Source organism: Acipenser ruthenus, chromosome 31 (assembly GCF_902713425.1).
Source record: "Acipenser ruthenus chromosome 31, fAciRut3.2 maternal haplotype, whole genome shotgun sequence".
Classification (NCBI taxonomy): Eukaryota; Metazoa; Chordata; class Actinopteri; order Acipenseriformes; family Acipenseridae; genus Acipenser; species Acipenser ruthenus.
The window spans coordinates 6,576,719-6,865,076 of NC_081219.1; the positions used below are offsets into that span (position 1 = coordinate 6,576,719).

Below are 288,358 nucleotides of genomic sequence, written 5' to 3' on the forward strand. Positions count from 1 at the left end.
TTAATACAGATCGCTACAATATTTTGCCCCTTTTTTGCTTAGTGTATACACACTATTATTTTGTTATGGTTTTGCCTTTAAAAGGTTTAAAATGAAATAAACGGAAAGTCATTCATAAGTCGCCAGAAGCCCGCCATCATAAAGCACAATAAAACGCACCCTACACGCATTGGTTTGAGCCATAGTCCGAACTGCACTGTTTACTACAGCTAACGCTAGCAGCAGCGTGTCTGCAGCAAGATGCTGCGCAGTTAGAACATAAGAAAGTTTACAAATGTGAGGAGGCCATTCAGTCCATCTTGCTCATTTGGTTGTTAGTAGCTTATTGATCCCAGAATCTCATCAAGCAGCTTCTTGAAGGATCCCAGGGCGTCGGCTTCAACAACATTACTGGGGAGTTGGTTCCAGACCCTCACAATTCTCTGTGTAAAAAAGTGCCTTCTATTTTCTGTTCTGAATGCCCCTTTATCTAATCTCCATTTGTGACCCCTGGTCCTTGTTTCTTTTTTTAGGTCAAAAAAGTCCCTTGGGTCGACACTGTCTATACCTTTTAGTATTTTGAATGCTTGAATCAGATCACCGCGTAGTCTTCTTTGTTCCAGACTGAATAGATTCAATTCTTTTAGCATGTCTGCATACAACATGCCTTTTAAACCCGGGATAATTCTGGTTGCACTTCTTTGCACTCTTTCTAGAGCAGCAATATCCTTTTTGTAACGAGGTGACCAGAACTGAACACAATATTCTAGGTGAGGTCTTACTAATGCATTGTAAAGTTTTAACATTTACTTCCCTTGACTTAAATTCAACACTTGTTGGCCTTTTTTTAGAGCTTCCCCACATTGTCTAGATGAAGACATTTCTGAGTCAGCATAAACTCTTAGGTCTTTTTCATAGATTCCTTCTTCAATTTCAGTATCTCCCATATGATATTTATAATGTACATTTAAGCACCTATGATTGAGACACAAAATTCTTGGGCAATTGCTTCTAACTGATTAAAACACTGAATTGTTGTACTGCTTTTAGAAAGAAACAGGTATATTTATCAAAACTGACTCTTATTGAATAAGAAAGTTTACTGGTCTAGAGCTTATCTACACTCAGAGTGAGTAGAGTTTAGATTTGTGTTATTATACAGTTAAATAAAATAAAGCAGAAGCTTTATTTTTACAGTTGGCTATTAGAAATTAAATTAACATTTACAAAGGAGTTCCGTGTTTTACAGACATCATTTAATTAGCAGCAATAAGACACAGTACACATTCTGCACCAGAGAAGCACAAATTCACTTTCGTTAAGCAGAAATCCGAACTCCTTACATCTCTGCAGTTCATCAGAAACAATAGTTACAATACCCAGAATAAAAAGTCATCCCACATTTTATATAACGTGTAGTTTTTTATTCTGTTTTTTATTTAATTCAACACAATCACTTCATTATGATCATTATTCTTATATATTACTAAACTCTAAACAATGGAAGCACAATGCCCATAAATGCACCACAAAGATAGGTAACACAATTAAGATCTGTCCTTGTTAAAATACGTTTACGTTGTTTCTACATTTGGAAGGGGAATAGGGTACATGGGTACAACAGTTAACAAGACATGCTGGTTTGTTCAACTCATAAACTTTAGGGGCCAAGTCAAAACTCCAGTAGTGATCATTTAAACCTTCAAACGTGAGAGATTGTGCAGTGATAATTTGAGGGCTTATTTGTTAACAGTATTTCACATAGTTCATGACACTTTACGGGAAGGGAGAGTGTTGTTATTTATTTTTTTTTTTAAATGAGGACCAAATGCTTTATATGAAGGCAAGGTATTATATGTTTGCAGATGTTTATGGCTGATAGCTGATATCTATTTGAGGCATTAGTAAAAGTGTTCTTGGCTGAGGCTGTTGATATTCCAGTGTGATTTAGGATGTTCCCACCGGATGGCCCATGCTGTCCTTTGAGCTCCTGTTTGTACCCACTACGATAGGTCAGACTAAGGTACGTCAGGTGGTGAAAATCCCACATTGTGAGGGGCTGGGAGTGTGCTGTTTTTTAAATGCATTTAAAATAATAATAAACCATGCTTTTTGAAGGTTAGTGCAAAAAACCTTTAAAGCCATTACCAATCATTGTGGCTTCTTTCTTTAATAATAACACTTAGTATTACCTTCTTGTGCCGTCTAATGATAGTACTGTAGTTTGTTTTAAAATCAAAGCCACATTTGACGGATATCATGTGGTTGTTTAGCGATAACCAAGCATTTCATTTCTAATTTAATTAACGCTGCTAAAGAAAATGGATTAAAAGTTTCTTGTATTTTACATACTTAATCTTAAAATCTTTCTGCCTCTGTGAACATTGAATCATACGGTTTTCAGAGAACATCACACTGGGAGATTAAAATGGTCCCCAAGCATTTGACAGCCATGCCACGAAAGCAGCTGAATAAAAACCTTGTACAGTTAGTATTGCCCAAGCCTACCATACCATCACCTTAACCCTTTGTTAGACTGCTAGATTCTAGATTTGATGATCTAGATATATATTGTGCATTTGATTTAAATCTGGTATTTCATTCAGTCTACCATTCTCCTAACAGGAGGAATGCAGCTGATTTGTTGATCGGCTGGTTTGGATCACACACATAGGGTTAAATCAGTTTTAAGATTGACCTGTGGGGTCTCTTTGTGCAAAGGCAATGATACAGTATTAAGAGACAGTATGATAAGGTTACATAAATTGTTATAAATGTACAACACTTCCACAAAACAGATCCCAGCACCTACACATATAACACAGTCCTGCCGTCCAAAATTACATTTCCTGTGTGGTGAAAGAAATCGCTTCCTTGTCAGTGGTGTCCAGCTTGAAGCTTCAGCATGTTTTTTTTTTTTTCTAACTACGTTTTATTTAGAAATGTGTCAAGGGCTGGTGCATCACTGAAAAGGACCCAGGATAAGTCGCAGGGTGAACTGAAAGCACTCCGCTAGGCTGGTAGTTGGTGGTGCCGCCCCCTTTCTGCATGGAGAGACAGAGGCAGAGAGAGAGACAGGGCGGGGGGGCGGAGCTGCATTAAGACTCAAGTGGAGGCAGGGGGCTCTCTGGGCGGGATGGGCTGCCCTTGCTCGGTCGACTGGAAACAAGAAAAAAAACGAGGAAAGGAGAAAAGAAAAAAGAGAAAAAAGAACAGTAAAAGAGAAGCAGGAAGAAATAAAGACATTTGGTGCAAAAAAAGAAATAAAAAACAAGTGTCCTTAATATCAGCACTGCCAGCAGACATTTTCAATGTATTAAATATCTCTGTAGAGACTTTTTTAGAGGGTGCCTGCAGGCGCCTGGCCAGTCACAGGGGTCGCTGATGCATGGTGAGCCAAGGATTCCCCAGCCGACCTAACCCTCCCCGCCTAGGCAGTGCTTGGCCAATTGTGCGCCGCCCACTGGGAACTCCCGGCCATGTGGCATAGCCTGCATCGAACTGGCGCTCTCCAAACTATAGGGCGCATCATGCACTCCGGGTGGACTGCCTGTACGGGATGCGCCACTCGGGAGCCCCTAGACCACTTTTTCTAACCCTTCGTCGGTTTGGCTACACAAGCAACTGGATTTGTCTGTTTTTGGTTGGTAGTGTCTTTACAAAGGGTATAAGTTAGTGCCATTGGGGTGATTTAGTTTAATTTGCTGGTATGTGAATTAAGGACAGGGCATAACAAAGGATTGTTATAAAATACAAAGATGCAGTATTCCTTTTGCTTATATCCCACATAGCAGTCCAAAGGACACATCCAGAACTGTCGGGACTTGAAGCCACTGGTTTAACTGGTCGTATTGGGCTGTGTGTAGAATTATTGCTTGTTTAACTTTAGAGTGCTCATTTTAACTAAATATCAACTGCAATTCAGAAAAAGTATGGCTGGTTCACAGATCCTGATAAGCATCTCGGACAGGCTTACCTAAGTTGACATTACAATAGGTAGTGCAAGATTAGTGCTGATCAAGGTCTGTGAAATCAGCCATACGTCTTTAACACTGCAGAGCTGTATACAGGTGTAGAAAAGAGAACCAAAAACTTCAGTAGCGCTCTAGTAGTATAGGAAAGATAACTCCACTTAAAACAGAGGACAAGTAAACTCATCTATCTAATATACAGTACCAATACTTATATCTGTACTCTATTCCTGTATAAGTCAGTTAGGTAGTCTAGGGTGTGAAAAAGACACATTTTACTATTCACTATTCCAAAACATGGTTTGGAAGAAAAAATAAAGCCTGTTCATGTATATGTATAGTTGCAAGTGATGGAGAGGATGTGCACATTTGTGCTGAAGCTTATAAAGCTGGGTTATCAAAATGAGTAAACATTATTCACAGATACTGCTGGGTAGAAGAACACCACCATAATTCTGTAATTCGCAGTAGAGATGCTACCTGCCATGTTTCCAATTGGAGGTTGTGTATCTATTTCTCTTTCTCTCACTATGGCCATAATTAAAAAAAAAAAAATTATATGAACATATTTAGATCTTTTATTTAAGATCATGTAATCAAAGAAACTACAAAATGATATTGCAAAAGTCAACCGGAAGCCATGATAATAGTACAGTATTTCATGTTAGAGTTCAAAATGTCACATTTTTCAATTTGTCAGTTTTTCATTAAGTATACTGAAAACTACAAAAAGCGGTATGTAATTAAATGTTAAGGTGACATTATTCAGCAAGTTTCATTCGACATTAAGAAGAAAAAATAAACTTTTGCCCATATCTGTTTATGACATTAGGAATCAGATATTCAACCGCGTATCAAATTTAGATGTGTCATCAAACTATGCTACTGCCTGACAGCAATCCACATGTTCGAGCATTTTTGTTCGACTAGTCAAATGGATCTGGCTAATAGTTAAGAAGATGAAATCCACTACATGTGTGTTAGATTCTATCCCTACTCCACTTTTTAAAGAAATATTCTCCAAAATAAATAACAAGGCATTAAATATTGTTAATAGCTCCCTTTTATCAAGTATTGTTCCTAACTCTTTCAAGACTGCACGAGTATAACCACTGCTCAAGAAATCTTCCTTAGATCACAATGTTCTTAATAACTACAGCTCTATTTCAAATCTTCCATTTCAGTCTACAGTTTTAGAAAGTGTAGTTGCCAAGCAACTTAACAAATTTCCTGCAGTTCTTGAAAATCTAGTAGGACTGTCAGGTTGTGTTCTGTCTTGGTTTCGATCCTATCTCTCGAACAGGTTGCAATTTGTTAAAATAGAGGAGACCTCTTTTTGTCAAAGGTTACATGCAGGGTCCCACAGAGCCCAACTCTGTTCTCTTTGTATATGCTGCCTGTGTAATATCATTCGTTGCTATGGGGCTCATTCTCATTGTTACACTGATGATACACAGCTATATTTATCCTTGAAACAGGGTGACACCTCAGCTCTAAATATTTTGAGTACCTGTCTTGCTGACATGAAGAAAACTTTTTAATGCTGAACTCAGATAAAACAGAAGTGATTATTTTGGGATCTCAGAAGCAACAAGGTAATACGTCGGATTTACTCCTTGATGGATTCACGATAGATTTTAAGGTGTTGCTTTTAATGTATAAGGCATTAAATGACCTTGCACCATCGTATTTAAATATATTCCTAGATGCCCACTCAGATCACAGAATGCCAGGTTGCTTCTGTCCCACAAAAAACACAGGTGGGAGAGCATTCAGTTATAGGGCTCCAAAACTGTGGAATGATCTGCCTAGCTCTGTAAGGGAAGCACCAAGTGTCACTGCTTTTAAATCAAGATTAAAAACACACTTTTATAATGGAGCGTTTTTATGCTAAAATGATGCTCCTTTTATTCTCTGCCTTGTTTTATTGTTCTATGTGTTTCTTTTGTTTTTGTCGTTCTTCTTGCATTCTTTTATTAATATTTGTCAATGTTTTATTCATGTGAAGCGTTTTGCGGCAATTTTTATCATGAAAGGCGCTATATTAAAAATAAAGATTATTATTATTATTATTATTATTATTATTATTATTATATAAAGGAAACACTGCATCTTTGGGTTGGGAAAACAAAGAGATTAAGATAAAAACAAAAACAGATTCTAAAGGGATAGAACACAATTGAGTTTAAGCTTGGTTGTAGAGCTAGAGAATGAAATTACTGTCAGCCATTACTCTCAAATGCAAGCATGCAGAGTCTGCATTTACTTTAAACTTCAATAAATGAGCCAGGCAAGTGGGGAAGAGTGGCTAAGCTTGCTGGGGTAAAAGTCTGTCACACAGATAGCTGTAAAGAGTGAGTACACCCTCACACACAACTTAATTGCACAATTCCCAAGAGAACGATATACAGTACACAATTTGTTGCTTTTAAAACTGGACAATACAAACACAGAATGAGTTACATTTTTAAGTGTATTTATTTAGCATTTTGTTTTTCAGTTGTTGACACAGTCGTTCTGAAAAGCTATCTACTCCGACACGAGCTTGAGTAACATTCCACTCGATATGCCCAGTCCATGTGTGGACATACTGACCTAACTGGACCTTCATCACAGCTCGCCTGTGGGCATACAGACAGAGTAGGTGCCCTTGGAATTATAGACACATAAAGATGCATCATTATATAATATATATAGATATAGATATAGTCTGGATGTAATTCACACTACACTTTTTTCATTAGATAGGAGTCATTTAATCTACTCTACAAAATACAAATACTAGACTGTATCAGGAGACACACTGTAAACACTATCTACTCTACACTAGATGGGAATGTATCACACTTGTTCGTTTGTGTGTGCTGGGGAAAGGGGAGGTGGGTTGAACTGCACATCACAGTCAGGGCGTAGGGCTAAGGGCATCTATTGCAGCCCATAGGGGACAGGCGGATGCCAGCAGTTAGAGGTCTAAGAGGGGGGGCTCTGTTGTCCGGGAAACTGTGGGTTGGGTAGGTGATGCAGGGGCCCTCCGGCTGTGGAGAAGCACAGGAAACAGACAGAAAATACAAAACACCGTCAAAACATTACAAGAAATGACATCGCAGCACACTTACAAAGACTTTAGGCAAAGCTCTGGCTGGGTTCATGGCTACTGGGAGGGTTTATCCAGCTGTGTTTAGCAATCAAATCATTACATTGTAGGTATTATCATTTTTCAATATGAAAGACTTGCACATTATTGTAAATGTCTCATCCATAACCCTTAGAAAAGTTTACCAGGTTACATTTGCACAGTCATTTTGCAGGTTTACCAAGCTTTTCTCAGTTATGTTACACATTTGCCATGTTTTGGCTTTATAACACTTTGCTTTGCTTACTCAGTAGTGCGACAGTACATGTCCTATTGCAAATAGAAACGTATTCAATTCAATGACAAACGTTTCGACAATCTTTTTCAGTTTCTTCAGTCTTTGGTTGAATGTGTGTCATTGAATTTCTCGAAGTAAATTATGGTAAATGTGAATGTGATTTAGTGTGCCCAATTATTTTTCCCTTGATTTTCTCCCCAATTTGGAATTATTTTAATCCTCACCGCAGTGATTCCCCACACAGCTCAGGAGAACTGAAGGTTCAGTGGGCGTCCTCCGATCCCACGACCGAGACAGCTTCCTCTTTTACACCCAGGAACTCGACAGCGGACGTTAGAGAACTACTGGACTCTGAAGGACAAAGGCCAGCCCTGCAGGTGTCCGCTCTGAGCTCCCTGGGTGCCTGGCCAGCAGGGTCCGCTGCAGCACGATGCGGGGAACAGTCCCTGCCGGTCTTGCCTTCCTTACCAACAGGAGCTTCAGAGCCAATGCAATGCTCCCTCAGAATCCCCAGCAAGGACGCAAACCTGAGCTGTATGACTTGCCCTGCACACACGCTGTGCTTTTACCAAGGGAGCCTCTCAGGATTCTGAATAACTTGTAAGCTGCTCTGTGCAATATGGCCCCAACAGGAGAAGGGAACTAACAGATAACTTGGTTTCCTTCAACATCAGTATGCCAAGGATCTCGCGAAAAGCTTCTGCAATACTTTGTAATACTAAAGTTTTTTCATTTTATTTTGTAACTTCTCAAATATACATGGATTGTTAATATTGTTAATGTAATTGTGAAGAAGGTTCTCAGGTTTTTTCAAGATGAGGAGCACCTTTTTCATTATTTTTTTTTCTAACAGATTTCCATAATTACACTTTAAAACTAATAGATCACAAAAAAAATTATATACATATATATATATATATATATATATATATATATATATATATATATATATAATATGTATTTTAAAACTGTACTTTTTTTTACCCACGATTTTCTACCCAATTTAAAATGTCCAATTATGTTCCCTCACCACAGCAATTACCCACAACTCAGGAGAATTGAAGGTCCCACGGCCAAGCTATTTGCCTTTTTACACCCAGGAGCTCCGAAGTATGATGTCATCTTCCCTTGGTCTGCTGTGCAGTATACCTGTCAGGTTTTATACTGTTTCACTGGCAGATCCGTGAAGTGCAGTTTCTTGTCCATTCATGAGAAAATTATGTGAGCGAATGACTTTAGCATCTTGAGTGAGAACCTTACCGGACCACCTTAAATATGTATTTCCTACCCAATTACAGTGCAACCTCAGAGTTACGAACCCCTTGGGAATGGAGGTTGTTTGGAAGTCTGAAATGGCTGTAACTCTGAAAATGAGTTTTCAACAGTTTTAATAAATGTGTACACCTGCTATCTACACCCTCAATCTGGAGAATAATACAAGGATACAGCACAGTAATGCAATACTCATATTGTTATTGGTATGGTCTTTAAAACAGTACTATAAATGGAAAAAGGCTAAATTGAAGTTACCATTGAAATCATAACTGTAGCAAAAACACAGATTTAAATGCAGCTTTGCAATCTGCCTCACCTTTCTGAATACATTTGTTGGTACAGTAATTTTGTCTTCTCCATGACCAGCACACAGCTTATGTAGGAGCGCCTATCTGGTTGCATTGCACGCATGACTGAGTGATTGCATACTTCTGGTTGAAAGTGGGGGTTCGGTAGACCGGTCAGTTCGTAAGTTTGGTGTTTATAACTCTGGGGTTCTACTTTATTATATTGTTAAGTATACTAAGGGAGGGGGGATGGAGGTCTTAAGGCTGTAATGATTTGTATTAGAAATACTCTGAATTATGGAGGTTCCTGAGTGGCGCATTCAGTAAAGGTGCTCTGCGTGGAGTGCAAGATCCTATAGCCTGGAGGTCGCTGGTTCGAGTCCAGGCTATTCCACTGCCAACAGTGGACGGGGGGCGGCGAACAATTGGCCGAGCTCCACTCGGGGGGGGTTAGGTCAGCCAGGGTGTCCTCGGCTCACCGTGCACCAGCAACCCCTGCAGACTGGCTGGGCGCCTGCGGGCTTGCCTCTAAGCTGCCCAGAGCTGCGTTGTCCTCCGACGCTGTAGCTCTGGGTTGGCTACATGGTGGGCTTGCAGAGTGAAAAGAAGCAGTTGGCTGACGGCACACGTTTCGGAGGACAGCGTGTGTTCATCTTCGCCGCTCTCGAGTCAGCGCAGGGGTGGTAGCGTTGAGCTGAGCCTAAATACAAATGGTCATTTCAAATTGGGAGAAAAACAGGGGTAAAATCAATTGGCTACTACTAAAGTTAAAAAAAAGAAATGCTCTGATTTCAACTGACTCAATTTGGAGGCCATGTTAAAAATGTTTTTCTGAACACAACTTTATTTTCACAGGCTTTGTCCAGAACATTGGTTAAGAGCATCAAGGTTTTCTAAGGATCATGTTCAAAGGACCCGTATCTATTGGTTCAGTAGGTATATTTATTTATTTGTATCTGTCACCTGGCTCAGGAGGTCTGAACCCCAATGTATCTGTCACCTGGCTCAGGAGGTCTTAACCCCAATGTATCTGTCAGCTGGCTCAGGAGGTCTGAACCCCAATGTATCTGTCACCTGGCTCAGGAGGTCTGAACCCCAATGTATCTGTCACCTGGCTCAGGAGGTCTGAACCCCAATGTATCTGTCAGCTGGCTCAGGAGGTCTGAACCCCAATGTATCTGTCACCTGGCTCAGGAGGTCTGAACCCCAATGTATCTGTCACCTGGCTCAGGAGGTCTGAACCCCAATGTATCTGTCACCTGGCTCAGGAGGTCTGAACCCCAATGTATCTGTCACCTGGCTCAGGAGGTCTGAACCCCAATGTATCTGTCACCTGGCTCAGGAGGTCTGAACCCCAATGTATCTGTCACCTGGCTCAGGAGGTCTGAACCCCAATGTATCTGACACCTGGCTCAGGAGGTCTGAACCCCAATGTATCTGTCAGCTGGAGAACTGCTGCTACGCTTGGCCTCGTATGCAGCCTGACCAGTAGAGGTCATAGTGGCGCAGTCAGGTGAAAATAAACCCAGACAGTTTTCCCTCTAACTTGTTGGAGCTCAAAGAACAATGACAACTCAGAGCAACCAAGATTGGAACCAACTCACATACACGTATCAGTGCCTTTGCTAGTTAAGCCAGCCTAGTGTAGGAGAGTTTATATGTCTAAGAATATATATTTTTATGGTCTGACACAATCTTATAGTGTGTGTCTAAGGATGTATGCTTTTATTAGTCTGATGCAATCTTTGTATGGCAATTAACATTTCCCCTTTAACCCTTTCAGTCCTGAATTATTTCTGTCAAGGTGAAGAATAAACTCCTTTTTGAGTATTGAGTAGTACCTCAGACTAGGACATAGGAGTCTTGTGAGGTTGCAGCGTGATTTCGGACGGCATATTTTATCACACAGTGCTAAGATAAGGCAGGACCTCAAAGAGTTGAAGGGTGATTATAAACTAAATTTGCCACTATCATTAACCACAGACCAAAGAAACTTTGCAGATTCAAGCACACCAAATAATGTCAACAATATTCTCGTGTCACCACATGTTAAAGAGGGCAGAGTATCTGATGCCTGTAACATGCCTGTAGCATGCTCAAGGGCTGTGCAACACTTCTTGACAGATGGCATCCTTCAATATGCTTAGGACCGCTTTTTCCACAGCAGTAGTAAGTGATTTTCCAGTGCATATAGGGGTAATAGATATTCGTGTAATCTGCACAAGATCCCAAACAAAAAGGAATGACTCAATAACCAGGCACCTTCAGGACAAAGCATCCACTAGTTTCAGAGTTACTTTAGCAGCCAGATAGAAACTAGAGCATTAAATAAGTGGAGCAGAGATTCACCTGAATATGGATCCTAGGGAAGGGAAATGTAATTATTAGCATTAAGGGACATTAGGAGCTTATCAGTGACAAGAAGTCCAAAGCATTTCATATTACCATTAGAAACAGGATATTTGTTCTTTTAGGGCAGACTTCCCCTTCAGAGAGTCAAGAAATGACAAACAGGTGAGATGAAATGGAAGGAAATGAGGGAAGAGGACAGTCATTGGCAGATACCAGCAACACAAACAAACATACAAATGGGAACTGCTGGAACAAGAGCGATTCGAAGGTTATGGGGTGTACAGTACAGTACATTTACCGTTGAGTTAGTTGGTTGCATGCATTGTATTATATAAGGTATTATTTGGTCTCGAGTCCGGTCGTCACCTTTTTCTCTTTTGAGGTTTAAAAAGGATTACATATTGTACATGCAAGGTCTTTTTTCTATTGTTATTTGGTACTGCAGGTGGTTCTGTAACACTTGAAAGTGGTTGTAGCTAAGAGAAGAATTCCATAGCGCTTACAGGTTGTACTTTCATTCCTTATACCAGTCTCAGATATCCAGCTTCGTAGAAACACATGATATCGTTGGTTACACATGTATTCTTATTTTAGAACCTGATACATGCTACTGCACTTGATTTCAAACATATTGCAAGCCTTGCTTGCAGTTAGTTTCACATTTTTAACCCAGAGGGTGAAGTTGTTCCCACCCCTTCAATGGCTTCTTTCCTGTCATTAACCAACCAGCTACAACCCCTTTTGACTGACTTGCTTTTAGCCAGTAACATGCTTTGATCCAATGTTGAGGTGAAATGACCCAGGAAGTGCAAGTACAAACGGATAACCTGAGAATAAGGCATAGAAACTGCAGCATCCTTTAACCTAAAGTTGTACCAGATATGTTTTTAAAATAAAATATATGTTTGCTGTACCATGTGTTTCTTTCAAAACTGCACATTTGAGACTTATTTAGTTCATGAAAGTTTAGTTGTTTTTTTTTTAGTTTGAAGACTAGAGTGAGTCGCCAAGTGTGCTCCAGCCCTTAGCCTCTAAGTCATGGAGCTTTTGTACAAGGCTGGCTGCATGGAAATAGATAGTTACTATTAAGCACTGGATACACTGGCAACTGTTTAGGACAACTGTCACCCGCAAAGCATTTGGCATGGCAATTACCCAGAGTGCTCTCTGACCAATTAAGAGTTTTCGTAAGCATTGTGCTAAACAAATTCCCACCACTAAGAGGTCAAATACCAGCTGACCTGACCCAAGTTTCCTCCTGCTGGTGGGTGCAGGGGGGGGGGGGGGTATGGAAGAGAAGTATGAACAGGGCAACCAGATTTCCAAAGCTCGAACCGGGACACAAAGATTAAACATCGTTTTTTTTTTTTTTTTTTTTTTTTTTTTAAGCATGCTTCTCATTTGAATCTAGTGCTTTTATCACTATTACTGTTTTCACATTAATCTAACACAGTACTGCACCTTCCCTTTCTCATTCATGGTTGATGACAGTTTACCTCATTAACGTAAGGAGTGATGGCTGGCGCCAGGAGTGCAATGCTGCAAACAGGACTTTAAGTTTTGGGGGAAAAATGTCGGGACATCGGGACAGTTGGTGGAAAAGAGGTTGTCCCGGTGAAACTGGATGCCTGGTCACCCTAAGCATGAACCATGCAGCAACATGATGGTAAATAACCACGGTGTGAAAGCACAAGACGTACCATTAGCGTTAGTCCTCATGGGTCACGGATAATAATTCTGAAAAAATAATATTGAATCAATATGGTGGTGTTGGGCAAGGTTACAGTTAAAGAGAAACACACACTGTTCAAACCGTGCTTTTTACAGGACCACACAATTGTAAAATTGTAAAACATTATCAATTCATAGTAGAGTTAACTGACTGCAAAGCATGATACTGGCATACTACAGGCTTTCTTTTCCCAATACAGTGCATTATGAATGTACTGGAATTTCTTTACATCAATCTTTATTTCCCCAAACCCCTGACCAGGGCTTCATAAAACACTATGAACAATTATTTACCTTTTTTTAAAACGATTTTTTAAACAATTAGGCTGTATTCACACTGGGTCCATTTCAAACGGACTTGGTCTGGTTCGTTTAGTTTGCATGCTAGCTAAAGTTCTTTTTTTTTTGGTCCCTTTCATTTTTTTTTAGGACCGAGTTCGTTTGTGTTCACAATGCCGTTTGCAAGTGCACTTGTCTCGTTATATGGTGTGTGAAACGGATGTTTACAATATCCTGCGAGGCATAAGATGGCAGCTATTTGATGTACTGCTCTGGTTTTTAATATATCATGTTTTAAATATTGCGGAGGAAGAAAGTACTGGGAGAGCACTTCGCTAATTTAATGAATACATTTCTTGAATGCCTACAGTAGGAGAATGCAGTTTACGCAATTCTGCACGGTTCTCCTAATGTCGGCATTAAACAAAGTAATTTGAGAAAAGACTGAATATATTTTACTATTTTTGTGAGTTTTCTCCAGTTTGACAAGATTTTTGTGTCTGACAAAAAAAATTCTACCCGAGCTTCAGTTTCTCGCACTGTCTATGTAGTTTAGGATTACTAGATTTCCACAGTGAAAAACAGGGGATGAATGTATTGCAGATAATGCAACTCATTATTTTCTTTTATACTGTCATCTAGTCAACACATGTTAAATGTACAAAAATCCAGATTTAAAACAGCTATTACCGTTTAAACATATGGTATACACATAATCAGAATGATTCAACAAAGAATCCTGAAGATTCTTTATTTTATTTTTGAATGACGCTAACACACAGCCTAAAATACAATAGAAAAACCGGGACGATTACACATTTAAAATAAAGGCTGAAAAGGGTGACAGTCTCAATTTTAAAACAAAGGCTGAAAACGGTGACAGTCTCGATTTTCCCAGGATGTCTGGTAACCCTGTTCCCTGAGACATTGTTTGTTTACTTCCCGAGTCAGGTTACCTTGTGTAGTTCATTTCCTTTGTGCAGAAGGACCGAGTCCAGCTGTTGTTCACATTGACGTTTAGCAAGTGAATTAGAATCAGTGCGTTTGCCAAACGGACGAGAACCACCTCTTAGTGGACTCAGTACGGTTTGTACCCAAGAGGACTTTGTTGTTGTTCACACTTCCCATCAAACGTACTGAACGTACAGAGTGCGGACCAAACCCTAAACGGACCCAGCGTGAACAACACAGCCTAAAAGTGAGATACACAAAACCTCTTTACACTCCCTTAAAGAATAAGTAGCGGGGTTCCGAAAATATAGCGTTCCACGTCCCCACGTACAACTGTTTAAATAACGTACCCGTCATTTCTCTTTTCACTGTTTTTATGACGCTCTGAAAAAAGATCCATTTGCTATAGTCTATTTTTGGGCAAAATAGGCAAACATTACATTTTAGTTTCTCTTTCTTTATAAACTGGCGTAGTCGGATTACTGCACGGCACGGTGGTGGCTTAGCCTGAGTGCAGTTGCCCCCGGTCCTATGCTGGATCGGACTCAGTTGCCTTTGCCCCCATTACATTAGCTTTACATCTTTTTCATGCATTCCATCTATCGATAGGCAGCTCAAGTCATTTTAAAGTAAATTATATTTTATTACGACACCCAACACGCACGTGTGTTTACTATTTACAGCTATGCCCAAATGTTTTGCATCACCCTATAGAATGAACTAATTTAGCCCTGTAAAGTCGAATGAAGCATGCTGAATAAGTAAGCAATAAGACACAACATTATTATTATTTTGTTTTTATTGGGGGAAAAAATGGCGGCCAATTAAAACATTTTTTTAAACGTTCTTAAATGCTCGCCGCAATAATATCTGTTTGTAATAAGTCTTAATTGCTGGGACTTAAATGGCTTGGAATGCATATCAGCCAATCAGGACACAGATATCTCCCAACCTATTTTATAATGTTACATTAACATATTGAATTGCATACCGCTTGTAGTTTTCCATATACTTAACGAAAAACTGACACATTGAACAATTTTTGAAATCTAACATGAAATACTGTACTACTATTATTGCTTCGGTGAATTTTGCGATATCATTTAGTAGTTTCTTTGATTACATGATAAATAAATATCTAAATTATGTTCATATATATTTTGTTTAATTGTCTCAATGCTAAAATCCTAGGTGATGCAACATTTTTGGCCATAGCTGTATACTGAAAAATACATATCCGTGTCAAACGGGATTAATTAGTTCAAGAAGTTGAAACTACAAATACATTGCAAGAAATATGTACCGTTTTCTAATTCATTTTTGCTGGAATTTCAGTAATTGTGTGACAGGCAGGATTTTCAATCTAGCTGTATTTCTTTCTTTTAGTTTAAAAGAAACTTGTTGTATGGTAAGCTGTACTGTATGAGAAACACATCTGAGATGTTATTGTATGTATTGCATTTGAATGAATTGTGCAGGTATTTGCAAACTGAGGGAATACAGTAACAAATAAAAGCATAGGCGATTTTTCTGGCATTTGCAATTGCTTCTATTTTAATGTAACTGTGCGATGCTGTCTTTCTGTGCCATTTGTCATTCAAACGAACGTTTTAAATATAATATTATGAGATAAATAACCGGAGCTTGCGGACGTTCTTGTGCCTTCCACTTTCGTGTGCGCTGTGCTAACATGACAGGATCCTTTTTTTCTCAACCAAAAGTAAAATATCACGTGCTGTGACAACACGTTACATTTCTGGTGGTTACAGTTCTTTTTGAGGAAGGCATGTGCATATAAGCTATACAAAAATGATCTTCTTTTTATTATCAAAAAGCTATACTGTACTTAACCTAACCTCTCACTCGTGTCCAGCACCTGGGTGTGCAATTATTATTTATATAACTGACATTTCTATATTTCGGACAACCTGCCTGGCTCCAGACATGGTGCCTCATTTATGAAAATTTGGAGTTGGAACACAAGTAGTGAGCCTAACGTGCGCGATAAATCTATATTTACTGCCCCATTTACTAATGGAGAACGCAATCATTTACGTGCACAGTATTTGGCTAATTTACACACCATACCGTGCACACTATATGTATTGTGAGTGATAATTTAATGTGCACGATAATGTCAGAGACTTATTCATGATCACCATGATACCAAAGAGATTGGCCTGTCCCCGGGACTGTGACAGAGTTGTGTAGTTTTCTGGGCCTGGTGTCTTATTATTGTCACTTTGTTTAGGACTTTGCACAGATTTCCAGGCCCCTGCACTGCTTGACCGAGAAAGGGGGCTGGTTTGCCTGGGACACCGATTGTGCAGCTGCCTTTGCCTGGAAAACTGCGGGAGGCCCTCGTGACAGCTCCGGTGCTGGCGTCCCCGACTCCCTGGACACGGACGCAAGCAACGCCGGGATCGGTGCCTGCCCAGGAGGGCCTGGACGGGGAGCTAGTAATTGCGTACTCTTGTGTTACTCGCTGGTACCGGTTGACTGTAGTACAGTGGAACGTCGCATATCCGACCGTCACATAACCGCCCTGATCAATCAACCACCTCGTTAAATAAATAAATACATGTTAAAAGTAGGCTACGAGAGTAATAGCATTGGCAGCAAATGCAGCTTCTGCGATGGAAACAGAAAGAAAGCGTTATAGCAATCAGGCTTTTGGTGCGTTTCCCTTTAAGAGAGGCGGGCTGTGTGCGTGTGTCAGTCAGATGCGTGTAGCAGTGACGTTTCAATACACCAGTCGAGAATTATAATTTTTTTGTGCAATGTGTTTATATGATGGAGCATACGCTTGCAGATATTGGCAGCGTGTTGTAGCTTTTAAATGCATCTGAATTAAACAAAGCAAGCTTCTAAACGTAATGCTTACCGGACGTTTGTTTAAAATAGCTGAAGCAATATTCAAACCGAGCTGCTTTTCGGCTGTTGGCAATATCAAGAAAAAGCGCAAAGTACCGTGACAGAGATGTTAAGAAAGCAGAACCAGGGAGGCAAGGACTTCTAGAGTTAAGAAAGAAGTCATCAGTTGCAGGTTACTGTACATTTACCGTTTTGTTTAGTTTTTTTTTTTTTTTTTAAAAGCTTTGCGTGGAGATGGCTTATGGCAAACCTCATAGCAACACTGTGTATTTGTAGCCTAATTAATCTTGTTTACATTTGTTTACTTTTAAAGCAAAAAATATCCCCATGTTTAAAGCAGTTTGCGTGTTGTTTTTTGTTCACTAACCTATTTATGGAGGTGTAAATGCTTTTTCTATAGATGTTTGCAAATCTGACTTGTTCACATGTCTGCCTAGAACCCAGTCGGATATGCGACGGACCATGCATCCCTGCAGTTGCTGCTTCAGTGAGCACAAAGGACAGATGGCTTGCTCGATTTGAAGCACTGCAGGATGCCCTGTCCCGTCACCCCTGCTCCATTGAGGACTGTAAGCACTGCCATCGATTGGAGGAGCGGGAGGTGCAGCCAATGTAGTCGTGGAAACCACGCCTGAGTTGTCAGAGGGGGTGCTCCAGCATCAGCAGGGTCTGGACGCATGTCAGCCCTCTCCCCAGAGGTAAAAGCGCTGGTGGTGCGATGGGAATGTTTGAACCTCCGGGGAAGTGTGCTCTACTGTGCATGGCCAGACTCTGCGACAGGACAGAAACGTCTGCAAGCGGTGGTTCCCCAAGCTCTCCAGGAGACCATGCTCCCACACTCCACTTCACAGTATCAGGTGGGGGCATCACTGGAGCGTGTTGCTGCTGATATCTTGGTACCCTTTCCTTGGATGGAGGGCAACTGATATGTCCTTGTGGTCTTAGATTATTTCACTAACGCCATCCCAGACCAGAGAGCCACCACCTGCGCGGAGGCACTGCTGGATGGTATGTTTAGCCGGTTTGGGGTTGCAGAGGAGCTGCAGTGTGGGAAGGTGTGCAGGCAGCTGGGCATAAAGAAAACCTGGACAACACCACTCCAACCGCAGGGCAATGGATTGGAGTGGTTTAACAGGACGCTTGCCATCCAGGACCAGTACTTGCCCTTGGTTCTAATGGCCTACCGGACTGCATTCCAAGAGTCCACAGGGTGCTCTTATGTTTGGACGAGAGCTCGGCACCCCAGTGGATCTTGTGTTTGGCAGGCTGTCCCAGCACCACACCCCAGAACTGGCTGGCCTTGAGTACCTCCAGCAGCTGCAGGACTGGCTGGACACTGCCCATGCTTTCCCTTGTAAGCAACTCGTATTGGCTGACCAGCGCCTGAAGCGGGCATATAGCACCCACTGGCTGGGGAACAAGTCTGGGTTTATTGCAAAACCGGGAACATTTTACAATTTTAATATTGACAACAAGGACAAAAACCTGGGCTGAAAACTGTGACAATCCCAGTGTCCCTGAGATGCCTGGGAACCCTTATCGGCAGCACTCAGCACATCTATATTGGCACCATAGAAGAAAATCTCTTGCTGCCATATTTTCACATGTCCTTATTCTTGATTCTTGTGTTTGAATAGATGTTATCCCGAAGGTGATGTCTGAATGTCTGAATAGATGTTATCCCGAAGGTGATGTCTGAATGTCTGAATAGATATTATCCCGAAGGATAACGCTGGGAATACAAAGTAATTACAAGTGACTACGTTGGCATGACTAGATACTACTGTAAAATGACCAGCTTGTACGTAAAAAAGACGTAGTTCATTTACATTTATTTAGAACACATACTATTTTATGTATTCTGATTGGTCCAAACCAACACTGTACTAAATATTTAAAACAACGCGTTTTTTGATCTGGGTGGTCCATAGGACTGTTACTTTTCTGTTCGACTGCTTAACTAATTGCCTACTGGGCGATACCTCTTTAATAAACTCTCTCTGAAAAAGGTTTCATGAACTAACTGAATTAATCATAGTGGACTTTACAAAACATTCCTTTATAAAGCCTGGAAAGAGGACAGGGCCCAATTGAAGGGGATTTTTTATATTCAGAAACCTTTGAGTCAATGGCTTTTTGAATTTCCCCCTGTAAGTTTTATTCAACAGAGGAGCAGTGTTTTTTTTTGTGTGGATGTGTATTGTAAATAGTGTGTGTTTGTTATAATTGCCGTGGATAATCAGGTAGGTGTGTTCCAGCAGGACGTTGGGTGTAAAAATGTCCCGTTTATTCACCTTAGGGCTGCTGCAACGCCAAGAACAATAAGCTGAATATTGTCCACGCTACCCGGACATGAAGACCTGGCTGTGTAATCCTGAACACCGTGAGAGTGACCTGGGATCAGAAGACAAAGAAAGCAAAACCGCCGATGGCCCTGCTTGTAGTCGGAGTCGGGGTTTGCGTATAATTGAACAGAGAAGATTAGTTCAGGGATTGTAGATCCCACTAATGTAAAGTGAGTGAGGTGTATAAAGCAGGACCTCCATGCCTTAGGGAGTAGTGTATGCCGTTTTTACGGCACCTTTATTTTGACAGTTTTTTGTATTGTGTTTATTTTGCATTTTGTACACTGGCTATGTTTCACTGCACAGCACATGAAAAACGCTTGGTCTACTAGATTTTCACAGTGTATAGCTGAAGAATACAGAACGACAGATCCAAGAAGCCTGGAGACAAGAGAGGGACCTTCCACGCAGCTTTTAATAGGGGTGTTTTTTAAATACATTTCTTACTGCTTGAATTTTCCCCATAATTCGTTTCTTCAAGAAAAGCTTTACAAAAAGCTAGGCAGGGCTACGCTGCAGAGCAGGGGGTTATGGGAATTTATCATTCATGTCTGCATTAGAACCTGCATTAGAATCAGTAGCAACTGCACTTGTAACTTTGCCGAGAGTGTAGATCTGCTCTGAGGCAGCTCTGAGGTGCTGCCCTGTTACAGCTGTCATCATAGGGCAGAAGCACAACTAAATCACTGGTGACTGTACTGAGCCAAAGTGTAGCGTATTTGAACTTCTAAGAGTTATTTTGCACTGTGATCCTCAAATGAGAAAATACCCATTAAAATGACGTAAAGACATTTGGAATTGAATTGAAGGGCTTTAAAGTTTGTTCACTAATGTCGTAATGTGTTTTCTCCTTTTGGAAAGAATGGTGCAAAGAATGGAATAAAAAGTTTAAAGCAGTGGTACTCAACTAGAGATCCAGTCCAGTTAAGTCCAGTCCAGGTTTTTACTTAAAGCAGATTCTAAAACAGTTAATTGAACTTTCTAAGATGAAATCAGGGCCTGGACTGGAATGGATCTCGAGGGCCAGGAAAGCAAGGGGAGATTCAGGATGCTGTTCTGCTGTGGGCATGTAGAGTTTATAACGCCATTGGCTCCAACATAGAAACAGCATTGAGCATAAACTACAGGTGGGAGTAACTTTGGCAGTGGAAACTTCAATGAAGTGCGCTACTGCAAAACTCTTTGCTTTAACAGATAATTGTTTTTTTAATTCTTAGTTTTGTGTGTACTTATCTTAATCTTAATATTTATGAGTTTTAACTGCTAATCACATTATTGTAATGGCTTTTGTTTTATTCTATTCGTGCTACACGCTGTTGGTGTCACAATGGACCAATCAGAAATAAGGTCAAAGGTAGTGGCTGTCAGCCTGTCGCTGTCTTCTGGGGGGTGGGGGGGCGCAACTAAATGTATGCTAAAAAAGGGGGGCGGCATTAAAAAAAAGTTTGTGCACCACTGCCCTAATTTACTCTGTTTTCTAATAACAGAGAGAGAGAGAGAGAGAGAGAGAGAGAGAGAGAGAGAGAGAGAGAGAGAGAGAGAGAGAGAGAGAGAGAGAAGAGAGAGAGAAGAGAGAGAGAGAGAGAGAGAGAGAGAGAGAGAGAGAGAGAGAGAGAGAGATGTATTGGAGAGGAGGGCTATAGTAGAAAATGATTGACCTGAGGGAATACTATTGTTACCGACAGGGGGCTATAATGCCTGAAGCCGCAGGTTGAGGGCATTGCACCCTGGAGGTAACAATAGTCTTAATGAGGGGCATTTCATTTTCCACTATGGCTAAGTCTGCAGTACGTATTTAGTATATGAATCAGTCAAGAAAATAAGTGAGGCAAGGCTGGATAGTAAATACAACTTTATATATTTTGTTTAAATATAGCTGATACAGCATACGTAAATAAAAACTCTGTCTGGTTTGCCGTCTGCTGTATAATCCAGTTTATAACCTGCCCGTCATATTTGTTTACATCGTCGAATTTGTTTGAATTTCAGAAAGTCAGAAACAGTAACAGTGATGTTTTAATCACCATTTTTGTGTTTCTTTTGTAGTAGGTTTTGTAATTTAATTTTGTGTTAACACAATCAGTGTTCAGCCATTTTATCTTGTGAAGAGTGCAGGCGTTCCTTTGAAAAGGGGCAGGACTGATAGTGATGTGAACCAATCACACGACAGACTGAGACTATTCACTAGCTACGTGCTTTTGGTACATTTTTATGAACGTTTAAATGCTATGCCGGTGTCAGCGTTTAAACCATATCTACACACACACTATTTATATTACATTGATGTATATTGACAGCCCTGGTTAGTATTTTCTAAGCAAAGAAATCCTAAATAAGCAACTAACGTTTTAACACCGCAAAGACTTAACTACAAGTAAAAAAAAAAAAAAAGTATATATTGAAATTAGGGCTGTCACACGATTCACTTTTTTTTTTATATATAACGATTTATAGAGCCTGTCCTGCATGTAATACTAAAAAATTAGGAAATAGGAATTTGGTCTTTTTAAAAGCATTTCTTATTTGTATTTAGTAAATGTCTCTCTTAGTATTTGTACTGCACTACTGAGATGTACCTGCACACACAGTGAATAAAATTAACTAAACTTTCTACATATTATATTATATCAAACGAACAAAATAATAATAATAATAATAATAATAATAATAATAATAATAATAATAATAATAATAATAATAAAACACAGCTGCATGTGTTACAGAATCTATGAAATGCAGATTCCAATACATTGTTATATTAACGCTACTGTTCAGGGATCGGTCCTACAAACAGGAAATCCATATATAGATATCAATGACTTTTAAACAAACGATTTGTGTAAAAGTGTACTGGTAAATTAAAGCCTATACATGATTTATTTACACGTATGCGTTCTTTGAATTAATATTTAAAAGAAAAACTTTTAAAATCATGTTATAAGCATTCACAGGGATGCAAGGGCTAAATAAATGTTAGCCGAAGCGTTCTGTTTATTATGGATAAACAGAACGCTAATTTCTGAATGTTTTCATTTCAAATGATGAAGCGTTGAAAGTGTTTTTGTGGTACGGCAATTTTTTGGGGCATAATTATTTACATACCATGGTTTTCTCGTCCGGTTTCTCAAAATACTTCCAAACATGGCTTTGCTTTGTTCATTAATTAACTTTATACTACTAGAGCAGAAAAACAGAGTGCACCAATGAAGCACAAGATCGACTGAGAATAAATATGGGTTTGTGACGGGGAGAGCCCTCTCTGGTTCTTGCACGGATGTGTGCAGCTGGGACGCGGAACAGGAGACACGTTGCTAGGCAACCAATTGAGCAGTTACACTCGCCCGGCGCTGAGCTGATCGGGAGGTCCTGATTGGCTGGGGGGTGTGCCAGGGAGGCTGCGCGAAGCTCAAAAAACACCTGCACCACAGCTCGAGGAGACTGCACTACATGGTACACAGAGGGGTGCTTTATTGACATCCTGGAGGAGAGCACCCGCTCCGCTGGATAACTACAGAACCCTTCAACTGCAAGACGGTGCCTGTGAAGGCTCTGCCCAGCCAGGACCATCGACACGACCCGCAGTCTCTGGGAGGCGGGACTTCGGGAGCAACAGCAGAAGGTTAGTTTAGGGGATGCTGATCTACATTAATTGGTTTTGTTTCATTGAATCGTGAATCAAATGAACAAATCTTTGAATCGACTCACCAAACTGAACCGAATAAAATGAATCGAGTCAGTAAAACGAATCAGACTGCCCACCACAAGTACATTATTATCATCCCACAGAGCTTTACAACTGCTAATTCAGAGGATCTTACTGCTTACTTAGTAGATACACTGCATCTTGACTCTAACCACACAACAGTAGTAGGTCAGATCATTTAAACGCTTGTGAAGAATGGCATTGATTTCAGCTGTGTGTCTGTCTGTAATAATAGATAATTAATTTTTTTAGATTGATAGGCTCCAGTGGCATATGATGTTATGTCATTTACTAATAATTTGATGGTATCTGTGGTTTTAAAACTTCATAAAAAAATAATTTCTATATACTACTAGAAATGTACAGTGTGTATAAAGAAAAACACAAAAGCCTCTGTTTTGTCATTTCAGGTTTGCAGTTAACGTTTCTCCCGTGTTTAATATGTTGGGATTAAAGGCAGCAGAACAGGTTATAGGAATTACACGGTCACTGTAATTAATGTGTCCCGATAAGTTTTTTGCTGGGGGACCTACGCTATAGCGTAATTTGCTCATCAGAGATCAAAAATACTGCATGGGGCATGTAGTGTGTGAGAATTTAATGCCCACCCTCAGGGATGCTTCTACATAAATGCTGTAATTGGATACATTTTCTCACAATGCACGGCAGCCCATATACTATTCATTTGAAAAAGGAAAACTGCTGTGTAGAAGGTTCAAAATTGAACATAAAATGTAGGTACATAAAATGAGAATAATTGACAATAAATATACATATATATATATATATATATATATATATATATATATATATATATATATATATATATATATATATATATATTATATCAGGACGTTTCAGACTACAAGACCTTCTTGCAGCGCTTTTCACGAAAATCTAATTTTGCACACAAAATAAAAATCTCAAATGAAAAAGGCACAGCATGAGCGGCAGTACCTGTTTCAAAAAACAAAAGTTATTTTGATTTTTTTAAACCTCCATTTTTATAATAGAAATAGAAATGGCATATTAATATGCAGAGTTGGGGGAGTTCATTACTTAATTAACGCGTTACTGCAATAATATTACTCTTGTTAATAACGAGGTAATATAACGCGTTCAATTTTTGATGGGAATAATAATATTAGTTACTTTTTGCAAAAAACAAACAAGCTTGTCTCGTTACCTTTTCTCTGTTTTGCAGCTACATTTGTTTTTTGTTTTTTTTAAGCCAAAGAACCACATTTCAGTTCAGTTACCGTAAACGTGAACTGCTCTTTATTGTATTTTCAGTCAGCATGACAATAACAACTCGGCTTACGGCAGTCCTTAAAGACGGAACTGCTACTTTCCTTGAACACATAGAAACCCTGAACACAGCAGCTCTGTTACATGCGTGCTCACAATCAGGACAGACTGGCTTCAGTACAGAGCTCAATAAAGTCATAACAGAGATCCCGACAGGTACATAAACAGCTTCTTCTTCAGTAACCTACTTTTGATGTGACACAACAAGGACTATTTAGGTTTATAAACAAAATGTTTCAAATAGTTTGACAGAATGTACGCTTTGAAGAACTCAAATTGCATGCATATGAAAAATACTCCAGTATAATTGATGCATAGATATTTAATATGCAGGGACGGCTCCAGAAATAATTTGCAGGGGGAGCCTGTGGGGAGTGGAGCCAAGGAGAACACTGTGGGGTTAATAAGTTCTGACAACCCAGAGCAACCCCATTTTTGTTTTTGTAGCGGTTGTTATCTCTGAAGTCATTATCATGACTGAGCTATAATATATAGACATTGCTAATGTAGCTGCTCCTGTATATTGTGCTGAAAAATGTATAAGATTTTTCACTGTGCAAAATTGCATACAAACTTTTGTTCATCTTTCCAGTTACAACAGAATTATGTGTTGGGAGTTTAAAAAAAAAAAAAAAAAAAAAAAGGCCCCTGATGCCTGATTTTGAGTGATAAAGATGCATTTAAAATTATTGTGTGTCGGCTCTACAGAACAATACAACATACACATAAGCGGAGCGTGCCTATTTTGTCTGGTGGAGGAGTGAAGCAGGAATCACAAGCAGTGGAGCGGAATTGAAGATAGAGCGGAGCGGAGCGTGCCTATTTTGTCTGGAGTGGAGGAGTGAAGAAGGAATCACAAGCAGTGGAGCGGAATTGAAGATAGAGCGGAGCGGAGCGTGCCTATTTTGTCTGGAGTGGAGGAGTGAAGAAGGAATCACAAGCAGTGGAGCGGAATTGAAGATAGAGCGGAGCGGAGCGTACCTATTTTGTCTGGAGTGGAGGAGTGAAGAAGGAATCGCAGGCAGTGGAGCGGAATTGAAGATAGAGTGGAGCGGAGCGGAGGGCATTATGGGCGGTGAGCAGAATTTTGTCACAGCTCTGCTCTGCTCCGCTCACATTCTTGTGGTTACTAGTGATGACGTTAGAACATTTACAATTGTTACACATTACCAGAGAGAGAAAAAAATTGGCCTCTCTCTTGCTAGCCTGTAATTACAACTAACAATAAAGCTGTGTGCAGATTAGGCAAAAACAAGCTGATTATACGATTGTCACCTGGCTTGTGAAGCTACCTATACAATCCACGCGATGGGCTTAAAAAAAGTGGGGTGGCTTGAGACCGCCCAAGCCCCTGATAATATGAATCTACAAAATACATGTGTGTATCCATTACATTAAGTTAAGTAATTTATGTAACACAATGTTTTATGAACATTGTCACTTTTTTCCAACTTCATGTACAGTTGCATTTGTTTTTCAGTCTTACGACTTCCGCAAAGTCGCATGTATTGTAATGATTACAATGTACTATTTTTAAACTTATAATTAAATAGTAAACAATAGTTGCAGTTACAATTTTCATTAAGTAATAAGTAAGGACATTATATTAGTTTTTTCTGAAGAAACGAGTAACTAGTAACTAGGTACTTTTTTTCAGTAACGTGCCCAACACTGTTAATATGTTTTCGAAATATCTTACCTGATATATCGGTTAGCATCTTTCTAGATGGAAATACTGCCCTCAGTTAAACCTGCTACTACATGGTCTAGAATAGACTGAAAATGGGTTTAAATGAAGCCACTATTGTACGCTGAAGTTGAAAAGGCCTTTTGACACCTGGCTGTCTAAACTGTTATGTTGCAATTGAGCTCATAGAGTCGTTTTGAGGTTTACACCTCAATTAAACCGGTATGTTGCAATGACCCTTGGGGTCTCTCTCTGTACAGTGTGCTCAATTAGATGACCAGGGTTGTAGTTGGTGTCTGAGAAAACAACGGGTAGGGGGATTGGTTCAAGTGAAACTGGGCGGGGTCTCGGGAAGGTTAACTAGACAGGAAGCGAGGAGGAGGAGGGGGTGATCTTTCTGTGGAGAGGTAGAACTCTGCTGTGAGGCTGCCAGCCGCTCGCTGATATTTATAAGGGTCGATATTCTCATTGATTGGAAGAACAGGACTGAAGAAGACCTCTCAGGATCAGACAGACACAGGAGAACGAGGCAAGGAGAGATACCTCATTGGCTTTTTAGTTCTTATTATTAATGGGTTAAACCAACGCACTTTAAAAGTGGGTCCCAAGATGAGGGCAGGCCTCTATAACACAGCGCTCTCCAGCCTGCTGCCCTCAGATCAGAGTCCCTCTGAATTCTTATTATACCAGGGTTAGAATTAGGGTTAGGAACTTGCAACCCTCATTATACAGCAGTCTCCACGAATAGGAACACCTCCTAAGAGAACACTTCGCCTAAGGGAACACCCTTGTGGTGAAACAGATTTTCCCATTGTAAATGCTCTGGCTAAAGGAACAGGAACTTCTCTTAAAAGAACACCTTCTTGGCACCGATAGCGATTCGTTCACAAAGGATACAGACTGTTTTGTAAAAAAGTGACTTGTCATGATTTCCACGAGTGCACCTCATCGCTACAAAATGGCATGTACACAAACAGCAAAATGCGTCGCTGTTTCTCTTGCTAACAAAGTTGGAAATTGTTCGAGGTATTGAAAAAAACATGAATCATTCTGTTAAATAATGTGCATGTCTTGTATATTGATGCTGCATTTGTAACGTGTGTAGGGGTGCTGTGTTAATTTAGTTTTTATTAATGTTAACCCTAAGTAATGCCCATTATTTTTGCCTCTGCCATTGTGATAGACCGAAACACACCTGCCAGCTAATTTCATAGGACATAGCGATTTCAGTTTTTTGACTGTGTTTTTTGCTTTAGTTTTATTGTTAGTTTGTCTGTTACTTTATTATAATAGTTTAACATACACTTGCCTGTTTTGCTTTTTTACTTATTCAGTTCATTTTATATGTTGATGCATGTGCGTCATGACAAATAATACATATGTATTTATTTATTTATTGATTCATATTGTGTCTGGTGGCTCACTCTGTCTTAGAGAACACTTTGCTTACTTCCCGAAGGGTGTTCGCTAGCCGGAGAGTACTGTACCAAACCAGGGCCCCCATGATTGCTCCAATTGTTAGCTGACCTTTCTCATCATCTTGCATTTGAACTCTTCAGAACAACCATTCTTAGGTTATAAAAGCTCATTGAATTAGGAAGATAACGGTAACATAAGAACTGCTATATAATTCATTATTTTTTGTACGAGCAGTTTGCACTTTCTACACAGCCTTTTCCAGGTGTTCAGTCTTTATAGAATCTCTCTAATAATACACGGAAAACCTCTTCATATGATGCTTGAATACCTTCATTTGAAGGCAGAAGGTATCGTATTGCAGTTTTTGATTAAATAAATCTGCCTGGTTTGAGTGCAGGCATTAAGACCCTAGCTATTGCACAATAACCAAGGCAACTAGCTCAATATATTAGGGATAGGAGAGTCGAATGTAATGTCTTTACTGGAAGCAACCATTATGTAATTCATCGGTTTTTCTCATCAGAAGTTGGTCCAATCAACATTTTTGTTTAATGTGAGAATTGCACTGCTACTGTGTCAGTAATCATTTACATTCAGGATGTTTTAGGTGTATGAAGGTGCTATAACTTTTATTAAAGGCTGGAGTTTGAGGAAATATTTTGCAAAACTGTCTCCGAGCCTTGCTAAGATGTGCTGCCGTGGCCCTGGCCGGTTTCTCAGTGAGGCTGAAGGTCACAGGGAAGCATCACAGATACAGTACAGACCGCAGCCCCAGACACTTACCTAGGGACGCCGGGGGGAGCCCGGTTGGGTCGTGAGGGGACTTGAGGAGGGGGGCCACCAAAGGGGTCAGGGGACGCTCCGGGGCGGGAGGGGACAGGTGGGACCCCCGCGGGGGGTGGTCCGGGGGCAGGGCCTCTGGAGCCAGCCCGGGTAGGGGGCACTGCTGGGGCTCTCCTCTGTGGAGTGGGGCTGGAGGCGGGAGACCTGCAACACAAACAAACACAGGGAGGGGTCACTTCAATATGTCATGCTCTCTCCCTGTAATCTCACACCCAGCAAAAGGTTCCTGTTTTCTTCGAGATCAGGATAAGACATTATGGCTCTTTTGTAGTTCAAAAGAACCCTTTTGATCTCAGGCAGGATAACCCTTGCTTGCAGCATGCTGTTTCCACTGCGAGAGCGGATCTGAGGATGGGTGTTGGAAGCAGCATAAAACCCAAACCAGTTCTCACACAGGCAAGGTGTCAGTTTTTGGGCTGGTGTAAGGAAGAGGGGGTCAGCTTTTATCATGTATATTACCTCGGTATACTTGTATGCCTGGACTCTTTATCAAATCTCACTGATGGGCATTGAAGTTCTTTTGATCGCTAGAGAGTCCTGTAGGATTATACCTACAGTTTTTGTTTTGTTTCAAGATTTGTAAGTGCAGTTCACATGTGGTTATGTTCTGGACTGTTTGCGTTGGATTTTCTTTTTGTTCCGGAATTAAAAATCACCTGCAAGACTGAAGTTATTATTTTCGAGAAATGTTATTTTGAACTACTGTGTGTTCTACAAGGTTCTTTATCGTCTCAGTGCATTTTTTCGAGGTATCACATTGACTCTGCAAATGAATTACGTTACTTATATTTTAACATTCAATTCTTAAACTCAGGAGCATGTTAAAACTCTAATATAAAACCATATAGACAAATAAAAGAAAGAAATATGTTATAAAACAGTTTGTTTAATATTATAGGCAGGCTCCATATCAATATTAAAATACTGATATGGAGCCCCTGCCACGGGGGGTTCCATACCCCTTGCGCTCACCTGCCATTCCACACTGCACCCCAGCCTAGACTAGGTGATGACCTCCCTTCTGGAGACGCTGCCCAGCGCTACGCTTAAGCGCAGATGGCTGTGTCTACCAAGGAAACAAGATACTGTCACCAAGCAGCCACAGTTCAATGAAGGCTGAAGAACCCTGCTGTTCAACCAGGCTTGGAGAGGGCACATGCTCAGGAGACCCAAAGGAAGGGACTAGGAAGCTGCAGCCATCAAGCCCAGAAGCCTCTGGAATGTCACTACTGTGAGCTTTCTGTTAAGCTGAAAAAGATTCAGACAAGTGGCTATTCTCTGCACCCTGTCATCCAACAGAGTGGACAGCATGGACCTGGAGTCCAGGCACACTCCCAAATAGGAGGCTGTCTGTGAGGGTGAGAGCTGGCTCTTTGCACGATTCACTGACAGGCCCAAGTCGGTGACGAGTTCCGTGTGGGCCTCTGCCTGCGCTGGAGACTGAGCACAAATGAGCATGTCGTCAGGTAATTGAGTACTCTGATGCACCTGAGTCTCAGTGGGGCCAGAATAGCCTCCATGCACTTCGAAAAGGCACGGGGAGCTAGAGAGAGGCCAAACGGCAAGACACTGAAGTCGTATGCTGTTCCCTGAAAGGTGAACCGCAGGTACTTAAGTGCGCCGGTTTTTCATGGGGATACGGAAATAGGCAATAGGCAGGAAATAGGGGCAGCAGTGTGGAGTGGTGGTTAGGGCTCTGGGCTCTCAACCAGAGGGTTGTGAGTTCAATCCCAGGTGGAGGACACTGTTGCTGTACCCTTGAGCAAGGTAATTTACCTAGATCGCTCCAGTAAAAACCCAACTGTATAAATGGGTAATTGTATGTAAAAAAATAATGTGTAAAAAATAATGTAATTGTATGTAAAAATAATGTGATATCATGTAACAATTGTAAGTCACCCTGGATAAGGGCGTCTGCTAAGAAATAAATAATAATAATAATAGGCATCTTTGAGGTCCACCATGGTGAACCAATCAGCTGGTCTGATTGACTGCAACAGCAGTTGCATCGTCACATTTTGAACCTCCTTTGGCTCAGAACAGGTTGACCTGCCTGAGGCCGAGGATTGGTCTGAGGCCACCATCCTGCTTGGGCATGGAGTAGTACCATATGAATAGCCCATTTTAGCAGTAGAGCTGCTACCTCCTGAGACACCACAGTGGCATCCTGTGGGTCTGTGACTGATGCTGCAGTCACGCCCCAAAAGGTAGAAGGATCATGCTTGAACTGCAGTGAGTAGCCGGTCTGAACGGTAGTAAGCACCCAGACGTCTGTGTTGCACTGACACCAATACTCCAGATGGCTCCCTGAGAAGGGGAAACTGCTGCCCAGAGCTTCTCTATTCCCGGGTGCATGGCTGTCCCTTGGCACAGAGCCATGGGGTGAGGACGCAGCCACCTCTCTATGAGAGGGTGATGGGGAAGAGTGCTGTGCAGGTGAGGGATGCAGAGAGCGCTATAGAGCTGTAGGAGAAACGTTTCTCTAGTGTACACTTAGAGATTGCACACAAAACAGCTCACAGAAATGTGGTTTACCAGTGCCCCCTTTCCATGCTGCTGCCTCAGGCAGGAAGAGCATCTGCTTGTCCACAGGCAGGCTGGCCTTGCATGTGTCACAGGGATAAAACCCAGGAATTATGCAAATAGAAAGCAATGTACAGTAAGAATGTACAGTTGCTGTTTGGTACCAATTCGGTGCCTGTAGCACTATATAGGTACATTAGTGTGCAATGGGGGTTACACATCCCCTACGCCCCCCCGCCATTCTAGACAATGCCCCAGCCAAGGCTGGATGCGTATGCTCCAGCAGAAACCCCACTGTGTAACAGGGCAGGAGCTGCAGCTCCTCTATACAGTACTTTCTGTATTATTATTATTATTATTATTATTTATTTCTTAGCAGACGCCCTTATCCAGGGCGACTTACAATCGTAAGCAAAAACATTTCAAGCGTTACAATACAAGTAATGCAATAAGAGCAAGAAATACAATAACTTTTGTTCAAGCAAAGTACAAGTTTGACAAACCACAATTCAATAATACAGCAGGTAATAGTGATAGTTACATCAGGATATGATTAAATAGTGATAGTTACATCAGGATGTGATTAAATACAAAGTACTACAGGTTAAAAACTTGGCAGATTACAGTATTCTGAAGTACAGGATTAAAGCGGTGATCGGGAGCCAGTGGAGTGAGCGGAGTAGTGGAGTAGCGTGGGCGAAGCGAGGCAGAGAGAACACCAGGCGGGCAGCAGAGTTCTGGATGAGCTGGAGCGGACGGGTGGCGGACGCAGGGAGGCCAGCCAGGAGGGAGTTGCAGTAGTCTAGGCGGGCGAGTACCAGGGCCTGGACCAGGAGCTGGGTAGCATAGTTGGTGAGGAAGGGTCGGATTCTTCGGATGTGTATACTGCACCAGCCCTATTCTGTAATAGGGCTGGTGCAGTATACAGTATGCCATTGTACAGTATGTTACAGGCAAAAGTACTGTAAAACAGATAAAAACAGCGCAAGTCGAGACTCAAACCGGGTCTGCTCGTACTGGACCAGGGATGGTATCACTGTTTTGTACCACAATACCAAATCGTGTCTGAGCACTAGTGCTGTACTGTACAGTACCCTTGCACGGTACGGTTTGGTGGTGGTGGTACACCCGGTATGGTACCTTTGGTGCGGTGCGGTTTGGTGGTACACTCGGTGGTGGTACACCTGGTACGGTACCTTCAGTACGGTCCAATTCAGTGGCACACTCAGTAAGGTACGGTTCGGTGGTACCCTGGTGCGGTAACCTTATTTGCTGTTCGGTATGTGTACCGGGTCGGAAACGGTAGGTCTGAGACCGACAGTTACCGCAGAAGCAATACATAGGGAACCACCTATATTGCTTTGGGCAAACCAGCACAGCCCTAAGACTGGGAAAAGCCAGTTGTCAGAGCTCTGACAGTCTTCACAATGGCACTGCAAGCAGAGACCAGAGCTGCACCTGCTAGTGAATCGGATGGTAACCTCGTTCATTGTACCGGCAGGAACGGGAGCAGGTCTATAAGGATGCGCACCATAGTGCTTTTGGCCAACAGTCCAAAAACTGAGGAAAGCCTACTTATAACATAACAACCTTCACAATAATTCTGCAAGCAGAATTAATGTGGCAACTAGACACTGGGAAAAGCTGCAAGCAGTTTATCCTGAAGCGTGCGTCTCAGTCAAATGCAAGACTGCTGAACCCAGCAGCTGCTTTCGTATTTCTGTGAAAAAAACACACAGAGAAACACATTCTCTGTGTATAACCATTACTTTTATATAATTTTTGTAAACAAAAACAACATTTTATTTTTTAAACTTGCCTGACCTAAGCACCACGTTACTAGATCCTTAGCTGATATACTATCCTTGCACTATTGCACTACAGATATAACTTGTAGATATAACTTATTGCATCCTAGTTCATATTGTATTTTAGTAGTATTATTTGCACTCACTGTAAACTATACTGTATTTAAATATTAATCTTGCATTGTAACCCTGTACAGTACTGCCCTGTAACACCTGTAAGTCAGCTTGGATAAAGGCGTCTGCCAAATAAATGAATAAATAAATAATAATATGAAAAGTGTTGTCAGTCAGAATACAATAACAAGATTCTTATGTTGCTGGGGGCTTAATGGGACCCCCAAACACTTTGCCTTTTTTCTGCCTCCCCATTATTTTTGGCCACCAGCCACTACTGCCACAGATCCACACAATTTAGTAAAATATTAGACATTTAGTTAACTTAATTAATACAATATTTGTGTATACCTTCACTCATAACTATTAAACACACAACAGTGTTACATTTAGAAATATTTAAAGGAAATTGAATGGCAATGTTTCCACTTGAAATCTTTCTCAATGTCTTCAATGTTTGTAGAAGTTAAAAAACTAACCTTGGCAGGTAAACAGGGTGTGTGAAACCTGCTTGCACAGGGGATTTTTAGAAACAGAGCGAGACGTCAAACTTAGTTTAAGAATGAAAAAAGCCAATCTTAGACTGCTACATTTAACTCTTTTCTATAGGTAATTATAGGTTCAGAAGTTTGTCACGAACTCTAGACAATCCTTATCCAATATTATTTTGTTAACACACATCTATACATGAAACAAATCCAACCTACTGAAAATAATGTTTCTGATGTTAAGAGGGAAATATATTTTAAACCCATATATATATATATATATATATATATATATATATATATATATATATATATATATTCAATTAAGACTTCTGATGTATTAAATGGAGCAAAAGTTCTATAAAAGCCATAGTCAAGCCACTTCAGTCAAGCAACACTCGACTTGCTATAACTACAAGTTGTGTGGTCCATGCTCTGAGGATCTCTGAAAAAGCTGGTTGCTGTTTGGTCATATTCAGGAGTCTGCCTTTGAAGACAGCTCTTGTTTTTACGTTGTATTCTACAACTACACTTCCACATGGATGCATTGCTATAAGGTATAGGAATTATATTTTAGCTTTGGAGAGTGATATATTGTATGTTTTAGTATTTAGTGGTAGGCATCTTAGCTTTTTGCACGGCTAGCCTAGGGCTAAGCATATGTTAACCATACTTGCATTACTGTATTGAAGTATTAATGCTGTTAAACCTGTAAAGGCACTGGATCACCCAGATTGCCTATTAGCAGGGATCCCAAGTGGCCTTCAACCAGTCGATCCATTATTAAGCATTTAATAAACCGAAGGAGTGCTAATACTGTTCTGATTCGTTAAAACTTCAAATTGAATGAGTCTGTGTGATTTTCTTGATTATCAAAAGTTGTCTGGATATGTTGCGAGCCCAGTGCATGAACAATCCACTACAGGAGACCAAAACACCTCTGTGTCCTCCTTAAACGTCTCCCCTGAGTTTAAGAGTGTGTTCAGAGCAAAAAAGAAGTGTGTGGAATCTGACACAGGTCTTTTGTTGTGGTTTTCCGATAGCTAGCCGGAGACTTTTAGGGAAACCATCAGACTCTGGCCTACCTCCTGCCAGACTGCTGCGACTGCACCTGCAGCCAGGAGTCGTCGACGGGCGGGGGTGTGGGGGTGCTGGTGGTGGTGGTGTTGATATCCCCAATGATGCTCAGCGCCTCCCGCAGAGCGTGGTACATGCGCAGCATCTCGTCACGGTGCTGGGCCTGCTCGGCTGACTCCTCCATCAGAGTGTTCTGGTCTCCGCAGGAATACAGGGAAGCCAGCAGCTCAGCGTGGATAAACTCCTTGGTCTGGAGGAAGAACACACACACACACACAAGAGGGCACACACACAAAGGAGTACACAGGGGCAGACACACAGGGACACACACACACAGGGGTACACAGTCACACACACACACAGGGTGACACAGGCTTACTACTTTGGAAAATCACATAAAAATAATCTATAGAATACCACAGAATAGTATAGTACTTACTGTTGAATATTACAGTATTTACTATATTACCTTGTAATATATTGTAGTACATATTATAATACACAAAAGTAAACTGTTGCAATTACCACAGTACTGTCCCTACTACAATATACTACAGTATTCCCGGCAATATTGTATAATATCGCTTTGTATCACATGACTTTTTGAACATGTACCAAGGTATCTTTTTTCATAACAAACATGTATACATACTGTTTTCTGTACTGTATTGTAGACTTTGGCAGTTCATCTAATAATGCTTTTTTTTCATAAACTGTGATGTTTATGATGATTAGTTACTATAGTATATACTATAGTACAGTACTATGGTACACACTGTAATATCTCCTATAATACAACAGTTCTGCAGTACACTACAGCACTATGGTTATACAGTAGGTACCATATCATTCTACAGATGCATACTATAGAACATACTACAGTACAGGTATATTCTATATATATATTTTTTATATGGGAGGGCTCCCTCGCCAGTCTTAAAGGAAGACGGTGATCTTCTTGTAGTTTAAATAAATTATGAGTAACATACATCCTCCACCCCGGCTGTACATTCAAATGGCAATTAATAGTTTAATGGAAATTGGGCAAGTGGTTCTGAAAGAGTGAGTAGTGGGGCTCCAAAAAATATAGCATTATATGCCCCCACGTGTTGCTACAACTGTTTAAATAATTTACTTGTAATTTCTCTTTTCATTGTAAACATCCTGACAACATTTTACACTTATAACTCTAAAGTCTGTTTCAAAGCTCTTTTTATGGGGTCGACCCCATAAAAATGACGCTCTCCTGTTCCTTGAGTTGCCCATAGCAGGATACCATCCAGCGGAAGCTCTGGCTGCAAGTCACCTGGGACGTTATTTATTCTGGGAAACCCCATAAAAGTGTCCTTGTACATCGTGCCTCGCAGGCTAGCTGAGGCTGCGAGATCCCATAAAAGTGTCCTTGTACATCGTGCCTCGCAGGCTAGCGGAGGCTGCGAGATCCCATAAAAGTGTCCTTGTACATCGTGCCTCGCGGGCTAGCTGAGGCTGCGAGATCCCATAAAAGTGTCCTTGTACATCGTGCCTCGCGGGCTAGCTGAGGCTGCGAGATCCCATAAAAGTGTCCTTGTACATCGTGCCTCGCGGGCTAGCGGAGGCTGCGAGATCCCATAAAAGTGTCCTTGTACATCGTGCCTCGCGGGCTAGCTGAGGCTGCGAGATCCCATAAAAGTGTCCTTGTACATCGTGCCTCGCAGGCTAGCTGAGGCTGCGAGATCCCATAAAAGTGTCCTTGTACATCGTGCCTCGCAGGCTAGCTGAGGCTGCGAGATCCCATAAAAGTGTCCTTGTACATCGTGCCTCGCAGGCTAGCTGAGGCTGCGAGATCCCATAAAAGTGTCCTTGTACATCGTGCCTCGCAGGCTAGCTGAGGCTGCGAGATCCCATAAAAGTATCCTTGTACATCGTGCCTCGCAGGTTAGCGGAGGCTGCGAGATCCTGCTTAAAGAGCACTTTTCTTTGTAGTTTTATTTACAGTTTGTTTTTCTTTTTTATTTCTCCTTTTGATTCTGAACTATTATTTCTAAACTGAGTGTGTCAAATAATTACACACCGTGTTAATAAATCCTGTGCGCCTGTGTGGCGTCTCAAAGACATTTCTGACTCCCGTGTAAATCAGCGACTCACCCACACCCCTTCTCACAGCGACACAGAAATGGACAAACCTATGGACAGACACACCCATATGTCCCCAGAATCTAACAATCTCAATCATTTATGCTTTAGTCAATTGGATTAGTGGTAATCCAGATGTATGAAAACATTTACAGTGTGACCTAAGGATGTGCAACCACCTCCCTGTATCCCAGTCGAGAACTGAATTCCCTGTGTTAATAACTAGGAACTGCAGGGAGGGTGGTGGTGACTGCACTGCCTTCTCAGCCCCTGTGGATTGCACTTACACTGCAGGGAGGGTGTGGTGACTGCACTGCCTCCTCAGCCCCTGTGGATTGCACTTACACTGCAGGGAGGGTAGTGCTTCCTCAGCCCTTGTGGATTGCACTTACACTGCAGGGAGGGTGTGGTGACTGCACAGCCTCCACAGCCCCTGTGGATTGCACTTACACTGCAGGGAGGGTGGTGCTTCCTCAGCCTCTGTGGATTGCACTTACACTGTTGATCATGAGGTGCATGATGGTCTTGGGCATGAGGTCCCGTACGGTCTTGTTCACAATGCCCATGTAGGAGTCCACCAGGTTGCGGATGGTCTCGACCTGGCGCTCCAGCTGGGGGTCCATGGAGTGCATGAAGCTGTCCGAGTCATTCTCCTCCGACTCGGTTTGCTGAGAAGGACACATATTGAGACAACCAGTGTGTAACAGCACCACAGCAGACTCCTGCAGTAGACTCTAAGGGTGCAGCCTGCCTCTAGGTGCCAGCTCTATATCAGTTGGTAAAAATAACAATGTAGTTTGCACTATACTTTAGTTGCACTATGAATATTACAATGATCTGCATTTGCAGGTACAGTGTATTTACTTAGATTCTTCTACAGTGAAAAGTTTGGAACTATTCATTTTACAAAACCAGTGGGATATAACTGGATTACACAAACGAATACCGAACCTTTTGGCTCCCAGAATATATGTGGCCCCCTGTCTACAGGCTGTGCATTTATTGCTTGTTTTTACTTTATTGAAAAAAAGAAATCCTTATTTACAGTGCAGCACAATACAATAGCAGTGAATGTACAGTATTGTAAAATGTAATAGTGTTGTTGGAACAAAGTCTACATTTCTTAAAGAACCATTATTTTAATATGTATTCAGTACTGTTCAGTATGAAATGGTTTCTACATTACACAAATTCCAATAACTTTATCCACCATTTTCTGTCCGATTTAGAATGTTCAATTACGTTCCCTCACCACAGAAACTCCCACCGCAGCTCAGAAGAACTGAAAGCCACGCGGCAGTGCTTTCACTAGGGGAGCCACCCGGGGACCCATGCAGAGAAATTCCTATTTTCAGCATAACTCATTCATTATGTGCAATGTATTTGGCGCTCTCTATAAATCGTTGCATGTCTAATCGAGCACAGTATTTGGTTCTCAAATGATTCTGGATAATACCAGTTTTACTTCTCCCCTGTGAGGGGTGGGTGGTGTTTGGATTGATAATGTAAAAGCAGGGGGAGGGGCAAGCTTGGTGATGATAAAGGAGGAGGGTGGGGGGATCTGACATTGGCTTGAGATGTCATACTTGTCCCCAGTGAGTGTGCAGCCAGTCCCCCTTCATGGTGATCACTCAGTACTCAACAGACACTGATCGTAGAAAACGATACTGGATCTAAGATTTCAAGTGTTAAATTCCTTAAAGAAAACTGAGCTAACTTTGCTCTGGAGCAAAAGCTGGTAAATCAGATGCAATGTAGAGTAGCTGCAGTCTAACCTCTCTGTGATTTTGTAGCAATTATGCTTCACATTGGCAGAGAGCCTAGGGCGTAGCACGCACATATACATTGAATGCAGGCGCTGTTCTGAATATAAGGATTGCTTTTAACTTTGAGCTATTTGAGGGCACTTCAATTACAATGTTTTTACACCTGTCAGCTATTCTAACAAACGTGTGAGAAATCCCTGTCTGTGAGTCATCATGTGTGTATGCATTGCTGAAGGGCTAATAACCAAGACTTCAGGTGAGGCCCGGTTACCCTGCCTATACTGTATGTTTGATGGGAGTTGTTGGTCTCTCCATTCACTTCCTGTGTTACAGAAATAACATTCCTATTGGCAGAATAGCTGCTCAGGTTAAGGTAGGGAAGCATATAAGAGAAAAAAAGTTAGGATGACAAAAAAAAATGATAAAGGGTCAAGAAACTGTTTTTGAATTCCCTAGTTACACATGTTTAAAATCCACACTCTTCTCTCCAAAACGTCTTTACACGGTCCCTCAAGTGGTTGTCCTAGCAGAGTTATTTACAGTAAAACGTTCTGTGAGTGTTATTAAATCATAAGACTACAGCCCTATACTGGGTCTCTCATGTATACACAGCTGACATCAAGTGTTTGTTTTTTGCTTCCTAGATCAATCCCAATGCTTTCCATGCACACCATAAACACATAGACTCCAGATGCAGGAAAGAAATGCAGAAAGCAACTTGCAGGCAAAAGATTAAGCAAATATATCTTTATGGAAAATAAAATGCACAGCAAATGAGAGAGAGAGAGAGAGAGAGAGAGAGAGAGAGAGAGAGAGAGAGAGAGAGAGAGAGAGAGAGCAGTGGGAATGGAACAACCCATTTACTAAGTGAGAGAGAGAGAGAGAGAGAGAGAGAGAGAGAGAGAGAGAGAGAGAGAGAGAGAGAGAGAGAGAGAGAGGAGAGAGCAGTGGGAATGGAACAACCCATTTACTAAGTGATAGAGAGAGAGAGAGAGAGAGAGAGAGAGAGAGAGAGAGAGAATGGAACAACCCATTTACTAAGTGATAGAGAGAGAGAGAGAGAGCGAGAGAGAGAGAGAGAGAGAATGGAACAACCCATTTACTAAGTGATAGAGAGAGAGAGCGAGAGAGAGAGAGAGAGAGAGAATGGAACAACCCATTTACTAAGTGAGAGAGAGAGAGAGAGAGAGAGCGAGAGAAGTGGGAATGGAACAACCCATTTACTAAGTGAGAGAGAGAGAGAGAGAGAGAGAGAGAAGTGGGAATGGAACAACCCATTTACTGAGTGAGAGAGAGAGAGAGAGAGGGAGAGAGGGAGAGAGCAGTGGGAATGGAACAACCCATTTACTAAGTGAGAGAGAGAGAGAGAGAGAGAGAGAGAGCAGTGGGAATGGAACAACCCATTTACTGTAACTTTAAAAAGATGGAACAAAAATACAGCAGGGAAATTCTTTACCACCATAGCTGGCTAATTTACTGTCATTCATTGAGGAGAAAAACACTTACTTTATCCTTATCCTGTCATTTTTCAAGTGGCATTAAAAAAACAAAACAAGTTTTTTAGTTGGTTTAAGTAAAAAAAAAAAAAAAAAAAGCAAAAATGACATCAGAGTTCAATAATAGGGTCAAACAGTATGTCAGTTTAGTACTGTACATACTGCCCTGTTCATTACAGTAATGATAAGTCCCAGTCACTAAGACCAGGCACAACATTTGTGAGCTTGTGATCCTGCCTGTTATCAGCTGGGGTCCTCTTACAAAAGACTGTTTTAAAGGTTTTTAAAGAGTGCTTATGAAAATTATCTTAGATTAAAAAAAAAAGTTGAGAATAATTATTTTAGCAGACACCTTTATCCAAGGCAACTTACAGTGTGAGCTATGCAAAGAGGTTAAGTGACTTGCTCACGGTCGCACAGTGAGTGAGCCGGGATTTGAACCGGGGACCTCCTAGTTACAAGTCCTTTTCTTTAACCACGACCACACACCTCCTATAAACTTCTCTGTTAGTCAAAAATGGTTTCATGAATTGCAAATATGATAAAACAAATGTGTACACTTAAAACAGTCCTTGAAGTTCTGTTAATACTACTGGACCATGAATGGTAGATATAGTAAATAACTAAATTGTCAGTGGTTACATACAGAAGTAATGATATTCTGGTTCTAATTATTATTATTTTTTTTTTTTTAAAGAAAGTTAAATTTAAGGGATTCTTTATATTATCGACATGTTCCTAATATTTCATTTCTCAGTTGTTTAATATACGTTTAGATGTGTTTAGTAGCATTTCTCTTTTGTTATGTTTTCTTAGATCATTATTTTTAATGAGAAGGAAATCAGTGTTTCACAATGTTTTACCAGGCTTCAGTGCATTGTGCAATGTTAATAATGCTAATATGCTTCCCTACCTCATTGCAAATAATAATCTATACAGAAATATACGAGAACCATACAGAACACATATACTAGTATATTAAACATATAACACATTAAATATGTCTAGATGATATGAAGTATCCCTTTAACTGTGTATTGTGGTTACCAGTCTGTGTGAAAATAACGGAATAAAAGGAAGCAAAAGGGACTGACTGTGTATAAAGTGAATTCAAATAAATATTGAAACCCATTTGCTATGTCAATTAAACATGTTTTTTTCCTGGGCCAGTACTGAAAACCAGTGCTGACCAGAGTGCCACTGGAGAGCAGTCTTTGTGATAAATGTGTTTAGTTAATACTGCCATGGCACAATACTGTCTAAAATGATACAAAAATATTGAGAAGTATAAGGGCAGGGTTAGAAACTCCCGCTCGCCCAAGGTGAATTAAATCTGATGAGGACTAGTTGATTTCTGTGTCTCAGTAGTTCTCTGGGCGAATACTTAAAACAAATGAACACATATACTCTCACGTTTAGTCTTAAAAAAATGCAGGGAAGTCAATTTTCTAACGAGGTGTAGCAGTGGTGAATAAGCATTTACAAATAATGCTTAGAAAACAGTCACTCAGAACTGAAACCTCCCTTCATCTCACCCGCAATGCCAACCCCACTTAATGATGTTTTACGTTTGTGTTCTCCCTCTGCGCGGGATGCGAAGTTTATCATTTGAATTTACTGAAACACGTTGAATCTTTTGAAGTAAGAGTAAAGTAATTTTACAGAAATGTGGAGATTTATACTGGGTTACGACCCTGACTGAAGATGTCATTAGGAAAGGGGGCCGGTTCTACTAACGAGGTCAAACAATAGGTCACGTTTTACTAAACATTTTAAAACTAATAAACAAACAATTACCATGATGAACATTATCGTAGTATGTTGCTTAAAATATAATTAAACAGTAACACGTTTAAAGCTTGGGACTCACTCTCTGTAGCTTGGTGTTGTTTACATTATTGTCAGCATATCTGAAGTGAAGCTGAAATTATTTTTTTAAAACACACTTTTCTTTTACCAATACAGTACTGGTGAGCGATAATCAGTTCATTTGAAAACCAGGCTTTAATCACTGATAATAGGTGCACAGGCGGTGATTTCGTGAGTGCACCGGGGCTCAAGCACCAATGGGGGAAAATAAGGTGCAACTAAATCACCTGTTCTGTCAAATTATAGTGTAGATGCTTCACAAGCAGAACTGTTATTGCAGCGTTTAAAAATATAAAATCCATTTCTACAAAGTCTCCCAGCTTGACAAGATCTGCGTTTCCCTCGTTTTTCTTTTGTATTTGTTATGCTCTCATTAGTATCTAAACCTCGTAGATTCAGCGTCCGTCAGTTCTGGCAGATTCTACTGTACTTGCTGAAGCGGTTTTCTCTCACTGCTAATTTTTAAAAACAAAAGCCACCTAGCTAACAATTTCATCCCGAGGGCTACAGTGAAACGTACTGTCTAAATTGGGATTTTAGTAAAGACTGCATGTGTACGTGAGTACATTAATTATTGTAGATAGTAATTCATAGCCAGCCAGCATTTTTGTAAATGGCAACACATGTAATGTACAATAAAATAAACATTTTATTTGTGTCGGTTTCAGGCGGGGCTTCATGGTCAGCAAGGTAACACAGCTGAGAATGTTTTCCTCTGTCATCCTGTCTGGTGCTGTCAGTGTCAGTTTCTCTGCACACAGTACAGTAGTCACTCAGTAACGAGGTGCAAACAGGTGACTGATCGATCTGTATGAGTGTTTATGAAGGTGCTTTGTTAAAAAAATATGTTAATCTAAATTTATAACAGTGTTTATTTTTTAGCAAAATAAAATCTAAGCCTTTTTTTTAAGGACCCCAACTGATGTTGATTCCAACTTAGGCACTTCACATCAGGACTAGCAAGTTTACATCAGGACTAGCAAGTTTCAAAAGGTACTAGTCCTTTGGACTAGCAGTGCAAGATTGTTAGTTTCTAACCCTGATAATGGCCACCATCAACAGTGCAAATGTGCCCCCATTTTTTTGTGAAAGAAATACGATTAGCATTATAAAACTATCAAAAACATTAATTCAATTCCTCTTTTCAGCAACTTTGTTGTTTATGGCTAGTTTTATAATATCAATGTTGTTTTTCTTTCAGAAAGGCACATTTGCTTTAAAACCTACCCTTAAGAAATAACAGTACTGTATTATCACTTAAGCAAGATATCAAGATATATAGCTCCCCCAACTGGGCCGTACCGTGATGCGCTCTGGATAGACCCCGGCGCGAAGGAACGAGGCCTTCCAGCTGTCGATGTCCTCCTGGGTCTCGCAGGCCAGCTCCAGCTGCCGGTAGTCCTTGTACACGTTCCTGAGGAGAGAGAGGAGTGGAGGGAGGCTCACACACAGCACACACATACTGAACATTAGCACAACTGATATTTAGCCTTTTTACCCATCTCGTACCCATCTTTGTACAGTTAATTCATTACTGTTACTGTACATCTATACTGTTGTATTAATTTTTTTCGAAGGCAACACTTTAAAATAATAGCCACAAATTCATAATGAATTCCAGCTGAATACTACAGGAATAATACCTGAATATCTTACGCACTTCCTCTGAGTGCTGAAGTAATTCATTCTGAATTCAGCCCAGTTAATTCATCATAATTTAAAAACATTTTAAGTTCCCCTTTCCCCTCCATCCATTCCTAATGAATTCACTGTTTATTATTCACTAATTCATACCCTCTTACTCGCCCATCAGGGGATTGTGAGAAGTGTTCATTCATGCATGAATACATGCCTTATACATGTGATCCGCATGAATAGGTTACAAAGGAACATGGAGTGAATACAGGTAATAAATCCACATGAATTAACAGGGCTGAATTCAAAATGAATGACTTCAGAACTTGGAATTAATAAATGTGCAGAATGTCAGCAACCTGTCCAGTCGATGATAGTAGTGAGACTGCCACAGGAAGTTATAAGGTACCAGGAAGCAGGAGTTTAACCTTTCTAAAGCAATAGCATAGTAGTCTAATTATCACCATTATAGGTATTAAAGCAGGTATTCCAAGTGAAATTCATTTAAAAATAATTACCTAGTCTGCCCTGTCCTTCAAATGTATTCATGTATGTTTCGTGCATTTTTAAACTTAATTTTTCTTTGAACAAGTGACTGATCAAAAAAGCAGAACTTAGCAACCTCATCCAGCAAGGAAGGGACCCTTTTGAGTGGTGTCCACGATGCTGCTGGTAAGCTCTCATGCATACTCTGAAAACAACTTCTTTATATACTAATAAAACATGTTAAGTTTGGAAATACCATTTCGGGCCTTCCTAGGTCAGGTTTTCTAGATTTCAGCACATTCTTTCCCTTATAAATTCCCTTGTGAATTTGCATGGTCATTTTGCCATCCTTTTTTCTATGTTTATTCTACAGTATGCATACCATAGTTTACCCTGGTTTGCCATGTTTTTTAATATGCTTTACCATGCCTCTCTGGGCTTTACCATGCTTTCGCTATGCTTCATTACACTTTGTTATGCTTTTATTATGGGAAACTTTCATAAGGCTTGTTCTATCGTAATGCAACAGGGTGCCTTTCATCTACTGAAGTGCTGACGTCATGACTGTTTGATCCAGGGTGTCCCTTAGCAACCTGAAGAAATCCTTAGTGTATCTGCCCCGAGCAAGGTTACATAACCTAGACATATCGATACCCACCTAATATAACTACAAAGACAACCCAGACTGCACATTGAAGAAAGAGACATCTAAAAATGTGCTTTGCGTTTCATCCACCCATAATTCTGAAGGCGGATACACATTTTCAAATCAACCCAACAAAGGGTAGTGGAGGAGCAGGACATCAGGCGTGGCTGTCTGCCCTTACCAAGCAATCTGCAATGCCAATGCAGCAGTGACATTACAATGGCAATGCATTGATTTTGTAACATTCTGACAGCAACATAACAACCTACTGTAAGGAAAAGTTACAAACGAGAGGAGGCCAATTGGCTCATCAGTGCGGTTCCCACTCACTGATGATCCCAGGGTTTTGTCTCTTACCCTGAGTCTGTCTCCATACAATTTCCAACTGTGTCCTCTAATTCTGGTCTCTGAGCTGCTCTTGAAAAAGTGACTCAACTTTGCTGACTGCTTTAAAAATTTTACAAACTTCAAGGCTCCCATAACCGTTCTTTATCTAAGTAAATAGATACAGTTCACTCAATCTTCATAACTCCTTCCTTGTCTCGGTAAATAGGTATGGTTCACTCACTCTTCATAACTCCTTCCTTGTCTAGGTAAATAGATATGTTTCACTCATTCTTCATAACTCCGTTCTTATCTAGGTAAATAGATACAGTTCACTCACTTCATAACTCCTTCCTTGTAGCCCTGCTTATCTGGTTTGCTCTTCAGTACCCTCTAAATTTTTGTTATTTTTGTAGCATGGGTACCTGAACTGAACACAGTATTCTAAGTTCGGTCTCATCAGAGCATTACACAACCTCAGCATACCCTCCCTTGATTTGTACTTTTGACTGCTGTATATACTCCAGCATTCCTTTTGCCTTTGTGATTGCTTCCCCGCACTTCCTGGTTGCCGACAGTGACTGTCTACCACCAATTTATTTTAATCCTACATTTTTTATGTCTGGTGTGTAACACTTTACATTTATTAACATTAAACAATCATTTTCTCGGTTTGGGTCCAGTTTAGTATGCTGTCTAAATCTCCCAAGTCATCTAAGTCATGCAACTACAATCGTATGAGCCACTAATAGATCATGTTTTGGCACACCGATGGTATAAATACTGGTAATCCATTCCAGTACCATGTTCTAAATCCATTGTGTTGCGATTGTCAGCAATACGCTGGTATTGTCATATATTCGAATCAGTGAGGGAACAGCCAGTTCAACCTGGGATTCCCCGGTCAACAGTGTAAACAGTGACTGACCTCTGCTCCGTGTTGAAGAGAGCAAAGATGTGCTTGCTGGACATGAATCCCTTCTCAACATCTCTCAGCTTCAGGTTATCCACAGGGAGCATGTACTTCTTCTCTTTCTCCTGTAGGGGGAGCAATAGACACGTCAGACAGGCAGAGCAGGAGCAGCCAAAGAGCTGTGGAGTGCAGGTTGCCATGTCGCCCGGGTAGGGGGTCAGTACAGTATCACAAACAGTGTTAAAGTAGCACGTTTCATTAATTGTACAATACAGTGAGCAGGCTTGAAAAAACAAGAGATGATTCAGAACCTTGAAATTAAAAAGTCACCTTTTTTACCTGTATGTTTTTTTAGAAGTTTAAATAAGCAATTATGAATTACAGCATATGTAACATTTTAATGCACTGTATTTCCGGGATCATCATAGTAAAAAGCACTACAGTCTTTTATGGTTGCGGAAGAAATAAAAGTGTACTCCTCTCAACGATAAAATACAGTATGACACTGTGGCCCATATTCATAAAAGATTATGGTAATTTCCAGCCAGTAAAAAAAATTACCAGGCAGTATTTAAAACGTGATTATTTTACCAGTCTGTAATTTTTTTAGATGTGGTTTTCCATCATGGAAGAGATATACAATTGGAAGAGATATACAAGTGAGCCATGTTGCCTACTTAAAGGCTATTGCACACTGGATCCGATCATGCATCTGATTTTAACGTGCGTCTAAAAGAGAAGAAAACGATCATGCACATTCCCTATTGCACCTTGCACTCCGGAATTGCCGTACGACGTCAATTTTGGAATCCAAACACATTTGATTTGATCTGATTTGATGTGCGTTAAAAATTATATTTACCAATGAAAAATTACTGGGAAGACACGTGGTTTCTTGCAGTTCCCTGAACTAAATGGAAAAACTAATTGTGTGTGTCGCCAAGTAAAAATTACTTTATGATAAATCCAACAAAGATTACAAATACATTGGAAAGACATTGCTGTGGACTTGGGCGTGAAATGTAATGAATTATAAAACATGAAATTATGAACTGGTAGTATACATAAACACATGGCTTTTGTGCAGTATAGGTACTACACGCAGGGAATAAAAATGTGCATTAGAAATATCATATGGGAGATACTGAAATGAAGAAGGGATCTATGAAAAAGACCTAGGAGTTTATGTTGACTCGGAAATGTCTTCATCTAGACAATGTGGGGAAGCTAAAAAAGGCCAACAAGATGCTCAGATATATATTGTGAAAAGTGTTGAATTTAAATCAAGGGAAGTAATGTTAAAACTTTACAATGCATTAGTAAGACCTCACCTAGAATATTGTGTTCAGTTCTGATCATCTTGTTACAAAAAAGATATTGCTGCTCTAGAAAGAGTGCAAAGAAGAGCGACCAGAATTATCCCGGGTTTAAAAGGAAATGAAAGCATGGTAATATTGATCCTCCAATTTGACAATGGCCCAGACCACGTGAATAGAAATGATCTCAATCATGATATGTTTAAAAAAGAAATGTCAGCATTATACAGTGTTATAAAAGTCATGGGCTCTTTAGGTACTTCAGCAAGTGATACTTAAAGAACAAAGACGCTTCCGACAACAAGAACAGTGTCAATAGCTCAACGCTGCAGTCTGCTTGCATACTGCTAAAAGTTACATGTTATTATAGTGCCGTCACTTTGAACTAAAGGGTGACATTTTTCTCCTTCTATGAGTGCAAAGTTTACCCTCATTTTCTTTGCTAGAACTGGGATGCAGATTAAATTAGCAATCTGAGTAGTTTTTTTTAAAAAACACCAGACCAGATTAACAAGTATGTCAGTAAAGTCATCCGTGACACAGCTGGAAAAATTAGAGCCATCGGTATCATGCTAAAGTAGTTTACCATGCCCTACATCTAGCAGACATACAGCATGTAAAAATGTACAGGAGTGACATACACACAGGCTCCTCCATACAGACAGGATCCTCCGTACAGACAGGCTCCTCCATACAGACAGGATCCTCCGTACAGACAGACTCCTCCTTACAGACAGGATCCTCCGTACAGACAGACTCCTCCGTACAGACAGACTCCTCCTTACAGACAGGCTCCTCCATACACACAGGCTCTCCCATACAGACAGGCTCCTCCATACACGCAGGCTCCTCCATACACACAGGCTCTCCATACACACAGGCTCCTCCATACACACAGGCTCCTCTGTACACACAGGCTCCTCCATACACACAGGCTCCATACAGACAGGCTCCTCCATACAGACAGGCTCTCCCATACAGACAGGCTCCTCCATACACACAGGCTCCTCCATACAGACAGGCTCTCCCATACAGACAGGCTCCTCCATACACACAGGCTCCTCCATACAGACAGGCTCTCCCATACAGACAGGCTCCTCCATACACACAGGCTCCTCCATACAGACAGGCTCCTCCATACACACAGGCTCCTCCATACACGCAGGTTCCTCCATACTGTATATCACTAGACTGGGAAACTCTCAAGAAGAACATTTGTCCAAGTTTCATAACAAACTGTTCATATAGCTTTCTTTTTTTAAGTCTCTTAACATGTTTGCAATAATTCTGAGCATTTGTTATTCAAATATTGTATTTTAATTGTTCTGTGTTAAGGTGCTTTGACTATGAGTTCAGGAGCTGGTCTTCAGTAGTAGTTACCTGTCATAGAGACATCACCAGCACAGCAAAAGCAGCCAAAATAGCTGACCACTAGATGGTGCTGACATCTATAAAGACACCTTGGCTGATCTAGTCTCTGTATGTGTATGGAAGGCAACAAACTGAAGAGCAGCTCGTGAATACAGCTGAAAGCACTTAACACAGACTTAAAACAAACAAACAAAAACAACATTTCATTACAACCATCATAAAGACAGCTCAGTACATTGGCAAGACTAGCAAATCGGTAGCCATCAGATTTGCACAATAGATATGATTCAAGCTCTGAGAGTCCAGACCAAGTCTCCTCGCACTTTAACAACACGACCACGATTTCAAACTGCACGCGTGTATACCAGTGTTATACGCTACCAAAACAAGAGAGCAACAAGCAACAGCACAGCTAGCAAGTTAACAAAATAACACCCTGTGGCGGGGTACCCTGCCCCTGTGCGTATTTTATGTTTTATGTGGTGTGTTATTGTTGGTGTGTACACATTGGTGCAGGGGATATAATTTGGGTTGTGTAGCACGGGTGATTTGAAATGTATATTTGTAGTTGGGCACAGGTGTTTGACAATGAATTCACGTGCAGACTGTGCTGGGATTCAATAGAAAGCAATGAAAAAAAAATGGAAAATGTTTTCAATAAAAAATATATTCATTATGTGTTCAAAACTATTTTTTGTTTAGCTATTTTAAATACTTGATGTATGAAAGGGTTAAAAGTTATGGGTAACCTCCCCGCCCCAAAAACCCAAAGAAAATCTTATTTGAATCTACCTTTTAATGTTACATAACTAGTAACAAGAAGAGGACTGGAGAGGGGCTGAAACATGTGCTGCTTGCATTGTGTGTTCAACAGGGACCGCTTCACAGCTGCAGAGGAGGGCTGTGAATTTCCTTTAGTCTGGCCAGGAGCGGGGGAGCGAATCCCAAAGCAAGTCTGCACACGTTCACACAGCCAGTTACCCCCCCCCTCTCCCACCCCACCCGGCACTCTGAAAACACGTATCGGCGAGGCCATATCTCAAGAGAACTGCTGCATATTGTTCTCTTTCTCATGAGGGAGTTTGGTTTAAACCCCAGTTATAAACTCTTTTCTCAAACCAGGAATTTATCCAACAGACACATAAACAATACCAGTATCTCGGAGGCTCTGAAAATACAGTGGTAAATAAAAGAGCTCAAAAAAGGTTACTTGAAAAATAAATACATATTCAGACTTTTTGTGTGTCGAATCTTTTTTTTCAAATCGCACCCCTAAATCCAGACTGCCAAATTCACAGTACAGTACATTGCATTCTGTTTGTGAAGTGTGGCTATACTCCAAACCATTCTTGAGCTGTTACTCAAAACCATGCCAAATGTACTTTTACCACTTTTGCTCCAACACTGTATGCTCTGCAGAATTATTTACCTGGGTACAGTGTATGCTCTGCAGAATTATTTACCTGGGTACACTGTATGCTCTGCAGAATTATTTACCTGGGTACAGTGTATGCTCTGCAGAATTATTTACCTGGGTACAGTGTATGCTCTGCAGAATTATTTACCTGGGTACAGTGTATGCTCTGCAGAATTATTTACCTGGTAACACTGTATGCTCTGCAGACATTTCCCATCAATCTCGGTGGGTTAATGTCCTTACATTCAACGTAATAACTTAATGCGATGGGGGGTGAAATGCATTTTATTTTGCAGCAAAGCAACGTGTAAAAGGGCCTAAATAAATAACTGTTAGTATGATTTTAACCGAGGCCTGTGTCTCGGGTGCCTCATAGCTGGCTTCGGCCTTGTATTACTAAGCCACAACAAATAGCTTTAACCATGTGACATATAATTATAAAATATGTATATAGTCTGAATTTTTCCCCTTTGTCTGTTTTCTTTTATTATGGCTGTGTTGATAAATTAATATCAGCTCCCTTTGATGCAATACCAAGCATCGCCTTCAAAGCTGCCATTAACTGAAACAGCTTTCTAAGGGTCTGGGGAAAAGTCGGAAGAGGCGGAACTCGGAACTCGAAACGGCACAGCAAATTTCAAACTCCTGGTCGTCTCACTTTAATAAAGACTATATATACCTGGTAAAATGGGCTATGGAAGTATAAAATCCCTTTCCATTTTGATTAAAATGCTGTTTAATTTTGACTCTGACATTGTAATAAGCAGCCCTACACTGTATCCTAGGATACATCAGACATTTAGGCATCAGAGGACCAAATAACGTTCAAACGTGGTTCTCTGTCACTTCACACATCACACATTATCACCTGATTATGTTGGCCAATCAAGTCTGATTATTGTGGCAATTGCTACTAGCTTGATCAAAAACTAAACTGAAATACTTACACGAAAATATAATTTAGTGTATGAGGAATGAGGAGAAAACGTAAATCAATTTATGAATATTCAAAAGAAAACGGATGTTTCGAAGTATACAAAAAGCAAACATAGCAGAAGTGGGTCAGACGAGGCAGAGGATGCAATGCGTTGCAAATACGACTGCATTGAGGTGCTGCATGTTCGTGCTCGCTGAAAATAAAAGAACATACTAAAAAATAAGAGACACATTCAACTAAAACAATAAAGTGAACTGAGATACAAACAATCCATTTTGCGGCTTTTAACAGGCGTTTTAATAAAAAGAGAGCGCAGAATGACTGTGTTAATGAGTTTGTCAGAGCGACAGTACTGTCCATCAGCTAAAACACAGGCAATCTTAATCTTTTTTTTTTAAAGATAAAAACCGAAAATGCGGAACACTATGTATAATATAGTTGGAACGAATATCTCTTAGAAAAAATTGTTGAAAGTTTGGGACAATGTGATTTACAGTTCTAGCGAGTAAATCTAGGTTTTACGTTCTAACGGGCTCTATAGACGGTAGATGCCCACTGGAACGTCTCAGCACCAACTGTGAATCAAATTTAAAATCAATCCGCGCAAGTGTTGCCTTTTTCTTTTTGACTTGCTGTATTTTTAAGTGTTGTTCACATCTATTGGACAGTAAATACTAAACAAAGACACAACTGGTCCAAATTAATTTTATTATCCACCAAAACCAGCCAATCAATACTTTGCATCGATGAAAGCAACCAGTCCTGTACCTGCAACTGCCGAGAGCCAATCATATAGTGTCCATTTTAGGACATCCTCAGTCCTCACCCCTCCTCGACTCAATCCTCACCCCTCTTCGAGTCAGTCGTCACCCCTCCTCGACTCAATCCTCACCCCTCTTCGAGTCAGTCGTCACCCCTCCTCGACTCAATCCTCACCCCTCTTCGAGTCAGTCGTCACCCCTCCTCGACTCAATCCTCACCCATCTTCGAGTCAGTCATCACTCCTCCTCGACTCAATCCTCACCCCTCTCTGAGTCAGTCGTCACCCCTCTTCGAGTCAGTCATCACCCCTCGCCTCAATCCTCACCCCTCTCTGAGTCAGTCGTCACCCCTCCTCGACTCAATCCTCACCCCTCTTCGAGTCAGTCATCACCCCTCGACTCAATCCTCACCCCTCTCTGAGTCAGTCGTCACCCCTCCTCGACTCAATCCTCAGCCCTCTTCGAGTCAGTCGTCACCCCTCTTCGAGTCAGGCGTCACTCCTCCTCGACTCAATCCTCACCCCTCTTTGAGTCAGTCGTCACCCCTCGACTCAATCCTCACCCCTCTTTGAGTCAGTCGTCACCCCTCCTCGACTCAATCCTCAGCCCTCTTCGAGTCAGTCGTCACCCCACCTCGAGTCAGGCGTCACTCCTCCTCGACTCAATCCTCACCCCTCTGAGTCAGTCGTCACCCCTCGACTCAATCCTCACCCCTCTTCGAGTCAGTCGTCACCCCTCGACTCAATCCTCACCCCTCTTCGAGTCAGTCGTCACCCCCCCTTGACTCAATCCTCACCCCTCTTCGAGTCAGTCGTCACTCCTCCTTGACTCAATCCTCACCCATCTTCGAGTCAGTCATCACCCCTCGACTCAATCCTTGCCCCTCTTCAAGTCAGTCGTCACCCCTCGACTCAATCCTCACCCCTCTTCGAGTCAGTCGTCACTCCTCCTCGACTCAATCCTCACCCCTCTTCGAGTCAGTCGTCACTCCTCCTCGACTCAATCCTCACCCCTCTTCGAATCAGTCGTCACCCCTCCTCGACTCAATCCTCACCCCTCTTCGAGTCAGTCGTCACCCCTCCTCGACTCAATCCTCACCCCTCTTCGAATCCTCACCCCTCTTCGAGTCAGACGTCACCCCTCGACTCAATCCTCACCCCTCTTCGAGTCAGTCGTCACCCCTCCTCGACTCAATCCTCACCCCTCTTCGAATCCTCACCCCTCTTCGAGTCAGACGTCACCCCTCGACTCAATCCTCACCCCTCTTCGAGTCAGTCGTCACCCCTCCTCGACTCAATCCTCACCCCTCCTCAACTCAATCCTCACCCCTCTTCGAGTCAGTCGTCACCCCTCCTCGACTCAATCCTCACCCCTCTTCGAGTCAGTTGTCACCCCTCGACTCAATCCTTGCCCCTCTTCGAGTCAGTCGTCACCCCTAGACTCAATCCTCACCCCTCTTCGAGTCAGTCGTCACCCCTCCTCGACTCAATCCTCACCCCTCTTCGAGTCAGTCGTCACCCCTCCTCGACTCAATCCTCACCCCTCTTTGAATCCTCACCCCTCTTCGAGTCAGTCGTCACCCCTCGACTCAATCCTCACCCCTCTTCGAGTCAGTTGTCACCCCTCGACTCAATCCTTGCCCCTCTTCGAGTCAGTCGTCACCCCTCGACTCAATCCTCACCCCTCTTCGAGTCAGTCGTCACCCCTCCTCGACTCAATCCTCACCCCTCCTCAACTCAATCCTCACCCCTCCTCGAGTCAGTCGTCACCCCTCTTCGAGTCAGTCGTCACCCCTCCTCGACTCAATCCTCACCCCTCTTCGAGTCAGTCGTCACCCCCCCTTGACTCAATCCTCACCCCTCTTCGAGTCAGTCGTCACTCCTCCTTGACTCAATCCTCACCCATCTTCGAGTCAGTCATCACCCCTCGACTCAATCCTTGCCCCTCTTCAAGTCAGTCGTCACCCCTCGACTCAATCCTCACCCCTCTTCGAGTCAGTCGTCACTCCTCCTCGACTCAATCCTCACCCCTCTTCGAGTCAGTCGTCACTCCTCCTCGACTCAATCCTCACCCCTCTTCGAATCAGTCGTCACCCCTCCTCGACTCAATCCTCACCCCTCTTCGAGTCAGTCGTCACCCCTCCTCGACTCAATCCTCACCCCTCTTCGAATCCTCACCCCTCTTCGAGTCAGACGTCACCCCTCGACTCAATCCTCACCCCTCTTCGAGTCAGTCGTCACCCCTCCTCGACTCAATCCTCACCCCTCTTCGAATCCTCACCCCTCTTCGAGTCAGACGTCACCCCTCGACTCAATCCTCACCCCTCTTCGAGTCAGTCGTCACCCCTCCTCGACTCAATCCTCACCCCTCCTCAACTCAATCCTCACCCCTCTTCGAGTCAGTCGTCACCCCTCCTCGACTCAATCCTCACCCCTCTTCGAGTCAGTTGTCACCCCTCGACTCAATCCTTGCCCCTCTTCGAGTCAGTCGTCACCCCTAGACTCAATCCTCACCCCTCTTCGAGTCAGTCGTCACCCCTCCTCGACTCAATCCTCACCCCTCTTCGAGTCAGTCGTCACCCCTCCTCGACTCAATCCTCACCCCTCTTTGAATCCTCACCCCTCTTCGAGTCAGTCGTCACCCCTCGACTCAATCCTCACCCCTCTTCGAGTCAGTTGTCACCCCTCGACTCAATCCTTGCCCCTCTTCGAGTCAGTCGTCACCCCTCGACTCAATCCTCACCCCTCTTCGAGTCAGTCGTCACCCCTCCTCGACTCAATCCTCACCCCTCCTCAACTCAATCCTCACCCCTCCTCGAGTCAGTCGTCACCCCTCTTCGAGTCAGTCGTCACCCCTCCTCGACTCAATCCTCACCCCTCTTCGAGTCAGTCGTCACCCCTCCTCGACTCAATCCTCACCCCTCCTCAACTCAATCCTCACCCCTCTTCGAGTCAGTCGTCACCCCTCTTCGAGTCAGTCGTCACCCCTCGACTCAATCCTCACCCCTCTTCGAGTCAGTCGTCACCCCTCCTCGACTCAATCCTCACCCCTCCTCAACTCAATCCTCACCCCTCCTCGAGTCAGTCGTCACCCCTCTTCGAGTCAGTCGTCACCCCTCCTCGACTCAATCCTCACCCCTCTTCGAGTCAGTCGTCACCCCTCCTCGACTCAATCCTCACCCCTCCTCAACTCAATCCTCACCCCTCTTCGAGTCAGTCGTCACCCCTCTTCGAGTCAGTCGTCACCCCTCGACTCAATCCTCACCCCTCTTCGAGTCAGTCGTCACCCCTCCTCGACTCAATCCTCACCCCTCCTCAACTCAATCCTCACCCCTCCTCGAGTCAGTCGTCACCCCTCTTCGAGTCAGTCGTCACCCCTCCTCGACTCAATCCTCACCCCTCTTCGAGTCAGTCGTCACCCCTCCTCGACTCAATCCTCACCCCTCTTCGAGTCAGTCGTCACCCCTCCTCGAGTCAGTCGTCAACCCGATAGTGCCCGTCGATGATGGCTCTAACATATGATAGTTGACCTTGAGTTATGCATCCCGAGCCGAAGGCAAGGGCACTAACAAAAGTCAAGGTCAACTATCACACGGTAGAGCTATCATCGACAGGGCACTATTGCTATTAGAAAATTATTTTTACCATTGTTTTCCGCTGAGTAAATACGTAAAGAAAATAGTCCCAAACATTTCTTTTTAATAAAAAACAATGAATCCACAAGTAACACACAATACACAAGTAACACAATGCTGGATGTTTTCAGGGTTCATCAGAATACTGTATTTTGCTTCCTAGTACTGAGTTGTGAATAAAGCGAAGTCTTATTCATCTCAGGGAAACACGCCAAAAGTAAAAAGTTTCCCCTACACAACCCCTTGTCTAATATCTAATACAAAAAAGTCTTAAAGAATTTCTTAATTCATTCATGAATTTCCTATATTTGAAGCACTGCGTGTTTAAGGCGTTTGTAAATGAAACAGCCTTTCTGACACAGAGCTGACAGCTATGAGTGAAAGGGTGCTGTTTCTTTAAATGCCTGCCTCGGTTTCTCTTTCAGTAAAGCTTGATTGAAAAGTGCGGGTTTGCTTCAAAGGCTCCCTCGAATGCAGGCAACATCTGGGAACAATAAGCTCACAGCGAACCCCTCATTACCGAAACGCCTTTGTGCTGGGAGGAGGCCACTGGCACATTTCAACGTTTTTCTTTCTTTTTCGTCTCGCAATCCTCCTTACAGACTTTTAAATTTTTTTTTTTACTTTTTTCTCTCTCTAAGACAGTCCATAGAGACAACATCCCAAAGACTGAAATAAAACTGGAAATGGGATATTGTATGATGCATGATTTACAAGAAGAAACTTATTAAGTACATTGACAAAAATGTTGAAACGTCTTTATTGAAAAACACATTAAGTTTCTTTTAGTATTTCTAAATTTAGCATTTAATAGTTAAGGATAAATAAAGTGTTCATGAAGCAATACTTTTTCTAGCTGTAAACTCTATAATTTGAAAATACATTAGCATTGTTACAAAACCAATAAGCAACCATGTAGGTGGATTCCAGTTTTAATGACTTCTCACTTTACATGCAGTATTTTTTAACTTGCCAAAATTGTGCAATCTGGCCATTGTCTTTCTTTTTTTTTTTTTACAAACTCATTACTTAGTGTCATCTCCTGATGCAGTCTGTTTCAGCATTTTAGTTTTGTATCAGGTCTTTAGCTATAGCAAGGACACTGCTTGCAGATATTAATTATTGTGCTAAGGATTTCTCAAGGCTGCTTGTGGACGACCTAGTGTATGTATAGTTCAGCACATTTACTTTCTATAGAAGTGTATTTTACGTGATCCCTGGTCAGTACCTTGCCTTCAGCATGCTGAAGTCATAAACTTCTCTACACCTTGATTACTCTTAAAATGGGCCTCTCACTTCCGTTCTGAACATACTTAGCATTCATAGTTCTCCTCTAGTTTGTTCAGTTTCACATAGTAACTGAAGTTAACCTAATTTAGAATTATTATAAACATCACTTTTAACCACCTTTATAACATTGAATGTTATGAATATTTTTTTACACTAAGGGTAAGTGTACTAAGATGTACCTATTTTACAAAAATATAAAAATGAAAGGCAGTTTAATCCCTTCCTAATCTATATTATTATTTATTATTTGTTTATTTAGCAGATGCCTTTATCTAAGACAACTTACAGAGACTAGGGTGTGTGAACTATGCATCAGCTGCAGAGTCAACTTCAACAACACTGAGTGAGCCAGGATTTGAACTGGGGCCCTCCTGGTTACAAGCCCTTTTCTTTAACCACCGGACCACACAGCCTCCTAAGGGGGGCCCCCACCTTCACCCCCAAATAAAAAATGTATTTCTATCAAAAAGCTTTTCATAATCATACAGGAGTAGCCCCTCACTAAACCGGATATGTTTGTCTGACATAAGAAGGTGTCGGGTTTGAAAAAAGAATAATTTGCACACACATACATTTATAGTGCTCAATGTATTTTAAATGTATAAATCATTGTGCTGAAATAACACTAATATTTTTTTGGGTAGGCTACACATTACATTATGAAAAAATGTACAGTACGCCTATACTAATACAGTTCAGTAGTAAAATCAAATGAACACCTAGAGCACTTTCTTTTTACTTAGCCTGTAGGCTACCGGTATGGTAACACAAAATAAATCATGCTGCTGCACTGCACACATCAGGCCTGCAACCACTCAAAATCACCCTTGAGGGGTAGGAAACGAGCGAGGAATGCGGATCAGGCGAAGGACATTTCCGAGTTAAAGGGCCAGATGGCCCAAATACTTAAGCTCTTAGCCAGGCAGCAGGCTCTCTTCCCTGCGCCTGCCCCAGCTCCACCACCAGCACCTGCCCCGGAGCACACCCTGGCTCCGCCGATGGTTGCTCCAGGCGTTTCAGAGCAGGACGTGGTAATGAACGAGGAAGAACAGGACGCAATTTCTATCACTGCTTCCTGGGATGAGGAGTCCTTCCTACGGGAAGAGACACAAGAAAAACACATGACCCAAGAAATGGTCCCCAGATCTGAGCTTGCCTCAGAGCCTGAGGTTCCAGTGCCCTCAAGCCTGACTTGGGCGCTTATGGAGCGAGCCTCCAACTTCCTCCAGGTTCCCTGGAAGGCACTGTCCGAACAGCGCAGGTCTGTGTTCAGACCAGCGCAGACTTCAACCCTCCAGCCTTTTCCGGTGTTCCCAGACTTACTGGAGGAGGTAAAATCCTCCTGGCACCAACCGGCCTCAGCGCCCAGTGTGTCAAGAGCGCAGCCTCATTGGCCTCCTTGGTGGACTCCACCATAGCGGCCTTAGTGCGAGCACCCCCCCAGTAGGAGGCCTGTCCAAGGATCCTGTATGCCCTAACGGCCAATGCAGGCTCACGGAAGCCCACCTAAAAAAGGCTTACACAGCGGAAGCGCAAGTAATGCGCCTGGCCAACACGGGAGGACTCTTGACAGCCTTCCTGGATGGCATGCTGCAATCTGTAACCCTTCCTGAACCACTGGCTTCAGAGCTACGCTTGGTCTCGGGTACCTTGCTACAGATCTCCAGCTTCCAAGGGCAAGCCCTGGGTAGAAGCTTGGCAAGCTTGGTGGTGGCACGCAGACAGCTGTGGCTGTGTCAGCAGAGGGTCCTAGATGCGGACAAGTCCGCCTTACTGGATGCGCTTAAGAAACACACCAGTTACTCACTGCAATTCCACTCGGGACCTCCTCCCGCATCACTCGCATTTGCGGGTTCAATGCAAGAGACTGAAGTCTCCGTGCAGTGATTATTTATTACCTCGGGAGGCGGGACCAAAGACATCACTCCATGAAGGGGCCTATCGGCAGCTTTGATATAAAATGGTCAGTAAATACCTGACAAGCAGGCATATCCCAAAAGTATTGTTTTAGTGGCCATCTTCTCTTTCAGGGAACTGTGGTTACATCTGTAACCTATCGTTCATTAGTGTTCAGTGTCTTTTATATTTATATTTACAACATTTATAATTTTATATTGTGGCCGGACGAAAACTCTAATATGTAAATAATGTGTGTGGGAATGTAAGGTTGGCAGGGATGGGGTTAATTCTGACCCTGAAAACAGAGGTGTGAGGTGAGGTGTGGCCAATTAGGTAATTGAGTGCTAATTGGGGAGTGGCCACCTGTATAAAGAAAGAACTAAATCCTGCGTGCGTGCGTGCGTCTATTTGTGTAACTGTGTTTTGTTTCATAGCTGTATTGAAGGCACATGCCCGGCCTATAACAGTATATTGTTTTGTTAAACTGTTTATTTTGTCCCTTGTGTCTGTTTTATTTGTTCCTAGACCAAGGAATCACCCCCATGTACCTCAGTTAAAGAGAAGCAGCTCTAAACTGTTTAATGAGGATGCATATTTCATTTAAAACCTAAAAGGTACTGAACTTATTTTCTGTGAAGAGAGTTCCAGCATATTGGAACTTGGAAAGGAAATGCCACTCTGACTGGCTCTGACCATAATGGGAAAAAAACGTTGAGAAAGACGTGTTTATTTTTTGTATCATTTATTAATCCCCTACTCTTCTGAACACGGAAAAAAAACCACTGTTTAAAAATATTGTAATTATATGTCAAAATGCTGTATTGTAGCAAACATTTTTTTTTCCCATAGAAATGCTGTCCAGTATGTAAACTGTATAGCAAGCAAGAACAACTGTGTACTGAATCAGGAAATGGAGATCAGCCCAGAAGACAACTAGCTTGGTCTATGTGTAGTAAAACAGACTAAACGCCCTTGCACACAACAGTACTGTAGCTAGCTCTAGTCTTTGCTGCAAACGTCACAAATCACACCCCCTAACGACCGACAGAAAAAATGTACGGTTTGGCCCAAAAGGACATGCTTCATGTTTGAGTTGTGGAATGGATTTCCACATCGATGGAATATCTGTTGTCTCTTACTTTCATTGTTCTTTACACTAAAGCAGAGTGTGACAGAATAAGGTATAGGGAGGCCAACAGCTACACTGTACTCATATACAGCAGTGGTCATTTGTTCAGGACTGGTGAGGGTGGTTTTATGGTGAGGAGCAGAAGTAACCAGACTGAATGCCATGTCCTTGACAAGGCCATTTCTACTGGACCACAGACTAACTGACCAATAACCAAACGACGTCAAGGAGTCAGCGGCTGGGCTTTTAGTTCTTAACCATGTACGGTACGAGCTCCTGTCCACTAACAAGGGAGTCATCTTTTAAAACATCCACATGTAACAATACCGGACCTTATTCATCTCCTCCCGAAACCTGCGAAGGAAGTCTTTGTGCCTGCTTCTCAAGTGCTTCCCTCCCCCATTCCCCAAGTTGAAGGCTCAGAGTCATTGCCTAGATAAAGGCTTCTTTATTCAGCCTGCTGCAGGACAGGGAAAGGAAATAAGTGTTAAACACCCCCTACAAAAACAAAAAAAAACAAGGAAAAAAAAATACAGGAGACAAGTCAGCACACCATGGGGCTGTACATCTGGAACCATTACAGCCGTCCATATGAGCCAAGAAAGTCTGACATTCCTCAACCGGCTACAGTCTTGGAACCCCTTATATGTCACCCCCCCCCCCCCCCACACACACACACACACACACACCAACGCTCCCCTACAGGGCAACTTAATACGTCTCACTTCCTGTTCACCTCTGACCCTTACTTCCTGAAGCCTCCCCAAAAAAAAGAAGAAAGCCACTCCTCCTCACCCAGCAGAGCTCGTTACAGCACCCTGCCACGTCAATCCAGAATCTGCTCAGGGCTGCTGCTAAGAAGGGATGGAGACTGCCTTCTCCCCTCTGCTTGGGTGACTTCATTTCATTTTTATCTCCACAAGGTTTTCTGCTTTTGAACTAGTTGTAACACCTGCCAAACAGTGTTTTATTTATTTATTTAATTTAAATTCTTAGAATGGCTTAAAGAAAACTAGGAAAGACGGATATCTACAGCTTCAGATAAGGAGGAAAGGTAGATGCATCCACGGCTGAAACATCTTTCTTCAGGTTGTGAGGACACTCTTCTGGTTTAGGGACTGGGTAGGAGAGGAAGCTACTTGACCACTAAAGAATGCTCCAGAAGGACACCTTAATGTTTTTTTATTATTATTATTATTTTCAGCAAAAGTTATATTTATTTTCTTTCTTTCTTTCTTTCTTTCTTTCTTTCTTTCTTTCTTTCTTTCTTTATTTATTTAGGGGGTGAATTGACAGGTGATACCATTGTGGACCTAACTGGACTCTTTGTGAAATGTATGGAATAAACATAGTCTTGCAGTCTTGACCTAACCCATACTAAAAATGATGTGATAACTTATCTATTTTTTAATGTAATACAAAAAAAGTATAATTGGTGGCATATATGTCTTGATTTGAGTAATCTTGAAAAAACATGGAAATCCCATAGAAACAGTTTCCATGGTACATTTGCCCTGTAAATTGATCAAACACATTTTGCACATTTTTAGATACCTCAGTGTTCCATGTGCTTTGCTGGGCATTCCTATTCTAAGCTAGGCTTTACCATGGGTATATCCTGGCGTACATAATAAAGACTAAGGGTGCTGCATCTTCAAAACGGGTTCTGTCTGCTTGACAGAGCCCTAAAAATGAGCTTCAGCCAAGTCTGGGACATTTGTTTCCTTTGAAAAGGTCATTGTTTTTTTGTTTTTTTTCCAGCAGGACTCAGTTTGGGGCTTTTTTTTAATAAGAAAAATTGCACACAAAAGAAAAAATTGCATCTGTAAGAATATCACCTATTGTCAGGTAGCATTTTATTGTCATTTTTTTTAAACAATACATTTGAGAACATATAATTTATAAACAAGTTATTTGTGATTCTAACAGCTTTTATAGTTCTTAAATGATATTGTTATTTTCTAATGTCACTTGGTCCTCTTTTTAAGGTTTTGGGGGGGATCAGTTTCCATATCCCAGTTGTTACAGTGAAGTGGCTGTGTGTGTGTGTGTGTTCTCCATCGCCTGGACTCTTCACTCGCCCGATCACTGGAGGCAGCGCACCAGCCCGCCCCGCCTGCCCAGTGTTCAGACTACCTGTTCAGGAAGTTCTGGTTGTACAGTAGTCTGCACATTGGTTAGGCTGTGTGGGGGAGCTCGAGGGGAAGCGAAAAGGACGCCCGACGCACACCCTGCCTCTCATCATATACAACTGGAAATGTTTCAATAATGCAGAGTGCTTTTCAAGACTTAGAAAGCAATAGTATTCACTATCTGATTTACTCATTAAGTACCACTTTTTAAATCAGAACATAAGCTGTATTTATGTAATTTGATACATTCTAAATCAATACTTCTGCACAGAAACAAAATGTAATCCTTTGTTTTCGTTACAAACTGCAGCGTCTTATTTTGAGGACAGTCAAGTTAGACAAGCCCGTAATCAGAGCAGTGAAATATCACAGCGGCTATGAAGCTCCACACATCACATTGAAAACTGAGCTTTATCAACACTGTGGGGGAGAAAAACACCAAGAAATGTATGTATCATTTTTAGGCTTCAGTTTCTTATTTTATATTGAGGCATCATAAAAGCATCTGAAGGGCAATGTTTGCAGAATTAACAGTTACATTTAGACTTCACTTTTGTGATTAACAAAATGAGAGTAAGTTATCATAACAATATAGAAAATTAAAATAACAGGTAGATGCCAGTTAAAAATGCACCAAAAAATAACAAAGCAGCCACTCAGTGGGATTTTAGATATTGTGCTTTATCCATCATTCTTATTTTATTTTATTTTGTTATTGTTTAATTGTTTTATATTATTGCTGTTGTTATTATTTATATCATTATTATAATTATTTACAGTTATTTTGTATTTTTTACTATTTCCTGATTCTGCATGCTCTTGTTCTGTTTTAACCGACATGTAAAGCACTTTGAGATACTGTGATATGAAAGGCACTATATAAATAAAATTAATTGAATTGAAACAGAGAATCAAAGGAATTTGTGAATTATCAAAATATGAAATATCAATGGAGCACTGTACCTTTTTTCTATGTACAGAATTAAATGTACCACTAATTTCTAAACCCTGGATATGAAATATTCTGAGCCATATTTTGGAACAAGCAAAACCTTTTTATATATCTCCATCCAATACACTGCAGTAGGCAACACATTAGCTGCTGTTGTATACTGTGTAATGTAATTGTGTGATCAGATTCATTCAATGTCTTTCATTATGTTAGTTCCAAAGGACAATAGCTGTTATACTGTCACTTATTTATTTTCCTCTTAAATGTATCAAAGAGGAGAGCCTCTTCCTCGCTGCAGCTCTGTGAAGACCACTGTTGGCCAAACAGGTATTACTGTACCTGCAGTAGTAGTATTTCATACGGCTTAATGCTTAGAAAAAGTTCTTGTACACCTGAAAGTAGTGCTCTCTTTCTTCAGATGTGTGTGTGCCCTGGCCTCCACCTTAATAGGGGGTCACACTCCTGCTTACTCACCTCCTTATGTGCTATTCTGGTGTTGTTTCTACTGCAGCAGCACTTTTTTTTAATCCCCTTCAATTGAAATTCATGGTACAGACTGTATACTGGTGTTTTTGTTGTTGTTTTAGTTCTGAAATGGTGTTTATTATTATCTATGAAAAGACATATATTGTTTCTAATCCACATATGAACATTTAACATTAAATACATTTTTATTTAGTATGAGATGCATCTTCTCATTTTTAAACAAATGTATGAATGTACCTGAGGTATGTACGTACATATGTATTTATTGTATAGTATATTGAACCATTATAACTCATAGTTCAGAGCTTATTTTATTCTGTCATGGACTTTACATATTTAACATTTTATAAATTTGTTTCTTTTTATTTAATAGTCATCTCTTCCTAATTTGTCCCTTTTTCAATAACAAAGTTCCACTTGAACCCCATCCATTCTTCAGACCCTGTTATCCATTCTTCAGACCCTGTTATTTTTAAGGCTTTATAAATGGAAGAATAAAGTTTCAGTCGCAGCTTCAAAAATTGACTTTTCCATAATTTCCCTTTTTATTGGTAAGTGTCTGTATGTGATGTGTTTAAATACTTCAATGCAGTTTAAGTTGCATTCCGGAGATGATATTAACAATCTAAACTACATGTTTCAACATTCATTATTATTCCGCCCTTTTTCAAATGATTGTACTGGTTTGAAATAGATGATTATTGTTCTACGTTTTCTGCTTGTGCCGCTGCTTTTAATAATCTATTAGTTGTGTACTTGGAACCTTTTAGAGGTGCATTTTGTAAATCAATCTATCAATTCCTCTCTTACAACATTTCCTTGTTAATGTTGCTCATACACAGCTATTCAGACCCCTGCACGCCATTTATGTAAAGACTTAAAATGGTCAACTTTCTCCAAGCACGGGAAAACACAGAATGTTAAAACCCAAACCCTTTTGAAAACAGTCAAGAAAAGATAGTTTACAAAAAGTATTTCATTATTCAAAACGCTTTAAAAAAACTTAATCAAACGTAAAAGTAACAAAACTAGAAATTGACATTGTATGAATAGAGCCTATTGTTCAATTTCCTTGACACATGACCGCTGGCTTTCACGGATCAAAAGTACAGAAAATCACAGCCACATTTTCTTAGTGTTAAATTACTTTCAACTCTGTTTTGAAAGAGAAATAAACATTGGAAAACTACAAACACTAGCGGTGGGGCTTTCTTCAAAACTTGGTAGGAGGGTTGTGAGGGTTTACATGTTCTCACTTTTATCAGTGTTGTAGAATAATCTGTCTCGCTTTTGTATTTTAAATCAATGTTCTGTTTTGGTGAATTAAGTGATTCTGCTTCTGTAAACTGAACACAGAATGTAGGTAGCATTTTCAGTGGAGATTTATAAGCAAAGATTTACTCAACACAATTTACCAAGCTTTGAAAATAATCCCTTAAATAAGGAAAGAAAGTATAAATATTGGTTCTTGACAGCGTTTTATTCCATGAATCTTTTTTCTCAGGGTGTTCCTGGTATTTTTTCTCTCTGTTTTCGCCTCCCTCTGACGGCAGTTTATTTTTATGAGTTTTCAGAAGAAACGTCTCCTTCAGTGTAGGCCTACAAGCATGTTAATTAAAACTCACTTTCAAGTTGTTGTTGATTTTTTGCTTATGGTACTTTAATCTATTCCCTCACAATGCTTTAAAGTTGTATAAACTTTAAACCTATTTTCCATTTTAAAATATGTATTTGCAATTCACTTTCTGTATTTTTTCTGTCTCTATAATAGCTACTAGAATTTTGTATTTTATTATAAACCATGCACAGCTTCCTGAGAGGTCTATTTTATTTAATCTATGTACACTTAAAATAACAGAATTGAAATTTTATAATTTAAAGGGATTTTATTTTATTTCCTCTCTCTCTGTCTATATATATATATATATATACACACACACACATACAGTGTATAATTAGGGGTCCAAAATTAAGAGACGGCGTTATTTGTGTTTCGCCTTATAACGAATATTGGCATTTTTGTTCCCAAAATGATTTGCAATGCCCACAAGCCGCATTAATATTGTGGCATATGGTGGTAAATAATGAAGGAAACACACACAATTTGCAGGTACTTTAATCCACGACTTATTGGGACAATTATTCACGACCCATTAGCCTAGGCCACACGCTCACACAGCAGCACGTTCACACAGCAGCACGTTCACGCAGCAGCACGTTCACGCAGCAGCACGTTCACGCAGCAGCACGTTCACGCAGCAGCACGTTCACAACAGCAGGTTCACGCAGCAGCACGTTCACACAGCAGCAGGTTCACGCAGCAGCACGTTCACACAGCAGCAGGTTCACGCAGCAGCACGTTCACGCAGCAGCACGTTCACAACAGCAGGTTCACACAGCAGCACGTTCACACAGCAGCAGGTTCACGCAGCAGCACGCTCACACAGCAGCACGTTCACGCAGCAGCACATTCACACAGCAGCACGCTCACACAGCAGAACGTTCACGCAGCAGCACGCTCACGCAGCAGCACGCTCACGCAGCAGCACGTTCACGCAGCAGCACGTTCACAACAGCAGGTTCACACAGCAGCACGTTCACACAGCAGCAGGATCACGCAGCACCAGGTTCACGCAGCAGCAGGTTCACGCAGCAGCACGTTCACGCAGCAGCACGCTCACACAGCAGCACGTTCACACAGCAGCACACTCACACAGCAGCACGTTCACGCAGCAGCACATTCACGCAGCAGCACGTTCACGCAGCAGCACGCTCACGCAGCAGCACGTTCACGCTGCAGCACGCTCACGCAGCAGCAGGTTCACGCAGCAGCACGTTCACGCAGCAGCACGTTCACGCAGCAGCACGTTCACGCAGCAGCAGGTTCACGCAGCAGCACGTTCACGCAGCAGCACGCTCACACAGCAGCACGTTCACGCAGCAGCACGCTCACACAGCAGCACGTTCACACAGCAGCACATTCACGCAGCAGCACGTTCACGCAGCAGCACGTTCACAGCAGCACATTCACACAGCAGCACGCTCACACAGCAGCACATTCACACAGCAGCACGCTCACACAGCAGCACGTTCACGCAGCAGCACGTTCACGCAGCAGCACATTCACACAGCAGCACGTTCACACAGCAGCACGTTCACGCAGCAGCACGCTCACACAGCAGAACGTTCACGCAGCAGCACGCTCACGCAGCAGCACGCTCACACAGCAGCACGTTCACGCAGCAGCACGCTCACACAGCAGAACGTTCACGCAGCAGCACGCTCACGCAGCAGCACGCTCACGCAGCAGCACGTTCACGCAGCAGCACGCTCACGCAGCAGCACGCTCACACAGCAGCACGCTCACGCAGCAGCACGCTCACGCAGCAAGAGGTTCACGCAGCAGCACGCTCACACTGCAGCACGTTCACGCAGCAGCACGCTCACACAGCAGCACATTCACACAGCAGCACGTTCACGCAGCAGCACGTTCACGCAGCAGCAGGTTCATGCAGCAGCACGTTCACACAGCAGCAGTTCACACAGCAGCACGTTCACGCAGCAGCAGCTCACACAGCAGCAGGTTCACGCAGCAGCAGGTTCACACAGCAGCAGGTTCACGCAGCAGCGCGTTCACACAGCGCAGGTTCACACAGCAGCACGTTCACACAGCAGCACATTCACACAGCAGCATGTCTCACTCTTTAGAGCAGCGCATTCCTTTTCCTACAGCAGCCCTCTTTGGAGTCAATCTTATCAAGAAAGTCTATTGGTTTTTCTTCATCTTTAAGCCATCCACGCAATGTAGATTCTGTAACATTTATATCTTTTGAAACTGCTGCTTGAGTTTCACCTTTTCTTACTTTGTCCATCACATCGAGTTTAATTATAACAGAAAAAGATTTTTGTTTTTTGCTGTCTGCCATGCTTCGTACTGTATATTTATTTGCTTATATATTTTTCAATAAAAGGCTACTTATTTTATCTTTTTGGTAAGAAACTATATCTGTGCAATAACTGTAGATAAAGCATTCCCTATTGGAAGCCACACTGTTATTATTAATGGATCACAGAGTTATCACTGACATAAACCAAAAGGATGTTATTATGTTGTTTTCTTTCTGATTTAGTTCCTGAGAATAGTCGCCACAGTTATTATTATTGAGGTGTACTTGCCGCTTGCTGTGTGTTATTATTTTCTGTAAAACATTGATACCTTGTCAGTTAAGAAAAGGCTTCATGCAAAGCTTGTTTTAACATTGTCTTTATTACGCTGGCCAGAGACCCACACTTAAAACTGCATTGTCATATTTTCTACATTTTCTTTAAATTCTCAAATTAATAAATCGAAACCCGGATAGTAAAGAGAGACCCGGGTAGTGTCGGGTAATTTAAAACCCCTGCCGACCTCTAATATTTCCGTATTTCCCCTTTGTGTAGGTTCATAATGGAATAAGAAAAATGAAGTTCACACAGACAGACGTTGCACTATTGTGTTTTAACAATTTTTCCAAATCTATAATAAAAAAATATTAGACGGTAGGCAATTTTCGATTTTAGTGCCTAGTTTTACACTGAATTTGCCAGGTGAATTAATTGACGTTGTTTGCAAACAGTGATGGTATTATTATTATTATTTGTTTATTTAGCAGATGCCTTTATCCAAGGCAACTTACAGAAACTAGGGTGTGTGAACTATGCATCAGTTGCAGAGTCACTTACAACTACGTCTCATCCAAAAGACGGAGCACAAGGAGGTTAAGTGACTTGCTCAGGGTCACACAATGAGTCACTAGCTAAGGTGGGATTTGAACCGGGGACCTCCTGGTTACAAGCCCTTTTCTTTAACCACTGGACCACACAGCCTCCTATGTATGTACTGGGAATGAGTGAAGATTAGAAGCAAAGCACAGAGTATAATCACACAGTGACAAATTAAGAAGCTCTAAAAGTATGGTTATAACTTATATAATTATTCTTTTTTTCATTCAGTTTTATTTTCAGTAAACTCAAAATTATTAAGGTGACCAATGTTCTATTGTTTTCAGTGCAAACAAATACATTACATTCCACAGATTCAGGGAGCTCAGCAAAATCAAATGACATATTTTTCAAGTTTTCAGTTTTAGAAATGTATTTCTACAGTGCTTAAACTTAGAACATGGTTTAAAGTAGTAAGAGGAAGGTTTGTTAAATGCCAAATAATGACTTACTTGTTTACCATGCTGACACTGTTTACTCCTTATAAAACTTAATGCAAAAGAGGCAAAAAAAACCAACTTGGTCTGCGATGATTGCAGTTGGATTTGTGTGGGGGTGTGTTTACACTACAACCTAACTCGCTTCCAGTTTCTTATTTTTACTATGATTGGCTGCAAAGACAACAGGGCTAACCAGCGATTGGATAATGTTTTGTTGGGTGGGTTTTTATTGTGCAGTTTCCTAGTAACTGTAATATGACTTGTGTAATAGAAAATAAAAAAGGATTTGTCGTTAATATCGCCGAGTCATGGAGCCCAAATGTTCTGAGTCACACGCGGTCGAATCCGAATCTTTTGCGGCCCTGACTCCTACAAGTCTGATATATATATATATATATATTCTGTACATATACTTTTAATAATATCAATTCATTTTGACAATACCTACAGCCTACCCTTGAAGGAATTCACAAATAGAAACTCCTTATTGATACCCTTAGTTGAGAGTTCCCATTTAATTTAAACTCCAGATGTGCTGGCACTTCAAGAATATTTTTTTATTTTAACCCAACTTGAAGCCTTTGGTTTAAGGATTGTCTAAAATCTCAATTCCAGATGCACTGTGCTGGTTTGGGTTTTCTTCCAGTTGTTATACAAGTTTACATGCACTGTTATATTTGGAAAAAAAATTTTAAAAACAAACTCCATCTGCCTTTGTTATATGAACATTTCATTAATAGAAACTGATCAAATAGCAACTACAGCGTGTCAGAATGCCACTGAGTTTGTCTTCCGTACCCCATTCTCACAATTGGAAGAGCTGTATGATTTCACTGCAGAACAAACAGAGACTCCAGCCCCCTTTTTACAACAAGGTACGTACAGTATATGTCATGCATACCCCAATATAGGAAATGTTCCAGTATTAAGAAAAGTAGGCCACCACTATTTACATTAACAGTATGTGGAATAACTACAGTACTAGGACTAGTGTCCATTTGACCAAGCAGTTCTGAAGATTCTATAGCCATTTCATGATATTCTGATACCTATAAGAACCAGTGTTCTGTGGTATATCAATACCTACGATATACCATGATACCAAAATCCTACGATACCTAATATCAGGGTCAAATAAAACTATCAAAGTATTGCGGGGTTTTTTTGCTTTTAAAACAAAACTCTGTAATTGTGTGCTTTAGTTTGTGCTCCTGCTTGGAGTTTAAATGTGAGAAATAGCCCAATTAAACCCCCATTGTATATAATTTGTGTATATTTCTAACCGTATATAAGCACACACACAAAAAGTGGTTAATAAAAACAGCACTTCAGCACCTTTCTCTACAGCTCTTAATCAACTTGCTGAAACTGTATCCACTTTTCCTTTAAGTTATTTATGGGGCTGACATAACTGGCTTTCCGGTAGTTCTATGGTACAGCTGGGATGGGACTAGCTGGCTGTCTGGCAGGCGCAGGCCACTACGAATAAAGCAGGACTGCCAGGTTTTATTGTAGAGCATTGCATACAATAATAAAGTGCCTCAGAGTTCAAGCAAGGACTGCGAAATCTCATGGTTAACCCATTCAGCACTGCCACTGCCCTCACTGAAGTGGAAGACATTCGGGTTAGCCAGCGCTGGGGAAGTAATCCATTACAGTAACTTCAACAGAATTGTAACTAGTTATGGTAACTTAGTACTTTGGAAAAAAAAAAACTACAGTAGTTACAGTTACAGTTACTTCTCAGGCACAGTTGACATTTTACAGAGATATATTTTTTGTCTGGTCAGGCTGCAGCTCAAAATATTCTTTGAAAATCCAGCTATCGAGCCCACAAGTTTTCTACTAAGATGATATGAAGAGTGTTGATGTGACATGTAGAGGTGTGACTTGCACTGTTGAAGTGTTTTAATTTCCACATTATGCATTAGCCGTAGACCTTTTTTTAAATGTAACAGAAAGTAACTACGTTATTTTTTCACATAAATGCTCCCACATTGTGTTACCTGGAATCACTATAGCTACAACATGTAATCAAATTACAGTAACTCCCCAACACAGTTAGCCATATAAGTTAAACCGTAGTACAAGCATATGCACTGTAAGCATGGTAAATATGTGATATAAGCATGGTAAAGGTATAGTAAACTCAAACTGCAAAATGATTGTGCATTCAGTATTAACAGTATTAGTCATTCATCTTAAAACAGTAAATGAAGCCTCTAATTTAAAGCAGCTTCCAGGTATTTACACTAAGACTCCAGGCGGTATGCTACAGTGCCCCTTTGAATCCAGGTGCTTATTTTACTCATTTTGGAACGGGGTAGTAAGCACTCTTCTTCAAATTACTATCATGTTGGTTTGGATAAGGGAACCTGTCCAGTTTCACTCATGCTCGGAACTTCAACTAACATGTATTTTCTTTCTACACTTTTGCATTTTGCTGTTTAGATGGTTTAGCATCATTCATTTTTTTATGTATACAAAGCTCACATTTAACTCGCAGTAACCATTTTTTTTAACACCAAAACTTCTTCAGCTTTTCACTTCATAAGACGCATTTGTTTTTTAACAGCGATTCAGGCTCCACAGGCTGTGTTTTGGTATGCCTGGTGGAGGCACTGCGGCTATATATCAATAGAAGAAACAGTAATAAAATGCTGCTAAAATCTAGGATGAAATAATAACAGCTGATGGAATAGTCCTCAAAGTTACGTTAGATTCTTACAGACATTTTTAAATAATGAAAAAAATACACTGCTGTGCAAAAGTCTTAGACATGTTGCATTTTTCTACTCTGATGAATTATGAGCATCAACAATTTACTCAAAGACTCCACTAGTATTTACTAATATTATAACAACCATGACTTGCATAAAGAAGGAAAAACATTGAGTGAAATGGCTTGCATCACTCGATTTTCAAGGTGTGGTATCCAAAGCATAATCAACAGTTTTCTCCCCAATTTGGAATCGCCAGTTGTGTTATTATTAATCCCGGTTCACTGCTGCAACACCCTGGTGACTCGGGAAACGGAGGCTGAAACACGCGTCTCCCGAAACGTGATCCTGCCAAGCCGTACCTTCCGGCAGTTCTGTTGTCAATTCAGCGCTTGTCTTCGTTCTGTTCCTTAAGGATATTATCTTCAAGTATTGCTCATCCTTGTTTGACAGCTTTTTGGGTCTTCCAGTCTTGTCAATTACAGATGATGTTTCTCTGTACTTGATTACCCATTACATTCTAGCCCCAGGGAATTTTAATTGAATGACAATAAGAAGTGGGTCACAATAACAGAAGCAATATTAATTGGGCTGACTAAAAACCACAGGAATGATTGCACAAGGCAAAAGGGTGGAGCTACATTTTATTAATGAATGGCAGAACACTGACTCACAGACAGTTTCCAGAACAATACATTATTTTTGTGTTTATTTTTAGACATGTGAATATGCGTGTGTTATAGTTTCCATTCTCTGAAAGTCTGGACCCCTGTTGTTGAGACTTCTAGGGATTCGAATCGCCTGTTCAGGTGATCTGTAGAGAAGCACTCAAAGGCCCCCTTAATGCAGGCAGCGCTTCAGCTCTGGCTACATACTTGTACTTGTCTTTGTGAGAATCCAGCGGCCTGATTCAAATGGCTGGTATGTCTGGTAATGGAAGCCAGATGCCACTCCCTCCACCCAGTCACTCCACTGAAGGTTATCATTACTGTCTGGGCAGGGCCTTGTGTTGGTTGTGGGACTGTGGTTCCAATACCCACTGCGGCCAGCCTGTCTGTTGCCAGGTTCCACCCAAAACTATTTCTGATAAACCTCAGGCAGTTTCCATTGGTTAATATTTTAAATACATACATACCAATCCAATAAGCTTTTAAAATGGATTTTGAAACATCAATTTTCTTGTTTGAATCTTTCAAATGAATTGTTTCTTCAAAACACACTAAAGGTGCAAATAATTGAACATTTAGAAATAACAAATGATAATATACTAAGAAGCAACATAATGCCACCAGAATTGAATACAATCACGTGTGTGAATGTGTAGAGGCATTATAAAAATATTGACATCCTAGCCAATATTCTATTAAATGTACTAAGTATCTTAGAAAATATTTTATATATATTTTTTAAAACTAATTAAGTGAAAATGGAGTGTGAGATCTATGAAAGTTATTCATCTGTATTAGTTGACGTGCATGTCCGAGTGTGTGTGTTAGGGTTAGGGTTAGATCTATGAAAGTTGTTCATCTGTATCAGTTGATGTGCATGTCCGAGTGTGTGTGTTAGGGTTAGGGTTAGGGTTAGAGTTAGATCTACTGAAAGTTGTTCATCTGTATCAGTTGATGTGCATGTCCGAGTGTGTGTGTTAGGATTAGGGTTAGGGTTAGGGTTAGATCTACTGAAAGCTATTCATCTGTATCAGTTGATGTGCATGTCCGAGTGTGTGTGTTTGTCTGTGTTGATATGTAAAGGACCAGAAGTGTTCAAGGTGACAAGGCCTGACAGTCTAACTCCCTAACACAGGTAAAGGAAAAACACAATAAGGGAAAGATTCCCTTTAAAAGAGCCACTCGAGAAACAATGGCCCATTTTTCCTCAGTCGTGTCTTGTTAGTTTTGGGTCGCCCAGTGCCCCACAACCGCAAACCTGGCCAGCTTTAAAAATAAATAGCCGTGGAGGTTAAAAGCCCTAGAGGGGAAAGCGAGGTTCCTGCCGAACCGCGTGTGTTAGTCATTTAGAAAGCAGGCTTTTCAGAGAGGCTTTTGTTAACTGGGAGATGAAAGGGACCAACACACAGCACCCCCTACTCCCCACATGGAGCTCATTAACAAACCAACCTTCGAACCAGACACCCCTCTTAAAACAAAATCAGGTTATGAAAACCAGTCCTCATATTTAACTGAAGGAGAGAGCTGAGACTGGCAGCTTCTGCAGCGCAGATGTCAGGCCACTTTTCATTATTTGCCTTCCTTTAGTGGGGCTCTTGGGCTTAGCACCCGAGAGCTTTGGCATAAAATATGTACTCTTAAAGAAGTCACAACCAAGGGTTGAAAATCATGTTAGCAACATTGTTACGGGTCCCTTAATGTTCAAAATCTTATTTTTTTTACTCTAATTGGGGATATACAATTTTTTAAAGCACCACACTGTAGCAAAAGAAAATGTACAATTTCTTCTTCCTGGTACAGTACCAACCACTTCCTTTGGCGAGGATAACTTTCCACAGCTTCACTTTCAGCCTCCAAAAGACCTCAATTTGGTAAATCAGGAACAGCAGTGGTCTTGAATTAGGGTTGCCACCTTTTCCACAGACCAAACCCAGACATATTTCTCAGTCAGCGTTGGTCTATCAAAACTACAGTATACTGTAATACAGTTTAACACAATACCAGCAGATCGCAGTACAAATCAATAAGTAGCTTAAACTCACATGTAGATGAGTACAGTTTTCATTATTGTGTATGGTTGTTTTGACCGCTGGGGTCACATGACTGCAACAACTCAATTAGACTGTTTACATCACATGGATATGTTCGTTGTAGAATGTAAAGATCACTACTGAACAGTACATTTCTAATAAGATAGTGGGCATCCTTTAAGCAACTAATGTATGTCAAAGAAAATATTAAAGGAAGCTTGGTGTTTCTTTTGCGTTTCACTTAAAACCGCACATTGGCGTCCGGGCTTGTTAATTCCTGCCATCCGGACATAGATGCCAATTCCCAGACCCTATCTTGTATCTGTATACGCTCAAATGAAAGTACAAAACTATCACAGGTCAATATAGTAGTCCTCACAAAGATTAGGGGACCAGTGCTCATGTTGCCAATGGTTAGGGCTCTGGACTTTTGACCGGAGGGTTGTGGGTTCAATCCCCAGTGGGGGACACTGCTGCTGTATCCTTGAGCAAGGTACTTTACCCAGATTGCTCCAGTAAAAACCCAACTGTATAAATGGGTAATTGTATGTAAAAATAATGTGATATCTTGTAAGTCGCCCTGGATAAGGGCGTCTGCTAAGAAATGAATAATAATAATAATAAGAGCTAAGACAATAGATTGATTTCAATACTAGGGTATAAGACAAATAAAAGTCTTCTAGTTGTCTTTAAAACGTCTTCAAAGACTACGCCAGTTGTTAATATTTTAAATGTTAGTCTTTTACTAAATTCTTTCATGTTATCTGAAGGGTAGGTGGTCTGCTTTAAGTATCAAACAGCAGCGATCTTGAGCCCTACAGCTTGTAAAGCTGCTTTATTGATGACCTCTTCCCTGTATTGTCAGCTGTATTAGATTGAATAGGGGCATGTAAAGCAGCAAGGCGAGGGAAAAAACAGAAGCAGGATAAATAGCGTTAAACAGTGGTGGTATTAATATAGATTTAGGGCTAAATAGCGATGGTATTTAAATCGGATGCTGTTAATATCCCTACGTGGTTGTAGCTGACCACAAAAGTCCATAAATCTTTCCATGCACTTTCATTTGCTACATAGGTCTCTAATGTGCCATTATGAAATAAATAGATATTGTAGCAAACATGTGTTTTAGTGGTTAAAGAAAAGGTCTTGCAACCAGGAGGTCCCCGGTTCAAATCCCAGCTCACTGACTCACTGTGTGACCCTGAGCAAGTCACTTAACCTCCTTGTGCTTCGTCTTTCAGGGGAGACGTTGTTGTAAGTGACTCTGCAGCTGATGCATAGTTCACATACCCTAGTCTCTATATGTCGCCTTTGAAAAAGGCATCTGCTAAATAAACAAATAATAATAATAATAATAATAATAATAATAATAATAATAATAATAATAATAATAATAATAATAATATCTGGTACTGCACTTGAGGGCACATTAAATCTAAATGCTGTTTGCCACCTTGGGATAAATGTTGGCACTAAAACAAAAATTCACAATGCCGCTCAAATGCAGCCCAAAACTGTAGGGGCTGTGTCATTTTAACATGGTATAAAAACACATTCATTCAAGGGTTGTAGAACCTGCACTAGGTAGCACAGGTCCTTTTTTAAAGACAACTTAGAAGTTGCTCTTATAGAGCATGCTTACAAATTCACATTTAAAAAACAATAACACAACATACAAATGAAATACAAAAAAGGCGCACAAGGTACACCAAACACAACTATTGACTATACTCGTGTAAACGACACAACACTTTTGACAAAATCCATTGATGTTTTTTTTTTTATTGCATTTTTATTTTTTAAAGAGACAGTAACCAAACACACAGTAAAACCTGTTTAATTCTTCCCCTGCACATACCAGCATTCTGTATCAGCATTATTTTGGGGCCACGACCAAATCCCTATTGAAAACAATGGTGGATACCCTCTACAATCCGAAACCTGACGATTATGGATTACGGAATTGTAAGTCTTAACTGTTACAGTCTGGCATCAAGTCCCGTGATTTTTCTTTATAATCAAGTAAATTGCATAAATGCACACATGTCCTATGTTGGTACATCTGTAGTAAAATACTGTGTTATCTGGCACACTTTTCTGTCCCATGTGGTGCCGGGTTAGACAGGTTTGTTTATACACTACTCGATGCTACAAATTCTGTTTTACAAATGCTCCTTTGTTGAGTGACTGCGAGTTACAGTTTGTAGGATTTGTATGAAAAATATCCCATACAAACATATTTAGCTGCAATATTAATTGTTAAGGTTTTTGGATATCTTTATTTTATTTTAACATGGAATGTTTTTCAACTGTAGGGTATATTTTCTTCAGCCACTGTTTGAGTGACGTGCAGAAAAAAAATGTCATTCTTTTTTTCATAGTGTTTTTTTTTTGCACATAATATAGGAAAATAAAAAAAAGAAATAAAAACGAAATAAATAAAAAGATATATGAGCATTTATTGTGCATCTTGAGACGATGTATTATTCTAAAATTTAAAAGCAATCTAGCCTACCCTACCCACAACAGCAAAAAGGGCTTGCATACATTTATATGCTTCTGAATACGTAAATATCCGCTCGACGTGCTCGAATTAATAAATTACAAATTACTGTACACGTTTTCTTCCCATCTGCTGTATCTGTGCTTCTAACAGGCGTGTGGTTTCAGCCCCTTGTTTTATTTCAGTAAAAGTATGGTTCATGGAAATGGCAACTTCAGTTCCCTCTCAAAAGCTAAAACATCCCTGTGTTATATCGTCCTTCACATTTTACAGAGCCTTACATTTCAGGAATTGTTTGATTGCCGCATAAGAGAAACTTCAAACTGGAAAGCTGCACAATTTCCACAGCTTCTCAGAATGACATCAACCTTCCACTTACGTGAAGTTTACAAAACTACACGAATTAAAGTCTGTTTTCAAACAACCCAAAATCTTGAAGGATGCTGTTGGGTGAATGGGTCATTTCTTCTTGGCTAGCAGGAAGATAATTGCTGTGGGGATGTCTGATCCCACAGCTCTCCTACTAAGAGTCATGTATTGTACAGCTATGGCCAAACGTTTTGCATCCCTTAGAACTTTAGGATTGAGACATAATTTTACAAAAACTATATTAACATAATTTAGATCTTTTATTTAACATAATGTAATCAAATAAACTGCAAAATGATATCGCAAAAGTCTACCGGAAGACATAATAGTAGTACAGTCACATTTCTAAATGTCAGATTTTTCAATTTGTCAGTTTTCCGTTAAGTATATGGAAAACTACAAAGCGGTATGTAATTCAATATATTAAAGTAACATTATACAGCAGGTTTCATTCGACTTTTTGAAGCAAAATGAGTGAATTCTATAGGGTGAGGCAAAACTTTTGGCCATAGCTGTAGATAACCTCTTTAATGCACATGAATTCTGTAAGCATGCATAAATGCAAATGTACAGTAGATGAAAAACAAATGTTGCCACATAAAGAAAACAGAACCGTAGTTTAGATCTGCTAGATATGCACTGACCTCATCATCCTTGTACCAGGATAGAGTCTCGGCCGTCAGCACAAACCAGTACTCCTTGGCACCTCCCTTCATGATGCCAATGTTGTTGATGGTAAGCCAGCCTTTCCTGATCACCTGCAGAGGGCAAGAGACGGCATTAGACATATCAAGACACAAGACACAGCTCTCACCCACTCCTCAATATCCGTGACCTCCATTTCACATCTAATATTCTCCCTGTCTCTAATCTGTTGGTTGAAAACGGCTGGACCAGGAAGCAGCTACTTGCAGGTTAGGGTGGATATTTTTTCCTCAGAACAGAATGTAGAGAGACAGTAATATAGTTTACAAGTTTACACATCACAAAAGAACGAACGGCAAAATAAAAAATGAATTGAGGGCTCCCAAGTGGCGCATCCGGTAAAGGCGATCCACGTGGAGTGCAGGATGCGCCCTATAGCCTAGACGTCGCAGGTTCGGGTCCAGGCTATTCCACTGCCGACCGCAGACGGGAGCTCCCAGGGGACGGCGCACAATTGGCCGAGCGCCGCCTGAGGGGCAGAAGCCATAATAGTAGTTCAAGTTAAGACTTAAAAATGCCACATTTTTTATGTAACATTATTCAACAGAATTTGTTAATTCTATAGGGTGATGCAAAACATTTGGCCATATCTGTGGCTGTAGTCAGGAGCCAGTGCAAGTGCTAGTGTAATAGCAGTATGGGGCAAATGGAAACCATTACCATACTGCCTTATAACTAAAGGACCAGCTATGACGAGGAAGCACCGTACAAGCAAAATCAGTGTAGTTAATAACTGCACTGCATTGCATAGTATGGGCAGCAGTGTGGAGTAGTGGTTAGGGCTCTGGACTCTTGAGTGGAGGGTCGTGGGTTCAATCCCAGGTGGGGACACTGCTGCTGTACCCTTGAGCAAGGTACTTTACCAAGATTGCTCCAGTAAAAACCCAACTGTATAAATGGGTAATTGTACGTAAAAATAATGTGATATCTTGTAACAATTGTAAGTCACCCTGGATAAGGGCATCTGCTAAGAAATAAATAACAATAATGTATGGAAAGGGTTTGGATTTGTCAATGGTAGAAAGAGGTGTTTTCTGACACCCCAAATCAGCATTCTCCTGATGCTTCTGATTGCAATCAAAGCCATCAGTGCAAGTCCTTGACAGTGCAAGTCCCACTTTTTGGAGTTTATGGACTATAGGCCATAGTCTCAATACCTTACTTTGTAACATCGACAATCAAATTCTTTAGAGAAAAAAAATCAAAGTAAACTTAGCACCAGACTAGATGCTTTGTGAATTTTAAAATGTATTAACACCCAGATCTCACACCTCACATCTCAATATTTCTGTCTCCCTGCATGTCTGGTTTAGAGAGGGACTACTATAGCCATAACGTGACGGTGTCAACAGAGGGTGTGTGCCACTGACATCTTAAGTAGGGGACAGAGCTAATTTACATACCTCTGACAACTGGTTAGATACAATCTCTCTGTAACAATCTGTGACAGTAAATCACATCTAAAACCATTGCTGGCCAGTAAAATAACCAGGCAGTAGTCTTAGAAATGTTCCTATATAATAAATATATATTTATTAAAAACAACTATTTCTCCAGAAAAAAAATAAATAAATAATTGAAATGTCAAATGTCAATGTTTTGTATTTAGTTTCTTTAAATGAACTCAAAATCCAAGATGCTTCACGTATTGTCTCGACTTGGAGTGGCAAGCACTGCTTTTCCTAGGACTGACGTATTAAATGTTGACTTTCTTCATGGGAAATGGTAAAAAGGTGTAATGTTAATTTGGACCACAGGAGGGCGTTATATGGGGGAGTGTGACAGAAATACAATGATTCTTGGTTGTAAATCTCCCTCCCGACCTGTGAGGGCGCTAAGCAGCGAGAACAGAGTTCTTTGGACGGGCTGGTCTGACAGTTCTTTCCCAGGGTCTGGATGTCGGCCAGTCTGGATGAAGGCGAGACTCCAAGAGATGCAAGAACGCATTGACCCGGAAGGGAAACGACGTGGGAGCCGCAGACTGGAGAGGAGGTTGCACTCGTTTACCAAGGGCATAAAAGGGGGCGGAGAAGCGCAATCTGTTCCTTCACGTTGGTTTTGTATTTTAACCTAGAAGGACTGTGAGAGACCCCAGAGACCGTAGCAGTTTCGTGAGTGTTTGTTTGTTCTGTCTGTTAGTAATTGTCTTGTTTGTGAATCACCAGACAGCTGACATGTTTCCGGAGCTGTTGCCTTGGGAAGCACAAAGCCAGAACAACACTTCACCACTGTCACAAAATAAACTTGTATCACCCACCAGGAGCACTACTGCACACACCCAGGACTGGTGACCGTGTTTGTATTATTGTGGGGTGGACACAAACCTATTGTTATTTACCCCGTGCAGTACACATTATTGTTTGGTCGCCAGACCTGGAAAACAAAAACCCTTTTCAAACAGGATTACAATCATCTCTGTCTGTTTCATTCACGCACTGCATCACTTCGGCACCTGTACCCAATCAACCACTTTGCCACAGGGAGCTACAGCATACACTGCACTAAGTGACACCGAGAACTGTGCAGAATGGTTCCTATTTCAATTCAACCCTAAAATGGCACATTTGAACAATACTGTTTTTCAGGGAGAAAATGGTGAATTGAAAATTGTGTATAACATTTCTATCACTGTAACCCAGCATTCCACTGATAAAAGAAACAGAATACATCACTGATAAATTGCAATATACTTCAGCCCTTTTTAAAATATATTTCACTGAAATTAAATAATATGGGTTTATTCACAAAGCTTTAATACATGAAAACTTTTATTTTCAAATAAGCTCAAATAAGATTTATTTTAAATTACCTCTGCATATCTGAAACCTATAGGTCCGCTCGGCTGGTGAGTAAAAAATGTAAATAACACATGAATCAAAGCATTCATTAATAAATCAATATGATGCATGGCTGCAGCGACTTGCATATAGCAGGGGGCGTTGGGAATCCCTAAGGGAGCTGTTTTAAGACAAGTTGTAGAGATTTGGGATTTGCACTAATGCAGTGTTGTGGCATTGTGTACATTAGGCTGGAGTTATGAGTAAGGAATGTCGGGGCTGCTGGGTTCAAGTACCACCATGTAAGATAATATATTATACCATATGGTTGATAAATTGTAATGCAAAGAAATCTGTGAGATATAAAATCTGTGAGATAAACTGTGTAATATAAAATCTGTGAGATAAACTGTGTATTGTAAAATCTGTGAGATAAACTGTGTAATGTAAAATCTGTGAGATAAACTGTGAGATATAAAATCTGTGAGATAAACTGTGAGATATAAAATCTGTGAGATAAACTGTGTAATATAAAATCTGTGAGATAAACTGTGTAATATAAAATCTGTGAGATAAACTGTGTAATATAAAATCTGTGAGATAAACTGTGTAATATAAAATCTGTGAGATAAACTGTGTAATGTAAAATCTGTGAGATAAACTGTGTAATATAAAATCTGTGAGATAAACTGTGAGATATAAAATCTGTGAGATAAACTGTGTAATATAAAATCTGTGAGATAAACTGTGTAATGTAAAATCTGTGAGATAAACTGTGTAATATAAAATCTGTGAGATAAACTGTGTAATATAAAATCTGTGAGATAAACTGTGTAATATAAAATCTGTGAGATAAACTGTGTAATATAAAATCTGTGAGATAAACTGTGAGATATAAAATCTGTGAGATAAACTGTGTAATATAAAATCTGTGAGATAAACTGTGTAATGTAAAATCTGTGAGATAAACTGTGAGATATAAAATCTGTGAGATAAACTGTGTGATATAAAATCTGTGAGATAAACTGTGTAATGTAAAATCTGTGAGATAAACTGTGTAATATAAAATCTGTGAGATAAACTGTGAGATATAAAATCTGTGAGATAAACTGTGTAATATAAAATCTGTGAGATAAACTGTGAGATATAAAATCTGTGAGATAAACTGTGTAATATAAAATCTGTGAGATAAACTGTGTATTGTAAAATCTGTGAGATAAACTGTGTAATGTAAAATCTGTGAGATAAACTGTGAGATATAAAATCTGTGAGATAAACTGTGAGATATAAAATCTGTGAGATAAACTGTGTAATATAAAATCTGTGAGATAAACTGTGTAATATAAAATCTGTGAGATAAACTGTGTAATATAAAATCTGTGAGATAAACTGTGTAATATAAAATCTGTGAGATAAACTGTGTAATGTAAAATCTGTGAGATAAACTGTGTAATATAAAATCTGTGAGATAAACTGTGAGATATAAAATCTGTGAGATAAACTGTGTAATATAAAATCTGTGAGATAAACTGTGTAATGTAAAATCTGTGAGATAAACTGTGTAATATAAAATCTGTGAGATAAACTGTGTAATATAAAATCTGTGAGATAAACTGTGTAATATAAAATCTGTGAGATAAACTGTGTAATATAAAATCTGTGAGATAAACTGTGAGATATAAAATCTGTGAGATAAACTGTGTAATATAAAATCTGTGAGATAAACTGTGTAATGTAAAATCTGTGAGATAAACTGTGAGATATAAAATCTGTGAGATAAACTGTGTAATATAAAATCTGTGAGATAAACTGTGTAATGTAAAATCTGTGAGATAAACTGTGTAATATAAAATCTGTGAGATAAACTGTGAGATATAAAATCTGTGAGATAAACTGTGAGATATAAAATCTGTGAGATAAACTGTGTAATATAAAATCTGTGAGATAAACTGTGAGATATAAAATCTGTGAGATAAACTGTGTAATATAAAATCTGTGAGATAAACTGTGTATTGTAAAATCTGTGAGATAAACTGTGAGATATAAAATCTGTGAGATAAACTGTGTAATATAAAATCTGTGAGATAAACTGTGAGATATAAAATCTGTGAGATAAACTGTGTAATATAAAATCTGTGAGATAAACTGTGTATTGTAAAATCTGTGAGATACACTGTGTAATGTAAAATCTGTGAGATAAACTGTGTAATATAAAATCTGTGAGATAAACTGTGTATTGTAAAATCTGTGAGATAAACTGTGTAATATAAAATCTGTGAGATAAACTGTGTATTGTAAAATCTGTGAGATACACTGTGTAATGTAAAATCTGTGAGATAAACTGTGTATTGTAAAATCTGTGAGATACACTGTGTAATGTAAAATCTGTGAGATAAACTGTGTAATATAAAATCTGTGAGATAAACTGTGAAAATGTAAAATTGCTGCATATCCCATGGGCTGGAAGGTGATCGCACATCCTGCAGTGATATTTCACGAGGAACACTAAAAGAGAGTGCTAAACACATATTTTTCTGATATACACCACCCACTCGATATATCGTGGGTGTCAGTGTCCAGTATATCGAGGGCCGCGATATAGCGAGAGACCCATAGAAAAACAAATAGGCTAACAAATACTGTACAACCACTCCCTCGTTTTATTGGGTGTCCAGTATAAAAAGCAGCACACCATTTTAATTCGTACAGCGGAGGGTTATTGCTTCTCATCATCGTCAGTCTCCAATTAATTTCATGAGTCTTCCTCTCCTTTCTCAAATGCACAAACCCGCTGCATTGAAAGAATCCATTCCCAACACAGGAGGCTTGTTGCTAGGGAGATGATGTCACTGCCTTGTGGCTTTTGCTAGTGCATTGCTGCCACACACGAACACTTCATTGGCTAAAATAAAAACCGTTTCAGCAAGTATATTTAATTTGCTTTGTGTTATTGTGCAATACGTGTGTATATGATAACAGTACGATATTAATGTTTTGTTTTTAATTGTTTTGCATATTGTTGTTTGTGATTATTGATTTTCCAAAATAAAATTAAAAAGTTCTGGAATTCACGCTGGCAAGAAGGGAGACACTATATGATCATGTCTGGTATTGATTTTGTTGTGATATTCCAGAGTTTTAGATTATGTAAGTGGCATTAAATATCTTTATACTGTATACCACACTGTATGACACGTGTTTGGATAATACAGGGTTTGGGTAATCAAGTGGTAGCTGTAATAATACACCATTGTATTATTTTGAACAGAACCAAGACAAGGCTGCAACTGTCACAGCTTCAAAGCACTTTACTACTATAACTGAGTGAAGAAAGAAGTTCACTTCCTGACTAGTGTCAATCATTTTCAACAATGCTTCAACATTATGAAAGAGGAAAGGGAGAAAGTTATCAAGGGCAGGATGACTAACTCAAAGCAGCCTCTCAACTAGATTAGTGACAGAGCACTGAAACAATCCACACACACACACACACACACACACACACACACACACACACACACACACACACACACACACACACTGCACAAGCTCCGCCTACTCACCATGATTTCATCCTGCAGGGGGTTGCCATGGCAACAGCAGCAAAGCAAAGAGAAGGGGTAAGAGAGTTATTAGAAAAAGCAAAAGAACGAAGCAGTAGAAGATCAGTCTTGCTGGCCTTTGAATGCAAATCAAGGGTGTTTCAAAGTAACCCTGCGGTTTGATAGAGAATACATCAGATAAAGCAGGAAATTGTAATAAACGGTGGCACCTTTTAACAGTAAGTATAACAGCATCGGTATCCCAGTGAATCACCAAGTAAACACACTGCGGTTTGGAGTGAGCCATGCCACTGAGCTTCCTGCTTGAATCTTGGCTGAGGGCCCACTTAGGACAGAAGGCCTGCATTGGCTTTTGCGCTCCCACAGGGTTAGGGTGGACAGTTGTCTGGTACTAGTTCACCCCATTAGGCGACCCAGGCTGGGTCTCCAGGTTCATTAACTTAATAAGAAAGCCATAATACACAACAGGGCACAATAAATTATGCAACAGTTATTGAGCTTATAAAATACCCCCCTGTGTTCAGATTGATAATTATATGCTGTGACATCCTCAGATCAGTCTGGCCCAGTGTGACCCAGAGAGGGCAGATTCAGAAAGACTTCTGCCTCAGGGATTCACGGTTTTGCAGTTTCCAAGCCTGTAGGGGGCGATCTACTCAACTCCTACTTACCTGATTGCCGGCTGCCTTCTTCTTGCTCATCTGGCTGCTCCTCTGTTGGGCACTGAGCATGAATAAAACAGACAAAAACACTGAAAACTCAAATTCTTATTTAAGTATAAATAAAAATATACATGTATTGGAAATGAAAAGTTATCGTTGAATAATAAGGGATCAGTGAAGTTGTAGCTAGGTACGGCTTGTAAACTGGTGTATTATTGCCATTAAGAACTGAAACACTTTGTTTAGATTTAGTTTTGCTAGATTGTATTAGGAGGGTTGACACTCATTTTTTAAAGATCAGTTAGATCAGTGTATTTATTAGAATGTAATATTGAGAAATAATGAATTAGTACATACTTAAATAAATGCTCTTACTTGGCAAATCCAATGAAATCCTCATGGTTTGTGTTCATGTAAGCCAGTTCAATATCTATCAGCAACATCACCTAGCAACAACAGACAGACAGCGTTATTATAACCCAAGGCAGAAAACACAGGACAGAGGGCGCTGCTTTATTGCCCTTAATATTAAACCACTTTCACTTGAAGTGTAGCTCTAAACACAACGCAACAATACCCAGTCCCTGATCTCTAACAAATAGAAGACACTGCCTCTCTCCCAGTCCTTCAGATTTTACCACTGGCTTATACCACATCCCTTCAAGACTCTCCGCTCGAACCACAAAACCAGTGGTGTTCAATCTTTCTTGTTCGCAGACTGCTTGATTTTTGTTTTTTATCTCGGCGGACCACACAATAACAGTATAGCTTACTGTAAAATGAGCACATAAAAAAATCACTATAATATTAAGAATAACCATAGACTTACATTTCTTTGTTTTATGCAAAGTGTGGGTCTTTTTCTGTGAGCAACGTTATTTTAAAATTGGAGTTTTAAAGAACAGTTCTAGTTTCCTTTTCATTAACACAAATTTACCGAGAGGAAAAAAAATGTATTGTTTTATTTTTAAATGGATAATTACAGCACAAATTGATTTATGTGAATTAATAATCTGTGAAGTTACATCCATGAGGTACCAGTACAGTCGGAGTTACGAATCTCCAACTATAATCTTTATTTATAAAGCTGAATGTTTGGATGCTGCACGCTGATTGGCTGTTGAGGATTTTTTACCGCGCAGTTAAATAGTACAATGCACGGCAGAACTTATTTCTGCAGAAGCACAGTTCAATTAATACATTATCAATACAGAACATATTAAGCTCGCAGTGCTTGCACACATTCATTGTTGTGAGAGGTCTTTTAAAGTTTTTAAAAATAAGTGGCATTCCTTTCGTCACATTTGATCTTTTCAGAGGCATGAGAGTAGACAAGTAGCTAGAATTACAAGAGACAAAACCTCTGCTGAAAAAACAAGAGACAAGTCAACAACTTCATGAAACAAAAAAAAAGAAAAATGCTTGGGCAGCTGGTGTTGTGTCTTAAAAACAGTTTGGATTGAAAGTGTAAACAGTCTGTTACAATAATTCTATGATTCAGTGCGTAATTCAGCTGGTCAAGAGTAATCAATTGCGTTATGTTAGCCTCTGTGCTGGTCTCAATCGCTCTGTAAACAGTGCTGACATAAACCGCACTGATAGCCTGTTAGTGACCAAGAATTTAAAAATGCCAATCATGTATTTTTGTATTGGATTATCCAGGTCAGCGATAGTAATGCGTGGATAGTGAACTTCGTCTTGGCCTCCTTTTCTGTTTCTTTTCATTATCAACAAAAATCAGCAATAAACTTTTTTTTTTATATATTTTTTTAACTTGGAGATATCTACATGAATTTTCTTCCTGAGTTTTTAAGGTCTCAAATTTTGAGTTTGCAATGGGATCTATAAACCACTAGACCACACTGCCTCCCTCCCAGTCTCTCAGCTCTAACCACTAGACCACACTGTCTCCCTCCCAGTCTCTCAGCTCTAACCACTAGACCACACTGTCTCCCTCCCAGTCTCTCAGCTCTAACCACTAGACCACACTGCCTCCCTCCCAGTCTCTCAGCTCTAACCACTAGCCCACACTGCCTCCCTCCCAGTCTCTCAACTCTATCCACTAGACCACACTGCCTCCCTCCCAGTCTCTCAGCTCTAACCATTAGACCACACTGCCTCCCTCCCAGTCCCTCAGTTCTAACCACTAGCCCACAGTGCCTCCCTCCCAGAATCTCAGCTCTAACCACTAGACCACACTGCCTCCCTCCCAGTCCCTCAGTTCTAAGCACTAGCCCACAGTGCCTCCCTCCCAGTCCCTCAGCTCTAACCACTAGCCCACACTGCCTCCCTCCCAGTCTCTCAGCTCTAACCACTAGACCACACTGCCTCCCTTCCAGTCCCTCAGCTCTAACCACTAGACCACACTGCCTCCCTCCCAGTCCCTCAGCTCTAACCATTAGACCACACTGCCTCCCTCCCAGTCCCTCAGCTCTAACCACTAGATCACACTGCCTCCTCCCTCCCAGTCCCTCAGCCACACAGTTATCCAGACCTCCTGGTGGGGCTGGGTGACTCACCTGGTTTTTGGTTCTGCTCTCGCGGTCTCGGATGTGCGTGGTGACAATGCGCTCCATCTCTTCTCGAAGGTGGGGGTACTGCCCCAGCTGAAAGAAAGAGAAGGACAGACCCGTGGAAAACCAGGAGAGCCAGGAGCACAATCACTGGCTGACTACTGGTGCTCAACGCCAGACAGAACACTGGCTGACTACTGGTGCTCAAAGCCAGACAGAACACTGGCAGACTACTGGTGCTCAAAGCCAGACAGAACACTGGCAGACTACTGGTGCTCAAAGCCAGACAGAACACTGGCAGACTACTGGTGCTCAAAGCCAGACAGAACACTGGCTGACTACTGGTGCTCAAAGCAAGACAGAACACTGGCCCCTGTCACCATCGTTCTGTATTGCTTGAGCTTAGCAGGGATAATTACCATCACATTGTGGCACTTGAGACAAACTCACTTACACAGTAACTGATCTCATGCAGTGCTATCCCAAATATTATATTTTTACCACTAGTGCGAACCAATGGGTGAGACATGTGTTCTTAATTTGACCAAAAACAGGGGTAAGATTTTGCTCATTCAAATGTTTTGCAAATATCTGATGGTTATCTATCCAGAGGCACCAAGATATGTATTAAGGGGTCTGATTAGTGGGGTTAACATGTTAATGCCTAAGGTATGCCTAACAGGTTCAGCAATCTAAATACATGTAGTATATTAGTGGAACATTTAGACAGAGATAGTAAACCCAGATTGGCAAACACAGCATCAAATTGTTATAGCATGCGAAATGCTGAAAGCTGCAATGCCTCCACTGACCAGTATGAACTCATGGAAGTGCTTTTAATTGTGCTTTAACTCCTAAGGATCTATGAAAAGTACATCTAAAAACACATTGTATTGCATGTGCACTTTACCCTTTTAGCATAGTAAAGACACATGAGCAATCACAATGACATCTCATAAACCCTTTCTGAAATCTCACTCTTGAATTGTGTGCTCTAACATTTCTGACCTGGATTGTACTCTGCTAAAGCATGCAATTTAACCACACTTTGAGGTTTACTGCAGCATTTTCATAGAAGAAATACAACAACCAATTTCTAATTCAATTATCTTTAGATGGGAAATTATGTTTTGGGGAAATTCGACAGCATTTGTACATTTTCTACACTTGCTCTCTCTCTTTCCCAAAAACATTTTCTTCCACGTCAAAGGTAATAAATTGGGCCCTTAGTCCAGCAGCCACTATATATACAGCACTTTTATAATGCTTTTAAATAACACCTCTCTCTCATCAATAACATGCATTGTGGGGTCTTACAGCTATTATATAAATAACACCTCTCTCTCATCAATAACATGCATTGTGGGGTCTTACAGCTATTATATAAATAACACCTCTCTCATATCAATAACATGCATTGTGGGGTCTTACAGCTATTATATAAATAACACCTCTCTCTCATCAATAACATGCATTGTGGGGTCTTACAACTATTATATAAATAACACCTCTCTCATATCAATAACATGCATTGTGGGGTCTTACAGCTATTATATAAATAACACCTCTCTCTCATCAATAACATGCATTGTGGGGTCTTACAACTATTATATAAATAACACCTCTCTCATATCAATAACATGCATTGTGGGGTCTTACAGCTATTATATAAATAACACCTCTCTCTCATCAATAACATGCATTGTGGGGTCTTACAACTATTATATAAATAACACCTCTCTCTCATCAATAACATGCATTGTGGGGTCTTACAGCTATTATATAAATAACACCTCTCTCTCATCAATAACATGCATTGTGGGGTCTTACAACTATTATATAAATAACACCTCTCTCTCATCAATAACATGCATTGTGGGGTCTTACAGCTATTATATAAATAACACCTCTCTCTCATCAATAACATGCATTGTGGGGTCTTACAGCTATTATATAAATAACACCTCTCTCATATCAATAACATGCATTGTGGGGTCTTACAGCTATTGTAACACTCCTGCAGTCATGATACCTGCAAAGTGACACTTCCATAATTTCTTGATTCTCATAAGCATTAGCAATTATCACTATTACCCTGATTTCTGTGTTAAATATTTTTTGTTCTTTGTTTATTGCTGTTATACTAATAACAAATTACCAAACTACAGCTTCCTGATACCGAATAACTTCCTGTGTCAGCTTCACTCCCATGGCTACAAGAGTGTGGCCAGACCATGGAGTTGACCTTTAGCACAGGAAGTGATATATCAAGAAGCAGTGGTTTAGAGTACACCTATTGTACTGTGCTTAACAAATCTGTGATAAGTCCAATGATAATGTTGCCAATAGTAAAACAAATACAGTTTTAGTTCTCTCTCCTTCAGTCTAATCAAAGCCAAACCAAAGCTAAAGTGCTGAACGAAGGCATTGCAGCTTCAGTGCAGATCATTCATTAAACATCCAGCAGCCAGTGTAATGTAGCCACAGCCTTGCACACCAATGCTTTTCATGCACAAATCAAAAAGGTACCAGGTTATTGGGTTAAAATCTGAATAAATCGTATAGACAGACAGGCAGGCAGGCAGGCAGGCAGGCACAGGAGAGGAGAGACCAACACGGAGACAGGAGACAGGATGGGACGGGACAGAACTTCTGGACATGTGATCTCCTGTGGATTTCAGATTCATAATAAATAAATAAATAGGTGCCCACACCCAAACTGCAGCCACCCAAGGAGTCAGGATCTTTTCTACTTCTTCTGGGAAGAGTAAGGGGGCTGGAGTAGCTACTGTAAGTATCTAAACAGCAATGAGATATACATGGATACGATACTGTAATACTGCAATTAACACTAAAACAGCTTTCCAGCACTGTCACTTTGCACTTTAAAAATAAGTACTAACTACTCCCCCCCCCTCCCCCCCGCACTGCAACTTAAAATGAGCACAAGTCTAAACACTCCATTCTCAGCTCTCCAGCGCTGTCATTACCCTGCACCTTAATAATGAGCACAAGTCTAAACACTCCATTCTCAGCTCTCCAGCGCTGTCATTACCCTGCACCTTAATAATGAGCACAAGTCTAAACACTCCATTCTCAGCTCTCCAGCACTGTCACACTGCACCTTAAAGGAGTGCTAACCAAGGTTTAAAGTAGATGAGGTTGTCACAAGAAGTAAACGTGTACCAGGAAGAGTCTACATGTCCTTAATTAAGGTAAGCAACTAGTCTAAAGACTCCCTTCTCTTGTGCTGTCACCTTGTACCTAAATAATGAGCAGCAGCCAAATGCCGTACTCAGTACTAATCTCATCAAAATCCACAGGATATCACATGACCCCTTTTACCCAGTGAAGAAGCAATAGTGTATAAAATGCCTCTGTTAGTCGTGAGATAAACGAATCCCCCCTCCCAGAACGTTACTAAATAGATATGGACATAAATGGGTAAAAAAAAGAACAAAAAAATGTTTAGCAAAAGAAAACTGCATATTTAGTAACTGCAAAATAAAATGCTTAAGGGTTTGAGTATATTTGTTGGTTTTAAAAGAAACAGTAAAGTAAAATGACAAGTAAAGATAAGTTTGTGGTAGGGATAGACCAATAGCAGCTGTGTTTGAACTGTAATCCCCTGGGCTTGCTTCTCAGTTGGGGTCTGAGCTACAGAACATGAAATCATCTTCACTGCGCTGTAGCTTAGGAATATGGGAACCTGCACCCTCTCTATGCAACAGTGGCACGCGATTTGTATCCTATGTTGTAAATCAAGTAATTCATAATTTGGTGAATTCACTATTAGACAGTAAGTTGTACAAGTCCTGTATGTTCCAGTATAAGGGCCCTTCACCAAATCACTGTTCTCTGTATTTCATGATTCTTTAATGTGAGATTGCCAAGTAAATGCACCATCTTCAGAAGGGCAGTATATACTGTACCAACATGGGTAGATGCTTTCTGAACTTCACACTGGCCGAGATGACCTAAGTCTAAACCACAAGTGAATTCTCCTCATATGAAGACCCATTTTAACTGCTGGTGTCACAGAATTCATATTTATTAGGTCGTCCTAAATAAATGCCAATCAGCATCCATTAAAGCTAAACCAGTTTCAGGTATTTTAAGGGAAAATTGTGGTATAATTGTTCATCTTTTTTTATCTATGGAGAACAGTTTTAAAGGTTTAAAAAAGGCTGCCATGTTTATTTCAAAAGCACATTGAAGGATCCTTCCAAACATGGTTGACAGCTGAGCCATTCAAAACTGTGGACTCGTCTGCCACTACCGACTCCACTGTGAAGGGTCACCTTCAGGGCTGTCACTGGTGCTAGGTTGTGAGGACCCCTTGCATCAGGCACCTATAGCTGTCTACAGTCATGCCCGGACTATTTTGTTCCATTAGGGGTTAATGTGCACCACAACAATGGGTGGTTGGCTCAATAAAGTAAAGTTAGCATAATTCACAATTCTAAGTTTTTGCTTTGGTGATGTAGATGAGAAGCAATGTGTAAAAGGACATTGTTTCATTGTTGAAAACTGTGAATCCTGCCCTGGTCACTCATGATTGGCTCAAAATATTACTAATCAGAAAGACTGGGCTAGATTCTCAAAGCTGGTAATTCCCAATTGCCATTAGCACAACAAATAACTAACAAGAAACAACCTACTTACAAGCCCCTGAATTAGGGTGGCGTGGGGATGGTATGGGTTCCTTGTCCTGTTGTTGATTCAATTTGACAACATTTTGAGATCAATCAGCCGCTAGGAACTGGACGAGCCAAATGATTAGCCAAATGACGACCTCAAGTTCATACATTTTCTTAATTTAAGTGTCTTAGTTGTTTTTTCTAGTTTGTTAACATTACTGGGAGTATTTTTCCTGAAAAATGTAGCTATGACATATTGAAATAAATAGCTTTGAGAATGTAGCCCATTATCAGTAATAATCAGGTGTGTTATTGGTGTGTCTTAGCAGGAAGAAAACAAATGAAATAATTTCATGCAATATGTCTCTCATCTGACAAATGAGTATTGAATAGACCACTGATAACACAACAGATGAAGGGAGATAGAAATGGTAAAAGACTAGAGAGTTAGACAGACAGATACGAGGATAGATAGATAGATAGACAGACAGACAGACGACAGATCAATAGATAGATCTAAAGACAGACACATTAAGAATATACTTATTATTATGATTTTCTTGTAAATGTATTTTACTTGCTTAGATACTAAACATTGCTTATAATTTTTTTTATAAAGGCAATACTTTAAAAAATGTAAAATTAAGAGCCAATCACAAGAGCAAGGCAGCTACTATTAAACAGTTACAAAGTGGTAATCCAAGCATATTTATAACGGATGTTAAACTGGTACTCTGATTTTATGCTAATCCCTAGCTGTGATGTGTGGGACCCCTTATAAAAGTTTACAATGGTAATGTTGTAGTTTCCAATGCTTTCTCTGGTTATACTATGCACTGAGCATAGCTTACCCTGGTTTGCCATGTTTTTTAATATCTTTACCATACCTCTCTGTGCTTTACAGTGCTTACCTATGCTTTCACTATCCTATGACACACTATTCTTTTCATATGGGAAACTTTTAAAGGGACATCCTGGCTGCAGGTCTGTTGTCTGTGCCTCTGGGGTGGGGGTAATGAGTGCCCCCTCTGAATGCCCTGCAATTGGTCTATCCCTACCCTAAGAGGGACGCACAGGGCTCCCATCCTTGTCGTTACCTTTTCACTACACTTTCGGATGGTCGAGGTGAGCTCGCTCACTACCATATCTATACACTTCAAGCTGGGTTCCTTCAGCTTTTGGATCTGCTTTTTCACTATGGCTTCAAAGGCCAAGTCTGGGGTAAAGAGTCCCGTCCTGCAGGGGGAGTCAGGCAGAAAGAGAGAGCGGCACAGAAGAGAGGGAGAGAGAGAGAGGAAAGGGGGAAGCACAGTGTCAATATAGGGAGGAAAGACAGAAAGAGAGAGGGGAAGAGACGGAGAGGGAAAGACAGCACAAAGAAAAAAAGGCAAGTGAGACATTGGTTTCTCCAAAAGCCATTCAATGGGAGGCACAGGTTACCCCTTCTTTAAATCGTGACCCTGTGCTCCCCCTATTTTGGATGTCAACAGCAGGGAGCCCACAGATATGTGCTGTACACTCAAAAACAAAGACAGCCAATGGGCTATTGATCCTGTTTGTAACACAGACCGGTTCTAGCCCACTGGGCTGCCCGTTGGGGGTGCAGCAGTGGTCCTTCCTGGAGATGGAGACTGGACAGTGGCTGGTAATGTGGCTGCCTTCCTCTTCAATTTGGAGTTGACCTAGACCTCCCTTCTACACTAGTAGCAGGGGTAACACTAAAAGCTCAGGGAGGAATATCTTTTCATGTGTTTGGCTTTAAAAACCACAGAACACACACACTGCATCTTTGAACAACTGCTTATTTTATAGTCCACATCAGTGCAGTGTCCAGTCCCCTTCTCTTCAGGTGAAGCAGTGAGTTTTCACATGGTCCCTGTGGCAGCACACACAGACCATGCCGCTCTCCCATGCACTCCAGATGGAGACAGGGTGTGTACGCGAGGGGTTACCTTCTTGGTACACTGCCTAACGGTATCGACTAGCTCAGAAATGACCATGTCCACACATTTCTGGCAAGGCTCTTTTATCTTCTTAATCTGTTTTTTCACAATGGTCTCAAAGGCCATGTCTGGAGTGAAGAGGCCGGTTCTAGGATCGCCAGGAGGGAGGGCCGGAGAAAAGAAAGATGTTACTTCAAAACGTGAAAACAGAAAAACAACACAAAACAGTGGAAGTCAATGTGTAAATGGCACTTTGCAATGCATGGTAATTGCACTCACCAAGGACAAGGATATCAAGAGGAAATCTTTATACTTTAAATCATATTTAAATAGTCTTCCGCTACTCTTCACTTTATTAGGCTACTGAAATATCCAAGGGCTGGTTAGTAGTCATTTAAATTATAATCTGGCATTGTCTTCAACGTCACAAAAACTAGAAGTCTTCCACGGTAGGGGTACATTTCCTAAAGAATTCTGGGAATTTAGATAATTATACAAAGACTTAAATATAGAGTTTAATAAAACAGTAATTGTTATGTCTTGACAATGGTATAGTATCTCCATGGTAGTGCAAAGTGAGGATTGTATTTGTATGAAATCATGGAGTTTCAATCAAAAACAAAATATTCATGTAGAATCCCTGCTGCCATCAAAGAGAACATTTTACTGGGTTTTTGGTTATAAAAATACCCTATTCACTCCATTATAATGCTAAACAAAAAACGAGGGACATTCCCACCCTATTTTAAAGAATTCTGGCTGATGAGGAACGTTTGGCACCTATGGACTTACCTGATGTAAGAATAATGGCCATCATAATTGTATTAAATAAAGAAACAAAAAAACTGTAATCAGAATGGAGGAATTTTGATTTGGAGGCTATGAGGGCTATCTGCATGACTGTGCCATGCTGTGTTATGGTAACGTGTTACCCGTTTTACTTTGGCAAATGTTTAACATTTTAAAGTAACGTTGACCAAGACTTCTTGTAGACAATTACAGTTAATTTTTACACTTCAGTTTCTTAAACTTTGAAGGTTCTGTCTGAATTAATCTTCTGTGCATTCATTAGAAACTAGATCTGTGTAGTGTGCTTATGTTATCTATAAGTAGTTTCAGCTGTAGGCAACAGTATAAGTTATTTTGAAGCCTTTTGCCATGCTGTCACTCTGTGAAGTAAACAGGCATGTTCCTGCAGCAGCTGGAGGTTATTAACGTCATTCGCTGGTTCTGTTGTAACTTGGGGGGGTATTTAAACTTATATTAAAAAGCTGATATCCAAGAAAGACTTTCCTTAGATCAATCTCTTAGATCAATTGTTTAAGGAAACATATACAGCTTTTAACACCGGTCTAAAAGGTTAAAACATTGAAGAACACGCTACAGATTGCATTCTGGCTGTGTGAAGTCACCGGTCGTCACTGGGGATTCCACAGGGAATGTCGCATTGGCTCTGAGAGGCAAAATCAGCAGGGACTGTTTCTCCTCATCACGCTTCACGTACCCTCAAGTGCTACAGAAGATAAACTCCTAACTCCCTGTTACTGCTCTATTCCTATAATCGAAATTACAATGATATTTTTATATGGGTCATTAATTCATTGCTTTTTTTAAAAGTAATAATATGTAAGTCTTTCATCTTTGGACGATGATTTATGTTAGATAAAGGTACAGCTAGAATACTAACATATACCACACCGACTCAAACCAATTCTCCAATTGATTTTAAAATTGTACTACGTACTGTCTTGGATGCAGAGTCATAGCTTAATAAATACTAAAATAGCATTTATATAGTATACTTTTAAAGTAGAACCACTTATTTCTCATTTCTTAACTTTGTATTGCATTTTAATATCATTTTATAGCATTGACTAAAGAGGGTGAGGTAGGGGGATTTAGGTGTAAAACAAAGTCACCCACAAGGGGGAGCACTGGGGCCTAAGACCCAACACAGATGAAACCTCTGCAGAGGTTTAAAGACTTGCTGCATCTTCTACTGCTGTACCATAATGTGTATCCATGTTAGAGGCACTGCGTACTTTTATAAAGAGACATGCAGTGATGACCATGAATATCACTTTATTGGCAAATTGCATCACCAGAAACAAGCCCAGCTCTCTTGCACAGTGATGAAGACGCTCTCTTCTCTTGCACAGTGGTGAAGATGCTCTCTTGCACAGTGGTGAAGATGCTCTCTTGCACAGTGGTGAAGATGTTCTCTTGTACAGTGGTGAAGACGCTCTCTTCTCTTGCACAGTGGTGAAGATGCTCTCTTGCACAGTGGTGAAGATGCTCTCTTGCACAGTGGTGAAGATGCTCTCTTCTCTTGCGCAGTGGTGAAGATGCTGTCTTGCACAGTGGTGAAGATGCTCTCTTGCACATTGGTGAAGACGCTCTCTTCTCTTGCACAGTGGTGAAGATGCTCTCTTGTACAGTGGTGAAGACGCGCTCTTCTCTTGCACAGTGGTGAAGATGCTCTCTTGCACAGTGGTGAAGATGCTCTCTTGCACAGTGGTGAAGATGCTCTCTTGCACAGTGGTGAAGATGTTCTCTTGCACAGTGGTGAAGATGCTCTCTTGCACAGTGGTGAAGATGTTCTCTTGTACAGTGGTGAAGACGCTCTCTTCTCTTGCACAGTGGTGAAGATGCTCTCTTGCACAGTTGTGGAGATGCTCTCTTGCACAGTGGTGAAGATGCTCTCTTGCACAGTGGTGAAGATGCTCTCTTGCACAATGGTGAAGATGCTCTCTTGCACAGTGGTGAAGATGTTCTCTTGCACAGTGGTGAAGATGCTCTCTTGCACAGTGGTGAAGATGTTCTCTTGTACAGTGGTGAAGACGCTCTCTTCTCTTGCACAGTGGTGAAGATGCTCTCTTGTACAGTGGTGAAGATGTTCTCTTGTACAGTGGTGAAGACGCTCTCTTCTCTTGCACAGTGGTGAAGATGCTCTCTTGTACAGTGGTGAAGACGCGCTCTTCTCTTGCGCAGTGGTGAAGATGCTCTCTTGCACAGTGGTGAAGATGTTCTCTTGTACAGTGGTGAAGACGCTCTCTTCTCTTGCACAGTGGTGAAGATGCTCACTTGCACAGTGGTGAAGATGCTCTCTTGTACAGTGGTGAAGACGCTCTCTTCTCTTGCACAGTGGTGAAGATGCTCTCTTGTACAGTGGTGAAGACGCGCTCTTCTCTTGCACAGTGGTGAAGATGCTCTCATGCACAGTGGTGAAGATGCTCTCTTGTACAGTGGTGAAGACGCGCTCTTCTCTTGCACAGTGGTGAAGATGCTCTCTTGCACAGTGGTGAAGATGTTCTCTTGTACAGTGGTGAAGACGCTCTCTTCTCTTGCACAGTGGTGAAGATGCTCTCTTGCACAGTGGTGAAGATGCTCTCTTGTACAGTGGTGAAGACGCTCTCTTCTCTTGCACAATGGTGAAGATGCTCTCTTGCACAGTGGTGAAGACTTCTCTTGCACAGTGGTGAAGACACTCTCTTGCACAGTTGTGAAGATGCTCTCTTGCACAGTGGTGAAGACGCTGTCTTGCACAGTGGTGAAGACGCTGTCTTGCACAGTGGTGAAGACGTTCTCTTGCACAGTGGTGAAGACGCTGCCTTGCACAGTGATGAAGACGCTCTCTTCTCTTGCACAGTGGTGAAGATGCTCTCTTGCACAGTGGTGAAGATGCTCTCTTGTACAGTGGTGAAGATGCTCTCTTGTACAGTGGTGAAGACGCTCTCTTCTCTTGCACAATGGTGAAGATGCTCTCTTGCACAGTGGTGAACATGCTCTCATGCACAGTGGTGAAGACTCTTCTCTTGCACAGTGGTGAAGACGTTCTCTTGCACAGTGGTGAAGATGCTCTCATGCACAGTGGTGAAGACTCTTCTCTTGCACAGTGGTGAAGATGCTCTCTTGCACAGTGGTGAAGACTCTTCTCTTGCACAGTGGTGAAGACGCTGTCTTGCACAGTGGTGAAGATGCTCTCATGCACAGTGGTGAAGACGCTCTCTTGTACAGTGGTGAAGACGCTCTCTTCTCTTGCACAGTGGTGAAGATGCACTCTTGCACAGTGGTGAAGATGCTCTCTTGCATAGTGGTGAAGACACTCTCTTGCACAGAGGTGAAGATGCTCTCTTGGAGTGATGAGGTTAAAAGTTCTATAACTCTCATTTGTGGTGTGTGAGGTCTCTGGTTCTCGCCCAGCCTCTGCCCTGTTCTATTTGCATTTTAACACATTGTATTCTAGGTCAACTGGCTGGTAAAAGCAGGTGAAGAACCATAGTGACATGGTTTACTGTAGTTGTATACACAGTGTTTCAAAGTGGAGGTTTATAGAGGGCTGTCTGATAACCTGTGTCTATTCCACCACCCCACAATGTTTCAATAGTCATGGGATTATTCCATGCGAATGGTTGAACTGTTACAGAGATAGTTGGTAATTAGAGACTTGGGTATGGCATTATGTACTATCCAAGAACATAATGTCATAAGCCAAGAAATACTAAATCACTTAATTAGAATATAAAATCAGTTATAAACTTGAAAATTCATATTATTGTAGGGGCCACCAAAAAAAATAAACACAATAAAAAAGCTACTCATTGAAAAAGTAATCTGTAATTTTCTTTTTTTAAATTGAACACATTTCAAGGCAAATGCATTGTACTGTACTGGGCTTGCAGAGCGAAAAAAAGCGGACGGCTGCCGGCACTCGTTTCAGAAGACGCGAGTGCTCGTCTTCGTCTCTCCCGAGTTAGTTCAGGGATTGCAGCGGTGAGCCAGGTTGAATAATAATTGGACATTCCAAATTGGGAGAAAATTGGAATATTAATAAAAATAATTGTTAAAAAAGAAAAACATCAACATGCATTGCAATATTAATTGCAATATTTAATATTCATGGCCAACAAAGACACAAACACCTAGCTGTAAATGGAGCCAGAGAAACAAGCAATTGTAGAAATACTAAAAGAAAACTGAATTCAGTGACAAACGTCACTAGAAGACTTTTTCAAAGTTTATTTTGAAGACACTAAAAAATACTTCTAGTCAAAACATGTATCATTGAATTTCAGGTTCTTTTAGGGCTTTTGTATTCACCACTATAGAGTGTTTAATAGTTACTGTGCTGAACCCTGTCACTAATCCCTAGGACCGGGCCTGTCTGTCAGTGATGTCACCATGACTCTCTGGAATTGAGCTCTGTAGGGCTATAGGAGCCCCGCTAATCCCAGAGACAGCCCTGAGACAGGAGGGACACCACGCTGATCCACCACCAGCGTGTCACAGTATTAAGGAAAGACTTTACAATAGGGTTTTATAATAAGTATTAGAATCAATTGAACACAAGAATATTTCATATTTAATTGGAATAATATAATCACCAATTCATGATAACCCCATTTTTATTCAACATGGTAGCCTTTATTTATATAAAGTTTAAAGTGTGTATTTCTGCTTGATAACTGACTAAAGGCAAGGTAAATTTTCCAATATTATGAATGGAAATATCTGAATACGTAAATTTGTATATTTATTTTTGTATATTACTTTGTACAGTAAAACCTGTCCAAGCTTTCCCCTGGTTTTACCAAAAAATAAAATAACTGTTTAGTCGTTTATGAGATCTTTGAAACCTTTTGCTTTTTCAATATTCACCGAAAATAGATTGCAAGCCATATACTGTGATACAATTATTATTGTTGTTGTTGTTGCTGCTGTTGTTGTTATTCCTGCTTGGAGACGGACTTCCGGATGAACGTCTGAATATGGAGCGTGCTGTCTGTCTGTCTTGCATTTGTTTACATATCTAGAGGAGTGCTCATTTAATTGTACAGAAGCTTGGTTTGGACATTGTTTAGCATAGTGAGTATCAGAGTCTGGGGGTATATAGAGAGGCATTACAAACGTACATGCGCATGAAAGGCATGGTCATCTACTTTTTAAAATATTTTAATCATAAGGTTAAAAATAACAAATAAACATGCAGGGTAAGGGAATAGAGGGTGCCCCCTACTGAGCTATCAACATCACTACACCTGGTGTTCCTTAGAGGCATCCCATACAAGTACTGACCAGGCACAACAATGCTCAGAAGGAGGCTGGAGGCCAGCTTGTATTAGTTTTATCTACGTGGCCCTCTAGTAGGTGACAAAGCCTTGGGAACTGTTTCACAGCCTGACAGAAAGACAAGGAGGGGCAGGGAGAGACCAAGAAGCCTGGGGTACGTGCCTGATACCGTGGATGTTCTTAATGGCGTAGCTGATCTCCCTGCGCAGCTCCTTCTCATTAAACTCCATCTGAAACAAAAGAGAAACACAAGCTATCAGGGAAATCCACTTGCCCTGCACCCACGTCTCAGATCTGATACCAAACTGATCCAGAGCAGCAATCTGATCCACCGTGCCCACAGCCAGTACTGTGTCCCCAGCCAGCACCGTGCCCACAGCCAGCACCATGCCCACACTCAGCACCGTGCCCACTCCCAGCACCGTGCCCACAGTCAGCACCATGCCCACAGTCAGCACCGTGCTCACACTCAGCACCGTGCCCACGCTCAGCACCGTGCCCACAGTCAGCACCGTGCCAACACTCACCACCGTGCCCACACTCACCACCGTGCCCACAGTCAGCACCGTGCCCACACTCAGCACCGTGCCCACAGCCAGTACCGTGCCCAGTCAGCACCGTGCCCAGTCAGCACCGTGCCCACACTCAGCACCGTGCCCACAGCCAGCACAGTGCCCACAGCCAGCACCGTGCCCACACTCAGCACCGTGCCCACACTCAGCACCGTGCCCACAGTCAGCACCGTGCTCACAGTCAGCACCGTGCTCACACTCAGCACCGTTCCCACACTCAGCACCGTGCCCACAGTCAGCACCGTGCCCACAGTCAGCACCGTGCCCACACTCAGCACCGTGCCCACAGTCAGCACCGTGCCCACAGCCAGCACCGTGCCCAGACTCAGCACTGTGCCCACAGTCAGCACCGTGCCCACAGCCAGCACAGTGCCCACACTCAGCACCGTGCCCACAGTCAGCACCGTGCCCACAGTCAGCACCGTGCCCACAGTCAGCACCGTGCCCACAGTCAGAGATCTGAACTGGCAAGCGGGTAAGCAGCCTTAACCCTTTTCCAACAAGCTTAAAGATCACCACTTTAAACACACAATTATAAGATATTCAATAAAACTAAGAATTAGACCATTGTTTCAATTAGGAGTTTTTGATAATGTATTTCAATTAGAGCACAACCTAGAAATTTGGGAGCTTTAATTATCAATCTCAATGGACAGCTTTGATTCAAAGGCAGTTAAAAAGCTTGCTACATTTCCATCGCCATGCATCTCTGTGCTTGCGTTGAGCTGCGTGTAAAGGTTTTCACTTGCAGCGAGGCACCGATCTGTACTTATAGATCTGAAATGAATTAAAAATCAGTTTGAACTATAACATAAGATCATTCAAACTTGCAATAAAAATATGAAATTGCAAACTCATAAAACAAAGGATCATTTATAAATCAATTTTCGGAAACCCATGCTTAAAATGAGAAAACATGTGTGACTAATATCTTTGACTACCAGCCCCAACCCGGGTTTAAAAGGCATGTCGTATGCAGACAGGCTAAAAGAATTGAATCTATTCAGTCTTGAACAAAGAAGACTACGCGGCGATCTGATTCAAGCATTCAAAATCCTAAAAGGTATAGACAATGTCGACCCAGGGGACTTTTTTGACCTGAAAAAAGAAACAAGGACCAGGGGTCACAAATGGAGATTAGATAAAGGGGCATTCAGAACAGTAAATAGGAGGCACTTTTTTACACAGAGAATTGTGAGGGTCTAAAACCAACTCCCCAGCAATGTTGTTGAAGCTGACACCCTGGGATCCTTCAAGAAGCTGCTTGATGAAATTCTGGGATCAATGAGCTACTAACAACCAAATAAGCAAGATGTGCTGAATGGCCTCCTCTCGTTTGTAAACTTTCTTATGTTCTTTCTTATGTTCTAACTAAGAGTCCTTCTACTCAATGCTGGCCATTCTTGTTTCTGAGATCTGAGTAAATCTGCTTCTTCTAAAGGCAACAGAAGAAATCCATGGAGTGTGTCCATTGAGGAGGGTTTCCAGCTCGGGTTTGGGATGTGGAAACTCAGTATATGATGTCATACCTTGACCAGCTCAAAGGGGAATCGCTCATGGAAGATGCGGTTGATCCGGGCTCCCCCTGAAAGCTCATAGGTGTCGATCTGATCTCCTGATCCCTCGATTCTCTTCTCAAAATCCACCGCAAACTGCTGCACCATCCTGGGATACAGAGAGAAACACAAGCAGCAATAACATACAGGGCATACTCCAGTTAACAAACCCTTTATCCTATTTACTGACTTCTGAATGGCCCCTCATGGCTTAGAAAAGAAGTTTCTCTATTTGGCTAAAACATCAGCCCCACACCAAAGAAAATGTTGTTGTACATCCACGATAGCCTACAGGGTTATAAATGATTCATTTAAGCTCTGTTATTAAGCAAAATAATTTTTCATGACGTAAAACATTTTGAAAACTCATGTAGCTACACCTCTGAAACCAGATTGAAAGCTCATTGTTTTGAAGGGTGTTTTGAGTGATGAAGCAGCCCCAGGGAGCAGTGTGGACTCACTGCAGCAGTGCCTTGGTCTTGCGCGAGGGGTCGTCTGGGAGGAAGTTCTTGTACTCCTCCACTTCCTTCTCGATGGACAGCAGCTGACTCTGCAGCTTGTTGCGCAGCGCGGGCAGCGTGTCCCGGATATGATTGGTCAGTTGCTGTGGGGGGGGGAGGAGCACAGAACCCTAATTAGAGACTCCCTTAATTGAAATGACTCAATCTGCTTCTATACTATACCATACCATGAAACAGGTGCAGTCAACAGAGTTGAAAGGTCACATTATCACATGGTTTCTCAAGATCAGAAAGCGAAAAATGCAGCAAAACAATGCAGATCTGCAAGCAAAATGGCAGCCAGTTTCAGCAAAAGGGATAATTTTTTAAAATGTCCCTCACACTCGACATGGTGCCGACCTCTGCTTATAAAGTATACAACTGACTGCATTAGTACAATGAAGCAATACTACAGAAAAACTGCAGGACTGAATTGATATTGCTGTTTAGTCATTTTACCTGGTTGAGCACTTTCTGCAGATAAGGGGTGCCCATGCGATCGGCCATGTGTCGGTAACTTGGGTGGGACAGGAAGAACTTCCTTTCCGCTGACAGTGCCGCCTGGATATCCTTCCTCCCATCAATGTCCTTCTGACTGCGGTTCACCACGCCGATGTACCCTGACAGGAGACAGCACAGTCAGGCTCACCCAGCCCTTGAGTACCACAGTAATCCAGGGACCTCCATTCATCAGAGCTTTACACAAACCGACTGCCATCATTCCACACTCTTCCACTGAGAAACAGGAACCCAAATGTGGGGATATCGTATGGATCGAAATGCAAAATGGGGGGGGGGGTAGTTTCTGGTGCAAAATTAACAACATTTTAATGAACAATCCACTGCAATGGAGTTTAGTCTTGAAGGCAGCTGAATACTGTACACAAGAATTGGGAACTGGAACACATTTACTGCGTCTGTACAGGATACGCCACTGGTATATAAAGCACCAGCACAGGCTGACTGCAATTATACTTTAAAGGGTTAGTGTAGTATTATTCAAGAGCCATCGACTTCAGAACGGGTGTAAAAGTGACTGCTCTAAACCAGTACATGAGCTCGTCAACCAGCATTACAGTCCCTTAAACTATTAAACACTGCATAGTACCAGACTGATCAAAACTAAAACACCTAAAAAGTTGTTCTTCTCTTAGTTGTCTGTTTTGTTGTGTTTTCCCTACAGGCTTTGCTTGTAACTAGCGCCATTCATATCTCTGCAAGGTTAATGTCAAATTTGTGCAAAATCAGCACATTCCTCTTAACGGGACATGATGAGATCATACGCACTTCATGAAATGGGGGTGAAGTCCTCATAATCCAGTAATATAAGTATGTGAATCAAAACTCATTTCAACATTAAAGACATTGAAAAAGAAAATGTTTCTCATTGCATTTATTATGTTTCTTTTACGATTTAAAGTCCCTTAAATTTGCATGACCAGTTAAACCAGGATAAATCAGTGCTGGCTATTGATTGCAAACATCAAGGTAAATAGTTGTAAGCCTTAAGTTTTGATAATAAACTCTGACTATTTGACTCTCATAGAAGACACTGCATAAATGCTACCTATAGAAAATCATAGTGGAACAGCGTTCTGGCCTGACTACCCCACTGCCTATTATAAAGAACACTGCTTTTACTATGGCTAGTAGGCAGACACGAATCAGCTAAGCAGTGATTCTAGTTGTTTAAATCTGGAAAGCTTTCCAAGTAAAATAAGGGGGGGGGGGTGACAAACCCTGCATGACAAAGTGTTCCTGGCTAGAATGGAACACCTTAAACACTTTCTTGATATGGGTTCCCACAAGAATATTTATTGCACAGCTCAGCGATTTTATTTTACAGACCAAAATAAAAGTTGTTTGTTTTTTCCAGATGTGTGACTGAAACTAAGAGAGAATTTTATTTTATCCACCTGTGTGGGATAATTAGTGGAGTTATGGGGAAGGGGGGGATGCTGGTCCAGCCATGCCACAACCAGCAGGGGGGGCTGGTGGGTTCAGTGAGAAACCGCTAATAAACAAACAATGAATGGAAAACAAGGGGGAGGTGCACGCACAGGAGTTCTGTTTCCTGATCAGAATGACACTTTTCAGTTTTGACATGACTTGAAATAGTTAATACCGTGCTCGCCCTTTATAACGCTCTGGTCACAGATATTAGACCATGCTGTTTGTATTCCATCTTAAAACAACAATGTAAGTTATTATTATTATTATTTATTTCTTAGCAGACACCCTTATCCAGGGCGACTTACAATCGTAAGCAAATACATTAAGTGTTACAATACAAGTAATACAATAAGAGCAAGAAATACAATAACTTTTGTTCAAGCAAAGTACAAGTGTGACAAACCACAATTCAATAATACAGCAGATAATAGTGATAGTTACATTAGGATATGATTAAATACAAAATACTACAGGTTAAACACTTGGCAGATTACAGTATTCTGAAGTACAGGATTAAATGCAGTAAAATAGGGGGCAGATAAGAGCAAAATAAAGCACATTTAAATGAAGGGTGATAGTGTCCCAGGATACAAACAGAGGAGTTCTACAGGTGCTGTTTGAAGAGGTGAGTCTTAAGGAGGCACCGGAATGTGGTCAGGGACTGGGCAGTCCTGACATCTGTAGGAAGGTCATTCCATCACTGCGAAGCAATGGTGGAGAAGGAGCGGGCTCTGGAGGCAGGGGAGCGTAGCGGAGGTAGAGCCAGTCTTCTAGTGTAGGCGGAGCGGAGAGGTCGAGTGGGGGTGTAGGGAGAGATGAGGGTCTGGAGGTAGCTGGGTGCATTCTGGTCAAGGCATCTGTAGGCTAGTACAAGAGTCTTGAACTGGATGCGAGCGGTGATCGGGAGCCAGTGGAGTGAGCGGAGTAGTGGAGTAGCGTGGGCGAAGCGAGGCAGAGAGAACACCAGGCGGGCAGCAGAGTTCTGGATGAGCTGGAGCGGACGGGTGGCGGACGCAGGGAGGCCAGCCAGGAGGGAGTTGCAGTAGTCTAGGCGGGAGAGTACCAAGGCCTGGACCAGGAGCTGGGTAGCGTAGTTGGTGAGGAAGGGTCGGATTCTTCGGATGTTGCTCAGGAAGAATCGGCAAGTACGTGCCAGAGTGGAGATGTGCTGGGAATAAGAGAGGCAGGGGTCCAGGGTGACTCCAAGGTTCTTAGCGGAGGAAGAGGGAGAGAGTGTGGTAGATTCCAGAGGAACAGAGATAGAGAGATCAGAGGAGGGGGAGGAGGAGGGAAAGAAAAGGAGGTCAGATTTAGAGAGGTTGACTTTGAGGTGATGCGAGTGCATCCAGGAGGAAATAGCAGACAGACAGGTAGAGATACGGGAGGAGATGGTGGAGTCAGAGGTGGGGAAGGAGAGGAAAATCTGAGCATCATCAGCATAGAAATGGTATGAGAAACCATAGTATGCGATGAGGGGGCCCAGGGAGTGGGTGTAGAGAGAGAATAGGAGAGGACCCAAGACTGACCCTTGGGGGACCAGTTAAGAGAGGGTGAGGTGTGGAGGTTGCTCCACGCCAGGTTACCGGGTAAGTGCGGTTGGAGAGGTAGGAGGAGAACCAGGCCAGAGCAGTGCCAGAGATCCCCAGGTCAGCGAGAGATGATAGTAGAATAGAGTGATCAACAGTCAAAGGCAGCAGAGAGGTCGAGGAGAATTAGGACAGAGGAGAGAGAGGCAGCTCGGGCACACTTTAGTGAGTTGGTGACAGACAGGAGGGCAGTTTCAGTGGAGTGAGCAGAGCGGAAGCCAGATTGGAGAGGGTCAAGCAGAGAGTGGTTGGACAGGAAAGCAGAGAGCTGGCGGTGTACAGTCCGCTCGAGGGTTTGGAAGCGACATCGTGGGAGAAGTACGAGTGGACAAGTACAACGCAGTTAGAAGCAGAAAGGAGGAATTACATCTTTAAATTTGGAGTTGCTTTAATCAGAAAACATTGCAGCTTAAAGCCTTGCAGCTGCGTGTATTTTTCTGATCAGCTGAAACTCGGAGCAGCTGATTCAAATCCCGCGGCGTTCTGGGACACGGGGGAGGAGCGGAGCACGCAGCACAAACACAAACAAATAAAAGGCAGGCAGACTTCCCAGCGACAGCGTGTGGAAGCGACATCGTGGGAGAAGTACGAGTGGACAAGTACAACGCAGTTAGAAGCAGTTGAAAGCAGGTTGACAGCTGCAGAAGCTACACTAAACAAAAAAAAAAAAATGGTATTCAAGCCAGTAATCTGTGACAACTGCATGATGTGGGAAATCCGAGAAAACCCAACAGAGCTCAACCAAGTTTGTGTAAAGTGCTGCACGATCCAGGACTTGCTTCAGCGATTAAGCCTGCTAGAAAAGGAGCTGGAGGAAATGAGACAGCAACAGGAGCTTGAGGAGCTGACACACCCACAATTCATGGAAGTCTGCACCCCTAGCAGACTGAAAGCCAACAGGGAGATGGAAGAGAGTCGAAACAGCTGGGTTCAGATAGGCAGAAGCAGGGAAAAAAAGAAACTTCGTCAAACACAACCACCAGAAATCCAGACAGCCAACACATTTGAGCCACTTCAACACTTAGATGACCAAAACCAACATCACGAGAATGAAAGAAACGACACCCAGGACCCTATAAACAGTGCTGACCAGGCAGCAAAAAGAAGGGAGGTCATGATTGTTGGGGACTCCATACTGAGAAACACAGCAAGTTCAGTTCGCAGTTTGGACCCCCTTACTACAACAGTGTGCTGCCTTCCAGGAGCCTCAGTCAAGCACATCACTGAGAATGTGGACAGGCTCCTAGAACGAACAGGAGATGACCCGGTAGTAGTCGTCCACATTGGTACAAACAACATTGGAAGAGACAGGCCAAGATCCCTGCAAAACAAATTCAGAGAGCTAGGAAGGAAATTAAAAGACAAGACCAAAACTGTGGTATTTTCTAGGATACTGCCGGCGCCTTGCAAAGGACCATATGGACAGCTGGAAATACAAAATCAAAATGCATGGCTGAAATCGTGGTGCACACAGGAAGGCTTCACCTTTCTTGAACATTGGAGCACTTTCTACAACAAGGACTATCTATACAGGTGGGACGGACTGCAATTAAACAGAAAGGGAACCAATCTACTCGGAGAAAGGATCCTTCAGGCGGTACAGAAGCATTTAAACTAGAAAGGAAGGGGGGAGAAAACAAAAAAACAGAAGGGAGACTACATCAAAACAAGAGCAACAACTCAGGTAAGACCACTATTAAATGTATTTATCTTAATGTTAGAAGTCTCAGAAACAAAATGTTAGAACTTGAAGCTACTGCACTAACAAGTAACTACGACGTGATAGGTGTTACAGAAACTTGGTTGTCTGAGAGTGATGGAGACGAATATAATATTAGTGGGTACACACTGTATAGGAAAGACAGGCAGGACAGAAGAGGCGGAGGGGTAGCGCTATACATAAGAAATAGCCTTGAAGCCCAGGTGTTAAATCAGGACAAAGAAAACAATGCAGAATCAATATGGGTCAGAATAATGGACACAAATTCAAAGGGCATAATAATAGGAGCATGCTATAGACCGCCAAATTCAGACGCTGAGCAAAATAATCTGTTATACAATGACATTCGAAATGCGTGTAGAAAAGGAGAAGCCATACTAATGGGGGATTTCAACTTCCCCTGTATAAAATGGGAAAACCCAATGGGGGGCACGACGGACGAAATTGAAATGGTGGAAATGACAAATGACTGCTTCCTAACGCAATTTGTCAAGGCACCGACTAGAGGGGAGGCATGCCTTGACTTAGTCTTTTCAAATAATGAAGACAGAATAACTAAAACAGAGGTCAGAGAGCCATTGGCAAACTCAGACCACAACATGGTCTCATTTGAAATATTTTTTAAAACCCCAAAAGTAATGACTAAAGCTAAGGTTTACAATTTTAGAAAAGCAAACTACGAAGGTATGAAACAGAGACTAACAGAAGTAGATTGGAGTAAAATAGAGAAAACATCCACAGAAAAAGGGTGGCTGTTTTTTAAAAATGTAGTACTAGAGGCACAAAACAATTACATCCCAAAAGTAGACAAATCTAAATCTAAAACAAAATGGCCAAAATGGTTTAATAGATCAATTAAAAAAAATATTCAGCGAAAAAAGGCACTTTACAGAGCGTTTAAAAGGGACCAAAAACAAAGCACACAGAAAGAGTACTTGGAACTGCAAACACAAGTCAAAAAGGAAGTTAGAAAGGCCAAGAGAGAGATAGAAATCAATATTGCTAGGGGGCTAAAACCAATTCCAAAATGTTTTTCCAATATTATAACAGCAAGAGAACATTCAAAGAGGAGGTTAAATGTCTAAGAGACACAAATGGCAAAATCATAGATGAAGAAAAAAAAATAGCAAATATATTAAATGATTACTTTTCACAGGTTTTTACAAAGGAGGACACGGACAACATGCCCCACATGTCGACCTGTTCCTATCCAGTTTTAAATAACTTTAGCATAACAGAGGCAGAAGTGTTAAAGGGACTAGCAGCTCTTAAAATAAACAAATCCCCTGGGCCGGATGAGATCCTCCCAATAGTACTCAAAGAAATGAAAGAAGTTATTTACAAACCGCTAACCAAGATCATGCTACAGTCTCTTGACACAGGGGTTGTACCAACAGACTGGAAAATAGCAAATGTAATACCAATCCACAAAAAGGGAGACAAAACCGATCCAGGTAACTACAGACCAATAAGCCTGACTTCTATTATATGTAAACTTATGGAAACTATAATAAGATCCAAAATGGAAAATTACTTATATGGTAACAATATCCTGGGAGACAGCCAGCATGGTTTTAGGAAAGGGAGATCATGTCTAACTAACCTTCTTGACTTTTTTGAGGATGCAACATTGAAAATGGATAACTGCAAAGCATACGACATGGTTTATTTAGATTTCCAGAAAGCTTTTGACAAAGTCCCGCATAAAAGATTAATTCTCAAACTGAACGCAGTAGGGATTCAAGGAAATGCATGCACATGGATTAGGGAGTGGTTAACAGGTAGAAAACAGAAAGTACTGATTAGAAGAGAAACCTCGAAATGGAGTGAGGTAACCAGTGGTGTACCACAGGGATCAGTATTAGGTCCTCTGCTATTCCTAATCTACATTAATGATTTAGACTCTGATATTAAGCAAACTCGTTAAATTTGCAGACGACACAAAAATAGGAGGAGTGGCAGACACTGTTGAAGCAGCAAAGGTCATTCAAAATGATCTAGACAGCATTCAAAATTGGGCAGACACATGGCAAATGAAATTTAATAGAGAAAAGTGTAAAGTATTGCATGCGGGCAATAAAAATGTGCATTATAAATATCATATGGGAGATAGTGAAATTGAAGAAGGGAACTATGAAAAAGACCTAGGAGTTTATGTTGACTCAGAAATGTCTTCATCTAGACAATGTGGGGAAGCTATAAAAAAGGCTAACAAGATGCTTGGATATATTGTGAGAAGTGTTGAATTTAAATCAAGGGAAGTAATGTTAAAACTCTACAATGCATTAGTAAGACCTCACCTAGAATATTGTGTTCAGTTCTGGTCACCTCGTTACAAAAAGGATATTGCTGCTCTAGAAAGAGTGCAAAGAAGAGCAACCAGAATTATCCCAGGTTTAAAAGGCATGTCGTATGCAGACAGGCTAAAAGAATTGAATCTATTCAGTCTTGAACAAAGAAGACGCGGCGATCTGATTCAAACATTCAAAATCCTAAAAGGTATAGACAATGTCAACCCGGGGGACTTCTTTGACTTGAAAAAAGAAAAAAGGACCAGGGGTCATAAATGGAGATTAGATAAAGGGGCATTCAGAACAGAAAATAGGAGGCACTTTTTTACACAGAGAATTGTGAGGGTCTGGAACCAACTCCCCAGTAATGTTGTTGAAGCTGACACCCTGGGATCCTTCAAGAAGCTGCTTGATGAGATTCTGGGATCAATAAGCTACTAACAACCAAACGAGCAAGATGGGCTGAATGGCCTCCTCTCGTTTGTAAACTTTCTTATGTTCTTATGTTCTTATGTTTTGGAGAGGAAGGGTAGGAGGGAGACTGGACGGTAGCTCTGGAGGGAGGTGGGGTCGAGGGTAGATTTTTTGAGGAGGGGAGTGATGGAGGCTTTTTTGAAGGCAGAGGGAAAGAGACCAGAAAGGAGAGAGGTGTTGAGGAGGGAGGAGATGAAGGGGAGTAGAGCAGGAGCAGCAGCTTGAAAGAGGTGAGTGGGGAGGGGCTCCAAGGCACACGTGGTGGGTTTGTGACCCTGGAGCAGGGAGGAGAGGTCAGAGTCTGAGAGGGGCAAGAAGGTGGAGAAGGAGGGCGAGTTAGTAGGGGATGTAGTGGGTGTAGGGGTTGGAGCAGGAGGGGATGCGGGGAGGGAAAGGTGTTAAAGAGTTTGTGGATATCTGAGATTTTAGAAGAGAAGAAGGAGGCGAAGTCATCAGGGGAGATAGAGGAGGGAGGAGGAGGGGGGGAGGGTTTAGGAGGGAGGAGAAAGTAGAGAATAGTTTACGTGGGTTGTTAGTGGAGGCTTGGATTACAGATTGGAAATAAGCACATTTAGCAGAGGAGAGAGTAGAGGAGAAGGAGGAGAGGAGAGTGTGGTAAAGGTCTAGGGCAGCAGGGAGTTTGGTTCTCTTCCATTTCTTTTCAGCAGATCGCAGTGCGATTCTTGCCGAGTGGAGCACCGAGGAGAGCCAGGGATGGGGAGGGGAGGGGCGAGCAGGTCGGGAGGTGAGGGGACAAAGGGAGTCAAGGGAGGTGGTGAGTGAGGAGAAGAGGGTGGAGGTAGCAGAGTCTACGGAGAGTTGTGAAAAGGAGTCGATAGGAGGGAGGTGAGAGAGAGCAGTGGTGGCAAGGACAGAGGGGGAGAGAGATCGGAGGTTACGGCGAGAGGTGACAGTGGGGGTAGGAGGAGCAGGGAGAGGGGGGAGAGACAGAGAAAAAGAGATGAAATGGTGATCAGAGAGGTCCAGGGGGGTGACAGAGAGGGTGGAGGGGCAGCAGGCCCTGGAGAAGGTGAGGTCCAGTTGACGGCCAGCTTTGTGGGTAGGAGGGGACGGAGAGAGACAGAAATCGAAGGAGTGGAGGAGAGGGAGGAAGAGAGGGAGGAATCCAGCAGAGTGGCTGGGGTTGGAGAGATGGATGTTGAAGTCACCCAACAGGACAGTCGGGGTAGACAGAGAGGGGAGGGAGGAGAGTAGATAGTCGAGTTCATCCAGAAAGTGAGTGAGAGGCCCAGGGGGGCGGTACAGAACAATGAGCAGGAGTTGACAGGGAGAGGTTAGTTGGACAGCATGAAATTCAAAGGTATTGACAGAGAGTGAAGAGAGATCGGAGGGGACAGAAAAGAGTAAGGAGGGAGAGAGGAGAAGACCCGTCCCACCTCCCCGTCCAATGAGACGCGGGGTATGGGACAGGACGTAGAGAGAGGACAGGGCAGCAGGAGTAACAGTGTTATCAGGGGACAGCCAGGTTTCAGTGAGAGCAAGGAAATCGAGCGAGAGGTGGGAGGCAAAGGCAGATATGAAATCAGCTTTGTTAGCAGAAGAGTGAAAGTTCCAGAGTGCACCAGAGAGTGTGCGGGAGGGGGGGAGAGGCAGAGAAATTAGGTTAGAGGGGTTGGAGGAGCAGCAGCGGAGGGAGGGCAGAGGACGAGGATGGGAGGACAGAACAGTGATGTGAGAGACAGTCATAGCAGGACAGTGGGGTAAATGGGCAAATGGGAGCCATGACCACTCTGTAACCTGTTCCGAGGCACAAAGGGGTGCCTTATAAAGGGGCAGCCCTGTAGTTAATTGTTAATAGTTAATCAAAAAATAACATTCTGATGTGTTTTCTGAAAACTGTGTTTCATGTGTTTTGTTTTTTTTATTGGATGCATTTGAATTCTTGTGTACGTGTAACTGCACTTATAATTAAATAATATTATCATTTCCGGATTGAACTTTTGGTTTTATGAAATCAACAAGTTTTTAAAAAATATTTCCAATCATCAAACATGAGCTGGAAAACACATAGCTATCAAAGTGTTAATTACCACTTTTTAATATCCAGTTGAAGCTTCAGAAGAAAAAGATCTATCTTAATCGATTTTTCTTTTTTTATGTTTATGAGGTGAATGGGCTACACTGGAGGCCAAAGTCCTTTATCTCCATCTGAAAGAAATGCCCAATCATGCCATGGTTCTGCACCTGAGAATCTGTTCATCCTTGGAGAATGTCAACATGGTGCACACTGAACCATGCTGTAATAGGTGACACCTGAGAAGGTCCTCTATAACAGTATGTGTCTGGAGACTGACTTCACAACATTTTGTTTCGCTGTTGAGCTTCTTGTTTTCCAAACTTTATGATAGTAGTTGAGTCACTTTCAGGTTTTTAATAACAAAACACGTTTGAAGAGGGTTAATTGTCTGGTAAACTGCAATCCCGCAGGGCAGGGGAGACGTGGGGACTGGGAGTCCCGGACCTACCTCTTCGCAGTGGGAGCAGCTTGTTCTCCAGGATGTCTCGAGCGTCTGTGCCCTCGTCCATCAGATCCAGTTTGGTGATGACACCAATGGTGCGCTGACCTGTAATCAACACACACACGCACGCACGGACGCACGCATGCACGCACACACACACACACACAGGCACGCACGCACACACACGCACACACACACACACACACGACACACAGCTCCAGTTAGACACCTTCACTATTGCACCAGTGCCATTGATATTGCATCACCTCCCATTTTCTAGTAGTACCTCATGAATTGTTACGAATATATACATATATATATATAAATTATTAATTGGGCAAATGATAGCAATGGCCATTGAGGCTAACTGATGAAATTAGTGGCATAGTTAGACCAGCTTTGCCATCCATTAAATGTTACAATGTTTTTAGATTTTATAGTTAGTACACTACATTGCAAACATTCAGTTTTTAATTGTAAATTGTATTGCAATTAACAGTTCCATTATTTGGTATTCAACACATTATACAATTTCAAGTAACCGTTAAAAACATTTTTATTAAAATATTCTCCCACATCCTCTCTCCCTTCTCAAATTTTCTCACCATCTCACTCCTCTGTGTATTACTTTTCCCTTCTTTAGCACTCTCCCTCTGATTATCTGTCATTGTCGACCGCCCACTTATCCCAATGCCTTTTCCCCCTCCTGTCCCCCTCTCCCAATGCCTCTTCCCCCTCCTGTCCCCCTCTCCCAATGCCTCTTCCCCCTCCTGTCCCCATCTCCCAATGCCTCTTCCCCCTCCTTCCCCCTCTCCCAATGCCTCTTCCCCCTCCTGTCCCCATCTCCCAATGCCTCTTCCCCCTCCTTCCCCCTCTCCCAATGCCTCTTCCCCCTCCTCTCCCCATCTCCCAATGCCTCTTCCCCCTCCTCTCCCCCTCTCCCAATGCCTCTTTCCCCTCCTTTCCCCTCTTCCAATGCCTCTTCCCTCCCCCTCCTCCTCTCCCAATGCCTCTTCCCTCCCCCTCCTCCTCTCCCACTCTCCTAATGAATTCTTATCCCCATACACACACCCCATCTGTCCCAGCTCCTCTCCCCTCATACCTTGTGGGTCAACTTCTTTGGCAATCTTGAGAGCATCCGAGTTGGCAAGATCCGAGTTGGCGGGAGACACAGCGAGGCAGAGGCAGTTTTCCTTGGTGACGAACTGCATGATCATATCCCTGATCTGGTGCTCAATGTCGGCCGGCTGGTCGCCCACCGGCACCTTCGTCATCCCAGGGAGATCCACTAGGGTCAAGTTCAGGACTAGAGGAGAGAGACAGGACAACAGACAGACACGAGAAATCCACACACTGAATACATGAGGGTTCTGAGAGTCAGGGGCTGGTTGTATAAAACACATTAATTATAAAGTTTAAGTATAACACTTAATGACACATTTTCCCTTAACTCGGGTATTGACTTAAATGGGTTAAGCTGCATTTCTGCAACATCCTTAAATTTAAATACTAAAGTGGAAAACTAAGGTAACTGAAGGTGTTTAATGCTACTGGCCACTGGCGCGCACTATGGCTTCCTGACAAAGTGCTTGTTTTTGTGTTACCCTAGAGATCCAGAACCACGTGGTACACCTTACTCCAAAGTTCTCTATCACAGTGTTGGGGAAGGTACTTTCAAAAAGGAATCTGTTACAGTTACAAGTTAATTGTAACTAGTTGCAGAAAAAATTGTTAACTAGTTAGAGTTGAAATTAAAAAATTATTCTCAGGCAGAGTTTACATTTTACAGAGATATTTTTTTCAGCTTGGTCAGGCTGCAGCTGGAAATGTTTTTTGATGATCAAATCCACTCGTCCTCTCAGTGGCCTTTTAAATCTTTAAGAAATCAGTTTGAAAAAATGTTTACCTTTCAAAGAGTAAACGTAGAAGTTAATTCCATTCCACACAGACCTCAATGTAATAAAGATACTGTATTAAAATTACTAAATACTTTGTGATATCATACAGCAATTTAAACTAACTCCTATGTATGTTTGTGTTCTAGCAGTGCCACCTATTGACAGGAATGTACTATGCCTTTCTGTATTGATATAATTCATGTTACAGTGAATAATTAAAAAATAAATAAATACAAAATTGACATGATTTTTTTTTTATATCCATACTTTTCATAGACTAATCTATAGACCTTTTCATTTTTTTATTTTTTTATTTAGTGTGCCCAATTATTTTACCCCTAATTTTCTCCACAATTTAGAATGTCCAATTATAATTGATTATTTTTTCCCCTCACCGCATCAAATTCCCCACACAGCGCAGGAGAACTGAAGGTTCAGTGGGTTGTCCTCCGATCCCATGACCAAGCCAGTTGCCTTCTTTTACACCCAAGAACTGAACAACAGATGTCAGTGAGCTGCCGGCCTCTGGGGGACAAAGGCCAGCTCACTCCGGAATCCCCAGTGATGAGCGGTGACTTCACACAGCCAGGACGCAAACCTGCACTCCCCTGACAGTAGTCTCACCCTGCACACCACACTGCTGTGCTTTACCAGGTAAGACACTCGGGACCCCTGCGCTCTCCTGACTGTACACCCTGCACACCACACTGCCGTGCTTTACCAGGTAAGACACTCGGGACCCCTGCGCTCTCCTGACTGTACACCCTGCACACCACACTGCCATGCTTTACCAGGTAAGACACTCAGGACCCCTGCGCTCTCCTGACTGTACACCCTGCACACCACACTGCCGTGCTTTACCAGGTAAGACACTCAGGACCCCTGCGCTCTCCTGACTGTACACCCTGCACACCACACTGCCGTGCTTTACCAGGTAAGACACTCAGGACCCCTGCGCTCTCCTGACTGTACACCCTGCACACCACACTGCCGTGCTTTACCAGGTAAGACACTCAGGACCCCTGCGCTCTCCTGACTGTACACCCTGCACACCACACTGCCGTGCTTTACCAGGTAAGACACTCGGGACCCCTGTGCTCTCCTGACTGTACACCCTGCACACCACACTGCTGTGCTTTACCAGGTAAGACACTCGGGACCCCTGCGCTCTCCTGACTGTACACCCTGCACACCACACTGCCGTGCTTTACCAGGTAAGACACTCGGGACCCCTGCGCTCTCCTGACTGTACACCCTGCACACCACACTGCTGTGCTTTACCAGGTAAGACACTCGGGACCCCTGCGCTCTCCTGACTGTACACCCTGCACACCACACTGCCGTGCTTTACCAGGTAAGACACTCGGGACCCCTGCGCTCTCCTGACTGTACACCCTGCACACCACACTGCTGTGCTTTACCAGGTAAGACACTCAGGACCCCTGCGCTCTCCTGACTGTACACCCTGCACACCACACTGCCGTGCTTTACCAGGTAAGACACTCAGGACCCCTGTGCTCTCCTGACTGTACTCCCTGCACACCACACTGCCGTGCTTTACCAGGTAAGACACTCGGGACCCCTGCGCTCTCCTGACTGTACACCCTGCACACCACACTGCCGTGCTTTACCAGGTAAGACACTCAGGACCCCTGCGCTCTCCTGACTGTACACCCTGCACACCACACTGCCGTGCTTTACCAGGTAAGACACTCGGGACCCCTGCGCTCTCCTGACTGTACACCCTGCACACCACACTGCCGTGCTTTACCAGGTAAGACACTCAGGACCCCTGCGCTCTCCTGACTGTACACCCTGCACACCACACTGCCGTGCTTTACCAGGTAAGACACTCGGGACCCCTGCGCTCTCCTGACTGTACACCCTGCACACCACACTGCCGTGCTTTACCAGGTAAGACACTCGGGACCCCTGCGCTCTCCTGACTGTACACCCTGCACACCACACTGCCGTGCTTTACCAGGTAAGACACTCAGGACCCCTGCGCTCTCCTGACTGTACACCCTGCACACCACACTGCCGTGCTTTACCAGGTAAGACACTCGGGACCCCTGCGCTCTCCTGACTGTACACCCTGCACACCACACTGCCGTGCTTTACCAGGTAAGACACTCGGGACCCCTGCGCTCTCCTGACTGTACACCCTGCACACCACACTGCCGTGCTTTACCAGGTAAGACACTCGGGCTTTTCATTTTTTATTTGGACATAATTTCGGTAAACAGCCTACCATGGGGTGAGGAGACCCGCAGATTGATGGGGATGGAGGAGATCCCTTTGTTGCTCCCAGTGATGCGGTCAGTCTCGGCCTCAATCTCCATCCGGACCTCCTCAAAATCAACAAACTTCTTCCCTTTACAGTGCAGGAACTCCGCATATTCTGTTAGGAAGGATGGGAGAGATTAACTCTGAACACATGATACTGGTCTAGATGTGCTCTCCTGTACAGCGTGGTTCCTCTAGTACATGCAAAGTAATCATGCCTTGCACATAAAGAAGACAAGGAGAAGCACTGGAAAGTTATAGAAAGGGAAAACCTATTAGAAACTAAGTCAGTAGATATAAATGTATACATTAGTGATATCAGGCTATCAGATACCACAAAAATCACCATATGTCAACAGATGAGTTGAAAATAACTAACTCATGGCCACATTTCATGTCAACTGGATTAACAGTTCTCTGATATATGTAACAGTGTAAGCATGGCATTCACACGTATGGAGGGACACACAGGCAAGTCCACATATGCCAAGACAATCATACTCTCTGGAATAAATCAGTAATATAAAAGACAGATCTAGTTATAAAACTTGGAAAAAAACTGAATTGCTGCACATTCTCAAAGCACATTCTCAAACCACACCGGGCTCTTCACAGAAGAGAACTCCAGGGCTGCTGAACCCAAGATAAAAACCACCTCCTCCAGCCCCATTTGTAGGCACAATTGCCTGGAACTAATAACTATTTTTGATATAAGTACATATCTGAACTAATCTTTTGGATTCATTCTTGAACACGCAGGATGCAGCACAGCGTCTGGACTTTTGGCTAGAGAAATTCCTGAAACATCCTACACAAAGGAGGGGGGGGGGTTAATGAGCCAAGAATTGGGGGACTTTAGCTGAACCTAATCAGGGGTCTAATCTGTACCAGCAGTGCCTCACAATATAAAGGGTGATTGATAAACAGCGCACACAACAGACAGTGTACTTGCGAACTCTATGTAGTTGCTAATGTTATGTATTATTTCTTTTGGATTAGAGAGTCCTATTTAAATTCCATTCCATCTAGCTAACAATTTTGTTTTTTTAATAAGATTCACCTGTGGGACAGTTAATGAGCTGCAGAACAAGAGGACGTCGGGTGACGATGCCAGATCCACGGGGAAGGAAGTCCCTGCAGAACAAGAGGACAAAGACATTAGACAGGGAGTCAAGGATTCAGTCTCTGAGAAAGACATTAGACAGGGAGTCAAGGATTCAGTCTCTGAGAAAGACATTAGACAGGGAGTCAAGGATTCAGTCTCTGAGAAAGACATTAGACAGGGAGTCAAGGATTCAGTCTCTGAGAAAGACATTAGACAGGGAGTCAAGGATTCAGTCTCTGAGAAAGACATTAGACAGGGAGTCAAGGATTCAGTCTCTGAGAAAGACATTAGACAGGGAGTCAAGGATTCAGTCTCTGAGAAAGACATTAGACAGGGAGTCAAGGATTCAGTCTCTGAGAAAGACATTAGACAGGGAGTCAAGGATTCAGTCTCTGAGAAAGACATTAGACAGGGAGTCAAGGATTCAGTCTCTGAGAAAGACATTAGACAGGGAGTCAAGGATTCAGTCTCTGAGAAAGACATTAGACAGGGAGTCAAGGATTATTTTATTTAACCACTTGGTGGTCCAGTGGTTAAATAAAAGGGCTTGATACCAGGAGGTCCCCGGTTCAAATCCCCGCCCAGCCACTGACTCGCTGTGTGTGACCCTGAGCAAGTCACTTAACCTCCTTGTGCTCCGTCCTTCGGATGAGATGGAAAACCGTGGTCCTATTGTAAGTGACTCTGCAGCTGTTGTTGATGCATAGTTAAACCCCTAGTCTCTGTAAGTCGCTTTGGATAAAAGAGTCTGTGAGACAGGGTAACGTCACGGCCTAAGCTGTTACCAGCAGGTATTAGAGACTCAGAGTCAAGAAGCTGCAGTGAAGCACTGTTGCACACATTTATAACACAAACACAAAACACAAGAACAAATCAAATAAAATGTTCACAAAAAACAAAATAATGCAGACTGGGCATTCGCCTTCATTATAAAGTTCACACAGTTACACACAGTTTTACACACAGTTACACACACCTAAGCCCCTCTCCCCCACACAAAGGATTTTGAGGGTCATGAATCAAGAAACTGCAATGGCATTAAGGCCACAGTGCCGAGTTTACGCTGGCCTTAAAATTGCCCCGTATGTATCATGACACGTTAAAGCCGTGTTAGCACCGCCAAAATGCGCTCTGCCGTGCAATGCACTCCGCCGCTCATTAGCCATGTAGTTTAAGGCGTGTCAAGCCTTAATTATGTGCATGGGCAAATTATAGGTGGGGCTCATTTCTAAATGAATTCTGTGATATTAAAATGAGATTTATGAAGCAGCAGGACATCTATGTCAGCCCTAAAATGGTCTACAAATAAATCAGATTTCAAATTGGACTCATTTGAAGCACAAAGAAAAAGCCAGAAAGCAGCTGATACTAGGTCACCAGAAAACACATTTTCTATTTACATTATATTCTATTGATATACAGTAAGTTGCTTAAAATCTGTTATCATTGACAGTTCATCAAGAGCATCACCCAAAAACCAAGGCTGAAACATTTTAACATTTAGCCTAGCTAATGAGACAACTCTTTAAAATGTACACTGTAACTTGAAAAGGGCTTGTAACCAGACGGTCCACGGTTCAAATCCTGGTTAAAGAAAAGGGCTTGTAACCAGGCGGTCCCCGGTTCAAATCCTGGTTAAAGAAAAGGGCTTGTAACCAGGAGGTCCCCGGTTCAAATCCTGGTTAAAGAAAAGGGCTGCAGGTTCTTATAGTGGTGACCGAGGGATTAACTAACTATTAATGATCTTGTTAACCACTCGGTCATGTTCTGCACAGGTTTACTAAAGATGCGTGACTGTCAGCCAATTCAATAATTACAAGCTGACAGTCACGCATTCACGTATTTCTAAAATCACAATAAAACAATAACAAATAATGGCGGACGCTTTTCGCCCACGCCACAAACAATAATAATACTATGAATCATACTATGAATACTATGAAAAATATACAAAGGGGCACCACACTAATTAATAATTCAGTCTCTTTGAAAGACAGACAGTGAGTCAAGGATTCAGTCTCTGAGAAAGCACAGGGACCACTTTTAAATGATCTAAATTAATTAGGGTGACCAGATACCAAGAGTGAAAAATCGGGACCCTTTCAGTTGGCGCGGGGAGGAAAGAAACCCTGTGAACTTCTGCACAAGGCAAGCGACGCAAACTACGTATCTTTCTTCTGTAGATAGGCTTTTTTTTATTCCTTCGCCTTCCTGGGGGCATTGCACTTAGGCAAAAACAAAAAGTTAGAGAAATATATATATTTTTTTAAATACTTAAGCGGTTAACTTTCTTGCTTACTGTTCAGATGACAGTGATGTTTTAATCAGCCTATCAGTGCATCTCTACTTGTTTTTCTGTGACCTGCTGCACTGTGCATAGCACAGGCAGTGCTGCATTATTTTGATTCAGGTTGCTAAAATCTAGTTCCCTTTCAATTCGAAGACGACCACCAATGACATTACATATGGGAGATGCCTGCCCATTGGGTAGGTATCGCTGAGCTCTCTATACCAGAGCTGCCGATAGGCCCCTTCCTAGGATAATGCACTTGGTCCCACCCACCGAGGGGATAAAACTCTCATCCAAAGGAAGCTATTTCTCTTTATCCTTCTCAAGACGGTACGGTAAGACCTCTGTGTTGAGCTGAGCGTTTTGATAGAAAAGAGCTTCTCAAGTCTAATCGAGTCGATTGTATTTCCCTTGCGGCGAGCCAGCTTTCAGCACGAATGCTTCTTTCTGAGAGTACACAGTTGCTCCATGGGGCTAGGTCTTGCCGTATCCCCGCTGCCGAGTAGACCCTGTCGGCTGTGTATGTCTGCCCACCTCGGTGAGTCGGGCCTTGTAAACAGTGTGCTCTCCCCTGTACTATTTTTCTACCATGTTTTGCTGTCTGCTTCAACTCGCCCACCACTGCTTCGGCCTTGTGTCCCCCGGTACACGCTACAAGCTGATCAGGTGTGTGTGACCGCAAGGTTAGGGTAGGCGCATTTGTGTAGCGGCCCCCCTGGTGCTTCGGTACCGCGGCGCACGCATAGCCCTTGATACTTAAGTATCTTGGTGCACAAGTGCTCAGTGCATACGGCACACGGTGGCCAGCACCTCAGCATCAGTTCACAGTCACAGCACAGCGCGGTACTCAGTGCACGCGGTACACATAGTGCACGGTACTCGGTGTGCACGGCGCACGGGACGCACGGTGCACACGGTGCTTGGTACAACGCTAGTGTGGGAATGCAGAGTGCTGTATGGTACTCGGTGCGCACAGGGCTCAGCAAGCAAGGTGCACGCGGTGCACACGGTGCATGGTGCACACAGTGCTTGGTACTACACTAGTGCACGGGCATACGGTGCTGCACGGTACGCGGTGCACAAGGTGCCCACGGCACTCAATGTGCGGTGCGCTGTGTTAGGTACCCTCTGCTACAGCGCTAGTAGGTGTGTGCACGGCGTTCGCACTTAGCCAGTGCTTGAGCGTAGTGCAAGTGGTGTTTAGTGCATGGCCAATGCAAAACACCAGGCCCATGTCAGGCAAGTCGGGGTTCAACCACTGCACGGCCTGCAATGCCAATATCCCACAAGAGGACAAGCATACCCTCTGTGCACGGTGCTTGGGCGTTCAACATGCCACCTTGGCGCTCGAGAGGGATGTGACCTGTAGGATGACCTGTCCCAGGACCCCCTGCTAGGCATCCCCGATGCGCAGGTCGCCCGCAGTCGCTCCCCATCGCCGCAAGCGAGAAGGGTGAAGCGTTCCAAGCAGGCAAGGGACATTATGGATCTCAAGGCCGGTCTGTGTTCCGGACGCAGGCGATGGCTCCTCGCACTCAAAAGTTCCCCGCCTTCCCAGACTTCATGGAGGAGGTACGCTCCTCCTGGGATCGTCCGGCCTCCGGTCCTAGCGTGCTAAAATTGGCCGCACCGCTTGCCTCCTTAGAAGGCGTGGATAAGCTTGGCCTAGCGGGGTTCTCCCAGTAGATTCCACCATCGCAGCCGTAGTTAAGGCCCCACCAGTGGGTAGATTGGCTAGAGACCCGGCATGTCCGAACCCTCAATGTAAGGTGACGGAAACGCATCTCAAGCAGGCTGTGGCAATGTGCCCTGCCCTTGTGTGCGTTTCTGTGTTGTATGTTGCGTGCGTGTGTTAATGTTGGTGTATTGTAGATGGTACACGGGATATAAATGGGTGAGTGCAGCACGACTATTTAAATTGTATATTTGTATTTAGGCACAGGATTGCACATCACTGCACGTGCATTTAAAGTAATTAATATGTGAGCACGGGGTTGCACGTAATTAATTCACGTGCTGGGATTCAAGTGAATAATTAATTAGTAATTGAATCCCTGCACAACAGTATATATAGGTGCACGTTTCATTCAGTCGGGGTTGGGTGTTCGGTGAGTGGAGAACGGGTGAGAGAGAGAGGAGAAAGAAAGAAAGAAAAAGAAAGATCGTAACGTTTGTTTTTGCTTTACTCACCATGTTTGTTCATCCCTGTTTGTTAGTGTGTGTTCGTTTTTGTTTGTCTCTTTATTTTGGCTACCATTGCCGTGCCCTGTGTTTTGTGTTGCAACCTTTTTATTTTCTGTCTGTTAATTATTAAATGCTGAGCGCGATCACGCGCTCAGCTTCACCAAAACCCCAAGTCTCTGTTGTTTATTTCCTGGATCTGGTCTGACGCCACCCACTCCGGCCGTCTTTGTGACACAGGCGTATGCAGCAGAGGCGCAGGCAACCTGCCTGTCTAACACAGTGAGTGTGCTTACTGCTTACATGGATGATGTACTGCGTGAGGCCCCGCTCCCCGAGCCGGTGACCACGGAGTCTCCTGTCCAGCACACTGCTGCAGATCTCCAGTCTCCAAGGACAAGCTCTTGGCCAGAGCCTGGCTAGCTTGATTGTGGCTCATAGACAGCTGTGGATGTCACAAGCCAGAGTTCCTGATGTGGATAAGGCCACACTGCTTGATGTGCCTATATCCCCAGGACATACCTTTGGGCCAGCTGTGGATGGGATCCTACAGAGATCCCACCGGGAATGCGAGGTGGCCTCGTTGCTCCTTCCCCGCACCTCTGCGTGGGGCAGATCGAGCCGCTGGTGAGCTCCTCAGACGCGCACTGTCACTAGAACAGTTCCAGTCCCCACGGCTCCGCTGGGTGACCTAAGGCATCGTCTACAGGGCACATCAGCAGCAAGCAACTGGGCCCAACCGGCAGGCAGAGGGAACGCAGGACGTGACCAGTCCACACACCAGCATCACAGGAGGAGTTTTCAGGGCCAGCGCCCTAAACAGCCACCCGAAACTGCCCTGCCTCAGCCTCAGCAGCCCGAGCAGGGCCCCTAAAGGCTGGCGGCCTTAGACCCCCTTTTTGGCACAACAGCTGCAGTACTGGTGCGCTTGCACCTCAGACTCCTGGGTGCTTGCCACCGTGCAAAACGGTTATGCGCTTCAGACCCTCTCCAGGCCTCGGTACTTCAGAAGGAAGTGGCAACCTTGCTGTGCAAGCGAGCCATTCGTCTCGGAGACCCCACCTCCCACGGAGAGGAGTACTACTCGGGTTCTTAAAAGAAAGGAGGTTCCAAATGCTGACGCACTGTCACATCCTCCAGTCCGTATGGCCGGGCGACGGTTCCCCACCGTGGACTTACGGGATGCGTACTTTCACATTCCCATTTGTCCACAGCACAGAAAGTATCTCCGCTTCTCTTTTCAGGGAAGCGTTTACGAGTTTGCTGTGCTGCCATTCGGCCTCTCCCTAGCTCCTCGTACGTTCTCAAAGTGCGTGGACGCTATCCTGGCTCTCCTGCGGCTGCAGGGGATCAGAGTAATAAACTATCTCGACAACTGGGTGATCTGTTCTCAGTCGCGAGGGCCAGTGCAGTCTCAATGTATGGGCAAATCCACACCAGACAGAGATGTCGATAACTTCTGGGGGATGTTGCATGCTTGCCTTTTAACAAATGACAGCGCTCTGTTTTAGTAAGAAAGCAAGTATCACTATTTTTAGGCTTTTATAGTGCTCTGAAATCTTTGGTGTATTTAATGTTTAAACAGGTCTGCGAAATGTCAGTGAAATCCTTTTTTGCTTTTTAGTGACAGGCTCGTCAACAAAACCAGCCATCATGACACTTCGCCAGTAAAACCCAGGCACACGCACCAAGAAAACTACATGACGCATCCCGCATCATATGACTGCAGATTAACATGATTGGATAGCCGCATAGATGCAATGCTGTGATGATTTGCCTTCTTGTCACAGGTTTTTCCTCAAACAGACACTTGACAACCAGATACAAGAAAACGCTGTAGCGTGTGTTTATTATTTTTAAACACTGAAAAGAAAATAAAGAAAACAAAACCTAACCCGGTCTGAAGTCCTAACTAAACAAATGGTTCCCTAACTAATGACGGGGCAGGCTAAGCCTGTTACCTCATCTCCAAAACCAAATTGTAATCCAAATACTTTTCCAATACGTCGTTGACCAGTTCTCACAATAATAATAATATTTTTTCTTGTTCACTCTCTCATTCTCCAACCTAACTCCTACCATCACACTCAGTGTAACACACAAACGCACACCCTTTTAACCATTGTCAATTACCCCATGTATCGCTGGTCATCCCTAGGGCTATCTGACCCAATTGTGGACACGTTGCAGAATGCTAGGGCAGGCTCCACTAGGTCGTTATACGCCTAAAAGTGGAGATATTTTCAGAACTGGTGTCTGACTAAGGGTCATGACCCAGTCTCTTGACCTATGACAGTTATCTTGCAGTTTCTGCAAGAACTGCTCAATGCTGGTAGGTCACCTTCTACATTGAAGGTGTATTTGGCGGCCATTTCTGTGTGCCATGCCCCCGTTGATTCTGCATCTCAGGGTGCACATTTCTTGGCTGCCCGTTTTCTCAAGGGTGCTTGGCAATTACGCCCTCCAAGGAGGGTCGTTCTCCCCGAATGGAGCCTTGATATTGTACTGGAGGCTCTCACAAAGGCCCCGTTTGAGCCCATACACGCCATAGAGTTTGCCATAAGTATCTGTCTATGAAGACAGCCTTCCTCTTGGCAATCATCTCCGTAAAGCGGGACAGCTCCTGAATGCATATTTGGGACGAAGGCAGCAGGGTGTCACTACGTATAAAACCTGCTTTCCTCCCTAAAGTGATGACAGACTTCCACATGAACCAGTCTGTGGAACTGGAGTCGTTCCATCCACCTCAGTTTTCTTCGTGGGAGGATAGGAGATGAACTTCCTCTGCCCGGTGCGGGCATTGAGGTGTTATGTGGAGAGGACAAGAGCTCTGCGTCATTCTGACCAGCTCTTTGTCTGTCATGGTATATGGACCCTAGGACAGCCTTTCGAAGCAGTGGCTGTCGCACTGGATTGTGGACACAGTCTCGACTGCATATGAAAATGCCGGTTTGCCCCCACCAGGCTTGCTTCCTCCTTGAGGTTGCAAGCTCGCACTGCTAACCTTTATGCAGTTCTGATGCGTCCCTCATCTGCTGCCGTTCCTTCTCCCTCGCCACTGCTCTTGTATACTTTCCCAGAAGTATGTTGGTGGTCATCTTCAAATTGAAAAGGAATGTTAGGTTACTTACCGTAACCCTGGTTCCTGAAAGAGAAGATGACCACCAACCAGCGAGGTTGCAGCGGTCACCCTCACGGGTTCGACGCAAGACAAAATGGCTTCCGTGGGTTGACTGTTTAATCCCTCGGTAGGCGGGACCGAGAAGGTCACCCCAGGAAGGGGCCTATCGGCAGCTTTGATATAAAGAGCTCATTGAATACCTACCTAAGGCAGGCATATCCCATAAGTATGCTGGTGGTCGTCTTCTCTTTCAGGGAACCAGGGTTACGGTAAGTAACCTAACGTTATACTGCATTGCACTGCACTTCAGCTGCTTTACTATTACAACCTCACTGCCATTCAAATATTTTATAATACATGGATACGTACCTCAGCCCATATGAGAAACAATAATTGTTTCCAATGTTTTAGTTAGCTATATTTTAGTATACATTTTTTATTAATAATTATTAAGTGAATTGAATAAATAAAGCTTCTGCGTTGCTGCTTTTCCGTAGTTTTTAATTGTGTTTGTTGGACACACACTGCACATTGCCTTCATTCTGCAAGAATGGCTTTAGAGGTTCTATTAGAACAATAGGAACTTGGAATTCAATTCAATTGCAAAGGAAATGTTAAGGAAATAGCCCGCTTTACTTTTTAATTTTTCTTTCTTTGAAAGCATTCCAAATTCCTAGAACAATAACAGTAGCCCTCAACAAGGATTAAGTCTGCAATCTAAGATGTTCCAATTTTCAAATAAAAGACAATAACCTCCTTCTGTTTGTTCTTAATTTGAATAACCCTTTTGATTTGAACGAATGGTTGGGAGGCTTTTTAAATAGAGGAAGTTGGTAAGTTTGGGGAAGTGGTTTGGGGTGTGTGGCAGGCAGAAGCCCCGCACGGGTAAATAAATGTATATGTGTAAATATTATATGAAAAAGTGTTTGTTAGATATGGCAGGGCTGGAAGTTACGATTCCAGCCCTGGTTGTTTTGGGTGTGTTTGTGGTGGTGGTTGGCAGGATTAGGGTTAATTCCTATCCCTGTCAGATAATGTGAAAATGTGGCCAGGTGTTGATTGAATGATTCATTTTCAATCAATCCTGCCACATGCTATATAAGGGAGCTACACAGCTCCATGAGAGAGATTGCCTGGGAGAGGGGAGACCACATGGAAGGTCTGTCTGTTGTCTTTTGTTAATTGTTTTCTTAAGGTAGTGAAGGCGAATGCCCAGCCTATGGTTTTTGTATTTTGTTTAAACCTTTTGTTTTGGCCCTTGATCTGGTTATTTTGTTTCTGTTTCTTGTGTTCTTGACTTTTGTTAAACCTTTTTATTTTGTGTTTATTAAAAATGCGCAGCAGTGCTTAAACTGCAGTTTTACTGTCTCCGAGTCTCTGTCCACCCAGCCACCCTGTCACAGGGAGTAACAGGAGGGACTGTATCCAGGGTGGCAAGGTGAGTGTGTATGTAACACAGTGTAATGTGTAGGGTGAAGAGCTGCTGTCACAGATAATGCTGACCCCTCGCTTCTTGTGCCATCTTGCACAGTTTGAGCAGCCAGAACCACTCAGCTTCCCATTGCAGTCCTCTCACCCAAACTGCATGAGTTGACATCTCCTATACAATGAGAGTCTACACACAATGTAGTAACTGATTCATGTATTTCTCCTACACTGTTTTACAGTGTTTGAGACATTCTCTTAGTAGTCGGTATGTGCCCAGCCACAGATAGTGATGTTTAACTCCAGTAAGCAGACTGACAATTGGGTTGATTTCATACAGCTCAACAAAAGCATGTGTGAGTTAAGCTTTCATCCCCAGGAATAAAACCACCACCTAGTCGATAATAAAGGACGTGGGGATATTCAGCACAGTCTGAATCCTCTTCATCATTCAGCACGGCAGTAATTATCAGCAGAAAGATGATTCCTTTTAAAAAGATCTCTTTTTGTCCTGCATTCATCACATTTGCTTAACACCATGTAGTATGTGTGCTTACTGCCTGCAATGAAGTGAACCACATTGTGGAGGGAGAGGGGAAATGAAGAGAGTGGGAGGGTGTATATGTTCTAAATGCGCTAAAAACCTGGGTTCATTTGTGCAAAGCGTGTCGGTTTTTAATTGAAAATGTTCTTGCCTGCTGTTGAACATATACATGTATTATAAAATGGAAAGCAGGAGCAATCTCAATGGTTAAGAGGTATTACATCCTGCACAGATAAGAACATAAAGTTTACAAACGAGAGGAGGCCATTCGGACCATCTTGCTCGTTTGGTTGTTAGTAGCTTATTGATCCCAGAATCTCATCAAGCAGCTTCTTGAAGGATCCCAGGGTGTCAGCTTCAACAACATTACTGGGGAGTTGGTTCCAGACTCTCTCAATTCTCTGTGTAAAAAAGTGCCTCCTATTTTCTGTTCTGAATGCCCCTTTATCTAATCTCCATTTGTGACCCCTGGTCCTTGTTTCTTTTTTCAGGTAAAAAAGTCCCTTGGGTTGACATTGTCAGAAATTAGAATGAAATTTGAATGCTTGAATCGGATCGCTGCATAGTCTTCTTTGTTCAAGACTGAATAGATTCAATTATTTTAGCCTGTCTGCATATGCAATGCCTTTTGAACCCGGAATAATGCTGGTCGCTCTTCTTCACACTCTTTCTAGAGCAGCAATATCCTTTTTGTAGCAATGTGACCAGAACTGAACACAATATTCTAGATGAGGTCTTACTAATGCATTGTAAAGTTTTAGCATTACTTCCCTTGATTTTAAATTCAACACTTCTCACAGTATATCCGAGCATCTTGTTGGCCTTTTTTATAGCTTCCCCACATTGCCTAGATGAAGACATTTCTGAGTCAACATAAACATTTCTGAGTCAACATCTTTTTCATAGTTCCCTTCTTCAATTTCAGTATCTCCCATATATTTATAATGCACATTTTTATTGCCTGTGTGCAGTACCTTACACTTTTCTCTATTAAATGTCATTTGCCATGTGTCTGCCCAGTTCTCAATGCTGTCTTTGCTGCTGCAACGGTGTTTGCCACTACTCCTATTTTTGTGTTGTCTGCAAATTTAACAAGTTGCGTATCATCAGATCAGCTTGGAACTCTTTGAAACATTCCCTAGTTCATTTGACAACCAATTCACTTTAGGAGGGGTGGGGTAGCGATGCCATTTTACTTGGCTTCACTTTGTACTACTTCATTCCATCTAGAGTACAGCCCCCCCCCCCCTTTCTCTCTCTATCACTGATTTCCTTTCCTGGTGCCGGAAGCTGCTCAAGTAACCTGGTGATCAACTACCAGAGTGGAGCTTTGAGATAATAAGAACGGAAAGGGGTCTGATTGCCGTTCTGCCTTCGCATCCTGCTCAACAGGCCTGTTGTCATGGAAACAACTGATCCAGGGCTTCGTTTTCAGTGTAAAAAGGTCACCACAAAAAAAAAATCTAAATCAATCACTGACGATCCTTTTGAGGTGAAATACTCTGTAATAGTACCAAGGCTACTGTACCAAGGGTCTTAGATTACCTGTGTGCCAAATTGATTTTTTTTCTTTTTCAATTGCTTTCTGCAGGCCTATAAAATGCAGTGCCATTTTTTATAAGCTCAATAACACAATCCAATGTGTTCAGATATGGTGCAAAATCAGCACTTCTAGTCTGTTTGGCGTGCAGATATTGGACCACAGTTTTGCTTTCATATTCTATGTTCCTATGTGTGACATGGTACACCCCTGTGTGTATTGTATGTTTTTGTATTCTTATTATTTGAATGTATTGTTTATATGTGTAAAAACATGTTTATTTATTGTTAATTGTTTTGCAGCATGGATGGGGTTAAACTTCCATATCCAAAACTTCTGCAGAATGTGACCGTCTCCAGATTGATTAATTTATTACTAATTTGGAGACGGTCACATGTATATAAACCCGCAGCTTTGGTGTGTTCAGAGGCGGAACAGGAGAGAAACCTAAAGTTTCCATACCCCAGTCCTGTGTGTCTGTCTTCCTGGTCACCACACAAGCCATCTTGCCACACCATGGTAATAGACATTTTGTTGCGAGAAATAAATCCTTGCATTGTTCATGTTAATACGTCTGTACGTGCAAAAATATATATTAACAAACTGCATTTTCTGGTTGTCACTGCAAGTACAAGAGAGAAATGAGTACAAAGAAATTCAACCACAGAACAACAGGAACTCCAAAACAAAACAGAATGAACCATAAGATATATATATATACATACATACATACACACATATAGTAACCAAGCTGCTTCCACTCGGGTTCATTGCCCCTTTAAAGACGTTGGAACAGGAACTGCAGTTTTAGCACGGTTGTACACTTTTATTTACAACACAAATGAAGACCTAGCTCTTTTTTCGCGCACTAACTAAAACACAAACAGGAACCTAAACTATAAAACAGGACAGCTAAGCTGTTTACCTGATAAACAAAAATCAAACAAAAACAAAACACACAGTTTTTAAACAAATAACACAAATAGGCTTTACAAGGTACCTTTTTCTTTATACACTTGAGCACACTACCAAGAGGGCTCTCCACACAGCAGCCCTGAGCAGCCTGGCTGCTTCCTTTAAATACCCTGCACCTGGCTCCAATTTACAATGCTAGGAATGAATGCTCTTCTGCCCTTTTGTCATAGAAAAGGCACTAACCAGTCCTTAGGTGTTTCCAGTAAAGTACTTTAACATTAATAATGGGTTGTATTTGAATTATTTTGGGAGGTTCTTCATTGGGAATGTCACATGAACAATTTGACTATAATAATCTGATTATCAGACAGATTGACTTTACAATACCACCTGGTCCCATTGAGGACAACCGTTTTTATTGTGTTCTTGATCAATAATGTGACACAACAGCCCTCCCTGACCTCAGTGTTTGGGGTCATTATTCAGGGTTCCTGGGGAGCCCCTCCCCTCAGAGTCACAGCTGGGCTGATTGTGGATTGTTGATTAACTGCACTGTTACAGCAAGTGCTTTGACACCAATGTGCACCAATGTAAAGGAACACAAAACAGCTCCTCATCTAAAAAGAAGACCTCTGGAATGAGCATGACCTAGACAGATGAAGCATATGAGCCGTTTGTATGAGATAGTATTCACATCACTTGTTAAATGTTAACAGAAGCTGTTCCAGCCCATATAGTCTACAGTTTCTGCATCCCCTAGTTATTCTATGCATTTACCATAGTTTACCATTTGTCATTTTTTAACCTTTTCAGTCCTGAATTATTTTTGTTGAAATTAAGTTATATAATTCAAAAAGCAACTCCTTTATTGAGTATATTATTAATAATTTCTTAGCAGACACCCTTATCTAGGGCAACTTACAATTATTACAAGATATCCCATTATACATTATTTCATTTTTTTTACATACAATTACCCATTTATACAGTTGGGTTTTTACTGGAGCAATCTAGGTAAAGTATCTTGCTCAAGGGTACAGCAGCAGTGTCCCCACCTGGGATTGAACCCACGACCCTCTGGTCAAGAGTCCAGAGAGCCCTAACCACTACTCCAGACTGGGACCTAGGAGTCCTGTGATCCAACGTGATTGTCAACAGCATGTGTTAACATATGGCGCTGAGATATTAACCCTGAAAGGGTTCATATGCTATACCATCCCTCGCTGGGCTTTTTCAATACTTACCTATGATTTACCATGCTTTCACTGTGCTTTATTACATGTTCCCTCCTTCTACTATCATGGAGAGTTGGTTTCTTTCAAAATAGGTCTTAAAAAATCAAGTAACTTAAAATATAATTGAATATCACGTGTATAGCATGCATTCATGCCTGAAATAACACAATCCCCTGGTGGGCAAGTAACACATGCGTTATACATGTGATCAACATCACTTATTACAAAGGAACGTGGAATGAATACAGGTAACCAAATGCACATGAAGCAACATGGCTGAATTCAGATGAAGTACATAAGATATCCAGGTGTTATTCCTGTGGTACTTGGTTCTTTTTCAAAACTGGAATGTAATATTAAAAAACGTTACATTATGGGAAATGACTTGATCAATCAATTTTCAGTAAATATTTACACATGATGGAAAATGAAACAAAGGCCTGTCATATTTATTTGATTGTGGAACATTTCAATTAGACAGAGCCAATATGAATAGCTTTATTATTCTATCATTTAAAAAAAATGCAATGTAATAATTCATAGTGATTACTCTAAGTAATCATTTAGTATGAAGACATCCTTTTCCATTTCGAGAGTCTCTGCTCACACCTGTAGTCTCTCCCCCGCCCCACCCAGGACAGATGGTGCTGTCTGCAAGTCCCTCCCCCAAACTACCAGATGGACCAGCCAGGTGGGCCGCCTCATTCAGGATATTGATCTGAGATGCTGACCGGTGACACAGCACATTCATTTTGTTTTCTAAGAGACAGGGGCAGAATATCGTACATACGTTTCCAAAAGCAAAGAAAAAACAAGATGTAAAAACAGTTAACATGTAAGAGCAGAATATATTAAAAAAAAACTGGAATCTTTTCCCTATTATACTACATCTTTGCCATGTTTTTAACAGGCTTTATCATACCTCTCTAGACATTACAATGCTTACAATGCTTATTACACTGTGCTAGGCTTTACTACAGGAAACTTAAGAACATAAGAAAGTTTACAAACGAGAGGAGGCCATTTGGCCCATCTTGCTTGTTTGGTTGTTAGTAGTTTATTGATCCCAGAATCTCATCAAGCAGCTTCTTGAAGGATCCCAGGGTGTCAGCTTCAACAACATTACTGGGCAGTTGGTTCCAGATTCCCACGATTCTCTGTGTAAAAAAGTGCCTCCCATTTTCTGTTCTGAATGCCCCTTTATCAGCCGCTTGTGACCCCTAGTCCTTGTTTCAGGTCAAAAGTCCCCTAGGTCGACATTGTCTATACCTTTTAGAATTTTGAATGCTTAAATCAAATCACTGTAAATTGAAAATTAACACTGAAAATTATTATTATTTATATATTAGCAGACGTCCTTATCCAGGGCGACTTAGAATTGTTACAAGATATCACATTATTTTTAAATACAATTACCCATTTATACAGTTGGGTTTTTACTGGAGCAATCTAGGTAAAGTACCTTGCTCAAGAGTACAGCAGCAATGTCCCCCACCTGGGATTGAACCCACGACCCTCCGGTCAAGAGACCAGAGCCCTAACCACTACTCCACACTGCTGTCCACTGCTGAATGGATTCAGTTCTTTTAGCCTGTCTGCATACAACATGCCTTTTAAACCCAGGATAATTCTGGTTGCTCTTCTTTGCACTTTCTAGAGCAGCAATATCCTTTTTGTAACGAGGTGACCAGAACTGAACACAGTATTCTAGATAAGGTCTTACTAATGCATTGTAAAGTTTTAACATTACTTCCCTTGATTTAAATTCAACACTTCTCACTATGTATCCGAGCACCTTTTTGGCCTTTTTTATAGCTTCCCCACATTGTTGAAAACATAGATGAAGACATTTCTGAGTCAACATAAACTCCTAGGTCTTTTTCATAGTTCCCTTCTTCAATTTCAGTATCTCCCTGTGACAGTCTGGCTCGCAGTGGTGACGTCACGGACCAGGAAGTAGAAACCAAAACAATGGATGGGCGGTTAAAGCTGAGTGCAACGGCACTCAGCGTATTTATTAATAAACAAAACAAAAGATTTAAACAAAACAACAAAACACAAAACAAAAGGGCACGAGGGCCAAACGAATTAACAAATAAACAAGTAAGTGTCGTGCTGGATAATCCAGCACGTTTTAGCAATTGTTTTTCGAATGTTGCTCGCTCTCTCCGCTCCCCGTACTCTCCTCTGTACACCCAACCTCAAGTGCAGAGAGCTGCAGGTTTATATACTCTGGCCGAGGGATTAACTAGTTGTTAATTATCTTATTATCCCTCGGCCAGAGTCTGCACGCGTTTGGTAAGGATGCATGACTGTCAGCTAGTTAAATAATCAGTAGCTGATCAGCCATGCATCCTCACAGGGTTTTTAAATATAATAATAAAAGACGTGGCACTTTTACCCGCGCCGCAAACAAAAATACAAATAATAATAAATAGGGGCAGGACACTCCGCCACACATGCCCCCCCTTGTGCGCAGCACACATGGCCTTTTCGGCCACCTCCCCCCTTAGTCCCCAAAGTCCCGGTTAGCAGTCCCGGCGCAGGAACAGGAGCAGCAACGGACCAAAGGTGGCGGCCATGGAATTCATCTTTTATGCAGGACTTTGTCAAACGCTTTCTGGAAATCTAAATAAACCATGTCATATGCTTTGCAATTATCCATTGTCGATGTTGCATCCTCAAAAAAATCAAGCAGGTTAGTTAGACACGATCTCCCTTTCCTAAAACCATGCTGACTGTCTCCCAGGATACTGTTACCATATAGGTAATTTTCCATTTTGGATCTTATTATATTTTCCATAAGTTTACATATACTTTTGTGATGTACCTCCAGATTCTGACACTCCCAATGAGATGTGCTAAAAACTGTCCTTTAGGAAGTTCACAACTGGCTAAGCATTTCTTTATATATATGTACAAATGTAGGTGTGACAGAATGACATGCAGACAGACAGACTGCTTCCATGTGATCCTATCCTGTCCTTAGTGAGTGTAGTGATTGCAGTGATGCTCTATTATATTTTGTGAAGGCTCACCACAGAAATTACATAACAGGACACAGGCGAGTCGTATTATCATATCATGGAAAGTCATTATTACAATTAATAACCTACTAAATGGAAGATGCATTATTTAATATGGATTTAATGTTGGTCAGCAGGGGCCATCTGTGAAGACTAACATCTCTATCTGTGTTATTTGTATTTATTTTCGTAAAATACCAGAGCCACTTTAATTAGATCCAGCACATTTTGATCCATTAATTGAGCCTAGGGTCCTGCTGTACAGAATTAGGCAAACCATTCCATTTTAAGTCTCCATACTATGTAACATTAGGTTATTATCATAAACCTGAAATAGAAATGTAACCATTACCTAATAAAGACCCTGAAACCTGAATAAGATATATCAAAGCTGCACATAGTTCCTGTGACGCAGTCGTGCTACAAGGACTGCAGATACAAACACCATCATAATTTTTCCTTCAAGATTGCAGCAATCATTGACGCTGCAATCTTGAAGGTTAATGGTTACATTTCTATTTCAGGGAACCAGGGTTATGATAATAACCTAACGTTCCCTATCAAGTACAAAATGTAACCATTACATCATGGGTATGATTACCAAAGCTGTCGCAAAGTAATATTGCATACTGGAATGCTACAAGGCTTAAGCCAAAGGCCATAGGTTACCATTAGGAACCCCAGTACAAGTAGCTAGGGCTAAAAAATTAAGGGAGAAACTCACCTCTATGTCCCTTAATACTCTAGTTCCAAAAATCAGGGTTTTGTGGATCCATGACCTAAGTCTGTAGAATCTAGTAAAGGTATAGGGAGTATCCCACACCGCTGCATTGCAAATGTCATTGACAGATGCACCCTGGAATAAAGCCCACGAATTGTCATGCCCCTGAAGGAATGGGCAGTGAGCTTTTCTGGAGAGGGCAAGTTGTCCAGCTCATAGGCAGTTCTGCATGTGTCTGCTATCCATTTGAACAGCCTCTGCCTAGGCAGGGCTTGATCATGGGACTTCTTCCCAGACCCAGAGCTGCAGTCCCCAGCTCCCGTTATGGAGAACCAGCAAGGACAATGGGTCAATTCCTGGGAAGCAAGAGGTCTACCTCTGATCTCTCGAACTGTTGCCAAATAAGGCTCACCACCTCCGGGGGAAGCCTACATTCTGAGGCACTGGGAACTCTTGAGAGCAACAGCTTGCAGACTGGAGGCTGGGGGACGTGAGGCTGCCCTGGTGGTTTATATAAGCTACCACAGTAGTGTTGTCCGTCCAGACAAAAACGTGTCTCCCTTGAACCTCATGTAAATTCTGCAAGGCTAAAAACACTGCTTGCAGCTCCAAAATATTGATGTGGAGATCCTGCCACGGTGGATTCCATACCCCTTGCACTCCCCTGCCATTCCACACAGCACCCCAGCCAAGGCTGGACACGTCCGTGGTGATGACCTCCCTTCTGGTGACGCTGCCCAGCACTACACCTAAGTGCAGGCTGTGTCCACCAAGAAAACACCTTCAGACAGTGATGAGACACTGTCACCAGATGGCCACGGTTCAATGCAGGCTGAAGAACCCTGCTGTTGAGCCAGGCTTGGAGAGGGCACATGCGCAGGTGACCCAAGTAAGGGTCTGGGAAGCTGCTGCCATCAAGCCCAGAAGCCTCTGGAATGTCACTACTGTGAATTTTCTGTTAAGCTGAAAAAGCTTCAGACAAGAGGCCATTCTCTGCACCCTGGCATCCGGTAGAGTGGACAGCATGGACCTGGAGTCCAGGCGCACTCCCAAATATTATTCTGTCTGCCAGGGTTGAGCTGGCTCTTTGCAAGATTCACCGACAGGCCAAAATGATGAAGCTGGTCGGTGGCGAGTTCCGTGTGGGCCTCTGCCTGCACAAATGAGCCAGTCATCCAGGTAATTGAGTACTCCAACGCCTCTGTCTCAATGGGGCCAGAATAGCCTCTATGCACTTCGAAAAGGCATGGGGAGCTAGAGAGATGTATGTGTGTAGTGGCACAGGGATTGCACAATCACTTCATGTGCAGATTAAAGAGGTATGTTGGTATGTGAGCACAGGGATGTGTGTGTGTGTGTGTGTGTGTGTGTGTGTGTGTGTGGAATAATGGGTGACAGGGAGGAATCCTCCGTGCACAAACACGTGGGAATGTGGCTGGAGCTGTGAATTGAATAAGTGATTAAATGCTTAATTAAGGCTCCAGCCACAGGTGTATAAATAAGGGGATCACGGGTGATACAAGGGTTGTGAATTCAGAGGCGGAATGAGAGTCGGGAGGTAGAGAGAGAGAGAGAAAAGATAACTAAGAAATAACAATTGCTATGCATGCTAGTTAGACTAGCAGGATACTTGTTTAGTTCCGTGTTCTGTTTGTTTGTTTTGGCCCCTGTGCCGTTTTGTTTGTTCAGTGTTTTGTTAAAAGTAAGAGCCAGGCTCTGCTAGTGGAGTAGTAGGACACCCTTTTTACCACATCACACAGACAGTACATACAGGCCCCCCCACTGACAAAAGAAACATGTGCACAGCGGGGGAAAAGGAGCTTGTACAGCACATAGAGTTCAGGTATGGTTATACTCTGTGTCCTACATAAAAGCGAGGCGCTAATGATATCATATCATATAAGAACCTACCTTACTATCCTGGGGCGGAGTGCACCAAGCAGATGTAAGTGTTACGACGGCATAAGTGATGGGTGCAATTTTTTTGCAGAGTGCACCAAGCAGACGTAAGACTTATTCAGGTCATGAAGGGGTCGTAACTGTACGCCTGCTAGCGGGTAGGTGTAAGGCTGGCAAATAACATAGGGGATAGTGGCAGAAAGTTACATTTAAAAGCAAATCAGCTTCGAATAGTGTAAAATAACATTTAGTTCAGCAAAAGCCAAAGATGGGTGGAATAGTACATTGGTGTGATGCTTTACAGTATCACCGTGCAATGCGTGGTGAAAGAATCATACAGGACAGAGTTAATCCATTGGATATGTTTGATGATCTGGAGCGCTATCGATTACCAAGACAGAACCTCCTTCATCTTATAGATGAAATATGGGATAACCTTCAATATATGAACCAAAGGAATGCTGCCTTATCTGCTGAATTACAGGCACTCCTAGGATTACGCTTTTTAGCAAGTGGATGTTTTCACAAGCTGCTACGCGACATGATCCATGTGGACAGAACGACTGCTTGTAGGATGATCCCTATCCATGTGGACAGAACGACTGCTTGTAAGGCGATCCCTATCCATGTGGACAGAACGACTGCTTGTAGGGCGATCCCTATCCATGTGGACAGAGCGACTGCTTGTAGGATGATCCCTATCCATGTGGACAGAGCGACTGCTTGTAGGATGATCCCTATCCATGTGGACAGAGCGACTGCTTGTAGGGCGATCCCTATCCATGTGGACAGAGCGACTGCTTGTAGGACGATCCCTATCCATGTGGACAGAGCGACTGCTTGTAGGATGATCCCTATCCATGTGGACAGAGCGACTGCTTGTAGGGCGATCCCTATCCATGTGGACAGAACGACTGCTTGTAGGGCGATCCCTATCCATGTGGACAGAACGACTGCTTGTAACGACGGCGTACGCTGTTGCGATGGCCTAATTTACGCCCCTGATGTCTAATGCTACTGCTGAGCGCAGCTTTTCATGCCTTCAATGGCTAAAACATATATACAATCATCCATGACTGACACTGTTTTTTATCACTTACAAACATTTGCCTTAGTGACACACTACTAGTTACACTGAATTTATTAACCTGGCAGCTGGTTTAGTTTGCTTTAACTAAAAAGACACCTGCAGCATCAAAGATCGGAAATAATTCTGCTAAACATCGCTCTGTCCTGTACAGAAAGGGGACATTTCACGTGTCTGTTGTTATTTTGATCTTGTTTGATAATTCACTGATGGTGAAAGTAGAATGTCTTTAAAAGGTGGACATAAAAAACGAAATATTCTACAATTTAGCATTTCCTGTTTTTCAGGTATGTGTTTAAATATTAAGGTACATTTGTTGTAGAATAACTCAAGAGAAAATGATCCATTTAATACATAGTATGTTTAATCATGAAATATCTTGAAACACCTATTTTTAGACTCTGAAAAATAGTTACTGACCCCGTATCTTCCAAACCACACTCTGAGATCACAAGATTTGGGGCTGCTGGTTATTTCTAGGGTCAACAAAAGAAACACGGGAGGAGGCACAGCTTTTTCTTGTAGATCTTCAAAATTATGGAATGTTCTGCCTTCATTTGACAGGGAAGCTAGGACTGTTACATTTTTCAAGTCAAGACTAAAAACACACTTTTATAAAATGGCTTTCTTATCTTAGTGGGTTTTAATGTAACTGCTTTTGCATTATGTGTATACTGTTATTTTTTAAATGGGTTATTTAAATGGTCTGACTGTGGCAGTTGTACGTGTGACATGCTATACAAATTTATTGTTGTTTGATCTTTTTTCTGCTATGTACTGTACAGTATTTTGCGATACTTTTATATAAAAAGCGCTATATAAATGCAATACATATATATATATATATATATATATATATATATATATATATATATATATACACACACATATATATATATGTATATAAACTGCACAGTGTTTAAACCACCTCCTGTTCCTCCATATTCAGAAATATCTGACTGATTCTATCGATCTTAGAAATGTTTTACGTAACTTTTGTGTTGCCAGTGACACATGCTGGGACTGAGTTTTTTGGAAAGATATGAAAAGGTACAATCTAGTGTTAATGTTAAATTGTACATAAAGGCTCAAGTGGCATTGTCAAAGCATGGATGCTGCAGTTCACTAACAGGTGTGTGTGTTATATACACAATGATAGAGGGTTTACAGCAGACCCTCAGTGTGTTATATACACAATGACAGAGGGTTTACAGCAGACTCTCAGTGTGTTATATACACAATGATAGAGGGTTTACAGCAGACTCTGTTTGTTTGTGCTTTTCCAGTATAGCAGTAGATACTCATGTCCCTGGAGGAGCTGGAAATCACTGAGGAACAATTTCAAAGGACTCTAAAGCCATAGTGGCCCTATCCCTTTTGACACTGTTATTATTTGGTATATATATATATATAACTAGTATATAACTAGGTAATAATTATTAAATAGCTATGTTATAGTATGGTGTATATGAGACAATGTATCACCATTCTTTAGTACCATACAGAATGCACAAAAACACCACTAAACCAATAACATGCCATTAAAGGCAACCCAATATGGTACTCAATGCTACATGTTTAAGCGAAGATAGATTTATTCAACACAAACACACGCTTCTGTACGATTAGAGCAAGCACAACATTTAAAAGGTGTTTTTTGTCCCTTTTCGCTAACCGACTAGCGAGCTCCCCTGCTCCTGCCTCACACACACAGTTACCGTCTGTGAGTCGGGCAGAGAGCAACGCAGTCCGTGATGCTGCAGCAAGGTACGTCCACCGTGACCGTGCCAGGAACATGCCTCTCTCCGACACACAAGGTTACAGCGCGCTGAACGCAGAGACATTACGGGTATAATACCAAAAATAAACACCAGCCAGTTTGCCGCAATCAGCTTCTGAAAATGTACAAACACAATCTATTTCAATTCGCGTTTTAAACAAGAGCGCGACGATAACTGTTAAGCATCTTGCCGTTCACTGAAGGTCAGAGCTGGACAAGGAATCGAATAGCTGTCTGCTATTACATAACAAAATGGCAGCTATATATTAAATAGGTTAGAGTTGTGTATATAGCAGAGGCGGTGTCAGTATCAATTGATACTTCATACAGATATACGAGGTTAAGAAAAAAAACAAACCTTGCATCATGTTCTTTTACTCATCATTTTTTTTCATTACCAATTCTGCATACATTTGTTCCTGCAGGAAGGAGCCGTATAGAGACATTTTATATAAAGACATACAGAAATGCTGAATAGCATAAATACAATTTGCAGTGCAATTCTGAGTGACTACTTTAAGACAAACATATATACAATACACCATGTTGACTTAATTTTGACCATTATTACTTCGACCACCTGCTCACATACACAATTCCAAATGATCCTGCTTACGCTTCGGGGTTTAAGTAAAAAATTGAATCCAAAAATGGAATACTGTATATATGTGCATGACTCGGGGGGGTACCTGAGATGGAAAATGGTGATTGTCTTGGATCGGGGACAAACAAGGATTTGTTTTGTTTGGCGGCAGTGTAGGATATAAAATGCATGTCATCAAAGATTCGGGTAATCAGCATCGGCGTTTACGTGCTCCCATTTTCAAAGCTATATAACCTAGTGTCATTCTAAGAGAATACATTTAAATACTAACCGAACACTCAGAGTCAGATTTTGAATCAGTTACGAGGTAGTGTGTTTAAAAAAACAAAACAAAAAACCTCAATAAGCAGACCAATTTCTAGCTAAATAATTCCAATGTCAAATACAGTTTCATGTAACATAAAAATCACAAACAGAAAACACTTATATATTTGTGATTTAATTATCCATATTATTTACAAAAATGGAGATGCCTATGACAACATACATTGTTTATGCACTAATCTCTGCACGAATAGCATTGCTGCTATGTTTTTATGATCATAATTCCTATGATAAAAACAAGATTAGCCCATAACGTTAATGTTATTTCCTCTATTATTAATAATTTCCAAATGCTATTTTTTAATTATTATTCGTAATTTAAAAAAAAACGATAGAAGGTTGTTGCTTTGTGAAAATGTTATTAAAATAAATAAACACAATGACTTACTTCCCAACGAAGTTCTCCAGGACGGAGCTTTTGCCAGCACTTTGACCCCCAACCACCGCAATCTGGGGGAGATCCAGATTGGCGTTTTGTCCGATTGCAGAAAAGGCATCCTGGAGTTTATTTACCAGGGGAATTAGATCTTCCATCCCTCGGTTACCCATCTTTGTAAAATAGCGTATTCTTTGTCAGTGTGTGCTGAAACAATCGGAAAACCCCTTGCAAAACGTCTTTCTTCTGTTCTACGTTTTTCTCTGGTTGTTATAATGATTTGCGCCGACGATTATTTGATTTTTGTGTGCACCTTCATTTATTATATTTTGACAGTATCCTCTCACGGTAAAATGCAGCTTCTTGCCTCCCCCTCTACTACGGTTCTGCTATCTCTCTCCCTAGGATGGGGATGATCTCCGTACTTGTCAGATATGGATGTGAATGAACAGCCAAGCCATTGGCCACCAGGAGGCGTCCAAGTAGGAGTACGCATGCACCAAAGTCTTTAAAGAATTCTGGGAGTTGTAGTTTTAGGTGGAGCCCTCCATCAAAATAAGGTCTGTTGACATAAACTACCCTTGCAGTAAGTAAATGCAGGCGTTTATAAATTATTTATAGTTATTAATCTGTATTAATCTTAATACAGTTTGGAATGTTTTAGCTGTGATGGCAGTATATTACAATACTGATTTCCCTAATCATTATGGTACATTTTAATCATATGCAGTAGCTTGAGCCATGTTATAACAAGATTTAATTTAAACTCCTTGAAATCCATCATATTGCTTCCTTGAGTGAAGATTGGGCACCTGAGTTTAATTTAAACACCTTGAAATCCATCATATGGCTTCCCTGAGTGAAGATTGGGCAACTGAGTTTAATTTAAACACCTTGAAATCTGTCATATGGCTTCCCTGTTCCCTCTGTCTGGAGTCCTGAATTCAAAAGCAATCAGAACAAGTAATGTATGCTAAAACATAATCAATGCATAGCATTGTAAAAGTATGGACATTACAAAACGATACAAGGTAAAAAAAAAAAAAAAAAAGAGACAGGATTTTTCAATTTACAGGAATTAAGTGAAAAGCGCTACAATAGTTAGTGAATGTATTGTAACGCTTGAAATGTTTTTGCTTACGATTGTAAGTCACCCTGGATAAGGGCGTCTGCTAAGAAATAAATAATAATAATAATAATAATAATAATAATGGATCTATCCTTCATTAGCAGTGTAGCAGGGCGGGGTCTGTGCTGGCTATCTGACGCATGCATGATCCTGCGGGGGGGGGGGGGGGGGGGGGTCGGGAGCCCCCTGGGATCCACCTGTCAATCATGGCAATGACACAGAGAGGTTGGGTGAGAGTGTCGTCTCTCTCTCTCTGAGTGGTCGAGAGGCGGGTCTTGGGGGGGGGGGGGGGGTTGCTCAACCAATAAAAGTGGTGCTTTGCTGTTCCCTCGCTCTTGCCCTTTCTAGGAGAAACCACAGCGGGAGCTCTGTTTGATGAACCTAGATTACAAATCATAACAGAACGTCAGTGTCTAGAGAAAGAGAGAAGCCCGGCGGAAGAAGACAGCCGCTGCACAGAATCAGTGTCTTTGTTTCTACGTACCCCTAGTGGGACATTATTAGTTTAGCTGGGGAAAGTCTGGACAAAACCTGTGAGTGTTAGTGAGGGACCAGCAAAGTATCTCTGAAACCCGAACTGTACCGGAGAGCGGAGGCTGCGGGACGCTGCAAGGAGCAGCACCTTTTATTTGTAGTTTGGTTACTGTGTTTTATTTTCCTTTTTGCTTTCGCCTTCTGGTTTTGGTCTATTATTTTCCTCACCTGCAAGTGCAATTGGGACTGTGAAAAAAAAAAAAAAACCACAGACCATTGTTGGAAATCATTGCATGCTACCCCATATTTAGGGCCACGGCATAAGAGCGCCTTCTACTACAATAAATAATACGGTGCACCCCAGAGGTGTTTCAAATAAACTTTCTGTCTCCTGTGTCCAGGGAATTCCCACACCCTCCCACAAGCAGGTACAGAGGGAACTTGACTAAAGTCTTGACATTTTAAAAGGAGTTGACGAAGTTAACCATAACCAACACACAGAGAGTGGGGGGGGGGGGGGGGGGGGTATGGAATGGGTTACCTAGCCATGTTGCTGAAGCTGAATCACTGGGATCCTTTAAGACCCAGCTTTACAAAGGTTTGAGATCAGTCAGCTTCTAGGAACCAGATGATGGGCTGAATGGACTCGCATTCATACATTTTCTTATATTCTGTTGTAACCGATGACAAGCTAGAAATCATGTTTAAGTAGATCAACATTAGCTATGTTCTGATAACCTAGAAAACTAGTGTATTGGAATATAAATAAGCATGGTACGTTTTCAACAACATTGGTTTTATATTGCATTATTCATGACAGTGCTTTACACCAAGAAGAAAATAATCATGAAAATAAACCTGTTGAAATAATACCAGGTTTCCAGAACTATGTTATACCTGGCCTTCTTATGCATGGCTCTTGTAAGAAATTATACAAAACAGCATGATTGAAAACAGAAAAAGTTTTAGGCAATGACTTCCATATAAACATAGTGACAGGCTCTTTCTCCATAATAGCTCAGTTTGACCGTTGCCACCTGTAAGAGCATGAAGCAAAGAGAATGGCCTGGGATAAAAGGGACATTTAGTTCTGTCCAACATGAGGAAAAGTTCATAACTTGGGAAAAGTTTTTAAAAGTTACTGAATGCTTTTTCTAAGATTTACAATGCCTTGTCTGAATGGAGATGGGAGTGAAGTTATGATGTAATACTGCTTGCATTTAAAAGAGCCAATCATTTAACTAAATATGAGAAATATGCTAATGAGAACTCTTCTGTGATTCGATAATCTGATTGCGCTACCCATTTTCCAAGTTAATTTAAATGCTTGCATCGTGGGAAAACAGTCTCTCTCTATTGCTGAAACTCTCTAAAAGAAAAAGAACTCTCACTCTGAAAATGAAAACATCTTAAAAAGTCTCTTGAAAGGAAAAGCTATACAAAAACATCAATGTGTAACAATTGGACTGAATCTCTGCCAACACAACAATACTGTCAACATTCCAACTTCACGGAACAAAGGTATTAAAAAAAAGAAAATAAGGTATATAAAATGATGGACATTGGATATGGAGCGATTTCAGCTGTTGAATTGCAAGCTTGAATAGAAGCAATAAAGAAAATGACAGAAAAAACCAATATGCCACGTCTGTCAAGTGAGCAGCGCCTTCGTGCAATTGGCATGTTGGAGGCTGGACTAGGGCAGCATACTGTGGCTCGCCGTCTTGGGAGCTCACAACCAGCAAATTCAAACCTGGCGAGACTGTATAATGTGAAAGGACTGGTAGTGTGGTGCTACTGTACACCGTCGTTTTCTTCCTGATGGACAGAATTGGACTTGCTGCGTGTTCAGGTGCGTAACTTTATTTACAATATTTATACAAGATATACTTAAACAATGTGTACTGTGCCCTGTACGGGCCACTAACTAACTCACTTCTTCTCCCCTCTCTATGCTATTTCACAATGACAAGCGGCCACAGGCTCTGTCTGCAGAACGTCTGGGTCCGGGAACACAGGCAAGCAATGAAGAATGTCTTCTCCGCATGGAGTAAGCCAGGAACACACGTAAGTAGCCGTTTGGCTCCCTCTGGTGGAGTGAGCTGGAACACAGGTAAAGTAGAGTGCGGGCTCCCTCTAGTGGAGTGAGCTGGAACACAGGTAGAGTGCGTGCTCCCTGTGGTGGAGTGAGCTGGAAACACAGGTAAATAGTTGATGGGCTCCCTCTAGTGAGCCGGTAACACAGGTAAGCATGGTGTGGGATCCCTCGGGTGGAGTGAGCTGGTAACACGGTTAAGCAAGGTGTAAGCTCCTTCTGATGGTAATTGCCTGGAACACAGACAAAGAGATAACAACGGGCCCCCTTTTGTTGGAGTGAGCCAACGGCACAACCGTGTGGGAGCAGGAGAGCATGGCAAGGTTCCTACCACTGAAATAATCCAGAACCTCCACCGAGCAATGGTGTCTTCTTCAGCAGAATAGCGGTGTACTGGCGCCCCCTCCCCTGGAACGGTTGGGTCTGGATAAACCAGTTCCAAGCAGTAAATAAACACTTTACAAAATCACAGTCCCGTGTCTGAGTCTCTGGTTCTTTGTGTACTTTTCCCAGCGTCTTGCCGTTTGCTATTTCACCAACTCAAGAGACATAAATATGACCCTAACCAGTCCCGGGTCTATTTCTCTTCGTTTACATACCCTACTAGTAATCCAGTACAGGCTGCGTATCTATGCAGCAACAAGGACCCTATTCTCCAGTGGGTGACGCCTACTAATAGCGGCGTAGCAAACAGTAAATAACGTAGAAAGCAAATAACTCAACAGGATAAACCAAAACAAAGAATACGACCTCAACAAGAGGTAAATCGCACTACACTTGAGTTTCTAATTATCACGCTGACTGGGAAGTCACGTACTTACGATTCAACTGCACGGGGCAGCGAAAGACAGATTAAATCCCAAAGCTTGCACAGGTAGCGTAAAACAGAATATATTCCAAGGCTTGCGCAGGCAGGCGAATCCGGCGATGTTCCCCACGATCACCCACCCCATTGTTCTGCCCGGCTTCCTTTTAAACAGTGTAGCCCCGCCTTTCCAATTCACGCTGAGCCTTTTGGGGCGTGTAGTTTCTTTTCCAGTGACGCCATTCTTAAAGGAGTTGCTGCTATTACCTTCACAATAACCAGACACACTCTGTTAATGACAGGCCACGAACTGGGAGACCAAGAGTCACAACACCTGCCCAAGATCGACAGATCATTTTGCAGCATCTTCGTGATGTCAGTTGTTTATCAGCACAATAAAAGGTCACTGTACCTGCTCTAAAACAGAGTTTGTCTTTTTTCGATCACATCTAGTGAATGTTATCCAAACATAACTGATCAGTTTCTTTTGATGCTCAAATATAAGTGAAAAGTTTCTTTTGATGCTCAGTATGTATTCATATGCTCAGTGTAATGTTTGATTACACTTAAATGTGAATGTAGTTTTGATGGTAATATGGAAGGATATAGTGGTATTGTTAAAATATAACTAAAGGCATGTCTTGAGATAGTATCCAAATACATGTTTATGTGTCTCGAGATAACTTAAAGATATATGTTACATTACTTTATATTTAAATGTATACCACATAGCATTATTTTACTGTTTTATTTATTTTAAAGAATTGTACTATTGTATGAGTATTGTTCTTGTTATCATTACCATTGTTGTTATTATTTTATTTAGATATATGTATATATTTATTTTTCCTTCGTGTGAAGCGCTTTCTCTCCTGTTGCAGTCCTCCTCGGCACAGAGGTCATCAGGACAGGGCATCTGCATTAGCGTGCCTCTCCCCTGGCCGATGCTGGATGGCACAGTTAAACGTTTGTAGCTGTTCTATCCAGCAGGCGACCTGTCCCTCCGACTCCCTGAAGGTCAGGAGCCACTGCAGGGCTGTGTGGTCCATCCGCAATGGGAGCTCACAGAGGTAGTGGCGGAAGTGGCGGACCGACTCGACCACTGCCAGCAGCTCCCGTCGCATCACACAGTACCGCCGTTCGGTCTTGCTGAGCGATCGGCTGTAGTATGCGACTACATGCACACAGTCTGACCCAGGCTGTGAAAGGACAGCTCCAATCCCCTTGTTGCTCGCGTCAGTTTCCAGCAAGAAGTTGGAGTGGAGGTCTGGGGGTGCCAACACAGGGGACTGACACAGGGCTCTCTTCAGGCTGTCTAATGCCTCTCGCTGTTCTGGGGTCCACTCAAAGGGCTCACCTTTCTGCAGAAGGCAGTATAGGAGGGCAGCGATGGTGGCAAAGCCCTGCACAAGCTTCCAAGCCTCCAAGGAAGCCTCTCAGCTGGCAGGGGTTGATGGGGATGGGCCAGTCTCTGACTGCTGTGAACTTGCAGGGCTCAGTACTGATACCATGGCCGCCTGGAAGGTCTTCCCATGGACCAGCAGGTCGTCCAAGTAGACCAGGCACTCTGTGGGGGGGCATGCCGATCAGCACTTTTTCCATGAGCCATCTGAACATTGCGGGGGCATCACGGTGAACGGCATCACGGCGAACTGCCAGAGCCCTCGACCAGTGGAGAAGGCAGTCTTGGGTCAGGCAGCTGGAGATAGGGCCATCTGCCAGTAGCCACTCCTTAGTCAAGGGAGGAGAACCACTTCGACCAGGCCAACAGGTCCAGGGACTTGTCGATGCGGGGGAGGGGATAGGAGTCCTTCTCCGTCACATCATTCAGGCACCTGTAGTCGACACAGAAGCACTACTTGCCATCTTTCTTCGGAACCATGACCACTGGGGATGTCCAGGGGCTGTCTGAGGGCTCAGTGTTTCCGGCCTTCCGCATCACCTTCAGCACCTCCTCTGTAGCCTCCTGGCAAGCCAGCAGATAGCGGCATGGCCGCAGCTTGATGGTCCGGCCTCCCCCATGTCGATGGAATGCTGGACCAGGTGTGTCCGGCCGATGCTCCCACAGCTGGGCCTGTTTCCCCTCACAATTCTGACGCCAGACTGCGGTCACCGTGGCAACAGTGAGGTCCTCCATAGGACCTGGGGTTGGGGCAGACGAGGTGGGGGCTGGCACGGTCATCTTCGGTACTGATGGGGGCTTGGAAGATGAGGGTCCCCGTCCCTGGCAGCTGGGGACCCAGTGAAGGGCTGGCATGGAGGGCTGTGGGGGGTCCTCCGCCACTGGGCCCGTCGGAAGGCTGCGTTGCCCCTGGGGGCGGGGGTAGGTGACGGGGTCAGTGAGTGCTGGCATGGTGGGGCCCAGGAGAGGGCTGAGGTCCCCTAGCCCAGCCTGACGGTTGGTGGTGCCCAACTAGCACGTTGAACATAAGAACATAAGAAAGTTTACAAACGAGAGGAGGCCATTCAGCCCATCTTGCTCGTTTGGTTGTTAGTAGCTTATTGATCCCAGAATCTCATCAAGCAGCTTCTTGAAGGATCCCAGGGTGTCAGCTTCAACAACATTACTGGGGAGTTGGTTCCAGACCCTCACAATTCTCTGTGTAAAAAAGTGCCTGAATGCCCCTTTATCTAATCTCCATTTGTGACCCCTGGTCCTTGTTTCTTTTTTCAGGTCAAAAAAGTCCCCTGGGTCAACATTGTCTATACCTTTTAGGATTTTGAATGCTTGAATCAGATCACTGCGTAGTCTTCTTTGTTCAAGACTGAATAGATTCAATTATTTTAGCCTGCCCAGTTCTGAATGCTGTCTAGATCATTTTGAATGACCTTTCCTGCTGCAGCAGTGTTTGCCACTCCTCCTACTTTTGTGTTGTCTGCAAATTTAACAAGTTTGCTTATTATACCAGAATCTAAATCATTAATGTAGATTAGGAATAGCAGAGGACCTAATACTGATCCCTGTGGTACATCACTGGTTACCTCTCTCCATTTTGAGGTTTCTCCTCTAATCAGTACTTTCTGTTTTCTACATGTTAACTACTCCCTAATCCATGTGCATGCATTTCCCTGGATCCCTATTGCGTTCAGTTTGAGAATGAATCTTGTATGCGGGACTTTGTCAAAAGCTTTCTGGAAATCTAAATAAACCATGTCGTATGCTTTGCAATTATCCATTGTCCATGTTGCATCCACAAAAAAAAAAAATCAAGCAGGTTAGTTAGACACGATCTCCCTTTCCTAAAACCATGCTGACTGTCTCCCAGGATATTGTTACCAAATAGGTAATTTTCCATTTTGGATCTTATTATAGTTTCCATAAGTTTACATATAATAGAAGTCAGGCTTATTGGTCTGTAGTTACCTGGTTCGGTTTTGTCTCCCTTTTTGTGGATCGGTATTACATTTGCAATTTTCCAGTCTGTCGGTCCAACCCCTGTGTCAAGAGATTGTTGCATGATCTTGGTTAGCGGTTTGTAAATAACTTCTTTCATTTCTTTGAGTACTATTGGGAGGATCTCATCCGGCCCAGGGGATTTGTTTATTTTAAGAGCTCCTAGTCCCTTTAACCCTTCTGCCTCTGTTATGCTAATGTTATTTTAAACTAGATAGGAACAGGTCGACATGTGGGGTTGAGGTTGAGGTGGGGCCCAGGGGAGGGCTGAGGTCCCTTGGCCCGGCATGGAGTGGCGTGGGCCATGGTGGTATAAAGGTGGGTATGGCTGGCTCATTGGTTCCCCTCTCCTAGCGGTCTGGTCCTGATGAGCAAAAGGGTCCTGGTCGCAGCCCAGCTGCCCCAGCAGGAAGGCTGGCCTCTCCAGGTAGGTCAAGGCCAGGGCTGGGTCCCTTTGTAAGTGCAATGTCCTGGTTCGGAGGCGAGTTGCCCACCGGTGCCGGGGACCCCCTCAATCTGGACTGGAACGTGACAGAAGCCCCCTGCGTTGATTCTCCCGTGATTCATAGCTGTCACAGTGAGCTACACCAATAAACCAGAGGTATGGTAAGGCCTCTCCGGTTAGGCTGGTGATAATGCCTAAGACTTTTTCCTTATCTGTCCATGCTTCTACTTTTGCCATCAATTCAAACTGAATTAGGAACATTTGCCAGTCGGCCTTACCATCATAGGTGGAGTTGTTGATGCAGGCCCCTTTGTTTTGATCCTGCAGCTGTTGTCGCCATTGCGTCCGTGGTGATGTCACTTCCTCCTTGACATGTATGGCTCCATGGATGTTCAATGCCCTGTGCTCTGCCCCACTTCTGCCCCACCGTGACGCTTCCTCCGCAGCTCCATCTTCGCTGTCGCTATCGACGCTGATGACGCACTGATCCTCTGCGTGCGTGGCAGATCTCCAGGCCCCAGACTCTGTTATCCTGATTCTTTGTTCTCCATAATCCTGCTTCTGTACATCAATGTAACTTTGTTTTGACCAGTTTTATGAAGCAGGGAGACAGTGGTGAATTCTCGAATTCAAGATTTATTGCAATACCAACAGAGAATTCCTGTTCGGGCCGGAAATCACGTCACCAAAAATAATAAACCCTTATGCTCTCACTCTCTCGCTTTCGTTACAGACTCTCGCCGGTCTCTTATATACCCTCTTCTCATTTGCTGTCCGGCTCAACCAATCAAGCCCACGCTCTGCAGCCCCCCTTTTTCCCTCTGCTAACTGGGAGAGATATAGCATGGGCTTAGTCAGTGGATTCCCCGGACAGCAGTAGCATTTATTCACGCACACTCATTCACGCCCCCTTCCCATGCTAACTAATGGCGTGACCTGTTCCCCTTACAATACATGTAACATAAAAGACAGACAAGACAAACAAACTGGAAAAACAAGTCCTGCAACGATGCAATTGTCCGGGTCGTTACAATATGTTAACTCTACTTGTAGATAATCCATTAAGTATTAATTGAAGTGTTAAGCTTCCCCATTTTTTATTTGTTTTTTGAAAGAAAAAAATAATACAAAACTAAAAAGAAAAAATAGGTCTTAAACAATCTGATTATTTACATTTTTGCAACTGTAATTGTTTTCTTTTTGTTTTAAAAATAATTTCCAAAACTTCCATTTCAGAGAATTATTTATAAATCTAATAATCTAATATAAACTGTATTGTAGCCTAATGAACTCAAATCTTATATGAAAAAAAAACAGGAGAACTTTTTAAACCAGGCAACAAACAGTCTCTATAGCAGCGCTTCTCAAACTCCGCGGTACTGTGACACCCTTCAACCAATACAAATTACTTCAGGACCCCACTGCCCTGTGTTACTGCAGAATAGTTAGTACTGAAGTAAAACATGCATTACAAGGCAATATCAACAACACTAATATAGTAGTTGCTTATTTATTTTTACAGCCAACAGTATACAAAAAGAATACATTTAAAAACAAATTACATTACCTACCTAATGGGAGGGGTGAGTCATGGATGAACACAAATGCTTTAATTTGGAAAATAAGACGTTTACAAAAACAATCATTGCAGGGGTGAGTAGATTTTATTTTACAAAACAAAATGATTTATCTCTATTAAGAATAGTGCATAATGTATCAAACTGTGTGACTGATATCTGTGTTAAGACTCGATACATCAAGCCTGTGGGATCAGTAATATCTTAGCCTATTACAGAATATTATCTCCTGTGTGTTCAGAACTCAAAGCTCAGAGCTTCAAAATAAGGCTTTATTTGGTAGTGGGTCTGCACACCACAGGTGCACATTGCTTAGCATTAAAACTTGCCTGTTTGTCCTGTGATGGTAATTTTGTTATCATATGATTTATAAAAAATAACGGAAATAATCACAACCACAAACACAAAACAAGAGAACAAACAAAAACACGCCCCTACTGAAATCTGAAATGGCGCCCCTGCCTTTCACCTGTCGTTCACCTGTCGTTCTAAAGTGTCTCCCTTTCAGCTTCTCTGTTGGGTGAGAGGGCGGGTGAATCAACGTCGCTTTTATAGCTGTCTGCGCCTGTATCGCGTTAATCTGCGACAGAAGTATGAACCGGCGTCACGAAATTCATGTACTGCATCTGGCCAGAGGACTTCGATACTCCTCCAGTCCTCCCGGTGGCAGTGTGCAAGTTTGTAGCACTTAAGAAAACGTTGTCATTACAGTATTTTTAGCTACAAACAAAGTCGCAGCCTGAGGAACAAAATACCAACAAGAGAGACACAGCCGTAGGTTAATTTAAAACGAAATATAATGCATAACGATGCGTGAGAAATGCAAGCTACCTAACCTAGCTTAGCGCTTGTAAATGCATGTACTTTAATCGAGTTTAAAATTAAAGCATGAAAAACAAATAAAGCAAGAAGCGCATATGATTTACCACATACGGGACATCGCATTGCTTTTAAATCAACGCTGTCATTTGTGTGCTGTTTTAATAAGACCTGACATCAGATATTACTGAGCTGTTTACAATTTAGGCCTGCTGTGAAATGGGTGTTCGTTTGGCGAATAGAAAGTGCCATTCAACAAACTGTTGTGCTACACAGTGTAAATAAAGCCGGCTTGCGTTATGTGTGGTTAATTGTAAAATAAATTAAACGTTTTAAAAAGTAAGAATTTAAGGTACCTAACATGTATTGCATGTTCAGTTTTATTGTGGTTAACATACTGAAAACGTGTCATTTTAATATTTTTCAAAGGAAAACTTGGCACACCGAGACAAAGATGTTTAACCATCACCAGCAGCATCTGCGGCAGCTCCAGCATCTATTCCAACAGCAACAACCGCCACCACCGCATCACCACCAAGGAGGCCGGTAAGAAAGAAAGAGCTACAAATCCAGCCTCAGGATTCAATGCCTTTAACAGGAATTCAAATAAATAAACAGTGGCAGGGCGAGATGTATTTACTACTGTACACAAATAATACAATGTTATGAGGTTTACACTTGTCCTCTAATATAATTGTTATCAAACAAGGGCTATGAATGACTGCTTGTTTGTTGTTGTTGTCTGAAGAGGTATGCTGTACACTACCTGTTGGTTTTACCAGTGGCAGATATAGTAATTGCTCAAAATAAACAACAAACATGTGGCAGTGTTTGTTGCTGTACAGATGATTTTTTTCTATTTGTGTTAAAATGAATCATTCGGTAAGACGGACGTCTTTCTCATTTATCCTTTGGATCACTAATTAACCTGCCTCTCTCTAGTCACGTACAGCATCCACCACACATTCATTCAATATGACTGGCCGATTTTGAAGTAAGATTAAAGCCGGAGACACGTTTCCCAATGCGATCGTCTCATCTCTCTGGCAGATGTCGCGTAGCAAAAAACACCTCTGTGAGCGGGCAACACACACTGCCCGATTGAAATCGCAGGAAGGGATGCACAATTCGTGTTTTTTCTGATGTTTGACCTGCACTGGATGCATACAGTACAATGGTAATGGGACAAGTCAATGACAATACTATTTACAAGGCGGCGTGATCGTTAAACCCACATGTGACTGGAGACATGCATGTATTCTCTCTCTCTCTCTCTCTCACACACACACACACACACAAGGTATTCCGTTGGTTTGTATGTAATGTCTGTGCCTATATATTTGGAAAACAAGCCCTGACAGCCCCATAAGCATTGTACTTTTTAATTATTAGACAAAATATTTACACAATACTTAAAAAATGCTGCTACAAGCATGATTCATTTAATATTAATAGTGTTTTAATTAAATTATACCTAATCACGTTTTTATTTACAATATCGGGAACATACTGTGTCGAACAAATGCTTATCATGAAAACATGTATTATGTTTTCCCTTCATTTTAAATAAAAACGTTATTTGGTATAATTTAATAAAACGCTATTAATAATAAATAAGTCATGGTTTAAGTACTGTATTCTGTAAATACTGAGTCTAATAGTTATCATAGTATACATCATATACAAACCAATGGAATACCGTGTGTGTGTGTGTGTGTGTGTGTGTGTGTGTGTGTGTAATATTAATAGAGACAATACATGTGTGTCTGTCTCCAGTCATGTGACTGAACGTGGTGAACTCATTGGTTGCTGGAGCCTTTCGAGTGGGTATGACACACTGCCCCGATGCGAGGGAATCGCATCGAAACATATGAAACATGTTTAAACTTTGCGAGCCGATTGAACTCGATCGGCCGATCCTGTAAAATCGCATCGCAAAGCATAACACACTACTGAAAAATTGCGTCACTATTGATCGGATAGGGCAGTGTGTCCCCAGCTTAAAGACTGCCACACACCAGACCCGATGTGATTGAAGCTGTTCTCTGATTGCTTAATTCTCTAGTTGTCGCAGGACACATCGCAAAAAAATTCAATGTTATTTATTTTGCATCGCTCCAGTTGCCCTGGTGTCGTCAGTGGTGTGAAAGATACTTATCAAAAGTATAGGTTCTGTTAATTTTGTCACATCGTGCCACAGATTTGCTTGTCGCATCACGTCTGGTGGGTAGCGGCCTTTAAAGTCTCCACACACCGGACGCAGTGCAATTTGTCCTGCGATTAAAATGTTACATTTGCTGCGACACTACCTTTCACACAAGTGTAAAAAACACTCTTCATGTAAAAAATACATGTTTTCTTTTTTTTTGTAGTGATGCTTGTTGCATTGTGTCCGGTGTGTAGAGGCCTTAAGCCACATATTCTGTTTTGGGTGTATTTGACAGAGGTTCCCACAGAACATGTGCACATAAAACTATAATTGTGTTTTTTTTTTGTATTTCACTTAATTTTTTTGTTTTTATTATTTATTATTATTTTTTTATTATTATTTTTTCTTTGGGGGGGGGGGGGTTATGTCTTTTGACCCCATAACAGTTACAGTTTAACACAGTACAAGGGTAGTGGGGCAGGTGCAGCGGGCAGTAAAGTTGTTTAGTTTGGATTTTCTCCCAGGACTTAGCTCTGGCGTCGATGGTTCTCTAATTCTTTCTTTCTGGTTTGTTTCTCTCAGGCCGATGCAGCCACCGCGTCAGCCTCCACCCCCCCGCATGATGAACCTCTGCTCTGCCAGTCAGGCAGCCTTTCTCAGCACTAACCCCATGCTTCAGGGTGCCCTGCTGATGCAGCAGATGCAAGGTACTGTCCATCTGCCTTGTTAATGTATATAAGGATCCTAGTCTGCTCAACCACATCTTTACAGTAAAAGTTTTATTTTTATAAAATATCTATTTATCCCTGTACACATTTTAAATGCCTATGTTATGTATAAATGGGTTGTCACTCAATTAGTTTGTGATAAGTGATCTGTTAAGAGCAAGACAGCAGATCTGACAGACTCTGATGGACGATGATGGCTGATTTGTAGATGTTCAGTTGGCAGGCAAGAGTGCACAAACTGCTCAAATGATGATTCGGAGCACAGGCTTTGCTGCAGATTTCCATCTTCACCTTCTGGACTTAAAGGGTACCTGTACCCAAAAATAAGAAAGCTCTTTTTGTGCTCTGTATGTCCAGTAAATGCTTCTTGCTGCACTGATTTGGTCAACAAGTCACTCGTTTAGCGATGTTTTCAATTTCTTTGTCCACTTTCTGGGTCAAGTCTCACTTGAGGGAGCTGACATACTGGAGCCTTACAGGCAATGACGTGATGTCAAGTCGTTGATTTCCCTGATAGGCCAAAAGTTTCGCGCATGGGTTTATGGGATACAGCGGTGAAAACCCATAGCGTGCGACATGGGGGCGTGCAAAGCTTTCAGGTGCTTGAACAATAAGTGTAAAACAAGACAAAAAAGTTATTGTGTGTGCCAAAGCCTATTAATTCAGAAGGGGCGATCATAGCAAAAAAAACTACATAATTCTTTTGTGTGCTACGAAAGGAACATGCAGGCAGAGCTTCTGGGTTGTGACTGCAAGACGAGACTAAAACCCGATAACAATAGCCAACAATATTTGCTCACAACAAGAAGAAAATGTCACACAGCAGAGGGTTGGAATGAAAACCAGCAGACACAGGGGAGCCCAGGGTTGAGTTTGAGAACCCCTGACGAGGCTTTCTATTACACACTTTGATGTACTTTATTTTTTATCAGTTGTAGTCGTTTACAAAAGCTTGAAAAAGTAGAACACCTGTATGATTTATAGAAAAAAAGAAGTATACTGCTTTCTCTTTATTATCGTTTTCCGGTTTGGAAATTGTTACATTTAAGTTTTTCACTGTTTTTGCATGTGTGTGTAGGCTCGCATGCTGCTTTCTCTGTTCTCACTCTAGAAAGTATAATTCTCTTTGCTGCAATTTTACTCTGGCTGGAGTGATATTATTGCTCGTTAGTATCTGTTGTACTGCAAAGTAAGGCTGGGGCAATGCTTAATTTTTCACTATCGATATATCGTTCTCCAAAAAAGCTGATGTATTGATTCATCAACTTTATGAAAGGGTAAAAAAAAAAACGTAGTAATACATAAGAACATAAGAAAGTTGGGGGTTCCCGAGTGGCGCATCCAGTAAAGGCGCTCCACGCGGAGTGCAGGACGCGCTCTATAGTCTGGACGTCGCAAATTTGAGTCCAGGCTATTCCACAGCTGATCGTGGACGGGAGCCCCCAGTGGGCGGCGCACAATTGGCCGAGCGTCGCCCGGTGGGAGGGAGGGTTAGGTCGGTCAGGGTGTCCTCGGCTCACCGCGCACCAGCGACCCCTGTAGTCTGGCCGGGCGTCTGCGGGCTTGCCTGTAAGCTGCCCGAGAGCTGCGTTGTCCTCCGACGCTGTAGCTCTTGGGTGGCTGCATGGTGAGTCTGCAGTGTGAAAAAAAGCGGTCGGCTGACGCCACACGCTTCGGAGGACAGTGTGTGTTCGTCTTCGCCCTCCCGAGTCAGCGCAGGGGTGGTAGCGGTGAGCTGAGCTTAAAAAATAATTGGCCATTCTAAATTGGGAGAAAGTAATAAAAAAATAATTGGCAATGACTAAATTAAAAAAAAAACATAAAGTTTACAAATGAGAGGAGGCCATTCAGCCCATCTTGCTCGTTTGGTTGTTAGTAGCTTATTGATCCCAGAATCTCATCAAGCAGCTTCTTAAAGGATCCCAGGGTGTCAGCTTCAACAACATTACAGGGGAGTTGGTTCCAGACCTTCACAATTCTCTGTGTAAAAAACAGTGCCTCCTATTTTCTGTTCTGAATGCCCCTTAATCTCCATTTGTGACCCCTGGTCCTTGTTTCTTTTTTCAGGTCGAAAAAGTCCCTTGGGTCAACATTGTCAATACCTTTTAGAATTTTGAATGCTTGAATCAGATTGCTGCGTAGTCTTCTTTGTTCAAGACAATAGATTCAATTCTTTAAGCCTGTCTGCATATGACATGCCTTTTAAACCTGGGATAATTCTGTTTGTTCTTCTTTGCACTCTTTCTAGAGCAGCAATATCCTTTTTGTAACAAGGTGATCAGAACTGAACACAATATTCTAGATGAGGTCTTACTAGTGCATTGTAAAGTTTTAACATTACTTCCCTTGTAGAATTGTACTAAACTGGCAAGTTAAGGGTAGCTGTTGTGGATTGAAGACTCGCCTCTAGTCTCTTCCCTCAGTCTGCCAGCTCATAATTTGCTGGTAGAGTACATGTCATGCACACATACATTAATAACTTAAACAGTCCACAAATGTAGCATTATAAAAACAATGATATTGCCACATGAAGCACATTTTACACAGGACTTTTTAAAATGTTGGATTTGTCTAAAAATGATTTTGCACATCAGTTTTAAAAAATATATATATTTAGCATGAATGTGTTTGTGGTGGATAATTCTTATTAGTTGTCTGCCTAGAATACAGGAATCTTTGAGCTTGTGAAGTTGGTTAAAAGCATCAATATACAAAATAGTTTTTAGATTAATTGTATTGACATTATGACTTTCCGAACCTCAGTGACTCCTGTTGAACCTACGCTTGGTGCAGCGCACTATTTTACCAGCCCTGCTCACCTGTCCTCTGTGCCCTGTTTTCCAGGAAACCTGCGTGGTTTTGCTGTCAACGGTCAGCAGTACCAGCAGTTCCAGCAGTTCTTCCCAGCTGGGGCAGGACCCTCTCTTCTAGGACCAGCTCCCATGGGAGTCTCCATGAAGACCCCACGTATGGGCTTTCCCAGTCACCACTACCACCCACACAACAGGAACTTCAGCAAGGTGAGGCTTTATTATTCCCCTGCGAAGGGGATGTAGTGGAGGCAGTCAGGCCCGGACTGGCCATCTGGCAGCTCTGGCAAATGCCAGAGGGGCCGGTGATCATGAGGGGAAAAAAAAAAAGAAAAGTAAGCATATTTTTTTTTTTGCTTTCGCTATTGTGTGCATGTAGATTAATCAAATAGAAAAGACTTCAAATGACTTACTTCATTAAAATAATGTAATTAAATACAAATTGAGGGGACTTCCCTCTCAGCAACTTTATTTAAAAAACACTGTGATACACACACACTCATGCACGGCTCCTCCCTAATCCTGAGCCATTGTGTTGACATATTATTAAAAAAAATAAAACAAAGCCGTCAAAATTAGTAGGTCTGCACTCCCTGTTAGAAAGATTGAGAAGTCAAATAAACGAAAAGTTGGAGCCGAGGAAATTAGAGAAAAAAGGCAGAAGATTCTACAAGCTAAAGCGCAAAAATGTGTTCAAATAACTGATTTGTTTAGTCGTCCTGGCCCTTTTCGACCATCATCATCAACTTCAACTTGTGTATCGTGATCGTGGTGTGAATGAAATGTTAGTAAATGATATTCCTCGTCCTGTGGCAGATATTCATTTATTTATTTTTAATAAATTTAGTCGTTGCCAATTATTTTTATTATTTTCTCCCAATTTAGAATGGCCAATTATTTAAGCTCAGCTCACCGCTACCACCCCTGCGCTGACTCGAGAGGGCGAAGACGAACACACGCTGTCCTCCAAAGCATGTGCCGTCAGCCGACCGCTTTTTTTCACACTGCGGACTCACCATGCAGCCACCCAAGAGCTACAGCGTCGGAGGACAACGCAGCTCTCGGGCAGCTTGCAGGCAAGCCCGTAGGCGCCCGGCCAGACTACAGGGGTCGCTGGTGCGTGGTGAGCCGAGGACACCCTGGCCGACCTAACCCTCCCTCCCCCCGGGTGATGCTCGGCCAATTGTGCGCTGCCCCCTAGGAGCTCCCATCCACGGTCAGCTGTGGAATAGCCTGGACTCGAGCTCGCGACGTCCAGGCTATAGAGCTCATCCTGCATTCCACGTGGAGCGCCTTTACTGGATGCGCCACTCGGGAGCCACCGTGGCAGATATTCTTGATCCTGTGGCAGCTATTCCTGTTATTGAGCAACAACTTGCAGAATTAGGTGATTTAGCATCTAATGTGAGTGCCGATCTCGAGGAGAACCAGCAGTAGGCTGATCCATAGGTCCTCTTGTATATTATTATTTTTCCTGTGCCAGTAGATGGAGCTTCACATTTATAACTGATTATTGTTTGAGGGTAACCCTTTTAACTCTCTGATTGGTTAAATGTAGTGTCAAGACGCAACACAGTTGTTGTGGTTCCATTTATTTATTTATTTATTTATTTTCAACCATTGCTGATTCTTACTGTTCTCTACATACTGTTGATATATGGGGATGTATGGTACATACATACTTATTGTAGTATTTCAGTAAAAGCAGGATGCTTTAGATGAAGAGTATGCAGGTGTCATGTTAACCACTGTGGTGTGTAAAAGACGCCATCTAATCTGTTCAAGGGATCCACAGCACCTGGACTGATACCTACTTTTAAGATATGAATTAACATTGTGTCCGTTTCATTGACTCTAGGATTTTGCGAGAGCTCATGACCGAAAGAGGGAGATGGATCTGAGGATCCAGGCCAGAGCCAGTGATGCAAGGCAGGAAGGGGGTGCCGAGGGAGAGCAGAGCGAGAGAGCTGCAAACCCAGGTACCTGCTGCAGAGCCAGTGATGCAAGGCAGGAAGGGGGTGCTGAGGGAGAGCAGAGCGAGAGGGCTGCAAACCCAGGTACCTGCTGCAGAGCCAGTGATGCAAGGCAGGAAGGGGGTGCTGAGGGAGAGCAGAGCGAGAGGGCTGCAAACCCAGGTACCTGCTGCAGAGCCAGTGATGCAAGGCATGAAGGGGGTGCTGAGGGAGAGCAGAGCGAGAGAGCTGCAAACCCAGGTACCTGCTGCAGAGCCAGTGATGCAAGGCAGGAAGGGGGTGCCAAGGGAGAGCAGAGCGAGAGGGCTGCAAACCCAGGTACCTGCTGCAGAGCCAGTGATGCAAGGCAGGAAGGGGGTGCTGAGGGAGAGCAGAGTGAGAGGGCTGCAAACCCAGGTACCTGCTGCAGAGCCAGTGATGCAAGGCAGGAAGGGGGTGCTGAGGGAGAGCAGAGTGAGAGGGCTGCAAACCCAGGTACCTGCTGCAGAGCCAGTGATGCAAGGCAGGAAGGGGGTGCCGAGGGAGAGCAGAGCGAGAGGGCTGCAAACCCAGGTACCTGCTGCAGAGCCAGTGATGCAAGGCAGGAAGGGGGTGCTGAGGGAGAGCAGAGTGAGAGGGCTGCAAACCCAGGTACCTGCTGCTGTGAGCTTAGTTTCAGGAGGGACTGTTCTGAACCACTATTTCTGTTTTGCATACATTGGAGGCATCCATACATTTGATGAAACTTCTCATTGGCTAAAGTCTATAGCTGTACAAATATGTTATCTTGAATCAGTGCAAGCAAATCCCACACTGACACCCCACCCTGTTGTGTTGGTGCCCTTTTGGAAGTAGATTGTGGTGACCTTTATATAATGTGTTTATATACTTGGCAAAATTATTTTTTTGTTTCACTAATCTCTTATAAAGGTTTACCACAGTCATTTTTTGCAGTCCCCCCCCCCCCCCCCATTCTTTTTACCATAGCTCTCTGTGCTTTACAGTCTCGCTCTCTCTTTCATCCCTTACTCCCTGTAAGTAGCTTAGTGTGATTTTAATGTGTTTTTTTACATTTATTTGATGGAGTTTGAAATCTTATTGAGTGGGTTAGGGAGTGGTTAACATGTAGAAAACAGAAAGTACTGATTAGAGGAGAAACCTCAAAATGGAGCGAGGTAACCAGTGGTGTACCACAGAGATCAGTATTAGGTCCTCTGCTATTCCTAATCTACATTAATGATTTAGAGTCTGGTATAGTAAGCAAACTTGTTAAATTTGCAGATGACACAAAAATAGGAGGAGTGGCAAACACTGTTGCAGCAGCTAAGGTCATTCAAAATGATCTAGACAGCATTCAGAACTGGGCGGACACATGGCAAATGGCATTTAATAGAGAAAAGTGTAAGGTACTGCAAGCAGGCAATAAAAATGTGCATTATAAATATCACATGGGAGATACTGAAATTGAAGAAGGGAACTATGAAAAAGGAGTTTATGTTGACTCAGAAATGTCTTCATCTAGACAATGTGGGGAAGCTATAAAAAAAGGCCAACAAGATTCTCGGATATATTGTGAAAAGTGTTGAATTTAAATCAAGGGAAGTAATGTTAAAACTTTACAATGCATTAGGAAGACCTCACCTAGAATATTGTGTTCAGTTCTGGTCACCTCCTTACAAAAAGGATATTGTTGCTCTAGAAAGAGTGCAAAGAAGAGCGACCAGAATTATCCCGGGTTTAAAAGGCATGTCTTATGCAGACAGGTTAAAAGAATTGAATCTATTCAGTGTTGAACAATGAAGACTAAGCAGTGATCTGATTCAAACATTCAAAATCCTAAAAGGTATAGACAATGTCGACCCAGGGGACTTTTTCGAACTGAAAAAAGAAACAAGGTCCAGGGGTCACAAATGGAGATTAGATAAAGGGACATTCAGAACAGAAAATAGGAGGCACTTTTTTACACAGAGAATTGTGAGGGTCTGGAACCAACTCCCCAGTAATGTTGTTGAAGCTGACACCCTGGGATCCTTCAAGAAGCTGCTTGATGAGATTCTGGGATCAATAAGCTACTAACAACCAAACGAGCAAGATGGGCTGAATGGCCTCCTCTCGTTTGGAAACTTTCTTATGTTCTTAATATTGACTCTGCCAGCCCCACCTACTCTACATATGTAGAGAGAGACTAGATGGGGCTGTTCAGGAGCTGCTCTTCAGTTCTAGTTATCTGCCCTAGACATCTGTAACACAGGCTAGATCAGCCATTTTTATAGAAGCAAGAAAGGAAGGAACAATGAAGAAAATATATAATTGTGTGCATGTTGCCTTTTACTGCATGTTGTCTTTTACTTAAAACAACAAAACTTAAGCTATACTTAAGCTTATTCCCAGCACATCTCCACTCTGGCACGCACTTGCCGATTCTTCCTGAGCAACATCCGAAGAATCCGACCCTTCCTCACCAACTATGCTACCCAGCTCCTGGTCCAGGCCCTGGTACTCTCCCGCCTAGACTACTGCAACTCCCTCCTGGCTGGCCTCCCTGCATCCGCCACCCGTCCGCGCCAGCTCATCCAGAACTCTGCTGCCCGCCTGGTGTTCTCTCTGCCTCGCTTCGCCCACGCTACTCCACTACTCCGCTCGCTCCACTGGCTCCTGATCACCACTCGCATCCAGTTCAAGACTCTTGTACTAGCCTACAGATGCCTTGACCAGACTGCACCCAGCTACCTCCAGACCCTCATCTCTCCCTACACCCCCACTCGACCTCTCCGCTCCGCCTGCACTAGAAGACTAGCTCTACCTCCGCTACGCTCCCCTGCCTCCAGAGACCGCTCCTTCTCCACCCTTGCTCCGCAGTGGTGCAATGACCTTCCTACAGATGTCAGGACTGCCCAGTCCCTGACCACATTCCGGCACCTCCTTAAGACTCACCTCTTCAAACAGCACCTGTAGAACTCCTCTGTTTGTATCCTGGGACACGATCACCTTCATGTAAATGTGCTTTATTTTGCTCTTATCTGCCCCTATTTTACTGCATTTAATCCTGTACTTCAGAATACTGTAATCTGCCAAGTGTTTAACCTGTAGTACTTTGTATTTAATAACATCCTGATGTAACTATCACTATTTAATCATATCCTGATGTAACTATCACTATTATCTGCTGTATTATTGAATTGTGGTTTGTCACACTTGAACAAAAGTTATTGTAGTTCTTGCTCTTATTGTATTACTTGTATTGTAACACTTGAAATGTATTTGCTTACGATTGTAAGTTGCCCTGGATAAGGGCATCTGCTAAGAAATAAATAATAATAATATACCTTTTAAAACATTAATGGGAACCATATTAAAAGTTTACCACAGTAAATCTGTATGGTAGTTTTGCAGTTTTCCCTCATGGTTTACCCATGCATTTACCATATTTTACCATTGTGTGCCATGTTTTTTAATATGCTTTACAGTTCTTCCCTATGATTTACCATGCTTTCGCTGTGCTTTGTTACGCTTTGGTATGCTTTTACTGTGGGAAACCTTTATAAGGGATGTAACTCAGCGCTGTCCTGGAGCGCACTTTTGGGAGACTTCATGCTCTTGCAGTGTAGAGGCTCATTTTACAAAAAAACAGTATTAGGTTAAAGACAAATCCCAGAGGTTAAAGACAAATCCCATTTGTATCTACCAAGCCCCAGTCAAACCCATCCTCAATCTCCTTCTTCTCCGTTTCCCATTCTTTTTACCTATATTTGACCTCTCCATGCCTGTCTCCTGTTGTCTTCAATAGAGTTTGATGTAAAGAGTGAACTCAGGCATAGTTAATGTTTTCTCTGCTTACAGATGAAAGGGCTGCAGACCCAGAGAGCCAGGCTGAGCCTTCAAAGAAACACCAGGAAGAACCAGCATTTAAAAAGCAAAGACTAGAGAGGTACAGTGATACACAATGCATCTCTGGGGGTCTCTCACAACACCTATTACATATAAAACTGTTATTACACTGTTCTGTGATTTAGATAGAAAATCAAATAAAAGTCAATACTTCATGTTTTATCTTTTAGCTCTGAAGAGCAAATGAGGAAGCAGTGTGTTTCTGATGAGCAGCACGTGCAGAATGCTGAAGAGAAAGCTTCCAGGGAAGAGGGAGAAAGGGATTCAGGAGGTGAGAAGTGGTTATGGAGATGTATTTGGTAATAGTATTTAACTATCTTGAATGTCACCTGCAAGACAAAATGAAAGATGCATGCCAAAGGAAAATGGATAACACCACTTTCCTGACCCACTTTAGAACCATCTCAAACTAAAAAAGAACCGTACATTGCACTTCAATTAAAATGAATAAAAATAAAACCCTTTGAAACAAAAGCCTATACTGGAACAACCCTCACAGGTTATCTCTTTTGCATTATATTAACTAATTCCTTGTTTCCTCTGAAACTGCTAGTGGCTGCAGAGTGCATTCTTACAGAAGATGGAGTAAGTGCAGCTGGATCCGAGGCAATGGAGTTTGCTGAGGTGAGGGGAGAGATGGCATACGGAAGAGAAAAGGGGTCTATGGGGTAGATTATGTAGATGGGGGTAAGCTTCGTTGGCTATCTATTTTTAAACCTTAAAATGGTTTCTCCAGTTCATGTATATGCCAGAAAAATGTATGCAAGTGAAAAATGTAAATGAAAACAATCATCATAAATATTAAGCTTGAAGTAAACATAAAAATAACAAGAAATGTTTGCACGATGTTTACAGGAACAGTTGCATTTGTTGCATTACTCGGATCTTTGAATGTTCTTTCATTTTTTTAATTAGCTGAAAAACAAAAGTGTAATTTCCACCCTATTACTGTAAAAATCTCTTTACTGTAAAATAAACCTGTTACAACGCTGTTAAGAAAGGAGAAACACTCTTTTGTACTGCAAAATGTGTAGATTTATTTAAACATGAGTTTCCTGTACATTATATCTTTTTGATACAATCAAGCAGTGTTTGTTTGAATATTCAAATGTTTGTTCCAGCCCTAGTCTCTAATTTACGTTAATGTTTATGTTTGCTGAGTAATAATGACTCCCCCCTCCTTCTCCCCCAGGTCCTAAGTGCTGGCGGCTCTCTCAAAGTGACGATCCAGCAGACCAGCGAAAGCCGAGCCATCAGCACAAGTGCACCAGAGAGTGCAGTCAGAAACAGTGACACTGATGCAGAAGCAGCATCCAAATACTACTGTTACATCTGCAACATCACTTGCTACAACCAGCAGGTAGGGATCGTGCCCGTCGATGAAGACGGGCACGATAATGAAAGTTAAGACCAACTAGCACACGGCAGAACCATCATCGAGAAGGCACTATCACGCTTAGAAAACCATTTTTCAAATGATTCTTTGAAAAACACTTTAAAACCTAGATTTACCTTGAACTTGTTATGATTCGTTGGCTACCCTTTCGCTGAGAAGTTTTAGAAAAATTGTCCCAAAAGTGAACTCCAGTCTATCTCATCTGGTAAGTTCCCTGTCACAGAGGCTGAAGATCATGCAGCCCCTTGATCAGCCACTGACAGCTCATACCGCTGCAACAATTTAAAAAAAAATACATATATAACTATTAATATATAGCAAGCTGGTCAGGAAGTAGGTCAAAAAATCAATGTTTTAAAATAATAAACGAATAGCAAGCTGGAAAAACAAATTGCGACCTGCGAACCGCAGGCTGGAATAGCGAGCTGGATTAAGGTGAGCTGGAACAGCGAACTGCGAACTGCTTGCTAACTTCACTAACTTGAACCATAGCTACGTTTTAAAACTGAGATAGTAAATGCGATAGCAAATACCAGTACCTTAAAATCAAGCTGATTAGAAGGCCCCTTTTGTTGTTCTCTGTTGTTGCAGTTAGGAGTGTTGCGATATGATGATAAAAAGATAATCGTGATATAAATTCTAATGATTGTTCTATCGTCTGTAGTTTTAATTATCGCGGTTATTTATTTATGATTTTGCCCACTCTGAGAGACACATCAACGGCACAGAATGCAGAAAAAATTATAATTGAAACATCCAGTAGATGGCGATAATGAACCTTTCACTGGGTTTTATATAGCCACAAAAGTGATTTGAAGTGATTTTTAAAACCGAAAAAGTAATGACTGAAGGTAAGGTGCACATGGATTACGGAGTGGTTAAAACAAAAAGTACTGATTACAGGAGAAACCTCAAAATGGAGCGAGGTAACCAGTGGTGTACCACAGGGATCGGTATTAGGTCCTCTGCTATTCCTAATCTACATTAATGATTTAGATTCTGGTATAGTAAGCAAACTTGTTAGATTTGCAGACGACACAAAAATAGGAGGAGTGGCAAACACTGTCTTCATCTAGACAATGTGGGGAAGCTGTAAAAGGCCTTGGATATATAGTGAAAAGTTTTGAATTTAAATCAAGGGAAGTAATGTTAAAACTTTACAATGCATTAGTAAGACCTCATCTAGAATATTGTGTTCAGTTCTGGTCACCTCGTTACAAAAAGGGATATTGCTGCTCTAGAAAGAGTGCAAAGAAGAGCGACTAGAATTATCCCGGGTTTAAAAGGCATGTCGTATGCAGAAAGGCTAAAATAATTGAATCTATTCAGTCTTGAACAAAGAAGACTACGCGGTGATCTGATTCAAGCATTCAAAATCCTAAAAGGTATTGACAATGTCGACCCAGGGTACTTTTTTGACCTGAAAAAAGAAACAAGACCAGGGGTCACAAATGGAGATTAGATAAAGGGGCATTCAGAACAGAAAATAGGAGGCACTTTTTTACACAGTGAATTGTGAGGGTCTGGAACTGTCAGCGACTGCAGTTTGAGCAGGGCGATTGCCGGTAGAATGTATAAACTGCATGGTGACATGACAGTGATGATCGCCAGTCGAGTGATGTTAAGTGTGCAAAAAGTACCCGCCACTGTGGCGTATATGTGTGAAATTGACCCGCCACAGACCAAATTAACCTGCGTTTGGCGGGTGTTAATTTTTCGAACCCTGTGAGTATGAAAAATATGCTACCTTACAAAAATAACTTGCAGCCCTTGAACGCTCCACTATAAAATGATGAAACTCTGGCATAAATAAGGCAAAATCAGCTACCTGTGCTGCCAGCACTATTTATCAGCAACAAAATTCCCCATTAAATTATTCATTGTTCTGTTTGCAGAATTTCCAGAGCCACATGAATGGACTAGCCCACCAGCAGCGCATGATGGAGATCCAGCACATGAGCAACGCCTGCCTGGTCACCCTGCTGCCCAAAGTGAAGGAGTCACTGCAGGGACAGAGCCAGTCCAAGACAGATGGGTAAGAGCAAGGTTTATAGGAAGGGGAAACTTCACCTTGATCAAACTATTCTGCATTAGGGCTGCCTCCAAATAGCAGTCGATTAATTGGGCACACAAAATATAATCGTTCGAATAAATATCGGTGATTCTACCGCCCATATACATTTTTACTCTGAGAGACGTGATTATTTTAATATCATTGCTGTTAAGTAAAAGCTTGTGGACAGCAATTGGATGCGAGGGGTATTTGACTTTTAATATAGCTTTCTGCGTGGTACTGAAGGATGACCGACATAGAAATGTTCAGAGATCCAGAGATGTGCAAATTAGTGCTGGGATAATTAATTTAGTTACTCAAGTATTCGCGTTTATTTTAATATATAGACAATCTTTTTGGTACTCATAAGAAAGTTTACAAACGAGAGGAGGCTATTCGGCCTATCTTGCTCGTTTGGTTACTCGAGTACTCTACACATTAACACATGCATTCCAATGTGGTGGTGCATGTGGCAATGTATCTGCAGCGCTTGAAGATTCACATGTTCAGTGCAGCGTCTGTAAAGGCAAAATGAAATACCATCACAGCACCACTGCTTTACTTCAGCACCTAATAAAAAAAGCACCGACCGTGTTTCTGAACAGAGGACTAGTGGAGTCAAGCGAGGAAGAGTCTTTGGAAGTAATATTTATAAGAGAAGACGTTATAATATAATATAATACAATGCTGTTTTGGTCACATAAATTATAATTTTTCATTTTGATGGCAACAGGAATTACGTGTTTATTTTAGCACATAGCGGGGAATATAGTCTTCTACTTTAGAAACCTGAAAATAAACTATACATTTCACTCTTACAATGTTATTGAATAAAGCACAGTAGGCTACGCTCCTGTCATTTAAAACTTCTGAATTGAAGAAAAAGACCATTAGAAGCTACGTTCTCCTGTAAGTGTTAACACCAAGTATTAGTCTAATATTACACTTTTACTAAAAATTCTCTGCAGCTATCTGTGAGCTGATTTACTTCTGTGTCTCTCACATGTGACCAGTGCTGTATTCCGTTTCTTTTACTTCCTGATTCCAAATGATGTCATGAGGTTTGGCCACTGGAGAGTTCATAGACAAAGCATCACTTGTCCTTTTCTGATCAGAGAGTGACATTCCGCTCACATATTGGTAAATTCAGCTAAAAAACATTTTTCTAAGACTCAGTTATGGACAACAAAGCTCAGAACTAAATGACTGCAAGCATCATACAAGTTACAATACTAAAATGTAATTTGAAACCATTTACACTAATTTAAAATAAGTTATAACAATCGGAAAAATTACATTTAAACTTTTAATTAGTCTGAGAATAACACCAATTAGCAGACTTGATAGGGTTGGAGATGGTTAGCTCAGTTAGCAGACATGATAGGGTTGGAGATGGTCAGCTCAGTTAGCAGACATGATAGGGCTGGGTAGATGGTTAGCTCAGTTAGCAGACATGATAGGGTTGGGGAGATGGTTAGCTCAGTTAGCAGTCATGATAGGGTTGGAGATAGTTAGCTCAGTTAGCAGACATGATAGGGTTGGGGAGATGGTTAGCTCAGTTAGCAGACATGATAGGGTTGGAGATGGTTAGCTCAGTTAGCAGACATGATAGGGCTGGGGAGATGGTTAGCTCAGTTAGCAGACATGATAGGGTTGGGGAGATGGTTAGATCAGTTAGCAGACATGATAGGGTTGGGGAGATGGTTAGCTCAGTTAGCAGACATGATAGGGTTGGAGATGGTTAGCTCAGTTAGCAGACATGATAGGGCTGGGGAGATGGTTAGCTCAGTTAGCAGACATGATAGGGTTGGGGAGATGGTTAGCTCAGTTAGCAGGCATGATAGGGTTGGGGAGATGGTTAGCTCAGTTAGCAGACATGATAGGGTTGGGGAGATGGTTAGCTCAGTTAGCAGACATGATAGGGTTGGGGAGATGGTTAGCTCAGTTAGCAGACATGATAGGGTTGGAGATGGTTAGCTCAGTTAGCAGACATGATAGGGTTGGGGAGATGGTTAGCTCAGTTAGCAGACATGATAGGGTTGGAGATAGTTAGCTCAGTTAGCAGACATGATAGGGCTGGGGAGATGGTTAGCTCAGTTAGCAGACATGATAGGGTTGGGGAGATGGTTAGCTCAGTTAGCAGGCATGATAGGGTTGGAGATGGTTAGCTCAGTTAGCAGACATGATAGGGTTGGGGAGATGGTTAGCTCAGTTAGCAGACATGATAGGGTTGGAGATGGTTAGCTCAGTTAGCAGACATGATAGGGTTGGGGAGATGGTTAGCTCAGTTAGCAGACATGATAGGGCTGGGGAGATGGTTAGCTCAGTTAGCAGACATGATAGGGCTGGGGAGATGGTTAGCTCAGTTAGCAGACATGATAGGGTTGGGGAGATGGTTAGCTCAGTTAGCAGGCATGATAGGGTTGGAGATGGTTAGCAGACATGATAGGGTTGGAGATGGTTAGCTCAGTTAGCAGACATGATAGGGCTGGGGAGATGGTTAGCTCAGTTAGCAGACATGATAGGGTTGGAGATGGTTAGCTCAGTTAGCAGTCATGATAGTGTTGGAGATGGTTAGCTCAGTTAGCAGACATGATAGGGTTGGAGAGATGGTTAGCTTAGTTCGCAGACATGATAGGGTTGGAGATGGTTAGCTTAGTTAGCAGACATGGTAGGGCTGGGGAGATGGTGTGTCTTGAGAAACAGGGCAAACTGCTGTGTCTTGAGAAGGGGGTCTCTGGCTTGCAGACATACTGAACTATGTGACCTACTGATTAGGTGACCGGCGCCTGGACTGGATTAGGCTGAGCGGACAGTTGAATTATGTACCGATAATTCAATCTTTTTGATGCAAGGAAGACATTAACTAGTGATGTCCCAGTGGAAAAGGACATTAAAACATCAAAGGACTGTGTTTAATAAAAGGCAAGATACACAAATGATCTCATGAAAGTGGCTATTTAGAAGAGTGAAAAAGACTAAATATCCAAGCAAAACTAAACATTTTGCGCTCCACATCGAATGCTAAACAAGGTGCTGTCACTCTGCTAAGCAAAGCTGCAACTCCGGGACTCTGCCTAAAAACAGAACCAAGGCGGGACGGGAAGCAAGCTGCAAGCGAGTCACAACCCTAAGCAACAAGACTGAGGCCCGGCTGGAGGACTGCCGTACAACTTACAAACGACTGTTATCAGACAAACCAGTATGGGTCTGCTGTACACCTAAAACCATAGTACCCAAAAGAAACTGTGCCCTGCTACCTGCGTAGCTAAAGATTCAGCGAAGAGGGCAGAGCGGACGGGCGCTGTTGTGGATCCTATACCGAGGACTGAAGACTTTGTTGCAGCTGTTTGTTGATTCTATCGAGAATTGAAAGCTTTGTTGCTGAGTTTGAACCAACGTGGGATTGAAGACTTGGTTGCTGAGAGGAGAGCTTTTTAAACCGGACGCTTCAACAGATTGAGTTTCCAAAACAGCATACTCAAGGAACTGTTGAGTATAATTCCAGTTGCATTTTCCTTTAATGGAACTAAATTAATGAATTAACATATAATTGAACTGTTAATTGTTTAGTTTGCACCCTTTGCGTGTGAAATAACCTCTAGAGAAACTTGATAAAGTAACTATAAGTAATCTACCTCATATTGTTGTATGAAGATTTGATTTCCATTACATGAGAGTAGATGTTAAAACTTCATGCTGATTTGAACTTGGCTCTCGCCAAAATAAGCACCAACTAAGACGTAGCTTCACAGTAAACTAATGTGATCCATATGTGTCTCCATCCATTTGCGCTTCCTTCCATATGATGATGTAGATATCCTTCTGTCTGGTGTTGAAGGCTGAAGTGTAATGGTGGCTCCAGGGATCAGCTTATTGTCTCTGGGGTCTTCAAGTGGGCACCTTCCATCCTCGGTGTTTCGTCGACTAGCCCACAACACCTCAAGAGGGCTCGACGGTGATTCTGGCTTCCACACAAGACCCCCCCTCCGCCCCCCACTCAACTCAGCCCAGCTTACTTACCCGTACATCAGCTTTCCTTTCTATTGTGCTTGAGATCCCCAGCCAGAATCTTTCCGTCTCAACCACAGCTAGTTTGCGTCGCACAGCTTCAGATAAGTTCTTCACTGTGCGACGCAACTCTTGGCCACTGAATCCGACGTCTCTGAGAAACCGGGTTGTAGAGTGTGCCACAAATCCTCAACAACCCACCTCCACTGGGTAAACCCGAACTCTCCATCCTCGCTGTTCCGCTTCAGCGGCTAGTTGAGCATACCGCAGTTTCTTCCTCTCATATGCCTCATCTACAGCATCCTCCCATGGCACTGTTAACTCTACCAGGTGAACAAGGCATGCTGATCCAGACCACAAGACAATATCTGGTCGAAGGTTAGTGGTGGCAATCTCAGGTGGAAAAATAAGCCGCTGACCAACATCTGCCAGCATTTTCCAGTCTCTAGCAGCTTCCAGTTGTCCTGGGCGAGGATTGGTTTTAACAAGTAAACTTGCCATACCCTTCATCTATATACCATTAATAAGCTTAATGTGATATATTCTAAGATTGTCTGCATCATCTCAGTTGAGGCTCTGCTTGTATGTGGGTGTGTGTGTATGTGAGTAAGCTACTAGCTACTTCACAGCTTGCTTGAGCTGCTGCAGTGGCTGCTTTGTGTGTGAGGAGACAGGCGGTGTCATATTTCAATTGCCTGCTAGCCAGCATGAATGCAGTGAGATTTTTTAATTGTGTTTTGTGCTTAGAGACTAAGAGATTTACTTTCTGACTTTCCTGATTTCTGTTTATTATTTGTGTACGTAATAAAATACTACTATTGATTAAACATTCCTTGTGTCTGCGTGTGTATGTGTGTTCATAGTAAATCCTCGATCTTTGTAACACTAATTATTAAGAGAACTAATCAACCCAGATAAACTATTATTAGATAAACTATCAATTATTGAACTGTTCCTACAAAGTGTATTGCTTGATTCTTACAAGCAGATTATTTTAGCATGGTTAGTATTGGAATGATTTGGTCCCAGTGGTTTTGATCACTATATGCGGTTGATTCTTATATCAGTGATTCTTATAAACGGAGTGCACTGTACTTCAGACTGCCGTTGAATATTTCCTGTAAACTAAAACAAGAGGTTTCTGTTTTGTAGTCTTTTTTCTGATCTTTGTGATGCCCCGCTTCTTGGACACGGTGCCTGCCTGTGTGATTTCACTTTTCAATTCTGTTTTTTTTTTCTGTTTTACTCAGAAACAACCAATTTAAACATATTATTCTTATTATTGAAGAATATTTATATACCGTTTCATTTTGAACACAGGATTAAAAACATTAATTTGACATACTGATTTTGTATATATATATGTGTATAGGAGGCTGTGTGGTCCAGTGGTTAAAGAAACGGGCTTGTAACCAGGAGGTCCCCGGTTCAAATCCCACCTCAGCCACTGACTCATTGTGTGACCCTGAGCAAGTCACTTAACCTCCTTGTGCTCCGTCTTTCGGGTGAGACGTAATTGTAAGTGACTCTGCAGCTGATGCATAGTTCACACACCCTAGTCTCTGTAAGTCGCCTTGGATAAAGGCGTCTGCTAAATAAACAAATAAAAAAATAAATAAACATATGTACATTTACGCCGGATGCACACAGAGAAATAGGAACACTGTTTATTTCAGACCCCTTCTGTAATATAGGCTACTAAAATGAGATTAGTGGATCACGGGCCACGCCTACCAAAAACACGACCGTTTTGTACCACTTCACAAACCAAGTTTTTTCACAGTTGTATAAGCAGTTCTGTACATATTCTGCTTGTAAAAGTGTTGGTATATGGATGCATCTCTCAATCAGTGGGTGAAGGTCACAGTGATCTACTTGTTGCGGATAACTTTATTTTTGTATAGCAACTGTGGTAGAGAACCACTATGAGCCAGTCGCAGTAATTTCTAAACAAATTGCCTTTTAATATCAAACCTTGACTGTGTAAATCACATTTAGTCACCATTCAAGAAACATTGATTGGACTACAAGCAGTAAAGCTATCACAATACCATATATGCAAGGACATTTTGTTTCATCGCTAGCAGTAACATCTGACCTTGTGTTTCAGAGAGAATAGACACGCCCTGCAGCGCTGGTGCACCACTTGTCAGGTTTACTTCACAGGAGATCTCATTGAGCATCGCAGAACTAAGGAGCACAAGGTAACCAGGGACTGTGTTAGAGGCTGGGGTAATGCATTAGTCATACACATCGGGAGGTTTCCGTTTAAATTGGATCCCAGGTGAAATCTGCATGTGGTCTTTATAAACCTGTTAACCGTTGTTCACTGAACCACACAGTCCAACACCTTTGCCAACTTGAAAAAGCAGAGGACCAAATAGCGATTGTGGGGAATTGCTATGTATTTGTCCATCAGCTTTTCAGGAGCAGAAATATTCCTGAATATAAATGTATTTGGGCGTTTTCTTTTGTTGTTGTATTAATAATAATGTTTAGTTCTTTTTGAATATTTCCTATTTTGTATTTAACTCTCTGTAGTATAAGCAAAATAAACTATGTACCATATTACAGTAAATACATTTCTGTAATAAACCCAGTGGCACCCCAATAAACTGCTTATAAAAAAGGAGAAAACACTAGAACTGGTGTTTTATTTATTTCAGACATCATTTGTAGGATATCTTTTTGATACATCATTTATAAATTCTGTTATGTGAACATGGTAGTTTTAAAACATTTCAAGCAGTGTAAGTTTTAATTATTGTCCCAGGACTACTACTACTTTAATAATAATAATAATAATAATAATAATAATAATAATAATAATAAAAAGCAACCTATTGATTGGGACAGAAGACAGATTCAGGTGGCAGTTTCTGCAGATTCATAGGTTTTTGATAAACCATTGATGTTTTCCTCTGGTGTTCAGCTTTCAAAGCACTCGTCCCGGCCCTTCTGTACGGTCTGCAAATGCCACTTCAGGACACCACGCAAGTTTGTGGAGCACATGAAGTCCCCAGAGCACAAGCACAAAGTTGAGGAGGTGAGGAGATATCTGTCTGGGTGTCGTGAGGGAATGATCACTGCCAACAAGGCTCCTTGTAAAACACAAAATAGCCCCACAAAACAGTTCCGTTATGGATCCAGTGCATCTTCAGATTGAGTCTCGATCTGATGTTTGGGTTTCACACTCTCCTTCATTGACATACTGTAGCTGAAAACCTTTATTTTTGGGGTTGTAAAACTGGCAAGCTGGAGCTTGGAGTTTAAATCTCAGACATGGTAAACTCTCAATATTTCTAGGATAAGTTCTCAAGTCTAACTTCTCTTGATGATTCTGACTAATGCGCATATGTTTTAACATTTATACGCTCAGTGCAGATAGTAGCCTACTCTTTGCATCCAGTGTTCAATGTAAACATCCATTGACACCCTGTGCATTGGAATGTGAGATTTTCATCCCTCTTATTGGGTGCATCTCATGATACAAACAATACTATCTGTTTACACATAATAATAAAAAAAAAACATTAGGTTATTATCATAACCCTGGGTCCCTGAAATAGAAATGTAACCATTACAGAACGGATATTTACCTCCTGAAGATCCCTGAATCCTGAGTACTTTATACCAAAGCTGCTATTTGAACCTGTGACAGTCATGACCCCTCCCCTGAGAGATCAAAAGCATTGCAGTCACAGATCTCGGCGTCATTTTTCCTTCAAGCCTGCTGCAATTAATGGACGCAGCGACCTTGAAGGTTAATGTTTACGTTTATATTTCAGGGAACCAGGGTTATGATAATAACCTAAAGTTCCCTTTGAAGTACGAAATGTAACCACTACCGAATGGGTGAGTATACCCAAGCCAACGCAAGGGAATGATTGCAGAATGACCGGAATGCTACAAGGCTAAGCCGAGAGGCTGCCCTGTGGGTTACCATTCGAGACCACAGTAACAAGTAGCTAGGGTGAAAAATTGAGGGAGAATTTCACCACTATGCCTGTGTTGTAAGGTTTGACTGGGAAGCCGCCCTTAACGCTCCAGTTCCAAAACCAGCTTTTTGACAGATGCAGCCTGGAATAAAGCCCACAAATTTGCAAGGCCCCTTGTGGAATGGGCAGTGAGCTTTTCTGGAGGGGGGCAAGTTGGCCAGTTTATAGGCAGTCTTGACCGCATCTCATATCTCCTTAGACAGCTGCTGCTTAGACAGGGCTTGACCACAGGACTTTGCCCCATAGCAGACAACAAATTGTTCAGACTGCCTCCTCACTTTTTGTCCTGTCAACATAATACACCAGGGCCCAAACTGGGCAGAGCGTATGGCACTGTCGCTCCCTATCACTGGAAAGGAGGAGGATGGAAAGCCTCCAATTCCACAGACTGGTTGGCATGGAAGGCAGAGATAGTCTTTGGCAAGAAGGCATGATTGGTGCGGAGCATGACCTTTGTCCTTGTCTCCTGTAAAAAATAAGCAGGCTGGGCTCCCGAGTGGCGCATCCAGTAAAGGCGCTCCGCGTGGAGTGCAGGATGTGCCCTATAGTCTGGACGTCGCGAGTTCGAGTCCAGGCTATTCCTTTGCCGACCGAGGATGGGAGCTTCCAGGAGGCGGCGCGCAATTGGCCAAGTGCCGCCCGTGGGGAGGGAGGGTTAGGTCGGCCAGGGTGTCCTCGGCTCACCGCGCACCAGCGACCCCTGTAGTCTGGCTGAGCGCCTGCGGGCTTGCCTGCAAGCTGCCTGAGAGCTGCGTTGTCCTCCGACGCTGTAGCTCTTGGGTGGCTGCATGGTGAGTCTGCATGGTGAGTCCGCAGTGTGAAAAAATGCAGTCGGCTGATGGCACACACTTCGGAGGACAGCGTGTGTGGTAGCGGTGAGCTGAGCCTAAGAAAAATATATAACAATTGGCCATTCAAATTTGGGAGAAAATAATCAAAATAATTGGCAACGACTAAATTTATATATAAAAAAAAAAAAAGCAGGCTTTTGCGATAAGCAATTTCAGCTCAGCTTAATGCAGGGGTTCAAATGGAGGCTTCATGAGTACATTAAGCAACACTTTTAGCCTCCAGTGAAGGACAATGTCCTTCATAGGCGAACAAAGCCACCGAGCCCCCTTCAAAAATTCCCCCTCCAGGAAGTTGGCTCCTGGGGAGATGTAGTCAATCGTGTTATGGCAAACTTAAATAGCTGCCAGATAAACCTTTAATGTGGAGGGGGATTTTCACTCGTCAAAAAGGTCCTGCAGAAATTGCAGTATAACTGCCATGGGACAGACGCCCCACTTGTAGCCATGTTCGGAACGAACTGACATTCTGTAGGGTGTCCGTAACCCTGTTGGAAAGTCCCAGATAGCTCAAATGCAGCCGTTCAGGGGCCAGACCCAGAGCTGCAGGCTGAGCCTGGTTGAGCAGGTGGCGTCAGTAGTCTCCACTGCTGGCCACTCAGGAGCTGCATCAGGGCTGAAAACCAGACTCTCCGGGGCCAGTATGGGGCTATTAAAAACACTTTGGCCCGGTCCTGCCTGATTTTCTCCAGACAGCGGGAGCAGCGCAACTGTTGGGAAAGTGTATAACAGATGCCTTGGCCATTGGTGTGCCAAGGCATCTATTGCCAGCGGTTCCCTGCATCCTATTATGGAGACCCAGAGGGGACAGTTGGTTGATTCTTGGGAAGCAAAGAGGTAAATCTCTGCTCTCCTGACTTTCCCAGATGAGGCTCACCACCTCGGGGTGAAGCCTCCACTCTGAGCTGTTGGGGACTCCCCTTGAGTGGAGGTCCGCCGCCCAGGTTCTCATGCACCCACAGTAATAGGTCGCGAGCCATGCGATGGAGACCGGGTGCCCACAGGGTGTTGATGTTGTCTATGCGGACAAGCACATGTCTCCCCTGACCATCCTGCAAAAAGTTCTACAAGGCCAGGTAAACTGCCTGTAGCTCTAAAACATCCGTGGGGGTTCCACACACCTTGCGTGCCTCGGCCATTCTACACAGTGCCCAGGACCAGGCTGGACGCGTCCGTGGTGACGACCTCCCTTCTGGGGACACTGCCCAGCACTACACCTAAGCGTAGATGGGTTGGCTGTTTCCACCAAGAGAGTGCGCTTAGACAGAGGTGGGACTGTCAATAGGCGGTCGCGGTTCAACGTGAGCTGGAAGACCTGTGATTAAACCAGTCCTGCAGAGGGCGCATGTACAGGAGACCCAATGGAAGGGTCTGGGAAGCTGTTACCATCAGGGCCAGAAGTTTCTGGAACATCACTACCGTTTGTGCTCTGTTGAGCTGAAAGAGCTCCAAGAAGGCAGCTATTCTCTGCACTCTGCAGTCCAACAAAGTGGCCAGCATGGATCCGGAGTCCAAGCACACTCCCAGATAGGATGCTGTGTAGGAAGGTGTGAGCTGGCTCTTCGCTTGATTCACCATAAGGCCCAACTGTTGGAGTGGTCGGTGACGAATTCCATATGGGCCTCGACCTGTGCTGGTGACTCATCACAAATTAGCCAGTCATCCAGATAGTTGAGTACTCTTGTCTCGGCCAAAAGAGCTTCCATGCACTTGGAGAAGAAACATGAAGCTAGGGAGAGGCCAAATGGCAAGACGCGGAACTCGTACGAGGTTCCCTGAAAGGCGAACCGCAGCTACTTCCTGTGCGCTGGTTTTATGGGGATGTGGAAATTGGCATCTTTGGTACCAGTTCGCTGGCTTTGATACCGAATTGGTACCGGGTTTGAACCAGGTTGGGATCGGATGTGGGTCTGTCAGCTGTTCACCAAAACGGCATTGAGATACTGTGGTTGTAATGCAAACCAACAACAACACCGAAGCGAATATCTCGGTCCTGTGCAATGCTGCTGAAAGAAGCAGCTGCTCTTACTATATGTGTGCAAGCACCATGTTAGACAGGCCTGCGCGTGATTATCTGAAAGACATAACACAATGAGAAAAGAAGTCATTTAACAATTACATCAGTAATATAAAATGTCTCGTATAGTGCTAATTAACAAAAACGAGAAAGAAAATAAGCTCCAGCCAGAGCTATGCAGCCCGGGTGGAGAGCATAAGTCAGCCGACTTATATGCTGGGTCCCTGTGAAGGAGCGACTCGAGCCGCTAGCTTCACACGGGGCACAAGGCCGCAGCGGAACATAACCAGCCTTTAGTGCACACAAATAAATAGAAAAACTATTTCAGCGATTTGATTAAATATCACGTATAAAATGTGTAAAACTACAAAATATATACAGGTGTAAGCAACAATGTACTTATCTGAACAAGGCTCTCCGATCAGGTCAGTCTTGAAAGGAAAAATGGCGCCGAGATCTGTGACTGATTCTGTCAGTCACGATTTTTGTCACAGGCTCAAAGAGCAGCATTAGTAAAGTATTCAGGATTCAGGGGTCTTTAGGAGGTAAATACCCATTTGGTAATGGTTACATATTGTACTTGAAAGGGAACACCAGTGTTACCATGATTTAATGTAAGAAATTACTCCTTACCCCCCAAAAATGAATGTGTCTGTATCAAGTATGTCTTTGCTTGACTTTATGCCACTTCCTTCCCAGACTTTGGGAGGGAGGCAGTAAAACTCACTGTAGTATACAGCAGGTGATGCTTGTATGACAACACTAAAACCCCCAGTAGGAATATAGCAACCAAAGAAGTAAAATTATTGAATAAATAAGGGCTCCTCAGGGTGTGACTGTTCTCCGTGCTTGTCTGCAGCTACGGAGCGAGGCCCGGGAGCACGGGGGTCCCGAGAACCCTGAGGAGCTGATCACTGTGGATGCCATCGGCTGCTTCGAGGGAGAGGAGGACTACGAGGAGGATCCCAGTGAGGAGGAGGAAGAGGAGGAGGAATCTTCAATGGAGACCCTCAGGGCCAAAAGCCGACAGGCAAGGGTCTCTGTTTAGTGATTAGTGATAATCTTCATCAAAACTATATGCCGTGTTCTTTGGGATCAGTGTGGGTAAAATGTTACGTTATAACCAGGGAAATATGACTCTTCTGAGATTTATACTGTAGCCAAATATGCATAAACCAGTTGTTACTGATTTTTACAGATTCTATGTTACAATGGTATTGAAACATTCATCCTGTTAATGAGATAACCGCCTCTAATACATGAGTCTCAAATGGGGGTTAAAGTATGCCTTGGGGAATTTCTGCCTGGCCATAATAAAACCTATATACAGTTTTACATGTGTTCAAAAATATTCCTAAGTGAGTGTTCTGCATGCTGTGTTGCATTGTATCTCTGCAGAGGGAGGTGATGTTAGAGGAGCTGACCGAGGATGAACAGTATGATTCGGAGACACAGTACGGTGAGTGTCCCTGTAAATGGGTGTTAATGCTAAAGTAAAGGAAAAATAATAGGATTCTATGATCAATTTACGAGGACAAAGGTTTGAAGCTGTTTTTTATATAAATAAATGGTGCTAAAAGATGGCCGTGGGGGACCCTCTCAAATGTGGGCAATTGCCGCTAGGTTGCCAAATTCAGGATGGCCGCCAAAAATAATGGCACATTTTGGTTCATAATTTTCATATAAAGCTGTGTTTGGTGTCTAAAGGGGAGTTTTGAGGGTCAAGGAATTAATTAATCATCATGTCTATAATATCATGACTTCTAGTCAGGCCATGAATCGTCATTGATAACTTGACCTTTAAGAAGTGTGTTTCCCCGTGATGAATGAAAATATCAGTGATGACCAGGCTGCAATCCTGAATCCTGGCAGGCATCACTGTTGTCTCTGGATTAGGTTTTTCAGTGTTCTCAAACTCATCAGTATGTGGAGAGCAGCTCATGCCTGCAGCACGCAATAATTTATCTTTCAAGCACTTGGCAATGGTATTCAGTAATTGTTCATCGCTCACTCCCCACAAGTAGATTGCTGCTTCCACATAACTTTTACCTGTAGATGTGTCAACACTATGGTCCTCTTGTTTTTGTGGAAGTGATCTTGAAAGCCGATCCTGTTTGCAAACTCCTTTTGAATCATCTGCTTAATTGTGCTTGATTTTGTTGTACTTGTATCATAACTGAAATTCCTCAACAGGTTATTGTATTTCATCAGTAGTCCTTGTAATGTTCTTGGCTCATTCATAACCAAGACAACTGTCCATACATAATGAAGAACATTTCTTCAACTTCTGCAAGACTAACCTGTTGTAATTGTAAATTTGAATTAACGTTTTTATCATAGTGGTATATTGGAGAGGCATATTCTTTCCAGTGATGATGCCAAGTCTCCGCGGCAAAAGGATCTGTTGTACAATCAATTACAGCTAAGATACGGTCACACATTGTAGCATCTTTTAGGTACACTGTGTGAGCCTTGAACGTGTGCCATGCATCCATTTGTTGGAGAAGACACCACTTGTCTTGGCCAACATGTTTTTTGTGTTTTGGCTTCATGCACTAGACACAGAGATCCTTGTCCTTTAGAGTAGTGGTTCTCAAACTTTTTGGACCTCGTCCCTCTTCCTCTTGTGTGTGGCACTTGATTCCCCCCCCCGGCCCCCAGTGCCCTCAACATACAGTACTGTGCAAAAGTTTTAGGCAGGTGTGAAAAAATGCTGTAAAGTAAGAATGCTTTCAAAAGTAGACATGTTAATAGTTTATATTTATCAATTAACAAAATGCAAAGTGAGTGAACAGAAGAAAAATCTACATCAAATCAATATTTGGTGTGACCACCCTTTGCCTTCAAAACAGCATCAATTCTTCTAGGTACACTTGCACACAGTTTTTGAAGGAACTCGGCAGGTAGGTTGGCCCAAACATCTTGGAGAACTAACCACAGTTCTTCTGTGGATTTAGGCAGCCTCAGTTGCTTCTCTCTCTTCATGTAATCCCAGACAGACTCGATGATGTTGAGATCAGGGCTCTGTGGGGGCCATACCATCACTTCCAGGACTCCTTGTTCTTCTTTATGCTGAAGATAGTTCTTAATGACTTTCGCTGTATGTTTGGGGTCATTGTCATGCTGCAGAATAAATTTGGGGCCAATCAGATGCCTCCCTGATGGTATTGCATGATGGATAAGTATCTGCCTGTACTTCTCAGCATTGAGGAGACCATTAATTCTGACCAAATCCCCAACTCCATTTGCAGAAATGCAGCCCCAATCTTGCAAGGAACCTCCACCATGCTTCACTGTTGCCTGCAGACACTCATTCGTGTACTGCTCTCCAGCCCTTTGGCGAACAAACTGCCTTCTGCTACAGCCAAATATTTCAAATTTTGACTCATCAGTCCAGAGCACCTGCTGCCATTTTTCTGCACCCCAGTTCCTGTGTTTTCGTGCATAGTTGAGTCGCTTGGCCTTGTTTCCACGTCGGAGGTCTGGCTTTTTGGCCGCAAGTCTTCCATGAAGGCCACTTCTGACCAGACTTCTCCGGACAGTAGATGCGTGTACCAGGGTCCCACTGTTTTGTGCCAATTCTGAGCTGATGGCACTGCTGGACATCTTCCGATTGTGAAGGGAAGTAAGCATGATGTGTCTTTCATCTGCTGCAGTAAGTTTCCTTGGCCGACCACTGCGTCTATGATCCTTGCCCGTTTCTTTGTGCTTCTTCAAAAGAGCTTGGACAGCACATCTGGAAACACCTGTCTGCCTTGAAATTTCTGCTTGGGAGAGACCTTGCTGATGCAGTATAACTACCTTGTGTCTTGTTGCTGTGCTCAGTCTTGCCATGGTGTATGACTTTTGACAGTAAACTGTCTTCAGCAACCTCACCTTGTTAGCTGAGTTTGGCTGTTCCTCACCCAGTTTTATTCCTCCTACACAGCTGTTTCTGTTTCAGTTAATGATTGTGTTTCAACCTACATATTGAATTGATGATCATTAGCACCTGTTTGGTATAATTGTTTAATCATACACCTGACTATATGCCTTCAAAATCCCTGACTTTGCTAAATGTTGATTTTGTGGTAAATCAACCATTTCTTTGTGGATTTTGATGTGTGCTTGGGGTCATTGTCTTGCTGGAAGATCCACTTGCAGCCAAGTTTCAGCCTCCTGGCAGAGGCAACCAGGTTTTTGGCTAAAATGTCCTGGTACTGGGTAGAGTTCATGATGCCGTTGACCTTAACAAGGGCCCCAGGACCAGTGGAAGCAAAACAGCCCCATAACATCAAAGATCTACCACCATATTTTACAGTAGGTATGAGGTTCTTTTCTGCACACGCATCCTTATTTAGACGACAAACCCACCGCTGGTGTGCGTGGTCAAAGAGCTCTATTTTCGTCTCATCTGACCATAGCACCCGGTTCCAATCGAAGTGCCAAACTCCAGGTGCTTACGTTTGTTGGTTGCTCTCAATAAAGGCTTTTTTTCTGGCAACCCTTCCAAATAGCCTATTGGCATGGAGGTGGCGTCTAATTGTAGATTTGGAGACATGGTGACCCCAAGATGCAACCAAGTTCTGTAATTCTCCAACTGTGGCCCTAGGATTTCCCTTTGCCTCCCAAACCATCTGCCTCACTGTGCGTGGGGGCAAGATACACTTGCGTCCTCTACCAGGCAAGTTTACCACTGTTCCAGTGGTTTTGAACTTCTTAATTATTGCCCTAATAGTGGTAAGTGGCATATTTAGTTTTTTAGCTATTGTTTTGTACCCATTGCCTGATTTATGAAGGTCAACAACCATTTGTCTCTTTTCATTTGTGAGTTCTTTGTCTTTTCCCCATGGTGATGGATGACAAATGGATTTCATATGCGTGTTACCTCATTTTTATACCCCAGTGAAACAGGAAGCCATGGAAGGCCACAATACAGTTCCTTAAGACTGAGATGAACTTGAAGTAGAATGTTAATGTAGATTTAATTTTGTTTAATTTTATTTATAAGAATCTTTAGGGGTGCCAATAATTCTGACACCTATCTTTTTGAGAAAACATTTTATTACTTATTAATAAAAATAACTTTTTCTCTGAGCAATTATTAGTAGTATTAGAATAAAAGAATATGGTTTTCCTATATATTTGAGCATAAAATATAGCTCATTACCTGTGTTTATTTTATACAGCCTTTATTAAAGGTGCCAATAATTGATATATATATATATATATATATATATATATATATATATATATATATATACATACATATACAGACGTGCTCAAATTTGTTGGTACCCCTCCACAAAAAACGAAGAATGCACAATTTTCTCTGAAATAACTTGAAACTGACAAAAGTAATTGGCATCCACCATTGTTTATTCCATATTTAATAGAAAGCAAACTTTGCTTTTGATTTTTTTATTCAACATAATATTGTAAATAATAAAACAAATGAAAATGGCATGGACAAAAATGATGGGACCGCTAACCTAATATTTTGTTGCACAACCTTTAGAGGCAATCACTGCAATCAAACGTTTTCTGTAGCTCTCAATGAGACTTCTGCACCTGTTAACAGGTAGTTTGGCCCACTTTTCCTGAGCAAACTGCTCCAGCTGTCTCAGGTTTGATGGGTGCCTTCTCCAAACTGCAAGTTTCAGCTCTTTCCATAGATGTTCGATAGGATTCAGAAGGCCACTTCAGAATAGTCCAATGTTTTGTTCTTATCCATTCTTGGGTGCTTTTAGCTGTGTGTTTTGGGTCATTATCCTTTTGGAGGACCCATGACCTGCGACTGAGACAGAGCTTTCTGACACTGGGCAGTACGTTTCACTCCAGAATGCCTTGATAGTCTTGAGATTTCATTGTGCCCTGCACAGATTCAAGGCACCCTGTGCCAGGCGCAGCAAAGCAGCCCCAAAACATAACCAAGCCTCCTCCATGTTTCGCTGTAGGTATGGTGTTCTTTTCTTTGAAAGCTTCATTTTTTCGTCTGTGAACATAGAGCTGATGTGACTTGCCAAAAAGCTCCAGTTTTGACTCATCTGTCCAAACGACATTCTCCCAGAAGGATTGTGGCTTGTCAAAATGCATTTTAGCAAATTCCAGTCTGGCTTTTTTATGTTTTTCTTTCAAAAGTGGAGTCCTCCTGGGTCTTCTTCCATGGAGCCCACTTTCGCTCAAAAAGCGACGGATGGTGCGATCAGAAACTGACGTACCTTCACCTTGGAGTTCAGCTTGTATCTCTTTGGCAGTTATCCTTGGTTCTTTTTCTACCATTCGCACTATCCTTCTGTTCACTCTGGGGTCGATTTTCCTCTTGCGGCCGCGCCCAGGGAGGTTGGCTACAGTTCCATGGACCTTAAATATCTTAATAATATTTGCAACTGTTGTCACAGGAACATCAAGCTGCTTGGAGATGGTCTTGTAGCCTTTACCTTTACCATGCTCGTCTATTATTTTCTTTCTGATCTCCTCAGACAACTCTCTCCTTTGCTTTCTCTGGTCCATGTTCAGTGTGGTGCACACAATGGTACCAAACAGCACAGTGACTACTTTTCTCCATTTAAATAGGCTGAATGACTGATTACAAGATTGGAGACATGTGTGATACTAATTAAAGAAACTAATTAGTTTGAAATATCACTATAATCCAATAATTTGTTATCTTTTCTAAGGGGTACCAACAAATGTGTCCAGGCCATTTTAGAATATCTTTGTAGAATAAGCAATAATTCATCTCTTTTCACAGCTTCTTTGCTTTATTCTATGACATACCAAAAGCATGCAAGTATACATGATAAAATAGCTTTTAATTTCATCACTTTTCAGGAGGAATGAAGCATTATTTCAATGAGCTGTAAGGGTACCAACAAATTTGAGCACGTCTGTATATATATATACACACACACACACACACACACACACACACACACACACAAAAATTTGTCTTAAAAAAAATGTTTATTATAAGAAATTAATTCCTTGACCCTCAGAACCCCCATTTGGACACAAAACAGAACTTTGTACTACAACTATGAGCTGAGATATGCCATTTTAGAGATTTTTGGTGGCCATCTTGAATTTGTCCACCTATTATTATTATTATTTATTTCTTAGCAGACGCCCTTATCCAGGGCGACTTACAATTGTTAGAAGATATCACATTATTTTTTTACATACAATTACCCATTTATACAGTTGGGTTTTTACTGGAGCAATCTTGGTAAAGTACCTTGCTCAAGGGTACAGCAGCAGTGTCCCCTACCAGGGATTGAACCCACGACCCTCCGGTCAAGAATCCAGAGCCCTAACCACTACTCCACACTGCTGCCCTAGCGGTTAGTTTCACAGATACATATACAAAGGTTAACTTGTTGAAGTGAGGATGACCTCATTCAGGATCCAGGCAATGTAGAACTCGGGATGCATTTTGAATCCAGGAGTTGTAAGCAAGTAACAGGTGTTTTATACGGCCCTTGCTGCCTGTGTATTTATCACACTATACCACTAGGGCCAAACGTTTTGCATCTCCTTGAATTTTAGGATTGAAACATAAATACAATATCTAAATTATGTTCTTTTTATAGTTTTTTTTTTTTCATGCAATGACTTATATTGGAAATATCTACTGGAAGCCATAATAGTAGTACAGTATTTCATTTTAGATTTCGAAATGTCACATTTTTCAATTTCTTTTAGTATAATGAAAACTACAGAGGTATGTAATTCAGTATGGTAACGTAACATTATTTAGCAGTTTTTTTTTTCAGTCACAAGCCACTCTTAATGAGTGTATTCTAGTATGTCTTAACAGAATAGATAGACTTGTAAATGGCTTTTGTTTTGGTTTCTCATTTTTTCTTTTTCTTTCACCTTTGCATTCTGTTTGATAAGTTGTTTAATTTCCTTCCCTCATATTTTCTCAGGCTCCAGTTTCGTGGTCCCTGTGGCTGGATTCCTCTGCAGGTTGTGCCACAAATTCTACCATTTTGAGTCCACGGCCAGGCTCTCTCACTGCAAATCACTGATGCATTTCCAAAACCTGCAGGTCAGAACCTTCTGCCTTTTTTATTCTATGCTTTGATCTTGAACAATGGTACACAAAGAAAGTCATCAAAGCTTGACCTAACTTTTCTATAAGAGATTCTTCTAGTCTAACAGAGTTAGAGCTCTTTCTTTGTTTGCTAACCTGGTTTTAATTTTTACTGACAGAAGTACAGAGCATTCAGGAGTCTTGAGGCAGCCGAAGCCCAGGAGTCTGGCACTATAGTGGAAGAGCATCCAGATGACACACTACAGGTAGCTGGACAGGAACTGGGAGCTGAAACTGGAGTCAACCTAATGGAAATGGGCCCAGCAGACTTCAGTGGGACCAATAGAGAGCAAGGCTATGGTACTACTAATTCAGACAGCATGCCTTCCGATAGAACAGGCTCTGAAAGCCCAAATCCTGTCAAAATTGTCTTTGACAGTCCAGACCCAGTCAAAAGTGGTACTGACAGCACAAACACTGTCAAAACTATCTCTAAGAGACCAAGCCCTGGTACAGCCAGTCTGTATGGGCTCTCTCAAACAAAAAACCGCCTTCTGTTGGATGACTTGGAAGAGGATGCTGCACTTAGGGAACAAGCCTTAGACTTGAGCAGCTCCTCTAATGACTGTATCAGTAAAGAAGCTGAAGTGCTTGAGGAGCAAATGGACAGGAATCCTGAACAGCGCAAGGGCATTCCCCAGACTGAGGGGCCAGTGCAGGAGCAAGATGAAGACAATGTAGAGGGAGAGCAGGACAGACCCCAAGCTGAGGTGGAGGAGGAAGGGGAAACCGAGGAGCCAGGGAACATGAGAAGCAAGGGAAGCAGTGCAGAGAAAGAGGGGGAGGTGGAGGGGATCGAGAGGCCAGCTGGGTGGCAGCCCTGCGGAGCAGGAGCCAACGTTGGCAAGAGACGCTCAACACGGACTAGGAGATCTCGATAAATTCTGTGAAAACGGGGAGGCAGGTGAAGGGGTCATTTCTAGGTATTTTAAAACCGAATTAATTTCCAGCTGGAATGATGGCTTTGCATGCCAAAGCACTGGAGAGCATCTTCCACTCGACCCACACGAGACTTCAAGGGTTTACTTTCTACAGTGTACCCGTTTAAGCATCCTATCAGTGTTGAAACACCAAAGTGGTGTTGTTTTTTAATTTGTTTGAAAACAAAAAAACATAACCTAAAAATCTGAAAACACATCTGGTTTAAACCATTCACGTGGCACAGTTAATTCATAATTTGACATAAGGGAGGCCAGGAATTGAGTCAGTTGAGACTGCTCCATTCTTCCGAGGCAATGTAGGGAAGCTACAGTAACCCTGCCCCTGCACGCTTGTACTGTAGATAGCGTAATTCAAGATTAGTGCTAATAGGGGTCTGTGAAACCAGTCTCCACTGCTGCCGATCCTGCACCTTTCATCAGCACCAAAATTAACCCTTAGCGGTCCATTTATTCAGCGCGTCTCAGGCGTGTCAGGTCCAATTTATTTTCACACGCGTAGTTTATTTTACATGTGCTGTTTAAAAGTATTTTTTTCACAGTAAAACAGGTTTAAAAGGCACCGCATGTCAACAGGACACTCAGTACTGCATCTCAAGCCCCGCCACAACCCTTGTTCGCTGTATTTTTCACATACCTCTTTATAGTTGTGCATACTGATAAATCATCTCCTGATCACTTGTTTTATCACCAAACTCTTCAATAATGCGATCCAAGTCATTATTTTATTACTATAACATCTCAAAAAGCTCTGCAAATGTCTATCTTGTTTGCTTATGGCAGTGTTATCTCTGTGGTGCCGGGGCTATGTATTGCTCAGATCCGGCCTTTTTTTTTTTTTTGTGGCTTCTATCAGCCATTGAATGGTTTTCTCAGCTTTTTCCGGAGAAAAAAACGTCTAGAGACTGTGTTTTACATCTTTTTTGATGATGTCGGCCCTGGTCCGACATAGGACCGCAAAGGGTTAATCTTGTTCCATATTCTTGCACTTCATTTCATATTGCTGTTCCTAGAAGTGTGCTGATTCTCAAGTGTACGAGCGGCAATACTAAACGCAGTCTCGCTAGCAACACTTGATGCTGGAACACACATGCGCATATCTCAAGATAATGCAAATTAATGTTTTTACTGCCAGTGGTGCCTGTCTCCTCTCCAACCCCCCTCGATCTCGCTCTCTAGACAGACATCTATTCTGTTTGCATCCTGTTCCAAAGTACTCCTTTTGGCCTGAGAAAACACACTTTGAAAATGAAAACTATCATGTGAGCGAAACTCACCTTCAGAAATAAGCAGATGGTTCTTTGTAATTGTAATTAATAAAAGGGCCTTTAGACAAGTCTAAAAGATAATGTAAACTGCTCCTATTTGTGTTATTTGAAACCTCTCCCATGTCTGTTCCTTACTCTTGTAGCATGTACTTCATTGCAAGGTAGCGTTTTACTCTTACCCTCTGAAAATGTGCAGGGTGCTACCTTTACTGTCCAAGTGAATACAGTACATTGCAATGAGGTCATATTTCACTGCGAGCCAGCTGAGGTGCTGCTCTGCTGTTGAAACAAGCACTGTATTGTCAGGCACGATGTGGTAAAACTGGACTGTAGAGAGGTCCACAGAAAAGCTAAGCCACTGCCCTAGTCATGGCCAGGAGAGAGGACAGGGTGGGGGATGTAGAAGAATGAGAATTTAGAAGTTGACAAAAAACTGTTCTTTTTTTTAGAATGTATTTTCTGGAAATAACTGTAAACTTATTTTGTGTGTGGTTTTTTTAGAACAGTTTGTAAAGTCTGGATTTTTTATTTTGCTGTATTTAAAGAATTTTAATTTATAAAAGTTTGAATATTCTCTTTGTCCTTTTGTGTGTGGAGTTCTATTGTTATTTTCACCTTATTACATATTATATTTGTTTTTCAATCAAGTGAACTATTAATTTTTGAGCCACAGATTTAGAAAACAAAAGGCCTCTTGTTGATGTCTTTATATGGCTGATGTCCTTGTCACTGGGTGCCCACAGTGGGCATGGTGGGAACTAAACATTATATTTTATTTATTTTGGTTTGCTTCTTCAGAAACATTTAGTAAAGGAAGATGGATCTTCATGAAACCTGGCATAGGGATTGATATGAAGTTGGCAATGTACTTTATCGAACTTGCTTTCATTTTTGTAGTAATTCTTTTCCATGTTTTTTTATTTTTTATTTTAGTTGACATATATAATTGCTTCCAATGGCTATAGAGTGTCAGGATCCACATTTGAGAGAGAGAGAGAGAGAGAGAGAATATGAATGAATGAAATGAGAATTATTCACACAGGGTCATGAAGTGAGACAGGGCAGCAGTCTGAGCCCAACACTGTTCAACAGCTACATCAATGAGTTGGCTACAGTGCTGGAACAGTCTGCAGTCCCTGGTGTCACTCTACACAACACAGAAATTAAATTCCTGCTCTATGCAGATTACCTGGTCCTGCTGTCACCCACAGAGCAGGGTCTTCAGCAGAGCCTGTCACTGCTAAACAGGTACTGCTTCACTCTGATCAACACCAAACTGGAGCACAGCACCAGCTTTACATACCTGGGCCGTATCGGTGCATCAGGGAGCCTCAACTTGGCTGTAAATGCATTGAATGAAAAAGCATGCAGGGGTTTCAATGCCATAAAGAACCGCTTCTCCGAAATCAAACCACCAATAAAAATCTGTCTTAAAAAAATGTAATAGCATAATCCAGCCCATCCTTCTTTATGGCAGTGAAGTATGGGGCCCACTCACAAACTTTAATCAACAAAATTGCCCAACTGAAACTTTCCATTTAGAATGTTGTAAAAACATACTACAGGTTCACAGGAACACGCCAAATAACACGTGCAGGGCCGAACTGGGCCTCTTCCCGCTAATGATCCCCATACAAAAAAAAGCGGCCAAATTCTGGGTTCATCTGAACCAACTGTCCCCAGGGAAGGACCCCTGGGCCAACTGGTACCAAGGCTCAGAGACCTGAGCCAAACCCACACCAGTGAGCCTCAGAACAATGCCAACGACAAACAACCAGAAAAATTGACCACAATTTGAAAAACACTTACATTGAAAACTGGACAAATGAAACAACATTATAAAACAAACTTGAATGTTATCAGGCACTAAACAGAAACTTTACCCTGGTGGAATACCTTATCAGGGTAAAGTACTCAAAACAAAGACCAACTCTAACCAAGTACAGACTCAGTGACCACAGCCTGGCCATTGAAACAGGCAGACACCAAAAATCTAGAGTTCCAGAGTAAACCGGCTGTGCTGTCATTGTGAGCTGGGAGAGGTTGAGACAGAGATGCACTTTCTGTTATCTTGCACCAAATACACCGAAGGGACGAATATTTTCCTAAATTCCTGAGTCAGATGACCCAATTTATATACCTGTCTGACTCCAAGAAACCAATCCTGCTAGGAGAGCCAATATGTGTCTGCCAGTTCTCTCTCTCTCTCTCTCTCTCTCTCTCTCTCTCTCTCTCTCTCTCTCTCTCTCTCTCTCTCTCTCTCTCTCTCTCTCTCTCTCTCTCTCTCTCTCTCTCTCTCTCTCTCTCTCTCTCTCTCTCTCTCTCTCTCTCTCTCTCTCTCTCTCTCTCTCTCTCTCTCTCTCTCTCTCTCTCTCCAGACGTGCTCAAATTTGTTGGTACCCTTACAGCTCATTGAAATAATGCTTCATTCCTCCTGAAAAGTGATGAAATTAAAAGCTATTTTATCATGTATACTTGCATGCCTTTGCTATGTCATAGAATAAAGCAAAGAAGCTGTGAAAAGAAATGAATTATTGCTTATTCTTCAAACATATTCTAAAATGGCCTGGACACATTTGTTGGTACCCCTTAGAAAAGATAATAAATAATTGGATTATAGTGATATTTCAAACTAATTAGCTTCTTTAATTAGTATCACACATGTCTCCAATCTTGTAATCAGTCATTCAGCCTATTTAAATGGAGAAAAGTAGTCACTGTGCTGTTTGGTATCATTGTGTGCACCACACTGAACATGGACCAGAGAAAGCAAAGGAGAGAGTTGTCTGAGGAGATCAGAAAGAAAATAATAGACAAGCATGGTAAAGGTAAAGGCTACAAGACCATCTCCAAGCAGCTTGATGTTCCTGTGACAACAGTTGCAAATATTATTAAGAAGTTTAAGGTCCATGGAACTGTAGGCAACCTCCCTGGGTGCGGCCGCAAGAGGAAAATCGACCCCAGATTGAACAGAAGGATAGTGCGAATGGTAGAAAAAGAACCAAGGATAACTGCCAAAGAGATACAAGCTGAACTCCAAGGTGAAGGTACGTCAGTTTCTGATTGCACCATCCGTCGCTTTTTGAGCGAAAGTGGGCTCCATGGAAGAAGACCCAGGAGGACTCCACTTTTGAAAGAAAAACATAAAAAAGCCAGACTGGAATTTGCTAAAATGCATATTGACAAGCCCCAATCCTTCTGGGAGAATGTCCTTTGGACAGATGAGTCAAAACTGGAGCTTTTTGGCAAGTCACATCAGCTCTATGTTCACAGACAAAAAAATGAAGCTTTCAAAGAAAAGAATACCATACCTACAGTGAAACATGGAGGAGGCTCGGTTATGTTTTGGGGCTGCTTTGCTGCACCTGGCACAGGGTGCCTTGAATCTGTGCAGGGCACAATGAAATCTCAAGACTATCAAGGCATTCTGGAGCGAAACGTACTGCCCAGTATCAGAAAGCTCTGTCTCAGTCGCAGGTCATGGGTCCTCCAACAGGATAATGACCCAAAACACACAGCTAAAAGCACCCAAGAATGGATAAGAACAAAACATTGGACTATTCTGAAGTGGCCTTCCATGAGTCCTGATCTGAATCCTATCGAACATCTATGGAAAGAGCTGAAACTTGCAGTCTGGAGAAGGCACCCATCAAACCTGAGACAGCTGGAGCAGTTTGCTCAGGAAAAGTGGGCCAAACTACCTGTTAACAGGTGCAGAAGTCTCATTGAGAGCTACAGAAAACGTTTGATTGCAAGGCTGTGCAACAAAATATTAGGTTAGCGGTCCCATCATTTTTGTCCATGCCATTTTCATTTGTTTTATTATTTACAATATTATGTTGAATAAAAAATCAAAAGCAAAGTCTGATTTCTATTAAATATGGCTGCCAAGTGCACTGAGGGTTGTCAACCGTAGTAAAGGCCAGAAATATTCTTTTTCCCCTTTAATTCTGGCTGAAGATCATTAAGCTTGCTCCTCCTACTCACGTTGGTGGTAGCCTCTGACGTCTGATTTTACACACTGGAAGCAAGAATCGGTGTGCCATGTGCCAGGGGAGGTCGGTGGGTTGTTTGGTGTGCACTATATACCACTCCTAGAACTACAGTTAGATGTGAGTAACCCTCATTTCTATGGATGTGGATAAGGTACACTGTAGTATACAGACTTCTGGCAGACTCCTAGCAGTTCTCTGGGATGAGAGGTAAAGGTGCTCACCCCTTATTTAGGAAAAAAGAGACTGCAGAACCAAGGCTGCAAGACAAGCATCCCAGTGTAACTCAAGGTGGATATGGTAATGGAGGTACAGGTGTATGCTGACTTCCAGACTTCCAGGCAGCAGCCCTGCAGATTTCTGGATAGGAATATCCCTGGAAGCAGCCCTTGAGGCAACAGTGTATCTGGTGGAATGAGCCTTAAGACCTGCTGCAGGCTCCCTTCCAGCCAACCTATATGGTTATTTGAATGCTTTGACATGCTGGAAAACGGTAATAGTGCATTGAGACATGTCAATTACTATCATTCTTGCATTGAGATCAAAAGTGCATGAAAATATAGCTGTATTTTTGTAAAGTTGATACGGTTTTGCAGCCTGAAGTGGGTATGTATGTGTTGAATTGTACATGTATATCCATTATTACTGCACCGGTGGACCATGATGATGGATGTCTCTTGTGTCATCTGGAAAGAGTTGCATGTTCTATGTCTTACCTGATGATGGCGGTCTGCGGCTGCTTGTGTGGGGGTGGGAATGGCGAGTCAGGGTTAAAAATCCTAACGCCACATTTCCTTGCTTTTGTGGTAATGAGGTCAACCCTAACTGCTGCATTAACATAGTTTTTTGCAATGAATTTCCTTGCATTTTGAGGACTGTTTTTATTTTCATTATAAACTCCACCTCATCTGTGGAGGTGTTTCATACATGACTGCTGCATTTCACCACATTGTATTAGACATGTTAATGCAAAGAGTGCAAACTCAGTAATTCAAGCAAAATAGTCCAACAATGTGGATCGTTTGTATCTACATATTCTTTGGAATATGTGATGCATAATTGTAAGATAGGAAATGACGTGTCTCTTAAGGTGGGTTCACACTAGACAACATAAGTGACTTAATGTAACTCAATAGCCCTTTATGTCAGCATAAACAACAGGTTTTAATGGACAAGACATAAGTTTAATTTCACAAGGTCTCAAAATGCCTAATGTTTTGTCCATAAAAATCTGTTTAATTATTATCTATTAATGAAACATTCATAATGCAATCTTCATTAACAGTAAAAAAAAATCATGAACATGAAACATAAATGTAAATAATTGTTTTTACAATTGAGAGCAAGGATTTAACTTCACTAAACTTGGAACATTTTTAAGCGCTTCTATAAAATGTAATGTTAGACTGCAGTTACAATGTATTTTTTCAGCAGTGGGAGTTACACTGCAGTTCCAATGGAATTTTACTACATTGTGGTGTTAAACTGCAGTTACAATGATTATTTCAGTCTAGTGTAAAACTGCAGTTACAGTGTCATTTTATTACAGTCCAGTGTTAATCTGTAGTTACAATGTGAGTATATTAAATGTAATCTTAAACTGCACTTACAATGTGATACATGGTACGTTAGGCAGCACTGAGTGAGTGTCCAATTGAAAGGGGTTTGACGTTTCACTTGTATTTATTGCTGCCCTCACATTAAGTGGCGCTCCGCAGACTGTGTACAGTATATATTTAAATACTCATTCGTCTTGTATTACTGACTGACACTTTTGGTATGCATTCTGGGAGCTGTAGTTCAAACAGAAGCGCCTGTCTATATGATTGTATTGTTTACAAGCTCCCCCAGGACTACAGATCCCAGTCGCCTGACGTCACTTACACACAGTTTTGCTGACCCAATCAGCAAACCGCTCGTGTAACTTGCTGAGAGGATGCTAGCCTGTTATCTTTTTATTATTACTAACTCAGGAACAATTACATCTTTTTTCACCAAACCTTTGAAAGGCCCTACCTCAGCACAGACCATGTGTACCTTACCCGGTTTGGTGCAGAAATTCACTACAATTCACTAAAAAAAGGATATCTAGATCTCAAAAACCGCACAAGGTGGCATCATGAAACTCTCCACGCTTTCACAACATTGCAGGTCAGTGGAACATGCAAATCTGTGGGCAAAGTTATTGAAGTGCAAAGTTAGGGGTTTAACATTGAGCACCCAACTGAATGAGTGAGTGAGTGAGAGAGAGAGAGAGAGAGAGATCTAGCCGGCTCAAGCACTGTGTTTAAGGCTCCCACACATCTTACTGAATTCCGTGCTGTGTGACCTTTTGCTTAGATGGAAGGGATATGGGAAAATGCATTCACATTTAAAATCTAATACAATTAGCTTAGGAAGTTTAACTTGACAGTTTTCAGAAATGCACAAACAAAATATGTTTTAATATACCATTGAAAACTCAAGGCAATGGATATGGAGTCATACCCCTTGAGTTATGAGCCTCCAGTTATTACAATGTCACACATCATCAGATAATGTATTTGTGTTAAAACTAATTACAACACATCTGTCCTCTGCCAGGCAATAAATCAATCTTACAAACAGATCAGAATAATCTTTGTTCTAAACATAATAAAAAAGTTTGTCACAAGAAATCCCAGACAATATATTGCTTTATTACTATTTAAAACAGCATGCTTAGACATTTTCAGCACAAGGTAGAACCACTTTTATGTACATGTAAATGCCAGGTATTGTCTCACTACAGATATCCGTCTTAAAATTACACTTCATACTTGTATAAGATGTTTCAAAAGTCCTAGTCTTAACCCATTTAGTACCAAATTATTTTTTCTTTGAAAAAATCAGAACACATGCAGTATGTATGTAATTTGATACATTACATTTACACTTAACTTTTGCAGTTAATGAGGACTATGATTTTGTTTCTTTTGTTGCAGGTGAGGATCTAATGTACAGCGATGCCACACTATACTCCAAGGAAAAAATCTAGATCCCACAAAGTTAAAGTATCAATTTACTTTATTAAATACAATGTTTAAATAACAGATTAGTTTATATTGGCTGCCTTTCCTGTAATATACAAACATATTGAGGTTTGTAGTATCACATATTTGAGAAGGTTTCTCTTATAGCATAGTGTAAATGTACAGTATACAAAATGTAGATATTAATTAAGCATTTTAAAATATATATTCTCTACATGTAACCCTGGTATTATACAGGTATAATAGTTTTGAATTGAACAATTACTGAAGGTCTGAGACCCTCACACACAACTTCTAAGGGTTTTCACAGCAAAGGTAGGTCACTAGAAGACAGGCCTAGAGGGAGCTAGGGAACAGTTTAGCAGTCTAGTAAAGCCATCAATGTGGGTTATTTTACTGCCTCTTGTACCCAGGAAGGCCCCATACATATAGATTGTGATGGGGATTGGAATTAATAAACCCAGTCCTGGCTATCTGTGCCATGGAGAAAGATAAATAACTCCATAGAAAACATTTTGACTGTCATATAGTTCATGGAGTTGAATTTAGTGAATCTCCACTAGCTCACTTGGATGTTAATTCTGGTGTCTCCAGGGCTCGGTTTTGGGCTCACTGCTCTTTAACATCTACATGCTGCCCCTGGGTGAGCTCATCTGTAGACACAGTGTTCAGTTTCATTCATATGCAGATGACACACAACTATATCTGAAACTGAACACTAACATTTCTTCTGATACATTAGTGCTTACTGAGTGTCTTGCAGACACTGAATCTTGGATATCTGCGGTTCGTACCCTTCGATCCTCCCAGGCTGACCTGCTGGTAGTTCCTGATGTGAAATGGGCTGGTCTCAGTGGTTGTTCCTTTAGCTACCTGGCTCCTGTGCTATGGGATGACCTCTCCGTTGACATCAGGAACTGCCAGTAAGTCGATAGGTTAAAAAAGGTCTAAAGATTTATCTGTTCGGTCTCACATTTGGTTAAGGCCCTTGAGAAGCTTTTATAGCCAAATCTGGTTTTTGAGTTTATGTCCTGATTTTATGATTGGTTTGTTTATTTCTCTTTTAGATATTGTATTTGATAAGGCGCTATATATAAACTGAAGTAGTTGTTGTTGCAGGGTTAACGGTATTACTACCTGTAGATGCAGTACTAGCCACATCCTGGAATGTGAAGTTGCTGAACTAACAATGCATTTATTATATACTTGCTATTTTGTTTTCCTTTGGAAAGTATATTGGTATTTTCTGTCCCATGAACCTCAGGACCAAGTCTATAGTTTCTGACCTCTTTTCTGTTGTTGGAGCCTCACCCAGTTTCTACTTGAAGTCCTGCTCTCCCTCCCTGACTCCTCTAGTCCTTGGAGGTTGAGAGGTCAGCTTCATGGGCTCCTCCTCATTGCTCCTCCCTGCCCCCCAGCTCAGATGATGGTGGTGGGGGTGATGGCGGGGTCTGGGCCGGCCCCTCGCTCAGTTGTTGCCTGAACTCCTGCCTCGTCTGCCGGTTCGACTCCAGCAGCTCCTTCAGCTTGGTGTTGAGACTGTCGTTGCGCTCCTCCAGGTCGTCCAGGCATGAGTTGATCTGGTCCAGCATGGCGTTGATTGCTGCATACTCTTGAGAAGAGACAACGGGGTGAACGCACAGGAAATATGACAAACAATTGAGTGTTTTTAAACGTTATATATTATTATGTGTTTATTTAGCAGACAAATGTCTCTATCAGTTCATTCTAAAAATGTATAATACAAAAGAACATAATAAAGTTTACAAACGAGAAGAGGCCATTCCAAGTTTTATTTCGTTTTTTCAGGATGCAGCCGGTCAGCCTGTTTACTGCTCAGCCGCGTGATCCAAACTCCCCGGGCTGCAAACTGCCCAATCTGAACTAGATCCTGTCAGTTTCAGCAAGACTTCCAAGTCAGAAGCTCTTTGAATATTTACACAGCCGTACTGAAATGCTGTTATGTTTAGGCACTGTGTGACACTTGTACAGGAGGTCGCACAAACATTAATAAAATTAAATTAATATAATGGCGATACAAACATGTACGTTAAAACAAAACACGAATTAAAATATGTACGAGTATGTATGATTTTATAAGGCCTAAGCAACCCCTATTTGGTAAATAATTGATTATTATGTCGGGTATGTAACTGATTCATTTGAGGAACCCTGTAAAGTAAATCGGCGCATGTCAGAATTCTAGCTGTCATAATGACAAATCTGCGGTCAGATGACTGACAGTCCTTCGCTTTGGCTCTTCTATATTTCTGAACAAAAGCAATAAATATAAATAAGGTCTAACCCATAAACCATCATATTACAACAGCGAATATTATATCAAGAAAGAAAACTAACATTTAGATTTATAAACCACATGGAAAGTATTTACCTTCTTCGCCAAACTCCTCCTCTTCGTCTATTCCTATGGAAACGTTGGGATCTCCATTTGGTCCAGACATGTTTTCCAAATGTAATAATAAATGTTCAGATAAAACAGCAGCCCTGACCGCCGGTGTTTGAAATCCAGTTAATCCAGTGCAGTTGGTCGAATCATAATCTACAATCCCGCCAATCAACATCAATTTATATTTGAAACGAGTAACAACTATCGTAACAGCTGATAAACACACGCATTATTACATCTGTATCCCAAACGAGTGCTACCGCAGTTTGAACGGGTATAAATGATCAGCTGATGCTAGGTTGACACAGGGGGTGGGTTCACGTACGCCTGTCCAAAATCCCATCTGCGTGAACTCATCCGGAAAAGACGTCACCAGGTCACGCATCTCCCGAGCGCAGATTCTGCGCAGATCGCGCATCTCCTGACAGGTCCTGCGCTGGAGCAGCCGCGGCTCAAAACAATACACGAGCGCTGGCTGACAAAGAAGTGTGCAGGCAACCAGAGACAATCCTCACTCCATGTGCTACTGCCACCTAGTCAGGGGGTGTGAATCGCCTTCCAGTCATGTCATTAATTGTCTTATGAATGATTTGTAATACAAATTAAAATTATTTGACTTTTTCCACACAGTTATTTTACTTTTCAAATAGTCAGATATTTATTCTAAAGGTTTAAACATGTAATTATTATTATTATTATTATTTATTATTATTATTATTAATAATAATAATAATAATAATGCTGCCCCTTATAATACTCATTAATTTGTCTCATCACAAAACATACGTTTATATTATCTCTTTATAGCAGGGACTGTTTCTTCTATACATTTTCTGATCATGGTGTAAATTGCTGGTGGAGCGCAAAGGGAACTTCGACTGCATCCTCTTCTTCTGCGATTAGAATTTCTCTCAGCACCACCTCCATTTTGGTTCTGCTCAGAACTGTTGTTCATCTACCAAAGCTGTCCGCGCTGCGTCTGCACAGACCGTGACGTTACGCGCAGACTCCCGTCTGCAATCTAGCCGGCAAAAAAGTGTCGTGAGCGCACCCACAGTAAATTCACGCAGTAGGTAAGGAAGTGAGAGGGGCTAGCGTCCCTGCAGCTAAATAACCTTTGAGGAATGTAAACACTGGGTTGTCAACGAGGCCTGTTTACGTTAAAGTAGAATCATAGGAGACTAAACTTATGAATAATGTAATAAACAGCGGTTAAAAGCTGGTTCTACAAATTCACAGCGATGTTTTAACAGACAAACATAAGCACATAGCCTACCATTGTTAAAAACACACACACACGACTACTGTAATAGAACTGTTGTGCAACTTTTTTTTTGTTACTGCAAATAATGAATCTTTTAACATACAAAACAAACAACAACGTATCCACGTGTGTGTTAGTTGTAGAGAAGGCAGTCAATGTCGAAAATGTTTTCTCTGTTTGGAAGTCTGCTCAACATGGAGATGCGTGGCTCCTGTAACAACACTCTTACCCTCCATCCCCGTGTTTGAGGTGCGCCGCCAGGTGGTTTAGCGCGATGCTGCACCTGAGAAGCCCTCTGTGTCAAATGAAATCGGGGCTCACAAGAAGAATCATGCCAGTAGATGTGCCTGCCTTTATAGGCCAGGCTCAGGAGGCATGTCTGATCGTGACGTCAGGATAAAGTGGGATTCCAAGGATTCTTGTGAGACAAAAAAAAAAAAACTGTGCAAAATTCTTGTGCATTAGCAGGACTGATCTACAAGCTCCAAAACTAAGCATTGTAATTTGGTAAGTCTATGTGGATATTGTGTTTCCGTTTCCTGGAGAAAGGTATTAGACGTTTGCTGGGGTTTTGAAGAAATAAACTTATTTTTTCGGTTATGGTACAGGAGCAGCAAGCAACAACATCGCTTCCATAAGTGTATGTGTTCATTGTGAAGATCCGTCTGTTTCTTGTGGTCGGTACTGGTGGAGCGGCTTGCTGTATGCTTTCTGGTTTATCGTGTTTTTGACCGATATGTACAACATTTTCAAAACAATGTATTATGTATAGCAGTGGGTTTACCAGTAGTTCATGCATCGAAGCTATATTAATGTAACATAGAGGTCGGCACTGGTACCCGAAAACTGGGTACCTGTCAGGTTTTAAATTGACGACATGACCCGGTCCAATTTTACTACCAGGGTATCGATTTATTAATTTGAGAATATATGTAATCGATTATTTATTTATTTTTCTCAGTAATTTATAACACAAGCCAGTAAAATGGGAGGCACTAGGACCCAGTGAAAAGGTAGCCTGCCTGCCTTGGTTTGCAATGCATTATGAGGCGCTCTAGTAAAGGTGCAAACAAAATTAAATCAGTCTGAGCTAACAACAGTTCGCAGTCGGAGATTGTCATGCTACTTAAATACAGCCTGACGTATATGGAAGGCAATCTGGGTCAAAAACGTGTTTTGTTAGTACACGTTTCAAATAAATTACTACGTGCTGTACTGTATGGAAGGCCATCTGGGTCAAAAACGCATTGTGTCGTACAAGTTTCAAATATTTGGTACAGCAAATGTATGCTTGCAGCGCAGAAGAAAGTCTCTCGCCGCCATATATGCAAAATTCCTTATTTTAAATTGATGTCTTCTTGTCTAAATAATTCACCTAAGGTTATTGGCTACTGTGCCAATTACGTTGTACGTAAGAAGCTTTTACAAGTGAATACGTTGTCATGACAAGACACTAATGTAAAATGACTATCCACCAACGTAGGAAATACGTAGCTTGTGTCATTTTTTTAGAACACGTACCAATTAAAATTGGAACACGTAGTCATTTCTGTACTCTGATTGGTCCAAATGATTTGCATTTTCGATCCAGATGGCCTTCCATAGACTTGAGCTCCACTACGCGCGTGTGGCTGCGACGTCACTCAGAGAGCATGGTACTGTTTAAGTGCCAGGCTAGTCATGCAGAGCTAACGCAGCATGACTAGCGGTCCGCGCAATGAACACCCAGAAACAAAAGAAAGAAAGACACATTTCATATTATTGCATGCCCTGACTGCACACCACTGATGTATAGCCTTAAACAATAGTACCTTTGCATTGGTAGAACCAGGCACATGATCAGCTGGAAACAACTGTGCCACAGACTTACACAGGTTAGCAGCTGGAAACCAAACCGATACTGTTTTCCAATTACTATACTTTAAGAAAATAATTACAAACAATAAAACCATCCCTTTTGCTTACTCTGAAGTTAACACCATAAAGTATAACTTTTACTTTCTTCAGAACACAGTTTATTTGCAGGTTATGTACCGGCGCTGCTGAAACTGTTTAATGAGAACAGCGAAAGCTGTCCAAACTTGTGAAGAATTACTGAAAATGTAAAGTGATATTCAGGGCCCACTGTAGATGAGGAACAATGGCAAATTCATATTTCAGTTTTTTTTCTTTCAGAAAAATTGAAAGGCTAAAAATGGTAATGTAAGTGTTTTTTCAAACTGTCAGGCAAACCCATCAATAATTCCCTACCTCCTTACAGAACCCCACAATGTCCTTGAGGGAAGAGTTAAAGGTCGACGATAATTTGGCCCTGATGAAGGAACTGGAGGATCGCCTGAAAAGCCAGATCGATAAACTGGAGCACCTCCGTCTTTCTGCCTCAGAGGTGAAAGACAACATCACATCCGTATGTACTGTATGGCCCTACTTATATTTGTTTATATTGGACTTGTATGAACACAGTGGTCTATATTTTCTACTGCAGTATAGGTAAATAGGCCCTTCATAAATGTATGACATGGGCTATTTGCCCGCATTGGATCACACTATATATATATATATATATATATATATATATATATATATATATATATATACAGTTTATCAATTGAAAACTGTTTAATTCTTGCCTGTCAGTCAAAAATATACCGGATCTGGGATCCAGTGTGATCCGGCACAAATGAACCCCTGCATTATCCTTAACTTTAAAGATTCAGTGGTAGATTTTAAATGTCTTACAGAGGTATTATCTTGGTGTAGTATTTAACAATATAATTTTTGCAGGGGCTCCCGAGTGGCGCATTCAGTAAAAACACTCGTGTAGAGTGCAGGATGCGCCCTATAGTTTGGACGTCGTCAGTTCGAGTCCAGGCTATTCCTTTGCCAACCGAGGACAGCGGGCGGCGCACAACTGGCCAAGCGCCGCCCGGGAGGGATGGTTAGGTCGGCCAGGGTGTTCTCGGCTCACTGTGCACCAGCGACCCCTGTAGTCTGGCCGGGCGCCTGCGGGCTTGCCTGTAAGCTACCCAGAGCTACGTTGTCCTCCGACGCTTTAGCTCTGGGTGGCTGCATGGTGAGTCTGCAGTGTGAAAAAAAGCGGTCAGCTGACGGCACACGCTTCGGAGGACAGCGTGTGTTCGTCTTCACCCTCCCGAGTCAGCGCTGGGGTGGTAGCGGTGAGCTGAGCCTAAAAATAATTGGACACTATTAAATTGGGGAGAGAACTAAAAAAAATAATAGTAATAATAATAATTAGCGACTACTAAATTATTATTATTTTTTTAAACCAAAAAAAAAAATTTTTTTTTGAGGCAATCCGATTACGATCAATATTGCGAGGTGATCGCATATTATTATCGAAAATAGGGCCTATTTGCAACTCATTTAAAATCTGTTATAAAGTCTGAGTAAAACTGAAGAAACTGCTTAGTCTCGTAGACAGACATTTGCCTTTAAGAATGATGGAGTTTACTGTTCAGTTTGCCTTTAAGAGAATGTAGATAGTACAGTAAATTAGGCAGAGCGCCTGACGTAGTTTGTATTAGGTGAAATACAACCACTTGTTTGTTATTCACACCAGTGTTCAAGCCTGGTCAATATATAACAAGGTGCTTCTAGAGTTTTAGTTTTAGTGGTGTTACGATCGTCATTTGTGTTGCTATTAAATATAATGCTATTAAGCCTGCGCCACTTAAGCCAAGTAAGTAAACAACTATGTCTATACTGTACTTGCAAATCTCTCATTTTATCCTTTGAATTTCAGGCTCTGTCTCCCAGCAGTGAATCTGGGTTTGATTTTATTCAGCAGAACAATGCAGACCTGAAGCTGTCAATCGCAGACCATCTGGACTGGCTGGCCAGGCTGAACGAGAGAATGGAGACCCTCCAAATGGACACCGCTGTCTTCATCCAGGTGGGCATGTTGATGGCAATGACAGGGCAAGCAGCCTTTCTGTGTGCAACCAGACTAATCCCAGGGTTAAAAGAAAAGCTGTGAAAAATGATTGAGGGGACTGAATCTGTTTAGCTAGCTAACCCTAACCAATACTTTAAGCACAGCAGTGAAACCAGGACTCGAGGTCCTGCATCGGGTCGGTTACCCACGGGTGACCTACAAAAGCAGGTCCGGTTCGGGTCGGAATGTTAACTTTTTCGTGGTTTGCAGTTTGGGTGCGTGTAAAAAAAAAAAAAAAGGAATTTTTGGGTCAGGTCTGAATTTGAATCACCTGAGCATGCTCGTCTGCGACACTTTCCCATATAACGTATTAGAAGGTCAATGTCACACAGCGACAGCGTGGGAGACGTACAGTCGTGGAAAAGTACACAGCAGTTTAGAAGCGGTAAGGAGAAATTACATCTTTAACTGCTTTAATCAGAAAATACATGAATTGGGAAATTACTGCATCTACAATTCTAACAGCTGCGTGTCTTTTTCTGATAACAAGCTGAATCTCAGAGCAGCTGATTCAAATTCGACACCGTTCTGAGACAGGGGGGCGGGGCGGAACTACAAGCACCAGCAGGCACTTTTTTACACAGAGAATTGTGAGGGTCTGGAACCAACTCCCCAGTAATATTGTTGAAGCTGACACCCTGGGATCCTTCAAGAAGCTGCTTGATGAGATTCATGAATCAATAAACTACTAACAACCAAATGAGCAAGATGGGCCGAATGGCCTCCTCTTGTTTGTAAACTTTCTTTTGTTCTTCTGTTCTTATTTATTTCCTGCACCAAAGCAGGAGGTGATTATGGAGGAGTCATCTGACTAAGCAGTGTTCTCGGTTTGTATTGCCTCTTGTTTGATAAGTCCTTTTATCACGTCTGCTTGTTGATATTAAAAATGCCTGTGGACGAGGTGAAACAAAAGATAGCGCAGGGTTTATGTCATGTGGTGGATAATAGTTCACAAGGTAAATCAGAAGTGTGGAATTATTTTGGAATCACAGCGAATGAAAATATTGGACATGTGATTTGTTGCTTATAAAATCTGTCATCATGTTTTTGTGAACGACAGCCACAAAACTGGTACATCATCTCTGCAAAAGCACAGTTGTAGCTCCCTTTCAACTGTTTGCATGAAAGGACTGTTTGCTCTGTATAGCCTATTGTATAAACTCAACCTGTGGAGAATGGTAGAGACATCTGTGTGTGAATATGAGAGCATGAGAGAATCAGTCGACGCAGACAGCAGGTAAAGGACAAACACTTGCAGGTTCGGGTCAGGTTGCAGGTCTTATTAAAGCGGGGCGGGTCGGGTCGCAGGTAAGAAGACGGTGTTGCAGCGGGTTGCGGGTCGTAAAAAACAGACCCGCGCAGGACTCGAGGACACAGTTGTAAATTAAGTGGAGACAGAACAGAGGGTAGGAGAGTGGTGAGGGTTTGGAATGGGTCACCTAGACATGTTGTTGATGCGGAATCACTGGGATGCTGTAAGATCTGACTTGACAACATTTTGAGATCAATCGGCTACTAGGAACCGGACGAGCATAGGTCTTCTTATGTTCTTATCTTTTTTATGTTCTTTTAGAAGGACTTGGAGAACTTCATTCTTTCCTAGCTGTGTTATGTTATGCCTGTCTTATAGCATTTGACGTATCTGAGAAAACCTCTGCTCAGATGTTGAAAACATGCACACACATGCACTGCTGTCTGTGAGTAGTCCTGATACCTCACCCTTTGTGGTTTAGGCTTCGAATGAGTACTTATTCAGATCAGGTTCCCGACTCCAAGCACTACTACAATTATTATTATTATTATTATTATTATTATTATTATTATTTATTATTATTATTATTATTATTATTATTATTATTATTATTATTATTATTATTATTATTATTATTATTGCTTTTTAAAATAAAATTAAACGTGTGAATAAAATGCGTGTAAAATAGCAATTCAAGAGAATTACAGAATGTATTATTAGCTGTAAGTCCCTTGAATAGCTTCAGTACTCTCTTCACTGGCCCCATCATCTTTGAACTGCAGGTATCAAATTCCACCAATGATTGTTTGCTGAACAGTGTTCTTTTCTGTGGAAATATTTATTTGCCATCACTTGTAGGCAGAATACGAAACTCATTCACCCGTCTCACAGTTTCAGTGCAGCAAGGTGGCACATTATGTGCGAAGAAAGGGACGCTCTATATTCATAAAGGAAGCTTGGTCAGAAGGCTGTTCTATAATGTTAAGAAGACTAACATTATAGAACAGCCTGACCAAGCCTTCTGACCTTCTGTTGTACCTTTTCCTTTTGCAATCTAACCTGGAATATAGTCAATATGGAAAACCGGCATAAAAAGAACTAGTACGACCCAAACCAAAGTGGGACTCCAAGTGGAGGAGAATCTAATGCAGTTCTTACTGTTTTCATTTCAGATGAACACCAAGCCCCGGAGCTGGAACACCAAGCAGGCCTCCAAACGTTACAACCGCTGGCCAAAGCCTCTCCTTAGTGATGATGTGCAGTCTGAATTGGGCTGGTCTCCAGTCCGCACTCGCAGGAACAGCAACGCAGCCTCCGAGATGTCCTGTGCCTGGTAGCGACCTCTTACTGTCCTGAATAGTACACGAGCCAATTTCTGTACGGCCTCGAACAAACAACTTTGTTCAGCTATCCCTACAGAAAATGTTGGGCTTTAGCAGTTCCTGTCATTGGTGTTTTTGTAAACTAAAATAATTCTAACTTTCTAAAAATATATATATTAAAATTTAGAGTCTCCATTTATTTCCCTGTTTTACCCCCCATTACAGAATGTCCAGTTATGTAGCAATTCCCCACACAAGCGCAGGAGAATTAAAAGGACAAGCCGCCAAGCCAGTCGCCTCTTTACATCCAGGAACTCGACATGTGGTTGCTAGCTACCGCCCCCAAGAGGACAAAGGCCAAACTTGTAAGTGTCTGCTTGAGCTCACCAGCCACTTGGCCAGTAGGGGCCACTGTAGTTGTCTTTAAACCAAGACAGAACACTTCCAGACAGTCCTATGAAGTTAAATCAGAATTAAATGATCAACAGTGTCGAACATTGCACTTAAATCTAAAAGAGTAAGAACTGAGGGGAGGCCCATATCTGAAGATAGCAGCACATCATTTACCTCTCTTATAAGTGCAGTTTCAGTACTATGACCTGGGCGAAAACCTGACTGGAATTTCTCATAAACATTATGTATGGCAAGAAATGAGTTAAGCTGGTTCACTACTACCCTCTCCAAGACTTTAGATAAGAAGGGGAGATTGGAAATAAGCCTATAGTTAAGAACATTTAGGTCTAAAGTAGGTTTTTTAAGCAAGGGTTGTACCACAACAACCTTAAACGAATTTGGAACGAAACCAGATGAGGGAATTGTTAATAATGCTTAAAACGGTAGTGTCAATCTTAGAGAATGCTTCTTTAAGTAATCTTGTGGGAACAGGATCTGAAACACAGGTAGTAGATTTTGTCTTAATAACCAAGTCAGTTAAATCTGACTGGTTAATCAGAGAAAAGGCTACAAAAGACTGGCCTGGGGCAGCAGGACCTGAGGAAGTAATATTTTGAATGTTAGAGGATGGATGCTCTATGCTGGGTGCAGTATCTGAAATCTGATTTCTTATATTACTAATTTTCCTATTTAAATGATTCATAAAATCATCGCTGCAAGACTTAATAAAGGCTTAATAAAGGCTTCTTCTGCTTGTTTGTTAGTTTAGCTGTTGTATCAAAGAGAAATCGAGGGTTATCTTTATTTGTTTCTATAAGGGCTGAGTAATAGGCTTATCTAGCTGAAGACAGCACAGCATTATAGTTCAACACACTGTCTTTCCAAGCAAGATAGAAAACCTGTAGTTTGGTGCTTTTCCATTTTCGTTCAGATTTACTGCATGCTTGCCTAAATATATGTGTTGAACCATGGTGAGAATCTTTTAGAAACCACTTTTTTATTATTTTAATAGGTACAACGGTATCTGACGAGATAGGGATGCATGTAAATTATTATGTCATGCATTATTACAGCAATTCTCTGTGTTTTGTGTTAATATGAATGAGCCTTTCCTATTTGGGTACAGACCATCTCTTTTAAAGAACCCCGGTCTTTCACAAAAACTATCCCAATTATCAATGGCACACCATTTGATAGTCAGCGATTCAGAGAAAAGTCTTTGACTTCTAATAATAGAATCACCCAGTGATCTCTATTTATCGGCTGTGATAGCCAAGCTGCTTGTTCATGCCGGGTGCAGCAGGGCCGGCTGGGGAGGAGCGAGAAGCTCTAGAGTTCAGAGTATCTGCTATAACAGAGATCCCTTGTATACCATTACCAGGGGGATTAGAGGGGCCTATTATTTTCAAAATAAAGACTATCAATCCATTTCTCAGTCTCATTGCTATCTCTAAGGGTGGAGATGTGTTCTTCCAGTGAACATATTTTCTCTGTTAGAGTCTGGTTGATCTTACATGTTTCACAGATCAAATCATTGTTATATTCATTCCAACTAACTACAATAAACATCCTGCAAGACAAGCATTGCATGTTGTGTAGAGATCTGAAAATGTCAGTTATCAGTAGTCATAATTAAAATAAAAGCTAAATAAAATACAGAAGAAAGTAAATGTAGTCTTATAAACAGTACACCTGGTAATTTCCATTATGTAAATTGTATCCTTATTAAACAGTGTGCTGCATATCATTGTAGTATTAAACAGTGTGCTGCATATCATTGTAGTATTAAACAGTGTGCTGCATATCATTGTAGTAGTAAACAGTGTGCTGCATATCATTGTAGTATTAAACAGTGTGCTGCATATCATTGTAGTATTAAACAGTGTGCTGCATATCATTGTAGTAGTAAACAGTATGCTGCATATAATTGTAGTAGTAAACAGTATGCTGCATATCATTGTAGTATTAAAACAGTGTGCTGCATATCATTGTAGTATTAAACAGTGTGCTGCATATCATTGTAGTTTTAAACAGTGTGCTGCATATCATTGTAGTAGTAAACAGTGTGCTGCATATCATTGTAGTATTAAACAGTGTGCTGCATATCATTGTAGTATTAAAACAGTGTGCTGCATATCATTGTAGTATTAAACAGTGTGCTGCATATTATTATTATTTTCTTAGCGGACGCCATTATCTAGGGCGACTTACAGTTATTATAAAGTGTCACATTACAAAGTATCACATTACAGATAATAGCAGTTATAGAATATAATAAAGTCAGTAGTAATTAACAGCAAATTCAAATGAGACAAAATAAGAAATACAGTAAATAATTACTTTGAGAGCAATTACGACTAAGCGCAGTTAAACTTAAAAATATTTGCTTGTAAGAGTAAATTCCATTAAGAGCAAGTAGTAAGTACAATAAATGGATAATAACGATTTCAAATAAGAACAATTACAAAAAACGTGAACCTTTAAGACTAAAATCAAATACAAGATACAGAAAGTTTAACTATGATTGAGAGCAGCAGTAGAATACAGCAAAGTGTGGAGCAGTTAAATGTGAGTACAAGATGGTGTAAGTACTGATACAGTTGGGTGCCATATAGTCCAGTATAGTCGAGAGTTGTGATGTTTACAGATGCTGTCTGAACAGGTGTGTCTTGAGGAGGCGCCGGAAAGTGGTCAGGGACTGAGCAGTCCTGATATCCGTGGCTTCCACCACTGAGGGGCAAGGGTGGAGAAGGAGTGGGCTCTGGAAGTTTTCCCCTGGTCATACAGTGTTAAACAGTGGGCTGCATATCATTTTAGGAAAAAAAACCATAGTTGTCCATTCTTTCCCCCTAATGTGTGTGGTTTTAAAATAGGAATGTCTGTTGCCACATCCACATATTGTTACATAGCAAACACCTTTACAACTTGTCTATTGCAACCTGTTTGACCTTTTTTTTGGGGGGGGGGGGGGGGATTTCTGTATTACTGGATTCACACTCTGTGATGTTTACACATGTAGCTTTGGCTCCCATTTTTCCACAGGTAACACATAACATCAATGTAGACCAACCTGTGTATAATTTCTGACATTACATTATTCCAAATGAAGTAACAGACGGATTAAGCACATTATTCGTTTATTTAAGGGTTTAGTTAAGTAATTGAGAGCTCAGCTGGAATGAAAACCAGCAGATCCTGGTGTTGTGAGGACCGGGTTTGAGAAGCCCTGAAATACAATCTGAAAACCAGCAGACCCTGGTGTTGTGAGGACCGGGTTTGAGAAGCCCTGAAATACAATCTGAAAACCAGCAGACCCTGGTGTTGTGAGGACCGGGTTTGAGAAGCCCTGAAATACAATTTGAAAACCAGCAGATCCTGGTGTTGTGAGGACCGGGTTTGAGAAGCCCTGAAATACAATCTGAAAACCAGCAGACCCTGGTGTTGTGAGGACCGGGTTTGAAAAGCCCTGAAATACAATCTGTACCATGGGGGCATGTCTATTTTTTCTCTACATTGTATTACATTATTTACTTATATTTAAACTTACAAAGACATACAGCAATACTGGCACAACTTTGTAGGTGTTTTTTTTCCCCCACACATATTTGTTTTCCTTTTGTAGAGATTGTATAGCTTGTAGTCCGTATGTACACTGCGGCTGAGTTTCTGGTAGGTTCTAGTACTGCAATTATATCCACGCTATTAGTTCCTCCCCAAATGACGCATCAAACAAGACCCTCCCCTGAGGTAGTCTAGTAGTGTTAATGGAAAGTGTTTAAATAAAGCTAGATAGTAACGGCTGTGAGTGAGTATGTCACATTAGATACAGACACTTTTACAGATACATATTTACAATTGTAAGTGAATTAAAACCATACCATACCATACAATACAATGGCAGAAAGCGACTGGGATACTGTCACCGTCCTGAGGAAGAAGGGCCCGACCGCATCGCAGGCAAAATCCAAACAGGTAAACATGGGGGTATTGTGATTACAAATAAAGTAAGCACTGCTAGGAAACTGCACTTAGCTCGGTTTCAAGGTTTCAGTGGAGCTCGGGGATTCATTGAAGTGGGCCTCACGAATATTTGGGACGTGATTTTAACATGAAGTTACAATGCATTGTGTTGGTGCTATGTAAAGCACGGTGATTGTGTTATTGTATGTATCGGTTGAGATTACAGATTACTTTTTTTTTTGCAGATTAAATTAAAACTTTACTGATAACGAAAAACGACTAGCAGAAACTGCCAGTTATACAGTAATACAAGGCCTACGTGTGTGTGGCAATGCGGCGGCGTAAACTCCGTGGAATGTGTTGTAGAACTAAGCATGTGCGCGAAATGACTTTTTTTTTTTTCTTCAAAAATATCTTTGTACGCCATTGCAGATAGTGTTTTTTTTTAAAAGCAAACTATATATTTACGTTTATTTGGCTCATGTCCCTAATATTGCGTCATACACAGTCCGACTGAGTCTTTGCTTTGTTTTGATTGCAGTTTTAACGAAACAATCTCAAAATCCAAGGCCAAAACTACGGCCTGGAATATCTGACCTTAAAAATACACTTTTTAACACACCTACAATTAAATACGATTTCTAAACCAGACAAACGAAATCAGATTAACATGGATGTGCATGCGGACTCTTGTAATTCCCCTGTTCCTTTCTTTTAGGCAGTCGCGTCGGCACAGAGAAGAGGGGAAGAACTCGAAACAACAAAAAAATGTAAGTGCTGTAGTTGAAGGGGATCTGTTATTGTGTTTGTGTGTGTGTGTGTGTGGGGGGGGGGCTGCAGCCTTCCCATTACTGTACTTAATAACAGTGTTGAATTCACACCCTGCATTGCATCAAAATATGTAAAGTTATCGTGCACCAAAGGATTACTGAACAAAATAAAACTGAAAAGCTACCGAAAATTATACATTTAACGTAAAATACAACCTACCCAACAAATGTTTGCAAAACAAATTGGTCTGTCACAAAGCAGCCAAAATTAACAATTGGTTAATATTTTCACAACAAGTGTATTTAGACCAATAAAATATACATTGTGTACGGTTGACCGTGTCTTCATGGCAAACATCATTTTGGTGACAGAACTCAAGCTAGAGTAAGTGCTTAAAATAAAGCTGGTCTGGAGTGGAGATCCTGTCTGGTATTTGCAGCCTTACCCTTCTCAGATTCTTCTGCATATAGAACAGCCACATAGTAGTACTGGCTTTGCACATCTATCTTGTGTTGCGTCTGGTCAGTATTTATTCTGGTGTTGAATTGGATTTGTTTTTCAAATTTAACCTTTGGACTAGTCATTACATTTATATTGGTGTTTCCTGACAGTGACGGGATTGCATTATGCATTTCAATGCTAGAAACAGAAGCTTCCAGATCATTTGAGAGTGTTGTAAATTGCTCTGGTTAATACATTATTGCTTTGTAAAAACTGTTTTTAAGGGTGTAGTTTCACTAGGTAGTCATTACCAGAACTGAAAATACCATTGCTCCAGTATGACTACAGGCTACATTTTTATTAAGATTGTGTATCTGTTCATATTGTGTTTGTAAACATTTACTGTATGTTACCAATATCACTGGTGTGCATAATGCTACACAGTGTTTTATAAAATGGCTTGGATAAATTAAGTGCTGTGATTGGCTTAACAAGATCACATGGCTGTGCCGTAAGACAATTCTATGACATCATAGACCAACTTACTTACCTGATCTATTAATATTACTACACCTTAATAGTAAGGGGGGAGGGACCTGAAGTTTTGCACAGAACAGAAACAAAAAACAAAACAAAATTATTTATTACGTTCTGGAACGAAAATGATATTCAAGGTTTTGTTTATCGGCTAATAACTTTTTTTTCCGTTCCCTTTCAGCCTGTTTTCTGACTCCATTGTTTTCAAACATACAATAATTTGAAAAAAGCGCTCTTCCCATGGTCTCGCACCTCGGTGGTCAAGGACAAAGCATTACATCACAGCTAGCTAATGAAATTCAACATTACATTTAGCTTGCTTATAGGAGCAACCAGCAGCGAATCAAATCGCACTATATTTAATTTTCCTTCAGTTCAGGCTTCTCGCTCCACGTTACGTGATCGCTTAGAATAAACAGGTACTGTTAACTTACTAAGTTATGTACACAGAAAACAAGCTGTGAACGTGTGGCAAGTGAAGTGCTTTGTTAATAAACTGAGGTTTGCTAGTTATATTCCTGGATATTAAAAGTCAATACATTTTAGAGTTGCCTTGGGAAAACAGCTATTTTTATTATATAACGAATTTCTTTCGTTGTATTCTCAATCATTTAACAATTCATGATTTAATTGTTCAGTGTTTCACTTTCATTGTTATAGCCAAAAGATGTATGTAGAAGTTGCAACTGTTGAATTTGTTGCATGTCTTACTGTGAAACGTGCATACCGATGATAACAATGTTCCCCTTAATGCTTTAATAGTGTTCATACGTCGGGCTATAAATTGTTTGGTTGTTTCAAGCAACATTTATGTGTAGCTGCAGATGAGATGGCTGAGCAAGCATGTAAATCGGTGACAGCTAAAATGCAAGAAAGAAAGTTACCTGTTTTCTGTAAAGACAGAAGAACAAATGCAACAGACAACAGAAGTTTACCAACTTAGAGGCTTTTTTACAACATGCTGTTTGTTTCAGAATCGTGGAAATCGAAGCCTGGTTCATGCAGTACTTCTGTTACAGATGAATGCGATTACATCAGGTGCAGACAGCTGGCTGTGCAGCTTCACTATTTTCTGTACGGGACGCATCGTGTCACATCCCTTTTGACTGCACAAAGTGGTCGCTGCTGTTCGTATAAATATAATACTTAATACAAACTGCATTTGCGTAATTTGATAAATGTATATTTAAGTAGATGTGCTGAGTTTGAACCTCTATACAAGAGGATTAAAAAAAAAAATCAAAAGTGACGCCGTTGCTCCGTCCTCTCAACCAACAGAGAACCGAAAGAGATCATTTCAAACATTATTTAGAGAGATGTGGGTATGTGACTGTGAGTGGGAGATTTTAGGTATTTTACAATGACAAATGAAAGGTTTGACAATCTATTAAGGCTGTACGCCTTTCTCTGCAGGTACCTGGTGAGGGGCAACCCCTCTGTAAGCTACACCTGTATTTAGCCCGGCCCAACGTGGTTTACTGGGGCAGAACAGCGGGCAAACATGCCACATATGCCAATCGCTCAGCTTCTTATTTGCTTTATGTATCTATGTTGAATAAGTAGCCTTGCATTTAACGGGTTAAATCACGTTGGGCCGGGCTAAATACAGGTGTAGCTTGCAGAGTGGTTGCCCCTCGCCAGGTACCTGCAGAGAAATCGGCTGCCCAACATGATTTAACGTGATCACCTGTTCTGTCAAATTATACTGTGGATGCTTCACAAACAGAACTGTTATTGCAGTGTTTAAAAATGTAAAATCCATTTCATACAAAGTCTCCCAGCTTTCTTGAAGAGATTTGTTTCCCTCGTTTCTTTTGTATTTGTTATGCTCTCATTAGTATCTAAACCTAGTAGATACGGCATCCGTCAGTTCTGGCAGATTCTACTATACTTGCTGAAGCGGTTTTCTCCCACTGCTAATTTAAAAAAAGAAAAAAAAAAGCCACCTAGCTAACAATATCATCCCGAGGGCTACAGTTAAATGTAAAATGTCTTAAAATTGGAACTTTAGTGAAGACCGCATGTGTACATGAGTACATTAATTATTGTAGCTAGTAATTCATAGCCAGCCAGCATTTTTGTAAATAGCAACACATGTAATGTACAAAAAAATAAACATTTTATTTGTGTCATCGGTGTCGGTTTCAGGCGGGGCTTCATGGTCAGCAAGATAACACAGCTGAGACTGTTTTCCTCTGTCATCCTGTCTGGTGCTGTCAGTGTCAGTTTCTCCGCACACGGTACGGTAGTCACTCAGTAACGAGGTGCAAACAGGTGACTGATCGATCTGTATGAGTGTTTAAGAAGGTCCTTTGCAGCAAAATCAAATCTAAGCCATTTTTAGGGACCCCAACTGCTGTTGATTCCAACTTAGGCACTAGTTTCTAACTTGTTTAAATACTAATCTGGACTTTTGTACATTTAACATGCTTCAGAGTTGCTGCAACATCCGTGAATTGAAGAAACAAAAAGGGCCCAGTTTTTCACTGTGGAAATCTGGACAGTGGGAGAAACTGAGGCTCTGACAGAAATTTGCTCAGGCACCAAAATCCAAGCCGAACTTGACAAATAGTAAAATATATTCTTTTCTTAAATTACTTTGTTTAATGCCGACGGGACCATGCAGAATTGCGTAATCTGCATTATTCTCCTACTGTAGGCATTCAGTACTTATATTAATTAAAATAGTGACGTGCTCCCCCAGTGCTTTCTTCCACAGCAATATACAGACGTGCTCAAATTTGGAGGTACCCTTACAGCTCATTGAAATAATGCTTCATTCCTCCTGAAAAGTGATGAAATTAAAAGCTATTTTATCATGTATACTTGCATGCCTTTGGTATGTCATAGAATAAAGCAAAGAAACTGTGAAAAGAGATGAATTATTGCTTATTCTACAAAGATATTCTAAAATGGCCTGGACACATTTGTTGGTACCCCTTAGAAAAGATAATAAATAATTGGATTATAGTGATATTTCAAACTAATTAGTTTCTTTAATTAGTATCACACATGTCTCCAATCTTGTAACACTATGTAACACAATTTTTGTTCCTGGGTAGTAAGTGTTATTTCCTAATTGCTTATGCCTCAAAAGTATAGAAAATGGCTATTATTCCCCACAAACTTTGCTTTTGTGACCAGGACAGTGATATTTTGAAATTGACCTATTTCCAATGAGAAAACGGGCGAATTTGTGTCTTTTCATTCACATAAAGTCAGAAAAAAACAACATATGAATCCAAATTAACATGTATTTATACTAAAGTAATACAAAAATGACTACAAAAGATTTAGAAGTGAGTAGTTTTTCGAGATTTACGATTATACTGTAAATCACTTTCACGAATCAGCCCCCAAATGTAGTCTCCCATCATGTTCTCGTTATAATGTCCTTGGTAGCGGCGTTCAAAGTCCAGTATATCCTGGTGGAAGCGCTCGCCTTGCTCCTCCGAGTACGCTCCCATGTTCTCCTTGAATTTATCAAGATGAGCATCAAGGATATGGACTTTGAGGGACATCCTACAGCCCATTGTGCCGTAGTTCTTCACCAGAGTCTCAACCAGCTCCACATAGTTTTCAGCCTTGTGATTGCCCAGGAAGCCCCGAACCACTGCGACAAAGCTGTTCCAAGCCGCTTTCTCCTTACTAGTGAGCTTCTTGGGGAATTCATTGCACTCCAGGATCTTCTTTATCTGTGGTCCGACGAAGACACCGGCTTTGATCTTTGCCTCAGACAGCTTAGGGAAGAAGTCTTGAAGGCACTTGAAGGCTGCCGACTCCTTATCTAGAGCTCTGACAAATTGTTTCATAAGGCCCAATTTGATGTGCAGTGGTGGCATCAGCACCTTCCGGGGGTCCACCAGTGGCTCCCACTGGACGTTGTTCCTCCCCACAGAGAACTCGGTCCGCTGTGGCCAGTCCCGCCTGTGGTAGTGCGCCTTGATGTCCCTGCTGTCCCAAAGGCAAAGATAGCAGGGAAACTTGGTAAAACCACCTTGGAGACCCATCAGGAATGCCACCATTTTGAAGTCTCCTATGACCTTGATGCCATCTCAGAAAAATGCAGATATGTATCCACTTAGGCAGCTGGAACTAAACTGAACTGGTGGGCTTAAGGCCCCTGTATTTATACTACTATTTATATTACTGGAAAGTTCTAGAAAGTTCTAGAAGTTACTCCAAGTTTACTCAGCACTGAATCTATCTGGAATGTTCTGGAAAATAGGTAAATTTCAAAATATCACTGTCCTGGTCACAAAAGCAAAGTTTGTGGGGAATAATAGCCATTTTCTATACTTTTGAGGCATAAGCAATTGGGAAATAACACTTACTACCCAGGAACCAAAAAAAAATAAATAATTGTTACACGGTGTAATCAGTCATTCAGCCTATTTAAAGAGAAAAGTAGTCACTGTGCTGTTTGGTATCATTGTGTGCACCACACTGAACATGGACCAGAGAAAGCAAAGGAGAGAGTTGTCTGAGGAGATCAGAAAGAAAATAATAGACAGGCATGGTAAAGGTAAAGGCTACAAGACCATCTCCAAGCAGCTTGATGTTCCTGTGACAAGAGTTGCAATTATTATTAAGAAGTTTAAGGTCCATGGAACTGTAGCCAACCTCCCTTTTCATTTGTTTTCTTATTTACAATATTATGTTGAATAAAAAATCAAAAGCAAAGTCTGATTTCTATTAAATATGGAATAAACAATGGTGGATGCCAATTACTTTTGTCAGTTTCAAGTTATTTCAGAGAAAATTGTGCATTCTTCGTTTTTTGTGGAGGGGTACCAACAAATTTGAGCTGTATAGCAATCTAAAACATGCTATATTAAAAACCGGAGCAATACATCAATAGCTGCCATCTTTCAGTATGCCTTGCGGGATATTGTAAACATCTGGTTCACACACGATATAAACGAGCCAAGTGCACTTAAACTGCGTTGTGAACACAAACGGACTTGGTCCTGAAAAAAATTTTTTGGTCCTTTTCCATTTAACTTTAGTTTGCATCCAAATGAACTCGTCCCTTTGCTCGCAGTGTGAACAGCAAGCACACTGATACATTGTTTCAACCGAAACGATCCAGACTGAGTCAGTTTGAAACTGACCCAGTGTGAATGCACTCTGAAAGGTGCTGAGAATTCCTGCAAAGTAATAGCATGAGGGGACTCCTAACCGCTGTTACATGAAGGATTTGCTATTTATATGTGTAATTTAAAATTACTTCTATGTTTAGGGTCTGCAGGACAAAACAAACAGCATCTGGTGACCAAAAACACAGCCAAGCTGGACCGGGAAACGGAGGAGCTTCACCATCAGAGGGTCCCATTAGAGGTGGGCAAAGTCATTCAGCAAGGAAGACAGAACAAAGGGATGACTCAGAAAGACCTGGCCACTGTGAGTATACGGCAGTTTTTTTGTTTGTTTTAAGATCCCTCACTAACATTTCAGGGATCGAAATTAACACCCGTCAAACGCGGGTTAATTTGGTCTGTGGCGCGTAAATTTCACATACTTCTATGCCACAGTGGCAGGTATGTTTTTGTATACTTTGAATGCCAGCAGCTCTGTGTCAGTGGTGTGAATTTGCGACAGACCGCTGTACCTTTTAATAAAAAGAAGCTGTTGGCTAAAACAACAAACTTGAAAAAATATGTCCCCACAATAAGCAGCACAACTTTTACTTTCGAATGGTCACGTATGAAAGTGATGTTGCTGACAACCAAACAAAAGAGAAGGAGGTGGTGCTTGCGCTGTGAAGTGATAGGACTAGTTTTTCATACAGTCCATCAGCATCTCTCTGTCATTTAAGAATTGAGGTTAGTTTGATATTTACTTAATTAAATCTAAAAGGATTTCTATAAACAGCTTCTGTTAAAGATAGTATAAATATTATCGTATGTCATTCTTTGTAAATCGCTGTTAATGAGAACTTGTAAATGCTTACTGCTAAATTAGCTGAAGCATTATTTACATGTGTTTTTCTGATTTTGATTTACAATAGTCAAATATGTAAATATGTGTGGAAAATATTTTGCTGGATAACCGATCAAGAAAATAACTTACGTTTTCAGTGTCTGTGTGTGAAGGGCATAGCAGGCAGCTGGTCAGATTGAGTGCTGCAGGAAACTTAGGTTCAAACACGTCGTGGCCTGCACTGCCTTTCTCTCTGTGATTTACTTTACAAATAAAACTGCTGCCACAGAAAAGCAAAAACAGTTCAGAAACGCTAGCAATAAAAATGTGCATTATAAATATCATATGGGAGATACTGAAATTGAAGAAGGAATCTATGAAAAAGACCTAGGAGTCTTCAGAAATGTCTTCATCTAGACAATGTGGGGAAGCTATAAAAAAGGCCAACAAGATGCTAGGTAATGTTAAAACTTTACAATGCATTAGTAAGACCTCATCTAGAATATTGTGTTCAGTTTTGGTCACCTCGTTACAAAAAGGATATTGCTGCTCTAGAAAGAGTGCAAAGAGCGACCAGAATTGTCCCGAGTTTAACAAGCATGTCGTATGCAGACAGGCTAAAAGAATTTAATCTGTTCAGTCTTGAACAAAGAAGACTACGCGGCGATCTGATTCAAGCATTCAAAATTCTAAAAGGTATTGACAATGTCGACCCAGAGGACCTTATCGACATGAAAAAAGAAACAAGGCCAAGGGTCACAAATGGAGAGTAGATAAAGGGCCATTCAGAGCAGAAAATAGGAGGCACTTTTTTACACAGAGAATTGTGAGGGTCTGGAACCAACTCTCCATTAATTTTGTTGAAACTGACACCCTGGGATCCTTCAAGAAGCTGCTTGATGAGATTCTGGAATCAATAAGCTACGAACAACCAAACGAGCAAGATGGGCTGAATGGCCTCCTCTCATTTGTAAACTTTCTTATGTTCTTATATGTATGATTCTTCCAGAAAGGTGACTGTGCAGTTTGTGGGCATGCAGTCTGTGGAGAGGGCAGATTCCCAACACTCAGAAGCTATATCTTCACTCATGAGGCAGATTGTTTCAGACCCTGTTGAGACTGCTCATAAATGTTGCTAGTGCATGGAAAAGTTAATTTCAAACCATGTGTTTTGTAGGGTGCACAATGTTACAACTTTTAACAATATTTTGATAATAAGACCTCTTGTCATAAGAACTTAAGTAGGCTTTGTTTGATTTACAGGTGTGGTTGATGTGCTTTTATCAGTAAACTTAAAATCAATTTAAAGATTAACGAGCACTGAACATATTTTAATCAAATTGTGTTTTGTAGTAACCTGTGTTTTTGTTTTCTTTGTTGATAGAAAGTCAATGAAAAGCCCCAGATCATTGCAGATTATGAATGTGGGCGAGCCATTCCCAACAATCAGGTCATGGGCAAGATTGAGAGAGCCCTTGGTGAGTAACTGTCAATAAGCATCTCTGTCTTATGCTGGTTTTATGAATTTCTTTTGCGTCTAGTACTTAGTTTCACTTGAAACAGAGACACGCGTCCATGTTGGATTACCTGAGTGGATCCTTTGTGCATTTTTGAACTACATCCTGGAAATAAAATTCCAGCCATCAAAGTGCAACTTAAAACAAAACTTATTTTCAAAACACTGCAGGAATCAAGATTTACCTGCTCACTGCAACATAAGTGACCTGTCATTCAAATACTTCCACCTTATTGCTGGAGGAGATCGACACTTGCGTTGGCTGTTTTTCAGATTTTGTTATTTTACTAATTTTTACAATACAATAACGTAACCTAAAAAATGTATGAATAAATAACCTACGCAAAATGCCAGAACGACAGTTCGGGTTGACTTGGTTTTTGGTTAGGAACAGGGCACAAGGCAACCAAACACTGGTTCTGGCCTCGGTTCACAACTAGCGTGGTATTTAATTAACTGTATACAGTTACCGTTGCTGTGTCATTTTACGAAATTAAAAAAATTATATTTTAGACATCTTTTAAAAAACAATCATTAAACATGTGTAACTCTGGTAGGCATTCATCCCAGATGACACTGCTCCATGTGATGCCAGGCAGACTGTATCAAAGCAATCTGAGCAGCTACTCGGGGCAACTCTTAAATGAGAATAGGGGCACCTGACTGGAAACAATTAAGACAGTAATTCCAAAAATGAAAACAATACCACCAAGTCTTGGGATAGATCTGAGTTGCCTGAAGCACTTCATAATGCTGAAAAAAGTACTGATAGTTATTTCAGGTGATCTGGAAAGATCAGAAAAAGCAAGGACCAGTACATCTGGCTGGCGAGTATATATTTGGGCAGGGGTTAATTTGTAAACAAAAAGGTACCGGATCTTAATTCAGGAGAGGGATAGCATTTGTGTTTATATATTTAATGTACTGACCTTGATTTACAGTAGTTCATGTATACAATTCATGTTATCTGCTTGTGGATTGGTTTTGGCGCCCTGTTGGTGTCGGTAGCTGCATGCTGACTTTTGCCTAGCTGTCTTTTATTTATTTTATTTTATTTTTTTATATGAAATGTATGATACATTTTCTTGAAATGTATTTGCTTACGATTGTAAGTCGCCCTGGATAAGGGCGTCTGCTAAGAAATAAATAATAATAATATGGCTCATCTTTTGGAAATCGTTTACAAAAAGGTACCGGGTCTTGGATCTGGTGCGTTCCGGCACAAATGAACCTCTGTATTTGGGGTTTAGTATACTTGTCTCATACAGCCTACAAACAACATTTTAGAAGAACTGTCTTGCTTGTTCATTTGAAAGTTATTGAGCAGGTTTGTGTAGGAAAGCTATACATGTTTTTGACTATAGCTTTGTGTGTTTTTCTCAGGGATTTGGTTTCCATACAGTGTTAGTGTTGTGCTGATGTCACAGTTTTGACTTCTATTTTCCAGGCCTGAAGCTTCGTGGGAAGGAGGTTGGGCTTCCCCTCGAGGCGGGACCAAAAAAGAAATGAACACAAAGCCTCGAAGTCGGCTCCCGTTTCCAGGGGGGCTGATCTCGTCTGGTTTTACCTATTGAAAACCAGAATCTCCATTGCCAAGCTGAATATTGGAGGGTCTCAGACTTGCTTTAAAAAAAATACTATCTTCCATGGCTGTGATGTAAAATATGGGTGTTGGTATGGTGTGGGCGATCGGAGGATGATGTGTTCTCTTTAATTTGTGGCTGAAGTCTGTATTCCAGGATTTTATCATGGCCGTTTTGACTGAGTGCAAATCTTCTTTTTTTTTTTTTTTTTTTTTTTTTTTTTTTTAAAAGAATAATTTAAGTTGCCTCCATTTTAGCTGTGCTTTATAGTCTCTCGTTTCTTTGAATCGTGGGGATACTTGTTCACTTCAGCTGGGGACAATTCCAAGTACATTTGTTTGTTTTGGAGAAATAAAAATTGGAACCTTTTAGCATTTCATGTCTGTGTTTATGTGGCTTATTTGATGCATCTCCAATACACAAATGATACGTTTTATTAACCTGCACTATGTAAGGTATTTCACAGGCTAAATTCATGCTTGGCATATTGCCCTTTGTGATTGATTGAAATATTTTAATAGGCCAGTGCTTTAACATGTGTTAATACCTAGTTGGCACAATGTTGTGTTGGTATTTAATAGTGGAAAATACAGTAAGTATAATAAGCTTTAAAAAGAGTGTAATGCTTCGCTCCAAGTGCTTGATCACATCACTGCCCAAGTGTATTGCAAAGGCATCTTCATTCAGCAGACAGTATTAAAATGAGAAATTCTGAATTATGCACAGGAATACACACACCGCTGTGAGCGTCTCTTTTTGTGTCTGTTGGCATTCCTCCTGGATGGAGCACTGGGTAAATCAGCCAAATACCTCCTGCATGGAGCACTGGGTAAATCACCCAGTCCTCCTGGATGGAGCACTGGGTAAATCAGCCATTCCTCCTGGATGGAGCACTGGGTAAATCAGCCAGTCCTCCTGGATGGAGCACTGGGTAAATCAGCCATTCCTCCTGGATGGAGCACTGGGTAAATCAGCTTCTTATTTTTACACCCACTCTTTGTTTTTGGCTTTGTGATCGAACGTACCGGTACGTTTGCTGCCCTCTGGTCCCCAGGGAGTATGAACGTACCAGTATGTGATGCAACTTTAAACTTGAATTACTGAGCCTACAAAACCCCTGATCACATAATATTCTAACAGTAGGTTTCTGTAATACCTTTTATTGGTCTCTTGCGGCCTCTGCCAGATATTGACTGAATTACATACAATAAACCCAGTCACAAAATTATCAACAATGTCTATAAACTGTCAAAAATTGCTCAGTGAGAAAGAAATATTAGAAATAATACTGAATTCAGATTCTGATATAAATTCAAACACATACAATTCTTCCACTGAATCGGATGTCAATAAGAGTGTCAGTGAAGAGATAAGTGAAAATGATTTACCATCAACATCAAGTGACAGGCGTCCAGCGACGAGATGGCGCAAAACTCAGGGAACCTGGAATCCTGGGGACTTCACTCCAAAGAAATTCAGGTTTGATTCGTCACAGTCTGGCCTGAACAAAGATATTCTCTGCCTGCTGACCCAAGCGAGGCGGATTGCTTAAAATTGTTGTTTGATGAAGAGACTGTGTCATATATTACAGACGAGACGAATAAGTTTGCCAGGAAACAGAGAGAGAACACTCAGCTGGGTGTCAAGTCAAAGCTCCGTAAGTGGGTGGACACAACAATGTTTGAAATGTACATCTTTCTGGCTACCGTTCTGCTCATGGGTTTGATCCGAAAAAAATCCTTGAAAGAGTACTGGTCCACTGATCCTGTTATGGCAACTCCTTTCTTCTCTACCCTTTTCTCTCTTGATCGCTTCTTTCTGCTCCTAAGGGCTCTTCATTTCTCTGATAAGAACACAGCACAGATCGTAGACCCCCTGAACAAAATCAGAAAAATTGTAACTGACCTCCAAGAAAAGTTTACTCGAGTTTTCTACCCTTTCCAAGATGCGCATTGATGAGTCGCTTATGCTGTGGAAGGGAAGACTCTCATTCAAGCAGTACATTCCCTCAAAGTGACGTTGTTTCTGCATCAAATTGTTCATCATCTGCGATGTGAAGACCGGGTACATTATGAATTTTGTTGTTTATACTGGTGGCACTACTGATATTCTTCATGACACAGATATTGGTGCATCCGGCTCTGTTGTCCTTAAGTCTCATGAAGCCTTACCTGGGCAAAGGCCACATTGTCTACACAGATAATTAGTATAACAGCCCAGCCCTATTTGAGTGTCTGTACAGCCAAGACACAGGTGCGTGTGGCACCGTGCGATCCAACAGAAAAAGAATGCCCTAGTTCAAAACAAAATTAGAAAAAGGCGAAGTCCAGTTTTTACACACAGACAAGTTGCTGGCTGCGAAGTGGCATCACAAATAGATGTATCCTCATATCCTCATCTCTGTGCATAGGCCTGTGATGAAAGTGACCAACAAAGTTAATCACGCCACTGGGGATAACAAGGTGAAACCAGAGTGTGTGCTGGAGTTCAACCTGAAAATGGGCTCGGTGGACATGCAAATTAGTTTTGTCGATTGTGCAAGGAAGTCTTTCAAGTGGTACAAAAAGTTATTCTTCATCCTCCACAAAAAAACTGTCACTTTCAGCAAGTTCAGACAAAGCCTCTCTCACTCCCTCCGCCCCCACCACCTGTTTCCCCGGATATGAATTATTTGTGTCTCTTGCTCTCGCTGTTAGGACGTGTCGTTGTGGTTGTTCCATCCCGTTGTTTATTGTTTTTGTTTATTGCCTTATTGTTTTTTAGTAAAAACCTTTCCCTATGACAAAATAAAAATTAATATTTATTTGTTTTATTTATTTACGGTAAAAATGATTTGTTTACATCTTTTCATAGCAATGTAAATAAACTGCTAATAAGCCTACTAACAAAATGTGTCGAGATCTGTCTATGTGATGTGTGTAAATAGTTATTTAATGAACTGTAATCAATACATTTCTCTCTTGTCTGTATTTCGTCAGCATTCATTACATACATACTGAACAAAGATATAGCTTTCATCGTGTTTGTACGCTGTACTCGTAATAATCAAGCGCGTGCAGAAGACACAAAGAAAACTCACTCCTGTAGGGCCGGCAGGGCATTTTAGAACTCACTACTCAAAGGGTTAATTAGCTCCCTGTTATTATTTTGTGGATGAACCCAGAATGATTTGCTCAATATAATAGTTAGTCAGTTTAATATTGGGGCTGTCAAGCGATTACAAAAAAAAAAAAAAATCTCCAAAGAATTAACGTGTTCATCACAAGTTAACTGCGATTAATTGACAGCCCTGTTTAATATGGATACTTTATTAGACTTGCAAAACAGCATGCAATACAAAAAAGGTATTGCCAATTTTGGAGACAGTGTAACAGTCTTCTTTTCCTCTGGTCTAACAAGAGAGCCCTTTTATACCTAACCTGAGGTTACATTATTCTTTAAGAATTCTTTCTTTTTGTAACTGTTCTCCAGTGCAGCTTGCCATCCTCCCATAACTTTTCTCTTGGTCCTTCTAATTTTCTAAGATAAACACTCATGATTCATGCATCTGACACACGCACCCTGCTAATAAGATATATTCAAACAAAAGATTGCATGACACAGATATTGGTACAGAAGATTGCAAGACACTGACAACTTCCATTTCTCATGCTGAAATAAGAAATTTGTCCTTCACGGTACCTTTCTACAAGCCTGCCTACATTGAGTTAAAGAAATCACACAGACAAAGCATAGCAACATAGAAGATAGAAAAGCAATACAAAAACAACTCCTCTGGACAGCGTGTCAGGACAGTGTGTCAGGACAGCGTTCCAGCACAGTGTGTCAGGACAGCGTGTCAGGACAGTGTTTCAGCGCAGTGTGTCAGGACAGTGTTTCAGCGCAGCGTGTCAGGACAGCGTTTCAGCGCAGTGTGTCAGGACAGCGTGTCAGGACAGTGTGTCAGGACAGCGAGTCAGGACAGTGTGTCAGGACAGTGTTTCATCGCAATGTGTCAGGACAATGTGTCAGGACAGCGAGTCAGGACAGTGTTTCAGGACAGTGTTTCAGTGCAGCATGTCAGGACAGTGTTTCAGCGCAGCGTGTCAGGACAGTGTGTCAGGACAGTGTTTCAGTGCACTGTGTCAGGACAGTGTTTCAGGACAGTGTTTCAGTGCAGCATGTCAGGACAGTGTTTCAGCGCAGCGTGTCAGGACAGTGTTTTAGCGTAGCGTGTCAGGACAGCGTGTCAGGACAGCGTGTCAGGACAGCGTTTCAGGACAGCGAGTCAGGACGGTGTTTCAGTGCACTGTGTCAGGACAGTGTTTCAGTGCAGCATGTCAGGACAGTGTTTCAGCGCAGCGTGTCAGGACAGTGTTTTAGCGCAGCGTGTCAGGACAGCGTGTCAGGACAGCGTGTCAGGACAGCGTGTCAGGACAGTGTGTCAGGACAGTGTTTCAGCGCAGCGTGTCAGGACAGCGTTTCAGCGCAGTGTGTCAGGACAGCGAGTCAGGACGGTGTGTCAGGAAAGTGTTTCAGGACAGTGTTTCAGTGCACTGTGTCAGGACAGTGTTTCAGGACAGTGTTTCAGGACAGTGTTTCAGTGCACTGTGTCAGGACAGTGTTTCAGCGCAGCATGTCAGGACAGCGAGTCAAGGCTCCAGGGCTGCAGAGATAATGCAGCAACAAATAAACCAACGAGAAGAGCGATTCCAGCCTCGGAAATGTGAAACAGTTCATCATTAAACAGTTTGAGATACTCAGTAATGTATTATAATTTTTTTTTAATCTGTGATCTTGCTTTTGTGCATTTTCATTTACAGTGCCTATAGAAAGTCTAACCCCCTTGAACTTTTTTCACATTTTGTTGTGTCAGTGCCTCAGAGTTTCATTAATTTAAATGAGGATTTTTTTCCACTTACCTACACATCATACTCCACACTGTTAAGGGGAAAAAAGTTTTTATTGAAAAAAAAATTAAATATTAAAAATACAAAACTGAAAGATCATAATTGGATAAGTCTCCACCCCCCCTGAGTTAATACTTGGTGGAAGCACCTTTGGCAGCAGTTACAGCTGCTGTGAGTCTGTTGGGATGGGTCTCTACCAAATTTGCACACCCAGATTTGTCAATATTTTACCATTCTTCTTTAGAAAACTGTTGAAGCTCTGTCAAGTTCCTTGGGGAGCGTTGATGGACAGCAATCTTCAAGTCATGCCACAAATTTTCGATTAGATTTAGGTCGGGGCTCTGACTGGGCCACTCAAGGACATTTAACTTTTTGTTCCTTAGCTGTAGCTTAGGCTGATATTTGGGGAAGGGGTTATTGAATGATTGCTCTGTCATTGGGATTATTGAATGATTGCTCATTAGATCACTTCCTCGTATGCTATATAAATCTCAGGTAACCTCACCTGGTGCTGTCCCAATCCCAGTGGTAACCCTACAACTGTGCTGCCGATTCCAAAATGTCCGACTTAGATATGGAGTTAGACTACGAAGAGGATTTGCTATCACAGGAAATAAACAACAGTCCAGAATCTGTCCAAAGAAATGAGATTCTCCTCCCAAAATGAAAAGGACAAACACCCAGCATTAAGCAGACTCGTCTGCGAAAATCACTGCTCCACAAAGAAGCAAATGCATTTAAAAAAATATAAAATCGTTCATCAAAATAAGGTCCTAATTCCCGGTGGTTCAAGCAGAAAAGTAGTATTCTATTCACCTTGTAAATTCCTGGCTGCTCAGCGTCCAGCCATGACAGGAACGACAAATCAGTCTCAGTCTATCCCTGCACAATCGATCAGTGAAGACATTCAAACAAGCATCATTCAACAGCAGTTTCCTTCTCAAGCAGTTTTAATAGAACTAAGCACTATTCCACCAGCTGCACTTCACTCCATTTCTGACACCCAGCCCACTATATCTGCAGCTGTTGCAATTGACTCTAGTCACTCCTGCCAACACAGATGCTACCCGTGGTCATATGAATTCTTTTTTTCAGCATTTCAACAATCATTTTCATCAGAATTTACCATCTATCATGCCACACTGAGTCCCGATCAAGGTCTATATCACACACCATCATGAAAAACTCTACCTCCAGTTATCAATTAAAACATACCTACCAGACATCCAAATTCAACCTAAGACTTAACGGCATCAGCTGTCCTTCTATCACGGACTAGCTCAAGCATCTTTATTATTACGTGGAATTCAAAAATCCTCACTCAGTCCTACCACACCTCGTCGACCAATAACATAAGAACATAAGAACATAAGAACATAAGAAAGTTTACAAACGAGAGGAGGCCATTCAGCCCATCTTGCTCATTTGGTTGTTAGTAGCTTATTGATCCCAGAATCTCATCAAGCAGCTTCTTGAAGGATCCCAGGGTGTCAGCTTCAACAACATTACTGGGGAGTTGGTTCCAGACCCTCATAATTCTCTGTGTAAAAAAGTGCCTCCTATTTTCTGTTCTGAATGCCCCTTATCTAATCTCCATTTGTGACCCCTGGTCCTTGTAACTTAACATATTTTCTTTGCTTTTGGTTAATTATGCCAACATGGATTCACAACATCTTCTCATTCTGTCTGGCAATACTGCCCTATGCAATTTTGGTAATAAATGATCTTACAAAATTAGATATTGTAGGAAAGTCTGTTTTCCTCACTGTCCAATGCTTTGCTCTCCACCTCTGAGTGAACTCCAATAATGGTGCCTGTAGTGTTATGTGCAGTTTGTGTTGTGTTGTTGTGTTGTGTTGTTATGTTATAGTTTGTTTCTATTTTGGGGGATTTTATTTTGATACTCTGCTACACCTTGTTGTTTTGTGCTTTTGCTAAACAAATGGCTTTGATTGTTCATTCTGCTGGACCGGACTGTGCCATTTTCTTTGTGTGCAGTCATCATGGTGATGTCCATTCGCTCTTCAATCCCTGGTGTCTATTCGGCCATGCATCCCACTGCAAATGGCTCCTTGGATTCTCTATGCATTTACTGTTTGAACCTGCTTTTCTTCTTACGCATCTAGCTGGTCCTCCTTCACCACCTTCTGCAAGCAAAATCAGGCTGTGTTATAATGGGGCAGCATTGTAGTTTGCACTGTGGCCTATGTAAGCTTAAGAGCAATGCAAACTACTCACAATGCAGACATAATGAGCTGCAATCATGATAATGAGGGTCTCGATGAGCGCCGTCTGTGCATCAGGCTATTTAGAGGTTGCACTTACAGCCCAGAGGTGAGGTGAGTGAGGAGTACAGAGAGCAGTAGGGAGATTTGTGGAGCACAAAAATCAAACCAAAAAAAAAAAAGTGTCTCAAGAAAAGCTGCAAAGTCCTCTTGGTGCACGGAAAAGAACAGAAAAGTTTCTTGAGGAGGAGTTGAGAGTCCTTACGTCTGAGGTCACTTAGCATGAAATGTAGTTATTTAGAAAAGCCTCAGTCAACATCAGTTATGCTACCAAAGAGGCCATATGGTCCTCGAAAGAGGAGAAAGTCAGTGCTTTCGGTGTTACCAGGAGGATGGTCAACCAGGTGATGGAAAGGTGAAATTCAGCTATTAGGTCTAGGATGACCTGTGGAGTGAGGCGATAACACCTTACCACCGCATCCTCCAGCACCCCAAACAAAGTGACCCTGAGTTTGAATATAATTATTATGATTATTTATTTCTTAGCAGACACCCTTATCCAAGGCGACTTACAATTGTTACAAAATATTACATTATTTTTACATACAATGACATTATTTTTTACACATTATTTTTTATATATAGTTACCCATTTATACAGTTTTTACCTGAGCAATCTAGGTGAAGTACCTTGCTCAGGGGTACAGCAACAGTGTCCTCCACCTGGGATTGAACCCACAACCCTCTGGTCAAGAGTCCAGAGCCCTAACCACTACTCCACACTGCTGCCCTGTGCAGGGTCTTCTCCTCAACAAGAGCCAAGCGTCGCCACATCAGGAAGTGTACCACACCAGCCATCCTGAAGCCAATGACAGGTCTCTGAAGGTGTGTGGATTTATACAGCTCTTAATTACTCGTTTCTACAATGGTTTCCACCTTGTAAGAGGAGGTGCAAAGTCACTTTGCACATATCCTTACATCAGCCCCTAAGTCTCATCGGTGAAAACAAACCCCACTTTACCATTTGCTAAGCTCTCTCTTCCTTGTTTCTGGATCAGCTTCAGTTTTGTATGTCCCAAAAATTTCTGATATAGCGTAAAAATTTTTTTTTAAAAAACTGACGAGCAAGAGGCCCAACAAGGCTCAACAGTTAAGTTGCTGCTTCTGCTGAGGTGAGGTGAAAGGAGGTACAGTAAGCGAGAAAGAAGAAAGGGAGACACCAGGCCTCTTGGCCACCCTGTGGAGCTGAGTTGCTGCTCCTGCTAAAGTGAGTTGAGGTGAAGAAGTAACAGAGAGACCAAGCTTCACAGCCTCTCTATGGTTTATCACGAAAATAAAACACAGGTTGAACTTTTATGTGTCATATAAAATAACTATGATGGATTTAGGACAGAGGGAAGGAGACACTTCTTTGTACTTAGAATGGTGCGGGTGTGGAATTGATTACCTAGTCATGATATTGAGGCAGAATCAGTGGATCTTTTATGACCCAACTTGACAAAGTTTTGAGATCAATCAGCTACTAGTAACTGGTCATGCTAAGATGGGCCGAATGGCCTCCTCTCATTCATAAATTTTCAAATGCTCTTAATTTCTTACAAAATTAGACATGTAATTAGCAATTAAACCCATTTATTAAGGTCATGAAAAAAACCCTGATATGAATATTCCTTCTAGATTACCACCATTATGAAGTATTTCTGACACTTAGAGTGCTCCCTCACTCGATTGCTGTAGGTGAGGGACCGTGCTGTTTGTGACCCTGAGTGCTCCCTCACTCGATTGCTGTAGGTGAGGGACCGTGCTGTGTGTGACCCTGAGTGCTCCCTCACTCGATTGCTGTAGGTGAGGGACCGTGCTGTGTGTGACCCTGAGTGCTCCCTCACTCGATTGCTGTAGGTGAGGGACTGTGCTGTGTGTGACCCTGAGTGCTCCCTCACTCGATTGCTGTAGGTGAGGGACCGTGCTGTGTGTGACCCTGAGTGCTCCCTCACTCGATTGCTGTAGGTGAGGGACCGTGCTGTGTGTGACCCTGAGTGCTCCCTCACTCGATTGCTGTAGGTGAGGGACCGTGCTGTGTGTGACCCTGAGTGCTCCCTCACTCGATTGCTGTAGGTAAGGGACTGTGCTGTGTGTGACCCTGAGTGCTCCCTCACTCGATTGCTGTAGGTGAGGGACCGTGCTGTGTGTGACCCTGAGTGCTCCCTCACTCGATTGCTGTAGGTAAGGGACCGTGCTGTGTGTGACCCTGAGTGCTCCCTCACTCGATTGCTGTAGGTGAGGGACCGTGCTGTGTGTGACCCTGAGTGCTCCCTCACTCGATTGCTGTAGGTGAGGGACCGTGCTGTGTGTGACCCTGAGTGCTCCCTCACTCGATTGCTGTAGGTGAGGGACCGTGCTGTGTGTGACCCTGAGTGCTCCCTCACTCGATTGCTGTAGGTGAGGGACCGTGCTGTGTGTGACCCTGAGTGCTCCCTCACTCGATTGCTGTAGGTAAGGGACCGTGCTGTGTGTGACCCTGAGTGCTCCCTCACTCGATTGCTGTAGGTAAGGGACCGTGCTGTGTGTGACCCTGAGTGCTCCCTCACTCGATTGCTGTAGGTAAGGGACCGTGCTGTGTGTGACCCTGAGTGCTCCCTCACTCGATTGCTGTAGGTGAGGGACCGTGCTGTGTGTGACCCTGAGTGCTCCCTCACTCGATTGCTGTAGGTGAGGGACCGTGCTGTGTGTGACCCTGAGTGCTCCCTCACTCGATTGCTGTAGGTGAGGGACCGTGCTGTGTGTGACCCTGAGTGCTCCCTCACTCGATTGCTGTAGGTGAGGGACCGTGCTGTGTGTGACCCTGAGTGCTCCCTCACTCGATTGCTGTAGGTAAGTGACTGTGCTGTGTGTGACCCTGAGTGCTCCCTCACTCGATTGCTGTAGGTGAGGGACTGTGCTGTGTGTGACCCTGAGTGCTCCCTCACTCGATTGCTGTAGGTGAGGGACCGTGCTGTGTGTGACCCTGAGTGCTCCCTCACTCGATTGCTGTAGGTGAGGGACCGTGCTGTGTGTGACCCTGAGTGCTCCCTCACTCGATTGCTGTAGGTGAGGGACCGTGCTGTGTGTGACCCTGAGTGCTCCCTCACTCGATTGCTGTAGGTGAGGGACCGTGCTGTGTGTGACCCTGAGTGCTCCCTCACTCGATTGCTGTAGGTGAGGGACCGTGCTGTGTGTGACCCTGAGTGCTCCCTCACTCGATTGCTGTAGGTGAGGGACCGTGCTGTGTGTGACCCTGAGTGCTCCCTCACTCGATTGCTGTAGGTGAGGGACCGTGCTGTGTGTGACCCTGAGTGCTCCCTCACTCGATTGCTGTAGGTGAGGGACTGTGCTGTGTGTGACCCTGAGTGCTCCCTCACTCAATTGCTGTAGGTGAGGGACTGTGCTGTGTGTGACCCTGAGTGCTCCCTCACTCGATTGCTGTAGGTGAGGGACCGTGCTGTGTGTGACCCTGAGTGCTCCCTCACTCGATTGCTGTAGGTAAGGGACCGTGCTGTGTGTGACCCTGAGTGCTCCCTCACTCGATTGCTGTAGGTGAGGGACTGTGCTGTGTGTGACCCTGAGTGCTCCCTCACTCGATTGCTGTAGGTGAGGGACCGTGCTGTGTGTGACCCTGAGTGCTCCCTCACTCGATTGCTGTAGGTGAGGGACTGTGCTGTGTGTGACCCTGAGTGCTCCCTAACTCGATTGCTGTAGGTGAGTGACCGTGCTGTGTGAGACCCTCCTTAGAACGGAATGTTCAAGGAGAAAACGGGAGCTAAGGCTTTACTGCTTTATAACCAGCTCTGCACTATAAATGTTTATGTATTCTCTTTTTTCAGTATCTTTTTTTCATTTATCAGTGTTTTTGTACATGGTCAAAAATCTGTGTTTTAATTTATTTTCTTGTGTGAAAGCATGTTAAAGCATTGTAAAGATATGGTAAAGCATAGTATAACCATGCATAGGAAAACTGCAAAACTACCATGAACATTTATGTGGTAAACTTTTATAAAAGAGGACCAGTACTCTTCCGGTTTTGATGTGTTGAAGCATCCTGAGAACTGATCTCAAATCAAATAACAGCACAGCTGTGAATCAGTGTGAGCTATAACTCTATTGCAACAAAATACAGTAAACTGCACCATGAACCAGCGGGGTGAACACAAAACACAAATGTTTGCCAAACTTCTCCCATGGTTCTAATACATATTTACCAAAGTTCACCATGGTTTACCAAGTTTTTTTAATATGCTTTACCACACATTTACAATGTTTACCTGTGCTTTACCATGCCTATCTCTATAGTAAACATTTATAAGGGTACACTACTAGTTTACCCATTTTCTTTAACAGTGACAATATGAATATATTCACAAATAGTGAGTTTTAATTTTTTTCTACTACTAAGCACAATAACCAACGACCCAAACACATATTAAAGCATTGAACAAAAACACTGTAGCATTCTGTAAATTAAAAATAATAATTTTCAAAGATATATTTAAAATGTATGTTATGGAATATATATTTGGAAAATGTATCTTCTAAAACCACATATTTCAAGAATATACCAGAACATTATATTTATAATATAAAATGTATTTTATTTTGAGAAATGCAATGGCACATATTGTACCACAAGGAGGCAATGTTGTACATATCTAAACATACCTCACTTATTTGAATAAATATTTGAATCTCATATATAAGAACATAAGAAAGTTTACAAATGAGAGGAGGCCATTCAGCCCATCTTGCTCGTTTGGTTGTTAGTAGCTTATTGATCCCAGAATCTCATCAAGCAGCTTCTTGAAGGATCCCAGGGTGTCAGCTTCAACAACATTACTGGGGAGTTGGTTCCAGACCCTCACAATTCTCTGTGTAAAAAAAGTGCCTCCTATTTTCTGTTCTGAATGCCCCTTTATCTAATCTCCATTTGTGACCCCTGGTCCTTATTTCTTTTTTCAGGTCAAAAAAGTCCCCTCGGTTGACATTGTCTATACCTTTTAGGATTTTGAATGTTTGAATCAAATCACCGCGTAGTCTTCTTTGTTCAAGACTGAATAGATTCAATTCTTTTAGCCTGTCTGCATACGACATGCCTTTTAAACCTGGGATAATTCTGGTCGCTCTTCTTTGCACTCTTTCTAGAGCAGCAACATCCTTTTCGTAACGAGGTGACCAGAACTGAACAAAATATTCTAGGTGAGGTCTTACTAATGCATTGTAAAGTTTTAACATTACTTCCCTTGATTTAAATTCAACACTTCTCGCAATATACAGTGCCTTGCGAAAGTATTCGGCCCCCTTGAACTTTGCGACCTTTTGCCACATTTCAGGCTTCAAACATAAAGATATGAAACTGTAATTTTTTGTGAAGAATCAACAACAAGTGGGACACAATCATGAAGTGGAACGAAATTTATTGGATATTTCAAACTTTTTTAACAAATAAAAAACTGAAAAATTGGGCGTGCAAAATTATTCAGCCCCCTTAAGTTAATACTTTGTAGCGCCACCTTTTGCTGCGATTACAGCTGTAAGTCGCTTGGGGTATGTCTCTATCAGTTTTGCACATCGAGAGACTGAAATTTTTGCCCATTCCTCCTTGCAAAACAGCTCGAGCTCAGTGAGGTTGGATGGAGAGCATTTGTGAACAGCACTTTCCACAGATTCTCGATTGGATTCAGGTCTGGACTTTGACTTGGCCATTCTAACACCTGGATATGTTTATTTGTGAACCATTCCATTGTAGATTTTGCTTTATGTTTTGGATCATTGTCTTGTTGGAAGACAAATCTCCGTCCCAGTCTCAGGTCTTTTGCAGACTCCATCAGGTTTTCTTCCAGAATGGTCCTGTATTTGGCTCCATCCATCTTCCCATCAATTTTAACCATCTTCCCTGTCCCTGCTGAAGAAAAGCAGGCCCAAACCATGATGCTGCCACCACCATGTTTGACAGTGGGGATGGTGTGTTCAGGGTGATGAGCTGTGTTGCTTTTACGCCAAACATAACGTTTTGCATTGTTGCCAAAAAGTTCGATTTTGGTTTCATCTGACCAGAGCACCTTCTTCCACATGTTTGGTGTGTCTCCCAGGTGGCTTGTGGCAAACTGTAAACGACACTTTTTATGGATATCTTTAAGAAATGGCTTTCTTCTTGCCACTCTTCCATAAAGGCCAGATTTGTGCAGTATACGACTGATTGTTGTCCTATGGACAGAGTCTCCCACCTCAGCTGTAGATCTCTGCAGTTCATCCAGAGTGATCATGGGCCTCTTGGCTGCATCTCTGATCAGTCTTCTCCTTGTATGAGCTGAAAGTTTAGAGGGACGGCCAGGTCTTGGTAGATTTGCAGTGGTCTGATACTCCTTCCATTTCAATATTATCGCTTGCACAGTGCTCCTTGGGATGTTTAAAGCTTGGGAAATCTTTTTGTATCCAAATCTGGCTTTAAACTTCTCCACAACAGTATCTCGGACCTGCCTGGTGTGTTCCTTGTTCTTCATGATGCTCTCTGCGCTTTAAACGGACCTCTGAGACTATCACAGTGCAGGTGCATTTATACGGAGACTTGATTACACACAGGTGGATTCTATTTATCATCATTAGTCATTTAGGTCAACATTGGATCATTCAGAGATCCTCACTGAACTTCTGGAGAGAGTTTGCTGCACTGAAAGTAAAGGGGCTGAATAATTTTGCACGCCCAATTTTTCAGTTTTTTATTTGTTAAAAAAGTTTGAAATATCCAATAAATTTCGTTCCACTTCATGATTGTGTCCCACTTGTTGTTGATTCTTCACAAAAAATTACAGTTTCATATCTTTATGTTTGAAGCCTGAAATGTGGCAAAAGGTCGCAAAGTTCAAGGGGGCCGAATACTTTCGCAAGGCACTGTATCCGAGCATCTTGTTGACCTTTTTTTATAGCTTCCACACATTGTCTAGATGAAGACATTTCTGAGTCAACATAAACTCCTAGGTCTTTTTCATAGATTCCTTCTTCAATTTCAGTATCTCCCATATTATATTTATAATGCACATTTTTATTGCCTGCATGTAGTACCTTACACTTTTCTCTATTAAATGTCATTTGTCATGTGTCTGCCCAGTTCTTAATGCTGCCTAGATCATTTTGAATGACCTTTGCTGCTGCAACAGTGTTTGCCACTCCTCCAATTTGTGTGTCGTCTGCAAATTTAACAAGTTTGCTTACTATACCAGAATCTAAATCATTAATGTAGATTAGGAATAGCAGAGGACCTAATACTGATCCCTGTGGTACACCACTGGTTACCTCACTCCATTTTGAGGTTTCTCCTCTAATCAGTACTTTTTGTTTTCTACATGTTAACCACTCCCTAATCCATGTGCATGCATTTCCTTGATCCCTACTGCGTTCAGTTTGAGAATTAATTTTTTATGCGGGACTTTGTCAAAAGCTTTCTGGAAATCTAAATAAACCATGTCGTATGCTTTGCAATTATCTGTTGTCGATGTTGCATCCTCAAAAAAATCAAGCAGGTTAGTTAGACACGATCTCCCTTTCCTAAAACCATTCTGACTGTCTCCCAGGATATTGTTCCCATATAGGTAATTTTCCATTTAGGATCTTATTATAGTTTCCATAAGTTTACATATAATAGAAGTCAGGCTTATTGGTCTGTAGTTACCTGGTTCGGTTTTGTCTCCCTTTTTGTGGATCGGTATTACGTTTGCAATTCTCCAGTCTGTTGGTACAACCCCTGTGCCAAGAGACTGTTGCATGATCTTGGTTAGCGGTTTGTAAATAACTTCTTTCATTTCTTTGAGTACTATTAGGAGGATCTCATCCGGCCCAGGGGATTTGTTTATTTTAAGAGCTCCCAGTTATTTAGCATAACAGAGGCAGAAGTGTTAAAGGCACTAGGAGCTATACCTAGATGACCACTGCAATCTCAGTATGCAGGATCGCTTACTGTCCCCAAGGTGTCAAAAAAGAACACAGGTGCTAGAGCATTTGACTTTAGGGCCCTGAATTATGGAATGGGCTGCCTGTTTCTGTAATATTAAGTAATGTTTTTATCCTGTATTGTATTGCATTTTAAATGAACTTTGTATTAATTATTATTATTATTATTTATCTATTAGCAGACACCCTTATCCAGGGAGACTTACAATTGTTACAAGATATCACATTATTTTTACATACAATTGCCCATTTATACAGTTGGGTTTTTACTGGAGCAATCTAGGTAAAGTACCTTGCTGAAGGGTACAGCAGCAGTGTCCCCCACTGGGGATTGAACCCACAACCCTCCGGTCCAAGAGTCCAGAGCCCTAACCACTACTCCACTACCTAACCCTCCCTCCCCCCGGGCGGGGCTCGGCCAATTGAGCGCCACCCCCTGGAAGCTCCTGTCCCCAGTCGGCTAAGGAATAGCCTGGACTCGACCTGGCGACGTCCAGACTATAGGGCACATCCTGCACTCCACACAGAGTGCCTTTACTGGATGCGCCACTCGGGAGCCCCAGGACAGAGATGTTTTAAACTCCTGTAGTGGGTTTGTTCGTGCACAGGGCGGGCTATATGTCCAGACAACTTTTAAACATTTCGAGAAATTACACAGACTCATTTCATTTGAAATTTTAACGAATCAGAGTAGTATCAGTACTCAGGTTTATTAAATGCTTAAAAATTGATTGAGTAGTTACAGACTACTTCCAATCCCAGCTGACAGGCAGCCTGGGCGTTTCCAGTGCCTTTACAGGTTTAACAGCATTAATACTTTAATACAGTAATACAAATATGGTTGTCATATATTTAGATCTTAGGCTATAAAATGCAAAAAGCTAAAAACACGCCTACCGCTAAATTCTGGAATATTCAATATATATCGCTCTCTTAAGACTAAAACATAATTTATATACCTTATAGCAGTGCATCAATATAAAAGAGATATTAAATTCAAATATATGCTTACCTTCCAGTATATGGAAGTGTAGTGTAGGATATATTGAAAAATAAGAATTGTCTTTAAAAGACGGACACTTGTGAATACGACCAAACAGCAATCCGTTTTTCAGAGATCCTCAGAGCATGGACCACACAACTTGTAGTTAACAAGTCGCGCGATACCTGACTGGGGTTTTACCTTGGTTTTTATAGGATTTTCCCTCCATTGAATACATCAGGAGTCCCAATTAAATCTGATCATCAATCTGCCTTGACAGTTCCTCTCTTTGAGTTAATGATATTTTCTAGAAAGAGCCAGTCAACTCTGCTTTCAAAAGTAACTGAATGTGATCTCATGGTTCATTATCTTCCACCCCTCCTTTCCCTAAAAAATAGATGAACTGGGGTTCACAGGGTCCTTGCTATCAAATACAATACAAGTATATGTGTATATATGAGAGATGTTTTTAATATGTAACACCAGCTCTATTTGATTATATTAAGCTGGGTCAAAAAAAAAAATGTCCCTCTTAGCTGCATATGTTACCTTTTCAGTGTGTTGTCAATGGGTCAGTTTAAGTTCATATACAAATGTCTGTTAAGAAAGTATTTGACAAAGAGTGTATGGGGTTTATCATAAGCCTTTGGATAAGACCACTAAGCATACAGTGGCCAGTCCAGTTATTTTCATTTAAATTTAAGCTATAATGAAACCTGTTAAATATAATAGCCTTGTGTTAACTGGTACCATGCTTGGACTAAAACTGACCTGCACAAGCAGGATTCAGACACCCTGTTTGCTTGCCAAGGCTAGTGTTTTAATTAATATGAAACTCCACTGTCAGCACTTTCCAAATTCACCGCATGAAGTCATTCTTTGGCCGATTTATGAGACGCCTGGACCGGAATCTTTTCAGATAATAAAAAAATGTACATCCTAACTTTTTATAACTAAGCTCTCATTATTTTCTTAATATAATGAGATACATATGCTTGTCTTTCTTAAATCACCTTCCGTTGGTTATCATTCAAGGTTGGCAAATCCCACTTTTAAGAGCCAACACCGAATCCTGCTTTGAGGTGACAAAAACTAAGCTTTAATTTTTGAAGGTCTAATGTCCTTCCAGAATTCTACTGTGTGTCTGAGACAAACATTTAATTCTTTCACTTTTATATTCTTCAGTTTCCTTGTAAATAAATACCTTTGTTTCTTACTTCAGTAAAACCTTTATAAAAAACTAAACAGATGTATTCTTTGGTTTAATTGATAATGTTATGTCTTAAAGACTTTTTGTTTAGTTGGAGAAACTGAACTAATTCTTAAATTGATTAAATTAAATGAACATTATCGCAAATGTGTGTTAACAATATGTTTGCAATATTGTCAGTGCCATGCTTCTGTTATAATAAACTTTGCTGTGACAGTCTTGGGTCAGTTTCTGCTCTCAGGTGTGGGTGACAGTCTTTAAAAGCCTGATACCTGCAAAAACTTCAATCTTGTTAGCTGGGCACCCATCTCTACATTCTCATTCCCATCGTCAGTGGGCAAACACATTTTTTTTTTTTTTTATAAATTTAGTCGTTGCCAATTATTTTTTTATTATTTTCTCCCCAATTTGGAAATGGCCAATTATTTTTTAAGCTCAGCTCACCGCTACTCGGGAGGGCGAAGACAAACACACGCTGTCCTCCGAAGCGTGTGAGCCGGGCGACGCTCGGCCAATTAAGCGCCGCTCCCTGGAAGCTCCCGTCCTCGGTCGGCAAAGGAATAGCCTGGACTCGAACTCGCGACGTCCAGACTATAGAGCGCATCCTGCACTCCACGTGGAGTGCCTTTACTGGATGCGCCACTCAGGAGCCCAGTGGGCAAACACATTTTAACTGAATCTGGGTCCATCAAAGAACCGCACACCCTTGCAACCAAGGCCGCCTGTGCAAAAGGATCTAATAGCTAGGGCCACGGAAAATTTACGGTACTTTTTCAAGAAATTCACGAAGTTGCCTAAAATTAATAACGCGTCAAAGAAAATCACTGAGGTTGAAACATTTTAACATTTAATGGTAGCTACTGAGTCAACATTAACATTGTAATGTTTAAAACAATCTTTTAAAATATAACAAACAAGGGTCATTTAAATGTGTTGGCTGAACAAAGTAACAAGCAGACAAAACTGATTAAAACAAAACAAGTTTGAATGACAAATTCGGCAACATTTTCAAGTTTTGTAAACGTTTAAAAGGCTATGTTCATACAGTAATTAAACGGACTGTGTTGTATAGCGTTATGCTGACTTTGAAAAACAAAATGTTAAAAACAGGGTTAAGTGCAAATGACAAAACCGAAACTTTGTGTTTTTCTTTACACACACTAAATTATATGTGATGTTTTAAAACCACATAACATCGTGCTATTTGAGCAAATCAACCTATACAAAATAATCTGAAGAAGAAGAATAGGAAAAACAAGAAGAAATGGACTTTTTATCCATCTAGCGTGTTGTGCACACACACACACACACACAAAATAATGATCTGGCCCGTGAGCAGAAAACTAGTTATTTGTTGAAGGCCAGCATTGTGCATCTTGTTGCAGTTTCAATACTCATGGTTTGTCTTTGTGGTGTAAAAACCTGTCCATATGCGGAAACTGCGCGTTCTGCATCCACAGAGTTAGGTGGAATTGACAAAAAGCAGCATGATTTTAGACCTCACCCAGAAATCAACAATATTGACATTTTTGTCACTTTCAGCGACATGGTGCTTGTAAGATTCAGTTTCAATTCTACAGCTTGTGAAATCAGGGATTGCATCTTGTGGCAAAGATGTGACATCCAAGACTGACACCATGATAAATATAAGATCTATTATTAGTCATAGTTTTATTATTGTTGCAGACATTTCTATGTAGTTGTCAACGGTTTCTATATGATAAAAGCTGGTGAAGAGTAATGTAAAAAAAAAAAAAAGTTTTTCACAGTAGGCAGTCAAATACACGATTTCTGTGAAATTCGTGAAATCGTGAAATTGTGAATTTTCTGTGTACTTACAGCACAAAAGGGACGTGCCAGAACCTTCTGTGACAGCGTACCCCTGGTTGAAAACCCCTGGGTTATACATATGATATGGACAAAACTGGTGAGATTCTGGTGTCTGGTAGTCAATTATTTGTCGAGAATTACTGGAAGTGTAATATCGTTGGACTTAAAGATATGTCTTTTGAACTATTTTAGTGACAACCCATGGGACAAATCTCAGAAACGATGAATATCAGTGGGAGGCATGACTGCGAAACGTCTCATTGCCATCAACTGGAAGGACCTTGACAAAATTAGTGGGGACAAATGGCTTCACTCATTTTTGGAGATGCTAATGCTGGAAAAAAGTCTTGTAATTTTTCCGACTCATATAATGAAGAACACCAAATTTGGAAGCAAATAAAAACAATGATAAAGGACACTCCAGTCTATCCTATGCTGGATCTTGGGAACTCATGTAAACAGGTTAATTAAACCATTGCCTCAATTTTATTATTATTTTTTCTTTTTTAATTTTTTTTTAAACATATGTACTTGTTACTCAGACTTGCTTAACCTATGTTTCTGTGCCTACTTGTTATTTTTTGTAAATCAAACTAAACCAATGATAAAAATATAAGTTTGAAAAAAATGTATGTAGTTTTTTTCTATAAATACAATCTTTTATGTCATAAAATATTTTCATATGCTGTGGGTTGAGGGCGGGTCGGTTCACATTCCGGTGCCTCCAGGAAGGGATCGAAAACCAGCGCAGATTGGTGACTGGGCGGCTGTAGGAACAGGCAGAGGTGAGAGCCCAGACGACTATGCCTGGTGCTGCAGGGAACTGGGAACTAGTCCCAGCAACCAGAGGTCTAGACACAACGGTCGGTGTGTGAGAGCACGGGCCAAGGGACCTGACCTACCAGCGCTGGATCGGTGCGCAGTGGTGGTGGTCTCTTCAACTCCCCCTTTTCTGTAGCCGGCAGGTCCTTTTTTTCGTGCTCTGGAGATGGTGGAGCTTCTCCCTCGGGTTCCAGAGACAGTGATGCTTCTCCTTCCAGTTCTGGAGACAGCAATGTTTCTCTCACTGGTTCTGGAAACAGCAGGGATTCTCCATCTAGAACTGGTTCTGGAGACTGCGGGGCTTCTCCCTCTGGAACTGGTTTTGGAGACAGCGATGCTTCTCTCACTCATTCTGGAGACAGCAAGGCTTCTCCCTCTGGAACTGGTTCTGGAGACAGTGATGTTTTTCTCACTCATTCTGGAGACAGCAGGGCTTCTCCCTCTGGAACTGGTTCTGGAGACAACAGGGCTCCTCCCTCTAGAACTGGTTCTGGAGACAGCAGGGCTTCTCCCTCTGGAACTGGTTCTGGAGACAGTGATGCTTCTCTCACTCATTCTGGAGACAGCAGGGCTTCTCCCTCTGGAACTGGTTCTGGAGACCGATGATTCTCTCACTGGTTCTGGAGACAGTGATGCTTCTCTCACTGGTTCTGGAGACAGCAAGGCTTCTCCCTCTGGAACTGGTTCTGGAGACAGTGATGTTTTTCTCACTCATTCTGGAGACAGCAGGGCTTCTCCCTCTGGAACTGGTTTTGGAGACAGCGATGCTTCTCTCACTCATTCTGGAGACAGCAAGGCTTCTCCCTCTGGAACTGGTTCTGGAGACAGTGATGTTTTTCTCACTCATTCTGGAGACAGCAGGGCTTCTCCCTCTGGAACTGGTTCTGGAGACAACAGGGCTCCTCCCTCTAGAACTGGTTCTGGAGACAGCAGGGCTTCTCCCTCTGGAACTGGTTCTGGAGACAGTGATGCTTCTCTCACTCATTCTGGAGACAGCAGGGCTTCTCCCTCTGGAACTGGTTCTGGAGACCGATGATTCTCTCACTGGTTCTGGAGACAGTGATGCTTCTCTCACTGGTTCTGGAGACAGCAGGGCTTCTCCCTCTAGAACTGGTTCTGGAGACAGTGATGCTTCTCTCACTCATTCTGGAGACAGCAGGGCTTCTCCCTCTGGAACTGGTTCTGGAGACAGCAATGCTTCTCTCAGTGGTTATGGAGACAGCAGGGCTTCTCCCTCTAGAATTGGTTCAGGAGACTGATGATTCTCTCACTGGTTCTGGAGACAGTAATGCTTCTCTCACTGGTTCTGGAGACAGCAGGGCTTCTCCCTCTGGAATTGGTTCTGGAGACAGCGATGATTCTCTCACTGGTTCTGGAGACAGCAGAGATTCTACCTCTGGAACTGGTTCTGGAGACAGTAGCAGCTCCAGTCGCTCTGGCTTTGGGTATGAGTCTGCACCAATATGTCGTCAGGGCAGTCTCTCCAGCAGTGGGCTTGTTCCCCACAATACTCACACCAGGGTCATCTGTGGAGAGGTGCTTCAGGCTATTGGTGCTTCTCTGGTTCCGGTGGCAGCAACTCTTGCTCCAGTGGCAACAATTCTGGTTCTGGCAGCAGAAATAGCTCTCCCTCTGTTTCTGGAAGGAGTTCCTAGTGCTGGTAGACCCAGTCCTCTCGGTCCTCCAATTCTGCCGTCAGGCATAGTTGCTTTAACTCAGCTTGCTCATGGTAGGGCAAGCTAAACAAGTTCAATAGCATCTCCATTTCAGAGGATGTAGGGAACCCGGCATGGCTTGAGTCCCTCTTCATTTTTCCCTCTCTTAGACAATACAAGAAGTGTTGCCTGCACTCCACCATGTGTGGCAAAGTGGGGGTATGCTTTTCTACGCTTTGGAACCTTTCACACTGCCTTCTAGTGTAAATGAACATTGGACCACAGGCCTTAGCCTTAACATAGACAGCTAACACAGAGACATTGACCTGCTTTTATACACCTGCTTGCTTAACTACAGGCAGGTGTTCCTCATTAAATTAATGCCAGGTGATTCTTCTGGCATTCTGGGGGATATAGTCCTGCATCATCCCCTGAACTACATCTTTCCTCCCCCTACTCTGCCACAGATGTTACTTGCTAAAGCATGCCAGTCAATAAGAGAAGCAGCTGGTTGGTTAATGACAGAAAGGAGCCATTAAAGGGGAGGAGACCATTTCACTTCCAGATGAAATGACCAAGTAGGTCAACACTAAATGAAAGCATGGCTTGTAAACACAGATTGTTAAATCTATTGTAGTACCAGATATCATGTTTTTTATTTAAAACAGTTAAATGTGTTTCTTTCAAAACTGGACATTTGAGATCTATATAATGAACAGAAGTGCACAACAGGTACAATGTGTGGAATTATTGTGTACGCTACAATCACTTTCAATGTTAAAGCACTGTATTACCTGTTTATATCACACAGCAATGACTGAACTAGGTTTGACCTTTTTCACTGTTTTTACAAAATCCAGTGGAAGCAGGTTTTAAGACATCCTAGCCTTTTGCCAATTTTTGGTGTTGATTAATATGAGACATGAAGTAATGAAAGTAAAATAGAGGAGCTATTTTTTCTTATAAAACTGGAATATGTTAACAATATGTTAATATGTTAACAAGGCCTTATGATAAGAGCCTGCCAAGTTTGACTCCTTCCAGCAGGTGCTTTCATTGACTGCACACAACATCTACCCATTGTTTTCTACAGATCTATTTGAAAGGAACATATACAGTATTACTATAATTATTGACACAGTGTATATCATATTATTTCAATCAATTCAGGTTTAAATCATCCAATTGATGTCTAATAACTCAGCACGTTCCCAACAGGATTTGAACTCTGTGCCAGGCTCTGGTTCTGTGAACACCAAGGCCTGTGCATCCAGCATTTTACATCAGAGGTGTGGGCAACCAGAGCCTTTACTTGATACCTGCAAAAACTTAGCTGTTAGCTGGGCTCCCATCTCTACATTCCCATTCCCATCATTAGTGGGAAGACTTCAAATAAATTAAACTGTTTCTATCAAAGAGTCAGACATCTCGGCCGCATATACCCTTCACTCAAAAAAGGTGCTTGCACCTTGTACAAGGGAAGGGTTTTAGGGTCACTCTCAACAGATCGAGGATGTCGCAAGGCTGTCTGCCGTACAAGAGCTCGAAGGGGGAGAACTCTGTGGCACCTCTCTCACTGCAAAAAGAAGGTAGGGGAGAAGCGATGCCCAATGTTTTTGCTCTTGATTCACAAATCGTCTCAGCATCTGCTTTAGGGTCTGATTAAAACGTTCCACCAAACCATCTGTCTGTGGATGTGTGGCAAAGTGGTAAAGACGTGCAGGTGAGTGCAGTGCAGAGTAATCACACAGACAACGTTGGTACAGGTGCAAGGGTGTTTATTCAATTTAATAAATGTCCAGAGCCTTAAGGCAAACCTGCAAATAATAATATTGTTGGAAGTGATACAGCGGCGTGTATCACTTCTTTTGTTGTAATCCCCGGGTTTGACCCGTAACCCCAAAGTCCCGTTCAGTCACCCACACAAAACACAAAACACAGACACAGTTTGACGGTGCGTGATTCTAGTGCTCGTGGTGCAAACAAAGACAGTACTGGTAGTGAAAAGAGTGAATGGTGAAGTCCGGGTTTGTCGCTGGCCTGCGGCTGCAGCTCCGGATTGTGCTCAGTATCCTTCCGTGGCTAAACAATACACAAGACACACAGGGTTAGACACAGACACGAAAACACTCACAGTTTCTTCACAAATACGGGCTCCTTCTTGGTTAGTTTGTTTAACCATATACAAAGGAACAGATCACTGAAGCCATGCCCCCTATTTATACCCTCGCCCATGACCCCGAGGTTAACGAGCGCATCCGCTCCTCCAGTCCTCGGATGCCACGCCGCTTACCGTCCGGGTCACTGAGCTCGGGTGCTGTGGCTCCGCCCCCTTCCGAAATGACCGACTTCCATCTACCCTACGGAATAAATTGTCGTGCCATTTCATTAAGGGTACTCTGTTCCTCGTACACCGTACCCTCACAGGTCGAGAGGGAGATCTAACACCAAGACTCATTCGATCTCTGTCACAGGATGATAAACAGATGTCCTGATGGGATGTATTTTTTATATTTTAAAATGTGTTAGACAGAACATTAGTTCCATGATCGGTCAAGATTTCCTTGGGGTTCCCTAATCTAGTCATAATCTGCACTAGTTCTTTGGCTATTGCAGCTGCACTAGTGGACCTCCGGGTATCGCGTTGCATAATCTACCACTACTAATATATGTGTATACCCCCTACGGGGTGGAAATAAGCAGCAGTGGGACCAAAGAGGAGGGGCGCACTTGACCCGGCACTACTCGCTGGAAGTCTGGGCATGTGGCTACATATTTCATCACTTCCTTATGAAGCCCTACACAATAAAATCGAGCCAATATACGTTCCCTCATTTTATCAGCTCCAAGGTGCCCTGCAAAAGGGATATTATGCGCCAGCCTCAGACCTCGAGCCGACAAGACCATCAGTTGTGTTACAGGCTGTCCTGTGCCCGCGGCAAGGGTTACCCTATATAATAATCGCCCCTTAATAATGAAGTGCAGAAATACTAGCGTCCCAGCACCTTCAACATCCTTGCCTTCAATAGACCGGACCTGTCCACAAGTGTGCCTAGTGAGGGGTCGTTGCTTTGGTCCCACACTATGTCCGCGCTTGAGTGCCACATGTCCGGTATATTGAGATTGGCTGGAGTAGCCTCTGCCCTGGATGGCTCAGTAATCTCGCCCTCTCGGTCACACTACGTTCTGACTCCCTTTGACTGGCATTTGTTACTGTCAGAGCATTCTCCCACCAGACCCCAGCCTTGTCTCATTAATGCTCCCTCCCATTTTTCGATCCATCTCTCTTTGTTAGTTTTTCTTGAATGAAAAAGTGGGGAAAACAATTTCAGTTTGAAAGGGAAAAACATCACCAATCATTTCCCTTTTTTGCTTTTCTGCCAATTCTTTGTAGTTTGGCCAGTCTCGGCCCAGAATTACTGGGTGTGGTAGTCTTTGCACCACCCCAACTACTAGGTGACGTTTTATCAGTCCTACTGATAGATATACTTTTACAGTGGGGTATGTCGCCGTGTCTCCATGGATACAGTAGATAGCCACCTGACCTTGTGGCTGCCATGACACACCGCCCAAGAGAGCTGCCTTAATTAAGGACTGCCCACACCCTGTGTCCACTAATGCGTGGGTTTTCACGTTTCCCAAAACCACATTAACAATACAAAGCCCATCCCATCACAATCCTGTTTGCTTTCCCGTTTCAGATGCCCAATTGCAAACTGCCACGCCACACTCCATTGCAGATGGCATGACCTGGCCTGGTGTTCCGGCTGCTGGCAGCTAAAACAGATCAGGACAGAGGGAGCAGAGGTTAAATATCTGTCCCTTTGCTGGTGTGGCAACGTTGCAGGGGCAGCAAATCTACCCCAGCTGGGGGCTAACTTTTGCCTCCATGGTAAGGAGGTATGGTGGCCCATTGGGGTCGGTGGTCTCGGAGGTCTCGATCCGGGTCTGGGAGGTGGTGGTACGGGCAGTGGTTGTACTGGGAGAGGAGGCGGTACTCGGCTGCTCCGTGGTAATGTAGGCCAGTCCTGGAGGAGACCAGGGAGTCTTCAAAATCCTCAACCAGTTTCACTGCACCCCAGGGTGTCGGGGTTGTGGTGCTGTATCCACACTTGTGTTTTGGTGCCGACCACATAGCAAAACTGTTCCACCACCATCGCCTCTCCCATCTGTAGGCTCGCCTTCTTGGTGAGGTTCAGCCAGTGTACCATGTGCTCACACAACTTCTGCGTGACCACCCTTGGCACTATGTTCCCTTTACACAGTGCCCTCACAGGTCAGGAGGGAGATTTATCACCAAGAATAATTCTGTCTCTGTCACAAAGTGCTAGTAACATCTCTATGTCACATAAAAGTAATTGTTTACCTGGAATAAAAGGTGTTGACTTCTTTTCCCCACTGATGATGTTTTCTTCATTTACTTGTCATCTGATTCAAATTAAATGTTTGATACCTGCAGATTAGGTTTTGATATTTTCAAAGCAAACCAAAAATATTACCTTCCTGAAATTTTGCACAGGTGAAGCCGAGACCTTAATCTTTTCTTGGTAATTTTCTGCGCTTTATATTTTTGGGGTTACACCCCAAGGTCAAAGGTCAAAAACTTTATTAAGGTGTAACTTCCTTTTGTTTTCTTTAAAAAAAAATTTTTGATTTGCCATGCGATTTCCAACAGAATGACATCTCCCACAAGTCAATAGCACAAACCGTTTTTGAGTAAAAGGTTGGTTAACGTTAAGGGGGTGGTACCCATCAACCACATTTTTATCTCTCTATAACTTTTGAGCCCTTTACCTGATCAGTCTAAAAATGTACATTTGAGCTTGTTTGCCTCAAACAACCCGAAGAACCAAGTTTGGTGTAAATGGGAGATAGTAAGGTGTAACCTGTTGGGTGACTTGTCACGGAATGACCCATAAGTATACAGACTAACTTCACTGCAACAAACCCCCATGGCTCCTGGTTTGTTATATCAGGTCGTTCACTATAATAGGGTTTGGCAATTTGCTGCATCAGAATAATGAAGAAACGCCCAATTTGAATTAGCTTTGTTTTCACTGAGAGAATAACACATTCCCACTAGAGGGAGTTCAGTGTCAGTCAGTGCTAAGTTCTAAAAGGGCTCATTTCCACTGAAGAAATCTGTTCTTGCTGTTGGGATCATTAAAAAAGTGGGGTTCATTATAAGAAGGCTTTGTTATAGTGAAGTTAGTCTGTACTTATTTTTAGCAAAAATTACAGAAAACTTTATTGTCAAACATTATTTTTATCATAATACAGCCTTCTCATTTCCAGCCGGTGGCTAAATTGTCATGTACTTTGCCAGATCAGTCGCCTAAAATAGTAATTTCAGAAAGTTTTTACAGTGCTCGTATGTTCCAGTGAATAGTATTCAAAATGTTAATTTTCTTCCAGTAAAATAGCAGCAATTTTCACAATTCATTATGTATGTAAGTCGAGTAAAACATTCCTTCTCTGAGGGCATTTCGTTTCCGGGCTTATGTTTCCATGGACACCGTGAATCGCGATGGACCAATCAGTTTCGAGCTCACAAGCGATGTTGGTGATGAAGGCCGAACTGTACAATCATAAACCTGAGTCAGTAACTCTACAGCAGAGTTATGAAATTGTATAAAACATTTTTTCAAAAACAAACAAACCTATATTTTCTATGTAAGTCTTTTTTACTCAGAGTGTACGAAATACAGTGAGATGTGTTATAGCATTGTAAAATGTCTTATGCATTGACTTAGAAGATCGATCTGAAACCTAGCATGTACAATTAATTCAGGAAACGATATTCGCATTCCGCAATTAATGAATATGACTGTTGATTATTTTATTTTTATGTGCTTTGTTTTGCTGATTCAGTCTTTATTAAATTAAAAATATCAGTAATGAGCTCAAATATGAGTTATAAGATGTACCGGTCAGATCTTTTGCTGCATAAACAGTTGCTGTAAAACTGTGGTCTAGTAATATTATTGACTTTTTACACACAACATGTATATACAGATAAAAAGTACACCCATACACACACAAAAAACACACAAACATGCATGTACAAATACGCATAACCACACACTGTGATTATCTATCTATATTTAAATAGGCACGGTACTAAAGATGATTAAAGACAAAGGTTCTTTAGAAGACTCTCTAAATTCCCTTTTTAAGAAGTTCAAGTCAAATGGAAATGTATGTTCAAACTCATGTACAGTACAAATCTCTTCCTCCTCCTCCTCTTCTGTTGATGTCACACTTTCTATGTCTTCCCGCGAAACACAGCCATATTGTCTTTGTATATTTGGTAAGAGCAACAGTGGGGGGAGGGCGGGTATTTCCACACAAATAAATGTAATGCTATAAAGTACTTTTTTTACAAAGGAAAGGGAATTGATACTTGGGTATAGACGCGCTGGTGTGGCACTGTCTACTGGGCTTAACAAAAAAATAAGAGACATGAGACTCGCTGGTGTGTGCAGGCCTTTAGGGTGCTAAAAGGCATGGTGCAGACATAGATACACAGTGTAAAAAAGTAGGCATTAATGAATGGGTTAACGCTGCGTTTGCTTTCATTTTGAAACTTTGTACTCCTACGCACTTGCCAGCTGTATAGTTGGTTCCTTGATCTGAGTGCTTCTCGTGGCGACACGTTCTGGCAAAATTGAGCTACAAAAATCTATGTTAATAACTTTTACTCTTTTCCAGGGTCCTGCATAAACATTAATGTGATTTCTACAGTAAGTAGTCGTACTTTAACCCTCATAAGGACGTGTCGGTAAACTGACTTTCCTGGTAACCGGGGGTCCAACTGAACCCCAGCAATAAAACAACATGTCTGGACTAACAACTAACAACTGGACTAAATGAATGAATGAGAATGTGTATATGAACACTTTATTGTGCTTTTCCTTTACTTCTAGCCATCGTTTGGTATAATGTGTTGTTCATGCTATACAAAGTGGATAAGACGTCCAATGCGCACAGCTGTCTCCTAGCAAGTGAAGGCACCACTGTATTCTGGACCCTGTAGTTTATTCTAGGAACATGTCATCTGGGCATGTGAGATGTAATTGGAAAGCCCCAAGCCTCCTCTTTCATTTGTTATATTGACTGTGTTCCTAGCTTTCCGTTTTTGAGTTACAGGCACTTGAACATGCCTACTGATTTTCTGCACATCGCAGTGCTGGAGCACTGAATGACGGGGTGGCAGAAAGTACCTAGTAAGCTGTGTATTGCAGTGTTTTGTGGCATACTGCAAGCACCAGCCAAAAAGGGAAGCTTCTCCAGATTTCCTGAAAAAATAGAAAACAAAACACAGCTTATTGCTTACCTTTTCTGTATTCAAATGTACTACCTATTAATACTGCTCCTTATCTTCTGTCTTTAATTTACAAATTGCTTCACATTCTTCTCTTCCGGCTCACTTGGTATTATGGTATCTATTTGTGAGGGTCTGGAACCAACTCCCCAGTAATGTTGTTGAAGCTGACACCCTGGGATCCTTCAAGAAGCTGCTTGATGAGATTCTGGGATCAATAAGCTACTAACAACCAAACGAGCAAGATGGGCCAAATGGCCTCCTCTCGTTTGTAAACTTTCTTATGGTTCTTATGTTCTTATGTTCTTATATAATGTGACCTTGTTTGTTTTTGTGCCTGAAATATAATTTCTCTGTTTCATTGGTGTCTGGTTCTGTCGTTCTTTCACAACTTTTTTCTGTATAATAAATTATTGCAAAACCGACCTTTTAAACTTTTAAATCTCTTTTAAATCTGGATGCCTAAAATCATAAAAAATTAACAAAGTTCAAACTTATTTTGAATTTTGGGTCCCTATTAAGACACATATGTAAGATATGTAGTTTTAGACCCCTGCAAAACCCTGAAATTGGTTTTCTGTGGGGCGGCTTTCCCACCTGCACCCGCGCTGGGGGAGGACCCCCATACCCCTCTGCCTTGTAATTGGGATTTCAAGCCTCCTACTTTAAAATGAAAATGAAAAGACTGTAGTATTCATGAATATTCTTCTGTCCTAAACATTTTATTGTCAGTTTTGATGCCAAAAAGCAGACTTGTAGTTGAGTCCTCATACCTCGAGTCCCGGGTGTTGAGTCTGAGTCATCAAGGTCCGAGTCCGAGTCCGAGTCCGAGTCACTATCATTCGAGTCCGAGTCACAAGTCTGAGCCCTTGAAACAAACTAAAATCAATTTTCATTAAACTAGTGGTATTCGTGGGAGAACAGTTTACCTAACAGACATTGTCTAATATTCCTCAGGGAAAATGCACAGATAATAAAAAATAAAAATGCAAAAAAGATTGTTTCGATTTATTCTATTTTTTTCTGGCTAGATTATTCTATACCTGTCCTGCTATGACTGTCTCTCACATCCCTGCTATTCTGTCCTCTCACTCCCGTCCTCTGTCCTCTCTCTGCCGCTGCTCCCCTAACCCCTCTAACCTCATCCCTCTGCCTCTCCCCCCTCCCACTCTCTCCCCTCCCGCACTCTCTCTGGTGCACTCTGGAACTGTCACTCTTCTGCTAACAAAGCTGATTTCATCTCTGCCTTTGCTTCCCACCTCTCTCTCTATTTCCTTGCTCTTACTGAAACCTGGCTCTGTCCTGATAACACTATAACTCCTGCTGCTCTGTCCTCTCTCTATGTCCTGTCTTATACTCCACTTCTCACTGGAAGGGGAGGTGGGACTGGTCTTCTTCTCGCTCCTTACTTTATTCTGTCCCCTCTCACCTCCCCTCATTCTCTGTTAACACTTTTGAATTTCACGCTGTCCAACTAACCTCTTCTTGTCAACTCCTGCTAATTGTACTGTACCGTCCCCCTGGACCTCTCACTCACTTTCTCGATGAAATCGACTGTCTCCTCTCCTCCCTCCCCTCTCTGTCTACCCCAACTGTCCTGTTAGGTGATTTCAATATCCATCTCTCCAACCCTACCCACTCTGTTGGATTCCTTCCTCTCCTCCACTCTCTCTCTCTCTCCATCCCCTCCTACCTACAAAGCTGGCCGTCAACTGAAACTCACCTTCTCCAGGGCCTGCTGCCCCTCCACCCTCTCTGTCGCCCTTCTGGACCTCTCTGATCACTATTTTATCTCTTTTTCTCTGTCGCTCCCCTCTCTCCCTATTCCACCTAACCTCCGCTCTCTCTCCCCCTCTGCTCCACTCTTTGCCACCACCACTCTCTCTCACCTCCCTCCTTCTCCCAACTCTCTGTAGACTCTGCTACCTCCACCCTCTTCTCCTCCCTCACCTTCTCCCTCGACTCCCTCTGTCCCCTCTCCTCCCCAACCCTGGCTCTCCTCTGTGCTCAGCTCAGCAAGAACCAAACTCCGCTCTGCTGAAAAAAAATGAAAGGGAACCAAACTCCCTGCTGCCCTAGACCTCTACTGCTCCCTCCTCTCCTCCTTCTCCTCTACTCTCTCCTCTGCTAAACACTCCTATTTCCAATCTATTATCCAATCCAACCCCTGGAAACTATTCTCTACCTTCCTCAACCCCCCCCACCTCCTCCCTCCTCTATCTCCTCTGACAACTTTGCCTCTTCTTCTGTAAAACTTCTCCTCTAAAATCTTTGATATCCAACTCTTTAACACCTCTCCCTCCCCCCACGCCCTTCAGCTCCAACCTCAACGCCCTCTGTCTCCCCTACTAACTCACCCTCCTTCTCCTCCTTCTCTCCCCTCTCAAACTGTGACCCCTCTGTGGTTTATTTAGATTTCCAGAAAGCTTTTGACAAAGTCCCTGTAACAGGGGAGATCGGGACTGACTGTCTGGCACATTCGTATTACTGCAGGTAGAGGGCAGCAGTCTCGTGGGATCCGCCTGTCGGTCATGGCGATGACACGGAGAGGTGGGGAAGAGGGTGTGTGTGCTTTCCCTCTCTCTGAGTGGCTGAGGGGCGGGCCTTGGGAGACTGCTCGGCCCATAAGAACTGCGCTTGGTTATGCACTCGGGTGGCCGTGTTTTGGAACACACAGCGACACTGACAGAAGACGTCAGTTTTAAAACAAAACGAGGCAAACCTGGCTGGGGAAAACAGCCAGCCTTAAAATAAATAACAGAAATAATCACGTACCCGAGGGGACGTGTTTCGTTGTACGGGGAACTCCGGCCATCCCAGTGTATAGAGGGTAATTGAGCGTAGGACGGAGGCCCATTCTGACCGGATTAGAGGCAGTAGGGGCACTGCGTAAGCAGCACTTTTGTTTGTAGTTTTATTACTGTGTTTTATTTTCCCTTTTTCTTTCGCCTTTGGTTTTCATTATTATTTACGAGCACTTGTTGTGCCTGTACCTGTATTGGTAAACACCGTGGTTCTGGTTACTGTTGTCAGTATCCAGTCCACGGACAACAGCGCCATCTACTGCGTCAAATAAATCAGTACGCCTGAGCGGCGTTACAAATAAAGTACTGTCTCCTTGTGTCAGTGAATTGCCCACCACCCTTCCACTGTCCTGCATAAAAGATTCATTCTCAAACTGAACGCCGTAGGGATTCAAAGAAATGCATGCACATGGATTCGGGAGTGGTTAACATGTAGAAAACAGAAAGTACTGATTAGAGGAGAAAACTCAAAATGGAGCGAGGTAACCAGTGGTGTAGCACAGGGATGAGTATTAGGTCCTATGCTATTCCTAATCTACATTAATGATTTAGATTCTGGTATAGTAAGCAAACTCGTTAAATTTGCAGACGACACAAAAATAGGAGGAGTGGCAAACACTATTGCAGCAGCAAAGGTCATTCAAAATGATCCAGACAGCATTCAGAACTGGGCAGACACATGGCAAATGACATTTAATAGAGAAAAGTGTAAAGTATTGCATGCAGGCAATAAAAATGTGCATTACAAATATCATATGGGAGATACTGAAATTGAAGAAGGAATCTATGAAAAAGATATGGTATAGTAAGCAAACTCGTTAAATTTGCAGACGACACAAAAATAGGAGGAGTGGCAAACACTATTGCAGCAGCAAAGGTCATTCAAAATGATCCAGACAGCATTCAGAACTGGGCAGACACATGGCAAATGACATTTAATAGAGAAAAGTGTAAAGTATTGCATGCAGGCAATAAAAATGTGCATTACAAATATCATATGGGAGATACTGAAATTGAAGAAGGAATCTATGAAAAAGATCTAGGAGTTTAAGTTGACTCAGAAATGTCGTCATCTAGACAATGTGGGGAAACTATAAAAAAGGCCAACAAGATGCTCGGATATATTGTGAGAAGTGTTGGATTCAAATCAAGGGAAGTAATGTTAAAACTTTACAATGCATTAGTAAGACCTCACCTAGAATATTGTGTCCAGTTCTGGTCACCTCATTACAAAAAGGATATTGCTGCTCTAGAAAGAGTGCAAAGAAGAGCGACCAGAATTATCCCGGGTTTAAACGGCATGTCGTATGCAGACAGGCTGAAAGAATTGAATCTATTCAGTCTTGAACAAAGAAGACTACGCAGTGATCTGATTCAAACATTCAAAATCCTAAAAGGTATAGACAATGTCGACCCAGGGGACTTTTTTTACCTGAAAAAATAAACAAGGACCAGGGGTCACAAATGGAGATTAGATAAAGGGGCATTCAGAACAGAAAATAGGAGGCACTTTTTTACACAGAGAATTGTGAGGGTATGGAACCAACTCCCCAGTAATGTTGTTAAAGCTGACACCCTGGGATCCTTGTAAACTTTCTTATGTAAACTTTCTTATGTTATTATGTTCTCTCCTCCATCCTCCAGGGTCACAAACCCACCATGTGCGCCCTGGACCCCCTCCCCACTCACCTCTTTCAAGCTGCTGCTCCTGCTCTACTCCCCTTCATCTCCTCCCTTCTCAACACCTCTCTCCTCTCTGGCCTCTTTCTCTCTGCCTTCAAACAAGCCGCTTTCACCACCCTCCTCAAAAAACCTACACTCGACCTCATTTCCCTCCAGAACTACCGTCCTGTCTCCCTCTACCCTTCCTCTCTAAAACCCTCGAGCGGGCAGGACACCGCCAACTTTCTGCTTTCCTGTCTAACCACTCTCTGCTCGACCCTCTCCAATCTGGTTACCGCTCTGCTCACTCCACTGAAACTGCTCTCCTGTCTGTCACTAACTCACTAAACTCTGCCCGTGCTGCCTCTCTCTCCTCTGTTCTAATTCTCCTCAATCTCTTTGGTGCCTTTGACACTGTTGATCACTCTATTCTCCTATCCTCTCTCGCTGACCTGGGAAATAGTTCTATCATGGAATGAACCATGCTTACTTTAAATATAGGTGAAATTAAAACTTTGTAAAGGGTTCTGTTTGCTTTTTCAGTGTTACACCAGTTGATCGTTTAAGAGTTGCTGATTTGAAATGCCAAGCCTGACTTCAAGCCACACCCTACCCAGGCTTCAAAAGCAAGTCTGATTTACACTGTTTCTCAAGTCCAGCTTCACATATTGCAACCAAACCTATTTTCAAGTCTGACTTCAAGTCTGACTTGGGAGGTAAGTCTAGTGTTTATTGCAACCGGCTCCAGAGACATATAACAAAGTAAGTGTGACTACAGATTGATGGATGCATGAACAGACATCCCCATATTTCCCCAGAATGTGATATTCTAAATAAATTATGCTAAATATTGTTAATGCCAAGCTTCATGAGAACAGGATAAGCGGTTCTCCAGATAAATGCAGAATGTAAGTGTGACATGCAGGCCTGCATGTGACTACCTCCACTGTATGCCCAGGGGGATAAAAACTCACATTGTTTCTGTGTAAATTGGTAGCTGCCTGTGACCTCCGAATTAATGTGAAGTAGGAAGGTAGCCAGTCTACTACTCAACAGTATACACATACATGCACACAAATTTATGCACATGTGTGCCACTAGAAATTCCTTAAGATTGACTATTGACTATTAAAATATAAAACATAAAAACAAAATATAAAAAACCCACATATCTAAACTCTTATAGCTGTGACAGGATGAATGATGTGGTGCAAAAGACTGCCAATGTCCAAACCTATTCTCCCAAAACAAGTAATTTAATAATCCACACAAAAACAAAAATATCCACAAAAATAATCCAAACAGGAAAATAATACACCCTGATACCAGCGATGGTAATCAGGGCAAAACAAGGTCCACGTTTCAAAAATAACAAACAAAAAGACACTCCTTAACCACAACCCTCTGTGCACAAAACTGTGCTCTCTCCAAAGGGGACTGTGGTGCGTGCGCTGTGCTGTGTTGTGCTGTGCGATGAGGGGAGTGCTCTGGGGTTAGTGCTGGCTTGGTAGCGACAGCCTCCCGTCCTCCTGCTCCTCTACGAAAACACACAAACACGTAACAAAACAAACAAACATACACCAGCTCCGGACGGTCAATTATTGTCTCAGCGCAAGGGGAGATACTGACGTAGCTGCTTCCCCTTTGTACCCAGAAAACTCCTCCTTGCAATCAACGCGTCGCCTGGTTTCTCCAATAGAGGGCTGCCCTGCAGCTGACTGCAATGGAATCGTCCTGAGTACTCGCAGCTACGCACCCCTCCTAATATGGTTACCTTCCGGTTTCCACCTACCACCGAGGCAGATGTAGGAGGCAGCTTACCTTCCCCCTTGCACAGCGCCCTTTCTAATCGGGAGGGAGATTTACAGCATCGATCCTTTCTCTCTCTATCACATAGCTCAATCGTAATGCACTCTGGGAATGTAGTTTATTGGTGTCCAGTGCCCACTGTTATTCACACATTAAAAACTACAAATCCCATACCCCGCCAATTACACTGATTTATCAGTGCGATGGCTACTCGTTTCCAGACAGGTTGAAAACTTGTCGAACCAAGATGAGGAAAATAACACATTATTTTCATGTGATTGGAGAGGTTTCAAAAGAAAACCCAGATGAACAAAATTCCGATATGTGGGCGTCTACAAGAAATGAGCAAAGAAGGTGTGTCAGACGATGAAAGAAGGTGTGTCAGACGATGAAAGAAGGTGTGTCAGACGATGAAAGAAGGTGTGTCAGACGATGAAAGAAGGTGTGTCAGACGATGAAAGAGAACAGGCAAGGCCGGCACAAGGATTTTTGCTGTCCTTGGCAAATTAAATTTTGCCACCCTCCCTTTTCACTCTTTTTTAAAATTGTATGTGTGTATATATATATATATATACCCGTGATTTTCTACCCGTGCCGACCTCTAATTTTATATAGATAGATAGATAGATAGTTAGATAGATAGATAGACAATTACACACTGATGTTGACACACCACTGTCATTACCACAATAACTCTTTTGAAAACCAGTTGGACTGCAAGTTTCAAAGTGTATCAAATTGTATGTTTTCTTTGGCACAGTGCCCGGTATTGCAGTATTTTGGCAGATTGCGTGTCTATCTAGTATCTACTTCTCAATTTTTCAGTTCCCAGTTTATGTCACAGTACACATTACACTAGCCTGACCTTCATAAACACAGCAGCAGGGAACATATTTCTGTATTTTTCCTTACCAATCTGAATGAATATGAAAATTGCTTCATAGAGCACTGTAGCAGGGTAGTGGCTGGAAAGAGACTCAGAGACTTACAAACTGCAGCGAAAAGCGCAAACGCGCACTTTAATAAACAAAATAACACAAACTAAACAAATAAACAGGCACACGGGCCAAAACGGAAAGGTTTAAACAAAATACAAAAACATAGGAGGGGCATTCACCTTCACTACTAACAAAAAAACCCACAAGATACAGAGACCCAGTAACAACACAAACTAACTCACCAACTCCTCTCCCTAATGAAGCCCTGGCTCTCCTTCTATAGGATGTGGCTGCTCCCAATTATCACCAATTATTCCATTTAGTGGTAGCCACATTCTCACATGTTTTTGGCAGGGACAGGAATTAACCCCATCCCTGCCAACCACCACCAAAACACACACAAACGCCAACACTATTTATAGGCAGGGCTCTTGCTCAAAAGTCTCTTTCGTAGCCGCTGCCTAGGAACAGAGGCAACACTGTGTTTACGGGTGGTGGCCACAGTGTGAGGTCCTCCTCTAATGACCTGTGACAGAAAGACAATGATTCTTGGTGGTAAATCTCTCTCCCGACCTGTGAGGTGCTAAGTAACAGGAACAAAGTACCCTGGACTGCTTGGCCTGACACTTCGTTCCTAGGGTTAAAAGGAAGTCGGTAATTTGGAAAAGGGGAAGAGCTTCGGTACATTAACTCTTTGACCCAGAAGGGAAGTGATGTGGCAGCCGCGGATTGGAGGAGTGGCTGCAATCGTTTACCAAGGGGTCATGCGTGACGGTACAAATAGGGGACGGAGCGACATAATCTGTTCCTTCGTTTTGGTTTATGTAAAAGAACCAGGAAAGACCTGTGTTTTGTGTATCCGTATCGTTAGTGTTTGTTTGTTTTATCTAATTGTTGCTTGTTATTATTAGACAGCTAACACGTTCCGGAGCTGTCACAACAAACCCGGAACAGCACTGCACTCATATCACCATAAACTGTATTTGCACCACAAGCACTAATTCATGCACTAATGGACTTATGTATGTGTTTTGTGTTTCGTGTGGGTGTACAATACACGCCGCTGTATTACTTACCATCATTATTGTTTACTGTTTATTTTGCCGTCAGGCACTGGACATACAAACCCATTAAACTACTTTGCACCTGGATTATAATTGTCTGTCTGTTCATTGATCACTTGTACCTGCACACTGTTAACCACTGGCATTGGCAGTGCTGACAGTGAACAGGCTGCCAATGCTGCCAGTGGCAACGTTAGCATTGGAAATGTTGACAGCAGCACGACTGGTTCCTCCAGCCGTGCCGGTGGCTCTGGCAGTGGTAATGCTGCCTTCTGGCAGCACCACTGCGTACTCTGACAGTGAAATGGTTACGGGTGGAGGTGGTCTTTTCACCTCCCCCCTTCTCTGTAGCCGATGGCTCCCTCCTTTTGGGCTCTGGCAACAGAACACTCTGCAGCAAAACTACTACTGGTGGTGGTCTCCTGACCACCCCCTCGTTCTCTGTAGCCGGTGGCTCCCGCTTCTTGGGCTTCCGGCCACAGAATTTCCGGTAACAACCAATCTCCAGGCAGTGAAGAGCAGGCATCCCCGGACGGCGAGGTGCAGACATCCCCGGGCGGTGACGTGCTGTCATCCCTGGGTGGTGGCGTGCAGTCATCCCCTAAGCAGTGCAGGACAGGGCAGGAACAGTCCCCCGGGAGGCTCTGGCCAGGGAGGCGGCAAAAACTCTGTAGGCAGAGACGGGAGCAGTAGGTAGTCTCCCTCTAGCGGTGGAGGCGGGAGCAGCTGGTAGTCTCCCTCTGGTGGTGGACGCGTGAGCGGAAGGTAGTCGCCCTCTGTCTCTGGAGACTGGTGCGGCTCTCCCTCAGTCAATGGACTCTCAGCATCCCCATTCTTGGGCTCTGGATGCTGGACGTAGCGGTGGTGCTGGGCTCAGTGGACATGGATGTACAAATGGCTTTCATCGGGCTCTGCTCAGCAGCAAGTGCAATCTCTGCTGCTGATGTTGGAAACATCAGGGCTTCTCCCTCTCACACTGGAGACAGCGAAGCTTCTCCCTCTCGCGCTGGAGATGGCAGCGGCTCCCTCTCTGTGACTCGGGATGGTAACAGCTCCCTCTCTGGCCCTCTCTTCCTGTCTTTCCTCTGGGACTGGTCTCTCCTCCCCTTCTTGCTCTTCCAGGCTGTCGGCAGCTCGTCTTCATCCTGAAGAGGGCAGCTCACCACATAATGCCCAAGCTCTCCACAGGCCATGCACCAACCTTGGTCCTCCAAGCCAGCAAGAAGGGCATCCAAACCACCATCCCAGGTGACTTGGAAGGCAGAAAGTCTCTGGCAGTTCCTCCTCCTGCCATATGGGGGGTGGCCGGGTGATACGTGCCAGTCCTCTCCACAGTCAAAGCACCACTCCTCCCCCTTAACCCCTTCTCTGCATAGGCCTTTGTAACGCCCTAAAATGCTAATGTTTGTTGTAAGAATGTAGAAACTTTTAAGATGCTGGATGTGCCTGTGCCTATGTGGAAATCTTTTCATTGGTTTTGGGGGGTTTACAAGCACTAGACAGATACCAGGCCACTTTTAATTTGCCGCTTTGAAAAACGCAGGCTATGGTTTATTGTACCCACCCTGATTTCAAATGGCCACTACTCCCAAAGAATAAGATAAGTATATATTTTCTGAAACTGCACAAGATAAGGACTTTATAAATGGGTAACATGACCTTGTGCGTCAATGGGGTGTTACACATAATCCTTCTGCAATTTGAGGTAATGTCACTGCATATCGTAAAAGTCACTTTTTTCCTCTTATATTTGGACCTGTGAATCTAACAGCTGTTCTTCCACTGTTAAAAAGACAGTGTTTCTGGATTGCCCTGAGTGCCCTGAATTCAGAAATACCAAATATGTGCACCTTTGTATAGTCTGTCAGGCGTTTATAGGTCCTAGACTGAGACTAGGTCACTTTGAACTTTCCCCCTCCACAAGGTAATGTTGTTGCATGACAACAAGTGACTTTTAGTACTTTTTGTTACATTTGTTACTGGTCATGGTGGTTTGTTCTGCGGTTTAGTCATTCTAGTACTCATGTACCGTGTGGTACCTTTCAAAACACTCCTCCAAGCAGAAGCCTGGCTGAGAGGGACAGTGCAGACAGTAGAACCGTGTATCCCTATAAAATGGCGTTCAGTAAGTCTAGCCACTGTCTCTAATCTTACTGTTTCTGGCATTTCTTGGCTGGCAAATATGAGGCTGGAGATGACAGAAGTCTGAAAGGCTAGAAAAGTAATCTTGTTTTCTGGAGCCGTGCAGTACACAACATCGCTGTTGTATAATGAAATCTGGACCATGTACATGGTGAGTTTTTTATACCATGCCATGGTCTTCCTTGCAGCATTGTATGGCTCCAGTATTTGGTCCGACTTATCTACACCTCCCATGTGTCTATTGTAGTCCAGCACGCACTCAGGATTATTTGTGTGAGTGTCCTGACCTCGCACAGGAACTGCCACTGTGGCCTCATTGTGATGAGGAGGTGTGGCAAAGTGGTGAGTGGATACAGGTGAGTGCAGTGCAGGTACAAATCACATGGACAATTACTAACAGGTGCAAGGGTGTTTATTGATAAATTACAATGTCCAGAGCCTTAATGCAAACGTCTGTAAATAATAGTGATGGAGTGATACAGCAGCGTGTATCACTCGGTATTTGTAAATCCCCGGGTTTGACCCGCAACCAAAAAGTCCAGTTTCACACACCAACACTAAACACAAAACACAAACACAGTGCTTAGTGATAGTGAAATAAGTGCAAGTGGTGTATTACAGTTCTCCGTGAAATGCAAGGGTGAAAGTGATGTCCGGGTTTATGCTGGCTTCTGCTACAGCTCTGGATCGTGTTATAGGAAGTCTAGTTTAAAACAAACAGACAGTTATAACAAACACTAACAGACAAAACAAACTCACGGTTTACAGTACGGTAACACAGGTTCCTTGTAGGTTGTTTCTAACCATTTACCAAGGAACAGATCACGTCAGCTATGACCCCTATTTATATCCTCGCTCATGACCCCTAGGTTAACGAGCGCATCCGCTCCTCCAATCCTCGGATGCCACACCATTTAACGTCTGGGTCACTGAGTTTGGATACCGTAGCTGCGCCCCTTTCCTAAATGACCAACTTCCACCTACCCTACGGAATAAATTGTCGTGCCATTTAGTTAAGGGTTCCCATGACACAGTGCCCTCACAGGTCGAGAGGGAGATCTAACACCAAGCACCATTCAATCTCTGTCACAGGAGGTACACATCTTTTTTATCTGTGTATTTCATTTCCAACATTTCCTTACAGCACAGAGCACTGGTTTTGCCACGCCTGTTTCTTGGCTACCAATTGATGGGGAAATCCCTTCCAGTTTGGTCTTATTGTGCCACAAGCCCTTGTTTGGGATGTGTACCAAACTCTAAACAGAGGGATTCCTGTGTAGAAGTTGTCTACATACAAATGGTAGCCCAAATTTAGGAGGGGAAAACCATATCCCATACAATTTTCTCAGTGGTCTGCAACCATGGGGTGGCTCAATCTGAGAGTCCTTCCCTGTGTACACTCTGAACCCATGAGTGTACCCAGTGGAGCTCTCACACAGTTTGTACAGTTTAATCCCATAACGGGCACGTTTCATGGGAATTTACTGTTTAAAAATGAGCCTCCCCTTGAACAGAAGGAGGGACTCATCCACAGATACATTTTTGCCAGGTGAATATGTCTCTTCAAATTTATTCTGTAGGTGATCGAGAAGGGGACGCAATTTGAAGAGTCTGTCAAATTCAGGATGGTCCTTCGAGAGAGCATTAGAATTGGCATTATAGTGTAAAAATGTTTTAATTAATTGGAACCTGTCCCGGCTCATGGCAGCAGGTAAAATTGGGCAAGCGTGAACAGGGTCAGTGGCCCAATATAAATCAATTCTAGGTTTATTCACCAATCATCAGAAGGGATAAACCCCAGAACGTTTTCATTTCAATTAGATTAATGGGGACCTATTTGCTCACCCTAGAATATGATGGAGACACATTGTACACACTGCATAAGAAAGACAGGCAGGAGGCGGAGGGGTAGCGCTATACATAAGAAATAGTCTTGAAGCCCAGGTGTTAAATCTGGACAAAGAAAACAACGCCGAATTAATATGGGTCAGAATAATGGACACAAATTCAAAGGGCATAATAATAGGAACATGCCATAGACCGCCTGTACGTATTATTTATTTGTTTATTTTTATTACGGGGTTCCCCCCTCCGCCCCTGTGCAGATTATTGTTTTGTATTTGTTTGTTTTATGATTTATTTGTATTTATATGATGGCGAAGCGCCGTGTGTTTTGTTGTTGTTTTTTTGTTTAATTTAAAATGTGTTCTGGCAAAGGCGAGATTGGTGCTCGTCCTCTGCCAGGAATAAATTAAAAACCTCGTGCAGAAGGTGGCCATCTCCTGAGCTGATTAAGTGATTAATTTGTTGCTAATCGGGAGATGGTCACCTGTATATAAACCTGCAGCTCTCTACAGGGTGGGTGTTTAAGAGGAGGAGCGAGAGAGCGAGAAAGCGAGAGGAGCGAGAGAGAAACAAAACAAACATAAATACAGGAACAGTGACAGCATTTGCCCAGCCTGACCTGTGTTTCATTTTTGTTTCATTTTATTTTGTGTTTGTGACTTGTTTTGTTTGAACTTTTATTTTGCTCTGTGAGCACTTTGTTTTGTGTTTAAAATATTTATTTTATTTTTGTATTATTTAAATAAACGGCGCAGCCGCGTCTGTTGTTTTGAACTGCAGTACTTACCTGGTGACAGTTTCCTTCCTGCTTCTGACCTGACGTCACCGCACAGCCACCCTGTCACACCGCCAAATTCAGACGCGGAGCAAAATAATCTGTTATACAATGACATTAGAAATGCGTGTAGAAAAGGAGAAGCCATACTAATGGGGGATTTCAACTTCCCCCGTATAAAATGGGAAAACCCGGTGGGGAGCACGACAGACGAAACTGTAATGGTGGAAATGACACATGACTGCTTCCTAACGCAATTTGTCAAGGCACCGACTAGAGGGGAGGCATGCCTTGATTTAGTCTTTGTAAATAACGAACACAGAGAGCCATTGGCAAACTCAGACCACAACATGGTCTCATTCAAAGTGATTTTGAAAACCCCAAAAGCAATGACTAAAGCTAAGGTTTACAATTTTAGAAAAGCAAACTATGAAGGTATGAAACAGAGACTAACAGAAGTAGATTGGAGTAAAATAGATAAAACATCCACAGAAAAAGGATGGCTGTTTTTTAAAAATGTAGTACTAGAGGTGCAAAACAATTACATGCCTAAAGTATGCAAATCTAAATCTAAAACAAAATGGCCAAAATGGTTTAATAGATCAATTAAAAAAAATATTCAGCGAAAAAGCATTTAAAAGGGACCAAAAACAAAGTGCACAGAAAGAGTACTTGGAACTGCAAACACAAGTCAAAAAGGAAGTTAGAAAGGCCAAGAGAGATATAGAAATCAATATTGCTAAGGGGGCTAAAACCAATTCCAAAATGTTTTTCCAATATTATAACAGCAAGAGAACATTCAAAGAGGAGGTTAAATGTCTAAGAGACACAAATGGCAAAATCATAGATGAAGAAAAAAAATAGCAAATATATTAAATTATTACTTTTCACAGGTGTTTACAAAGGAGGACACAGACAACATGCCCCACATGTCGACATGTTCCTATCCAGTTTTAAATAACTTTAGCATAACAGAGGTATTAAAGGGACTAGGAGCTCTTAAAAGAAACAAATCTCCTGGGCCGGATGAGATCCTTCAATAGTACTCAAAGAAATGAAAGAAGTTATTTACAAACCGCTAACCAAGATCATGCAACAGTATCTTGACACAGGGGTTGTACCGACAGCCTGGAAAATTGCAAACATAATACCGATCCACAAAAAGGGAGACAAAACCGAACCAAGTAACTACAGACCAATAAGCTTGACTTCTATTATATGTAAACTTATGGAAACTATAATAAGATCTAAAATGGAAAATTACCTATATGGTAACAATATCCTGGGAGACAGTCAGCATGGTTTTAGGAAAGGGAGATCGTGTCTAACTAACCTGCTTGACTTTTGAGGATGCAACATCGACAATGGATAATTGCAAAGCATACGACATGGTTTATTTAGATTTCCAGAAAGTTTTTGACAAAGTCCCACATAAAAGATTAAATCTCAAACTGAATTCAAGAAAATGCATGCACATGGATTAGGGAGTGGTTAACATGTAGAAAACAGAAATTACTGATTAGAGGAGAAACCTCAAAATGGAGCGAGGTAACCAGTGGTGTACCACAGGGATCAGTATTAGGTCCTCTGCTATTCCTAATCTACTGATGATTTAGATTCTGGTATAGTAAGCAAACTTGTTAAATTTGCAGACGACACAAAAATAGGAGGAGTGGCAAACACGGTTGCAGCAGCAAAGGTCATTCAAAATGATGTAGACAGCATTCAGAACTGGGCAGACACATGGCAAATGACATTTAATAGAGGAAAGTGTAAGGTAATACAAATGTGCATTATACATATCATATAGGAGATACTGAAATTGAAGAAGGAATCTATAAAAAAGATCTAGGAGTTTATGTTGACTCAGAAATGTCTTCATCTAGACAATGTGGGGAAGCTATAAAAAGGCCAACAAAATGCTTGGATATATAGTGAAAAGTGTTGAATTTAAACCAAGGGAAGTAATTAAAACTTTACAATGCATTAGTAGGACCTCATCTACAATATTATTTTCAGTTCTGGTCACCTCATTACAAAAATAATATTGCTGCTCTAGAAAGAGTGCAAAGAAGAGCGACTAGAATTATTCCAGATTTAAAAGACATGTCATATACAGACAGGCTAAAGGAATTCAATCTATTCAGTCTTGAACAAAGAAAATTAAGCTTCAAACATTCCAAATCCTAAAAGGTATAGACAATGTCGACCCAGGGGACTTTTTTGACCTGAAAAAAGAAACAAGGACCAGGGGTCACAAATGGAGATTAGATAAGGGGGCATTCAGAACAGAAAATAGGAGGCACTTTTTACATAGAGAATTGTGAGGGTCTGGAACCAACTCCCCAGTAATGTTGTTGAAGCTGACACCCTGGGACCCTTCAAGAGGCTTGCAACAGGATTATTAATGCAATTTCATTTAATTTCTCTAAAATAGATGCCACTGAGTTTTAGTTTTAGTTTCAGGGTGGAGCAAGAAGTTCAGTCACAGAAGCTGCCTTAGCTGAGATTTGAGAGTTTGTTTTGTTGACGTTAAGAGAAAAATGTGTTGTTTTAGTCTTATCTTTCTATTTTATATGTTGTTATGCTTTGTCTGTGTATTTCCTGAAAGGCAAGCTTGTGGAAAGTTACTGATAAGGACTCATTCCTTCTTTGGGTTTGATATATGGAGGTTGTTGGTGTTTGGTACTTTTCTGTTGTAGTAATGGGCAAGATTTTTTAAAAACAGTGTTATTGTATTGAACCTGAGGGGCAGAATGGTAAGAACCAATGCTCAACAAACAAGGTGCAACATTCACAAAGCATTTATCACCAAGCTAGAGTTAATACTAGTCTAAAAAGAAAATAATAATATTGACCAACCTACTATCGCTTAATGTCAACCTCTATTATCCTCTAATTGTCTTTCCCAGAACTACAAACCCACAACATTTATTTCTAAAAAAACAAGCAAAGTGAAAAGTTGCCTCCCTACTGTTGCTTATGAGTGTTTGTAAAGCATCTAATTTTGAGGTGTTTGCCATATACTGTAAAGATGTGATATGTACAAAAGGAGTCACGTTATAAGGGTCAGCCTTTTTATCCTATGGATAACACTGCACCGTGCTGTGTAGCTGTTGGGGGAAGGCTCCTCACTGGCACATACAGGATTGTGGTGGAATCCATAGCTTGGTGTTATATCTGTATTAAAGTGACTATGATATGTTCTGTTTTGGTGTCATTTGTTTGCTCCAGTTGTGCCTTGTTTAACTTAGCCACTCTGATATGATTACATCTTTACAGGGCTGACCCTTTATAACTTAGCCTGTTTTTATGGCTGGACCCTTTATACTGTATAGCTTTATTCATATCTCCATAAAAAAGACTGAAATAGAAAGTGTCATGCAACAGATTATTGGTCAGGGGAATGTAACTGGCACCCAGAGAGATGTGTAATGGTGTTGTTGGTAACGTATCACCAGTATGATCCCAGAAGAGCTAAAATCACGAAAGCTGCCTTTCCTCTTCCTTAACCCTAACCCTTTCTGGAAACTGTTATTGATATGCACTGTGCTATTCCAATGAGTGTTCACCCCTTCTTCTGCAAGCAGATGTATTCAAGAATTCATAGTAAAACATCCACGGCTCAAACAAGAAAAGTGGTCAGATTGGGGCTGGAGGACAAAAACCTCTCTTAATAAAATGTTAATTTTAAACAACAATCTTGCAGAATCTCTCCAAGGGGAACTATAATGTTTGCTACTGTCAATGTTAAGATATATTTCCTGCCACACACAGCACTAAAGTCTGTCATCAGTTTCCTGCTGTTGCAACAGGCAGTGTTGTGTGTGCTAGCGTTACATATTCTGTCCCGTGTCGGATGAGCCTGGCTCTTTTGCATAATGTTAAGATGCTTGAGGTATGCAGGGTCACTGATTCAGGCTCCGTTACTGTTTGGGGGGCATCTGGAAATTAAAGTTTTTTTTATTGGAACCACTGCATGCTGAAATGTTTAAGAACATAAGAACATAAGAAAGTTTACAAACGAGAGGAGGCCATTTGGCCCATCTTGCTCGTTTGGTGGTTAGTAGCTTATTGATGCCAGAATCTCATCAAGCAGCTTCTTGAAGGATCCCAGGGTGTCAGCTTCAACAACATTACTGGGGAGTTGGTTCCAGACCCTCACAATTCTCTGTGTAAAAAAGTGCCTCCTATTTTCTGTTCTGAATGCCCCTTTATCTAATCTCCATTTTCTACCTTTAGAATTTTGAATGCTTGAATCAGATCACCGCGTAGTCTTCTTTGTTCAAGACTGAATAGATTCAATTCTTTTAGCCTGTCTGCATACGACATGCCTTTTAAACCCGGGATAATTTTGTTCGCTCTTCTTTGCATTCTTTCTAGAGCAGCAATATCCTTTTTGTAATGAGGTGACCAGAACTGAACACAATATTCTAGATGAGGTCTTACTAATGCATTATAAAGTTTTAAACAAAAGACAATTACTAACAGTGCTACAAACAAACAAAACACTCACAAATAATTTTTCAATTTAATTGGGAAACTCTCCCTGTCCTTCCAGTTACGTGCTTCTCTGAGCCCAATTCTCCGGCCCCTTATGCCATTCCGCATGACCCCTTGGTAAACGATTGCAGCTGCCTTTACTGTCTGCAGCTGCTACCTCGTTTACCTTCCGGGTCAATACGTTCCTGCAATGAAGTCTCACCTTCTTCCAGGCTGACCGACTTCCCGTACCCAGAAAAGAACTGTCAGGCCAGACCGTCCAAAGCCTTTCCCTTGCGCTGCTTAGCGCCCTCACAGGTCTAGACGGAGATTTACAACCAAAACTCATATTTCTGTCACAATCCTCAAAAAAATCAAGCAGAAATCTAAATAAACCATGTTGTATGCTTTGCAGTTATCCATTGTCGATGTTGCATCCTCAAAAAAATCAAGCAGGTTAGTTAGACACGATCTCCCTTTCCTAAAACCATGCTGACTGTCCCCCAGGATACTGTTACCATATAGGTAATTTAATTTTGGATCTTATTATAGTTTACATAAGTTTACATATAATAGAAGTCAGGCTTCTTGGTCTGTAGTTACCTCGTTCAGTTTTGTCTCCCTTTTTGTGGATCGGTATTACGTTTCCAATTCACCAGTCTGTCGGTACAACCCCTGTGTCAAGATACTGTTGCATGATCTTGGTTAGCGGTTTGTAAATAACTTCTTTCATTTCTTTGAGAACTATTGAGAGGATCTTATCCGGACCAGGGGATTTGTTTATTTTAAGAGCTCTTGGTCCCTTTAACACTTCTGCCCCTGTTATGCTATAGTTATTTAAAACTGGATAGGAACAGGTCGACATGTGGGGCATGTTGTCCTTATCTTCCTCTTACACCGATACTAGTCAGTACAGAACAGAGAGATGTTCCAAAGACCTTTGATACAGACTTACAGTATGTGAGCTAAACATGAAAATGTAAAAGTACCCAAGCATTGAAATGCAGCTTAAAAAGCCCAAAGTGAGTAATTATAACTGTATTTTTGCTATTTAAACTCACTGGTTGGTTTCAAATCAAGTCCCAGAGGTAAAGCCCTAACCCGTGACATTCAGGTGCCTTGTTTAATCAGAAAGCTGTAGCATGCTTCACAGTTTTACCTGCTTTGTGGTGAGCATAGTTAAGTTCAGGCACCTAAACAGTAGTCATACTCAACGCACTTTCTTGGAGCGCTGCCAATTCATTTCACAGTTTACAGAAAACAAAGTGGTAAACAAGGTAGGGAAACTACTCTCCAACTGCAGTCTTCCTTAAACACTCAAGAAAAGCAGAACAAGGGGCTGCCCCTAGCCTGGGAGGCAGTGCACAGATAACATGCCGCCCTTACTGAAACCGGCCTGTAGTTCCCCTCCGGGCCTCTGATGACTAAGCACTTGCCTCTTGGTGTATTAATGTTCTTGTTGTTCCCACACGGCTCACTGGTACTTTCCCTTTCCTCCCTGCACTCTTCCACAGTACAACAAGGAAAGTGTGCTGTTCCTGGTCTATCTGACAGAATAGAGAGGACCCAGATAGGGCAAGGAAAAAATTACCACAGCTGCAGAGCTCAGAAACACAGATTAAAGAAACATAATAATAAAGTGAAGGTTTTTGACACATAGAAATGTCTAGAAGTTTTGAAAACTGTCTTTCTCAGCGTTTGTAGTGGTCATTAACTGTCACTCGATTTGAATGTTAGGCACCAGAGTATACATGTGACTAAATGTATTATTTTGTCTAATAAACTTAATAAATGTATTCATATTCTTCAGTTCCTTTAATTAAATCTAATCTGTGACCTGGGTCTCCTAGCCACGTCACAATATTTCTGACATTGTTTTTTAAATGTTTTTGTTTATACAGGCAACTTTAAGTCGAGGGGACACTAGTCTACATGTTGTCAGAAAACTGCAGAAAGGAAGATTTTTGGTAGAAAGTGACGTGTAAACTACAGGTTTCGGCAACTTTGTTGCAAGAATTGATTTTGTAGAAACAGCATTACATCATAGGATAAGCCAACCAATGAAAATTCATGAGGAAAGTCATGTGAATGGCTATCTCACTGGGGAAAGGCTGAAAAAAATATGGCGGTGAAGCCAGGGTGGGATGTCGTCAGTGAAAGTCTCCTGATCAATTTTTGTGTATTTTATATATTATAATATATACTTTGCTGGTCTCCATTAACAATAACATGAAATAACTTAAAGACATTTATATTTTAGCTGTAAATGCAACGTGTGTAAATCATTGAAGGTAAACAAAAGAAATGTTTGAGTTCAATTAATAAAGGCTTTTTCCCCCTCTTCTAACAGTAGTGTTTTGGAGGCTTGCAAATATATAAATGTATCTTGGTTTACATGATTTTGGCTAGAATTTAGCTAGACAAATTGCATTTCATAATCTTAATTTTAATCATTGATGCTGGGTAAAGGTTTGTGGTGTCTAGAACTGTAGAAAGGGGCAGTTAAGTTAAGTTTTTAAGACTTTGCTGATCTAAAGGATCAAAACTATACATTTAAATACTGCCATTCTTTAACTCTGTATTTTCCTGCTGTTGTTTTCTCTTTTATATATACCATATGAATATTGTGTAATAAAGTAATGATAATGAACACCAATATAAATAAAGTTATAACCGTTATGAGAAAGACCTTTGCAGTAGACTTGTTCCTGACGGCAACCAGACAGTGTAGGGAAGCAATCAAAAAGGCTAACCGTATGTGTGGTGATAGAGTCAAAAGTGTTGAGTTCAAATGAAAGGAGATTATGTGGCCCAGGGTTGAAAGGTATGAAGTGCTCTCTCTGTGTGGTGTTACTAGTCTGTGTACACTTTCATAGCATTTGCTCCAGAGGCTACTGAAATAAAAGTATTTATTACACCATATCTGAACCCATATCTACAGCATAGAATGACATGAAGACATTGAAAAAGACTTCTAGTCAAAATGTTTGTCATTGAATTTAAGTTTATTTTAGTTTTCTAAATTCAAAATTCAAAATTCAGCACTATTGCATGTTTAATATTTATGCATGACAGAATGTAGGCTCAGGTGCTGTCTAGTAAATGTATTAAAGGAAGTTACATTATTGTGTTGTGTTCATGTTGCATCATTTAAGATTCCTTTTAAGATGTTAAAGATGTCAAGTACCCCCCCCCCCCCCCCCCATTCTTCTTTGCTCTAGACTAAATAGATTCAGTTTTTTTAGCCTATCTTCATAGCTCAATCCTATAAGCCTAGGGATTAGACTTGTTACTTTTCTTTGGAATCTCTCCAGGGCGACAATGTCCCTTTGGTGCTGTGGTGACCAGAACTGGACATAGTACTGGTGTGTCTCACCAGTGCAGTATACAACCTCAACATAACCTCCTTGGATTTGTACTCTGCACTTTGGCTATATACCCAAGCTTTCTGTTTGCTTTTTTGATTAGTTCCAGCACTGTGTGCTGCACAGAGTGCAGCCATTAACCTGTTTCTCTGCCCCTAGCTGATGTAAGAAATACCACATTTTAGAGCAAATGGTGTAGCAGATGTTTCTGGTGTTTAGACATTATAATGAGAGCTCTATTGATGCCAAATGGGTGCTTTAAACCTCAGCTTTTTATTTAAACAACAACAAGAGCATTTTAAAGATCTCTCTCATATTGTATACTGTGACAGGATGGCTGAGTGGGTGACATCACAGACCTTTATTTTAGTAAACAAAATATTTGAACAGACACAAACACTTCACCAAAGAAAACGGCATGGTGGCCAAAATAAACAGACACACTGCTTCAAACAAAAACAAAACAAGGATCGTGCTGCCAGCGCACGTAGCACTTGTCTTAAATCCTTTACCTCCTTTTTTCTCTCTCTGCTCTCTTGTTCCTGCTCTCCACTCTGAACAACCCACCTCGCTATGAGCGGCTGCTGTGCTTTTATACATGTGGCCATCTCCCAATTAGTAATGACTTCATCAATTCAGAGCGGGACACATTCTGCACATTGTCCTACCAAACAATAACAAACACAAAACAATGCATCTCAATACAAACAATACATTTCAATAATAATACATTTACCATTTACACGCAGTGCTCTGCCCTGCCACACATACCCATATCAAGTTGCTCCTCAAAGGTGTGCATCATATAAGTTTGTATGTTTTGGGAAAGGGAGACAATGTTTTCCCTTAAAGACACTGGAGGAATAATTCTCTTTTACCTCTAGATGGTGCCACTGTTCCATATTTAATTAATGTTTCAACTTCATATGTATAAGCAGGAAACAACTAAACACATTTCTTTAACATCTACAGCATGTCTTTAATCATGCCTGGAAATCCACAGCCTCCCGATGTGATTACATTTCCATCAGTGCAACTCTAAAATAGACTTCTGGGTGGATTTGTTCACTCACTCTATTAATGTTTCCATGCAAAGGATATGTTCTCATAGGTACAATAGTGGAACACCTGTGGCCTATTAGCATACATGGCTGCAAACATCTGAGTGCAGTTCTGTTTTTAATATCACTTGATTTAAATGTTGGGGTTTGAGCTTCCTTGTCAGTTACTGTGTCACCTAGGATCATGTGACTCATATCAATTCAACACTTCCTCATATAAATTAATTTATTTTAGTTTAGTTACCCGTCATGTAAGCAATCACACATGAGATGGGGCTGCCATGTGCATTCAACCACCTGAGGAGTGGTGTGGTGGTAAATGTGATGTTTGAAATGGCTGTTCTCTACACTAATCACGCTCTGCCCCTTTACATGTTTAATGCCAGCCTTCATTTATTCTCCCCAGACCCTCAGGCTCCGCACATCAGCTGAACCCGTGACTGAAAAAAAAGACATCTAAGGAGATTGCTTGACATTTTAAATTTGTTCGATTTTGTTTACTGTAAGACTAATGAATACTGAAAAAAAAGCTAAATGTATCAGTGGCCTGTAGCTCTGACCACCAGTTGCAATTGACCCATAGGCACACTGATCTTAATACATGGAATGAAATGAGGTCTGAACCATTGGCTGCACTGTTTTAACCACATGGCTTTGGAATGTCAGCAACCAATCAGAATGCAGTACATTTCCATGCAATTTTATAATGGGAAATAAACAACCAACAGCCCATTAACATTACCATTAATCATAGATGCTTTAACATGCTTTGAGAGAATGTTTTCATGTATGTTAGAATTTCTCAAACTACTTTGTCACTGGTATTAAAGTACACTTAATATCTAAATTAAATAAGAACATAAGAACATAAGAAAGGTTACAAACAAGAGGAGGCCATTCAGCCCATCTTGCTCGTTTGGTTGTTAGTAGCTTATTGATCCCAGAATCTCATCAAGCAGCTTCTTGAAGGATCCCAGGGTGTCAGCTTCAACAACATTACTGGGGAGTTGGTTCCAGACTCCTACAATTCTCTGTGACCCCTGGTCCTTGTTTCTTTTTTCAGGTTGAAAAAGTCTCCTGGGTCGACATTATTGATACCTTTTAGAATTTGGAATGTTTGAAGCTTAATTTTCTTTGTTCAAGACTGAATAGTTTGAATTCCTTTAGCCTGTCTGTATATGACATGCCTTTTAAATCTGGAATAATTCTGGTCGCTCTTCTTTGCACTCTTCTAGAGCAGCAATATCCTTTTTGTAACGAGGTGACCAGAACTGAACACAATATTCTAGGTGAGGTCTTACTAATGCATTGTAAAGTTTTAACATTACTTCAACACTTTAAATTCAACACTTTTCACAATATATATGAGCATTTTGTTGGCCTTTTTTATAGCTTCCCCACATTGTCTAGATGAAGACATTTCTGAGTAAACATAAACTCCTAGATATTTTTCATAGTTCCCGTCTTCAATCTCAGTATCTCCCATATGATATTTATAATGCACATTTGTATTGCCTGTGTGCAGTACCTTACACTTTTCTCTATTAAATGTCATTTGCCATGTGTCTGCCCAGTTCTGAATGCTGTCAAGATCATTTTGAATGACCTTTGCTGCTGCAACGGTGTTTGCCACTCCTCCTATTTTTGTGTTGTCTGCAAATTTAACAAGTTTGCTTACTATACCAGAATCTAAATCATTAATGTAGATTAGGAAGAGCAGAGGACCTAATACTGATCCCCGTGGTACACCACTGGTTACCTCGCTCCATTTTGAGTTTTTTCCTCTAATCAGTACTTTCTGTTTTCTACATGTTAACCACTCCCTAATTCATGTGCATGCATTTCCTTGAATCCCTACTGTGTTGAGTTTGAGAATTACTCTTGTATGTGGGACTTTGTCAAAAGCTTTCTGAAAATCTAAATAAACCATGTCATATGCGTTGCAATTATACATTGTCGATGTTGCATCCTCAAAAAAATCAAGCAGGTTAGTTAGACACGATCTCCCTTTCCTAAAACCATGCTGACTGTCTCCCAGGATATTGTTACCATATAGGTAATTTTCCATTTTGGATCTTATTATAGTTTTCATAAGTTTCCATATAATAGAAGTCAGGCTTATTGGTCTGTAGTTAACTGGTTCGGTTTTGTCTCCCTTGGGGATCGGTATTACGTTTGCAATTCTCCAGTCTGTCGGTGCAACCCTTGTCTCAAGAGTATTAGTCTGTATTTAAAATAACAGTAAGGCTGACACTATCAAATGCATCATTCACACAAAAGCAGGGTGCACACAAGCTGGCAGATGCAAGACTCTGTGACTAATGCAGCCAACAAGCGTGATCTGACTAAGCACAGCCAGTCATTTCGGAAATCTGACATCTTCATGAGTTTCTCACATGTGGTTTAGAAGGTCATTACCAGCTGCAGTTCTGGAAAGAATGGCTGGCCAATGTTTTGGGAAAACTCAAAATGTATGTTTATTAATACCTATTTACTGATGCCTTTCTGTCATTGTGGCGAACATCCTGGCTCCCATGACGCACACTGAAGTGATGACGATGTCAACCAGAAGTCAAAACAGAACATGCGGATGTCAGGTAATTCTCTATCACTATATAGACAGGGATTTGAAAAAAAAAAAAAAATCATTTACAATAAAATACATTTTGTTTCTCCGAAATGCAGCTGTTTTTTTTTCTGTGACGCAGGTGAAATTGCGTCTGCTATCCAAAGCCTTTCCATCACGTTTTAGAATGAAGGCCACAAGGTAACACTTTACATTAAGTATCTCTAATGTGTATTTACAGAGTAGTTACTGAGTTAATACATGTGTACTTACACATAATTACAATGTTATTGTGCATAGTTACAATGTACTTAATGTGTAAATCTTTTTGCACGATATGTTTACAATTATAATGTGCAAAAAGAGTTAAATGTAGAATTATGTGTAATTACACATGTATTTAATAACACGGTAATGAGAGACTCTTAATGTAAAGTGTTACCAGCCACACATACCACAGCTTTATTTGTAGTTTTAGCAAGTTCATTTTTTTTATTCTGAACTACTACAAAAAGAATATATACCTAAAATAAAGTTTCTATTTAATGTGCACTAATTAAACTGTATACAATAATTGTATTAACACATGCAATTAAAAAACAAAAACAAAAAAAACATCACTGGTTACTTAATACTACAGTTAATTTCCCAATAGGATGTGAAATTACAACAGTCAATAACCTTTTACCAAGACTGTAATCAAATCTGCAAGTGGAGCTACTAGATCAGTGGACTGGTACAAATAAGAGATGTTGTTATGCTGCACTTTCATTACATTGTAATTGTAGTGTAACTCTTGTAGTGAAATCTGAATGTTGTACATTTCAGTTACAGTGCTGCTTACTTTCAGTTAAGACGCAGTCTGTTTACTGTTGTTTTTGCATTTGCACAGCAGTTAAGCAAAGTTATTCTGTCACGTTTCATGACACTTAGGTATATATGCCATGCCATCTATAACCCCAGTTTCTCAGATGGGTTACAGATGCAATCTTTGTTTTCACAAATTCAAGCATTGTATGCAACACCTGTGCCACTGTGGAAGTGAAAGTGGTTGAGTCTGGATTAGGCTGTTTGTTTCTAATGTGTTTGTGTTACTTTGTAACTCACTACAGTAGTAGGGTCAACATGTGAATGGGTGCTGAGAGGCTGTAGGTTCCTACTAAAACTGGCTGAACTTAATTCCTTCTTTTAAGAACTTCATCTTAAACTAGGGCCTTAGGAGGCTGTGTGGTCTGGTGGTTAAAGAAAAGGACTTGTAACCAGGAGTGACTCACTGTGTGACCCTGAGCAAGTCACTTAACCTCCTTGTGCTCTGTCTTGGGTGAGATGTTATAAGTGTCTCTGCAGCTGATGCATAGTTCGCACACCCTAGTCTCTGTAAGTTGTCTTGGATAAAGGCGTCTGCTAAATAAACAAATAATAATAATAAATAAACAAATAATAATAATAACAAAGGTGAGACGCCTGCATGCCAACTCACATGGAACTCAGATATGTCAAACAAAACATTTCAGAAACAGTTAATGCATCTGCAAAACATTGCATGAAATTGCAAATCTAGTGCACGCAGAGGGTACTTATATCTTGCACTGTTATATCTTCGGTGTTCTGAATTGATTTTGACCATGTATGGGGTTAGATAAGAACAAACACTGCTAATTTTTAAACCAATTAAACTAAAATAGCAAATAGATGGAGTAAAGTAATTGTGATAATATAGGAGAAAAAAAAAATCATAATCCTTTATCGCTACATAGACAGGGATTAAAAAAAATAACCTTACAATAAAATACATAGAATTTGTTTCTCCGAAATGCAGCTGTTTTTTTCTGTGGTGCATGTGAAAATGTTCCTGCTATCCAACGCAGCCTTTCCATCATGTTTCAGAATCAAGACCACAAATACCGCAGCTTTGTTTGTACTGTAGCAAGCTTTTTTTATTTCAAACTACTACAAAGAGACTTTACTTTTTATAAAATAAAGTGTATTTCATTTGCACTAATTAAACAATAACTAGTGTAGACTGAAAGCGCCTCTGATTTTAACTTTATAAATGCACCTGCTCCATGTGACGTTTCAGTGCTGCAGCATGACAGTGGAATTGTATGTGTAGAGGGACCTGAGAAGGTAAATATGGATGAAAGGCAGGAAGTGAGTGGGGACTGTGTAACTGAAAAAGTACGAAGAGGAGGACGGTACTGAGCAGTCAACATAGAGAGGAGATTGATCTAGCTAATAGATTCCAAGCACTGAGCAATGATGACCTAGTGCAGGATGAACACAGGGGTGAGGTGGTGTTAGTAGGTGTGTAACGGGGTCAAAATGACCCGTTACTTCACATTTTTATTTTGCACTTTCTATTTATTATTTGTATATTTGATTTCTGCATGTTTTCTTTGATAGGGCACTTTGATTTATTTTGTAGCACTTTATTGTTCCTTCCCCACTAAGCTAATTAATTAATGACCCAGCAATTGAAAATACGCGCCTGACTATAAATATCCCTTTATTTTAGTTTTCCAGGATGGCCATCCACCGTTTGTCTGTCTGTCGTGTTTGTTTGTTTGTGTGTGTAGGAGAGGGGACCTGAGATGGAACGAAACTAAAATAAATGGTAAACCTAATACTTGTTGCTGCTGCTGTGATGATGACGACGACGACGATGATGATGATGATGATGATGATGATGACGATGATGATGATGATGATGATGATGATGATGTCGTTGGGAATATTGTTTATCGATGTCCCCTCCTCTGCACTCACTGGCGTTTTGTGTTTTGTGTTTGTTTTTAAACCGGTTGTTTTTATTTCTGGATTTTAAATGAAACCCCTGTTTAGTTGTTTTTTTGTACAAAGCACTTACGAGCTATTGTAATGATCTGCTGCTAATTCTTAATTCTGTGCAATAAAACATTATTTTAATTGACAATAACCGTGTCCTGGTTACTCTCTTCCCTGATTTGCCCTCCGAAAAAAAAGAACTCTAAGGGTGCAATTCCCTCGGTGGTGTAGTCAGGGCTAGCTTGTAGGTGTTACAGGTGATTCAATTATACGCTATGTCAACAGTGATTTTACCTGTAAAGATCCCATAAATAGGGTTGTTACCTGCCTCCCTGGAGAAAAAGTAAAGGATATTGAATCAAGAGTGATTCACAAAAGAGAGTCTGTGGTCATTGTACATGCTGGTACAAATGGCAGGATACTTTAACCTGAATTTTTCACACCTCTTTAGATTCCCTCCCCTCCCCAGTTCCTAGTTTAAATATCTTGCTAGGTTATGTTCGATGTTACCAGCTAGCCTGCTTGTCCCTGACCTATTTAGGTGCAGTCGATCTTTCCAATAATATCTATTTCTTTTCCAAAAACAAATTGGTTAATTGTTTGCCAAATTGGGGGATGGCCACATGTATAAAAGAGGAGCTGGGAGACAGCTGCCTGGGTTAAGCCCCTCACACTGGCACTCCTACCGGGTCCAGACTCGGGTTCTGGCTACCTGGGTTGCAATCCTGTATAGTGTAAAACCATGTACCTTGATGTGGGTCGACCCGCTTTGACCTGGGTCGAGCGAGAGAAAATGCATGATGGGCGGACGAAGTAACAAACAGCCACGCCTGCGTGACGGTTTCACTTCCACGAGGAACATTTCTGTTTTTTCTGTTCAGCCATATTTCTGTTGATTGAGACACATCAAGAAACCTTGGCTGTAATCAACATTTGGGCCAACGATTTAATCCAGAGAAGGTTGGATGGACGCGTCCCTAACAAGCTGCTTCAGTGGCATTGCGTACGCTTTCATCTGTCACCCAGGTCAACCCTGCTTCTTCAAAAAGAAGTGTGAAATTGCATAGCCGACTCACATAACATGACCCAGGTAGAGCATGCCAGTGTGAAAGAGGCTTTAGTTTTGGTAAAGGACTGGGGGCAGCAGGTTGTGTTCCCTGTCTCTGCACTGTGATAGCACAGCTTGGATGCTGTTTTGTATTGGATTTGTTTGTTTAAATGTTCGTTTTGTTTACTTTGTTGTTTAATAGAAGTCTGTGAGAAGCACTTACACTGCAGTCTTCTGCCTCCGTGTTTGCTATTCCTGCCGCTACAGCCTTGACCACAACACTACCCTGGCAATGCTGTACAACACTTTTAGAAGGTGCTGTAAATGGTGCGTTTCCTGTTTTTAGCTTTGGTTTCTGGTTTAGGGTTCGTAATTGTTATTACCGGTGCATCACTTTTAAAAACACGCACTTGACACTGATTGTCTAGTGTTTCCTGTCAGATTTATATCTAATCACAGAGATGTGTAGCTCATCAACAATTGGGGAGGTGCGCAGTAAAAAAAAACTGATACATTGACAAAATAAAGATTGACCGCACTCTCAGACAAAGTCTAAAAATGTATTTGATCATTTCAGCTTTAGAAAACAAAACAATGACATTCTGACCGCTTGTTTTGTTTTCTAAAGCTGAAATAATCAAATACATTTCTGGACTTTGTCTGATATTTATATCTAATCAAATAATTATATTCTAGTGTTTGTTTAAAACTGCACGTTAGACCAATGTAGCAAATGGAAGCGCACAGCTGATCAAGTTTATGGAATTAATTAATTAGCTAGAAACACCTTTAAGACCACACCCATGCTTGCATTGCTGTTTTCTGGACCAGAGTCTGCTGAGGTAATTTTTCAATGCTGAACACATGACTGTCCTGCATGTCTTGATGCAATGGGGAAACAGTGTATGTCTCTGCAGCACTGCTGGTCTTGTTATCCCCCAATGGGGATGAAATCCTGGGTGAAGGGGATATAGTGGAGGCGATCATATGCATGTGTATCACACTTCACATGTTTCCATCAGGAGAACCACTTATCCAATTAACGGAATAACATTTTATCATATGTTATTGAAAGTATCAGATTCAGGGGATAGATCAGAGTGTTTTTCTATACATCTGTATGTCACATGTACATTTCTGCTTTTTATACTGAAGAACCATTTATCATTGTCATGAAACTTGGGAATAACATTATTTATCATGTGTTATTGAGACTATCAGATTCAGGGGATAATGGAGGTGTCTGTCTGTCCGTTTACTCACCTGTCTGCATGTTTTTAGATTTTTACATCTGGAAAATCACTTGTTAAATTGTTATTAAACATTGTATTGCTTATTTTCATTCTATACTATTCTGTACATATTGTTGATATATGTCATGGCCATCAACCTTTTCATCATTGTCACAAGATGGCTTGGTGGTGACGTCAGACCAGGAAATAGACAGACACAGTACTGTGGGATCAAGCATTGGTGCGCTGATTTATTAATAAATAAACAGTTTGCACAAAACAAAATGACCCAAAACAAAAGGCACGATGGCCAAAATAAAACAGACAATAAACAAACAAGTACCGTGCTGATCGAAATCCAGCATTCATAGCAACTGTAGTTATTTAAATCTATTTTTCACTCATGTCTCTCTCCAGTTCATTCTCCCTGAACACCCAACCAAGACTGAGAGATTCTTGCCTCTTTTATACAGCTGTGCCTGAGCTCTATTGCTTGTTAATCATTCAATCGGGATCAGGCACATTCTACAGTGAAGTGGGAGCCGAACCTCGGGAGGTGACGGTGGTAGCTCACCCTTGGGAGCCGACTCTCGGGAGGCGACCCTCTGGAGACGACAGCGGGATCCGACCCTAGGGAGGCGACCCTCGGTAGATGACAGCAGGAGCCGACCCTCGGTAGATGACAGCAGGAGCCGACCCTCGGTAGACGACGGCGGGAGCTGACCCTCGGGAGGCGATGGCGGGTGCCGACCCTCGGGAGGTGACCCTCGGTAGACGACAGCGGGATCCGACCCTCGGGAGGCGACCCTAGGGAGGCGACCCTCGGTAGACGACGGCGGATGCCGACCCTCGGGAGGCGACCCTCGGTAGACGATGTCGGGAGGCTACCCTTGGGAGTATAAACAGTATAAACACAAAATACGCACAGGGGCGTGGTGTACACCGCCACAATCATACTGATGTTGAATTTACTACTGTGGCAGGGGATTTGCGTTTTTTTTAAATAGATGCCAACAGGAGAAAGAAATCCAGGGAAAAGATATTTAATCAAAAACATTTGTTTTGTTTGGCAAAAACAGATTTATTTAGCTAGGGTTCCCATTTTGAAGAAGTGGTTTACCTGCTGTTTGTCTTTAATTTTCACACCCACCTTTTTCTTTTTCCTCAATCCATCCTTGTCAATGCCATCTCAGGGCATGTGTGTTATTTCTGCTTACAACTAAATAAAATACAATATTATGACAGTGGAAACAGTACTTTTCAGTTCTGGTACATTGGTTTCCCATTAAATTGAACATTAACTTTGCATACAGAGTTGAAGTATCTGCAAGGAGTGTTTCATACATATTGTTCTCTAACAGCTTCAAATAAATTACCATTAAAAAAAAATCAAACTCACCTATCTGAGACCTACAAAATATTGGTAATAAATGATGTACTGGAATTATTTTGTCAGCTCCATGTATTTTAACTACTAAACACTGCTGCTGTCTGTCAGATGTTAATGGACATACTGGTTAAATAGCAAAAGGAGACACTATAAAGCAAGCAGCTTCAAATGGCATTATTTTTAACCTTCCCTGACCTTTTTATAATAGTTGCAATTGTTTTGATTAGTTCCGAGAGCTGTTGGTCAAATATTAAGTTTCATTAATTCAACCGTAGAAGTATGACCTTCTGTGACAGAGAGCGAATGATTCTTGGTGTTAGCTCTCCCTCCCGACAATGCGAGGATGCTGTGTAAAGGGAACAGAGTACCCTGGACTAAATGGCACGAGAGTTTATTCCCAGGGTTAGGTGGAAGTCGGCCATCTAGAAAGGGGGCGGAGCTACGGTACATGAAACCAATGACCCGGATGGGAAACAGCGTGGCATCCGTGGATTGGAGGAGCGGATGCGCTCATTGACCAAGGGGTCATGGGTGACGTTATAAAAAGGGGACGTAGTGATGTGAACCAGAAAGAACCGTATTGTCTATCGTGAGTGTTTTGTTTGTTTTGTCGTGTCTAATTATACTTGTTTGTTATTATTAGACGGCTAACATGATCTGGAGCTGTCGCTACAGGCCAGCACAAAACCCAGACAACACTGCACTTGTTTCACAATAAGCTGTATTTGCACCACGAGCACTACAGCACTCACTTTGGACTGGTGACCGTGTTTATATATTGTGGGTGTATTAAAGACTGTGTTTATTATTTCGGGACTGAAACCGGTGGGTTTTTACTGAGCAATACGCAACGCTGTGTATTGCATGTTAACATTATTGTTTACTGTTGTCAAGTAACTTTGGATTACAAATAAACCATAATTTCACCAATAACGTTGTTGTTGTCATTCTCTTAAGCACTGCATCACTTCTACACCTGCGCACTGCAAACCACTTTGCCACATAGGGCCTCTCGAGTTCTTATCTATAAATTGTAATGGACTACTGAAGCAAGGGAACATTTTAGTTAGAGAGAGAAGCCAAGTCTGTTGAGCACACAATTATAAATGAAATGAGCTTATTAAAACACACTGAAAAGTATGCTTTTACTGTTGATAAGGAAATAGATTTTAGACCAAGGCTGGAATAATTAAAAAGAGCTGGTGTTATATATTAAAATCATCTCTCTCTTGATATATATAATTGTATTTTAATAAGTTATAATAACTTTGTGACACTGGGAAATATGTTATCAGTCTGAAGATTACTTCATATATTTTAGAGATTAGAGAGGTAGAGAACATGAGATTATATACAATTAATTTTAAAGGAGTTGCTGGGACTTTTAAAATATATTATTCACTTAAAGATAAGAGCTGCCAAAATAGACCAAATGTCTAGTTTTAATGAAGTCTTCTGACGCACAAAGTGGAGGAAAAGTTCTATAAAAGCCGAGGCAAGACTACAGTCAAGTATCATTCAGCTTGGTAACACAAGCTGTCTGGTCCATTCTCTGAAGATCTCTGAAAAAGCTGGTTGCTGTTTGGCCGTAATCAAGAAGCCTCTGCGTTCGAAGACAGCTCTTATCCTTACTTATAATCTACACACAACATCCATATGTTGGGGGGTAAGCATAATCTTTAATTTATATCTCACTTATATTGAAGAATGGCTGTATGGATAGGAATTATATTTTAGCTTTAGAGAGTGACATATTAGATGATTAGGATTTTTAGCGGTGGGCATTTATTAGCATTTTGCATGTTTAACCCAAGGGCAAAATATGTTATAACCATAACTGTTTGAAGTATTAACACTGTTAAAACCAGATTGCCTATTAGCTGGGATCCGATGTGGTCTGTAACCACTCGATCCATTTTAAGCATTTAATAAACTGAAGGGGTACTGATAATGCTCTGAATCATTGAAACTTCAGATTCAATGGGTCTGTGTGATTATTCTTGATTAAAAGCTGTCTAAAGGCATCACATTGTAAGCCAGTACACAAACTATGCACTTCAGGGTCTGAACCATCTATATATCTCCCTGTTAGCCTCCCCTGGGTTCTCTGATCAAGAACCAAAGTAGAGCTTGAAGTGACAAAACAATCAGGCCTTTGAAACACTGATAAACAAGTGCTATGTTTACAAGGCAGACAGCCTTCTTATGTAATTCACAGTTTATTTACAATCAGGCCTTTTCATCATTTGGCGCCAACTCTGCTTACTGGTATATTAACAACATACAGCAGAGATGTTCTTTTCCACAGTTGGAACCTCTGTGGTATGAGCAAGTTTTGCCACAGACCACAAACAGCAAGAGAAAAAAATATCTAAAGCTTGTATTTATGGATTTAGAATTTGTGACACGGTGCGTGTTGCCAAGGAGACTCAGAGACCATAAAGCTTCGGTTAAGCGCTCACACGCACATATTTATTTACACTATATATTTCACAAACACAAAACAACAAAACTCACTGTCCCGCACCATTCCTTCACCAACACAATTCTATACTAACACCTGTGATCACCCTATATTTACACCTGTGGCTGGAGCCTTCATTACTCTTTTAAACATCTATTCAGTTGACGGCTCCAGCCACATTCCCACGTGTGTTTGCAGGGAGGATTTTAACTCCCTTTGCCACCCAAGACCCCCCACACAACACACACACAAGCTCTGTCAGGGCTTTCACCCTGCCATGCTGCCATGTAATTATATAGGTAATTATGGAAAATCTATGGAAAACTAAAGAAATCTACAGAAGCTAAACATGTATAATGTATAGAAATCCATTCCTTATATAAAAAAAAATGTATAGAAATCTCCAGAAATATGTCTGTCATAGAATTCTATAGAAATGTTGACTGCAGAAATCTATAAAAAATATGCTAATTGTAGAAATACGTTCCTATATATTTGTGTGGAACAATAAAGATATGTTCATAGATTTAGAGTAATATATACATTCCAATAGATTTCTACTGGGATGTGCCGATACTCGTGTTTTCAGAGTATTGAAGTTGTTAGTATAAATGGAATAAAACCTGGTAATTACTCAACACAAAACAATGAAGCTGCTTCCAATCTGCTTTTAAAACACTCAATGTAGAAGTTAATTGCCATTGATTTTGGTACTCAGTTGTAAAGGTCATGGAAGCTTAAATTCAATTTGTATTAGCCAAACACAACAGCACATTTTCAAATACTCTTCAGTTCTCTCCTTTTTTGGCTGCAGGAGTTTTTCCCAGTGTGCCGGCTTCTCTCATCTTTTTCAATGAAATCTTCCTTAATGACATGTCATTGTATTTTTGTGTTTTATGTTGTATGTAGTGTGTAAATGTTGGTGTATTGTAGTTGGTACATGGGATATAATGTGGATAATGTGCACGAGTGTTTAAAATATATAGTTGTATTTAGGCACGGGGGATTGCACAATCACTTCACGTGCGTTTAAAGTATTTAATAATATGTGGACACAGGGTCGCACAAATTAGTTCACGTGCTGGGATTCAAGTGAATTGAATCCCGGCACAACAGTATATATAGATGCACGTTTTACTCACTCGGGGTTGTGTGTTCGGTGAGTGGAGAACGGGAGAGAGAGAAGGAGAAAATAAAAAGTAAAATAAAGTAATAAATTGCTTAGACTCATCGTGTTTGTTTGTCTGTTCGTTCACTGTCTGTTTACTGTTTTGTCGTTTTGTTCGTCTATTTATTTTGGCCCAAAGTGCCGTGTTCTGATTTGTTCAACCTTTTATTTTTGTTTGTTTAATAAATGTACTGAGTGCAGCCATTGCGTCTCAGTTTCAACCAGAGTACTGCCTGCTTGTGTGATTCTTTCTGGCCTGATGTCACCCCTACAGCTAGCCTGTTCACTAGCACAAATAGTTTTTGTCAGTGTATTCTTGCAAAAATCAAAATGCAATCAAAACTGAAGTTGTTCTTTCTGTGGTACAATTTAACAGTTGCCGATATGCTGGGTGCTGGTAATGCTTTCCAGAAATGAAGTCATCTTTGTCGTGTTCTGTCTCACTTTGACCGCACATCACATGAAAAAAAAAAAAAATGCTTTCTTTGGGTGGACTGGTTTTAGTTTTACTGCCACTGAAAGATAAAACATATTGTATGTCTCTTTTGTTTTAAAAAATCAAGAATACATTGAAAGTTTTTGTATTACAACATGCTTACAGTTTCATATAACCTATAAAGGTTTTGAATGTTGATTTCAAGTAATTTTACTTCCAATTAACCTGTTATGTTTAATGTTGCATTACAGCAGTGGTTCTGAACTGCTATCACTTTGAGAACTGTCGCATCAGAAAACACTGCAGCTTAAAGTCTAACAGCTGCGTGTCTTTTTCTGATAACAAGCTGAACTCGGAACAGCTGATTCAAATTTGCTGCCGTTCTGAGACACGGCGGAGGGGCGGAGCCAGCAGCAAACAGAAAACAAACAAAAGCCAGCCAGTGTTCACTGTGACACTTTTCACAATATATCCAAGCATCTTGCTGGCCTTTTTAATAGCTTCCCCACATTGTCTAGATGAAGATATTTCTGAGCTTATTGATCCCAGAATCTCATCCAGCAGCTTCTTGAAGGATCCCAGGGTGTCAGCTTCAACAACATTACTGGGGAGTTGGTTCCAGACCCTCACAATTCTCTGTGTAAAAAAGTGCCTCCTATTTTCTGTTCTGAATGCCACTTTATCTAATCTCCATTTGTGACCCCTGGTCCTTGTTTCTTTTTTCAGGTCAAAAAAGTCACCTGGGTCAACATTGTCTATACCTTTTAGGATTTTGAATGCTTGAATCAGATCACCGCGTAGTCTTCTTTGTTCAAGACTGAATAGATTCAATAGCTTCCCCACATTGTCTAGATGAAGATATTTCTGAGTCAACATAAACTCCTAGGTCTTTTTCATAGATTCCTTCTTCAATTTCAGTATCTGCCATATGATATTTATAATGCACATTTGTATTGCCTGCGTGCAGTAACTTACACTTTTCTCTATTAAATGTAATTTGCCATGTGTCTGCCCAGTTCTGAATGCTGTCTAGATGATTTTGAATTGCCTTTGCTGCTGCAACAGTGTTTGCCACTCCTATTTTTGTGTCGTCTGCAAATTTAACAAGTTTGCTTACTATACCAGAATCTAAATCATTAATGTAGATTAGGAATAGCAGAGGACCTAATACTGATCCCTGTAGTACACCACTGGTTACCTCACTCCATTTTGAGGTTTCTCCTCTAATCAGTACTTTCTGTTTTCTACATGTTAACCACTCCCTAATCCATGTGCATGAATTTCCTTGAATCCCTACTGCATTCAGTTTGAGAATTAATCTTTTATGCGGGACTTTATCAGAAACTTTCTGGAAATCTAAATAAACCATGTCATATGCTTTGCAATTATTCATTGTCGATGTTGAATCCTCAAAAAATTCAAGCAGGTTAGTTAGACACGATATAGGTAATTTTCCATTTTGGATCTTATTATTGTTTACATATAAATGTAAATTTAAAATTGCTGCTTTTGTATTATGTGTATACTGTTATTTAAATGGTCTGATTACGGCAGTTATATGTGTGACATGCCATACAAATGTACTGTGGTTTGTTATTTTTTCTGTTATGTACTGTACAGTGCTTTGCGATACTTTTGTATAAAAAGCGCTATATAAATGCAATAAATAAATACATAAATAAATAAACAAATAAATAAAAAGAAACCCGTAGGAGAAACCAATCTCCACTTATCAGTCCGTGTTTCTTTGAAGTTTCCAGCATAATATTTTATCTTTTGCTTGTTACAGTATCTGCATTATACAGCATCATAATATTTTATCTTTTGCTTGTTACAGTATCTGCATTATACAGCATGATACTCAACAGGAACACCCTACAGGAACCAGGGACTGAGGCAGATAGGCAAGTTCCTGCTTCAAGTAATTTTTAATTAACTACATTTGGTAACTTTGTAAGGTGGTGTTTGAATTAGCTGAGTTGGTGTGTGATTAGTACCAGGTGAGTGGTTTAATTGAATAGAAGTTGATTTGCTATCTGATTGGTTTCCACACAGTTGTTTTTTATATATTAAGCAGCCTATTTCTGCGCCAGCAAGAAGCGCCAGCAAACCGAAGAGCCTCAACAAAAGAGCCGGGAGTCTAGCTGTGGGAGTCTACAGGTAACCAGTGTCTGAGGCAAGATAGGTAATTGGTCCTGCTCCTACTAATTTTTTAATTAACAATTTAAGTATCATTATTAGTTGGTGTTTCAATTTAGGGAGGAGTGTGTGTATGTGATTTTAAACCAGGTAGTGTGGTTATTTGAATAATAAGGTGATTTGCAATTTGTAATTGTATCAGGGAGGGTGGTTTATTAACTTGAAGAGAGTTGTTTGCATTTGGATTGGTCTCCACACAGCCTCCTGTAGTGGTGTGATCCCCTTTGAAGTGTGTAAAAGTATTGTCAATAGAGCAGTTAGCAGTTGTGCCAGTCCCCTTGCAAAGTGAGGTGGAACCCATTTAAGGGTGGGCATATAATAGTGGTCAGTCTACAGGAACCAGGGACTGAGGCAGATAGGCAAGTTCCTGCTTCAAGTATTTTTTAATTAACTACATTTGGTAACTTTGTAAGGTGGTGTTTGAATTAGTTGAGTTGGTGTGTGATTAGTACCAGGTGAGTGATTTAATTGAATAGAAGTTGATTTGCTATCTGATTGGTTTCCACGCAGTTGTTTTTTATATATTAAGCAGCCTATTTCTGCGCCAGCAAACCGAAGAGCCTCAACAAAAGAGCCGGGAGTCTAGCTGTGGGAGTCCAGCAAGGGGAGGCCTGCGCTGAGATGCTATTCCAATAGATCCAAACCTAACGGGGCTCTAGAAGAAGCTATCTACTAGTCAGGTCTGTACCCTCCACCCTACTGCTCCTACTGTGCCTTTTGTCCTGCTTGCCCTGCTATGACTGTCTCTCACATCCCTGTTCTGTCCTCCCGTCCTCGTCCTCTGCCCTCCCTCCGCTGCTGCTCCTCCAACCCCTCTAACCTCATTTCTCTGCCTCTCCCCCCCTCCCGCACACTCTCTGGTGCACTCTGGAACTGTCACTCTTCTGCTAACAAAGCTGATTTCATCTCTGCCTTTGCCTCCCACCTCTCGCTCGATTTCCTTGCTCTCACTGAAACCTGGCTGTCCCCTGATAACACTGTTACTCCTGCTGCCCTGTCCTCTCTCTACGTCCTGTCCCATACCCCGCGTCTCACTGGACGGGGAGGTGGGATGGGTCTTCTCCTCTCTCCCTCCTTACTCTTTTCTGTCCCCTCCGATCTCATCTCACTCTCTGTCAATACCTTTGAATTTCATGCAGTCCAACTAACCTTTCCCTGTCAACTCCTGCTCATTGTTCTGTACCGCCCCCCTGGGCCTCTCACTCACTTTCTGGATGAACTCGACTATCTACTCTCCCCCCTCCCCTCTCTGTCTACCCCGACTGTCCTGTTGGGTGACTTCAACATCCATCTCTCCAACCCCAGCCACTCTGCTGGATTCCTCCCTCTCCTGCACTCCTTCGACTTCTGTCTCTCTCCGTCCCCTCCTACCCACAAAGCTGGCCGTCAACTGGACCTCACCTTCTCCAGGGCCTGCTGCCCCTCCACCCTCTCTGTCACCCCCCTGGACCTCTCTGATCACTATTTCATCTCTTTTTCTCTGTCTCTCCCCCCTCTCCCTGCTCCTCCTACCCCCACTGTCACCTCTCGCCGTAACCTCCGCTCTCTCTCCCCCTCTGTCCTTGCCTCCACTGCTCTCTCTCACCTCCCTCCTATCGACTCCTTTTCACAACTCTCCGTAGACTCTGCTACCTCCACCCTCTTCTCCTCACTCACCTCCTCCCTCGACTCCCTCTGTCCCCTCACCTCCCGTCCTGCTCACCCCTCCCCTCCCCATCCCTGGCTCTCCTCTGCGCTCCGCTCGGCAAGAATCACACTGCTCCCTGCTGCCCTAGACCTTTACCGCACCCCCTCCTGCTCCAACTCCTACACCCACTGCAACCTCTACTAACTCACCCTCCTTCTCCACCTTCTTGCCCCTCTCAGACTCTGACCTCTCCTCCCTGCTCCAGGGTCACAAACCCACCACGTGTGCCTTGGACCCCCTCCCCACTCACCTCTTTCAAGCTGCTGCTCCTGCTCTACTCCCCTTCATCTCCTCCCTCCTCAACACCTCTCTAGTTTCTGGTATCTTTCCCTCTGCCTTCAAAAAAGCCTCTATCACTCCCCTCCTCAAAAAACCTACCCTCGACCCCACCTCCCTCCAGAGCTACCGTCCTGTCTCCCTCCTACCCTTCCTCTCCAAAACCCTCGAGCGGACTGTACACCGCCAGCTCTCTGCTTTCCTGTCCAACCACTCTCTGCTTGACCCTCTCCAATCTGGCT

At 41.8% G+C, this 288,358-nt stretch overlaps 4 protein-coding genes across 15 annotated transcripts; 2 read left to right on the plus strand and 2 right to left on the minus strand.

The window, feature by feature from the left end:
• Window positions 1-1,213: 1,213 nt before the first annotated feature.
• Window positions 1,214-141,248, minus strand: LOC117397002 (dynamin-1). 11 transcript variants are annotated; one of them, XM_059005394.1, is made up of 23 exons: window positions 140,824-141,248; window positions 117,699-117,772; window positions 116,604-116,753; window positions 113,557-113,760; window positions 112,461-112,559; window positions 102,410-102,570; window positions 101,912-102,054; window positions 101,424-101,559; window positions 99,485-99,552; window positions 93,263-93,401; window positions 86,677-86,763; window positions 84,533-84,603; window positions 84,167-84,218; window positions 83,496-83,507; window positions 77,095-77,208; window positions 45,651-45,760; window positions 42,934-43,045; window positions 39,773-39,784; window positions 36,998-37,168; window positions 34,394-34,635; window positions 28,316-28,519; window positions 12,936-12,972; window positions 1,214-3,138 (listed from the first exon to the last, which is right to left on the minus strand). In XM_059005394.1, exons 1-22 carry the CDS (start codon window positions 140,982-140,984, stop codon window positions 12,951-12,953), a joined length of 2,544 nt encoding a protein of 847 aa, XP_058861377.1. In that variant the 5' UTR covers window positions 140,985-141,248; the 3' UTR covers window positions 1,214-3,138; window positions 12,936-12,950. The 11 variants fall into 11 exon arrangements, with proteins under 11 accessions (XP_058861377.1, XP_058861376.1, XP_058861367.1 ...); XM_059005393.1 differs by having other exon boundaries at window positions 1,214-6,985; XM_059005384.1 differs by lacking the exons at window positions 12,936-12,972; window positions 93,263-93,401 and adding an exon at window positions 92,408-92,546 and having other exon boundaries at window positions 1,214-6,985.
• A 10,062-nt stretch (window positions 141,249-151,310) lies between these two features.
• LOC117396748 (cip1-interacting zinc finger protein-like) lies at window positions 151,311-188,261 on the plus strand. 2 transcript variants are annotated; one of them, XM_033994905.3, is made up of 16 exons: window positions 151,311-151,504; window positions 151,979-152,095; window positions 154,281-154,405; window positions 157,271-157,446; window positions 159,095-159,215; window positions 163,029-163,116; window positions 163,247-163,347; window positions 163,630-163,700; window positions 164,269-164,436; window positions 166,368-166,507; window positions 172,647-172,740; window positions 173,469-173,582; window positions 178,259-178,429; window positions 178,798-178,858; window positions 185,310-185,431; window positions 185,596-188,261. In XM_033994905.3, exons 2-16 carry the CDS (start codon window positions 152,004-152,006, stop codon window positions 186,355-186,357), a joined length of 2,406 nt encoding a protein of 801 aa, XP_033850796.3. In that variant the 5' UTR covers window positions 151,311-151,504; window positions 151,979-152,003; the 3' UTR covers window positions 186,358-188,261. The 2 variants fall into 2 exon arrangements, with proteins under 2 accessions (XP_033850796.3, XP_058861399.1); XM_059005416.1 differs by lacking the exon at window positions 151,311-151,504 and adding an exon at window positions 151,520-151,888.
• A 5,836-nt stretch (window positions 188,262-194,097) lies between these two features.
• LOC117396761 (bublin coiled-coil protein-like) lies at window positions 194,098-197,750 on the minus strand. The gene is made up of 2 exons (XM_033994940.3): window positions 197,078-197,750; window positions 194,098-196,297 (listed from the first exon to the last, which is right to left on the minus strand). Exons 1-2 carry the CDS (start codon window positions 197,265-197,267, stop codon window positions 196,080-196,082), a joined length of 408 nt encoding a protein of 135 aa, XP_033850831.3. The 5' UTR covers window positions 197,268-197,750; the 3' UTR covers window positions 194,098-196,079.
• An 11,257-nt stretch (window positions 197,751-209,007) lies between these two features.
• Window positions 209,008-220,387, plus strand: LOC117396740 (endothelial differentiation-related factor 1 homolog). The gene is made up of 5 exons (XM_033994890.3): window positions 209,008-209,250; window positions 209,957-210,008; window positions 216,230-216,390; window positions 218,294-218,387; window positions 219,873-220,387. Exons 1-5 carry the CDS (start codon window positions 209,173-209,175, stop codon window positions 219,932-219,934), a joined length of 447 nt encoding a protein of 148 aa, XP_033850781.1. The 5' UTR covers window positions 209,008-209,172; the 3' UTR covers window positions 219,935-220,387.
• Window positions 220,388-288,358: the final 67,971 nt, after the last annotated feature.

Bases quoted from the DNA above. Each gene is read 5' to 3' on its own strand.
- LOC117397002 (XM_059005384.1), bottom strand. From the start codon at position 140,984: ATGGGTAACCGAGGGATGGAAGATCTAATTCCCCTGGTAAATAAACTC. The intron at 117,773-140,823 runs GTAAGTCATTGT...CTTGTTCTGCAG, and splicing joins CTGGAGAACTTCGTTGGGAA to GGACTTCCTTCCCCGTGGAT. The intron at 102,055-102,409 runs GTAAAATGACTA...CCCCCCCCACAG, and splicing joins TGCAGAAAGTGCTCAACCAG to CAACTGACCAATCATATCCG.
- LOC117396748 (XM_033994905.3), top strand. From the start codon at position 152,004: ATGTTTAACCATCACCAGCAGCATCTGCGGCAGCTCCAGCATCTATTC. The intron at 166,508-172,646 runs GTAAGAGCAAGG...CTTGTGTTTCAG, and splicing joins AGCCAGTCCAAGACAGATGG to AGAGAATAGACACGCCCTGC. The intron at 178,859-185,309 runs GTGAGTGTCCCT...ATATTTTCTCAG, and splicing joins TGATTCGGAGACACAGTACG to GCTCCAGTTTCGTGGTCCCT.
- LOC117396761 (XM_033994940.3), bottom strand. From the start codon at position 197,267: ATGTTGATTGGCGGGATTGTAGATTATGATTCGACCAACTGCACTGGA. The intron at 196,298-197,077 runs GTAAATACTTTC...TCTCTTCTCAAG, and splicing joins GGAGGAGTTTGGCGAAGAAG to AGTATGCAGCAATCAACGCC.
- LOC117396740 (XM_033994890.3), top strand. From the start codon at position 209,173: ATGGCAGAAAGCGACTGGGATACTGTCACCGTCCTGAGGAAGAAGGGC. The intron at 209,251-209,956 runs GTAAACATGGGG...CCTTTCTTTTAG, and splicing joins CGCAGGCAAAATCCAAACAG to GCAGTCGCGTCGGCACAGAG. The intron at 210,009-216,229 runs GTAAGTGCTGTA...TTCTATGTTTAG, and splicing joins ACTCGAAACAACAAAAAAAT to GGTCTGCAGGACAAAACAAA.